The 288,358-nt window shown below is 43.7% G+C and overlaps 1 protein-coding gene across 1 annotated transcript; it reads right to left on the reverse strand.

The window, feature by feature from the left end:
- Positions 1-6,213: 6,213 nt before the first annotated feature.
- Positions 6,214-204,189, reverse strand: DIPK1B (divergent protein kinase domain 1B). The gene is made up of 6 exons (XM_073599602.1): positions 202,806-204,189; positions 202,565-202,730; positions 143,364-143,498; positions 25,203-25,310; positions 19,279-19,455; positions 6,214-7,251 (listed from the first exon to the last, which is right to left on the reverse strand). The coding sequence occupies exons 2-6, from the start codon at positions 202,625-202,627 to the stop codon at positions 6,439-6,441; spliced, it is 1,296 nt and encodes a 431-aa protein (XP_073455703.1). The 5' UTR covers positions 202,628-202,730; positions 202,806-204,189; the 3' UTR covers positions 6,214-6,438.
- Positions 204,190-288,358: the final 84,169 nt, after the last annotated feature.

Below are 288,358 nucleotides of genomic sequence, written 5' to 3' on the forward strand. Positions count from 1 at the left end.
ACAGGTGCTATTTTTAGCCCAAAAGCGCCTGAAAAACGCCCCAGTGTGAAAGGGGTCTAACTGTTAGATTTTATGAGATGAAAGTTAAAAAAAAAAAAAAATCGGCCTAATATATCGGCCCAAAAAAATCGGCATCACATATCGGCCACCGCGATTTGTAAATATCGGCATCGGCATCGGCCAGAGAAAAACCCATATCGGTCGACCTCTAAAACAAATGCACACAAAAACAATAACAGTCATAATAAAAATATATATTTAAGCTTGCGGTCATGTATCCAAAGTTAAATCACAAGCAAATCATGAAAAAGGAGAAAAGTTCTTTACCGCAAGCTTACATATATATTTTTATTATGACTGTTATTGTTTTTGTGTGCATTTGTTTAGACATATGTATGCGTTTTAAACGTGGCAATGTTTTTAAAATGTTGGTTGAAATGTTGTTTGTATGTGGCACTATTAGAGCCAGGTGTGTTTTTGGGTGTATCCCTTAAAAGGCCTGCCTGTTTAGTGTTACATTGGTTGTGAACAAGCAAGCTATTGCTTGTGAAACATCTACCATTGCCTGTATCTGTCTGACCATTTTTTGACAATAAAGATGACATCAAGATAATTTGGAGTTCCAGTGTGTGACCAATTCCTTGTCTTAAATACAAAAATATACTAAAGTGCTGATATGGAGTGAAAGCTAAATTATTGATAAAAATTAGGATTCTAATTCTAGTGACTGGGAGAAACCCAAATAATAAAAGCTCCAAACTAAAAAGTGTTCAGACACCACTATAAAGTGACAAATAAATTAGAAAATGTGTTGCGCTATTATTAACCTTCCAGTCAAACTAACAACCATCATGTGACTAACCTTGAAAAAGTCACGTGTCGAGTGACGCAACGTGAGTCAGTGACGTCAAGCATTGAGGCTGATAACAGCATCGTTGCAATTGGTGAGAGACCCACCGCGCCCCAAGCAGCTGATTGCTTTTTCATTCAAGCTGAAACTTCCTGGGCTTATGTGAGTGGACCTAGTGAGGTGTGTTTTACCCTGTAGAAATCGTTCATTGCGCAATGATGTTTCTTCTCTGCATGTTCATTTTATGTATATATGGCATCTGAGGAGTACCTAGCGGGAAGCCATTCAAATCATACGGCGATTGTTTATTTATGAGGAGATTCTTTTGACACGTATGGGACTTTGTTCTAGCGTATACACTAATACATATATCCCACAAGTGAAAACAGGTATCAACACACAGCGCTAAGTGGAATTCAATATAAAGAGGAATTAATAACTAGATTGGACAATACACAGAGCAATTACACTTACCCAGAAATATAGGGGATAATCTGTGGTTGATTTACCTTGTGGAGTATACTATAACTCAGTGGCTATAGGTTTTGCTGACTTGTTCACGTTTCTATTTATTTGTACTCTGCATTTGATATTCATTTATATAGTCTCACTATTTTTATGAATCACGGATTGATCTATTTATTATATTGTGCACTGGTTGTTAGCTTGACTGGAAGGTTAATAATAGCGCAATTCCTTGTCCTGTTCGTCTTCCACGGTGGTGAGCCGAGGTCTGCACCTGTGATCCATCCTGCACCTGACTTTGCCTGGAGCGGTGTGCTTCTCTCTGTTCTTAATTGCATATCCCTGCCCTAAGTGCAAAGTACTGGTAATGACTAAGCGCACGTGAAGTGTGCAAAACGCGTCTACCCAGCATTTTGATTCCTGTAGTTTTTGGGATGTCCAAATAAAAAGGATTTTGATCTACAGTGGTGTGCGGCCATTTCTTCTAAATTCAAGTGCTAAGTACTAACAGATTTGGAGAATCCCATGTCCCCCAACCCTCTCCTGTTTTATCAGCAATAAACCACAAAAAGAACCTCAGTTTATTAGACCTGGAGTGAATGGACCATTGCTTAGGTGGCTGGTGTCTTCTGTACTGCTTGGGCGATAACCAGTTAAAGCCAACGGCTCCTGCGGGGGTAGAACTACGCACCTCTGATGTTGGCCCGTCCTGAGCAAATGAGTAGTTAGTTGTGAAAGTTTTGTAACCTGTCTTTTATGGTTTCCCATGAGATCTGTCTTGTGACGTCTTCAGGTTCCCACCAGCATGAGATCATCACCCAACACCTTTCACACATTTCCATCATTATTCAGTTAAAACGAGAGGGAGCAAAGTTAGGAAACCACAACAGCCCATCAGATCCCTCCCATCTCACTTCTGTATACTGGAAAATAAAATAACACATATTAGGATTTATAATCTCTCTCCCCCGGACTAGCTCTGACCTTTTATTCCCCACTCTCCAGTCCGTTCTGGTTAATGAGCAGTAATGCGCTTCTGACGTCAAATCTGCAACTGCCTGAGAGGCCTTAACTATGCTGCAGCACATTGCAAGTACTCCAATGGCTTTATAAATTGCTGCCCTTTCACAATGAACTTCTCCGGCATTCAGAGTTACCATAGAAATGATTTCAAGTGCCACGATACGCATCAACTGCCGTTCAACACAATGAATGTTTCTCGAGATTAGGAGCTTGGTGTTCTCCAGAAAAAGAAGTCTCGTATGGTGGAAAAGTGACCGGCGCATAGATCACCACACATGGCATATAGTTATTTACAATGGATGGTTTTGTGGGGTGGCACATAATGAATCCATGAATGATATGCAGTGTTGGTTTCTGCATGAGAATGTGACCAGTTTAATGTATAAAATCTCATTACCATGTTTGGGTACTAAAAACCTTGTTTGTCCATAAACATGGAGGCAGCCATACTTGTTCATTATATATGCAGACTGTGTTTTCTGATACAACTTAGTAACAGTGGATAACAAATAAGTACAGCACAGTCTATACAGTAGGCAGTTTACACTATCAGTATTTTTTCTTTCAGAAGCTGTACAGCAAGAATGTTGAATGACAGCCACTTAAGGAAACACGTACTTACCTGAATAGAAAATATGATCAGGAAAATATGCAACACTATGGAAGAGCCCTGGGAATTCTGTAAAAAAAAAAATTTTTTTTCAAACTCATAATTCTGTATTTTTTTTATGACGGCCCCAGGGCTCTTCCATACAACAGAAAGCTTGTGTTACATTGTACAAATAAAATTAAGAATTTCCAGGTGACCTGTAATTATATTAAAAAGCTTAACCACTTGCTTCCTCAGCCTAATCTGAAATATCACACATAACTGTAAAAATCTGCTTTTTTTGCTGGAAAATTACTTAGAATCTCCAATTACATTATATATTTTTTTAAGCAAAGGCCCTGAAGAACAAAACGGTGGGTGTTGCAATTTTTTATGTCACATTATATTTGCGCAGTGGTTTTTCAAACGCAATTTTTTTTGTGAAAAATACACTTATAGATACCTAGCATGTTTGTGTACGCCCATGGTATGGCGGCAATTTATGGTACCTAAAAATCTCCCACTTCCACTGCATTTAAACGATCCAGTGGCTTTTTAACCACTTTGGATCGCTTTTACTTTATTCAGCATCGCCTGCTGAAAAGATTGATACCAGGGTCATGACTGCTGCAGCTATGGCCCTGGTATAACTACTTCAACCCAAGGATATACAGGTACGTCCATTTGAGGGAAGTGGTTAAAATGTGTTTTTAGCCACTTCAATGCCAGACACTTTTACCCCCTTCCTGCCCAGGCTAATTTTCAGCTTTCAGAGCTGTCACAATTTGAATGACAATTGCACGGTCTTGCAACACTCTACTCGTATGACATTTTTATCATTTTTTTTCACACAAATAGAGCTTTCTTTTGGTGGTATATAATCACTACTGGGTTTTTTAGTTTTTGCTAAATAAACAAATAAAGGCCAAAAATGTTGGTCTGTTTTGGTTCTGTTATAAAATTTTGCAAATAAATAATCTTTCTTCATAAATTTAGGCCAAAATGCTTCATTTCTTTGGTGAAAATAATTAAAATCAGTGTATATTATTTTGTCTGTAGGAAAGTCCACAAACTATGGTGTAGATATCTGAAAATTGATCAATTCTGATATACTGATCTCATTTCTTGAGGCCCGAAAATGCCAAAACAGTACAAATATCCCCCAAATTACCCCTTTTTGGAAAGTAGACTGTCCAAGGTATTTAGTAAGAGGCATGACAAGTTTTTTGAAGTTGTAATTTTTTGGAAAATAAAGATATTTTTACACACTATGATTCCTTATAGTAGTGAATTTCACTGTTATAAGCAAGCATTTTTCCTGAATGAAATAGATGCATTCAGTGCATAATGTTGTAATCAGCTGTGATTGGCCACAGCTAATCACATGGTACAGATGGACTGTGATTGGCCCTGTCTGTACCATGTGATCACTGTGACCAATCACAGAGATCAACACAATGAATGGCATTAATCAAAGCCATTTATTGTTTACAATTGTTATGTGATCTGCTATGATTGGTCACAGCGATCACATGATACCGGCAGCGGGCCGGTACACTGATTTGGAGCCCTGTAGGTAAACCCTACAACAGTAAAATCAGTCTGTATATGCAGTAAAGCATGCTTGTTATACTTCCTGTGGAACCTAAGGGGTTAATTCTCTGTATTGTGTAAAAAGGCTCTTTGATCCTGCCTCTTTCCACTGTCCCTAGTCCATCTCCTGATAGTATAGAGCCTTGGGGTCCGTCTGCAAATGCTCAGTTTGGTGTGTATTGGTGGAATTTTTTTTCCCAAAACATTTTTCAAAACAGCACCTGAGAGATCGTGCCTCCACCCACCAGACTAAAGCAAACACCTCTTCCACCAAACTTCAAAAGGAGGTGTCTCCCCACCACCTGCCAGTTGTTTCTGTTTCCCCTGGCTGGTGGGAACACCTGGTGGGGAGCCAGGATCTCTTAGGTGCTGTTCCCAAGAGATCAGGTTTCCTGCCTTCACCAAGTTTTTTCTTATATTTGGAGAGCTTACCGATCCTCCCCAGTCACCTGAGATGGCTGGTGAATTTGCATGTGATCAGCACAGGGCCAATCAGCACTGTCCAGACAGAAAGTGAGGGGTCTTGCAGCCTCAAAGCACAGTCAAAGGAGAATGAAAACTCCTACAAGCTTTAACCAGTGTTCAGCTGAACACTGATAGAAATCACAAGACTGCTATATACTGCTGATGAGAAAAGGTATTTAGCAGTTTACTGTATATTTACTAAAATAATGTAAAATAAAATGGAACCAAAAATAGTGCTCTCTGTATAGAACTGTTATATAAAAACAACTCCCCAATGAATAAACTCACATCAAACAAGCACCCCAAGTGCTATATGAATAGCTTTAAAAAGACATAGGCAAAAATCCTTCTTGTGCTTGCTTGATGTGAGTTTATTCATTGAGGAGTTTTTTTACATAACAATTCTATACAGAGAACACTATTTTTGGCTCCATTTTATTTTACATGCGTACCTACCTGAGGTGGAGTAAAGCCAGGGGAGAGTCAGAGGAGAACAGGAGTTTCATCCCCCATGAGCACAGATAACTAAAAACTTATGGTGGGGCAACAAGTGCATTCAGACCTTGATTCATATTGAGGTCAAATAAAGAAGGGATGCATATGGAGTGGATACATGTAGGGAGGAACTGAAGAGATTACTATTACAGCACATTGATGGTGGATTTTTATGGACGCTTAAGAGGAGATTGTAGATGGAACTTTATGTTTTTTTATTACAATATTTTTATGTTAATTCATGTGATTGTGCTACCTTTTATGTATTGCTAAGTTGTTGAGAGTTGTAGTGAAAAGCACTGGGTAATGTTCTAGCAGCATTTTTTTTTTTGTATCACCATAGAACTGCACTGATTTTTTTTTTCACACAGATCCAGTTCTGTATTGTATTAAAGCTCTGGAGCTTTATTGCTCTGCACAAGCCTGTTACTTGAACATGCTTACAGGATGGGAGAGCACAGGGATGATGTTGCTAATGTGCTGCTGCGCCTCCAGTGCCCAATCAGCAGGCTTTGGGTGTGTCCTGGACCAAGCTGTACTGCTTATTTGCAGTGGAGGTCTAGGATCAGGCTGTGCTGTCTAGCTGGGCTGCCTGAATTACAAGACTAAACAAAATTGCATACCTTTTGGCAGGTAAAAGTCACATTTACATGTTTGAACTGTGTATTTATCTGCCTCACTTGAGTTCAGATGTAAAATGTAGAGTTTAAGAGATTAAGACAAAGTACTCGCGTCACATAAAAGCCTTTTATTTACATGTTAATAGTTTGTTGGATTCAGCAGTGACATTCAGCAGTCACAGGCCCTCTGGAGACATGTATGAGCCTGATAAAAATGATTAGTGGCAGCTCAGACCTTTTATGCTCGGCCACAGCACGTTCCCACTGTCAGTGCAGGATGGAAGCTGGTGAGATGCGAATCTGGAGCATAAAAAAAAGCAAAGTCCTCTATTACCCTGCTATGAATATTTGGTGTTTGAGATCTTTTTCCAGAGCAGCGTCTTCAGGTTGTTGAGTATGAGTGAGTGGTGGACTTCCATCTGGCTGGCTAGGCCGCTGAGAGTCATACAAGTCCTCAGCTGTTTCTGCAGCTCCTCTTTCAAGTCTGACGGGGAGCCGTACAGCAGGTAGTCCTGCATCAGTTTGCAGGCTTTGGCCAGGTTCGGCTGGATGACGTCATTTTTACACTGCTTCATTAGCTTGTCGCAGGCTGCGGTGCAGTCACTCCCGTATGTGCAGTCAGAGTTCTGTTCACAGTGCCGGCCTTTGAGGAAGCCTTTGATTGTCATCTCAGTGGCCACCTTCCGCAGGTCCACCACCTTGAAGTCATACTTATCGTTGTAGCCAATGTTTTTGAAGCTTGTTTCGCAAACAAAGAAGCTGCCGTAAGTCCCATGAAAAATCTCCTCCACAAATTCCAGCATGCCAATGGCGATCTTGGCCCTCCTGGGCCAAGCAGGAGCAAACCACTGGTGGATCACGTTGTGGATGGGGGAGGGCAAGAGGGTCTGCAGGAAGGTGGGGATCTGAGTGCCATATAGGGAATCATGGGGGATCTTCTCAGTGATGTAGAGGTCTCCACAATACCCCAGCAGCTGTGACGTATGTTCTTTCTCATGTAGCGATAACATGAGAAGGAACTCGTTTAGCTGCAGCAGCGCCCAGATGGATTTGGCTTCTGCCAGAGAAACTTTCCCGTCTCCATTGACGTCTGCCATGGCTAATATACGTCTGACCAAAACCATCAAGGATGTCTGATCTCCCAGCTTTGTCTGTATGAAGGATAAAAAGACAAAATCAATACATTTATATGTTAGCATATACTTATACTAAATAAAATATGCTTGCTGGTGCTAAATATATATATAGACAAGGAAACAAATATATATATATATTTTAAACTATAACTAAAGGCAAAACTTTTTTTTTCGTTTTGGATAGAGTGGAGAAGGATTAGAACACCTATTAGGTTTTTAGTGCGGTCTTTGCCCCCCAATAAAGTGGATGTAAACTTCCTTTTTTTATTTTTTCCTACAGGTAAGCTTATAAAAAAGCTTACCTGTAGATAAAATGAATATCTCCTAAACACGCACCATTTAGGAGATCTTCTAGCGAGCAGCAGCAGGTGACGTCACCGGCGCATGCGCTCTGAAAGAACGTGCCGTTCCTTCAGAGCTGTGTGCAGTGGCCGAGACTCCCACACACATGTGTGGGAGTGATGCCATTGTGGCTCAGCCAGTCAGAAGGTTAGACTCTGTGAACCCGGAAGGAAGATCGGATGAAGATGGAAGCCACTGCAGTGGTGACAGGTAATAGTAGTATGCGATGCATATTAGCACATTATATTGCCTTGCAGGGTGAAACTTTATATATATATATATATATATATATGCAGGGCTTTTTTTCAGCGGGAACGTGGGGGAACGCAGTTCTGGCACCTCCAGCACTAAATGTATGTAATGGCAAGAGGTGCTGAGGGTGTGCTGGAGGTTTTATAGATGCTCGCTGCTGGGGAATCAATTGTTGCTGCAGGATATTTATTTTGCAGGGTGGGGGGGGGGGGGTCTATTGTTGCTGGGGAAATATCTATTGCTGCTTGGGGTGGGTCTTATGTTGCTGGGGGCAGACAGTCGTTGCTGGGAGGGATCTTCTGTTGAGACAGGGGTCTATTGTTGCTGGCTTCTAGAGGGTCTATTGATACTGGCTGTTGGGAGTCTAACGTTGCTGGGGTAGATCCATTGTTGCTGGAAGGTCCATTGTTGCTAGCTACAGGGAATCTATTTTGCTGTCTTTCTTGTTCTCATTAACAAATTCCATAAAAAATTCCACCACAAAATTATTCTTGGCTCTGTATTCTCTAAAAGAGGCGGTACTGGGAGGTGGGGTGGGGGTGGAACCAAGGAACAGTGCTCAGAGGTGTGTACGGGGAAGGGACAAGGGGTGAGTCGGAAGGGGTGAGATCCTGCACCTATCCTCTGAGAAAAAAAGCCCTGTATATATGTGTATTTTTTATATATATATATATATATATATATATATATATATATATATATATATATATATATACACACAGTATTTAGACTTTACTATCACTTTAAGTAGAGTCTTCCTCTATTTGTTCTGTTTACCATTATTATTGAAAGTAAAGGTAAAACAAAAGCCCACATTTTGGGTTGTCCCCAGAAAAGTAATAAAAGGGAAATCTTCCAATGGACACTTGTTCTGGTGACATGGGGGCCCCCAAAGGGTTTCCATTATTTTGCAGGGATTTTCTCTCACTTCCTGCTTTGGCATTTTGGGACAGGAAGTGAAAGTAAATCTCGCCAATGGGGCACAAATGGCAAAAAATAAAGCAACAGGAGTTGTAACCCTTCCTCACTCTATTCAAAATGAACAAAAAAAGTTGCCTATAGTTCTACTTTAAGACTAGTGCATTCTCTACAAGTTGGCACCATAAGGGTTTTTTAGGAGTATATTCAGCTCCACCTTTGGCGATGTCACCAACCTGGAACTAGAAACTGGCTGACAGCCATTGACCGTGGTGATGTGCACCCTGGATGATGAAGCAGCCCGTAAAGCTCAGCTAGCTGTGCGTTTATCTTCTGTCCAGTTTGTTTGGTTAATCTGCATTTATATGGCAGCTCCCCATACTGTGGGAGGGCCACATGTCTATACCAAGCCAATCTAACTGCTTTGTAGCTGCTTGTGCTGTTCTCCTGGTCTGTTCTGGGAGGGGCCCCCATTCCACAGCTTGCTATCAAGCAATAGGTGCCTGGACATCCTGTCCAGTCTGGAACACCCTACTACCAGCAATAGGTGGAGCTGCCCTTTAAAACCCATCTCCAAGGAAAGAAATAATGCACCCACGCAGTGAGGCTGCCCCTGCACTGCAAACATTAAGTTCCTGTTTAGTGGGAAATGGTGCATAATTCAAAAGATATTGCAGAGGTGTTCCAAGATTTTTATGAGCACTTATATTCAGTTAGGCAAGAGAGGGAACAAGGAAAACAGGAGGCCCAGAAAAAAGACAAAATTAAAAACTATGTTCAAAATGCTAATCTCCCCAGAATATCAGAGGAAGTTGCACTAACATTGGAGAGGCCAATTACTACTGCAGAGATAAATAAGGTTCTTAAAGAGTCACCTAAAGGGAAAAGTACAGGGCCGGATGGGTTCACGATGGAGTACCTTAAAAAATTTAGGGAAATTTTATCTCCGAGGCTTTGTTCCTACTTCAGTGGGTTAGGAGAGAGGTTTGGTCTGAGTAAGGAAGCTTCAATGGCCACTATCACTACTATTTGGAAAGAAGGTAAAGACGCCACATTGTGTTCAAGCTACAGGCCGATATCGTTGCTGAACACTGATACAAAAGTGTTTGCAAAGGTGTTGGCTTTAAGGATGAGAGATCTGATGTCGGAACTAGTACACCCTGAACAGGTGGGCTTTGTTCCAGGAAGGGAGGGTAAGGATAACAGGGTTAGAACCCTATTTCTACTTCAGAAAATAAAGGAGGGGAGAACCCCCAGTCTGCTTCTTTCAATTGACGCTGAAAAAGCGTTCGATTGGGTAGACTGGGGGTTCATGATAGGAGTTTTGGAGGGTATGGGGATAGGCCCAAGGATGAGGGAGTGGATACAGGCGCTGTATAAGAGCCCTACGGCATCCATAAGCATAAACAGAACTTTGTCAGCTCCCTTTAGGATTTACAGTGGTACAAGACAGGGATGTCCCCTGTCCCCGCTGTTATTCGTGTTGGCGCTGGAACCACTTTTGTCGATAGTAAGGGGTAATGTTGATTGTTGATGTGGGGGGGGGGTGTGGAGATAGGAGAGGAGACGCATAAGTTGGCTGCATTTGCCGATGATGTGCTGTTCTATATCTCCAGACCTCGTATCTCGCTACCAAATCTATTGAAGGTTCTAAAGGAGTATGAAGAGCTATCAACCTTTAAGATTAATCTAAATAAATCAGGGATATTAAATATAAGTTCAAAAGAAGAATATAGCCTTCATCAGGAATTTCAGTTTCCCTGGAGGAAGAAGGGAATAAAATATTTGGGGATAAAACTTACAGCGTCATTGGGGGAAACCTACCAGGCTAACTATATACCCTTGTTAGATGAAGTAAAAGCAGAGGTAAAGAGAACCCTTGTCCTGGATTGGCCGGATCAATGCGTTAAAAATGATTATATTACCCAAAATATTATATAAATTTCAGATGCTACCTATTTATGTACCCCCAGGATATTTTAGAGTGCTCAAAAGTTTGGTATCGAAATTGATCTGGCAGAATAAAAAACCCAGGATCTCCCTATCAATCCTACAGAGAAGGAAAGATAATGGGGGATTAAGTGTACCAGATTTCAAAAATATTATGAAGCTGTGGTCTAGACTCGTTTGGTTGAATGGACTAAGGGAAGGAGTGAGAAAAGATGGGTTAAAATAGAAAATATTATGGCAGACACAAATTTAGGGAAAAATATTTGGACACCTCCACAACATAGAGCACTTGGGGTTAATACATTAAGGTTAACTAAAAATGTTATGAGAATATGGGATGAGTTGCACAAACAAAATAAATGAGAATATAATTCACCACTAATGTCACTAAAAGAAAATAACTATTTCACGCCAGGGAAGAGTTCGATTGGTGGAAACTGGATTAAAAAAGGAAATCTGCAACTTAGATATATAACACAAAAAGGAAAAATGTGTTCACTGCATGATATAAAAATGAAAAAAGATTGGTTTGTTTTGAATGAATGGCGGTATTTCCAACTCAAGCACTTTGTAATGGCGTTACCACACCCATTGAGAGGGGCGGAGGATTTGACACCTTTAGAGAGGTTATGTGACACAGGCACAGCAAAGGGTGGCATTTCACAGATATATAAAATATTAGTAGAGGGAAGGGAGTTGGAAGTCCCGAAGTTTATTAAAAAAATGGGAGGAAGAAATAGGTCAAAGGGGAGAGAATCAAGATTTAGGAAAAATTTTGAAACTGGTACACGGATCCTCTGTTAATGTTAAAATAATTTAAACAGGCTATAATTGTTTAGCGAGGTGGTATAGGACCCCAGATATAACAGCAAAATATCAAATGGGGCGAACGACAGAATGCTAGAGGGGATGCAAACAAATGGGATCTCCGGACCATATTTGGTGGAGCTGCCCTAAAATCAAAATATATTGGAAGGAAATATTGAGATATATCAGGAGGATTGCCAGGGTCGAGTTACCTGAAAATCCCTGGGTATGCCTATTCCATGGAGTAGAAACTCCAGTGAAGGAGTATAGGAACTCGATCCTGATACATCTGTTAGATGCAGCGAAGAGTTTGATCCCAAAAAAATGGAAGATGGTAGATGGCCCAAAAATAAGCGAGTGGCTTGAGAGAATAGATGAAGTCTATAGGTTAGAAAATCTTAGATTCTCTGAGGAAGGAGGGAGAGAGGGGTTCCTTAAAAGATGGGAAAAATGGAAACTGTTCAAATTGACTAAAGAATATAGTGATGCAATGGTCTTAGGGTCTAGGGGTAAGTGGACAGGGCGTAGGGTAGGGAACGAGAAGAGTGAGGGTTTAACCTAGGGGAAGGTATCGGAAGGGAGAAGAAGCGGGGTATGTATTTATGTTGTATTTATAAATGTGTAATATTATCCCCTGGTGTGACTCCAGGGATAATAAGGATGTTTTTTATCCTGTATTTGATATGAAAATTTTGAAAAATAAAGATAAAAAAAAAGTTCCTGTTTAGGCCGCAAAAAGCAATTTTACTTACTTAGGCCTCCACTCTCCCAGCAGATGGCGTTTTCCTTTACTATCCTATGTTCCTGCAGTGTATTGTCCCTCAGCATCCTCACGTCCAGTGCAGGGCTATGGGCTCTGCATCGAACTTTAAGACGTCAGATGGGGGGTTGCTAGGTGGGAAAAAGACCGAAGGTCATTTTGATAACCCCTCCCACATTTAAAGTAAGTCCAGCCCAAGCCCGGCATCATGGGGGGTGTAGGCTCACTTGCTGGTTGCTGCCTGGCTCACCAGTGCCCATCAATGCAGCCTCACCAGTGCCCATCAATGCATCCTCACCAGTGCCAATCAATGCAGCCTGATCAGTGCCTATCACCTCAGCCTCACTAGTGCCCATCAGCACAGCCTTGCCACCATTGCCATTGCCCATTGGCTCAGCCTCACCAGTGCCCATCAGTGCAGCCTTTTCAATGCCCATCAGTGCAGCCTTTCCAGTGCCCATCAGCGCAGCCTTGCCAGTACATGGGGAGAGGAGAGCCACCAGTTTACACAGAGCGGGGATCTCCTGCTTACCCGGATCAGCCACAGTGTCACACTAAGTACTGGCTCCTATGATGGACGTCATACGTCCCAACATTGGAGCAGTGTGACGTTCATCATAGGAGCTCTGAGATCCCCGCTCTGGTAATCCGGCGGCGCTCGCCCCCCTTCCCTTCAGAGGGAGCCTGTGCACCCCCAGGATTGGCCCTGCAAAGTGGCCACAGGGCAGGTGACCTGTCCCGCCCTGTATAGCCCCAAGTTCCCGGCCAACCCCAGGCCTTGGGTCTATGGGCTAATAATTCTGAATTAACAATACGAAACCCGGAGCTTTTTGGGGGACCACTCCGGGCTAAGCCCCATTCAGCACCCCCTCCCGATGCCACAGAGTACCTGTGGCCAACGGAGTATAGGGGAGAAGAGGCTGCAAAGCCTGACCTTACAGCCTGGAGGGAGCATGTAGGAATGGAGGATCGGGTTAAATGAGCATTTAACCCTTGCAGTGTAGGGGCAGTCCCACTGCAAGGAAGCTTTTTTTTTCTTTCCCTGGAATTCACTTGTAAGGTAAGTAGGGCTTCTTTAGGGACTAATCTAGCATTTATGCACAGTACAGGATTTTCTGCTCTTTATTATAATAAACTGAAGATGATAGTTAAGGTCCAGTGGGGAGAATGTCAGTAAGTATGACATTATCACTTAGAGCAGAGATTTGATTAGAAGCACAATTTCACAATTCAAACATTGTGTGCGGATAGTAATGACAATGCACTGTACAGGACCACAACAGAGCTCACTCTAAAAAATCTCCAGTTTAGCTTAGGCCTTCGTGTCTGAATAGGAAATAGGGTTAGAGACTGTTCACTTAACAAAATGAATGTTAGTACATAAGGTGAGTCTATGTTCATTTTAAATATCCAATCATGTGTGAAGGAAGTTGCTAAAACAAGATTTATGCTAGCACATGATTGGTGGACTGAAGTGATCACAGCTTTCACTCATTTACTAAGGTCAGCAAACATTCACTTTTGAACAGCATCTACTTTTTAGATCCTTTTCACACTGATGCGCTTTACAGGCGCTACAGCGCTAAAAATAGCGCCTGCATAGTGCCTGAAAAGAGCCGCTCCTGTCTCTCCAGTGCGAAAGCCCGAGTGATTTCACACTGGAGCGGTGCTCTTGCAGGACGTTAAAAAAACTCCTGCAAGCAGCATCCTTGGAGCGGTGTATACACCGCTCCTGCCCATTGAAATCAATGAGGCAGCGCGGCTATACCGCCGGCAAAGCGCTGCCGCAGCAGTGCTTTGCGGTGGTTTTAACCCTTACTCGGCCGTTAGCGGGGGGTAAAAGCGCCCCCGCTATCGGCCGAATAGCACCGCAAAATTGACGGTAAAGCGCCACTAAAAATAGCGACGCACCCACCGCCCCAGTGTGAAAGGGGCCTTAACGCCAAATAAGAAAGTGGGTTTGTTTTACTAAAGGAATAGAGGCTGTTTACCCCGTAATCTAAGACCCCTTTCACACGGAGCTGCCCCGGGCATCAGCGGTAAAGCGGCGTTATTTTTAGCGCCGCTTTACTGCTGTTTTAGCGGCGCTATTCGGCCACTGGCGGGACGGTTTTAACCCCTGCTAGCGGCTGAAAAGGGGTTGAATCTGCCCGCAAAGCACAGCTGCAGTGGTGCTTTTCCAGCTGTTTAGCAGTGCTGCCCCATTGTTTTCAGTGGGCAGGAGCTGTGTATTCACTGCTCCTACATCGTTGAAAGAAGCTGCTGGCAGGACTTTTTGTGACGCCCTGCCAGCGCAGCGCCCAAGTGTGAAAGCACTCGGTCTTTCACACTGGGTTTGCAGCTGAGGCTTTTTTCAGGCGCTATTTTTAGCGCTGTAGCGCCTGAAAAACGCTGCAGTGTAAAAGGGGTCTAAATGTACACTTTGCAAAATGAATGGTAGCGAAAAGAGGAGGCTGTGTTCACGTTCAGTAACCATTCATTTGTGAGGGTAATTAAAAATATATTTTTGCTATCATATGATTGGAAAAGCAAAATGAACACAGCTTTGCCCTATTCATTAATATTAATTTTCTAATGTAAGCATTCACTTTGCGTCTATTCCAACACTGCCAGTGTGAAGAGAATACTCATGTTGAAACAGCTACCAAGTTACCAAGATTTGCCACCAGGTGGCAATGTAGTACCTGCACTGTGCACATTGAAAATCCTTAAAGTAGAAGTCCACTCTAACACTAAGGCTAGGTTCACACTATTGCGAATTGGATGCGCATCCAATTCGCATGTCAGGAGATTGTGACTGGCTCTGGTGCAAATTGCACAGAGGTCCTGTGCGTCTTCTGGTCCATTTCAGGTTCTAATTCACCCACAAATTTGGGCTGAAATCGGACCTTAAATGGTGAATGGGGATACACTGGACCCCTGATGTGAGCCGCTCCATGCTTAAGTGTGAACCCAGCCTAAAATTCCTGCATCTACAGACATCCACAATCTAACACTAACCTACCCTGTAAAGAAGAAGTCAGTATACATACTTTTTTGAAGCTGATCTGACCCTATCCCACGCTGAGCTTTCAGCTGCGGCTTCGCTGTTTAGGTGGGTGCAGAAGAGGCAGCCGACAAAGGAAACCCCATAGTAAGTCTATGGGTGACGTAATTTTCCTGTTAATTTCACAGCCGTTGTCGGCTGTGTCTTCTGCAAAGCTTCTGCCGCTGGATACCAGATCGGATAGGCTTCAAAAAAGGTATGTATACTGCAGGGACGTACATTGAGGTCAGTGGCTGGTAAGGCACTGGCTAGTATCAGAGCCAGATACACACAGGTTACATACACCGCGATCGTTAGAGTGACAGCAATCATTTTAGCACTAGACCTCCTCTGTAACTCTAAACATGTAACCTGTAAAATGTTTACAGCATCGCCTATGGAGATTTTTAAGTACAGAAGTTTGGCGTCATTCCACAAGTGTGCGCAATTTTAAAGCGTGACATGTTAGGTATCTATTTACTTGGCATAAGATCATCTTTCACATTATACAAAAAATTTTGATTCTTACATGTAGGAGAGAAGTGTCAGAATTGGCCTGGGGGGCAAGGGGTTAATTACCATGAGTAATATAAAAATAATTATTATATATTGTTTTTAAAGTAATTTACTATATTTTCAAAAACTACTCAAGCAGGTGGCTTAACGGACAAATTACTGAAGTTTGGAGTTATAACTCAAACCAGTAATTTCACAGTAAATAGATAAATAATACATTATTATGTTATAACATATAGCATATAAATATATGATTTAGCTTGATTAAAACAGTACCTTTTCAACAGCAGCAGATTCTCATTCTCCTTCTTAACTGTGTGAGAAAAACATGGGATTGTGGGTAAATTTTATACCCATAAACTCATGTTTTTTCCTTCTAGTTAAGAGGGCTGGGCAGGAAGGGAGCATTTGTCTTTAACATACATGCCCCCTTTTATGACACTGCAGTGAGAGGCGTGCCTCCACTGCAGCATTTTTATTGGACAGCTTGGGCCAATGGTACTTTACCATTGGTCCAAGACTCCAAGCTGTCCATTGACAGCTGTCCAGTGCCTCTGACAAAAAAATGAGGAGAGGCACTGTGAGCTCATCCTCTCAGTCTGCTGCAAACAGAGTGTGCCAGCTTGTATTTAAACTGGCCGCTCTGTATGTAGCTTCTGACAGGCTGCGCAAGGAGCCCCATATCTCTGGAACCATAGGTTGTTGGAGCCCCAAATTTTGACGACCCTCAAAGCGCGATCGTTTTTTTTTTTATGTTCATGGCAAGTGAGGCTCTGCCTCCCCTGACTGTACATCCCTGGTATACTGATTTCTTCTTTACAGAGCTAGATAGGTTAGTGTTAGATCGTGGATGTCTGTAGATGCAGGGATTTTAGTGTTAGGGTGGACTTATGCCCCGTACACACAGTCGGATTTTCCGACGGAAAATGTGTGATAGGACCTTGTTGTCGGAAATTCCGACCATGTGTAGGCTCCATCACACATTTTCCATCGGATTTTCTGACACACAAAGTTTGAGAGCAGGATATAAAATTTTCCGACAACAAAATCCGATGTCGGAAATTCCGATCGTGTGTACACAAATCCGACACACAAAGTGCCACGCATGCTCAGAATAAATAAAGAGATGAAAGCTATTGGCCACTGCCCCGTTTATAGTCCCAACATACGTGTTTTACATCACCGCGTTTAGAACGATCGGATTTTCCGACAACTTTGTGTGACCGTGTGTATGCAAGACAAGTTTGAGCCAACATCTGTCGGAAAAAAATCCTAGGATTTTGTTGTCGGAATGTCTGAACAAAGTCCGACCGTGTGTACGGGGCATTACACTTTAGCACTTTCGAAATTCTAACTATACTAGAGTAAAGCTGACCATACAAGGATTGAAGCCGGTTCACCCATGTATGGTTGTTCTCGTTCATGAGAAGTCGATGTGTCGGTTGACTTCTAATGAATCGGCTTGTTAGAAAATTTTGCTTCGATCAGTGCATGCAGCCAATTGGCTGCAGTGCTGATTGGTATATTCGGACAGCAGAGGAGTCCCGCTGTCAGAATACAATCAAAGGAGGTAAGTGTCAAGGAGCTCCCAAAATGCAAGAGAAATAAACCGCTTTAATAAGGGTACAGGTGATAGAACAAAGCCAATGCGTTTCGGGGGACCAAGGACACCCCCTTCTTCAGGGCTGTACAAAAAAGATAAAAACATATGTATTTGTACAATATATGATATATATAAAATAATAAAATTATTAAAATAACCAATAACCATATATGTGGAGAAAATTGTAGATATAAAAGGAAAAAATGGCTCACAGTGGGGATTCTTGGAGCTTTTGCATATAATAAACCATGACCGAAAAAGATCTAAATTACTAAACCTTCAGATAAAAGCTTCTAAGGAGTAAAATTAACATTATTGATCGCTTACCATATGCTAATGCGTCTATATTCTTTGAATAAACATTTCTGGTTGAATAGATATCTTATCCTGATATTCTTAAAAAAAAGGGAGGGAGAGGGGGTGGGGTATAATGGGGACAGCAAGAAAAAGTAGAACTGTTGCTTGGAACAGAGATACTTAAGGTGCAAATCTAGTTTGAAAATTTCGATTTTATGCTTTTTCTTAAGTTACATTGTAAAAAAGGGAAAAAGGCCAAAGTTTGAAAATGAAGATCAAAAATAAATCAATAAAGAATCAGATTCTACTTCTGCAGGGAAACATTGGTGTGCTGAGAGTGAATGGAAATACTGCAAACTGGGTCTATCTAAAGTGGGGGGACATGAGGCGGTTCTGACAGTTTGTCCGGGAGAGGCAGGAGGCAATGGATGGAGGAATAAGGGGGGGGCGAAGCGGGCAGCTTGTGTCCTGGCAGTTTGGAATGGGTCGCCACAGGAGCGGAGACATGTGGGCTTCTGTGGTGTCTAACGTTGTGACAGTGTATGGGTACTGGTCACGGGAGGAACGAGCATGGTGACTCCTCAGACAGTGGTGACAGCTGTCAATGGAGGAGTATCTGGCAGTTGGAGTCTGCCGCCAGTGTGTCAAGGGACCAAAGCTGGCGGGTAGGAGAATTGCGAATTGGCAGTGGGTTGCTGGTGTGGCTGGGGAGGAGAGAAATGAGCTGTGGGCGAGAGAAATGAGCTGTGGGCTTGCAGAAGCAGGACAGGAAACAAGATGGTGATGTGGATGGGTGTCAGTGTGCTGGATTGGACTGTTAGAGGATGGAAGAGTGGAGATTACTAACCGCGAAGGTCCAAACGTCAAGTGTGGCTTGAGAGGCAGCATTGAGGTAGGCAGGGTGGAGCCTGAGTTTTTCAGTTTGACAGGTGGGAGTGGCTAGAGATTGACAGATGTGCAGGCTGGCCCAGTACTTGAACGGGGTGTGGATGTATGCTGTACTGGTGCCACCCCCCTTCCTCTTATACTCCTTTCTTGCTGACAGAGGTAATGGACACCCTCTGAGAATGGCTGCCTCCTTTTTTTCAAAATATACTGACTGACTAGGATGTGCTATTAAAGCCACCATTACACCATTTATAAAGGCATCACACCATTTGGAACGCCGGAATCCCCTCCTTTTTATGAGTTCGCACAGGTGAGCCGACCTGCCGCAGTATATCTGCGTGAGCTGGTCAGTTAGTGGTTAAAAGAGGAATTCAGATTTGAATGATTTATTTATTAATTTATGTAGTGCTGACATACTCTGCAGTGCTGTACAGAAAACACTGGCCCATTCACATCAGTCTCAGCACCACAAAAGCTTACACTCCAATGTCCCACCACAGTCACACACTATTTTTATTATATATGTATATAGTGTTAACATAATCTATAGTGCTGTACAAAGCACACTGTAGCAGCTTTATCAGTCTGTACCAAAGGAGCTTACATCCTAATGCCCCCACTACAGTCATTTACTATGACTATGGTTTTCTGCTGCCCCATAAAATTAGTTTAGATCATACTCACTTTTAAGAAGTTGAGCAGCATCTCCTTGAACTCATCCATGGAGGTTCCTCTGGTGGGTTTATCAAACAGGACCAGCTCCCTGCGGGGAGATGCATCTGGATTGCTCTCTACTTTTAAATTTTCCTCGACTCCACACTTAATGATGACTTCGCGGTCCCTCCACAGCCCTCGGTAGACCTACAAGTAGACAGATTATCTAGGTTATCATGGTACATACAAATGTCCAATAACTTTAAATCAAGACAATTCTATTTCCCCCCTAAACATTTGGTTATTGTGTTTAATTAAAGGATGAATGGAAGGCAAGCTGTCTTTTTTTATCTTCTAGTTTCTCAGCCTGTGCTCTGTATTCCCAGGAGAATTTCCAGAAGGCCTGGAGAGACTGCGTTCTACATCCAGAATAATAGTTTACATTTTATGGTACGTAATAAATATAATTAATATTTTCCCTTATTTAAAAACATGATTTTCTTTATAAAATATTTATACACATTTGGAAACCAATAAAATAAATGTGACCCCCACCAAGAAATGAGACACTGCCTGTCCATAAATCTCTTAATATAGCTGGGAGAGAACAATCAAGGAGACACACTGATACACTTTTCACAGCCAGGCAATTTCTGGGAGCTTGCTAAAGCATACAGTGCCTAGAAAAAGTATTCACACCCTTTGAAATGTTCCACATTTGGGATTATATGTGATAGACCAACATAAAGTGGCACATAATTGAGAAGTGGAAGGAAAATAATAAATGGTTTTCAATTTTTTTTACAAATAAATATGTGAAAAGTGTGGTGTGCATTTGTGTTCAGCCCCCTTTACTCTAATACCCCCCAACTAAAATCTAGTGGAACCAATTGCTTTCAGAAGTCACCTAATTAGTAAATAGAGCCCACCTGTGTGTAATTTAATCACAGTATAAATAGAGCTGTTCTGTGAAGCCCTCATAGGTTTGTTAGAGAACCTTAGTGAACAAACAGCATCATGAAGGCCAAGGAACACACCAGTCAGGTCAGGGATAAAGTTGTAGAGAAGTTTAAAGCAAGGTTAGGTTATAAAAAAAATATCCCAAGCTTTGATCATCTCATGAAGCACTTGTTTAATCCATCATCTGAAAGTGGAAAAAGTATGGCACAACTGCAAACCTACCAAGACATAGCTGTCCACCTAAACTGACAGGCCGGGCAAGGAGAGCATTCATCAGAGAAGCAGCCAAGAGGCCCATGGTAACTCTGGAGGAGCTGCAGAGATCCACAGCTCAGGTGGGAGAATCTGTCCACAGGACAACTATTAGTCATGCACTCCACAAATCTGGCCTTTATGGAAGAATGGCAAGAAGAAAGCCATTTTTTGAAGAAAGCCAAAGGAAGGCCCATTTGCAGTTTGTGAGAAGCCATGTGGGGGACCCAGCAAACATGTGGAAGAAAGTGCTCTGGTCAGATGAGACCAACATTCAACGTTTTGGCCTAAAAGCAAAACGCTGTCTGGCGGAAAATGAACACTGCACATCACCCTGGACACACCATCTCCACTGTGAAACATGGTGGTGGCAGTATCATGTTGTAGGGATGCTTTTCTTCAGCAGGAACAGGGAAGCTGGTCAGAGTTGATGGGAAGATGGATGGAGCCAAATACAGGGCAATCTTGGAAGAAAACCTGTTATAGTCTGCAAAAGACTTGAGAATGGGGTGGAGGTTCACCTTCCAGTAGGACAATGGCTCTAAACATACAGCCAGAGCTACAATGGAATGCTTTAGATCAAAGCATATTCATGTGTTAGAATGGCCCAGTCAAAATCCAGACCTAACTCCAACTGAGGATCTGTGACAAGACTTGAAAATTGCTGTTCCCAGATGCTCTCCATCCAATCTGACAGAGCTTGAGCTATTTGGCAAAGAAGAATAGGCAAAAATATCACTCTCTAGATGTGCAAAGCTGGTAGAGACTTACCTACAAAGACTTGCAGCTGTAATTGCAGAAAAAGGTGATTCTACAAAGTATTGAGACTCAGGGGACTGAATACAAATGCACACCACACTTTTCACATATTTATTTGTAAAAAAAAACATTTATCATTTTCTCTACACTTCACAATTATGTGCCACTTTGTGTTGGTCTATCAAAGAAAATCCCAATAAAATACATTTACATTTTTGGTTGTAACATGACAAAATGTGGAAAATGTCAAGGGGTATGAATACTTTTTCAAGGAACTGTATGTATATACAGTACCTTTTATGGTCTTGCATGGTAGATGAATATTAAAAATTGCATGCTTTACATACTTTGTATGTAAGAAATTGTCTGTTTTTCACACTGATACTCTTTTGATTATTATTATTATTATTATTATTATACATCCTGGGTGCATTCCACAGTGCTGCACAGAAAACAGCTTAGAAATCACATCAGTCTCTGCACCAGAGGATCTTACAATCTAATGTCAACAAAGTCACACACTTTTATTCTTTTATTATTATTATTATTATACATTTCTATAACTTTGAAATATGTAGGAACATCCCTGCTTGACCAAGTTACACAATATCATGAATATGAATTGAGGAGCTATTACCTCTGCCAATTTTTTGTAATAAAGAACAGTATAACCGTCTGGACCCAACTGTTTGCCTTTCCTAAAGTGGTTGTAAACCTCAGACATGAAATATGAACAAAACATATCCTTCTATAGTGTGTATTTGTCTCAATTAAAAGCATTTAGGCTCCATTCACACCTGAGCGTACTGGAATCATGGCAGAATCACGTGATTCTGCCCATGATTCCAGAATCTCAATAAAACATGGGATGCGTTTGCGATGCCATTATTTGTTAATGGCACCCCAAACGTGGTGCAATTTTGCTATGATTGTCTAGCGACAAAACGCAAAGGAATCGGGGTAAAAAATCACACTGCAATCACAAAATTTGAGCTTCTTTGGCAAGTTTTTGGAGTGGAGGGAGGCCCATTCAAATAAATGGTGCCGCTTCAAAAACGCACAAAAAAGCAGGTTAGTACGCTTAGGTGTAAATGGAGCCTAAGAGCCATTTCTGTCTGCTGCTTCATTTCTCTGCTTTCAGCCTGAATCACTTCCCAACACCAAGAGAAAAAAAAGGTGACAGGGGAGGGATCTCCGGCTGGGGGGTTGGGGGGGGGGGGTGTCCCTTCCCTCCCCTCCAATCAGCTCTCAGAGCTATCCTCACTGAGCTCTGCGGACTGTAATTTCAGCTCTCCGCCCCCTTTTCTCAGACAGGTTAGGGAAGCTTTATAAATTCTGAGCCTCGAACGGATGTAGAGAAGAGAAGATTGCAGATAAACAGGTACAACTTATGTAGGAGGATTTGTTTTCATAGCATAATTTCAGATCACTCGAGGCCAGTCACTTTGCTTGGTATACTGTATGTAAATGTTTACGACCACTTTAAAATCCTGAAAACTTTGAAGAATTTCATTGACTGTAATATCTTGTTCCGTAAGATCTCTGTGGGCTGCTGTTAGTTTAACTAGTGAAAGTCTTTCTAAAAAAGTTGTTTATTTTGGAAACATCTGCCTGCGCAGACTCAGCATATAAAGAAGTGAGGTGATGTTTGAATTCCTCCAGGATCTGCACTGGATTGCTAGTGCGAAGATTACATTTAGTGCGCAACGTGACCAGGGAGTGTATATGGGCAAACAATCTTAGTCTATTGGTAAGCATCGTGTCAGGCTTGTTTGCTGTAAAGTGCCATTTTTGGCACGTCATTTCAGCTGAGTCTGTAAGGCAGAGGCTTTTAAAAAGAACATTTTCAAACAAATTCTACTAGTGTATTGCCAGCTTCAGGTCTCATGCACACTGGGCATAAAAATGCTGAATTTACAGGTGTTTGGTGTTTTTTTCTCTGCCTATAAATGCACCTTTTTGTTAGCCTATGTGTCCATGCACACATAGACATTTACTGGTGTATTGCAAGAGGAGTGTTTACAGGCAGAAGAAGTCCTCTTGCACACTGCTGCCTAAAAATGCAGAGAGTTTAGGCATACAACGTTTTTTCTTTTTTTTTTTACTGATGTAAATGCAGACCATTGTTTTCAATGTGCCTGTACACACAGGTGCATACACACGCTGCGTATAGATCAGTAAAATAATACAGAAATCTGCATTGCTGGTCAATATTTTTACATGCATACATGCAAATACTCATGTATACCTGCATACACCATACTCTCTTGATTAAAATAAAGCTAGAAGAATTTTTATGCATGTGTACACCCACACATAAATACACGCAAATACTCGCCAGTGCTATAAAGCCCATCCTTGTGTTTTTTTCTGGCAGGAATGTCTGATGTTCATAGATCGGTACAGTGTAGAAGTACCCGTAAAATTCCATCACAAGCACGTTAAGGAAAGAGCTCTTGGTCAGAAAACACACATAAACGTGCCTAAATGCTAGATGCGTTTAGGCGCGTTAATGCATTCTAATGGCCAGAATAAATTATGATTCTGGGTAATAGAATGCATTAACATGCATACGTACAAATGTGCATAAATGTCTGTGTATACCGTGTTTTTGAGCAGCCTTTCTCCTGCCAGGAGAATCGGCATTTAGAGAAGCTGGACAAATGTTCAGTGTGCATGAGGCCTAAAGCTGGCCATACGTGGATTGAATTTCTTGGGCAGGGAGGTTGTACTGAAGTCGATCCACCAATCAACTTTAGACATGTGCAGAGCAAAAAAATGTATTTTGTTTTGATTCATTATTTAAATAATTTCATTTAGGTAAATTCATTTATTTTGTTTTTCTGAATACTTTTTTTAAAATTTATTTTCGAATTTGATTCAAATTCGAATTGCTATTCAAATTTATTCTATTCTAAATTCGAATTTCGGAAGATGGTTATATTCTATTTTATTCTATTTTATTTTGTTGTTTTTTTCTATTCTTTTCTATTCCATTCTATTATTTTCTAGTCTATTCTTTACCATTCCATTCAAATTTAAATGTATTCTATTTGAAATTCAAATATCGGAAGACAGTTATATTCTAATTTGTTCTAATTTTAGTCTGTTGTTCTATTCTATTCTATTCTAAATTTGAATTTCAGAAGATGGTTATATTCTTTCTATTTAATTCTATTCTATTTATTTTTTTCTATTCTATTTTATTCTCTATTTTTACTATACTATTATATTCCTTTAATTTCTATTCTATTTTATTCTATTCTTGTATTTTCTTTTTCTATTTTGTTCTGTTTTACTCTATTCTATTATTTTTTTTCTATTCCATTATATACCTTTATATTCTTTTCCTTTATTTTATATTATATTTTATTCTTTTATTTTCTATTCTGTTCTGTTTTACTTTATTCTATTCTTTTCTATTCTACTCCTTTATTTTATATTCTATTTTATTGTAATCTTGTTTTAGAATCCGATACAAATTAGATTCAAGTTTGAATTTTGGACAAATTTCATTTAGTTATTTTGGGTTGGTTTAAATTCAACACTTTTGTAATTCGATTCGGAATGAAACAAACTGCATATGTCAAATCTCTTCTGTATAACCACCCTGTCGGATTTCTGCCACTCAGTCATTGCTGCCAGCTATAGCCGACAGCGCTGATATCAGTGTATTCTGATGGAGAGGAAGTCTCACTGCTGTCAGAATACAATACCTCAGCGGTGAGGATTCCTATCCATATCAAATGTGTGGATGGGGAAATGGAGTTTGTTTTTAACGTTAAAGAAAAAAAACTGCTCCATCTATGGGCTGTTTTATGCTGCTAAATGACTGGCTACTCGTATCTCAGTTCAAGTCTGTGTTTAAACCTCTCTCAGTAGAAAACAAATGCTCTTTAGGAGTTGCAGTTTGTTCCTTTTTCCTAGTTAACTGATAAGAGAGCAGTGGCTGCCCTGGTACCTGGCCATGGGTTGTACAGTACCTGGTGTGTTGGTGAGGAGGACAGGCACTGATGAAACACCAGCGTGTGGTCATCACACAGATCCTTGCAGGAGGAGCCAGAGATGATGCCTTTCTTGTACTGGTCACACTGCAGAGAGAGGAACACAAAGTCACACATCAGACAATGGGAAAACTGACTGCTCAGACAACCTCTACAGATCACAGCAAAAACCTCATAGTCACTGTTACTTTAAACTTATTTCAGCAGAAATTACGTCTCCTTTAAGTTGCTGAAAAACCAGCAGTGGCAAATAGGTGGTTTCAGCAGTGATGTTTCCAATAGCCTAAGAATGTATCTGGTCACCACTCTGTGCTTGCATATCCCAAATAATAATTCATCAAGGCTGGATTCAGAATAAATTTGGTTACATATCTGGACAGTCTGGACCAGTGGTCTACAAACTTTGGCTTGGGGGCCGGACGTGGCCTTTTGCTTGCTTTTATCTGGTCCTTGGGGCACAGTTTTTTTCAATGACACAAACGATGGGGCACAAAGTTTTTTTGAAGGGCACAATTCCTCTCAATGACACAAACGATGGGGCACAATTCCTACCAATGACACCAATGATAAGGCACAATTCCTCACAATGACGCCAATGATCGAGCACAATTCCTCCAAGTGATACCAATGATGTGGGATTGTTTACTCTCACGGATGCTGGGACATGTTGTACTGCCAGAGGCCACAGTCCAGCCCCCCCTAAAGTCTAATGGACAGTAAACTGGCCCTTTGTTTAGAAAGTTTGGAGACCCCTGGTTTGGACAAACCAAATCATGCTGATAACCAAATCTGAGCACAACGGTATACTCCTAAGTCCCAAATATAATGCCTCCATGTGTATCATTATTATCAAAGCACTCACAGATGTAAGGCGTTGAAAAATTCATCTGATTACTTCCACCAAGATCACTTTCTTGATATATCTCTATAAAGGTATTTTTTAATAAGTCCAGAGACTGTTCACACCCTATGGAATTAAAGGGCCAGTCCACTTAAAAGTGATATTTTAATTATACAGTTGTGCTCATAAGTTTACATACCCTGGCAGAATTTATGATTTCTTGGCCATTTTTCAGAGAATATGAATGATAACACAAAAACTTTTCTTTCACTCATGGTTAGTGTTTGGCTGAAGCCATTTATTATCAATCAACCGTGTTTACTCTTTTTAAATCATAATGGCAACAGAAACTACCCAAATTACCCTGATCAAAAGTTTACACACCCCAGTTTTTAATACCGTGTATTGCCCCCTTTCACATCAATGACAACTTGAAGTCTTTTGTGGTATTTGTGGATGAGGCTTTTTATCTTCTCTGATGGTAAAGTTGCCCATTCCTCTTGGCAAAAAGCCTCCAGTTCCTGTATATTCTTGGGCTGTCTTGCATGAACTGCACGTTGAGATCTCCCCAGAGTGGCTCAATGATATTGAGGTCAGGAGACTGAGATGGCCACTCCAGAACCTTCACTTTATTCTGCTGTAGCCAATGACTGGTCGACTTGGCCTTGTGTTTTGGATCATTGTCATGTTGGAATGTCCAAGTACGTCCCATGCGCAGCTTCCTGGCTGATGAATGCAAATGTTCCTCCAATATTTTTTGATAACATACTGCATTCATCTTGCCATCAATTTTGACCAAATTTCCTGTGCCTTTGTAGCTCACACATCCCCAAAACATCAGCCTTTCATCATAGGCCTTGTTGACTCTCCAAATGTAGTGTTTATGCTTGTGGTCAAAAAGCTCAATTTTGGTCTCATCACTCCAAATGACTTTGTGCCAGAAGGTTTGAGGCTTGTCTCTGTGATGTTTGGCATATTGTAAGTGGGATACTTTGTGGCATTTGCGTAGTAATGGCTTTCTTCTGGCGACTCGACCATGCAGCCCATCTTTTTTCAAGTGCCTCCTTATTGTGCATCTTGAAACAGCCACACCACATGTTTCAGAGAGTCCTGTATTCCACCTGAAGTTATTTGTGGGTTTTTCTTTACATCCTGAACAATTTTCCTGGCAGTTGTGGCTGAAATTTTAGTTGGTCTACCTGACTGTGGTTTGGTTTCAGCAGAGCCCCTCATTTTCCACTTCTTGATTAGAGTTTGAACACTGCTGATTGGCATTCTCAATTCCTTGGATTAGTTTTCCTTTCCTGTTACTTTGGATTACCCTTTCCCGTTTTATATGGTTCAACTACCTTTTCCCGTAGATCCTTTGACAATTTTTTTGCTTTCCCCATGATTCAGAATCCAGAAACGTCAGTGCAGCACTGGATGAAAGATGCAAGGGTCTGTCAGGAGTCCAGAAACACATTGGCCTTTTATATACACACACTAATTACAAGCAAACAGATCACAGGTAAGGATGGTTGTCACGGACTTTGGGCTGCAGGAGAACCATGGCCTGGAGAACTCTGTGTTATAATGTGTTCTTGTTACCCAGAGCTGGTCACCAATTGCTTGTGGCTTCTTATGCAAGTAAGTCCGGGGAGCCGGACTGTCCAAGGAGGTCATTATTCTTAAATGTCTTGGATGCTCCAACAGCAAGATCTCCCTGCCAAGTTCTCAGACTCATATCCTAAAATATGAGTCTATTTTAATTGACCTGTGGATTTTCCCACAGGTCGAGATGCCGAAAGACCAATTACCAGCCAATGTGTAGATGATAAAGGGGGAATATCCAGCTGATAGAAGTGAGAATACAACCACCTGTTTAAGGCTAATTTACATAGAAGATTTTATTATTACACCCCTGAGCGATTTAACCTCTTGCTGGAGATGATCCCATCTGCATCACCTTCAACCCAGGGTGCTGCAAATGAGGTGAACACCCACAAGCAGTTAAATTGTTCAGCGGTGTGGAATGAGAAGCAATGAAAATGCATTTTTTCCGTCGTCTCCAAGCCCCTCTCTGTCCTCCTCCCGCCTCTCTGCCAATTTCCCGCTGAAAGCTTCTAACAGACTCCAGTAAATAGATGAGTCCCAGCAGACGCCAGGTCAATACCGTGTTATCAGTCCGTCTTTACCAGTAACCTCCATCTGACAGGCAGAAAACTGCCTTAATTAAAACAGAGTGGCGGCCGACTCACAACAAGACAGAAGCCGCAGTCTTTCGAATGCAAGCTATACAATGCACTCCCTTTTGATCGCACCGTCACCTCAGGCCTGCTGAGAGGCGCTCCAAGTCACACCGGTCAGAGATAGGTGACTTTCAGAGCCAAGAGTTTAAGGCAAAGCCTTGCACTTGCTGCACCCCGCCATCATTTTCATTCTAAAAGTCTATGAATACTTCATGTGCAAAATCCAGGTCTTTATGAAAATACAAAAAAACTCAAAAGATAAGAAATATCACAAAAATCACGCTTAAAACTATATTTTTTCTGTGACTCCATTCTGGAAAACATACCAGAACTGCATTAGCCACGTGACAGAGTATAGATGGAAACCACACACAAGACAAATCCGTCGGATAATCCAACCGTGTGTGGGCTTCATCGGACCTGCAGCGGACTTTTTCGGTCGAAAATCTGATGAACTTTAGATTTGGAACATGTTTCAAATCTTTCCGACCATCTCGAGTCAGGTCGAAAAATCCGCTCGTCTGTATGCTAGTCCAACGGACGAAAACCCACGCTAGGGCAGCTATTGGCTACTGGCTATCAACTTCCTTATTTTAGTCCAGTCATACGTCATCACGTACGAATCCGTCTGACTTTGGTGTGATCGTGTGTAGGCAAGTCCGTTCGTTCGAAAGTCTGTCGGAAGTTCGTCAAAAGTCTGTCGGAAAGACCGTCGGGCCTTTGATGCCAAAAAGTCCGCCCGTCTGTACACGGCATAAGCCATCGTGTGCTGCCCAGCTCTAAAGCTGGGTACATACTATAACAAAATCGGGCAAACGATTGTCCAGTTTTCCTAGTTGTTTCAGAGCAAGTCGAAACTGAAGATGGTATCTATTTTATAAAAATTCTCGTATAACAAAGGCATCAGAAATTTTCGTTTGCAAAATCTGAATCAGATGCTGAAAGTTGTGTACACACTATATGAAAATCGAACGATCGTTCCTCGTGGAATTTTTTATCCGATTTTCCTATAGTGTGTATCCAGCTTATGTTTCTGGGAAATGAGTGGAAATATTTGAGAGGTGTATATGGGACACAGCACATGTTTTGTATCAAAATGCTGGGAGTGAAATACAGATCAGAGCAATGGAAAGGCTTTTGGGAGGGAAATAGGACAATTATATCTACATACCACTATGTCATAGATCCAGAAGATGGAGAATAGGGAGCCGTGGTATAAGCCGAGTAGAGATGAGCTCGATGTTTGACTCGAACATTGGGTGTTCACCGAACAGCGAATATTATGGGGCAATCGTGGGAAATTAGAGCGTCGCCGAACACCCCATAATGCACTGCGAGATCGCAGTGCATTGCTGTATGATGATGGCCCAAAGCATGCACCTGACCAGCATGCTTTGGCCAATCACAGCGCGCTCTGCTGAGAGAGCCATAATTGCCTTTGGCCGATCATGGCTCAGGGGGGCTAAGTCCACGCCCCACACTATATAAGGCTGCTTACATAGCGGCTGTGTATAGTGTGTGGATGGAGATAGATTGAGCTAGATTAGGCAGGCAAGTTAGTTAATTTTATTTATTATTTTTTTTATTTCAGTTACTTATATAGCGCCGTCAATTTACGCAGCACTTTACATATACATTGTACATTCACATCAGTCCCCACCCTCAAGGAGCTTACACTCTAAGGTCCCTAACTCACATTCATACATACTAGGGACACTTTAGACAGGATCCAATTAACCTACCAACATGTCTTTGGAGTGTGGGAGGAAACCGGAGTACCCGGAGGAAACCCACGCAGGCACAGGGAGAACATACAAACTCCAGGCAGGTAGTGTCATGGTTGGGATCCAAACCAGCAACCCTTCTTACTGCTAGGCGAAAGTACTATCCACTACACCACTGTGCGCGCCTAATGGCATGCAGACAGTGTATTTAACCCTTTCATGACTACGCCTATTTTTGAAATTTGGTGTTTACAAGTTAAAATCCGTATTTTTTGCTAGAAAATTACTTAGGACCCCCAAACATTATATATATTTTTTTAGCAGAGAATCTAGAGAATAAAATGGAGAGTGTTGCAATATTTTATATCACACGGTATTCGTGCAGAGGTGTTTTAAACGCAAATTTTTGGGAAAAGGGACACTTTCATGAATTTTAAAAAACCAAACAGTAAAGTTACCCCAATTTTTTTTGTATAATGTGAAAGATGATGTTACGCTGAGTAAATAGATACCAAACATGTCATGCTTTATAATTGTACGCACTCGTGGAATGGCGACAAACTACGGTACCTAAGAATTTCCATAGGCGACGCTTTAAAACATTTTTTATGGTTACCAGGTTAGAGTTACAGAGGAGGTCTAGTGCTAGAATTATTGCTCTCGCTCTGACGATCGCGGCGATACCTCACATGTGTGATTTGAACACCGTTTACATATGTGGGCGCGACTTCCGTATGCGTTTTCTTTGCAGCGCAAGCTCGTGTGGGCGCTTTAAAATTTTTTTTTTCTTATTTATTTTATTTATTTTTATATTTATAAATTGTGATAAAAAAAAAAAAATTTGATGACTTTTATTGCTGTCGCAAGGAATGTAAACATCCCTTGTGACAGTATTAGGTGGTGACAGGTACTCTTCATGGAGGGATCGGGGTCTAAAAGACCACCGATCTCTCCTTTGCACTTCAAAGTATTCAGATCGCCGTTTTCCGCAATTCTGAATACTGTGTATTTTTTTAAAACCGGCGCCATTGGCAGCCGAGTAAACGGGAAACGATGTCAAGACGTCACTTCCGTGTTTACGATTAGGAGGCTGGAACGAAGCCGCCCACGCTGTAATAAAACGGTACCGGGATGATGCCTGCAGCTGCGGGCATCATCCCGGTAATAACCCGGAAAGCCGAGTACACACATCTGCGTACGCTCGGCGGGAAGGGGCTTTCATGACTAAGCCTATTTTTGAAATTTGGTGTTTACAAGTTAAAATCCATATTTTTTGCTAAAAAAATTACTTAGAATCCCCAAACATATATATATATGTATATATATATATATATATATATATATATATATATATATATGTACATATATATATATATATATATATATATATATATATATATATATATATATGTACACATATATATATATATATATATATATATATATATATATATATATATATATATATATATATATATATATATATATTTTTTTTTTTTTTTTTAGCAGAGAATCTAGAGAATAAAATGGAGATTGTTGCAATATTTTATATCACACGGTATTTGTGCAGCGGTGTTTTAAATGCACATTTTTGGGAAAAGGGACACTTTCATGAATTTTAAAAAACCAAACAGTAAAGTTACCCCAATTTTTTTGTATAATGTGAAATATGATGTTACACCGAGTAAATAGATACCAAACATGTCATGCTTTATAATTGCACGCACTCGTGGAATGGCGACAAACTACGGTACCTAAAAATTTCCATAGGCGATGCCTAATTTTTTTTTACGGTTACCAGGTTAGAGTTACAGAGGAGGTCTAGTGCCAGAATTATTGCTCTCGCTCTGATGATCGCGGCGATACCTCACGTGTGATTTGAACAGCCTTTACATATGCGGGCGCGACTTCCATATGCGTTTTCTTTGCTGCGCGAGCTCACGGGGCAGGGGCGCTTATTTATTTTATTTATTTTTATATTTATAAATTGTGTTTAAAAAAAATTTAACATTTTTTTTGATGACTTTAATTGCTGTCACAAGGAATGTAAACATCCCTTGTGACAGTAATAGGTGGTGACAGGTACTCTTTATGGAGGGATCGGGGGTCTAAAAGACCCCCGATCCCTCCTTTGCACTTCAAAGTATTCAGATCACCGAAAACGGCGATTCTGAATACTGTGTATTTTTTTAAAACCGGCGCCATTGGCAGCCGAGTAAACAGGAAGTGACGTCATGACGTCGCTTCCATGTATATATATATATATATATATATATATATATATATATATATATATATATATATATATATATATATATATATATATATACACATACATACACAGTCTAGTGTGTATATATATATATATATATATATATATATATATATATATATATATATATACTCTGCATTTAGTGTAGACTATATAATCAGTGTAGACTATATTCAGTCAGTGCAGGCAGTGTAGTTTATATAACACAGTGTATTGAAGTGGTTAAGGGGAACCCCGTGCCAAAGTTTAAAAAAAAAAATGGCGTGGGGGCCCCCCCAAAAAAATCCATACCAGTCCTTTCAGGTCTGGTATGCATTTTAAGGGGAACCCCATGCCAAAATTTAAAAAAAAAATATGGCGTGTGTGTCCCCCCAAAATCCATACCAGACCCTTATCTGAGCATGCAACCTGGCAGGCAGCAGGAAAAAGGGGGACGAGAGAGCGCCCCCCCCCCGAACCATACCAGGCCACATGCCCTCAACATGGGGAGGGTGCTTTGAGGTCCCCCAAAGCACCTTGTCCCCATGTTGATGGGGACAAGGGCCTCATACCCACAACCCTTGCCCAGTGGTTGTGGGGGTCTGTGGGTGGGGGGCTTATCGAAATCTGAAAGCCCCCTTTAATAAGGGGGCCCCCAGATCCTGGCCCCCCTATGTGATTTGGTATGGGGCACATTGTACCCCTTCCCATGCCCCAAAAAATAAAAACGTCAGGAGACAGTTTTTGACAATTCCATTATTAAAAATTTAAAAAGTGTCCAGCGATGTCCATCCATCTTCAATCATGGCACCCGTACCCGAAAAATAGAGAAAAAAAAAAGCTCTGACCCGATGGGAGGCGTCCCGCTGACTGCTGTCTTTTCGCGTTGACAGCTGTTATCACATAACAGGATTACCCCGCCCCCTTCTAATGTCATGTGACGTCAGAGGGGGTGGGGTCACCCGTTTACGTCACCGGGTGGCCCCATCCTTGCCTATATAACAGCTGTCAAAGCGAAAAGACAGCAATTGGCAGGGAAGCCTCCTATGGAGGCGGAGTTTTTCCATTTTTTGGGGGGGGGGGTTTTCGGGACCACCAGACGCTGTGATTGAGGATAGATTTACATGGCGGGGCACTTTTTTTTTTAATAAAGAATTGTCAAAAACGTTTTTGGTGAATGGTACAATGTACCCCATACCCAATCACGGGGGGGGGGCGGGATCTGGGGGCCCCCTTGTTAAAGAGGGCTTTCAGATTCCGATAAGTCCCCCCGCCCCCAGACCCCCACAACCACCAGGCAAGGGTTGTTTGGGGATGAGGCCCTTATCCCTATCAACATGGGGACAAGGTTGAGGGAATGTAGCCTGGTACGAGAGAGCACCCCCCCTTTTCCTGCGGCCTGCCAGGTTGTATGGATTTTGGGGGGCCCCACGCCATTTTTTTTACATTTTGGCGCAGGGTTCCCCTTAAAATCCATACCAGGCCCTTCCGGTATGGATTTTGGGGGGACCCCCACGCCTTTTTATTTTTTTTATTTTGGTGCAGGGTTCCCCTTAAAATCCATACCAGACCTGGAGAGCCTGGTATGGATTTTGGGGGGGAACCCACGCCGTTTTTTTTCAATGATTTTTTATGTATATTGCCAGAATCCGGCAATACATTACAGCCGCAAGCAATTTTAAATGACATTTTTTCCTTTAGAAATGTCATTTTGCTGCAGTACTGTTATAAACATGGGAAAGATGTGCTACTTTACAGGAAGACTAAGGGGACCCCACAGGCACGATATTTAAAGGAATATTTCATTTTTATTGTTTCACTTTAAGCATTATTAAAATCACTGCTCCTGAAAAAACAGCCGTTTTAAAAACTTTTTTTTGCATTGATACACGTCCCCTAGGGCAATATCCGGGTCCCCATACACTTTTTATGGCAATAACTTGCATATGAATCTTTAAAATGAACACTTTTGATTTTTCACGTTCATGTCCCATAGGCTTTAACGGTGTTCGCATGTTCGCACAAATTTTTTGTCTGTTCATTCTGGTGCGAACCGGGGGGGGGGGGGGACTAGAATTCAGTTCTACAAGTGTTAGATTTCAGGATAAGCATTTCATATTCATCAAAGAGCTTGTGAAGTAAGGTAAAGCAACCAGTTATATTAACTCTCCTCTCCTAATTACACTGTGCTGCTGGAAGACTCTCCTTTTTAAGCCATTTAACTCTCCTTTCCTGAAATACTCTGCACTGGTGGAGGATTCCTCTGCTTCCACTATCTATTTTAAAGGATAAGTTCCTTTACAAAAAAAATGAATACATGCACATTTTTTTGCAGATAAATAATTTTTTTTCTGGAGACTGCAGAGCATTGCATCAATGATCAGCAGATCATAGTTGCAATCTCAGTCTCCTGCAGACTTTCAGCATAGCTGTCTGCCTATACCTTGTATAGGCAGGCAGTTACCTGAGAGCAGGAAGAGTCAATGGACTACCACAGTGTTTCTCAACTCTAGTCCTCAAGGTGCCTCAACAGGTCATGTTTTCAGGATTTCCTTTAGATGAAACGGCTGTGGTAATTACTAAGGCAGTGAAACTGATCAAATCACCTGTGCAAAATAATGGAAAGCTTGAAAACATGACCTGTTGGGACGCCTTGAGGACTGGAGTTGAGAAACACTGGACTACCATAGCGCTCCACCAGCACCTTGGTAGCTCATTGAGAAGTACAAGCCACACCGATGTAATGGCTGACGGAACCTGTTAGCATTAAATCACAGGAATTGCACATCCATGCTCTTTTCAAATTGGGACAGCGGGTGTGGGGAGAAGAATCCCCGCCCGCTGTCACAGGGAGAGGTGGAAGAGCTGCAGGAGCTGGAACATGTACCATGTTCTGAAAGTGAATTTATCATTTATGGTCGGCCATAGACGAATTGAAAGTTGATCCATCGATCAACATCGGTACAACTAACCTGTTGGGTTTTGCTTGTGCAATCACTCCTGACAGCCATAGCTGCGATCATTGTATTCTGATGGCTGGGAAACTTCCCACTGTCAAAATACAATAACGCAGTAGGAAGGGGGCAGGCAATTCGACCGTGTGTGGGCTTCATCGGACCTGCAGCGGACTTTTTCGGTCATAAATCTGACGGACTTTAGATTTGGAACACGTTTCAAATTTTCTGACCGACTCGAGTCCGGTCGAAAAGTCTGCTCCTCTGTATGCTAGTCCGATGGACGAAAACCGACGCTAGGGCAGCTATTGGCTACTGGCTGTCAACTTCCTTATTTTAGTCCGGTCGTACATCATCAAGTACGAATCCTTTGGACTCTGGTGTGTAGGCAAGTCTGTTTGTTCGGAAAGTCCGTCGGAAGTCCACTGAAAGTCCTTAGGATAGACCGTTGGACCAGTCCGGTCAAAAAGTCCGCTCGTGTGTACGCGGTATTAGGCTCCATTCACACTAGCGCGGTTTTTGATGCATTTTGCATTTTGCAGAAATGCACGGGAATTTTTTAACATGGGTTCCTATGGAACATGTTCACATCAATGCCTTTTTGTTTCTCTGCATTTTTGGAAAGGGTCGGGGACTTTTTTGCATGCAAAATGCAGCGTTTTGCATGTAATAGAATTCAATGGACAAGCATCAAAAACGCAAGTGCACCGTTTTTGCAGCGTTTTTGCAGCGTTTTTGATGCGTTTTTGCCGTTTTTTTTTTTTTTTTTTTAATTTTTTAAAAAAAAATTTTTAGACTGTAAAAAAAAACTGTAAAAAAAAAAAAAAAAAAAAAACGCAAAACGCAAATCGCGGCAAAATCGCGGCAAAAACGCTGCTCAAAAACGTGGCAAGCATGAAAAAAAAACCTCCAAAAACGCTCAAAAGCAACATGCATAGGTGTGAATCGAGCCTTACTCTCCTCTCTTAAAATACTCTGCAACGCTGGAGGACTTTGCTTCTTCCACTATTTAAAGCTGACAATAGATGGGTCAATTTTTTTAATAAATTGTTTTTCTAATCATTAGTGGGGTCAAACTTACGTTCATTTAGACCGCAGTGACAAGATAATTCAAAGGAGCAGGATGGAAAATTTGTCTCGAAGTACCAAATTTCTAAAAGAGTACATGTTTTTGTTTGGTAAAGTCCATTCATATTAATATCACAATAATAGCAAACAAAATCTTTCAAACGACAATCAGTTGAATGTTCTGAGAATTTCCATTTGAATGTCTATCCATCTTTGGACAGCTTAACTCTTCTGTCCTGAAATACTCTTCAGGACCAGTAAATTTAGCTTTGCTGGTTTGTTGTTACCTTGGTTGATTTGTTGTCTAGTGTGATCATTTGGGTTTTCTCTTATGCTACTTTCACACTGGGGCGGGGGGGCGTAAAGTGTCGCTAATTTTAGCAGCGCTTTTCGGCTGCTAGTGGAACCCTTTTAACCCCTGCTAGCTGCTGAATAAAGGGTTAAAAGCACCCGCAAAGCGCCGCTGCTGAAGCGCTTTGTGGGCGCTTCGGCAGCAGTGCCTATTGATTCCCACACTGCCCGAAATATGCTGCTTGCAGGACTTTTTCTATTGTCCTGCAAGCGCACCGCCCCAGGGTGACAGCACTCGGGCTCTCACATTGGGGCTGCAGGGGAGGCGTTTTTCAGGCACTTTACAGGTGCTATTTTTAGCCCAAAAGCGCCTGAAAAACGCCCCAGTGTAAAAGGGGTCTTAAAGAGGAAGTAAACTTCCTTTACTGACTTTTACCTATAGGTAAGCCTATAATAAGGCTTACCTATAGGTAGTGGAAATATCTCCTAAACCTGCACCGTTTAGGAGATATTTACATTACATGCAGCCAGTGAAATCATTGGCGCATGCGCTCTGAAGGAACAGCCACTGTGCCATTCCTTCAGAACTCTGTGCCGTGAACGGCGGCTCCCGCGCACATGTGGGTGAGTGACGTCATCTCGGTTCCGGCCAGTCATACAGCAGCGAAGCCTGCAAACCTGGAAGCAAGGCGAGTGAAGATGGGAGCCCCTGCAACACTGACTTTGCAGCGCTGGAACAGCTTCGTTTTAAGGTAAGGTTCACATAATGTGCTAGTATGCGCTGCATACTAGCACATTATGACTTTACCTTGCAGGGGGAAAAAAAAAACATCCAGCGGTATACAACCGATTTAAGATGTGTATAGCCGTAGCTCCTCCCTTCTGCCAGTGGGTGGCACTGTTACCTTTAGCATTAGTTTGATGAACTGCAGTGAAACTAAGTTATGAATATGCATACTTCTCTCAGCCAATCAGCAGGAGTTTCATGGCCACTGAGCTTGCTGGGAGAGAAAAAAAATATTTGGGGAGGTCAAGTGATTTGGTCTGGTGTGGATAAGCGAGGAACAACTGCTGTCTGGGTAGGCCTAAGGCCTAGCCATGTGCTCGAGATGAAGTACCAGAAGTTACTCTGCCATAGACCAGAGAACTGTGGAGAGCCTGGGAAACCCGTCAAGATGGAATCATCCAAGGATTTCCTGTATTTTCTTGTGACTCCTTTTTCAGTTGCAATAGGATACAGTTGTTGCTACAAACGTACAGATTGCTGGATACAGTTGGATGCAGCTGGATACAGTCTCACAAAGGGCTCCCATCATCAGGACATGTTTCATAGGATATGTCTCTGATGGGGCACCCCCGAGGTAGACCTGTTGGCGTTCCGGCTTAACGGAACAGTACTGAGGTTTCTGCCAAGGTCACGGGCTCCTCTGGTGGACACTGCAGACGCTCTGGTGGCTCCGTGGGGCCAGTATAGTCGGATCTACGCCTCTCCTCCTCTCAAGATTTGGCCACTGCTTTTGTGAGGATCGAGCCCGAAGGGATTGTGGTCATTCTAGTGGGCCCGGATGGTCTTGACGGTCTTGGTATGCCCACCTGGTGCGCATGGTCGCTGACGTCCCTTGGCGACTGCCTCTCAGGGAGGTTCTACTGTCCCAAGGGCCAATCTTCCATCCTCCTTCAGTCGCTGGTTTTGAAGGCCTGGCTGTTATAAGTCAGGTGCGGAAGTTAACGACACTGCTGAAGGCTAGGAAGCCTTCCTCTGGGAAGATTTACTCCTGGACATGGACAGCATACATATCGTGATGTGAGGCGCTTGCCATTTACCCTCGTTCTTTCTCGGTGGCTCAGATTTCGACCTTCCTTCATGGGGGGGGGGGGGGTTGAGCAGAACTTGGCCTTGAGTACCATCAAGGTTCAGGTGTCGGCCATGGCTGGACTCACACTCTCTGGTGCGTACTCTTAATCAAGGTGTTTGACATCTGCCTCCACCAGTGTGGTCGCTTCTACCGCTGTGGGATCTACTCTTGGTGCGTTCGGTTCTACAGGAGCCTCCCGTTGGAAATATTCAGGAGGTTCCTCTGCTTGCTCTGTCACAGAAGGTGGTTTGTTTGGTTGCCATCACCTCTGCTCGCAGTGTCGGAACTGTAGGCGTTACCATGTCATACTTCTTACCTGGTGATCCACAAAGATTAAGTGGTTCTTCACCCTTGTCCGTGGTTCCCTTCTTTGATTCCTTTTGACTAAGGACGTTGTATTGCCTTCCCTGTGTCCCAGGTCAAAATGTCCTAAGGGATTTACCTTACATGCACTGGATGTGTTCGGGTGTATTCGGCAGTCACAGGGCCTTTTCGGAGATCAGACTCACGGTTTGTGATCACGGACAGGTCAAAAAAGGGTCTGTCTGCTTCTTCTGCGACCTTTCTAGATGGATCAGACAGACAATGACTCTGGTCTATTCTATCAGGGATTGGGATTCTCCTTTCCCCGTTATGGTGCATTCTACTTGGCTGCTTGTTGCTTCTTGGGCCTTTCATCATCAGGCGTCAGCTGCGCTGGTTTGCAAGGCGGCCACTTGGTCGTCGGTGTACACTTTCTCAAATTTCTACAACGTGGATGTGCTGGCATCTGAGGATGCTTCTTTTGGCTGCAAGGTGTTGCAGGCTGCTGTTTAGAGGGTCTATTCCCTCTTGAAGGGATATTGTTCAGGTTGGGCCTTAGTTTGTTTCTGTGTTGAGCTCCTGTTACCTGGTTGGCTCTTGTGTTAGCCTTGGGATTTTTCGTTGTCCCACCCTTCATGTTTGGCATTGCTTTGGCACGTCCCTATGGTTCTGAATAATGGAGTGCTATGTTTGTCAATGAACAAAAGAGAAAATGGGATTTTTTTTGATTTACCGTAAAATCCAATGAACTGTGTCTGTCAGTTCATTGACAGACACAGCACCCACCCCTCTAATGCCCCGTACACACGGTTGGATTTTCCGACGGAAAATGTGTGATAGGACCTTGTTGTCGGAAATTCCGACCGTGGGTAGGCTCCATCACATATTTTCCATCGGATTTTCCGACACACAAAGTTTGAGAGCTTGCTATAAAATTTTCCGACAACAAAATCCGTTGTCGGAAATTCCGATCGTGTGTACGCAAATCCGACGGACAAAGTGCCACGCATGCTCAGAATAAATAAAGAAATGAAAGCTATTGGCCACTGCCCCGTTTATAGTCCCGACGTACGTGTTTTACGTCACCGCGTTCAGAACGATCGTATTTTCCGACAACTTTGTGTGACCATGTGTATGCAAGACAAGTTTGAGCCAACATCCATCAGAAAAAGTCCGACCGTGTGTACGGGGCATAAGGAGTTTTGATGCTTCTGACACTGCTTGTTACTAAACTGGCCTATACTAAACTGGCCTATACACCCCCATCTCTGTCTATAGCCTATAGCAGAGATGGGGGTGTATATCACCTAGGACTTCCCCTAGGCGTAGCCAAGTCTTTTTTTCTGCCTAGTGTCCTACGTCTGTAGGGGGTGATATAACCCTATGGTTCTGAATAATGGAGCGCTGTGTCTGTCAATGAACTCAAATAAATGGATTTTACGGTAAGTCAAAAATCCCATTTTTATTCAGTATAAAAGTGACTGGTGCCCATTTTTCCACACTGTCCACCACCCACCATGCCTAGCAGCCTACACTCTGAGGTGAAATGCCATCCTTCCCTGTCTCTGGGGGTTGCTACCGCGCCCCTGGAGGTCAGGGGGTGGGCGCTACGCTCTGCATTGCCGGAGGACACTTCTTTTGGCTACTTCACGCCTCAAAAAAGTCCTCCATATCTATTTTGTATGGTTTTCTGCATGCGCTTTTTCTAGCGCATTTTTGATGCTTTTCCTGGTGCATTCCAAGTGCTTTTTTCTTTTTTCCTGCTTTTATTCACTGTAATGAGGTCTGATGCTTTTTTGATGCTTTTTACTGCATTCCAGTACAGTTCTGTGCAGGAAAAAAGAAGCATGTTGTCCTTTTTTTTCTGAAACTAAAAAGCACTGGAACGCACTGTGCTGATGTGAACTATGTCATTGGAACCCATGTAACCTACTTTCCATGCTTTTTTGATGCAGGAAAAAAAGCAATACACTGCATGTGGTGTGAGCTGCCCTAACTCTGCCTAACTCTACCTAACTCTCCTTTCCTGAAATACACTGCACTGCTGGAAGACTCTGCTCCTTCCAATATCTAATGCTCATCTCCTAAAATACTCTGCACTGCTGGAGGACTCTGTCCTTCCTTTATGTAAAGCTGGCCATACATGAATTGAAATTCAGTCAGTTCAGCAGGGACCGGCTGAATTTCCATTTATGTGTAGCCACTGTGATTGACCACCCTGTCGCTCAATCAGTGCAGTGGGCAATAAGCTGAACTCTGAACGCTGATCTGTGTATTCTGACAGAGGAGGAATGGTCCCACCTTTGGAATACAGTAGCGCAGCAGTGAGGATTCTTCCATCCACCTTGAATGTGTGGATGGGGGAATCAGGTCAGTTTTTTTTATTTAACTTGCTGGTTGAATGAAAAAAACGGACCCATGTATGGCCAGATGTACTCTCCTCTCCTGAAGTACTCTGCACTGCTGCAGGACTCTGTGCTCCTTCCACTTTTATGCATAGCCGAGTCCCTTTTCTTTGCCTGGGGTGGCAGTAGGTATTGGTTTAGAATTACATGGATGCCAGTGATGTGTACCTATTATGCTGCAGGATTTGGCTAGTTACACTAATGGAAAGGTTCCATTCTGGCTGGATTCTCATTTTCAGACCTGCACACTATTCCTCTACAAGGGTTTTCTTACCCAGACGTGACCCTGACATGTTACCTGCAGGGTGGGAGCATTTGGGACAATGGACGCTTTGACTGTCGCTGGGAATTAGCACAGAGAATAGTCACTATACTTTGTTATGTTAATAGCGCTAGTTGGGGGTTTTCTGACCTTTTCACGCCAATTTCAGACAATTCTGGCTTCAGACTCAGAACAAAAGCCACATTTTCTATAGAACAGACACTATGAGAGCAGAAACTGACATCACTGCAACCAAAAATGAGAATAGAGACATCTATTGCTTCATGTGAAGTCCACCTACACGACCAGTATGTAAATTGTGAAATAGATCAAATGTTGCATACAAAATACAAAGGTCACTTTCCACATTTATGTTTCCAATTTAATACTAATTTGGCACTGAAATTTACCACTGAAATAATTATAGAGCTCTGAATATGTCATGGCCCACAGCAGCTGCTTAGATCTCATGATTAGATCCAGGGGACCCCTACAGTCCCCTGGAATACGATCTCAGTTCAGGGTTGCTGCAGACAGACCACCTCGCTGTAGATCTACCAATCATGTAAAAAATATGAGACAAGATCCATTAAGTAATGATAAAGGATATAGAGATACATTTAGTATATTTTCTTCTCCCCTCTACATAGAGCTCACGTAGCCACAGTAACATGTAACAGGGATTCAATTATATCTTTTAACCAGGGTGACAGCTACCATAATTAAAGGGTATGCTCAACAAAAATTGACATTTCAGGTATAGGTGCAGTCTGGTGGGCTGAGACTACTGCTGGCTTCTTATATTTCATGGAGACTTCAGTGATTGGATCTTTCTGCCATATTATTTGAATCTCCTCCTTTTCACCTAGGAGCTTTAGGTGTTACTGCATACCTTTGGGTGTTTCAGCTCCTCCTGTTACACTCTCCATAAGGCTGGGTTCACACTGCTGCGGTGGCAGACATCGCATGTGATTCGCAGCGCACTGCTGTTCACATCACATGCGATGTCTGTGCTGTGCGATATCAGCCATACAGATAGTATGGCTGATATCGCACCGCATTCGGTCCAAACTCGCACAGGACCCTTTTTTTTGTTCGGACCAAAATCGGATCGCATGGGTGTTCACACCTATGCGATCCGAAAATGTCCGAATTGTCAGTTCGCATTGCGATATACGGGCTGAACTGGGGGTGTCATTAACATTGTTTGACACTCCCCAGCAGTTCGCATATGGCAGTGTGAACTGCCGTGCGAGTTGGTGCGATGTGGGAACCCGCAGTAAATTCGCTGCGTTCCCGCACCGCAGCAGTGTGAACCCAGCCTAATAAAAAATAAAAAACCCAGCAGGGATGGTGAGAACCTCTCACAATGAGCACAGCAGGTGTACAGATCAAGAAGATACATGCAGAGATATCATAGCCTCTGAACTCCCAAAAGCTAAAATATCAGTTTTGGGCAGACTGATGTATATATATATATATATATATATATATATATATATATATATATATATATATATACACACACACACAGCATACATTCTTAGAAAACATTGAATTTACTCAAATTTTAACAGTACATTTACTAAACAATTAAGAGTTAAAGGAAGTTACACATTCCCTGTAAAGAACCAGCTCAATTTGTCCTGAGGTTTGGACCTTCAGTTACAGAGCAGGGTATCAATGGACTAGGAGTGCAGAGAAGTCGTACTTATGTGCCATTGAGAATCTGCAGCGGCAGGTGAGACTTCTAGTTTTTTCATTCACAGATTCCTCCGCCTGCACAACTGCCAGCTACACTGAATTCATGTCTGATAGGAACCAGCAGAGAGCAGAACCCCAGGATTCTTTATGCTGGGGCGGTATGGAGGTGGTGGGCTATGGACTAAATATGGGTAAAACTTGAAACATGGTGAGAAATATGGATGCTTTTAACATACAACTATAGGCTCCTGTATGACAGTCTAAACAAGTGCCCAACCCAGTTACTATGAAATTCAGAAGCTTCATTAGGTAAACAATTTTTTTTTCTCTCCGTAGCTGAGCCAAATCAACCTTAATTTACAGTATGTCTCACACGCTCCCCTTCCCAGGCATTGCAGCTCACAATGAGAGGGTTTCAACAACACAGGCAGTACTATCCATCCAGAAAAAAGTGGGCACACTAGGTGTGGCCAAGTGATGTTTGACAATCTACAGACTTGTGATTCAGCAGTGACAAAGCTGATAGCTATGCCTTCTGCAAATACATTTTCTCCCACTGTAGTACAAGTAGTCATATTCTACATGAGAGTGACAACTCTACTCTGAATGCAGCAATACAGCATTGTTGTCACCCCATCACAGGACGCTGCTTTAGGTAGACTTCCGAGGCAGCACCAACAGGTAGTTCTGGAACTATGAAAGGGGACTAAAAGAAAACTGTGCAGATGCATTTACAATCAAGTTCTACAGCAGATATTTATTTTTAAAGGAAGGCCCTAGTTCTACTTTAATCCCTAACGTTACCCTGAAAATCAACTCTTAACACTTAACTCTCTAAAACCTAAACTTAATCCTGAACCCTAATCCCAATATGCTGGACTTTATTTGCACTGAAAGTAGCTGTGCCAAACCCACTTGTCCAAGTGCCACTAATTCACCTAGGCATGCCTATGGGTATGGTCAACCACCTTGTGGAGCTCCCTTGGAATCCTCCATTACAATGTATTGGTTTCTCATATTTTGAAATGTATGTCTCCTAGAAGTTTAATGCAGCTCTGTTCTACAACTGTGCTGAAGACATACTTTGGTTTGTATTTCGGAACCCAATGAATATTAATGAGGGAGAACCCCTTGTGACTGCCCCACATATAAAGCCTGCAGCTCTCTGAGCCGAATTCTCCCGATAATCATATGCAGATTGGTGCCGGCATCACTTTGGACTCGTTAGCCGTTTTGAATTTGAGCTTTCTCGAGCAGAGTCTTGTCAGTTTGCCTGATGTGTGATACAACGCCAATGTACTAGAGAAGCGACTACCCGCTGATAAAAGGAGGGCGGGAGGGGGGCTGGAGTCAGGTACTGGATCAGAAACGGCTATGGAGGTGCCAGGCCATCTGGTCTTACTGGCTGCTCTACCAGATAACGAACCTGACAGCTAAATAGTGAAGGCGGCTGAGAGCACATGGAAGCCATGTTATCATTTGTATAACAAAGCCACCTCTTGATTGATGTACATTTGTGCCTTGATCATTCACAGTGAAATAACAAGCTGCACTGCCAAGGGAAAATATAGATGTGTACAGACCATATGACTCCTATAGGGCCCAGATGCATAGTGAGGACCCAGAGCTGGGTGGCTACATAGTGTTTTGATAAAATTAAAATATATGTAGTTAGGGAACAGTTATACGACTGCTGTAAAAGGAATTACTATTTTCTATCATTAACCCTACGTTCACACCTATATGTTTTTTAGTGCGTTTTGCAGTTTGCAGAAACGCACTACAGTCCAGTTAACATGGTTTCCTATGGTACACGTTCACATTTATTAGTTTTGCAGCCAGTGCGTTTTTGGAAGGGTCCATGACTTTCCTTCCTGTGTTTTGTGTGTAATAGACTTCAATGGAGTCGCACCAGAAACGCAAGTGTTGCATTTTTGATGCGTTTGCATCCTTAACAACCGATGTGTCATCAGCTGTCAGTGGGGTTCCAATGTACTCCATACTCATTCACATGGGGGGGGGCAGGATCTGGGGGCCTCTTTGTTTAAGGGGGCTTCCAAATTCCGATAAGTCCTCTGCTTGCAGACCCCCACAACCACCGCCCAGGGTTGTCGGAAAGAGGCCCTTGTTTACAGGGTGCTTTGGGTTTTAGGGGGCAGAGCCCCAAAGCCCCCCCCATGTTGAGGGCATACAGCCTGGTATGGTTGGGGGGGCGCTCGCACGTCTCCTCCCTTTCCTGTCCTGCAGGGCTGCAAGCTCGGATAAGGGTTTGGTATGGATTTTGGGGGAGATCCGAAGCCATTTTTTTTACTATTTTTTTTTTTTTGCCGGCCTTACTTTTTTACATTAAGCTGTCAGCTGAGGACCCCGCTGACAGCTGATGACTCATCAGTTGTTAAGGACACGGTGGCCGGATTCCCTGATGATCTAGTTTCCCTGCTGCACTCATCCATATCAGAGTCAGTGTGACCAAACCTCGGTATACCTACTGGAATGTTTGTAGGGGGACACCAGATCTGTGAGAGAAAGGGCACACGGCTATGGGGAGCACATACAAGCACCATAAAGATGCCACCCTTGGTGGATGTCATACCTATGGCCCCAGCAATGCAATGCCAGGTAGGAGTTCTGACCACCAAGCTGAAGTGCTGCCAGATCAAGTGGTTGTAATCACTTACAAGAATTCCAGGTATGAATATTTTATACATAGTTATATTGGTCCAGCTTGGACCGACGTAACTATGTATATACCATACCTGGCCAATGCCCCTGAGAGCTGGAATTCTCTGAAGTAGACACTGCTATGCCAGGGATCTTCACTTGCTTTGCTCCCGTTCCAAGCAGTTGGCCTGTTGCATTGTGAATACAGGAGGTCGGCCGCTCAGCATGGGCGCCTTTTGGAGAATGATTTGCATTCTCTGAATGAATGGAAAGCATTCTCTGTTTATACGACCTATCATGACATCACCACCCCACCTCTCCACCTCATTCAATTAGCGTTTTCTACTTCAGTGATTTCCAGCCTTCAGGGACATCGTCCAGGTATGGTATATACCTGTACATAGTTACATCAGTCCAAGATGAACCAATGTAACTATGTATAAAACACCCATGCCTGGAATTCTTTAAATATGGCATTTACAGTATATTCTTATTATCATTTCATAGGCTTCATCATTATGTACGCTTTCACTGTCACTTGTAAATTTCTTTAACGGGAAATTCTTTTTTACACCACAGTTACAAATCAGACAACCAGTTCTAAAGTCACATGTATGTGAAAGGAGACATTAGCCAAGGCCGTTCCTTCAAGCTGTCAACTTCATCCAATGTTTTGTGTAGTGCACCCCCCCTTGAGGGCCACAGATGAACTGGGATCCCTCACCCTGCACTGCCAGGCACACCAAATTTTCCAAATTTTCATAGGCACTCTTAAGGCAGAGAACAGTCAGTGTCTGTTTTAGTTTTTGTTGTTTATTGAGGGCAATAACTTGGATAGGGATGGGAGGTTATGGGATGCCGATTTAAGAACTTCAGGGACATGCTTCCTTTAGATAGTCTCTATATACAACGCCACTTCTTCATCCAGCACACACTTGCTTGCAGAACCCAGCTGAACCACTGTGTGAAGATCTGACAGTAACTCAGTCAAATTAAAGGCACTGGCCCATTACAGGCAGGAACCCGAGGTCCTTGGTTGTGTAGCAAAAGGTTACAGTGTCCAGCTTGTACTCCTTTCTCCTGTGGCTACTGTTCCCAGCACCACCTTCTCAGGCACTGCCAACCCACCTGCCCCTTTACTAGCCCTCCTGGCTATTGTTTCCACCACAGTCCTCCTGACTGAGACTCACCAGCCCACTTGGCTAACTCTCAGGAGATGTCCCAGTAGTGCTGTCTTCTTTGTGCTCCGGTGCCTCCAGGAAGGGCTTCCTCCATGTGTTATGGCAGGATCCTTCCAGCACCTGAGCTCTGGCCCAAGGTCACCCCGCCCTGACTAGGGGGCACCCCTTAGATCCACCGACAGCCTCCTTAGCACTCCATCTCCATCTTCCACCCAACTGCCCCCTGCTGGCATGACTCATACCTATTTATGAGGTGGCCTGCCCCTACCAGCTCTTTACTGGGGATTGGCTGAGGCCCTCATAAATATGCCAAGCAGCTCCTCCTAACCTCCACGCACTATGTCTAGAACATTCTCCAATGTCCCAGAAAACAGGGGGAGGCACCAGAGATAAAAGAAAAACAGGGGCGCACCAGCCTTGTGCATTAACTTTTAAAACATTTATTAAATAAAAATGATAAAAAGAAACAACTCACAAGCAATAGGTGGAGGAGGCACAACATAAAGTGTACCGACAGCCAGCATGCGACTTAGGATGAGCGATGCCTTCCAAAAATCGTGGAGGGACGCACAAACATCACAATCAGCTAACACGTTTCGAAGGGTTCGTCCCTTCTTCGTCAGAGCTATGCACAAGGGAGGGCACAAGAGGGAGGGATCCCCTAAGGGGGAGGAGCCCCATATCCCACCCTTGTTTCATTGACACTCAGGCACTTATAAGAAGGGACTGCTGAAGGAGGGATCACTGCATAGCTCTGACGAAGAAGGGACGAACCCTTCGAAACGCGTTAGCTGATTGTGATGTTTGTGCGTCCCTCCACGATTTTGGGAAGGCATCGCTCATCCTAAGTCGCATGCTGGCTGTCGGTACACTTTATGTTGTGCCTCCTCCACCTATTGCTTGTGAGTTGTTTCTTTTTACATGCGTCAACACCGGCAAGGCCGGTGTTGACGCATCTTTTATATGGTGATCCACCTGTGTGCAGGAGTCGTTGTTTCTTGTTTGCTAATGGAGGCACCAGAGAGGCTGCGTATTCTTCATATGTAGGATGCTACATATGAATATTTGTATATAACCCTCCTAGCGTAAGATGCTAGGTAAATTTACTTTATGGCTCCTTCTGCAATCAAGGGAGAAGTGATTATTTGGTCTGGTGACTCTGGTCTGTTCAGGGTTTCACAGGCTGGAAGTTTGATTGCTTCCCCCTGCCTCTAGAGAAAGGTTCTAGAGTTTATGATGGGAGAATTAAAAAAAAACAGCCTGAATATTGATTGTGGCCTAGTCAATCCCTGGGGAGGTGGGCCCAGATGGTGGCTGGGAAGCTGATAAATACTCTGAAGCCTTGCAGAGATTGTCTTTCCCCAGGAACAAGAGCTCCAAGCCTCAGAGGGGTATTCCCCCTGAGCTAGCCTGTGGATTATGTTGCTGTTCTGTGAGGTCTCAGCGGTGGCAGAGCTGGGATCTGGACGTGATCTGGAGCAGACTGCAGGACTTCACTAAAGGAATGTTGTCTAGAAAAGGACTCTCTCACTCACTGGATTGTGTCCGGAGGCAGCTGTCCCGGGGACTTGTCAGTAAGTACCCTCAATCGATTCCTGGTGACTGTGTGCTTTTTGGATATAAGTGCCAGTGAAAGCTTTGGACTGAGCTAGCTCTTAGGTACTTGCAATGGGTACCAATGTCAGTGATGCAGGGTAACCAGATACCAGAGAGACTTGCCTTATGGTCCCCAGCTGTGAGGCCTTAGATTATCCAATATTCACAGTTTCTTAAGAAAAAGACTATCCTCTAACTTCTATTTGTTAATTGATTTGGAGTATCCCTTGCCCCCGACCCCTTTCCTGTTTTATCAGCACTAAATCACAAAAAGACAACCCCTAGACTGTTTATTGGAGCCAGAGTAAATGGACTGTTGCTTGGGTGGCTGGTAGCCTCTGGGATGTTTGGGCTAGGACCATTTAAAACCAGTGACCCCTGGACATTGTAAATAATAATGCACGGTGGACCAACCAGATAACCAGAATAAAAATTAATCGGAAACACATCCCTTTGTCTACTATGTGGACAATGCTATGTAGACATTATAAATATATAAGATAATGATCATTATGGCATGAAATGTAAGTAAACAGGTTCCCTTTTTTTTAAAGGGAAAAACAGGTTCTCTTTACTGACTTGAACACTTAGGGACTTGAGAGATGTGCTGACCCACTTTACAATGGCTATTTAGCGTACCTTCACTTTATAAGCCTTCATTGTCACATATCTCTTGTTGCCGCTAACCTATTTCCACTGGCCGAGTCAGCGTGTGGCATGCAGAATCTGAGAGATTTGCTCTGTATGTTGGAGAATGCCATTAAAGAGCTATTTTTGCAGATCATGCTTTTCCAGGATGTAAAGGAATTGATAAAAGACCCTCCGTCAGCTCTGGAAACAGATCACTGGGCCTGGTGGTTATTTGCTACACTTTACCGCCCTGCAGTCACTTACAAATTCGTTCCCAGCGAGAGCTTTCAATGTTCTGCAGAAATATCAATGACACATGCCAGATGATTTCCTTGGGTTGAATTAAAGAGCCAGTCCACACAAAACTGAGATTCCTGCTACAGGTGGACCCTGGCGGGGTTGATTGCCCCACCATTTTTCCTACCTTCCAACCACCTTGGGGTGTTCCAGCTCCTTCCCTAACATTCTTCATGGCAAAAATGAATAGTGAGAACTTCTCATAAGGTGTGTAGACCTGGGAAGTGTGCCAAAATCCCACCAATAGAGATAGGGAAAGCTGTCAGGTGGTTTAACTCTTCTCCATCTGTTGAAATATCACGTTTGGAAGGAAGGATCTTTTAAACAAAAAACAATACCACAAAAAATTTTTAAACAATTAAAAAAAATTCTAAAAGATCCCTAAGAAGTCATAATCAGCAGATTTAGAGAAAAATAAAGTCCTTCCAGTGGGTAGAGACATACTGAATGTGATAACCAATATAGGATGTGCCAGGATCATACTTCCATGATCTGGCTCAGGAAGACTTAGGCCCCTTTCACACTGGGGCGGTGGGGGCGTCGGCAGTAAAACAGCGCTATTTTTAGCGCTGTTTTACCGTAGTTTTTGCAGCTGTATTCGGCCGCTAGCGGCGCGGTTTTAACCCCCGCTGGCGGCCGAAAAAGGGTTAAATCCGCTCGTACAGCACGGCTATAGCCGCGGTATTACCACGGTATAGCCGCGCTGTCCCATTAATTTCAATGGGCAGAAGCGGTTTAGGAGCAGTGAATACACCGCTCCTTCACCGCTCCAAAGAAGCGGTTGGCAGGACTTTTTTTACCGTCCTGCCAGCGCACCGCTTCAGTGTGAAGCGGTGCGCTTCACACTGAACCACCCCAGTGTGAAAGGGGCCTTACCCTTTAAAAGTTATGGAAAGTATTAGTGTGGTCATTATGCCTGTATCAATGGGTACACCCATGCAAGGCCATATTTATCCATATGGGGATGCAGAGGTGTTCTGTTCATCCCCATGCAGGCAGTTGCATTGATATCCGTTGGGACGCAGCAGTTTTATGGACACAAACCCTGTTTCCAATCTGACATCCTTCAAGGAATCAGCCCCGAACACACACTATGACTTCAGGGACATGCATTCAGGCGGATGTCAAATTGGAAGCAGTGGCTGTGTCCGTGTGTCCCAACTGACATCAATGGGAATGCCTGTGCATCATAATGCAGGTAAACATGGCTTCGCACAGGTGTACTCATTGATACGCCCTGTGTAAATGAAACCTAGGACCAAATTCGCTCTTCCTCTGGAATGCAGGATTTTTTTTTACTGATCACAGGAATGCATGTGCTCTCGCATTTCACACTATTCATAGTAATTTAACAAAGAGTTTGGAGCATCGTGTTCACGTGAACAAAGGTCGGAAAATCTTACCTTCACTCCAGTGATACGGAGGTGTACATCAGCTTCTTTTTTCATTTTGATTGGTCGGCTTGGAATGATATAACTCCAGCGCATGCACTCAGGAGTTAATTCACCCTGGCATCAAGGCATGCCAATAATATAGACTTAGCTGCACATGTGCAATTCATTGTACAGTCTAATGCAGTTTGCTAGCAGGCTGGTAAGAAGTATTTATTGCAGAAAAGATATGAGTCTCTTCTGCAATAAAATACCTTCCTTCCTGCTAGCAATTTTTAAATTAAATTCTCTCTTTGAAGCAATCCCCTGTAACTCCTATTAATGAACTCCTTCACCACATTTTTTAGAAGGGTATGATTTTTAGTTGTTGTATAAAGCCGATATGAACACAAGGCTTCATACTGTTTAATAAAGAACTCTGAATAGTGTGGAACACTTAAGAGCACATATACTTATTTTCGTGATTGATGGAGAAGTTTTCTGCATTCCAGCATGGCAGTATTCCCTTTGCTGCCTGTAAAGCATCGTACACACAAAAAGAATATCGGATGAATGATTGTCTGTTTTTTTTTTTTTTTTGCATGCTAGTCTCATATCAAAAACCAATAGGTTACTAAAGTTACGAAAATTCTCATACGACAGAATACAACTTCAGAAGCGATGTAATGTATTGTATTGTAATGTATTCTTTTGTTTCCGAGCATGCATGGTCTTGGTCACGCATTTTTTTCCGTACAAATACTATACTAATTACACAAACTCAAAATTGTTCTTTGTGTTATCTTACGAGAAAAATTTTCGTCCTTCATATATTTTCGCATGAACTGTCGTGATCGGCTCTTGAAAGCTGTGTACTAAAGATCAGATTCTCGGACGATCATTCCAAAAGCGTCATTTTTTGTCCCACTTTCTGATCATGTTTACTAGGCATTAGCTTGATGCAGCGGCTTTAAGAGGCAAGTCGGCACCCTGATACAGCAATGGAGGGTTAAGCACAAACCCATCAGGAGCAATTGTTGTGATAGGATTCCCCATTGTTGGTGGCTATTGTGACATGAGTATTTCCCTGGATTTTGGGCATTCTTTGGGCCAATCAGTTTTTTCCCCATTGCAATGTTCTCAACTATCCTTATTTCCAACTCAAATTCCACCTCCCACTGGCTGATTGTGGTGCAGCCCATTCACTTGAATGGGTCGTGTTCAGAGGCAGTGCCACCTGCCAAATACAACATGCTGTTTTATTGTTGCTGTGGCCACCAAGCAAACTATGAGGGCTCTGGCATGTGTATATCCCCTTAATCACTCGGGAGAAGGGGCGGTAAATATGTGGCTTAACCACTTGATTTTACCTCCCTCTGCCTTTGTGGATGAGAAAATCTGGAAATAGATGCAAGGAACACACTGACTGCATCTTCACAGTCAGAAGATGAGGATACCGGCAAACACAGGGATGCATCTAACAGGGCAGCCAGCTTCAGAACATAAATGCCAGGATGACAGTTCTAGATGTTCAGCAGGAAAACTATCCTAAGAGTTGGGTTTCATGGCTGACTGCAGAATGAATTGAAATAGTCTGCTGCGTTTACAAAATGAAACAGCCAAGCTCTTGAAAATCCTATAAAATAAGCACTGTTACATGTGCCGTGGGGGACAGGATCTTTGCAGGCAGATCAATGCTGAGGTCAAATTTCTCAAGTGACAATGAACTGTGGCTCAGATGTAGACATAATACAAATATCTGCTGATCAAATAACAACACTGCAATCATGCCATTAAAATATCTGCCATTTAAAGGCGTCTGCCCACACTTTAATCCCATGGTCAATAATCTGATCGTTAGGATTCTTCAGTAAGGTCTAATAGAAATCATAGCATGTATTGGTATTTTTTTCAATTGGGTCAATCAATTTTTTAAGATCAAATTAAAGAGAAAGCAATCAAAGAGTCTGAAAACCATTCAACCAGATTGGCTCCAGTACAACTGATAAATCATGCAATGTTATCCAAACGCGGTCAAGCACAATGTAAGCGCAGACTGGTGTGTCACTTTCGCAGTCTCAACGTCCCCCTCAGGCGTCACAGCAAAGATTTGTGTCCTCCCAGGAAATAGACACATTCCTGGCTTTCTGTACATCCGTGGTTCAATGACCTCGCTATAGTTGTCCCCTGTAAAAGGCAATGAAACCTGAAACATTTAATTCAGTACTCGTTTCCTTGTACTTGACCTCGTCCACAGCAAACATCAGGAAAAATGATGGCTGCTTTTAGAAAAGGTCGAAAGTGATCGTTTGCCTTTCTTCGCAGGAAATATAGACTCCGACCCTTTTGATTTTTTATGATGTCGTTTGGGGCCATTTCGCCTCTTATTTTCCACGTTTGGACAGACATGGAAAGAACCCAATATATACTGAGGACAGATTGCAGCAATTCTAAAAGATTGTCCACCCTTTTCCTTCTTCCAAAATTTTCCTGAGACTTTAGGACACCCGAAGCTGGTATAATCCATATATTTAATAGAGGAAAGCTGGCATCATAAATTTCCTGAAGTTGCCAATTTGATTTCATCCACATTTTGATATAGGGAATATTTTTTGTTTTTGGATAGGGCGGGAAAGTAAGGGTTAGAGGCCCTGTCAGGTGGGCAAGGGGTGCCTGGCCATCCAGGAGAACACAGATTATTGCTAGTAGCTATAGCCACTGGCAATACTCACATCCTAAGACCCCATACACACTATACAACTTTTGTTGTCTGATTTCCTTTAGATTTACCAAAACCATGTAGTGCAAGGGCCTGCCTGATTGCATACTAATTGAAACTCTAATGCCCCGTACACACGGTCGGATTTTCCGACGGAAAATGTGTGATAGGACCTTGTTGTCGGAAATTCCGACCGTGTGTTGGCTCCATCACACATTTTCCATCGGAATTTCCGACACACAAAGTTTGAGAGCAGGATATAAAATTTTCCGACAACAAAATCCGTTGTCGGAAATTCCGATCGTGTGTACACAAATCCGACGGACAAAGTGCCACGCATGCTCAGAATAAATTAAGAGATGAAAGCTATTGGCCACTGCCCCGTTTATAGTCCTGACATACGTGTTTTACGTCACCGCGTTTAGAACGATCGGATTTTCCGACAACTTTGTGTGACCGTGTGTATGCAAGACAAGTTTGAGCCAACATCCGTAGGAAAAAATCCTAGGATCTTGTTGTCGGAATGTCCGAACAAAGTCCGACCGTGTGTACGGGGCATTAAGGTTTGACCTCATATTATATGGTTTTGGTAAATCTGAAGGAAAAAATCTACAGAAAATTGTATAGTGTGTATCCAGCTTAAAAAACAATCGATGGATTTTTAAGCTGGATACACACTTGGGTACAATCTGCCTGCTCATACATGGCTCAAATCTCGGTCGGTCCCTGCTGAACCAGCTGAGATTCAAACCATCTATGACCGGCTTAACTCTAATGCCGCGTACACATGATCTGACTTTTTGACAACAAAACCGTGGATTTTTTCCGAAGGTTGTTAGCTCAAACTTGTCTTACATACACACGATCACACAAATGTTGTCAGAAATTCCAAACATGAGAACGCGGTGACGTACAAGACGTACAACAAGCCAAGAAAAAGGAAGTTCAATAGCCAGTGCGGCTCCTTCTGCTTGATTCCGAGCATGCGTGAACTTTTGTGCGACGGACTTGTGTACACACGATTGGACTTTCCGACAACAAAGTGACATTGGCGGAAAATTTGAGAACCTGCTAGCAAACATTTGTGGGTGAAAATTCTGACAGCAAATGTTCAATGGAGCATACACACGGTCGGACTTTCCGACAACAAGCACACATCGAACATTTCCCGTCGGAAAGTCCGACCGCATGTACGCGGCCTAAAGGAACTTTCACACTGAGCACTGCCGGGTGTTGGCGGTAAAGCGCCGCTATTTTTAGCGGCGATTTACCGTCGTTTTTATGGCACTTTTAACCCCCGCTAACACCCGAAAAAGGGTTAAAAGCTGCGCTGCCCATTCATTTCAATGGGCATGGGCGTTGTAGGAGCATTGTATACACCGCTCCTACAGCGCCTCAAAGATGATGCTTGTAGGAATTTTTGGAACATCCTGCCAGCGCACAAGTTCCCTTGCAAAATGCAACTTCCCTTGCAGAGTGAACAGGCTATTTGCCTTTAGTAAATCAACCCCAATGAATGTGATTTATGAATGAAGTGATTCTTCCAATAGGATTTTGGCAGTAACAAAGCACTGAATGACTGGCTATTCAAATATTTGTCACTTTATAAATACATCTCTTTATTTCCTTTAAAGCTTAATAAGGACAATAAATCATTTTCTAACTCTAAGTATAATTCTATTAGGGCTTCCTCATATTTTTCTGGGAGAAATGGGAAACAGGTAAATACACAGATAAAAAAACATATGTGTAGGCAGGTGCTCAGCTATAGAGAAAAAAATTTGGACAGATTCCTGATCTTACTAGATTCATCCCAGGTCTAGTAACACTGTTTGCCCCCTGCCAGCAGGGGGAGCAGACAAGCCAAAGGAGCTCCACGGCCTTGTAAACTGGCCACACTAGACTCTAGGAGTTGAAGTCCTGAATAGGAGCCATGCTGTAGAATCCTATGAATGATTGAACTGCAGTACCCACAAGGAGACAGTGTGAGGGAGGCGGAAATGCTGTATTTCCCAGGCTGCAGACCAAGGAACTTCCTCTTTTGTCACATGGAGACCAGAGTGAGCACACTTGCTTTTTGGGTGTGCGCCCACTTGACACAAACCTGCGACCTGAGCCAGAGGTCTGGGTCCTGTGTGCTGGGAAAAAGACTGGGAGCGGATCAGAGTGCGCAGAAGCTGAGTACTGAGCTATCGGCGATACACAGATCTTTGCTGCAGAGAGACTGGAGCACTGTATATGTATGGGCTGAGGACTGAAGCCATTGCAGGCAGATCCAGAGAACACCTGAGCAACAGGCCTGTTGTTGCCATATTGCTAAGATTGGTGATAGAGCAGTACTGCCATTGGCCTAGAGACTGAGCACTTAGAGACTGGACATTTGACTAGCATCCCTTACTACTGCATGCAGACTTTACTGGGACTATACTTGTGTGCACCACCATAAAGACCGGGCCTCAAAGTTAGCCAGTTGTAGAACTAGAGAAATGGACTGTCTCTTTGGACAAGCTGCTCTGCAAGGACTTCACTCAATGACGAAAGTAAGGGGTAACATTGCAGTAGACCTGGGTCTTAGCATGCCTGTACTCATACCTAGAGTGCACTCTAGCAGCATAGTACCTTGCAGGAAAACTATTACAGTACCATTTACCATTGCTAATAATGTAATCTGTATCATTGCCTAATGCTGATTTGCAGACTACCAGGTATAGATTAATCTATACTTACAGATCCTTAGTCTACACTATTACAACTTTAACTCTTTTGTCTAGAGAACTGTGTTTTACATATATTCTACCTGTATGTACCTGTGTACATATTTACACCTACTTTAATTCATTACAATAAAATTCACTTCTTTATTCCTAACCAGTCTGGTGTTTGCTTCCTGATACTGAACTGTAGTGTGTGCAGGATATTCATACTTGTGCTAGTAATATTAATGCAATTTACTTATTGCTTAACCTGGTGTGTCATAGGGGCTGAGGTCATCCACCGAGTTGAGATAAAGGACAGAGAACCCAATCTACTAAACGCTTCATATGGGAGTTGTTTAACTGCCAAAAGACTTATAGTTCTGCTCAGCCAGTCCTAAATTTACATGCCCTTGCCAGACAGCACAGCCAGCCTGGTGACCTAAATTTTCTCAGTTTAGCAATAGAGTTCGGTCAACTACCTGCTCCCAGCAAGTGCTTAGAACATAAGGGCTGGTTTACATTTGTAGTTTGTGGGGCTGTAAGAATACACAATTCAGCCACATTTTTACTGCACCCTGCCACTCCCCGCAAGCTGCAAAGGCAGCGGCTAGAGGTGTACACATGCTGAAGCAGGAATTATACCCCTTGTCGCGTTTTGAGGGCACTACCACTTATTGATTGTGACCTATTCAAGTGAACAGGGCTATGATGCAAAGTTCTACTCAACCCCCAATCAATGATTGGCAAGGACCCCTCGAATGGAGCCTCTACCAGATGTTGAACTAGCACTGCTGAACATACCAAGGAAACCACAACTGTCATAGAAACACAGTGCATGTCTGAAAGTGAAACTGTTGCATTTTAACCACTTCAATACTGGGCACTTTCCCTCCTTCCTGCCCAAGCCAATTTTCAGCTTTCAGCGCTGTCGCTGTTTAAATGACAATTGCGCGGTCATGCTACGCTGTACCCAAACAAAGTTTTTATCATTTTCTTCCCACAAATAGAGCTTTCTTTTGGTGGTATTTGATCACCTCTGCGGTTTATATTTTTTGCTAAACAAATAAAAAAAAGACCAAAATGTTTTTTTTTTTTTAAGTTTTTCTTTGTTTCTGTTATAAAATTTTGGAAATAAGTATGTTTTTTCCTTCACTGATGGGCACAGATGAGGCTGCACTGCCGGGCACTGATAAGGTGGCACTGATGAGCACGGATGAGGTGGCACCAATGAGGTGGCACTGATATGCAACACTGATGGGCACTGATATGCGACACTGATGGGCACTGATAGGCGGCACAGATGGGCACTGAAAGGCTGCACTGATGGGTACTTATGGGTGGCACTGATGGGCACTGATAGGCGGCACTGATGGGCACTGATAGGTGGGCACTGATGGGCATGGATGGGCACTGATAGGTGGGACTGATGGAAACTGATTGACACTGATAGATGGCACTGATTGGCATCACTGATTAGGAGGCACTGGCAGGTATTGCTGGTGGGTACTGATTGGCATCATGTGTGGGCACACATTGTCACCCATGGCCACCAGGGATGCCATACCTGGTGGTCATCAGTGGTGGCCATCCCTGGTGGTCCTGGGTGGGCATCTGAGGGGGGGCTGCTCTGATAAACAATCTGCACAGACCCCCTCTGTCAGAGGAGCAGCCGATCGGCTCTCCTCTACTCGCGTCTGTCAGGCGCGAGTGAGGAAAAGCCGATAAACGGCTCTTCCTGTTTACATTGTGATCAGCTGTAATTGGACACAGCTGATCACGTGGTACAGAGTCTCTGTCAGAGACTCTTTACCTAGACTGGAGTTGCGGTGTGTCAGACTGACACGCTGCAACAACGATCGCCGTGATGCACGCCCCCGGGGGCGCGCAGCGGCTTGTTATCCTGACCACGTCATATGACGTCAGATAAGGATATTGCAACCACTTTGCCAACGTCATTTTGCTACATGGCGGGTGGCAAGTGGTTAATTGCAAAATTCTCGCACTTGCTATATATAATCCCTATTAAAGCTTCTAGCATTATCTTTGCCTGCCCATAAATAGGCAGTCATAGGCAGTCATTCCCCGTGCCTATGTATGTGCAAACCCAGGAACCCAGTGCAGAGATCACATCGATAGATAGATAGACAGATAGATAGATAGATAGATAGATAGATAGATAGATAGATAGATAGATAGATAGATAGATAGATAGATAGATAGATAGATAGATAGATAGATAGATAGATGCCATAGATGAAACTGTCAAAGGGTTCAGCTTTCCAGCATCCACAAACACTAATGTAACAGTTTTTAGTGGAGCGACTCTTTAAGCTTCAATTACAAATACCAGCACATTTCAACTGCATTACATTAATGTTCTTTTATCAGATGTAAAAGAAACAATTCCTCCAGTGTTTGACGCCTACTTTTTTTTCCAAGTGATTTTAATTGGTGGTTGCCTCGGCAACCAGAACAATATTTATCCAACTTTACTTGAAGAGGGGTAAAAAAATCTTGAAGATGAAGGTGACATTGCTGCAATCCATTCCAGCGTCTTTTATTAAAATATAAAGAAAGCAACAGAGAATGGAGGGATTGTACAATGTACAGGAAAAACAAAAAATCTTTTTTGTTACAGTGCTGCAGAACTGTCCATACACCAGTAGATTTTTTTTTAGGTTCAGTCTGTGAGCTGAATGAGAAACATCCAATAGATTCCTCCATGCTATAAAACACAGATGGACAAATCTGCAGTGCCAGCTATTCTATTCTAACAACTGGTGCTGGCGACTGCCAGAATACCAGAACAGCGACTGCATATAATTGGATGCAGCCACAGTTCAACCAAAAATTTCTCGCTTGGCATCTTAAATTTTGCAGTTGGGCAGTAGGGTTCTGAACGGGCTACCCACAACAAAAAATTTCATCCAGTTCATCAGGAACCAGACAAAATTTGCTGAGAGCATGGCCATCTTTACCTTGCTAGGTAGACAAAATATATAATCACTGTCAGGAGACTGATAGGGCTTAAAGCCGGACTGAAGTCGAAAAAATAATACCCTATTAAAACATAAAATATACTTTTGCTGCAATGTTTACCTTCAATGTGGAACTGCCCCCCAAAGTTGTTTCACACCACTAGATGTTATCAGTCTTATGAGTTAAAGTGGTTCTAAAGGCTACACATTTTTTACCTTAAAGTGGAAGTAAAGGCCTTTTCATGATTTATACCTGCAGGTAAACCTATAATAAGGCTTACCTGTAAGTACAGTAAATATCTCCTAAACATGCATAGTTTAGGAGATATTTACTTTAGCGGTGCCGGTGATGTCACCAGCGCATGTGCACTGCGCTCTCAATGGACAGCGTGCACACGGTCACAGCCTGCGAACCTGGAAGAAGGTCAGGTAGGTCTTCCATATGCTAATATGTGATGCACACATTATGCTCTTGAAGCAGAGCTCCACCCAAAAGGGGAAGCTCCACTTGTTTGCCTCCTCCCTCCGCTGCCACATTTGCCACCTTTCGGGGGGGGGGGGGGGGGAGCGGCTACCTGGTTTTGACATGTACCCGCTCCCACTTCCAGCTGACTTCACTGTGGAAAACTCAGTTGGAATGTCAGCCCCCCTGCTCCTTCCCCCGCCACCTGGCTCATGCGCAGTAGGGAACCGGCTGTGAAGCCGCAAGGCTTCACTGCCAGTTTCCCCTAGCCGAGTTGGCGGCGGCAGCACCCAAGAGCCAATTGAAAAATCAGCTTGGGTGAAGACACAGCTGGATTCGTGGACAGGTAAGTGTCCTAATATTAAAAGTCAGCAGCTACAGTATTTGTAGCTGCTGACTTTTATTTTTTTCTGAAGGAGCCTGGAGCTCCTCTTTAACTTGCAAGGAGAAGATTTTTTTTTGTGGTTTACTACCACTTTAATGCATTCTCTGAATTAAGGTAAAAATGTCTCAGTAGTTGTATCGTCCCCTCACTTCCCTTTTTTACCTTCCTATCTTTTCTCCATCCATCTGCAGCAGCACTGGTCTCTCTCCACTAGGGATGAGCCGAACACCCCCCTGTTTGGTTCGCACCAGAACATGCGAACAGGAAAAAAGTTCGTTCGAACACGCGAACACCGTTAAAGTCTATGGGACATGAACATGAATATTCAAAAGTGCTAATTTTAAAGGCTTATATGCAAGTTATTGTCATAAAAAGTGTTTGGGGACCTGGGTCCTGCCCCAGGGGACATGGATCAATGCAAAAAAAAGTTTTAAAAACGTCCGTTTTTTTTAGGACGCCGGAGGAAGAACCAGAAGAGCCAGAAGAACCAGAAGAAGAAGATGAAGGAAGATAGAAGAAAGAAGAAGCATTTAAATAAAGGAATTGTCAAAAACTGTCTCTTGTGCTCGGATAAGGGTCTGGTATGGAATTTAGGGGGACCCCCATGTCATTTTTTTTTTTTTACATTTTGGCCGGGATCCCCTTAATATCCATACCAGACCTGAAGAGCCTGGTATGGAATTTAGGGGGACCCCCACGTCATTTTTTTTTTTTAAATTTTGGTTCGGGTTCCCCTGTGGGGAATTCCCATGCCGTTTTTATCAATGAATGTGTATTGGCGGACCGGCAATGCAATAGCCGCGAGTAGTTTTAAATGACTTTTTTCCTTTGAAATGTCATTTTGCTGTCAGACTGTTCTAAACACGGGAAACATGCGCCCCTTTACAGGCATACTATAGACACCCCCCAGCTACGAAATTTAAAGGGATATTACACTTTTATTGTTTGACTTTAAGCATTATTAAAATCACTGCTCTTGAAAAAATGGCCATTTTTAAAACTTTTTTTTGCATTGATCCATGCCCCCTGGGGCAGGACCCAGGTCCCCAAACACTTTTTATGACAATAACTTGCATATAAGCCTTTAAAATTAGCACTTCTGATTTCGACTCGAACTCGAAGCTCATCCCTACTCTCCACATAGGCTCAAAGACAGCAGTAGGAGCAGGGAGAGGAGCAGGGCAGCCCATCTAAAAGACAGCAGTAGGAGCAGGGAGAGGAGCAGGGCGGCCCGTCTAAAAAAAAACACACCAGCCGCCACGGGATGGGAGGTCAGGAAGGATCCAAACACTGGTCGAACATATACTGAAACCGTGTTACTTTTGGACAGATAAGCGATCTGCAGGCAGTTTTCATTCAACTCTATGGAGCTAAAAATTGCACCGCATTGCACTAAAAATGCACAGGACCCTTTTTAAAATCACATCAGATTTGCACTGCATATACAGTATGTAAACGGTCTCCACAGAAATTCATGTTATTTCACTTGTCATGCGATTCCATACTTTCTGGAACACATCAGAAATTGCATCACTGAGAACCAGGGCTTAGGGAATGTCTACTAGAGCATATTGGAACACCAGCACACCCCTTATGCTCTGTGCATACGATAGGATTTTCCGACAACAAATGTTCGATGGGAGCTTGTTGTCGGAAATTCCGACCATGTGTAGGCTCCATCGGACATTTTCCGTCGGAATCTCCACAAACAAAATTTGAGATCTGGATCTCAAATTTTCTGACAACAAAATCCGTTGTCGAAAATTCCGATTGTGTGTACACAATTCCGACGCACAAAATTCCACGCATGCTCGGAATCAAGCAGAAGAGCCGCACTGGCTATTGAACTTCATTTTTCTCGGCTTGTCGTATGTGTTGTACGTAATCGCGTTCTTGACGTGCGGAACTTCCGGCAACATTTGTGTGACCGTGTGTATGAAAGACAAGTTTGAGCCAACATCCGTCGGAAATAAATGGATTTTGTTGTTGGAAAATCCTATCGTGTGTACGGGGCATTAGACTCATTAATTGGTTGTGTTCATTTTGTAAACGCCCATTTCAAGTATCAGAAAAGATGGCTACAATTAGCAGTTGCAGCTCACATTTCTGAAAGCCAATGACTCTGATACATACATTTGAGTTTACTCAGCAAATGGAATGGACCCCATACAGAACCAAAAAAAAGCCACTCTTGCTAAGCATTTTTTCATATTTAGGGCTTGTTTACACATGTGTCAAATACCGCCACGTCTATGAAAAGCAAAGCACATTAGAATGGTTTCTAGTGGCGTTTTACAGGTAGTGATGATATGTTGCCTGTTTAACCCCCGAACTGGCATGCCACCACACTGTGGTTGCAGCTCAGTCCCATTCACTTGAATGCGACAGGAGATTTCATTTCTGCCACAGCCACTCTATATGTACAACCCTGACCACCACTTTTGCAGCAGTTTTTTTCTGTAAACATTTTCTTGCACTGTTTTTCTTTTCTTTAATTAAAATTATTAATATATTAATGATTTTTAAAAACTGTTAAGCTGAGTCTCCTAATGCTCTAATAAGTAATATAAAGAACTCTTTGCCCTTTTGAAGAAAGCAGGGATTGGGACCCAACCACAATGAATAAATATAAGGTTATGATCATAAGGGACTAAAAGAATCAAAAAGCTCAATATTGTAATAATATTGTCTCAAAGTGTCCAGTGACCATTTCGCATCCGTGACTGCTTTCAGTAAGTGATCGCAGAAAGAATTACAGCAGTGGTCAAGCCACATAAGGTCTCTAATGCAGAGCTATAGAACAACAAAGAGAAGATGGAGAACAATTTGTTTTTTCTCTGATAATTTCACGAATACTATCACTTTTCTGATTCATCGTCATCGTCCTCCCCCGCCAGCGCTTTAGCACTTCTATTGTACACGTGTTTATGCTGTATTATTTCTACGCTCCCACAATAATAGTTCAATAAGCTTCTTCTGAACAGGAAACGAGTAGTTATGTAACGCTGGAGAGTCAAGGACAGCAACTGCAAATAGGAAACTTTTTTTACAGCTTAAAGTAAAAAAGTAAAAAACTTTCTGTGCGCAGCAGCTGCCCCAATACTTACCTGAGCTCCATCTCAATCCAGCAATGTGCATGAGAGTCTCGGCTCTCGGCTTGGGAACGAGCCTGCTCAGGTGCCCCTAGAGCAAGCTGCTTGCTCTGGGGGCACTTGGCAGGAGAAAGGCGCTGGGAGCACCGGCGGAGGACCCAAGAAGAGGAGGATCAGTGCTGCTGTGTGCAAAACCACTGCACAGAACAGGTAAGTATAACATTTATTATTTATATATTTTTTTTAAAACCCTGCCTTTAATATCACTTTAAGCTGGCCATAGACAGTTCGAATTTCAATACTTCATATATTATAATGTATGTATGTATGTACGTATTATGACTTTTATTTGAGCTGGGATTTGAAAAATCTTAATATTGTTATTATCTCAAGCTCCATTGCTCTATTTCCCCAGTGTTAAGTACTTTCAATTACCCCTTGAGAAGCGCCACAGCCCACTACAATATTATTCCATAGACACAGCATCAGTCCAGCATGCTTCTGTCACCAGCTAGAATTTACAGCTAGAATGCACAAAAGTTGCAGTTTGGCCTCCTGTGTTTTAGTTCAGAAAGATGGCAGCGAGCCACAAACCAGATGTGATGTAGCGGCGAACTGAAAATGACAGCTGGAACGCATTTCCAGACCGCACTTCTGGCCCTAGACGATAGCATGTGCTCTAGCCCATCAACATTTTGGACAGCGATTGGTGACCTGGGCCATTGGTATGGCGGCCTTTTGGGAGGATAGGCTTCTCTGCAACATTATACATGAAAATTATTAAATGGTAGGCCATTTTTTTACATCTAATTATAAAGGTAGCTTTCTTATACAATATTATAGTATATTGTTGGTAAATAGTGCACTAGTTTTTACACTGATGAGAACTGTACTCAGAGAATTATCTTTTTTATCTTTCTTACTATATCGTCATCTTTTTGATTTTGGCAAAATTGTGTTCATTCCATTTTCTTGATGGCTTGACTTCTCCCACACATGAAGAGGGGCCCTTGGTTCTCATGATGTGGGCATGACAAAGAACATATGTGTGTGTGTATATATTTGGCTGAAAGATCACTTGCTGTTGGCTCTGAGGAAGAACGAAATCCCTTTGAAACACGTCAGCGTGCAGGGACCCTGATGAGGTCCCCCTTATTCTCTGGTGACTGTTCAGTCTGGAAGTACTAAGCCACGTATGAGTGGCTTGATGAGCACTTTTAATTCCTATGCCTGTGAGTAGTTCTTTTGTATAAAATTTATATTAAAAACTTGTGGGATAATGCATTAGGCATGTGTGCCCTCTGTGTGTTTTCTTAGCCATTCAGCAGGGACAGGTTGAGATTCGAACCATGTATGGGCAGGCTAAATGTACCTAAGTTGATCAATCAATCAACTTTGGTACAACCAGCCTCCCGGATTTTACATGCGATTACTGCTAATGACTGTTATAGCCACTAGAAATAATCACTGTGTTCTCTCAGCAGGGACAAGGTTAAAGTGTTATCACTAGAGATGTCAGGTGGCCTCCAAATTCTGTTTGGGGTGCCTGTGATGTCATGGTCGTTATATGGACAAATGTCCATAGCAAATTTCATTGACTAAATATGGGCATGTGTCCATATAAGGCAGGGCCGTCTTTAATTTTGATTGGGCCCTGGGCAAACATTTTCTTGGGGCCCCACCCCTCCATTCTGAGACATACAAAAAATAGCAGGTAGACTCAAAATCAGTTTACTGCAGCAGATCACGCAGCAATTGCAATTGTTTGCCAGAGGTTACAGCCTATCCTTACTGCTCACTGGCTGGTTTCTAGAGGTTACAACACATAATTTCTGCTTGCCGATTGGTTGCTAGAGGTTGATGTACATTATTAGCCCTCACTTGCTTGCTAGGGGTTACAGTACATCATTATCACTTACTGATTGGTTGCTAGAGATTAAAGCAGATCACTACTGTTCGCTGATTGGTTGCTAGAGGTTAATGCACATCATTACCTCTCACTGAGCAGTGGAGCAATCCCAAATAATTGAGCAAGTAAAGGGGCACATTAATACACATATTACAGGAGAGTGTCAGAGAGTGCAGACATACTGCAGGAGACAATCAGAGACTGTGGACATACTGCAGGAGACAATCAGAGACTGCGGACATACTGCAGGAGATTACCAGAGACTGCGGACTTACTGCAGGAGATTACCAGATACTGCGGACATACTGCAGGAGACAATCAGAGACTGCGGACATACTGCAGGAGATTACCAGAGACTGCGGACTTACTGCAGATTACCAGATACTGCGGACATACTGCAGGAGACAATCAGAGACTGTGGACATACTGCAGGAGATTACCAGAGACTGCGGACTTACTGCAGGAGATTACCAGAGACTGCGGACATACTGCAGGAGATTACCAGAGACTGCGGACATACTGCAGGAGACAATCAGAGACTGCGGACATACTGCAGGAGACAATCAGAGACTGCGGACATACTGCAGGAGACAATCAGAGACTGCGGACATACTGCAGGAGACAATCAGAGACTGCGGACATACTGAAGGAGACAATCAGAGAATGCGGACATACTGAAGGAGACAATCAGAGACTGCGGACTTACTGCAGGAGATTACCAGAGACTGCAAACATACTGCAGGAGATTACCAGAGACTGCGGACATACTGCAGGAGATTACCAGAGACTGCGGACATACTGCAGGAGATTACCAGAGACTGCGGACATACTGCAGGAGACAATCAGAGACTGTGGACATACTGCAGGAGACAATCAGAGACTGCGGACATACTGCAGGAGACAATCAGAGACTGCGGACATACTGAAGGAGACAATCAGAGAATGCGGACATACTGAAGGAGACAATCAGAGACTGCGGACTTTCTGCAGGAGATTACCAGAGACTGCAAACATACTGCAGGAGATTACCAGAGACTGCGGACATACTGCAGGAGATTACCAGAGACTGCGGACATACTGCAGGAGATTACCAGAGACTGCGGACATACTGCAGGAGACAATCAGAGACTGCGGACATACTGCAGGAGACAATCAGAGACTGTGGACATACTGCAGGAGACAATCAGAGACTGTGGACATACTGCAGGAGACAATCAGAGACTGTGGACATACTGCAGGAGACAATCAGAGACTGTGGACATACTGCAGGAGATTACCAGAGACTGCGGACATACTGCAGGAGACAATCAGAGACTGCGAACATACTGCAGGAGATTACCAGAGACTGCGAACATACTGCAGGAGATTACCAGAGACTGCGGACATACTGCAGGAGATTACCAGAGACTGCGGACATACTGCAGGAGATTACCAGAGACTGCGGACATACTGCAGGAGATTACCAGAGACTGCGGACATACTGCAGGAGATTACCAGAGACTGCGGACATACTGCAGGAGACAATTAAAGACTGCAGACATACTGCAGGAGACAATCAGAAACTGTGGACATACTGCAGGAGACAATCAGAGACTGCGGACATACTGCAGGAGACAATCAGAGACTGCGGACATACTGCAGGAGATTACCAGAGACTGCGGACATACTGCAGGAGATTACCAGAGACTGCGGACATACTGCAGGAGACAATCAGAGACTGTGGACATACTGCAGGAGATTACCAGAGACTGCGGACATACTGCAGGAGATTACCAGAGACTGCGGACATACTGCAGGAGATTACCAGAGACTGCGGACATACTGCAGGAGATTACCAGAGACTGCGGACATACTGCAGGAGATTACCAGAGACTGCGGACATACTGCAGGAGATTACCAGAGACTGCGGACATACTGCAGGAGACAATCAGAGACTGTGGACATACTGCAGGAGACAATCGGAGACTGCGGACATACTGCAGGAGACAATCAGAGACTGCGGACATACTGCAGGAGACAATCAGAGACTGCGGACATACTGCAGGAGACAATCAGAGACTGCGGACATACTGCAGGAGACAATCAGAGACTGCGGACATACTGCAGGAGACAATCAGAGACTGCGGACATACTGCAGGAGACAATCAGAGACTGCGGACATACTGCAGGAGACAATCAGAGACTGCGGACATACTGCAGGAGACAATCAGAGACTGCGGACATACTGCAGGAGACAATCAGAGACTGCGGACATACTGCAGGAGACAATCAGAGATCGCGGACATACTGCAGGAGACAATCAGAGATCGCGGACATACTGCAGGAGACAATCAGAGACTGCGGACATACTGCAGGAGACAATCAGAGACTGCAGACATTATACAGGAGATGGTCAAAGAACTTTCAGCAATGCACAGCTTTACAGTTGAATAACACAGCTCAGGGTTTCAGCAGTCAGGCATTTTATGGGTGTAAAGACATACCTGGCCAGCCAAACTCACTACTTACATTCAGGTGTGTGGGCGGGGCTTCCACTCTCTGCTCTCACTACAACAGTTCCACTGATGCTTTGTGTTGGGGGCTGCATCACCTATGAATTGGGGCCCCGATGACAGCTTTGCAGAGCGCACAGAGGATACAGGAGGATGTATTCCCGCGCTAGTCAGCTGAGAGGGGCGGGGCTGGGAGCTCCACTGACGCCGCCCACGTGCAGCCTGTGTACTCGCATCTGTAGTGAGAGCCAGTGATCGGAGTGGGAGTGTCATTGGAGCTCCCGGCCCCGCCCCCGGACCTCTGTATTCACCAGCCAGTATAGAGGAGGCGGGGCCGGGAACTCCAATGACACTCCCACTCCGATCACTGGCTCTCACTACAAGCCGTCACGTAGGCGGGGTCAGAGCGTCAGTGGAGCTCCCGGCCCCACCCCCTCTCAGCTGGTTAGCACGGAATACATCCTCCCGTGTCCTCTGCGCACTCTGCAAAGCTGTCATCGGGGCCCCAATTCACGGCTAGCGCGGGCCCCCCAACAAAGATTGGGCCCAGGGCAAGTGCCCCGTTTGCCCTGCGCTAAAGACGGCCCTGATATAAGGGCACTAACATCACCAGAATCCCGCCCCTATGTTACAATGGTAACAGTAATTGTGAGCTCAAGGTACAGTGTAGTAGAAAAGGGAATAATAGTAATATTAAAAATCACTATTACTGAGTCTGTATTATAAGGAAATCATTAGTCCAAAGGAAAAGCATTAGTCCAAGGATAAAGGTAATGATAGGATGGCAAGGGTGTCTGCTGTCCTCAGAAAGCTGGCTCTGTACACAGAAATAGAAAGAGAGAACACTGGAAGCGCCACCTAAGCGCAGTATTAAAAGCTGATTTTTAATGGCAAGGCATACACGTACACTTACAAGAGGTAAGAAAGGTATAGACTCATCTGTATTAGTAGTCCCGGGGGCGCCTGGGGTCCAGAAGGGGTACCTAGTGCGTGGCTAGGTTGATAGCAGGTCCACAGCACGTCCTGTGGCCACAGGAGAGAGACCGGTACCAGCGTGGAACGCACGGAAGTGACGTCACTGGTCACAGGATCACATCCAGAGGAGCTATCACAGGAAAGAAAGTCGCCCCATGTTAATTTGTGCTGCGGAGCAAGGAATGACCTGGCCTGCAGCTGATTGGACTAGAAAAAAAGCACGCCTTTCATGATTATAAAGAGGTGAGTTTGGAGGACACCCAAGCTCATATCTAGTTGGTTGTCACCCTATAACAGGAAGTGCTTGAACAAGGACCATCATAGAAGGATCACCGTGTATTATTTTTATTAACACTATATTTAAAACTATATTAACGTGTTCAATCCTATATGAGATTTTAGTGAATGATAGAAGTGGCTGTAGAGTCAGGTGTTTGTTTTTTTTTCATCTTGATGTATTCTAGGCATGAAGATAAAAAACCTTCTGTGTGCAGCAGCCCCCCTAACACTTAACTGAGCTCATCTTTATCCAGCGGAGTTGCAGGAGAGTCTTAGTTGCTCGTGCCATTGGCTCCCACTGCTGTCAATCAAAGTGAGTGAGCCAATGGGGAGAGCGAGGAGGTGGGGTTGAACCACGGCTCTGTGTCTAAATGGACACACGGAGCAGAGGCTCGGGTGCCCCCATAGCAAGCTGCTTGCTGTGGTGGCATTAGCAGGAGGGAAGGGCCAGGAGCATCAGCAAGGGACCCGAGAAGAGGAGGATCCGAGTTACTCTGTGCAAAACCCCTGCACAGGGCAGGTAAGTATGACATGTTTGTTATTTTTAAAGAGAAAAATTAAGACTTTATTATCACTTTAAAAGATGAATTCTATTAGGCTCTCTGTATGTTGTATCCAATTTTTTTGGGCTTCAATCAAATCATAGTTTGTGGGGGTGTTAGGTATTTGACATATTCGCAGAGCTAATTGGTTGTACATGGTTGTCAGCAGATTTTGTTTTAAATTAGACCAGACGATTGGGCAGATAGAAGACATGTCTGCAGTGAGTTTGGGGTTTGATTTTTTTACCTCGGTTGCCCTAGCGGCAAAAAATTTAAAAGAGAACAGCTCCGGGATTTACCCAGAGTGCATCTGGAAACCAATGATCTCATTATTCTGTGGATTATGTGCGGCGCCAAATTTATGAAATGACATTTGTGTTGGATTATGCTCTGCCCCCAGTTTTGCCTTTTGTCGGTGGAGTTATCTCTCTTCTAAACATTCACCTCCCTCCCTGCTGGCATAAGCTCTCTCCTTCCCCCTCGCCGCCAACTCCAGCGAACACTTTGGCTGATACTCAACCCATTCAAGCTAAAACAAATTAAACCACTTGTAGGAAGTGCTGCACTAATCAAGGTAAATCAAGCTTTGTGCTTATGCAATTACTTTCAGCACAGAAAGTATGGATGAGGGTTCAGCCACCCGGCGCAGCGCCTTAAAATGTGAAACCTTGTTGCCGTTTGGCATCTTTTGGAGTGCATTTGCTTAAGCTCCCTGAGTCAATGCAGTGTTTAGAAATTCCTTAAAGTACACATAAACCCACATCATATTTAGTTTGCTAAAGCCCTGTACATGATCATGATGATTGCCATGTTTCTGTTTTATAATATACTTATTTTCACCTTTTTGTGTTTTTGTCGCATCTCTGGATTGGCTTCCTGATGGTGACAACAGCAGACCATGCCTGAATGTGTCAGCACAGCTACATCAGGACATTGGTAACAGGATGACAACAAAGGAGCACCATTAGAAGACAGTTGTCAGCCTACAACAAAAAGTATTAATAAAACAATATACACCCACACCTATATGATAAATGATAACAAGTGATAATTAGTGAACTCCTAAATTATAAGTGCAACTGCTGTGACAAATCAACAAAGGGTTAAAAAATAAAACCAAGGGGGCGCATGCGCGGATGCCTGAGAGAGCGGTTGTGCTACCTTAGAGCTCCGCTCTAGGATAAAGCCACCGGACGACGAAAAGCTTCAGGGTCACCACAAACGATTCCTGCTCTTGCCGTTTACTCCTTGGAACCCTCCTGTAGTGTTAACATGGTCCTGCGAGGCCAGAAAATTAAATACAAGGCTGGTATTTCTAAAGTGACCCTGCTCAGGCCAATATCCAAGATGGCTACCTCACAACCCGTCACACAGCACGCTCTCAAATCCCTGTCACACAGCTTGAAATCTCAGGACTTAGGCGGTGAGTCTGATTCTGATGCTAGTAATTCACAAACTGTAACACAGTCTACTATGTTTAAACAATTTGAAAGAATGTTACAGAAAGCATTAAAGCAAACATCAGACCTCATAACAGATAAGCTGACAAGGGAGATTAGGGAGCTGGGACATAGAACAGCTGAATTGGAAGTGCGTGTTGACGATATTGAAACCCACACTCAGCATTGTATCACAGAATTTGAACATCTTAAAGAGGAGAACCTTTTATTACAATCTCGTTTGGAGGATCAGGACAATAGAGACCGTCGCTCCAACTTACGAATTAGAGGAATACCTGAGAATGGAAAAGAGCCCCGCTCAGGATAAAGTACAAAAAAGGTTTCTGCCTCCCCTAATAGGGCTCCCCTAAGGGGGCTCTAGGTATATAGCAAATAGGCAAGAATTGGGGTCAAATGGCGCTACCTGTTGACTAAGGGCACAAGGAAAAAAAGAAAAAAGTGACTTTTGTGCTTGCAGTATCTCCAAGTGACTTGTGTGCTCCCCTCAAGGGTCCCCACTCACTGGATCCTGTCACCCCTACAGGGGTAGTGTGTGTGTAGACCCCTACAGGGGTAGTGTGTGTGTAGTTACACTCTGTTTAACCGGTTCAGCCAGGTGTCCGCTTATGAACTCCAAAGACGTCCCTTAGACTCCAGGTTAGATGGACGTGAACATTAGTGTATTCCTCCCCTCCATGTGTTCACATGGATCAACGTATGATATCAATGGATCACATCAACGTAGGATAAGGATCTTTAGATGTTACATGAAAGTATTGGGACACTATAATATGTATCATTGCACAGTGTATCTTTTTCTTTTTTTCTTTTTCTTTTTTATTTAGGGCAATTGGTATGATTGATTTATGCATGGTAAACATATTTTTGTCACTATATGTTGGTATATTACATCAATACACTCACCAGGAACCTCTAGGCAGGGTGTAATTTACTTATAGGAGTTATGCTGTGTATCTGCTCACTTGCACTTATTGTGAGTGCGTATGCCCCACACACCTGCACATATTTTTAGGTACAACCCCCAGAGGGGGCTTGCCTTAACATCTAAGCTTGGATGTTGGGTGTTTAGTTTTATTGCATACCTTACACATGAGGTCATAGCCCCCCTTTTTTTCTTTTTTCTCTTTTTTTCCTTTGTGCCCTTAGTCAACAGATAGTGCCATTTGACCCCAATTCTTGTCTATTTGCTAGAGGAATACCTGAGACTATCCTTGATCTACAGGCCACAATAACTGCACTACTTCAGGAACTGCAGCCCGGTATCCCATCAGAGAGACTGGAAATGGATAGAGTGCACAGAGTTTTAGCCCCATGCAAACCTATTGGTCCTCCTAGAGACATAATAGTTAAGTTTCACTACTATAGAACAAAGGAACAGTTACTTGCAGCAGCTAGAGGGAAAAATAACCTTGACTTTCAAGGCAATGTATACCAGCTGTTTAGCTGTTTGCAGACCTCTCCCCACTTACAGTGGCTAAGAGGCGTGCACTCAAACCACTACTGCAAATACTTCAGCGTCACCAAATCATGTACCATTGGGGATTCCCATTTTCACTCTGTTTCACTCACCTTGAAACCACGTACACGTGTTGCACTTCAGGAGAACTGCAATCAGCTCTGACTGCCCTAGGGCTCATGGATCAAGCAGCAACCAAAGAACAGATTCACAGGCGCTCGGCCTCTCAATCTCCTCCACAGCAAGCTGAACCAGGCTCAGGCCCCTCTTCTTCTACACGGCAGAATCTTCATAAACGTGGACATTTTGATATTTCAACACCAACAAATGTGGATACAATGGACTGACTTCAACCTCCTATTTGGTTTGATTCTCAATGTTGCTATCTAACAGGCTATGCTAGATTATGCTTTCCTTTGAAAACACTACAGCAGCTCTAGGCTTGAAGTTACAGCCTTAATTCAATATTTTCATTTTTTTTTCTTTCCCTTTAAGAACCTATTCCTGTTATATATGGTAGACCGACCTACCATTTACAATGACATTTTTTTATTATCCAGCCATTGACTATTTTTCTTTTTATTACCCTTTGTTACCATTGTTGACTACACTTTATTTGTGTTATTACCTACCAGGTGTTTATTTCTTTACAGCTGCTCATCCTGTTAATTTCTTAAATAGAGTGACCCTGAAGAAATCATAATAATATTAATGCACTTACAATTATAGCTATTAAGGCTTTATGATACTATATTTGTGAGTTCGCCAATGTTGTTTCTCCATAGGGAACTTTCGTGCTGCCCCCTTATTACCCTCGGACCCCTGCTACCGTTATGCAGGCTTCTGACGGTCACTCTGGAACCTCTCGGGGACTCTATGATACTCCTTTGAGACGTTCCTACACCCTACTTGTATATCACTATTTCTTGTTATTTTGTACATCATTTAGGGTTTTTCAATTATTTTATGTTCATACCTTCCTTTTAACTTTTTTCCTCTTCTCTTTTCTGTCACCCTTGGTGGTAGTTTTGGCTCCCATCTTAGGTTATGTTTATTTGGCTATGATGATTGTCTTTGACTTATTATGGCCCCCATAAATATCTTATCATTGAATGTACAAGGCTTCAACATTCTGCAAAAATGAACCAAAGCAATGCGCTCTTTTGCAGCTAAAAAGGCGCATATTATCTGCCTTTGGGAAACTCACTTTATTGATAAGGCCTCTCCTAAATTTCTTTCTGCCTCCTACCCTCAATTTTACACAGCTTCAGCTTCATCTAAGAAACGTGGGACCCTTATTGGCTTCCATCGTTCTTTGCCATTTATACTAACCTCACAACTGAGTGATCCTGAGGGTTGATATATCCTACTCACAGGCTTAATTGCTGATTTTGAAATCACCTTAGTATCTTATTATGCCCCAAATAGACACCCTGAAGCATTTCTATCACACCTTTTTAAGGTGGTAGAAACATGTAAATTTGGAACAGTTATACTGTGTGGGGACTCTAATACAACTGTTTTCCCTTTCTTAGATAAATCACCACCAGTATCCAACCCAGATACTCATAAATGAACTTTACAATCTTTACTAACTGCACACAATTTAGTAGACACATGGCGGGAACTCAACCCGACTAGTAGGAATTTCACACATTATTCCTATCCATATAAATCATTTTCACGTATAGACCATGTTCTTACTTCATCAAGTATGATCCCTGAGATTATTTTTTCTGAAATTATCCCCTACCCATGGACAGACCACTGTGCAGTTTTTACTACATTTGCCTCCCCAATCCCTAGGTCACATGATACAACCTGGTGTATTAATGATTCTACATTAACTCATCCATCACACCATTTAGAAATCGAAACAGCCCTCATTGAATACCTCTCACAACAACGATACAGAGGACAACTCTGCCCTTACATTATGGGAAGCTCATAAAACTGTCATTCGAGGCAGATTGATACATCAAGCAACAGATTTTAAAACAGAACATAAGCGTCTGTTTGCAAAACTTGAGGCGAATTTTAATACGTCATTTTGTTTATCAATCTACACCGAATGCCATCACTAATACTAAATTAGACAAGGCTCGACATGAACTCGACCTTTTCTTGACTACAGCAGACAAACTTTTACATAAGCGGCAACATACTCAATATCTTAAAGCCAACAAACCAGATACTCCTATGGCGTGTAGCCTAAGAACAATACACCAACCACAGACATCTATTAGACTTAAAACGTCTAGAGATGCTTATACTAGCAACCCAATAAAAATACTGGAAATATTTTGTTCAAATTTGACTAAATTATACTCTCCCGACCAAAACTTTGATAAGACCAAAGCAGATACTCTATTCTCTGACATTAAGCTCCCTACCATGGAACCTGACCAACAAGAGTTCCTGGAGAGCCCTATAACTGCGTTAAAAGTTCAAATAGCTATTAAAGCATTAAAGCCTCATAAAAGACCAGGCCGTGACGGGTTTTCGTCTTTATACTATAAAAAATTTCCGTCAATCCTAACACCTATATTAACCAGAGCCTTCAATTCTTTATTAGCTGGTCACTCATTTAGAACTGAAACATTAACCTCCATTATTTCTATGCTTCCCAAACCTAAATCAGACTCTACCTCTTGGACCAATTATCGTCCTATGTCCCTTTTGAACCTGGATATTAAATTATTGGCTAAAATTTTAGAAAATAAGCTAAATAATATTATAGGGAAGCTGATACATCGTGATCAAACAGGCTTTATGCCCATGCGTCAGGCGGGAGATAATGTTAGAAGAGCACTTTTACTGACACACGCAGCCAAGATTAGACGTATCCCGACTTGTCTGTTATCATTGGATATTAGGAAAGCATTCAACTCGGTCACCTGGCCATATATGCAATACATTCTCCAAAAATGAGGCTTTGGAAATAATTTTTTGTCCTGGGTCTCCTCTTTATATAGTGACCCGAGAGCATATGTTAAATATTTAGGTTATAAATCAACTTTGATAGATATTAGGAGAGGTACGAGACAGGGTTGTCCTTTATCCCCTTTGCTTTTCGCCCCACTTATAGAACCTCTAGCACATTTAATTAGAGATAATCCCAATATCAAAGGCGTGGAATTAGGCGGACACCATCATCATCATCTTTTTGCAGATGATATACTAATCTTTTTAACTCATCCTCATGTGTCAGCCCCAAATCTACTTAACATTTTAGAAAAATTTGCCAATATCTCCGGATTATATATCAATCCTACCAAGTCTAATGCGCTTAATTTTTCCCTATCACAAGCTGAACTTCGGCAAGCCCAAACTTCCTTACCATTTACTTGGGTATCTCACCACATTCCATACTTAGGGGTCCAACTCACATCCTCACTAACTGACCTGTTCGCAGCTAAATATTTACCATTATTGAAACTAACTACTGGCCTAATGAAACAATGGTCATCTCTTCCCTTGTCTTGGATAGGGAGAATCAATGCTATTAAAATGTCAATACTACCAAAATTCTTGTAGTTATTCAGAGTACTTCCCATTCAATTATCGTCATATTTTCTGAGACTCACACAAGGTAGAGTTATGTCCTTTATTTGGGGCAAAACCAAACCCCGTATACCTAAATCAATGCTTTATCTTGATAAACTGAACTGCGGTTTGGGCTTGCCAAACTTTGCTTCCTACTACTATGCGGCACAATTATCACAGCTGCCTAAATATCATGCAACTGTAGAATCTCCATTATGGGTTGCTATAGAATCTGTGGAGAGTGACCCTATCTCAGTAGCCAATGTATGCTATGGCTATATCCTAAAGATAGAGTTAACCTCTCTAATCCTATAACTAAGCACTCCTTGGCTATTTGGGACCAATTTAAAATCTCTCATAAACTCCAATCTACACATAATCCCCTCCTTTCCTTTATTAGGAACCCAGCTTTCTATCCTGCTTGGAAATTTCCTGTCATTTGTAGCTTGGTCTTCCAAAAAACTAGTTTGATTTCTTAATTTGGTATCTACTAATAATATTCATACTTTCCCTTAGGGTTGTCCCGATACCGATACTAGTATCGGTATCGGCACCGATACCGAGCATTTGCCCAAGTACTTGTACTCGGGCAAATGCTCCCGATGCTTCCCCCGATACCTTGACTGTCAGCTGTGATCGGCGCGTGGGGGAGTTACAAGATTCTCCCCCAGCGGCTTTCACCAGCTTTAGTGACAGACAGCGGTGATCGGTCACAGCTGACTGTCACTGCATCCTCCTCCATGCCCCCTCCTTTCCTCTGTCCCTCTCAGCTGTCCCCTCCGTTCTGCTCTTATCTGTCCCGTCCGTTCTCCCCTTCAGTTCCTCCGTCCTCCCCCTCCTTCCTTTGTGTATGGATAGAGTCAGCTGACTCTGTCCATTCACATAACTGAAACATTGTAATCTCCTGTGATTACGATGTGTCAGTTTATGAATGGAGAGGAGCCGCTGTCTTCTCTCCATTCATTGTCAGTGCAGCTGAGGCTGCAGAGAAAGGGACTGGGGAATCTCTATCCTCTGTCTCTTTCTCTGTCTCAAGGGGGAGATATCAGAGGTCTGTTAAGACCCCTGATATCTCACCAAAGCCCCCCAAAAGGGCTGATTAAAAAAAAAAAAAAAAAAACAATAAAGAATAAAAGAAATATTATTGTAAAAAATAAATAAAAATTGTAAAAAAAAAAAAAATAACACACACATACAACGTTCACCCCCTCCCCCCCCCAAAAAAAAGCAAGCACTGTTAAAAAAAAAAAAAAAAAAAGAAAAAAAAAACACTGTCACGTGACATTAAAAAAAAAGTATCGGTAATCGGTATCGGCGAGTACTTGAAAAAAAGTATCGGTACTTGTACTCGGTCCTAAAAAAGTGGTATCGGGACAACCCTACTTTCCCTACACTATGTGATAATTGTGGGCTCCCCAGCACTGAACTTTTCCTCTATTTACAAATCAAACATTTTTTTACACCCTTCATTAGGACGGAATCAATAATCAAATGTCACAGTTCGAACGTATCTGCAATAGTGACCCTCACATACGAGGATTGATTTCACTTTTATATAAACAACTTAATTTGATTCCTGATGACACTTTTCCCTCTTATGCTACCAAATGGTCACAAGACATGGATAGAACATTTAGTAGAGACGAATGGGACAGTATATGGTTAGCAACCAAACATTCCTCCCCTAATTGCTTAGAAACCAATTTTAAAGTCCTGGCACGTTAGTATTTAGTACCAGCCAGGATAGCTAAATTTGTCCCATCCTATCCTGACACTTGCTTCAAAGGTTGTACCTCACCGGGCACGCACTACCATATTTTGTGGCAATGTCCGATAGCTCAAGCCTTCTGGATAAAAATATTTGATATGGCTTCTAAAGACTTAGAAATCTTGATTTCTCCTGACCCTGCCTTGGTACTTCTTAATGTTAAACCTCCTGCACTTACCCAGGTCCTAATTCTAACTACTCATAAACCTTATTACTACAAGTAAGCAAACTATTGCTAAAGCATGGAAAACTCAAACATTAGTTGTAGCTGAAGCCAAACATCGAATAAATATCGCCCTTATTTTTGCCAAAATGACGGCTATTAAAGACAACAAAATTAAAAAATATAACAAAATATGGAGACCATGGGTTAAACATTTCCTATCTTCGGATAAAACTTTGTTGATGCCTTGTTAATAATCCCAACATTTGTCATCTCTTTCTCTAACCTTAAGTGTAACCTGGTCGTGGGCCGGACTGCCAACATGGGAGACTTCTCTTTCTTTCTTTCTTTATTTCGTTCTTTATTTATCTCTTTTTTTTCTTCTTTTCTTTCTACTGCTTCTCTATTTTCTATTTCTTTTCGTTATTTTTTATTTTTTGTTTTTAAATGGGATCTCACTATACCTCTTTAAGCGACATAAATAATTTAGAGTTCTATTACTCCAACTCAATTGACTTCTCAATCAGCACCGTTTTTTGTTTTTTTTCTGTCCTAAAATGTATGGTTATTGGGAAACACATTTTTTAGAAACAAGTATCCTTTTACCTTATGTTACTATCCCTTATTCTCTTATTTTTTAGAAAACTTTTATATACTTGAATACAGTGCCCCCATCCGTTCACAGCTTGTACCCATGTGGGGTGGACGGGTGGTCCGGAGGCATGATATTTTTTACGAAAATTGTTTGAGGATACTGTTCTAATTGTTATATTTTCTCTATAGCAATGTTTGCTAAAATATCCTTGGATTTTTTTTTTTCCCCAAATATTGATATGCAAGCGACTGTTGAACTCTAATACTGTTTGATTTGTCTCATATATATACAGTGTTAATAACATGTTTTTCTTTTGTAAACTTCAATAAAAATATTGAACAAGAAAAAATAAAACCAAAACCGGTATTAAAAATTTTTATTGCTCTTGTTTTTTTAGAAAACTGAATGGAACTGTGGATTTCAGATCTGTGTCAAGCTGTATGTTATGTATCAATGCTGTTTACTATCTTGCTTTAAGAAAGACAAAGTGAAAGAAAAAAAAACCAAACCAAATAAAACAGCGCTCACACTAAATAAGTGTAAAAAGGCCAAATATAACATCCAAATTATATATAGTGCTCCATATTCTCCCATATGCATGACAAAATTAAGACATCACACTTGTATGACAAAACTCGTTGGATGAGACTTCCGGTTACGTCGCTTATGATTTTGTGGAACACACGCTGGATGGCCAGTGGCGTTTGCTGGTACTGTCTCATGAATACCTATACATTTATACACATTGTAAGTGTGATTTTCACTTCTTTTAGCCCTTATCAAATGGTTCTTTACTATGGGAGGCTCCCCTTCTCCTTTTTAATGTTCCCTTGCCAAAATACTGAGTGATCCCTGGAGGATTACAGAGTTAAACAGAGGTCATCTACCTGATTAAGCACACAGTTCCTGCAACAGTGACATTGGTTGTATTCTTGGAGGTGCGTAAAAATGCACTTTCTGGTGAGTTCGGTGCTGAAGTGGAGCAATTTTCCAAATCAGTTTTTCACGCATTTGGGAGAATAAGGAGCACTATACCTAATTTGGATGTTATATTTTGACTTTTAGGGGCTTTTAACACTTCTCATTTGGCGTGAGTGCTGTTTTACTTGTTTTAGTTCTATAACAGGGTTACCTGAAGAAGGACATTAAGGCTCTATTCACACCAGATGCGGTGGGACTACGCTGGGTGGTTATTCCAGCACAGTCCTACCGCATGACAAGGCAAAATGCCCTGTCTCCTGTGTGCCCGATTTACACCACTGCATGGTGCACTGAAAAAGAGTAGTGCATGCTGTAAAGCAATGTCTTTGGGACATTTCAGTAAGGGTCCTTTCACACTGGGGCGGTTTGCAGGCGCTATTGTGCTAATAATAGCGCCTGCAAACTGACCCCAAAGTGCCGCTGCTTTCATTCCAGTGTGAAAGCCCCGAGGGCTTTCACACTGGAGCGATGCGCTGGCAAGACGGTAAAAAAAGTCCTGCTAGCAGCATCTTCGGAGCGGTGAAGGAGCGGAGTGTATACCGCTCCTTCACCGCTCCTGCCCATTGAAATCAATGGGACGGCGCGGCTATACCAGAGGCGCTTTGCGGTGGTTTTTAACTATTTCTCGGTTTTACCCCCCTCTAGCGGCCGCATACCGACAGTAAAGCGCCGCTTACAATAGCGGCGCTTTACCGCCGACGCCCGCCCCATTGTGAAAGGGCTCTAAAGCTTATTAAAAAAAAAAATGCGGTACAGAGCCGTGATTTCCACCGGACCGCACTGCACATCATCCACTACGTTATAAAGCACTGGCTGGTGTGAATGGACCCTTAACAGCTGCAGATTGGCAAAAATCACTGCTAGCTACTAAACAAAGCACAGCCAGGGACAGATCCAAGAATATAGAAAAGGCTAAAAATGCAATTCATAATCATTGTGCTGTAATATCATTTAATGAGCAATATACAGTGCAAGGTGGAAAAGTCTGAACCTTTTCATCAGCATTGCCAGAACTTCCCTTTAAATAGAAAGTTGTTTTTTTGTTTTTTGATTTTTTAAATTTGTGCTTTTTATTCCTTATTTTCTCTGAAATAATAGAGGAGGCAGAGAGTATGTGCTTTTGCATGCCACCTCTGTAAACACGTCATAGATATCAGTGCAGAAGAAAAAGTAAAAATGCAACATTAGAGTGCGTACAATGTAAATCCAGCCTTAAAGCCTCACTTATCTCAGGGGAACTCAGGGGTATTGGCCTACATATTCCACGTTGTGACAGACTTTTCCACCCTATAAGCTTTGTAAAAGGATGCATGCTGACATCTGCTGTAATAATATGCTGGCCATCATTCTGTTTTGCAGTGGTGGTTGGTGCTCAATTTTCTTGGTGGGGGGGAGACTGGGATGTCAGAGGTCAGAGGAGAATGGGCAGACTGGTTTAAGATGAAATGCAACAGAAATCAAATAACCACTTGTTACAACCAAGATATGCAGAATACCATCTCTGAACGCACAACACTTAGAACCTTGAAGCAGATGGGCTACAGTAGCAGAAGACCACACCGGGTGCCACTCCTGTCAGCTAAGAGTGGGAAACTGAGGCTACAAATCGCACAGGCTCACCAAAATTGGACAATAGAAGATTGGAAAAGCAATGCTTGGTCTGATGAGTCTCAATTTCAGCTGCGACATTCAGATGGTAGGGTCAGAATTTGGTGTAAACAACATGAAAACATGGATCCATCCTGCACTGTATCAACGGTTCAGGATGGTGGTGGTGTAATGGTACGCGTTGGGCCCCTTAGTACCATAGTTTAAGTGCCATGGCCTACCTGAGTATTATTGCTGATCATGTCCATCCCTTTATGACTACAGTGTCCCCATCTTCTGATGACTACTTCCAGCAGAATAATGCACCATGTCACAAAGCTCAGATTGTCTCACCACTGGTTTCTTGAACATGACAATGAGGTCACTGTACTCCAATGTCCTCCACAGTCACCAGATCTCAATCCAATAGAGCACCTTTGGGATGTGGTGGAATGGGAGATTTGCATTATGGATGCGCAGCCAACAAATCTGCAGCAACTGCGTGATGCTATCAATGTTTCCAACACCTTGTTCAATCTATGCCATGAAGAATTAAGACAGTTCTGAAGGAGGTCCATACCCGGGTACTAGTAAGGTGTACCTAATATAGTGAGTATATAAAAATAGGATGAAGGGTGAATTCAGTGTACTTTTTTGACTTTAGCACAGTTGCAGTGTTTTCTGGACAGCATTTTCAAGCTGCTGACTGATTTTGCTTGTTGCCTGCTGATGCTCTTCAGCCTCTTCTCCCCCCGCAGTGTCCGGCAGGGATGGTTCATAATAAACTCTCTGGCCTTGGAGTTGAGGGTCTTCATCTGCGTCCTCGAGCCTCCAGCATTGCTGTTTGATTAAAGAATTTCTCGTGGACGGAATTTTAAGCAGCTACAGAACAAGGATGAGGCGTGCATGGAATTCACTGCCTCTTTGTCTGCCCAAGTGAGCTTCACCCCAATCTTATACACCGCCAGACCCAGTGCCGCCTCTGTGAGCCACCCAACCGACGCCAACGCCAGTCTCATTATCACTGCAAAGTGACAGCTTAGACGACGGTGCTCAAAGTTTGGAAAAGTAATAATAATAATGATTCCCGGTATTAAGCTGGAGTGTTTGAAGTGTCAGAAATAGAATTTCACACACCGAAACTCTTAATCATGAGAGATAATATTTTTCCATCAGAGAGGCCGCCAACATGAACTGACAAGACGGCAGCATGCAAAACCACCAGACTAGAGAGACCCGCACCATATTAGAGAGACCCGCGCCATACTAGAGAGACCCGCGCCACACTAGAGAGACCCGCACCAGACTAGAGAGACCCGCGCCAGACTAGAGAGACCCGCGCCAGACTAGAGAGACCCGCGCCAGACTAGAGAGACCCGCGCCACACTAGAGAGACCCGCGCCAGACTAGAGAGACCCGCGCCAGACTAGAGAGACCCGCACCCGACTAGAGAGACCCGCGCCACACTAGAGAGACCCGCGCCACACTAGAGAGACCCGCGCCACACTAGAGAGACCCGCGCCACACTAGAGAGACCCGCGCCAGACTAGAGAGACCCGCGCCAGACTAGAGGGACCCGCGCCAGACTAGAGAGACCCGCGCCAGACTAGAGAGACCCGCGCCAGACTAGAGAGACCCGCGCCAGACTAGAGAGACCCGCACCACACTAGAGAGACCCGCCCCAGACTAGAGAGACCCGCACCAGACTAGAGACACCCGTACCAGACTAGAGAGACCCGCACCAGACTAGAGAGACCCGTACCAGACTAGAGAGACCCGCACCAGACTAGAGAGACCCGCACCAGACTAGAGAGACCCGCACCAGACTAGAGAGACCCGCACCATACTAGAGACCCGCACCATATTAGAAAGACCCGCACCAGACTAGAGAGACCCGCGCCACACTAGAGAGACCCGCACCATACTAGAGAGACCCGCACCATACTAGAGAGACCCGCACCATATTAGAAAGACCCGCACCAGACTAGAGAGACCCGCACCATACTAGAGAGACCCGCGCACACTAGAGAGACCCGCGCCACACTAGAGAGACCCGCGCCACACTAGAGAGACCCGCGCCACACTAGAGAGACCCGCGCCACACTAGAGAGACCCGCGCCAGACTAGAGAGACCCGCGCCATACTAGAGACCCGCACCATATTAGAAAGACCCGCACCAGACTAGAGAGACCCGCGCCACACTAGAGAGACCCGCACCAGACTAGAGAGACCCGCACCAGACTAGAGAGACCCGCACCAGACTAGAGAGACCCGCACCATACTAGAGACCCGCACCAGACTAGAGAGACCCGCACCAGACTAGAGAGACCCGCACCAGACTAGAGAGACCCGCGCCACACTAGAGAGACCCGCACCAGACTAGAGAGACCCGCACCAGACTAGAGAGACCCGCACCATATTAGAAAGACCCGCACCAGACTAGAGAGACCCGCGCCACACTAGAGAGACCCGCGCCACACTAGAGAGACCCGCGCCACACTAGAGAGACCCGCGCCAGACTAGAGAGACCCGCGCCAGACTAGAGAGACCCGCACCATACTAGAGAGACCGGCACCATACTAGAGAGACCCGCACCAGACTAGAGAGACCCGCACCAGACTAGAGAGACCCGCACCATACTAGAGAGACCTGTACCACACTAGAGAGACCCGTACCATACTAGAGAGACCCACACCATACTAGAGAGACCGGCACCATACTAGAGAGACCCGCAACATACTAGAGAGACCCGCACCATGCTAGAGAGACCCTCACCATACTAGACACACCCGCACCATACTAGAGATACCCGCACCATACTAGACACACCCGCACCATACTAGACACACCCGCACCATACTAGAGATACCCGCACCATACTAGACACACCCGCACCATACTAGACACACCCGCACCATACTAGAGACACCCGCACCATACTAGACACCCGCAAAATACTAATCCTTCTGTGACCTGGCATGCGGGGTGCGCTAATCAACACAGAGGTTCTAACTGCTGACCATCCTCGCAGGCGTTGATGTGGAAAAAATGACTTTACGGTAAAAGGAAGCCGTTGTCAGCACGAGAATAACAAGGTGACCCTGCCTGTACTATTGGTTAGATTAAAGCCATGCAAAGTGGTGTGCTCAGAAGAGTGCGACAATTCATCTTTTGACAGGTTTCCATTTCAGAGGGTCCCATTGTTCCAGGCAATCCTTACAGGTTTGGTAACATGGAATCTGTTTATTCTGTGCTCTTCACGAGGCTTCAGGGGAAGGAGAGATGTACGGGGGACGTGGGGGAAGATACAGCACGGGAATTGTATGTGGGGCGTAATGTGCAGGGGAGGGAAGGGGACATGAGGCAATGGAAAATTATCAGCCTGTACAGCCAAGATATGCCGTATTTGAAGCAGATGTAAAAGCAAATGATCTAATTTGCTGTGCTCACGTTGGACTGTTTGTGTTGTTTATTTCAGTTTATTTGTTTATTCAGCACTGCCAGTTAAAGTGAATGTAAACCCTCACATATACCCAGTGAAGTGACTGGCCTTGGGTGATAAACAGAGATTAAAAACAAATCCTCCTACATAGGTTGTACCTGTTTATCTACAGTCTTCTCTTCTCTACATCTGTTCAAAGTCAGGAATTTATACAGCTGTCAGAGAAAAAGAGGCAGGGAGCTGAAATCACACTCAGTCCAGGCTCCAGCTCAGTGAAGAGAGCTCTGACAGCTGATTGGAGGGAAGGGACACACCCCCCTTCACACACAGGAACAGAGCAGAGGCTGTCAATCTGCTGGAGCTCCCTCCTCGGTCACCTTTTTTGTCTTGGTGTCAGGAAAACTTGTCAGAAGTAGCTCATGCTGATAGTAGAAGAACTAGGCAGTAGCCAGAACTGACACTTAGTGCTCTTAATTGAGACAAGTACAGGCTATAGAAGGATATGCTTTGTCCATATTTCATGTATGAGGTTTACAACCACTTTAAGGGACATTCCAGGCAAACAGCTGTATACAGAGAAATAACATATTTACAGTATATAGATATTATTTCAAATATAAATAAAAAAATTGCGCTGCGCTTAATTGTATACCATGAAAAAGATAATGCCCAAAATCACACAAAGTAAAAACAAAAATATATGTATAAGTTTACACATAATACTTCCTAAGTGTAATGTGTGCAACACCATATAAAATACAACATGTATATGTTTATACACAATTTTAAGTGCAATGTGCATATAAATAATTATTCCAACAAATAATCATACATTACTGTGCATATAATATATGTATAAACTAGTGAGAAGTTAATAAAACCGTGCAAAAATATATTGAAATTTAAGATAAATTTGCATATAAGTGTCCAGTGAACCTTAAAATCAATTTATGCAATCTCTATCGGTGAAATCCTTATAACAGTGTCCACAATATCCAAAATAATCTTTAAATGTTTATCCATGTCCAAAAAAGACATTAAATGTCCAAATTATCCAGCGTGCTGAGTTCAAATGTCACAAAACAGCCGTGATGTGCCTCGGTGACCCCCCAAAGTGATTGCGCTCACCTTAGAGCGTGTGACACAGTGATTAGCTGTGTCAAATCACGCTGTGTAGCCACCCCCTGGGCTCTGCATAGCAGGCTAGATACGATCTCCACGCTGGGTTAATATGGCTCCATAGACATCATACCATAAAGTAAAGAGAGACTATATAGCGTGATATTGTTAAACAATATTTATTTAAATAAAAAAACACTTCCCACAACGGGGGTACTCACATTCTTCTGGTGCTGCTGTGCACCAAACAATAAAAAGCTCTTTAAAACCGCCGATCTGCGTGCCGCAGGGTATATGCTTCTCCCAGCTCAGCTGTGTGCTGCTCACTCCGTCCTGGCCCCTCCCCTACGCGTGTTCGACACAGGGAGTCACGTGTCTTCATCAGGGGGATATGATTGGACGGGTGCTCTATAGCTTAAATACTCTCACGGCGGCCATTTTTCCTGAGATCACGGACTAGTTAATAATGGGCTACACTTCTCTATCTCCTGTGCATAGCAGAATCAGCTATAACGAAGGACGCTGTATTGCTAGGTTACTAGGAATCTATAGACCCATTAAAGAAGAAAAAAACTGTACACATAAAATATGTGGTTTTATCATATTAAGTCTGTCATTGAGGTGCGGTGGGGTATGCTGTTTCTCCTGAGCTCCGTCCTGGATTGGTTTATGTACAGTTTTTTCTTCTTTAATGGGTCTATAGATTCCTAGTAACCTAGCAATACAGCGTCCTTCGTTATAGCTGATTCTGCTATGCACAGGAGATAAAGAAATGTAGCCCATTATTAACTAGTCCGCGATCTCAGGAAAAATGGCCGCCGTGAGAGTATTTAAGCTATAGAGCACCCGTCCAATCATATCCCCCTGATGAAGACACGTGACTCCCTGTGTCAAACACGCGTAGGGGAGAGGCCAGGACGGAGTGAGCAGCACACAGCTGAGCTGGGAGAAGCATATACCCCGCGGCACGCCGATCGGCAGTTTTAAAGAGCTTTTTATTGTTTGGTGCACAGCAGCACCAGAAGAATGTGAGTACCCCCGTTGTGGGAAGTGTTTTTTTATTTAAATAAATATTGTTTAACAGTATCACGCTATATAGTCTCTCTTTACTTTATGGTATGATGTCTATGGAGCCATATTAACCCAGAGTGGAGATCGTATCTAGCTTGCTATGCAGAGCCCAGGGGGTGGCTACACAGCGTGATTTGACACAGCTAATCACTGTGTCACACGCTCTAAGGTGAGCGCAATCACTTTGGGGGGTCACCGAGGCACATCACGGCTGTTTTGTGACATTTGAACTCAGCACGCTGGATAATTTGGACATTTAATGTCTTTTTTGGACACGGATACACATTTAAAGATTATTTTGGATATTGTGGACACTGTTATAAGGATTTCACTGATAGAGATTGCATAAATTGATTTTAAGGTTCACTGGACACTTATATGCAAATTTATCTTAAATTTCAATATATTTTTGCATGTTGCACTTTATGTGAGTTTTTGCACGGTTTTATTAACTTCTCACTAGTTTATACATATATTATATGCACAGTAATGTATGATTATTTGTTGGAATAATTATTCATATGCACATTGCACTTAGAATTGTGTATAAACATATACATGTTGTATTTTATATGGTGTTGCACACATTACACTTAGGAAGTATTATGTGTAAACTTATACATATATTTTTGTTTTTACTTTGTGTGATTTTGGGCATTATCTTTTTCATGGTATACAATTAAGCGCAGCGCAATTTTTTATTTATATTTATCTGCACGGTCATGAATACGTGAACTGCGTTTGCTGCTGGATATTTACATTTATGTTTGGTATACACTGGGCATTGGATTATTGTGGCTCGCAAGACGTTTTTGCTTTAGATATTATTTCACTTGCCAATAGATTTGAAAGACTGTACATACTTCCCCTTCCTCCCCCAAATGTTATATAGTTACCTAGCATATGAAGAGTGACCACCTTATTCCGAGGCTCAGTCTACTCGACTGCCTCATTGGCTTACAGTGTAAGCCCACCCACTGCAAGCCTGATCTCAACATCTAACTGGTATGCAGCATAAAGCAGAGGTGGGGGACTCGAGTCACATGACTTGACTCGAGTCAGACTCGAGTCACCTATTTGAGGACTTGCGACTTGCTTGACAAAATTAAATAAATGACTCGACTTGACTTTGACTTGTCACTAATGACTTGCAACTTGACTTTGACTTGGGCTATTTGACTTGCAATGACTTGGCACCACCAGTTCTGTGTCTTGGCCTAGGCAAAAGCCCCCCCCCCCCCCCCCCCACCCACACAAAAGAAAGCTCCCCCCCAAGTCCCGCCTTCTAGGTAGATCAGTATTTTGACTTAAAGCGGAGCGCCGCCGAAAATTTTTTTTTTAAAAGTCAGCAGCTACAAATACTGCAGCTGCTGACTTTTAAAACATGGACACTTACCTGTCCAGGGCGCCCGCGATGTCGGCACCCGAGGCCGAACCGTCTCTCCGTCCTCGGGTGCTGCCGCCTCCATCTTCGGTAAGGGAATCAGGAAGTGAAGCCGTGCGGCTTCACTTCCCGGTTCCCAACTGCGCATGCGCGAGTCGCGCAGCGCAATACGGATGGTCCCTGCTGCCTCTGGGACCCGTGTGTTTCCCAGCATGCAGCGGGGAGGGCGCAGGAAGTGGCGTAAATAACCGCAGATTCTGCGGCTATCTATGCCGGAAGTGGGTACAGATACCTGTAATATACAGGTATCTGTACCCCCCTCCCCCCTGAAAGGTGCCAACTGTGTCACCGGAGGGGGGGAGGAATCTGATGAGTGGAAGTTCCACTTTTGGGTGGAACTCCACTTTAATTTGTGACTTGACCAAAATAAATGACTTGACTTGCTTGACTTCTAGCAGGGACTCGACTTGACTTGCTTGCTTTTCGCCACAGTAACTTGGGACTTGCTTGTGACTTGAAGGTTAAGACTTGAGACTTGTTTGTGACTTGCACATGTGTGACTTACTCCCATCACTGGCATAAAGGCAGAATTCCAATATTTACATTGCATTTAATGGAAGTCTGATTACAAACAAGGTTCTGTAGGTTAGTTCTTAAGTTGAATTTGTATGTAAGTTGGAAGATGTATATTTTTAAGTGTAACTCCAGCCAAGTTTTTCGGATAGAATAGGGAAGGGTGTACTAAAACGTGATTTTGTGGTGAAGCAATACATTAGTGAACTAAAATCAGTTTATTTACATATTTTCCTGGAGCTCCTACTTAAAAGAAATGGATAGTGTTTCTAGTAATAGTTCCTTGAATTTTTTGGATAGAACTAAAAATACATTAAGCCCTGGTTCACACTTATGTGATATGGGAAACGCAGCAAATCCTGTGCGTTTCCCGCACCGCAATCGCACAACATCGATGCGATCTCCCGGGGGTGTCAATGTTATCTTAACGACACCCTGAAACAGATCGCAAAAGGCAGTGCATTTTCCAGAATCACATTGCATGGGTGTGAAAACCCATGCGATGCAACTCTGGTGCGGGGAAAAAAAGGGCCCTGCACCATTTTGGTGCAGATGCGATATCCGCCACACATGATGTATGCCAGACATCGCATGTGATGTGCACAGGAATTTGGTGCGAACCACATGCGTCATCTGCACTGCACAAGTGTGAACCCAGGCTAAACGCCTTTCTTTTCAATCAGGAAAATACATACCAGCTGCAGCCATCAGGTGGTGGGTTCCGAGTGGCAGCATTAGCTATCCATTGATACAGAAAACGTTCAGCTATGAAAGAGCAGGGGAAATCAGACTGTATACACAGCTCTCAGCAGAGATGGGCCAGGCTTAGGCTCGGCATACATTATACAATTTTCCTTTAGATTTACCAAAACCATATAATATGAGGTTAAAACCTAAACACTTTCAATTCATATACAATTGGGCAGGCTCTTACACTACATAGTTGAAGGTAGATCTAAAGGAAATTGTATAATGTATGGTCAGGTATACTGGGTGGGAAACATCAGTGTATAAAACTGTTACTTTGGACTATCTAATATTACTAGTATGTAGTTGCATACACTGGCTGTATGAAGGCTGGGATGTAGAAAAGATTGCTGTCTCTTACAGTGATGTTCTTAAACCAGGTGAAGAACTTTTCCAAAACCTAACCTCCTAGTGCTACCAGAAAAACCCTATGAAGGCCTGCAATAAGGATTTAGGCCTTGACTATGCTAGCACTGCTCTCGGAAGAGCAATCTGTGTTCAGACTGTTCTTCCGAGAGCATTTCACGTGTGGTCAGGAGGTGTTGTATGGCCTTCTTACTGCCTTTCTAACCCTCTAAATGTGGGATTGCCACATCCCAATCACGTGCATTGCACACTGCGGTGGGTCACTTACAGCACAGCCCCATTTACTTGAAGCAGTGCCCGCCACACGCAACAGGGGATAGAACTCCTGCCACAGCCGCAAAGCATACACCCATGGCTGTTGCCTTTTCAGCTAAAGGAGCAGCAGTTATGGGGGTATTAAAAACGTGGCTCAACTTTTTAACCAGTGTAAATGACTCCTTATTGTTATAGAGGTGTGTAAAACACATATTAGTGTTGGCTGTTTGCTGCTAACAGATTTTAGAAATAAATTTAGCAGTGTAGAAGTCTTATGACAATTTTATACATGACTAGAGTGGGTCCTAGGGCTCATTTACATCAACAGAACTTTCTACAACCCCTCTGAAAAGTGATCTGTGGTGGATCACTTTTTAGAGGGCAGTAGCGCTTGCAGCTTGACGCTGGAGGTCTTAAACAGTCTTCCAGAATGCGCTAAAACACTTACCTGTCCGGCCTTCCCTTTTAACCACAGCTTGGCTACTGCGGAATCACAGAGGTACTTCAATAACAGGGTGCAGTTAGTATCAGTACATTGTGTGATCCCACTGCAACCAATCACCGCAATGTTTATTTTAAGCTTGACATCCAAAGACAGCCTTGCAGAGCACTGCACCCTGTATTTACCTGCAGACCGTTCTCCAGAGGACAGCAGAACGCACACGCACGAGAGGACAGAACATGCCGTTCAGCACATTCCCATATAGTCTGTTTCTATGGCGATTTATTTACTGCACTTTCTGAAAGATGGAAACAAAAGGCTTCTTGTTTTTCTTCACGTTGTGAGACTTTCATAAAATGAGCGCAATGTGGAGACTAAAAAGAATGAACCCCTGCCTTCCCATTGTGTGAGCAGGAACCTTGCCGTGAGATCGTACATAACATACGAAGGAGTACCGCGTCTCTAATGTACACAGTATGTGAAGGAGTACCGTGTCTATAATGTACATAGTATGTGAAGGAGTACCGTGTCTATAATGTACATAGTATGTGAAGGAGTACCGTGTCTATAATGTACATAGTATGTGAAGGAGTACCGTGTCTATAATGTACACAGTATGTGAAGGAGTACCGTGTCTATAATGTACATAGTATGTGAAGGAGTACCGTGTCTATAATGTACACAGTATGTGAAGGAGTACCGCGTCTATAATGTACATAGTATGTGAAGGAGTACCGCGTCTATAATGTACATAGTATGTGAAGGAGTACCGTGTCTATAATGTACATAGTATGTGAAGGAGTACCGCGTCTATAATGTACATAGTATGTGAAAGAGTACCGTGTCTATAATGTACATAGTATGTGAAAGGTTACCGTGTCTATAATGTACACAGTATGTGAAGGAGTACCGTGTCTATAATGTACACAGTATGTGAAGGAGTACCGTGTCTATAATGTACATAGTATGTGAAGGAGTACCGCGTCTATAATGTACATAGTATGTGAAGGAGTACCATGTCTATAATGTACATGGTATGTGGAGGGGTACCGTGTCTATAATGTACATGGTATGTGGAGGGGTACCGCGTCTATAATGTGCATGGTATGTGAAGGGGTACCGCGTCTATAATGTACATAGTATGTGGAGGGGTACCGCATCTATAATGTACATAGTATGTGAAAGAGTACCGCGTCTATAATGTACATAGTATGTGAAGGAGTACCGCGTCTATAATGTACATAGTATGTGAAGGAGTATCGCGTTTATAATGTACACGGTATATGGAGGGGTACCGCGTCTATAATATACATAGCATGTGAAGGAGTACCGTGTCTATAATACACACCATATGTGAAGGAGTACCGTATCTGTAATGTACATAGTATGTGAAGGAGTACCGCGTCTATAATGTACACAGTATGTGAAGGAGTACCGTGTCTATAATACACATAATATGTGAAGGAGTACCGTATCTGTAATGTACATAGTATGTGAAGGAATACCGTGTCTATAATACACATCATATGTGAAGGAGTACCGTATCTGTAATGTACATAGTATGTAAAGGAGTACCGTGTGTATAATGTACATAGTATGTGAAGGGGTACCGCGTCTATAATGTACATAGTATGTGAAGGAATACCACGTCTATAATGTACATGGTATGTGAAGGGATACCGCGTCTATAATGTACATTGTTTGTAAAGGGGTACCGTGTCTATAATGTACATGGTTGGATCATCTGTAGGGTAGCCTATATGCAATTTTTGGTGGGTGACAAAATGTAAAATATCCATACATGTGTTATACGAGTTACATAATATCTCAACGGAGTGTACAATATCCAACCTTGTCTATGAGGATTGACATGTCTAGAGGGGCTTCAGCTACTGCTGGCATCCTGATTTAAACGCTGCCTGCCATTTTACTGTCTCCATCAAATCAAACAGGTTTTGTAAACCAGTGTTTCTCAACCTTTAATGGTGAAGTACCCCTGCAGGTCTAAAAAAAATTCTCCCCAATGCAGCCTCACCAGTGCTCATCAGTGCAACCTTACTTGTGCCCATCAATGCAGCCTTACCTGTGCCCATCAATGCAGGTGTAGACAGAAAAGATATTCTCCTGCGCTCGTGCTGGCGGTTTTATTACAAAATAGTAGTATTTTCAAATATTATAATATAATATATAAAGAGAACATGCATGTCCCGCTGACTGGGGAAGTCTGGAAAAGCTGAGTGATAAGGGAGAAAGGAGGCGCGTTACCAAACCATGAGTCAAGTTGATAAATAAAGTTTATTCTAAACAAATGAATGAATATAGCGAAAATTACTACGCGTTCATAAAAACAGGTTACAATATTTTCATTTGATAAAATGGTGGAAATTATTATAAAACCCATTCAATGCTATAGGCTGAATCAATGGCTAACACGTTTCGAGGGGATTCCTCTTCATCAGAGCCTTGGATGACAGAAAAAGGTCTGTATCATGTGGTGGGTTTATATAGAGAGCGATGTCTGTGTGGGAGATGTGTCACATGAGATGGTGGATTCTCCTGTTCTAGTGGTGTTACCATCCACATTTACAATGTAAAACAAATATTTGTTACAGACCATTTTCTGTCTTCCAAGGCTCTGATAAAGAGGAATCCCCTCGAAACTCGTTAGCCATTGATTCAGCCTATACCCTTGCATGGGTTTTACAATAATTTCCACTATTTTATCAAATGAGAATATTGTAACCTGTTTTTATGAACACGTAGTCATTTTCATTAGATAAAGTTTATTCTAAACAAACAAATTAATACATCAACTTGATTTGTGCGTTAGGTCACGCGCCTCCTTTCTCCCTTATCACTCTGCCCATCGCTGCAGCCTCACCAGTGGCCATCAATGCAGCCTTACCTATGCCCATCAATGCAGCCTTATCCAGTGCCCATCAGCTCTGCCTTACCTGTGCCCATCAGCTCAGCCTCACCAATGCCCATCAGTGCAGCTTTACCTGTGCTCATTAATACAGCCTGATCAGTGCCCATCAGCTCAGCCTTACCCGTGCCCATCAGCACAGCTGCGCCAGTGCCCATCAGCGCAGCCATGCCAGTCACTAGTGCCCATCAATGCAGCCTTACCTGTGCCCATTAATGCAGCCTGATCAGTGCTCATCAGGTCATCCTTACCTGTGCCCATCAGCTCAGCCTCACCATTGCCCATCAATACAGCCTGATCAATGCAGCTTTACCTGTGCCCATCAATACAGCCTGATCAGTGCAGCTTTACCTGTGCCCATCAATACAGCCTAATCAGTGCAGCTTTACCAGTGCCCATCAATACAGCCTAATCAGTGCCCATCAGCGCAGCCTTGCCAGTCACCAGTGCCAGTCAGTGCAGCCTTGCCAGTGCCCATCAGTGCAGCCTTGCCAGGCGCCATTGCCCATCAGCACTGCCATGGGGAGAGGAGAGCTGTCGCCCTCCGGTTTACACAGAACGGGGATCTTCCGCTGCAGTCTCCTGCTGGACCGACAGTTCCTATGGTGGATGTCTCACGCCTCGGTATTGGACCAGTGTGACGTCCATCATAGGAGCCGGAGGCGGAACTTCCATGTCACTGGGGTAGTCAGCTCCATCAGCCCTGTCAGCCCCCCTCTCCCGATGCCAGCTCTGGGTGGCGTACCCTCTGCCCTTGGTGCTGGGGGTATGCGTACCACGGTTTGAGAAACACGGCTGTAAACGACTGACAGCTGGCAGGGTGACTACCTACGCTGGTGCCATCTATTCGGAGAAGAGTGAAATAGACTATGTAATACGACTGAGAGTGAAAGCAATGACTGCATTTACCTACAGTTGATTCCCATTCATTGTCTCCCTTTTTTCAGGGCAGTCTGCAGCTCTCTTTCCAGCTTTAAAGAGACCAGTCATCAACTTAAAAAAATTCAAAGTAATAGCACAGAAACATTTAGTATTTGAATACCTACTTGCAGCATTTTTTCCTTCCCATGAATTACTTTTTCTTCACTTGCAAGAAACTTGCTTGAAAAATTGACTACTCCAGGAAGAGTCAGTTCTCGTCAGTTCACAGCAACGCCCTCCTTGCACATTATAGCCCTCTCCTCTTCTGGGAGTGTCTAATTAATATCTGTACTCTGTGTAATATCTGACTCTGCTAGGCCAGTTGCCTAGCAAACAAATCAGATGCCACTCTCTGCCGTCAAATGGAGAACCGGGAGGCACTGCTCATCCCCCTGGGGCTTCAAAACAAGGCAGGACAGGCTGTGAGAGTTTTGGAGGCTTCCTATAAAGCTGACTAGTTACAATCTAAATGTACAATCTCCTTTAGATCTGTCAACATCATTATAGTGCAAGGACCATCCTGACTGAATATAAGTTATGTGCAGTGCTTAGTTAGTTCTTCAGGATACATGGCTTTGGCAGATCTAAAGGTGACAAGTCTAAATATTGTACAATTAGGTTGTAATGTGTGTGTGTTAGAAATTCTGTATATAGTTCTACAGAACAAACAGTGTACAGTCCACATGGGATTTGCTGCTTAATTGCAGGAAGGAAACAGGAACTTTGTTCAGGGAAAAGTCATAAAGCACACCGTAGATGCAGCCCTAAACTTATGAACACTGCCATCTACTGGTTGAAGAATATATCTCTACTAAATACTGATGTACAGTAGTAGTTGCACAAAATACAGTTCTGTATTCCAACAGTGTGGCTTGCAAGGGAACTGTCTCTGGATGACCAATATGTGAAAAGAACCTATTCTCATCTCCTGCAGCCTACAAGAGGAGAGACCAACCACCCACACTGGAGACAAAGCCCCTGAACCAAGCGGACTGTAACGGTTCATTTTTATAGCTGTCTGTGTTAATTCTGATTCATTCTCCCAATGTGTCCTGGTGACCATTTTCACCAGGAAATACAGTGAAAGGAAATCAAACATTATACAAAAGGTACTGAAACAGGAAGTGAGGGGAAATCACCCAATGTGGACCCCTGTTCCAGCGACAACTGTCTAAAAGAGGAATTACTATCACTTTGGAGAGATTACCTCTCTGGAACAGGAAATTAAAGCAAATCTCTCCAGTAGGACATAGAAAACAATAAGATTCAGACAAGAAGTTCTAACCCTACTCGAAATATTTGACCAAAGATACACGATAGTGGAAGCATGATGTTGGTTAATGCAAAATTAGTATTTAATCTATGGGAGGGTTCCCCAAGGTCCTGCCAGCCCAACAAAGCCATTATCATGACCATGTAGTCTCACTTCTGCTGTCTTAGCGTAAAACTATAATCCAGCAGTTAGAGGTCCGTCATTATTGCGGGAGGGCTGGGTTGGGAACTGCAGAAATCACACCAGCAGATTTTCAGAGAGCTACAAGAAGGCAGTTTAAAATTTAAACTGCAAATAAAGGTTGGACTAGTGGCTTTGCGTCAATTAGGAGGGCTTGAGCGCCTCCTCCTCTCTCCAACCACCCTGTCTGTGTACTATGGATAGATTTATGCATTGCATGCATAAATCCATGGCCGCTGTAGCCACCCCCATTCAGGCGTCTGGCCCCTTTTCGGGCGCCTGAATTACAGAGGTGGGGGGATGTTTTTGAAGCACCTGATTAGAGTCAAGGGCTCTAATAGGCTTCAAAAAAGGTGCACTGCGAGCGCAAACCATTGCGCTCGCAGTGCACCCAAGTGTGTTAGCAAAGCAAATGAATATTTGCTTTGCTAACAACGAACCGCCTTTCAGTCAATCAGGAGGCCCAGATGTAATACCGGGCACCTGATTAGCTGAAGGTAGATCTCATTGGCCGCCTAGCAAAACAGGAAGAAGACGCACATGGAGGACACAGCCTCCATTGCCACGCTACACGTCCCACAGCTTGCCTTCTGACCCACCACCACGATGGGGTAAGTGTCGGGCAGACAGCAGGCAGGCGGGGGGGGGGAGGGGGGCACAGTGGCTGCATATTATGGGCACAGAGGCTGCAATTGATGGGGCACAGTTGGCTACATTTGACGAGCACAGAGGCTGCATATGATGGGCACATTTGGCTGCATATGATGGGCACACTGGCTGCATATGATGGGCACAGTGGCTGCATATGATGGACACAGTTGGCTGCATATGATGGGCACAGTTGGCTGCACATGATGGGCACAGGTGGCTGCTTTTGCTAGGCACAGAGTCTGCATATGAGTGGCTGCATATGATGGGCACAGTTGGCTGCATATGATGGGCACAGTTGGCTGCAATTGATGTTTTTCTTTCAGTATTTTTCAGTTCGGTTGCGCCCCCCCCTCCAAAAATTTTGAGCACCAGCAGTCTTTGGTTTGGATTGACCCTTTAACAAAAAACATATTTTCTTTTTGGTCCGAATGGATCCAGCTGGGGGTGCTAGGACTTGTAGTTCTCTATCAGAAACAGCATTGATTTTTAAAAGGATGATAGTCATACAACCGTCTGTACAATCTGGAAATATGCTAGGCAGAAATAGAAAATGCAACTTCTAAAAGAATCTTATGGGTTTTGAGCAAACTCTGCAATATAAATATACTGTGTATATACACAATTCATTTTGTGAGAATAAATAAGAGGGACACCTTCGATTCACAGTGATGCACTCATTTATTCTGTTTAGCATCGAATGCCAAAGATCTTTTATGTTTTTTTTCAGGAAATGTTATTTCAGGCCTGTATCACCACGCACGGCAATCAAAATTCAGATTTATGCACATGTATCTGGCAGTTAGAGCTTGAAAAAAGGTGTTCTTTCATTCTGTTTACCAACGGAACGGTTGTAGATTTTCTAGAATGATAATGTCTGGATGTCACAAGTCAATTCTACATACAACCAGTATTTAGAGTCCTCTGAGCATGCGGTCGGATGATAAATAGATCTTTGTGACGCACTGTATGCGCTTTTCTTTCAGTGCTGTCACCTGACAGAACCACTTGAACATTTTCACCTTCAGTTTCTGAAGTTTTGACAGGTGGCAGATGACATTTAAGTGTCGCTGAGTACTGTGTGATCAATCATTGCTGAATATCTTCTCTGTCAATACACTACTCCTAAATGACAAAGACAACGGAGCAGCCAGATCATCTAATGATCTTATTTGAATGAATACAGATGTCACTTGCAACAATTATCTGGGCGGCTGACAAATGCAGCGTAATAGAGGAGAGATACCATGAGAGCACAGCCAGGACTGGAAGAGCTTCAGTGAATTATATCAAATGCATTAAAGACCAAATTTAATGTACACTGCCCGCTGCAGTAGAATAGCTGATACAACAGAACTACAGAACTTTCTATGGGATAGATGAATAAGATAGAATAAGATAGATAGATTAGATAGATAGATTAGATAGATAGATTAGATAGATAGATTAGATAGATAGATTAGATAGATAGATTAGATAGATAGATAGATAGATAGATAGATAGATAGATAGATAGATAGATAGATAGATAGATAGATAGATAGATAGATAGATAGATAGATAGATAGATAGGATCAAAACTGCCATTCAGGTGTGCACATGCTCACTGACAGTTAGGGCTCAATCATTTAGACCAGGGGTCTCAAAACTGCGGCCCGGGGGCCGGATGTGGCTCTTTGCTTGCCTTTACTTTTTCTTGCCACTGATACGACACACTATTTGTCCCACTGACACCAACAATGAGGCAATATTTTTCTCATTGACACCAACAATGGGGTACTATTATTCCCACTGACCCCAATGATGGGGCACTATTATTCCCACTGACACCAACAACTGGTCACTATTAATCCCACTGACACCAACAACTGGTCACTATTATTCCCACTGACACCAACAACTGGTCACTATTAATCCCACTGACACCAGCGATGGGGCACTATTAATCCCACTGACACCAACAATGGGGCACTATTAATCCCACTGACACCAACAATGTGGCATTATTAATCCCACTGACACCAGCGATGGGGCACTATTTATCCCACTGACACCAACAATGGGGCACTATTCCTCCAATTGATGCCAATGACGAGGCATTATTCCTCAGACTGACACACAATGGGGCACTATTCTTCAAACTGACAACAATGGGGCACTATTAATCTCACTGACACCAATAATGGGGCACTATTCCTCCCACTGACACCAATGATGGGACACTGTTCCTCCTACTGACACCAACGATGGGGCACTATTTCTCCCAATCACACCAGCGATAGGGCACTATTTCTCCCCTTAATAGCAAAGATGCATGGTTTACTCCCACTGAGGACAGGAAAATGTCCAATTCCAATGGCAACAGTCTGGCCCCCATAAAATCTGAAGGACAGTAAAGTGGCCTGCTGTTTAGAAGGTTTGTTGACCCCTGATTTAGACACTGAAGCTCATCCTGCGTGCTGAGCCACTGTTTTCCCCTGGGAGCTGCTTGCAGCCAGCCTAATCAAGTAGGTGTACATACTTCCCTCCTTTTTGAGATGGGAACGAGGGACACCTATAAGCAAAGGTATGTAGGCATAGGACACATCCTCTGCCATGTCCCATAAAAGGAGAACTATTCCAAAAACATTATTAGTTGAACCCACTAGTGATTTTTTTTTTACCACTATTATTCCTTTATGCAGAAATTTAGAAGATGGATAAAAGATTTAGTACTAGGCAACACTTTTTGATAAATAAATAATACATTTTCTATACAACTATACAGATCAGACCAAAATGAGGGACAAATGAGGAGGAAAGAGGGACAGAGGGACTTTGTTCTAAAACAGGGACAGTCCATCAAAATCAGGGATAGTTGGGAGCTATGGGTGTAGACGCAGCAAAATTTGACATGTGTGCAGGAGTGGTGCACGAATCCAATTACAGTGTGCATTCAGATCTTGCACCCGCTCCTGCATGCATGTCAAATTTTAAAATGCGACTCTGTCCATGCAGCCACTGTGTCTGCATCAACTTCTATAGGCTGCCTGCACGCAGCTCCAAGGCAGATGCAGGCACAGAAAATAGCGTCTCAGCATGCACGACAGGTGTCAATGTCTATCTGAATGAGCCCTTAAAATAGAGATAAGGTGGGCTAGACCTATGAATTGAAAGAAGTATCTTTATGTAGCATCATATTTACTGACCAAAGAGGAAAGTTATGGGACACCTTTCTGCAGTTAATCCAAAGAAACTAAAAAAGAATCCCAATTAACAATGTGAATTTTTTTTCTTTTCTTTTTTTTTTTTTTTTTAACAAGCCAAAGGATATAGTTTGGGATTGTACTGTTCTATAATAAAGTCTTACATTGCGTGTTAACGTGTACGGTGCTAAGACAGCCCATTCATTACAAAGTGCACTAAAAAAAGGTGCATGTGTTATCATTTCTGAAGCAGGGCACTACAACACATGGCGTGTATTGGCAAGGTTGCTTGAGGTGCCATTGAGCATGAATGGCACCGCAGCACACCAGTGCGTGAACGCAGCCTTAAAGTGCATGTAGAGCCAAAACTGTCTTTTTTTAGCTTTGGAGAAAGTATGGAATATTTATTTTTGTAGTGTGTTCCATCAGGGAGATTTTACTTTCTGTCCCAGGGACAAAATGGGGGTATATGGAACACTATGGGGGTTATTTACTAGAACGCCGGGCGCTAATTTGCATAATTGTAAACTCACACGGGTGTCTTTACAAACCACAAACAATACCATTGCTGATGCTAATTTAAAATTAGTCACAATTTTGTGTTTTTTATTATTTCCAAATGATCATAATTTGAGCCCAAAAAATGTGATATGTGCACCAACATCAGAACTCAAAATTTAATTCCCAAAAATCAGATAGTAACATCACTAATCTACACTCACACACCAAGAACCACAAAATATCACAGATTAAATCAAGAAGAATGACTAATGTAATGCCACCACCTACAGTGGGGACGGAAAGTTTTCAGACCCCCTTAAATTTTACACTGTTTGTTATATTACAGCCATTTGCTAAAATCATTTAAGTTAATTTTTTTCCTCATTAATGTACACACAGCACCCCATATTGACAGAAAAACACAGAATTGTTGACATTTTTGCAGATTTATTAAAAAAAACTGAAATATCACATGGTCCTATGTATTCAGACCCTTTTTTGGGAAAGATGCAGCAAGTTTTTCACACCTGGATTTGGGGATCCTCTGCCATTCCTCCTTGCAGATCCTCTCCAGTTCTATCAGGTTGGATGGTAAACGTTGGTGGACAGCCATTTTTAGGTCTCTCCAGAGATGCTCAATTGGGTTTAGGTCAGGGCTCTGGCTGGGCCATTCAAGAACAGTCACGGAGTTGTTGTGAAGCCACTCCTTCATTATTTTAGATGTGTGCTTAGGGTCATTGTCTTGTTGGAAGGTAAACCTTCAGCCCAGTCTGAGGTCCTGAGCACTCTGGAGAAGGTTTTCATCCAGGATATCCCTGTACTTGGCCGCATTCATCTTTCCCTCAATTGCAACCAGTCATCCTGTCCCTGCAGCTGAAAAACACCCCCACAGCACGATGCTGCCACCACCATGCTTCACTGTTGGGACTGTATTGGACAGGTGATGAGCAGTGCCTGGTTTTCTCCACACATATCTCTTAGAATTAAGGCCAGAAAGTTCTATGTTGGTCTCATCAGACCAGAGAATCTTATTTCTCACCATCTTGGAGTCCTTCGGGTGTTTTTTAGCAAACTCCATGTGTCCTGCACTGAGGAGAGGCTTCCGTCGAGCCACTCTGCCATAAAGCCCCGACTGGTGGAGGGCTGCAGTGATGGTTGACTTTCTACAACTTTCTCCCATCTCCCGACTGCATCTCTGGAGCTCAGCCACAGTGATCTTTGGGTTCTTCTTTACCTCTCTCACCAAGGTTCTTCTCCCCCGATAGCTCAGTCTGGCCGGACGGCCAGCTCTAGGAAGGGTTCTGGTCGTCCCAAACGTCTTCCATTTAAGGATTATGGAGGCCACTGTGCTCTTAGGAACCTTAAGTGCAGCAAACATTTTTTGTAACCTTGGCCACATCTGTGCCTTGCCACAATTCTGTCTCTGAGCTCTTCAGGCAGTTCCTTTGACCTCATGATTCTCATTTGCTCTGACATGCACTGTGAGCTGTAAGGTCTTATATAGACAGGCATGTAGCTTTCCTAATCAAGTCCAATCAGTATAATCAAACACAGCTGGACTCAAATGAAGGTGTAAAACCATCTCAAGGATGATCAGAAGAAATGGACAGCACCTGAGTTAAATATATGAGTGTCACAGCAAAGGGTCTGAATACTTAGGACCATGTGATATTTCAGTTTCTCTTTTTTTAATAAATCTGCAAAAATGTCAACAATTCTGTGTTTTTCTGTCAATATGGGGTGCTGTGTGTACATTAATGAGGAAAAATAATTAACTTAAATGATTTTAGCAAATGGCTGCAATATAACAAAGAGTGAAAAATTTAAGGGGGTCTGAATACTTTCCATCCCCGCTGTATATGTCCAAAGAAATGCAGTGTTTATGTGTAGGAGGGTTTCACATGTGGCAGTGCAATGGCTAACAGGTTAGCACCTGTTAGCCACTAGCAGAAGCCTAGCAGCACTGAGGTTCTCGGATTGAACCCCAAATATGCCACTTCATGTAGAGAAGTTGTCTGTTCTCGCTATGTTGTTAAACATTGATCCTGACTCAGGTCCTTACATAAAATTATGTCTAAATGTAGTATTTATATGTAGGGGGGTTCCACCACCATTGCAAATCCTGTCATATGTTTTTCATGGGTAAGGACTATAATCAGCCTTAACATTTCCCTGCCAGGACTAATTGCAGCCTCTTACCAAGCCAAAACCCACAAAATGACAGCTGTTTATCCCTCAGCATACTGACAGTAATCAGCAATAACCAACCTTCAAAACATATGGCATATGCCAGAAACAGGTTGTTCAATGACGCTTTCTGGCCTTCCACAGTACATTTGTATTGATTAACTTCTTGCACCCCTGGGACTTAGGACAGTTTGACACCACAGAGATGCAACTTACAAACATGTAGCAGCACAGTGGCTAACATGTTAGCACTTCTGCCTAGCAACACTGAGGTTCTTGGTTGGAATCCCAATCTCGCTACCTGGCTAGAGGACTCTATGTTCTTCCTCTGTTGTGCTGTAAAAGTTTATTTTTTCACAAGTGATGACATTTTTGATGGGTTTCACCCACCTCAATAAATCACATTATAAATCAAGCAAGTGTGGGTTTGCACCAAATCTAGAACTGGGGTGTTTTGACCCAGATATGGATTTATAAGTCTAGTGTAATCCTGCACACATACTCTAATGTTGTATGCTTATGATAAATAACAAATGCGCTTTTGTCACCAATTTGTGTGAAGCAGCCGTCACAAGGTTGTAATTTCCTGTTTTGCACCCTCCACATGCCCAACAACGTACAAGTTTGATTTGAAGATTTTTGGGATCACTGATCATGGCCAGAGCCTTGGACATGTGTTGTTTTGAGGTTTACTCTGCACAGATAGCTATGCTGATGCAATTTTTCATTTGTAAAGAGTGTGTATTCCTAATGTTTTACTTTAAGCATCAATAAAAATCAATGCTCCTTTAAAAACTATAGTTTTTAAAAACTTTTTTTTGCATCGATACATGTCCCCCAGGGCAGTACCTAGGTCCCTATACACTTTTTATGACCAATAATTTGCATGCAAGCCTTCAATGAGGACTTTTGATTTTGAAGGTTCAAGCCCAACTGACATCAACAATTCCTGCATATGCCGATGTGACAGGCATGTTCGCCGGCAATAGCGCACTTTCCATTTGCATGTCCGCCCAGTTGAAGTCTTAATTGACTTTAATTGGGTGCCATTACATGTAGAGCGCCCAGTACCTCCCGGAAATCTTAGTAAATCAACCCCTATGTCTGTGTTTGGGGCCACTCTCCGCACCCACAAACCTGTCGAATTGGGACAAGGGGCTGCATCCTCATAGAAATGAATGGGCTGCTTGCACGCAGCACCGGGCAACCCAAGCTGCATAAACACATGGCCCATTCATTGACGTCATGTGAATGTGGCCATAGACAGCAATTCTGACTTTTTATACACTTTATCTAGACGGATATGAGTAATATGGCGATACAGGTGGAAAATGCAGTTTATTTGGTGGATTTACACATAAAGTGGAATTACTCGCCTCCTTATTCCAGCAATAAATTCCTTGCCAGCCATTGTCATCTTCTCCCCAGCTACTCCTGGGTGTCGGGTATTCGGCCTCTTTATTTGCCGGTCATGGAGTGACATCATCCTGTGCATGCACATGGTAGTCACAGCCGGAGTGTGCCGCAATTGCGTGCCTAGCTGCTTGTGTGCAGCTCAGTGTGTAGTCAATAGAAGACTGCGAGCAGGCAGGTAAGTGTTACTGCAGAAGAGTAAAGAGCTGCCTGCTCGCAGGTTTTTATTGGCTAATTTTAGTTCCGCTTTAAACTGTATGCCTGTATGTAGTTTTGACAGAGTGACAGCTTTATGGTAAACCTACACTTTTGTTTCACAAGCCGGGTTGTGCAACCATTTACAGGTTTTTGGCACGTGCAGTCTGATTGGTAGACAATGTTTAAAATCCAGAACACTCCCAGAGACTTCTAGCTGCTGTGGACTCCAAGCAGAAGTTCTCTCCCCCCCCCCCCCCCCCACTTTGCCCGCAGCCTTTTGGGACACGTCACAGGACCCAGAAGGCGGCAGGACCATTCACAAAGCATAGTATGGATCGTACATGTGCAGTTGGAAGCCAGTTGTGATTCTGCAAGGAGTCACAACTGGCTTTCCTCACTGAACATGTCGGCGCTGGCGACCCGAAGATCACTCGAAGAACCGACCTGGGTGAGGAGGGTGCTGGATCCTTGGACAGGTAGGTATCCTTTTATTCAAAGTCAGCAGCTACAGTATTTGCAACCGCAGGCTTTGTTTTTTTTTCTCTTTCTAGGGTGAAGATCCTCTTTAAGTACTGGGAATTTGCAGTCAGCAGCCAAGGCGCATATAATGATGATGGCTATGAGAGGAAGGAAAGCAGTTTTTACAGAAGGATTGAGAGCAAATAGGCCCTGACCTGCCACTTGCCTGACCTTGTGACAGGCGTAATGAGACAGGGTCAGCTCCTCTCCAGGCACCTATAGCGTAGGCCTCGGATGCTCAATGCAAGCGTTTCTATGGAAACAGGAGTCTTGGAATGCTTGGAGCAGAACTCGTACAAAACCACCGTACTAGACAGGAGGAGGAGAGGGGGATATGGAGTTGTCTTATGAGGAGGATAAAAGAAATATTTTCTGAAGTCATTGCTTAGGGTAGAATTACCTTACACAATGTATGGTACGATGAGCACGGGAAGGAGATATTTAATACAAGATGAGAGCACAATGTTGTCTTTTGTATTGGTCACAGGCTGGAGCCGGATGTTTTACTGAACTCTTTATTAGTGCGTGGGAATGTCAATGTGTGTCGATCAGGCAAACTGGTACAAAGCAAACCAGGATATGATATTTAACTGGAACTCCAGTGAAAAGAGCCACACGTCCCAAATTAAGATCTAACACATAGTGGACAATGCAAAGAGTACCTGTGCAATCATGACAGAGCTAATATTGTTGTCCTTACTTATATGAGACAATCACCAGGAAGATGAATATTTGCCAATATCCAGCAGAAGCATCAGCGTTATTATCATTATTGAATATTATGTGACTGATCTTACACATCCAAGACTGGGGAGAGTGAAATTTTAGTCTCTGATGGCTGCCCACTGCTACAATAATGAACATATTCAATAAATCTGTACAAGGAGCAAATTACCAAGTGCAAAGTGCAGTGACCCTTGGACACTAGTGAGAATTCATCCTATACTGGTCTGCTTTCAGTTAAGTGATTGGATTGCTAGGGGTCAATACAATTCACACCATTATTGAATAATGTTTTAAGAGGAGCATAAATGTTACAGCCTATTTTTACAATCACCTTTAAATCTGTCAACAGCTATGTAATGCAAGGGGATGTCTGATTGGATGGAAATTAAATTGATTGTGTAGGTAGCTCCACATTTTAAAGTTTTGGTAAAATAATGGATATTGTACAAACATCATGCAATCAGATTGTGAAGTATGGTGTGTAATTGACAGAAACATGACATACAAAATATAGCTGAACTAATGTCTATTAGAATGCAGCCTGCCAGTTTAGCAGAAACATGGTGGAAAAGCAGAAAATGCGGACTATACTGAATGTAGAAGACAAGTACACTTGACATGATTAAGATGAATGGCAAAGCTGAAGTTCACAGCGGTGAGCAGTCTCTGGATTTTAAAGATTGTCTGCCAATCAGTCTGCAGATGCCAAAAACCGGTAAACGGTTGTACACACTGACTTGTAGAACAAAAGAGTAGGTTTACTATAAAGTTGTCACCCTCAGCAGCTTATACTCATCTTTCCTCACTCTCCCACTGCTGTGTTCATGTCTGGAAAAGAAAACGAATGGCCAGTACTTGTGGGTATGGGGGGCATGTGCGTCACTCCTCTTCTGACTACGCAATAGGTGATTGGTCGCTCAGGCTCACCCATCAACTTAGCCCTCCAGGCTCTGACCAGGATCACCTTGCAGGTAAACTGGCCATACACTGGAATGTTTGTATGACCCGCGAATACATTTGATCATGCCGACGGAGACTTAAGTACTATTATTTGAAAGTACTTTAAATGTTGTTTGTTTTTTTAACATTCAATTTTGGAATGAATGGAATTTCCTGAATGAATACCACATACATTGTTAGAATTTTGTTTGTTCAAGGAAAGATTTCCATCCCGCCTCTCTGAATTTTCTCATCACTTAAGCCGGCCATACATGGGTCGAATTCTGAAATAATTTCTAAAAATCATAACTAAGAATTTTCTTTAGAATTTTGCACCTTTAGTGGGCTGCAGCAATGGCCAATTTCCGTGCGGCCATCAAATTTTAGTGATCAGGCATGTTGGAAATTTTTGGAAAAACAAATCAATTTCTAATCAATGATGGAAAAATTGTTCGAGAAATATAATCAAAAAAGAAATGTGGATGAGCTGTTGTCTGGAAAGAAAAGAAGATACCCGACCACAAAAGTTATTTTCTGGAGCAATATGATGTGCAATTGAAGGCTTGGTTGGTTAAATCTCGAAATCAATGGTGGTACCATCAGATCACAAAAGCGCTGCGTAAATTGTCAGCGCTATATAAATCCTGTATAATAATAATAATAATAATAATCACAAAACGCAGGAAATTTCTGATTTCCGAATTTGACTCATGCATGGCCGGCTTTAGACCCCACTTGAAATATTGAGCAAGCATTCCAAAAAATGAAAATCTTTGAGTGAAATTCTACAGGTATATAGACAGCTTTAGAATAGGTTTCTGCTCATTGCTTCTGGAGGCAAATGGAGTACCAGGGAAGGGAAGGGGAGTAAAAGATGCTGTGAAATTGACTTTCAAGTGAATATCTTGCTTTGCTCGGTATAGTGTATCTACATTCAGATTTCACTGTTTTAATTTTGGATAAAGTAGATAATATTAAATACCCCTGTTAGACATTTTTCAGTAATATTTTTTCTGTTTGTGAATAAAGCCGGCCATAAACGGTTTGCATCTCAGACAGTTCAGCAATGACCAGCTGAGATTCGAACCATATATGGGCAGGCTGAATGTACCAAGTTGATCGATAGATCAGCTTGGGTACAACCAGCCTGTTGGATTTTACAGGAGGTTATTGCTAGCAGCTATTATAGCCACCAGCAATAATCACTGTGTGAACCAATGAACTGTGTGAACCAATGAACTGTGTGAACCAATGAGCTTCCAGGTTTTATTACCAAAGGTTAATTAAACAAGATAGAGTTAGAAGCTCATTGGTTTCTATGCAGAAGTGAGCCTGATTTTGCACTTTCCAGCTTTAGTAAATAAACCCCATTGCGTACTTAAAAGTGGGGTATGCCTGTACTCTCAAATTAAAGCTGAAAGTCTGCAGTTAAAGCACATCTTGTTCATTTCATTTCAAATCCATATATCCAAATAGCATAATCAAAGTTATCTCACAAGAACACTGAATTTCTGGCAAGATCAGCAGATATTTTCTGTGCTTTATAAAAATGTTCTTAGAATGAAAAATGTATTATGTAAAAAAAAGAAAAATTAAAAACTAATGCAGCCACCAAATCCAAGGATTGGTAAGATTTAATACACATACTTGCCAACTCTCCCAGATTTGCCAGGACAGACCTGCCTTTTAGCCAGCTGTCCTGTGACTGCTTTGTCTCAGGTTCCGTCCTGAGATTCCAGCCAGGGGACAACTGCAGTGAGTATCCCTGTCATTGCAGATAATTATGTACTGGGCCACCGATTAGGACAGCATGGGGGGACTGTTTTAACTCTCACCTGTCCTCTAAGTTTTAAAATCTACATACTGTTCACTGACTGCCCTGCCGATACATATTGCCCCAGCCTGCCAATTAGTAATGAGCTTCGTGTTCGAGTCGAACCCATGTTCGACTCGAACATCGGCTGTTTGATCGTTCGTCGAATTGCAAACGATATGGGCCGTTCGCGCCAAATTCGTGTGGCGCGTCACGGCCCATAATTCACTGCGGCATCGCAGTGCATTGCTGGCTGATGATTGGCCAAGCATGCACTATGACCCGCATGCTTGGCCAATCACAGCGCCGCCTGAACAGAGAGCCGTAATTGGCCAAAGCCAAGGAGGCTTTGGCCAATTATGGCTCAGGGGATTTAGTACACGCCCCACACTATATAAGGCCGCCTGCACGGCGGCCCTGTGTAGTGTGTGTTCCGGCGTTCATTGAGAGAGAGAGAGAGAGAGAGAGAGAGAGAGAGAGAGAGAGAGAGAGAGAGAGAGAGAGAGAGAGACAGAGAGACAGAGAGACAGAGAGACAGACAGAGACATTTGATTTGAGTTAGATAGATTAGGCAGAACAGTCAGTCAGTTAGCTGCACTTACAGTGTATTGTGTATATATATATGCATCCCAGGTGTTGCGCATATATATATATATATATATATATATATATATATATATATATATACATACACTGTATTCAGTTTAGCTAGATCCGTTCCTGTTATCTTCCTACTGACAGGCAGGCTTGTCTTGTTACAGTATTTACAGCTACCTGAAGAAAATTACTGGTGTTCCTTTGATCCTATTAGTACCACAGTCAGGCAGCTAGACTATTTACAGTTAGTGCAGTGCGTCCTGCTCACAGTGTTCAGCTAGATCCGTTCCTGTTATCTTCTTACTGACAGGCAGGCTTGTCTTGTTACAGTATATACAGCTACCTGAAGAAAATTACTGGTGTTCTTTTGATCCTATTAGTACCACAGTCAGGCAGCTAGACTATTTACAGTTAGTGCAGTGCGTCCTGCTCACAGTGTTCAGCTAAACCTACAAGTTAGTGGGGTGCGTCCTGCTCACAGTGCTCAGCTAAACCTACAAGTTAGTGTGGTGCGTCCACCTCACAGTGTTCAGCTAAACCTACAAGTTAGTGCAGTGCGTCCTGCTCACAGTGTTCAGCTAGATCCGTTCCTGTTATCTTCTTACTGACAGGCAGGCTTGTCTTGTTACAGTATATACAGCTACCTGAAGAAAATTACTGGTGTTCTTTTGATCCTATTAGTACCACAGTCAGGCAGCTAGACTATTTACAGTTAGTGCAGTGCATCCTGCTCACAGTGTTCAGCTAAACCTACAAGTTAGTGGGGTGCGTCCTGCTCACAGTGTTCAGCTAAACCTACAAATTAGTGGGGTGCGTCCACCTCACAGTGTTCAGCTAAAGCTACCTGTAGAAGGTTGGTGGTGTTCTCATACTACAGGCAGGCAGTTGATTTTGCTAGCTGCAGTATCAGTGTGTATATATATATATATATACACACACACACACATATCCCAGCTTAGTGCAGCTACAGGCCATTAGTATGTCTGGAAGGCCAAGAAGGAGAGGCAGACAGTCACAAGCCAATAAGAGAGGGCAAGCAGGCTCTGTGTCTAGTGCTGGTCATGGAGACGGTGCATCCTCATCAGCATGTGGCCGTGGGACACGCTTGGGCTTTTTTTCGGCAGCTGGCCGTGTTGAGCCACAACATGCTGAAGACTTGGTCGAGTGGATGACCAAGCCGTCCTCATCCTCCTCATCCTCTCTCACCCATGCCCAGGGTACTTTGTCTGGCAAAGCAGCGGCCTCTTCCCTCGGCTCAATGTCATCAGTGACTCCTTCCCTAGCCCCACCATGTCCTCCTGAGGAGTCCCTCGAACTGTTTGACCACAGTGTTGGGCACATGCTCCAGGAGGATGCCCAGCGTTTGGAAGGCTCTGATTATGATACTGAGCTTGATGAAGGCAGTAACACGAGCGCAGACAGAGGGGGTGCCCAAGAAGGACAGCAATCTGGCAGTCATGCTCCCCCTGCTGCAGCATACTGCCAGGTTTGCTCCAGTGATGAGGAGGGAGGGGATGATGAGGTCACTGACTCAACGTGGGTGCCTGATAGGAGAGAGGAGGAGGAGGAGGAGGCGGCACATCACCAACGAGGCAGGACGCCCTCCAGGGGCCAGCCTAAGGGCAGCACATTGACTGCATCACACCACAAAGCTCCACATGTGCAGGGCGCTGCAGTCTCTGCGCGTTATTCAAAAAGTTCTTTGGTGTGGGCCTTTTTTGAGACGAGTGCATCAGATCGCACCGCTGCTATTTGCAACATATGTCTCAAGCGTATCTCGCGTGGCCAAAACATCTCCCGCTTGGGTACCACATGCTTGACCAGACATATGTTGACCTGCCATGCAGTTCGTTGGCAAGCGTATCTAAAAGACCCACACCAAAGAACAAAGAGGACCTCTCCTTGCTCCTCAGCTGAGATCTCCAACCCCACTATACCTTCAGTCCTCTCTGAGACCTGCACTGAGAGGAATGAAGGTGTAGAATTAGGTGTGTCACAGCCAAGTACTTGTGGGCAATCTGCTTTTGGTACACCGACGTCAGATTGTACCAGGCAAATTTCCCTGCCCCAGCTGCTGCACCGCCGAAAGAAGTTTGCTCCCAGCCATCCACATGCGCAGCGGTTGAATGCTAGCTTGGCAAAATTGCTAGCACTTCAACTGCTGCCTTTTCAGTTGGTAGACTCTGCCCCCTTCCGTGAGTTTGTGGAATGTGCGGTTCCTCAGTGGCAGGTACCTAAACGCCACTTTTTCTCACGGAAGGCGATTCCAGCTCTCTACCGGCATGTGGAAGGCAAGGTCCATGCCTCGCTGGACAGGGCGGTCAGCGGTAAGGTGCATATTACCGCTGACTCATGGTCCAGCAGGCATGGACAGGGACGTTACTTAAGTTTCACGGCGTATTGGGTGACTCTGCTGGCAGCTGGGAAGGATGCAGGACAAGGTGCAGTAGTGTTGGAGGTTGTTCCGCCACCACGCCTCCAAAATGCTAATGATTGTGACACAACTCTCTCCTCCACCCCCTCCTCTTCTTCTTCCTCCATGGCCTCTTCCTGTGCTTTGTCCTTGGAACCAGCGGTGCTCCGTAGCCATTCAAGGGGCTACGCAAGTACGCAGGCCAAAAGATGCCATGCGGTGCTTGAGCTGGTGTGCTTGGGGGACAGGAGCCACACTGGGGCAGAGGTTCTGTCAGCTCTGCAGGGGCAGGTTCAGAGGTGGTTGACGCCACGCCAACTTAAGGCAGGAATGGTGGTTTGCGAGAATGGCACCAACCTCCTCTCTGCCCTCCGACAGGGACAAATGACCCATGTGCCCTGTTTGGCTCACGTCCTTAACTTGGTGGTGCAGCGGTTCTTGGGCAGGTACCCGGGCTTACAGGATGTCCTGAGGCAGGCCAGGAAAGTCTGTGTGCATTTCCGCCGGTCATATAATGCCAGTGCTCGGCTGACGGACCTCCAAAAGGAGTTTAACCTGCCCAAGAACCGCCTAATCTGTGACATGCCCACCAGGTGGAACTCAACGTTGGCCATGCTGCAGCGGCTGCACACGCAGCAGAGGGCCATCAATGAGTACCTGTGTGACTATGGCACCAGGACAGGGTCAGGGGAGCTTGGTTTTTTTTCCCCACGCCAGTGGGCCATGATCAGGGATGCATGCACTGTCCTGTCACCATTTGAGGAGGCCACGAGGATGGTGAGCAGTGACAGTGCATGCATCAGTGACACTGTCCCCCTTGTCCACCTGTTGGAGCACACGCTGCGTGGAATAATGGACAGGGCACTTGAGGCAGAACAGAGGCAGGAAGAGGAGGACTTCCTTAGCTCTCAAGGCCCCCTTTATCCAGACAGTGTTTCTGCATGCCCGCCGATCACACAGGAAGAGGACGAGGAGGAGGAGGAGGAGGAAGATTGTGTCAGTATGGAGGTGGAGCCTGGCACTCAGCATCAGCAGCAGTCTTTAAGGGATCAGTCCCAAGAAACACATGGACTTGTACGTGGCTGGGAGGAGGTGGCTGCGGACCATGTCGTCCTTAGTGACCCAGAGGACTCCGGACCGAATGCCTCAGCAAACCTACGCTGCATGGCCTCCCTGATCCTGCAAAGCCTGCGTAAGGATCCTCATATTCGTGGTATCAAGGAGAAGGACCAATACTGGCTGGCAACCCTCCTTGATCCACGTTACAAGGGTAAGGTTGCGGACCTTATCTTGCCATCGCAGAGGGAGCAGAGGATGAAACATCTTCGGGAGGCCTTGCAGAAAGGTCTGTGCAACGCGTTCCCAGAGACTGGGAGGTTACAAACTCCTGTTTCTGGACAACGTGTTGCTGAGGCTTCGGTCAGTCAAAGAAGGAGCGGTGGAGAAGGTGGCCGTCTGACCAATGCATTCAGACAAATTTTTGGTCCGCAGCCCCAAGGTATGATCGGTTCCAGCAACCATCACCAGCGTCTGTTTTACATGGTGCAGGAATACCTAGGGGCAAGATCAGACTTGGACACCTTTCCCACCGAAAATCCTCTGGGTTACTGGGTCTTGAGGATGGATCACTGGCCAGAGCTTGCACAGTATGCAATTGAGCTACTGGCCTGTCCTGCATCCAGCGTTCTTTCGGAACGCACATTCAGTGCTGCTGGAGGCTTTGTAACCGATTACAGGGTGCGTCTGTCCACCGACTCGGTCGATCGACTGACCTTCATAAAAATGAATCAGTCTTGGATCACCACCAGCTACCAAGCACCTGATGCTGATGTAACCGAATAATTTTTTTTAAAATCTCAGATCCCTTCAAAGACTGCCTATGCTGATGCTGAGTGACTATCCCTGAGTAATTATCCTCTTCCTCAATCATCACGCTGATAGCTTGAAAGAACATTTTTGGTTCTGGGCGCCACCACCAATGCCTAAGGCACAATTTTTCAGCCCCTGTTTAACAGGGGCGTGTGATTACAATTTTTGATGCAATACTTTGCAGCAGGGCTCGTTCCTGCATTCCAACTAGAGTGTCTATGAGGGGTTGCAGTGTTGTAGCACCAGCACCAGTGCCTAAGGCCCAATTTTTCTGCCCCTGTTTAACAGGGGCGTGTAATTACAATTTTTGATGCAATACTTTGCAGCAGGGCTCGTTCCTGCGTTCCAACTAGAGTGTCTGTGAGGGGTTGCAGTGTTGTGGCACCAGCACCACCACCACAGGCCCAATTTTTCTGCCCCTGTTCAACAGGGGCATGTAATTACAATTCTTGATCTAATATTTCACAGCAGGGCCCTGTGAGGGCTTACGTTGTTGTGGCCACAACAACACCTAAGGGCCAAATTTATGCTGAGTATATAGGGCAGGCCCCTACTTTCAAACATCTAACTTACAAACGACTCCTACTTGCAAACGGAAGGAGACAACAGGAAGTGAGATGAAATCTACCCCTAGGAAGGGAAATTCTCTCCTTAATATGGGAAAAACATTTCTCCTTTCCACTGATGCTTTCCAATCCTTGTTCCACAAAAAAACCCAAATTTTCAAAAAACATTTGTCATTGGGACAAAAAGTGAGGTGAAATCTTCTAAAGAGGAGGAAAGACAGCAAAACAAATGTCACAGGGGTGATAACCCTTCCCTATGTTTTCCAAAAAGCTTAAAAAAGATTTTTTGGCTGGAGCTAAACACGTTAAAAATGTACCCGTTCAAAATGACAAACAGATTCTACTTAACAACAAACCTACAGTCCCTGTCTTGTTTGCACCGCCTGTATACTGCTGTTCAGAGTATATAGAGCCTTGTGGCCCCACACCTTTCCTTATTTTAATTTGGGTGCGGGGTTCCCCTTAATATCCATACAAGACCCAAAGGGCCTGGTAATGGACTGGGGGGTACCCATGCCATTTGTCTCACTGATTTTCATCCATATTGCCAGGACCCGACATTACATTAAACCCGCAAGCAGTTTTAAATGAGATTTTTTCCTTTAAAAATGACATTTGATGCAGGGACTGTTCTAAACACGGGAAACACGCGCCACTTTACAGGCATACTATAGACACCCCCCAGGTACGATATTTAAAGGAATATTTCACTTTTTTTTTTTACTTTAACCATCATTAAAATCACTGCTCCCGAAAAAACGGCCGTTTTTAAAAGTTTTTTTTGCATTGATACATGTCCCCTGGGGTAGGACCCGGGTCCCCAAATCCTTTTTAGGACAATACCATGCAAATTAGCCTTTAAAATGAGCACTTTTGATTTTGAACGTTCGAGTCCCATAGACGTCAATGGGGTTCTAACGTTCGTGCGAATTTTCGGTCCGTTCGCAGGTTCTGATGCGAACCGAACCGGGGGGTGTTCGGCTCATCCTTACTGCCAATATATACTGCTTATTGACTCCCCTGCCACTACATACTGCTCTCTGCCCTGCCACTAAATACTGCTCACTGACCGCCCTGCCACTAAATACTGCTCACTGATCGCCCTGCCACTAAATACTGCTCACTGACCGCTCTGTCACTACATACTGCTCACTGCCTACCGTGCCACTACATACTGCTCACTGCCTACCGTGCCACTACATACTGCTCACTGACCACACTACTACTGCTACTACTACTACTACTACTACTACACACTGCTCACTGACTGCCCTGCTACTACATACTGCTCACTGATCGCCCTGCAGCTACATCCCACTGGCCCCCCGCCATTACATACTGCTCACTGACTGGCCTGCTGCTACAAACCACACAACCCATAGCTCTGCACTGCCATTTATTACTGACCTACGCTGCATACTTTTCTTTGTTAATATTGTAACTACAGCTCTCTTATACTGTACATGCTTAATTAAAGAATGGCATTAGGTTAGGGCCGGCCATACACTGTTTGAACTGGCTGAGATTCAAACCGTTAAAAAGCAGGCTGAATGTGGCATGTTGATTGATCGATCAACTTGGGTACAACCAGCCAACGGATTCTCTATTGAATATTACTAGCGGCTGCTATAGCTGCTAGCGATTATCACTTCTATTATCTTCTCCCGCCCCCCCCCCCCCACCACCACCAACCTGCCGAGAGTAGACATTTGCTGATTTCCCTGTCAGCACTGTCTCTGTTGATGGGGAAATCGTATAAATTTTCATTTGCACCGTATATGGCCAGCCTAATGGTATGCCCCTTGTAGAGCTGCACGATTAATTGTTAAGAATCGAAATTGCGATCTTTTTCCCTTCCCAATCTTCAAAACAGCATGGTCACGATCTTTCTAACAAGTGCAGAGTTCTCACAGCTGAAAAAAAAAAAAAATCCAGGCAGCCTGCCAAGTTTTACTACAACACACAAATAAGTAGAAACAAAGTATCTTTTTGTTCTTTTATCAAAGGAAAGAACTCCTTAAGAGCCCATTCACACAGGGGCAACACGACTTCCAGCGCAACTTTGGGAGGCGACTTGGACACGACTTGAGTATGAATCACAGTACGACTTGGGGCAACTTACAACACAACTTCAAGTCGCCTCCAGGACAGGGAACTTTACAAGTGGCCAATCAGAGCTTATCAGCTGTGTGTGAGAAGGAGGGGGCTGGCTGTTTAGTGGAGGAAATTACTTTCTGTTTCCTTTCTGCTTCCTGTAAAGTTGCCTCAGTACGAACAGTGATCAGACTTGGAGGCAACTTCCATTGAAATCAATGGGTACAAGTTGCCTTCAAGTCGGATTGAAGTAGTACAGGAACCTTTTCTGAAGTCGGAGCGACTGCAGTAGTGTGCAGATCTATTCACTTACATTGATTTATTCATGTAGCGCGACTTGAGGCGACTAGGGGCGACTTGGGGCGACTTGAAGTCGGATCCAAAGTTGCCCCTGTGTGAATGGGCTCTCACCATTTAAAGACCAAACCTTTTCTGACATTAGTTGCTTACAAGTAAAAATCATTATTTTCTGCTAGAAAATTACTTGGAGCAACCAAACATGATAGATATATATATATAATTTTTTTTTTTTTTTTTTTTTTAGCAGAAACCCTAGAGAATAAAATGGTGGTTGTTGCAATATTTTATGTCACACCATATTTGCGCAGCGGTTTTTCAAACGCAATTTTTTAAAATAAATACACTTTAATTTAAAAAAGACTAAACAGTAAAGTTAGCCAATTCGTTTTTGTATAATGTGAAAGAAGATGTTACACCGCGAGAATCATGAGAGAATCGTGATCTTTATTCTGAGCAAAAAAATCGTGATTCTCATTTTAGCCAGAATCGTGCAGCTCTAGCCTCTTGTAATACCCCACCCATTTTAACTGAATTAATCTTTTTTAAATGTTGGCAACTATAAATAAAATATATAAAATTTAAATTTTTTGGGTTTAGTACAGTTCAACGGCTGATAACTCTCCTTATTTCTAGGCTTCTTGAAAAGGGTAAAACTGTCAGTTACCAAAGCCTCTAGTTTTCTTTCATGTAACCCATGTTATAATAATCTGTTGAGTTTATGTTATCATCACTGACCTCAGGCAAGAGATAACACAGCCCTTGTAAGGGCTTCACAGCCTGACATTTAGCCTGATACTTTAGCTTGGATATAGAAATAATACAAGTAAATAATCAAAAATCAATTCCTGAAAGGCTGCACTATTCCGACAACTTGAAATTGAAGATTCTGATTAGTACAGATGCTAGACACACAATATGGCAGCATCATGGCACATTAAGTTCATTACTGCACTTGGGTGGCATCACAGGGTGGCAGAACCCCTGGGAAGTGGAGACATTGATTTTCCTCTCTGTGAACACAGTCCACCTTCTCAGACGCAAACCTCGTTTTACAGCTGCAACATTCTCTGTTACATTTTGGGCTTTTTCGTCACTAAAGGCAATACCTCTTTCAGCATATGTTGTAAGAGAAAACACAGGTGGCCCTTCCCATCCTCTGATGAAGTGACACAAGATAAGGGAAACTGCAGTCAGCAATGGCACTGCCGCTACGCACAGGCAAGAAGTTAAAGAAGCTGCAAATTCATCCCCTTGCACGGCTCATTAAGCCCCAGAAAAGTCCATTTTCAGAGACTGGCCACATACGGATCCTATTATTCATCGTCCTGCAGCCAGGCAGAAGATGGATCATCTACTGAACCGGCACAAGGAACCTGCTGTGGTTTGAAAACCTGTTAAATAATTCTTTTGGAAGCCCCAGTTGTCACTTATAATAAAGAAACTTGTAATCATTTAAAGCAGAACTCTAGTATTCCCCCCTTCAGTCCTCTACCTCCAACCGTACAAACCCCACCACACATTTTTATTTATTTTAATCAGTATAGTTACCTTTTCCAGTTGCCTTCTGGCCAATCACGTGACATGTACTGTATGTTGGAGGGTGGTCCTTCTCGGACTACACCAAGTGTGTTGGTGGGGTCTACTGTGCCCATGCACTTTAGGTAACACTTGTGTGGAGCATGCTCATCAAAGCCCAGGACCAGGCGGAGACTGTGGTCATGTGAAGAATCTAACATTAAGGCAGTTCCCTGCGAGATGAGCTTCACTATGTACAGCAATAAAGTGCAGAGTTCCTCTGAAAAGCGACTTATTCCATGTCACTACACATTGTAACTTGTATGTTGCATTAGGAGGGGCGCACTGAACCAGTTCAGCGTACCTCTGTTACCTCACGCCCAGTAACAGAGTGGGGTTCTGCTAAGCACCTAGCACAGACCTCATGCATGCTCTCACTTAACTCTTTCCTTCATGTACCACGTTACCAGGCCATGGATCTCCATAACGCTAATCTGTTCCCGGTTGCTATAGGAGATGATGGACTTCTGGGTAGGAAGCCAGAACATCGACTCCCTTCCTACTGGAGGACCTGACACCTTACCAGGTACCACGCCTAATGACTGGTTGCTTGTAGCTTGTTCCTTCACTTGGTTACCGATAGCAACTACACTCCTCTTCCTTGTCGTGCCAAGTTAACCTGTTGTAGCAGTGTTACATCATACCCCACGGTGCAATTACAGACCCAGGTTCTTTGGAATACGCCAGAACCAACATGCGCCCCTTTGAATAAATTCAGACCAGGTTCAGAACAAGTAATGCAACTTTTACAGTAGAAAGGCATCATGGTAATACAACATAAATAACGCCCTGTCCCTGAATCTAACTAAGATTGCGTAGTGCTCAGGCATACCTCCATTAGGTGAGACTCCACATAGGCATTGTCCTTTACTTGGATGCTGTCTGTGACCCCCGGTAACTTCGACACCATCCTTGCACTCACAGGTGTCTTTTATCCACTCTCCAGGCACCAACCAACCCTTTGCCGACTGGCTCGGTCTCAGCGGTCTTCCTTATTTATATAACATATGGGCCCGCCAAAACCAAAAGCCTGGGAACTGGGCCCAGACTGTTTGACCCCTTCCCCCACCTGCCTGCTATACACACACTTTAACCTGCCTACATGTAGGGTTTTCGTCTATTCTTCTCCACTCTACCACAATCTCCTGTGAACCCTGGCCAGTGTAAGAGCGCATTCCTCCGGGGGTGGCTCAATGCCAGCCTGGCCTCACAGGAAGTGGGTTAAATTATGCTGGATCCCAACCCTAAAAAACACAGCAATGCTGGTCAGTGAGTCTGCAGATGAGTATCGTGACCAGAGCTAATTTTTATTTTTTCAGGATAGGCTAGGTTTATTTATTATCCTTGTGAGTCACATCTGCACTCATTTGTTAACTTTTATGTAGATTTTAAGCAGCTTCTCACTATATAATCAGCATAGCCTAGCTAGGTAACCTAGAATGCAGCAAACCTTCTAACTGTATTGCTTTCCGTAGTGCAGTCTGATCTGTGGGGTTCAGCTGTCAATTTGACAGTTGATTCTGCACTGTGTATGGGGAGCGCTGACAGAGGCTCCGTATCAAGGAATCTAGCAACAGTTTAGGAAAGAGTTTAAAATGTAACCATTCATCAACCCTAATTATTGGATATTAAAGGCTTTCTTTTAAAAGAAAAACAAAAAACTCCCAAACATGTCATACTTACCTGCTCTGTGCAATGGTTTTGCACAGAGCAGTCCCGATTCTCCTTCTCCGGGGTCCCTCGCAGGCGCTCTTCGCTTCTACCTCTTGCCAAGTGCCCCCAGAGTAAGCAGCTTGCAATGGGGGCACTCAAGCAGGCTTGTTCCCGAGCCATGGCTCTGTGTGTCCATTCACACACAGAGCTGCTGTTCGACCCCACCCCCTCTCTCTCCTCAATGCCTCTTTGGCTTTAACTGCAGCGGGAGCCATTGGCTCCCACTGCTGTCTCAGCCAATGCTCTCGTGCACGTTGCTGGACGAGATGGGGCTCAGGTAAGTATTGGGGGAGCTGCTGCACAGAGGAGGTTTTTTACTTTCATGTACTTTAATTTATTTATTACAGGTATTAATATTGTACAGAATGCTAGAGATGGATCCTGGATGGGAGATATGTATCCCCATTATATGGGTTGTGAGCCTTTTATTGGCGACAATATGAATATAATTTTGAAGGGGGGGGGAGCAGTTAGAAAGGGGAAAAAAAAAGAGTTTTTCCAAGAGTGTAAATCCTTATATGAGACCTGGAATTTAGAGTCTCGGAGAGACTTTGGGTGGGAAAGAGCTTCCAACCCTGATTACAGGGACTGTGACCCTAGCAGAGCTAAACCTAACAATTTAAAGTGGTGTTCCGGCCGAAATTATACTTTTTAAATAAAAATACTCCTATAATACACAAGCTTAAAAGCGGTAGTTAACCCGCTGACTTTTTTTTTCCCCCTACACCTGTAAGGGAAAAGGCATAATGAGCTAGTATGCACCGCATACTAGCTCATTATGAGATACTTACCTTAGAACGAGAACATGGTCCCAGGCTCCCCCATATCACAATATATAGCGCTGGCAATTTAACCTACCAGCATGTATTTGAAGTGCAGGAGGTAACCAGAGTACCCGACCCGGAAGAAACCCATGCAAACTTCATGCAGAGCTTCCTGGCTGGGATTCGAACTGAGGAGCCCAAAGTAAAATTGCAAACCATTAGCCCAATCGACTTCCACTCTTCAGTTGATATTTATAACCTCCATTTGTCCTAGCCTTTAGTTTCTTTAAGTGATGCACCAAAATTTCAGCTGCCGAAAATTATCGTCTGAAAATAGGGTTTTCAATGTCGTGCCGAAAGAAAAAAAGTGCAGATCATGACTGCTGAAAATGCCAAAAAATGTTGGCGATGTTACCTTGCTTATGGTGTGTTTTTCATAGGTCATTTGACCAAAAAAAATGCATTAATAAACACAACACGGGTGCATTTTTGATGCATTCTTACTGCCTTTTCAATGCATTTCAATGGGGAGGTGCCTTTTTGGTGCAGTTTGCCAAATGCAGCAAGCAGGATTTTTAACACCTCTTCAAAAAGGTGCAGATAATGGCTAACAAAAAAATCATATTCATTTAAATTCATGATATTAAAGCGATTGTAAATGTTTTTCTTTTTTTAAATAACAAACATGTTATACTGTAACGGTATACTTTATAAACAAGGGTTTTGCCCAGAGCGGTCCCGATCCTTCTCTTTTGGGGTCCCCCGGCGGCGCTCCTGGCCCCTCTTCTTCATCGGGGGTGCCCCTACGGAGAGACATTTTTTTTATAGGGGCACTAGTGCAGGCAGGCGCGCTCCCGAGTCCTGCTGCGTATACTGAGATAGCAGGACTCGGCCCTGCCCCCGTCTCCTGTGTAGAATGCATTAAGGTGAAAAACCTAGAGGCTTTACAACTCCTTTAAATTAAAAAGTCGAATATAAAAACACACTTATTTATAAAAATGCATATATTTATAAAAATGCATATGTGTATATATATATATATATATATATATATATATATATATATATTTTTTTTTTTTTTTTTTTTTTTTAAACATTTCGGCCAAGTGCATCCTGAATTTTCAGTTTCGGCACTAAAATTTTTATTTTGGTGCACCACTACTTTCTTTTACGATTTGTATGTAACCTTTTTTTTGTTTGTGGTAATTGCGTTGTTCCTTTTTTTAGTACAAATAGTTTTCTATCTGCCTGCTTGTGGCCCCCACCACACCATTCTGGAATGCTTTATCTAATAACATTTTCACTAGAGCTGAAAATAGAGAAAATCTGGACATTTACATAGTGCCACCGTAGAGTTTTGCACAGTACCTTGATCCATTCATATCAGACTCTGCCCAGCGGTGCTTACAATTTAATGACTCCGTCACAGTCATATACACACACACTCCAGGGCCAATTGTGTTGGAAGTTGCACTGGAATGATATATAATACAAATGATGGATAAAATGTAACAGCTCCTGGATACATGGATTGTGTTGTTCCTAAGAAGTAGCTTCAAACATTGTAACAGATTACCAAATGGACATGATGCTGTTTGGAAAAAATATTAATTTTATAGCAAGCACATTTACTAGGAATGAAGTAACTTTCAGGGTCCGTTAACACCTAGGTGGCTATGTCGCCTCTTAATGTGCATTGCGTTAGACAGCTCATTTATTTGAATCGGCTGGCAACGCACCAAAATGGAAGAAAACTGGGCAAGCGCCACTTTTTCCAGGAGAGTACAACACCATGCACATGTGTTGAGGATGATTAAAAATGTCTGGGATTGAAGTGGTTAAAACAGTAAAAGTGATCCTGGCGGTTCTACAACCACCCAATTACTATTTAGTGTAGTGAGAACGGCTGTCTTTTGTCTCTATACAGCAGTAAAATCTGTCATGTGAGTGAGGGACAGGGTGCCCTGGAAACTCAGCAGCTTTAGATGGTTGCTTCCTCACTATACAACAAAGGGAGACAATTTGACTTTAGTCTCTCTCTCCATCAGACTGGTAGGGCATGCCTTCAAGCCAAGGCTCCCTGGTCCCCTCCTCCACTCACCTTCCAGAGGGACAGCATCAAACTTTAGACCTACAAACCCAGGCCTTTCATCTAGCAGTAGTCCCCCTCAGGCAGCAGGTTGGGAGAATCAGAAAGACAGCACACATCCTGCCCAGGGCAAGGTCTGGGAGGCAAGGGAGCTTCCAAGTAATTCCCCCAAGTATTTATATCCTCCCCCAGCATGCACCACCAGCCATAAAGCTCTTAGTGGTTGACTAGGGGGAATATAAATATTCATAACTCATTGTATTATCACCTTCCACATTATTACCAGGGACATTTGCAGCAACAGGCAATTCAGGCGATTGTGACATTCATACGCTTGTGTGTACAGGCCGACTAAAAGCATTGGGTTGTATTTGGATCATTAAAAAAAAAAAAAAAACACAACGGAACCCCTAAAAGCGCGCCATTTTTGGGCTTGTGTGCAAGAGCCTTATGGTAGATTTTTGTTCTGCATATGGCAGGGCTCCTACAGAAATATGAAAAATTTTAATGTAGAAGCCCAAAAAGTTTTTTTCCAAAATACATTGTTGCTTTTAAAGGTAGTTTACATAACAGTATGATTAAGGGCTCCTTCACACGGGACGGATCCGAGATGATCCGCCCCGTGAACATCCGCTTGCTCAGCGGGGATCGCTCCGCGGATCCCCGTTGAGCTGGAAGATGACAGGTCCATCGCTGCACACTGTGCAGCGACTGACCTGTCACAGTGCCGCTCTCCCCTATGGGGGATCAGATGACGACGGACCATAGAGTCCGTCGTCACCCGATCCGATCCAAAAATGGATGGAAAAGTAGGTTTTTCCTCCTTTACACTTTTTCGGATCGGAGCGGGTCGGATGTCAGCGGACATGTTACCGCTGACATCCGACGCTCCATAGATGTCTATGGAGGGTCCGTTCAGATCTGCCTAAAAAACTGACAGGCGGACCTGAACAGATCGTTCGTCTGAAAGAGGCCTAAGGTTGTTGGGGAAAACCAGATCATCTATACAACATAAAACATATGTAGAGTGGTGGCGCTGCAAGGCCACAGTACCAACCCCTAATTCAGAGTAGAAATGGGTCCTTAAAGCAGAACTTGTCATTTTGGTCAGCTTTCCATCTATTAAATCTTCTGCCCTTGTTTTAAATTTTGATAGAAAAAACATTTTACCTTAAACATAAATACCTTAAACAGCCCACTTCCTGTTTCTTGTCTGGTAATTAGCCTAGGCTTATGACATCATGCACAGCTCTCTCCTGTGAGAGTGTGCCAGGAAGGGAGGGGGGGGATGAGTCATAAGAGGGCCAATGAGAGCTTCAGAGCTGGAGGTGTGCCTCTGTATGTCTGTGTAAATCCAGGAAGTGAACAGGCAGCAGCTGCTCACAGTTAAAATGGATGCAGCCAGACTCAGTGGAGGGAGATTTCTGCAGCATATTTGGCAAGTACGGAATCACAGTATATATAAAGTAATATGAAAAGTGGTTGGAGGGAAGCTTCAGAATGGCAAAGATGTTTTTATTACAAATGATGTGAGCAGACTGCAGTTCCTCTTTAACATCCAGCAGATGTACATACACAGTGCCTCTAATTATGATGTCAGAATATGCAGGCCTCTCTCAGCATTCGCTACAAGCCTGCATGTGTCTCACAGATAAAGGCATGTTGCATAAACTTGCATGCAATTAGCATTTTAATGAGTGTGGCTTCCATTTGCTGCAAGGCCCCCTGTATCAGCCTTCACACCGCACTACTGAGCATCAAGCCCACGGCCGATCTGACAAGGGACCAAATTCCTGTGCTTCCTGCGATTCGCTAGCGGGCCTGGCTGGGTACATTTTTGCGCGTGAAGCCGGCACATTGTGTTAACATCAAGTGAAGTTCTGCACTGGCTCGCCTGCTGTGCCACGCAGCATATGCTTTGATGGGTTTTGACTCATTCTGCATGCCAGGGGCAGAGAGAGGCACATCTGACTGAAAGGGCCTAGACCTCTGTATTTTTGTCCTCGGGGTTCTATGGGGATATGTGATCATTCCTGCCAAAAACATTACAATGGTCATGGAGTTCTCTGTTCTGCAAAGCGGAGAAATGGAACCAAAATTCCCCTTCTAACCCTATTTTATGAAAGTATCCTCCAACACTTTCCAGAATTCTGCGCTAAAAGAGAGAAACAGCTAAGTACAATCACAGTACTACCCAGGCATCCTATGTAATCTAGGAATATAGCCAACTCAATATACAGTTGTGCTCATAAGTTTACATACCCTGCCAGAATTTATGATTTCTTGGCCATTTTTCAGAGAATATGAATGATAACACAAACATTTTTCTTTCACTCATGGTTAGTGTTTGGCTGAAGCCATTTATTATCAATCAACTGTGTTTACTCTTTTTAAATTAGAATGGCAACAGAAACTACCCAAATTACCCTGATCAAAAGTTTACATACCCCAGTCCTTAATACCGCGTATTGCCCGCTTTAACATCAATGACGGCTTGAAGTCTTTTGTGGTATTTGTGGATGAGACGCTTTATCTTCTCAGATGGTAAAGGTGCCCATTCCTCTTGGCAAAAAGCCTCCAGTTCCTGTAAATTCTTGGGCTGTCTTGCATGAACTGCACATTTGAGATCTCTCCCGAGTGGCTCAATGATATTGAGGTCAGAAGACTGAGATGGCCACTCCAGAACCTTCACTTTATTCTGCTGTAGCCAATGACATGTAGACTTGGCCTTGTGTTTTGGATCATTGTCATGTTGGAATGTCCAAGTACGTCCCATGCGCAGCTTCCTGGCTGATGAATGCAAATGTTCCTCCAGTATTTTTTGATAACATACTGCATTCATCGTGCCATCAATTTTGACCAAATTTCCTGTGCTTTTGTAGCTCACACATCCCCAAAACATCTACCTCCGTGTTTCCCAGTAGGAATGGTGTACCTTTCATCATAGGCCTTGTTAACTCCTCTCCAAATGTAGCATTTATGGTTGTGGCCAAAAAGCTCAATTTTGAGCTCACTCCAAATGACTTTGTGGCAGAAGGTTTGAGGCTTGTCTCTGTGCTGTTTGGCGTATTGTAAGTGGGATACTTTGTGGCATTTGCATAGTAATGGCTTTCTTCTGGCGACTCGACCGTGTAGCACATCTTTCTTCAAGTGCCTCCTTATTGTGCATCTTGAAACAGCCACACCACATGTTTTCAGAGAGTCCTGTATTTCACCTGAAGTTATTTGTGGGTTTTTCTTTGCATTCCGAACAATTTTCCTGGCAGTTGTGGCTGAAATTTCAGTTGGTCTACCTGACTGTGGTTTGGTTTAACAGAACCCCTCATTTTCCAGTTCTTGATTAGAGTTTGAACACTGCTGATTGGCATTCTCAGTTCCTTGGATATCTTTTTATATCCCTTTCCTGTTTTATACAGTTCAACTACCTTTTCCCGCAGATCTTTTGACAATTCTTTTTGCTTTTCCCATGACTCAGAATCCAGAAATGTCAGTACAGCAATGGATGAAAGATGCAAGGATCTGTCAGGAGTCCAGAAACTCATTGACCTTTTATACACACACACTAATTACAACAAACAGATCACATGTGAGGATGGTTACCTTTAATAGCCATTCAAACCCCTTAGTGTCAACTTGTGTGCATGTTATCAGGCCAAAATCACCAGGGTATGTAAACTTTTGAGCAGAGTCATGTGGGTAGTTTCTGTTGCCATTATGATTTAAACACAGTTGATTGATAATAAATGGCTTCAGTCAAACACTAACCATGAGTGAAAGAAATGTTTTTGTGTTATTCATATTCTCTGAAAAATGGCCAAGAAATCATAAATTCTGGCAGGGTATGTAAACTTATGAGCACAACCGTACATTTAAAACTACTGTTGATTCATAGAAACAGTTTTTTCTTCTATTAAAACATTAACACATATTGCAGTTCTCCAAAATCTGAAGTTGCGAAAAAGAGACAGCCTGGAAAATATGCCCCGCTCACAGCACACTGCTGAATAAAGTTGGTATGGATAAATTGTGCTGGATGTTGGCGAAAGAAACATGGATAACTATAGTCTAAGCCTATTTACACTGCACTGCATGTATATGCCGCAGTCCTTGTACCCACAAAATAGTCCTTAAAGTAGTGATAAAGACTGAAGGTTTTTAGTTTTAATGCATTCTTTGCATGAAGGTAAAAAACATTCTCTGTGAGCCCCCTCTTGATCCAGTGATGTGCATGGGAGCCTCAGCTGTCCCGGGTCTCTCTCTCCTCATTGGCTGAAGCAGGATGCATTGGCTCCCACTGCTGTCAATCACAGCCAGTGATCCAAAGAGGAAGGGGTGGGGCCGAGCCATGGCTCTATGTGTCTTATGGCCGCATAGAGCAGGGCTCAGGGAGTGAGCACGCACCAGTGCCCCCAAAGCATGTGGTTTGCTATTGGGGGCACTGGTTACATCTCTAGTTAGAGAGGGTTGAATGGCTTGGTTTAGACCTGGTGCAGGGCCCACACTCTGTCTGCTTCTGTCCCTGGTTGTCCGAGACGACTGGAAAATTCTGCCAGGGTGTCATGGACTACTTTCTTGAGCAAGGTTGACACCCACTGACCCTCGTACTCCTGGTCTCTTCCAAGCTGCCTGAAGCAGATGCTGCAAAGTAGCTTTCCTGTCATCTCCACATTACCAACATTTGCCTTTCGGGTGCTGAGCCCTCAGAGGAGAAGCTGTGCGCTCTTAAGCGTACATTTGCGCCCTTTGTACTGGGGTCTGTCAGGACTGCAGGAGTCACTTTCTGCCCTGGAAAACTCCTGACGATCCAGACCAACTAGAGCGGGAGTGTGAGCGGCCGGGGCTGCAATAGATAAGAAGTCACGCTCGTCCAGGCATAATGCACGCTTTTCCCTGCATCTGCTTACTTACCCAAAGTTGTTCCTTACCTGGTATTGCTGTGGTCTTTATGTGGTGTTAGGCTCATGCTGGCGGAAGAATCAAAGAAAGAAAGAAATCTGGGCAAAACCCACCCATCCCCTAGTAATACATTCTTCCTTGCTCCCTCTCCCTTCTATCCCCATTACTAGACTAGCAAGACTTACCTGTCATTGACTGTTCCGCTGTCTCTTTGCATGCCTGAATCGAAAAAAGCATCAATTACCTGATCATTTGTGCTCTTTAACCACTTGCCGACCAGCTGTCGCAGGTTTACTGTGGCAGAATGGCACGGCTGGGCGAAGCGACGTTATATTACGTCGCTTTGCCCTGTGGCCACTAGGGGCGCGTGCCTGCTGCAAGTGCCCGGCGGGCTCCCGCGATCGCTTCTGTAACACGGAGAACCGGGAGCTGTGTGTAAACACAGTTTCCGGTTCTCTGAGGGGAGAAGTGACAGATTGTCTGTCCATACAGAGTATGAACAGCGATCTCTCTTCCCCCTCACAGTCCACTCCCCGCCTTCAGTTAGAACACACATTAGGGAACACATTAACCCCTTGATTGCCCCCTAGTGTTAACCCCTTCACTGCCAGTGACATTTTTACAGTAACAAATGCATTTTAATAGCACTGATCGCTGTATTAATAACAATGGTCCCAAAAATGTGTCAAAATTGTCAGATGTGTCCGCCATAATGTCGCAGATCACCGCCATTACTAGTAAAAAAATAAATAAAATTAAAATGCCATAAAACTATCCCCTATTTTGTAGACGCTATAACTTTTGCGCAAACCAATCAATATAGGCTTATTGCGTTTTTTTTTACCAAAACTATGTAGAAGAATACAGATCGGCCTAAACTGAGGAAAAAAATATATTTTTTTTATATATTTATTATAGTAAAAAATATTGTGTTTTTTTCAAAAAGGTCGCTCTTTTTTTGTTTATAGCGCAAAAAATAAAAACCGCAGAGGTGATCAAATACCACCAAAAGAAAACTATTTGTGGGAAAAAAAGGACATCAATTTTGTTTGTGTACAACGTTGCACGACCGCGCAATTGTCCGTTAAAGTGACAGTGCCGAATTGCAAAAAGTGCTGGGGAAGAGAGAGAGACAGAGAGAGAGAGAGACACGGAGACAGAGAGACAGAGAGAGAGAGAGACAGAGAGAGAGACAGAGAGAGAGACAGAGAGAGAGACCCTAGCCTCTGTTCTAATCAAAAAAGGGCTAGTACAATTAGGAGGGAAGCCAACGCCCATCCACACAAAAGGACACTTTTAGGCTGGCTACACATCATGCAATCCGCTACAGATTTTCTCCCTCAGACTTACCAAAACCACATAATACAAGGCCAAACCTCAATTTGTATGAAATCAGGCAGGCCCCTGCACTACATGGTCCCGGCAAATCCGAAGGAAATCAGACAACAAAAGCTGCACAGTGTGTATGGGGTCTTTAGAGACATGAGAGCAAGAAAAAGAAAAAAAAAGTTTTATAGAGATTGACAGACCTGGAAAGAGTTCCATAGGAGAGAAGACATAATGCAATCCCAGCTGCTGGATCCAGGCTCCAAAGCAGGCATGCCACAAGAGGATTGTTGTCTCTGATTAGAGAACAACTAGACCCCAAAAGACCACCAGAAGGGGCTCCCCACCTTGTTGGTGTGTTTAGCAGCCTAAGATGTGGGACTGCGTACTGGGAGAGGCTGAACCCAGATGGACTCCGATGTAGTTGGCAGGTAAGAGCTTTATCCTGAGTGTAACAGTCTGTAGGTGTGGATCTTTTGAGGACAAAAAGGAGAATGAGGGAGGTAGCTCTCAGTCGGACCTTTATAGAGCTAAACAGGTCCTGTGGGTGGATATAGGGGCGGAGCTATGTCATATGTATGCTGCCATGTTGGCGTCAGGAAAGGAAAATTCTGGTAAGTATTTGATACCATTTTCCATTTTTTTGGTTTTGAAAAGAGCAGTGAAGGATAAGTGCTCCAGTCTGGTTTTTACTGTTATCCAGAGCTCTCCCCTTACTTCCTGTCCTGCTGACAAAATTTTACCATACAGCAAGTGAGGGGAACATTCCAACAGCAACATAGTCAGAAATCCAAAATGCTTTTCTTTAGTAGAGTAGTGGCTGATTAGAACCCCCATCAGGTTTTTATTTCTGTGTCCCTGTTGCAAATTTTCTTTCAATTCCTATTTGTACAAATTGTTGTTGGCAAGCTATGAACTGAAAAGGAATCTTTTTAAAAGAGCCCCAGCTCACAGTCAAAAATAGAGAGGGGTTTTAGTCCTTCCCAATGCTATCTGAAACTAAAAAAAAAAGAAAAAGAAAAAAAATGTTGCCTTTGCATACAAGTCTTCTGTAAAGGAAAAGAAAAAAAGCAGCTGCAGACTGATTAGGTCATCATTCTGCTCACTTCTCCAATCAGCATTTTCCTTTTTAACACATTTGCATGCTGCACATCTGATTACTGTCTAAGGTCTGATTCACACCTATGCATTTTTTTGTGATTTTTGCATTTTGCAGATTTTCACTACAGAACGTGTTCCATAGGAAACCATGTTAAATGGACTGTAGTGCAAATCTGCATAATGCAAAAAGCACTAAAAATGCATAGGTGTGAACCAGGCCTTACAGCCCTGACCCTCCCTGTCCCAGTTTGAGTGCTGCTTTAGGCTCGTTCACATATATGCGAATTGTAATGCGTTTTGAACCGCATCCGATTCACGTAACATGTGAACCGAATTGCTTTCAATCGAGTCGGTTCACATATGTCCAGGGCAGCCGCGGCCCATGTTTAAAAAGAGTCCTGCGCCTTTTTCAGTCTGGTTCAGGTGTGACTTCAAGTAAAAATTTGAACCTGAATTGCACCTGAGCCAGTAAACAAAACCACACTGGACTCCTTTTAAAAACTGTGCTGAAACTGCAGCTGGACATATGTGATCTGAGCCTTATAGGGATTGTGAGAAGCAAATACCATGTCAATTGTAGGCACTCAGGCTGAATTCACACCTATGCATTTTTAGTGTTTTTTGCATTTTGCAGATTTGCACTCCAGGGCATTCCGTTTACCATGGTTTCCTATGGAACACATTCTGTAGTGCAAATCTGCAAAATGCAAAAAGCGCTAAAAATGCATAGCTGTGAATCCAGCCTTACCCAAGCTGCATTTTAAAAATACTTTTCCTGATGAATTAATGAATACAGTGCAGCTGCATTTACCGTATTTGCCTTTTATATCTGCCTGGAGTTCAATTCTAGCAATCTTTGTAGGCTGGATAGATAAAGAGTAATGAAAGTGGGGAATACATACTACTTCTGCAAAGTATATTTCTGATGTATTCTTTCATAATCAAAAGCCTAGGCATTTGGTCACATGACCGTATAAAGAAAAGGATCAGCTAGTCTGAACTCTGATCATCCTCTTTGACATAAATCGCATGACAAATGCAGTGGTTTTTGGTTTTGAATCATTTTATGGAGCAGCATTTTCTCCTGGAAAGGTAGGTAACTCAGCCCTTCTATTAGGGCAAGATCACACCAGATGCAGTTCCTTGCGCTTTTTTTCTGTACTAAGGGCCACAGTTCACACCACATGCAGTCCAGTGCGGTTTTTTTCTGCATCAAAAACGCATGGAAAGTAGGTTATATGGTTTCCAATGGCATAGTTCACACCAGTGCAGTCAGTTCCAGGGCATTCCAGTTCCAGAAAAAAAAGTAGAACATTTTACCTGCACTGGACTGTACTGGAAAGCAGTAAAACGCATCAAAAATGCACTGGAATACACCGGAACGCATCAAAAACGCACTGGACCCTAGTATAGTGAGAAAAAAATAGGAAAAAAAAAAAGGACCTGGAAATTCATCAAAACCGCACTGGAACGCGCCAAAAACGTGCATGCAGAAATGTATCCATAACGGATACGGAGTGCGTTTTTATTGTGTGAACCAGTCCAAAATGCATGCACAGCATTTTCCATGTATTCCAATGGCTCTAGTTCACACCATGCAGTCAGTCTTCAGTCAGTTTCTGCACAGGAAACTGACTGCATGGTGTCAACTAGAGCCAATACATGGAAAAAACTGTGCATGCATTTTTAGTGCAGAAAAAAAAGCGCACGGAACTGCATCTTGTGTGAACTGGCCCTGAGCCCAGGTTCACACTGAGCTGCGGGAATGAAGCCGTGCGAGTTTATCTGAACTCGCACAATTTCACTCCCGCATGTCAGTCCCGATTTCGGCAGCGATTTCAGAGACATCTGTGCAGGTTTCTGCACAGATGTCAATGTAAATCGCAGCCCGAAATCGCAAAAAATAGTACAGAAACTACTTTTTGAAATCGGTGCAGCGCCACAGATGCGGCATCGCACCGATTAGGACGGTGCCATCGATGGCAATTGCTGCAGATTTGACATGTCAAATCACATGTCAAAACGCTCCAGTGTGAACCAAGGCTTACTCCTTTTTTTTTTCCATCAAGAGCAAGGGCCTCCAAACTACGGCTGCAGGCCATATCAGCCCAGGGGGCTTTGATGGGGACTATTGTATAAGGGGGAAGGCTGTGATGTCAGGGGAACTTCCAAAGAAACTCTGATGTAAGGGGGTACTCTGATGGGGACCTTGATGTAAGGGGGGCCCTGATGTAAGGGAGTACTCTGATGGGTACCCTGATGTAAGGGGGGACCCTATGGATGGGCCGCCACTGACAGACGTCCAGCCATCTTTGAAACCTTTACACCATTCAAATGTCTTACTGCGGCTGAGCATCTCATCACAGTACTATGCTTGAAGTGTTCTGTAGATATCCACGGGTTTTATGCCATCGTTCACAAGAGAATTCATCACCACACGCTGTTCCATGCACGCACTAACACTGTTGTCTACCATCTTGATTAATGGTCTCTGGATTGGCTCACGTCATGTGCACCGCCTATCAGTAATAGGACACACTTCCCACTTACTGTTGTGTGTAGTACTGCCGTGCTAGCATCCCTTTTTAAACTTGTAAGATTAAAAGTCCTAGTTTGACTTGATCACCCCTCCATATTTATTCTTTTAAACTGAATTTGTTCATTTATAAAAAGATTTTTTTCAGCCCATTAATTTGTAAAATATAGGATATGGTCCTAATACTGAAAAGTTTGGAGACCCCTGATCAAGTCTGTCAAAGTAGTTTCATTACAGGTTCATTACAGGTCCACTTTTTGTTTTTTTTTAATTCTTTATTTATTAAAGCGATAGTAAAGCCCGCTTTGTTATTTTTACCTATAGGTAAGCCTATAATAAGGCTCCCACACACATGAGCAGGAGTGACGCCATTGAGGCTCTGGCCACTCACAGCGCACAGCAAACCTAGAAGACAGGCCAAGGGAAGATGTCAGCCCTCTCAGCGGTGACCGGGCGCCGCTGGAAGGGCTTCATTCTAAGGTAAGTATTTCATACTAGCACATTATGCCATTGTCTTACTGGTGGGTTTTTATTTTTATTCTGCAGCGGTTTACTAACGCTTTCAAAAGCAGTTTCCAGAATATCTATACAATAAGAAACAAATGAAGTACTGCAATAGATGGAAAATACATCCGTAAAATCCTGATAGTCAAGACTGCCAAACAGTATAGTGAATCTGAATCAATAACATGTATAGAACAAATGAAGCAGAGCTCTCAATAATATATCCAAAGGTCTTGATCACAAAAGGGTGAGAATAAGCTATAAAACAACATGAAGGTCTATAGACCTGAATTGGACCCTAATTAACAAGAACAATAAAATTATTGCAGTGGGGCAAATAAAATATTCATTCATGACAGAAAGAGGACTGCTTGAGTTTTGTAGAAAAGAGGAAAAAGGGAGGAAGAAGAGTGGGAAGAGAAATTAAAAAAAAAAAGGGATGGGAATTGGGTTAGGAGATGTCAAAGAGGGCTTTACCCTCCTCAGAGTAGACAAGCATGTTCCACAAAGTTCAGGTTTTAGTGTATTCTACCTTTCTTTGTTGAGCAGAAACCAACCAGGTCTTCCATCTGAGTTAGCTCTTCAACTTTATTGAGCCAAAGCCCAATAGACAGCAGCTGTGAATTTTTCCAGGTAAGAGGAATACCCTGTTTCCCCGAAAATGAGACCTAGCGTGATTGTCGGTGATGGCTGCAATATAAGCCCTACCCCCCACATAAGCTCTAGTTGAAGTCCTTATAGGTCTTATTTTCAGGGTAGGGCTTATTTTCGGGGAAACAGGGTAGGGCTTATTTGGGGGGTAGGGCTTATATTGCAGCCATCACCGACAATCATGCTAGGTCTTATTTTCGGGGAAACAGGGTAATGCATGACTTGATGGTGTTCAGGAGATGGCATAATACTGATTTTTGTGTAGGTTTTGGCCGACATGTTTGAGACATGAAGGAGGAAGAATGCAGGATAACGTAATCAGTATTTTTTGGGGAAATCCTCTGGACCTCTCTCCAGTAATGGCTAAGCTTGGCATAGGACCAAAAGATATGCAATAAAGTCCCCTGCTCCTGCTGACACCTCCAACAGTGATCCGTGACAATCGGGGGAAATATTTATGAAGGAGAGATGAGGTATAATGTATCACCAAGCAAAATTTTTTCAATTTGTTTCTGTAGACCCTTTCAAAGGGTGAGCTTTGAGAGAAGAGCGTAAGTCACCATAGCACCAAATTTGTTCATTCGTAAATTTCCAAATTAACGAAAACCCACGTAACAAATTTTTACGAATATTCAGAAATCCGAAAATAAGAACGAAAATGCCAAAAAAACTACAATCCGAAAATGTGAAAATCTGAAATAATAACTAACTAATAATAACTTAACTATTACAAACTAATAATAACTAACTATTAAATTATAGGTATTGGAATTTCCTTTCAAATTTATCCAAAGTTACGAATTATCCAAAATAACAAATGCGTATCTAAACTAACGGAACATAACAAATTAATAATAATAAATAACAATAATAAAAAACTTTTTATTATTATTATTATTGATTCATTCCGTTCCATTTGTTTAGATGCGGCATTCATTATTTCAGATAATTCATAACTTCGGATAAATTGGTATTCATTACATCCGCTAACAGCCAAATTTGAAAGGAAATTCCAATACCTATAATTTAATCGTTAGTTATTGTTAGTTATTATTTAGAATTTTCGGATTATCATTCTTTCAAATTTTCGGATTTTCTTTCTTATTTTCGGAATTTGAATTTCTGAATTTTTGAATTTACAAATTTCGATCATAACGAATAACCCATAACGAAAAAAGTCCAAAACAAATGAAACGAAAACGAACTAATTTTTCGGCAGTGCACGTCTATTAATGTCTACACGGTGGCACCAGTCGATGAGTCTACCCATGTGGGCAGCTTGATAGTATTTTTGTAGATCCAGAACTACCAGATCTCCAAATTGTTTGGGTATAGTTAACAAATGACGCTGTATCCAGGGACATTTATGTGCCCAAATAAAGTCAGTGAAAAGAGAATGAATACATATAAAATAATGAGAAGGAATGGCAATAGGTAGGGCCTGGAAAAGGTATAAAAATGTTGGCAATATGCTCATTTTGATCATGTTGCATCGCCTAAACCATGAATGAAGTCCATGGTGACATGACTCCAGTAAGGTATGCGCCCTATACCAGAGTCAGGGAAAATTGAGATTAAAAGTGCAGGATAAACAGGCAGGGACATAAGTACCTAAATATTTCAAAGCCAGATCCATCCATTTAAATTTAAAACTGAGTCTTAGATTCTGGAGTAGTGACTGCAGTATCTCCATCCCCATGTCTTCTGATTTAGTGAAACTGATCTTGAGGTTAGATAGTGCCCCATAAAGATCGAATTCGCGAAGGAGATTAGGAAGAGAAATTGAAGGATTAGTCAAGGAAAAAAGCAAGTCATTAGCATAAGCCGACGCTTTATCCTGAGAATCTCCAATATGAAGGTCCTTAATGTTGGGGTTCCTGCAAAGGAATGGCTCGAGTGTTAGTGCAAAGAGAAGGGGCAATAAGGGACACCCCTGTCTGGTTCCATTAGTAATGGAAAAGGGGTCAGAGAGGACCCCATTTGGCTTTACCAGTGCAGTTGGTGAAGAGTAGACACTCGAAATCCATTTGAGCATATGGTCTCCAAGCCCAATGTAAAGCAAGAGCGAGAACATAAACTGCTAGTTCACCCGGTCAAAGGCTTTCTCTGCGATTGCTCCCAGGAACACACACGGAGCATGAGTCTGGTTGGCAACATGGATCAGGTTCAGGACTTTGATGGTATTGTCCCGGGCCTCACGAGTCAGGATGAACCCAACTTGGTCTAGATGGACCAATTGCGGAAGATCTAGCCAAGAGTCGGCCACATTTGTTTCTGGATTCATAAAATAGTCTCCAACCAGACTGTAGCCCCGCCTTTGCCTGTTTACGAAGACTCAAAAGCTTTCTTTCAATAATCAGATAGGGCATGCTTATGACGACATTCCAATTTGTGAATATCGGCGAGAAGAGTCATCAAGTTCGCTTGCCTCTCACGTTTGATCCGTGCACCATGTTTAATCAAGATTCCACATATGACTGCTTTGTGGCCCACCCAAATCACTCTGGGGTTACAGAGCCAAAACCTCTGGATCTTGTAGGAGACTCTCATTAGAGTGAAAAATAACAAACATGTTATACTTACCTCCTCTGTTCAGTGTTTTTGCACAGAGCAGCCCGGATCCTCCTCTTCTCCAGTCCCTCTTCAGTCACAGCTCCCTGTGTTCATTCAGACACAGAGCCCCCATTTGGCCCCACCCCCTCTATCTCCTGATTGGTTAACTGACATTGATTGACAGCAGCAGGCACCAATCAGGAGGAGAGTCCCGGGCGGCTAAGGCACTCATGGACATCGCTGGAGAAAGATGGGGCTCAGGTAAGTATTTGGGGGGCTGAGGGGGGCTGCTGCACACAGAAGGTTTTTAATCCCAGTGCATAGAATGCATTAAGATAAAAAACCTTCTGACTTTACAACCAATTTAAGTTTCCATGTAGGGGATCTGGAAAGAGGAATATCTGAGAGGGCGTATTTAAAATGGGGGCATGGTCCGACCAGGTAAGGTCCACTTTATTTTAACATATTGATCTATAGATCTATAAAGACATCATAGATTTGTTGTAAGCATTTTAATGTCATGCAGCAAACTGTCTGCCGCAGACAACAGCAAAAATGATTTTTTGAATTTTTTTTTTGTTAGTATGACATCAGTGAAGGTCTTCCCAGCGACCTCAGTCAATCGGAGGTGTGCAGAACATCAGAGAAGGGGCCTGCATTATGTAACAGAAGTCAAGAGAGCAGATCCATGTTTTATTGATGGACCCGCGTAATGAACAGGTTATGACATTTGTCTGCTCCACGCCGGGGAGCCGGCTGAAAAAAATATTGCAGTGGAGGGAAAGAACAGAAAGAGACCCCCTCCCCGTTCATCCATCCAGCAGCAGAATAACAACCAGCCAAAAGAGCAGACTAAAAAAATAAAAAAGGAGGAAGTAAGATGAATTTACAACAGTGGAGAATATTTCTATCTGCAGAGGCAGTTTTAGGGCACGTTTACCACAATCCTCGCTTTTAGTGTGCAGTTCAGCATTCGTGGTAACATTCATTTCTTGTTCATTTGCAAAACATTTTTAGGAATTACTTAGGATTTTTTTTTTTTTTTTTACTGAGTTGCATTTACATTTGTTTGCAGTGCATCCACATGCGTTCTGATAAGTTTAGGTGCAAACGTGTGTTTTCTCACAGCAGCGCGTTTTCAATGTGGGTGGTTGCGGGTATGGGAATCACTGCGATACCTGCAGCCACAAGCATAGGTGTGAACCTAGCTTAGATAAAACAAGATTAAACAATCTTTTCTATCTTCTGATCGCATTTCAGATTGATCAGTAAGGCCGGGTTCACATATGTGCGGCTGCAGTTTCCAGCATGGGGACCGGTGTGTCTCTGTTCACCGGTTCAGGTGCAATTCAGGTCCAAATTTGTGCCTGAATTCGCACCTGAACCGGACCCAAAGATGCACAGGACCCTTTTGGAGTGCGGACCACAGCCGCTCCGGACATGTGGGAACCGGCTCCATTGCGTGCCGAGCACACTCCCATATCATGCAAATTGGATGTGGGGAAAACCCACGTCCAATTCACTCATATGTAAATCCGGCCTCATTCTATCGACAATATGATTGTATATAAAATTGTTACCTATATGGCCATTAAACAAATGAGATCACTTTAAGGTGAACTTGTCAGGTCAAGCTGTTAGAACTGGGGTGTAGGTTACCAGGCACACAAAATCCTTTTGACACACAGGACAGGTAGTTGCAGATATCTTGCTATGAAGCAGATAGTAAATCAGTTCAGGCCCTGTCACCCTCATCATTTATGTGTAAGTGCTTCACTCTTCACCACAGCTGACTGACAGTACAACTCGTGCAGCAGCAGAGCTGTGAAAGCTTTCATTGTATTGTGAAACTTAATTTTTTATTTATTTTTTGCTTGTTCAGACCTCCTATACAGTACCCAGTAAGCACGATTTAGTAAGTTTATACAGCTGGATAACAGGTAAGTCTGTTCACCAGCTTTGGGGAGAAGAGATATCAAATGGGGTGATCTGCTGCCTTGAGATTGTGTCGGGTTTATTTACTAAAACTGGAGGGTGCACAATCTGGTGCAGCTCTGCCTAGAAACCAATCAGCTTTTAGGTTTTTTTGTCAACACTTAACTGAACAAGCTGGTATTAGAAGCTGATTAGTAAATCAACCCCAGCTCTGTGTTGATCTTCTGTGCTGGGAAATTCCTTATATCCATTTGCAACTGTTCAAGAACTGTACTTCAGTACAACCAAACCTTTTCACTTTGACTTTGTGCTGAATCTAAAACTTTCTAAATTGTGTTTTTAGTGCCAGGATTTTGTCTGTTAAAGTGACGTCTCAGCCGAGACTGAAAACAAAGCTTTGAAATGCATCTAGCATACACTACCTACCCACTTCTCCGGGCCACCCGCTGCTTAAAATCAATTTATTGCTGGTAATCCAGTAGCACCAGTCACTGAGCTGTGCAAATGCGGAAGACAGCTATTCCTAATTCCAGCAACAATATACTCCCTGTAGTCTATCACACAGAGAAAGCAATCTACAAAGGCTTGCAGAATCCTGCTGTAACAGAGTACAGTACATTCTGGCAAACTTTAGCACAGCTGCAGAGTTTGGTGGATAGCATTATCTGTGCACCTACTGCCTGATTGCCTGGAGCTACACTTTAAATTCTTAGAAACATTTTTTTTTTTTTTTTTCTCAGTGGTTTCTTAAACCTCACAACAGCAGTCACTGCTGAAAAACCACTTTTAACCAAAGACGGAATGACTTACTTTTAGCCACACACAAGACGCAATGAAATTATTTCTCTGCAGATTCCTTTTGATATAAGATTCTGTTTAATTTCACTGAGCCCAAAAGCTCTCGATAAGACTGAGTGTTGTTGATTGCTGGGTAGTAGAAGCCGGACACTCATAACTGTGTCAAGTTGATAAAGAAGAGATAAAATGCGCTACTCCAATAGACTTCTCAAGGACTGGGAGAAAAGGCTTTTAAAACAGCACACTGGCTGGAAGTAAATATAAAGTTAAAGGAAAAACAGCCAGTTTTAAAGAAAAATGTGTTCCAGGGACACAATGGCAAGAGAAGCCTTTATCTGCCCCATTTTTAAGCACCTAAACATTTTTAAAGAGCCACTTGCTAAGTGCATTTACATCTGAACTGTGACTAGTGTTGGGCACACAACCCTTTCCAAGAATGCAGCTCAGCATAGGCGTGCGCAGGGGGTGTGCCAGGTGTGCCTAGGCACACCCTAATCACTGGGGTGTTGATTCCCCCTATTGCCTGGGCTTCCCCCTCTGTGTTGCGTTCCCAGAATGGAGAGTGGGGGAAGAGGCTAGTAAATATATTAGTTACCATGAACAGACTCACTCACTGTGTTCATTCACAACTGAAGCATAGTAAACTGTGTTTATTATGCTTCAGTTTGTGAATGAACAGGAAGTCACTCAGCACAGAGCACTTCCCATTCATTCACTGTCCAGTGCAGTTGAGGCTGCAGAGAAAGACGTGTGTTTGAGCTTTGGGGTGCACCCCCTAATGCAATAGGCTGCGCACACCTATGCAGCTCAGACTGGCTATTCAATGGGGGCAATTTTCTACAAATTTCAGCTGGCTGTGGACTGAACCGATCAACTCAACCTACAACTGCTTTGGCCACTTAGATAAAAATATATGTACTATTGGTGGTACGTTGTAGCCTACAACTTGTAGGTTACTTAAACCTGCCCATGCACAGGCCCATTTTCTTGGTCTTGCAGTGGGGTGGTATTGTGATGGGTATATAGATATTGGCTGAGCTTGGTGAGAGCTGGAAATTGATCCTGCAGGCCTTGGGTGGGAGCGTTCACAGGTGTAGTGGTAAGAAAGAGGTGGGATGCAGGCTCATTAAGGAGAGTGGGGAAGTATGCACATGTGCAGTGGTGAGAGTTGTGAGTGTGACACTGGTGCAGTGGTGAAAGGGGGAGTGCAGATGCGGTGAAAGGGAGGCTGAAGGCACAGTTAGTGATGGGAGAAGGTGGCACAAACATGGTTGCTGATGAAAGAAAGTAGAAGGAAACCTCGGGCGGTGAAGGAACAGAGGCAAGGGCCCAATGGCTGATGAAGGAAGGAGGGAGCAGGCACAGTGGGTGGTGGAGGAAGAGGGGGAAAGTGCAGTTCATTGTGAGAAGAAAGGGGGGGCTACAGGTAAGGTGATAGATGGGGCTGCAGGTGTGCATAGGTAAGGAGGGCTGGGGGCACGTTGGTTGGTGATGGAAGGGGCTTACAGGTGCATTGATTAGTGAAGGAAGGGGGACTGCAAGCATGCTGGCTGGTTAGGAGGGGGGCTGCCGGCATACTGGTTGGTGAAGGAATGGGGCATTGTAAGGCGGATTGTGACTGAAGAGGCACGCAGGCAGACTTGGTGATTGGAGGGGACTGCGGAAGGCAGCCAGTGATGTATGCAGAGGGGTGGGGGGGTGGACAGGTACATTCAGTGGTGAAAGAAGGGTTTAGGCATAGGTGATGGTGAAAGAAGAAGGGGTGCTGGCGTATTATAGGTTAAGGAAGGGGAGAGGGCACAGTGAGTGGTAAAGGAAGGGGGGATGCAGGTGCTGAGGGAAGAAGGACTATTTGTGAGGTGGGTGGTATGAAAAGGGAGGCACAGGCAAAGTGGGTGGTAAGAGACATCCTGCAGAGAAGACTTCTATGTAGCATGCAGAGAAAGGGGCTTCTGAGCTGGGACTGTACCTGGACAACATGCTGTCATTCCATAAAATCAGAGCACTGCAGGGCTGCTAAATAAGAACAGACAATGTATGGGGTCAGATGCACATACATGCAAAGAAATTGCGCCATCCATGAATTACTAAGCGCCGCTGGGAATGAAGCAGTCTGAGATGGGGGAAATTGGCTAAAAGTGGTTGTCTTTAAGATGGGGCTTTTAAGGGAACACTACTCTTTGTGAGGTGTATGCCTGGGGGACTCTTGGAGTAATGTTACTTTGGATTCAAGTCCATGACTCTGAGACTCTAGCCCAGGGTCCCTGTATAGGGCCTAGCTGCGTCATTACCAAGAGTGACTGCTTCACACTGTGAGACTCAAAGCAGATGGTGTGATGTCATCAACTCAAGCCACCCATCTGGGGTCGCCTGCTATAATGTGTTTATTGTAAGTAGGTCCAGTGTGTGTCCTAAGGGTCTTTCACCCATTGTTAATTGGGCTAACTAACTCACCTATTGTCTGCTAGCAAACTGCTGTGGGGATGTTGAACTTATGTAATGTGTAGTGTACTTTGTGAGCTCAGTGCCGGCCAGTCTGACCTGGAAAGAGATCTCTGATTAATCACAACATTTTCCAGGTGGCTAGTTGTTTAACTTAATGTTTATAGTATATGTTGGTTGGTTGTTGTTTAGCTATGGTAATTTTATTCCTGTGTACAGTTTGTATTGTTAGGGTAAATGTGATCAGGAGGGGATGTGCTCCTGTAGAGTACAGACAGTCCCGAGTTACGAACGGATTAGGGACTGTAGGTTTGTTCTTATGTCGAAAATGTTCATAAGTCGGGAGCGCATGCGCAGAACGGCAGAGACGTCGTTTTCCGATGTTCTGTCAAGTAGCCGCGCATGCGTCGTTTTCCGACGCGAACAGTGGCCGCGCATGCGCAGAACTCCTGATCTATGCATTTTGTACATAGTGCACTGCTGATCTATGCACTCTGTACATAGCACACTCCTGATCTATGCACTCTGTACGTAGCACACCCCTGATTTATGCACTCTGTACGTAGCACACTCCTGATCTATGCACTTTGTAAGTAGCACACCCCTGATCTATGCACTCTGTATGTAGCACACTCCTGATCTATGCACTCTGTACATAGTACACCCCTGATCTATGCACTCTGTATGTAGCACACTCCTGATCTATGCATTTTGTACATAGTGCACTGCTGATCTATGCACGCTGTACATAGCACACTCCTGATCTATGCACTCTGTACGTAGCACACTTCTGATACATGCACTCTGTACGTAGCACACCCCTGATCTATGCACTCTGTACGTAGCACACCCCTGATCTATGCACTCTGTACGTAGCACATTCCTGAACCCTGCACTCCTTACATAATGCACTCCTGGTATTTAACAATGCCCCATAAAGACCCTCCCCCTGTAGCGGTGTAGTGGGGGCATAGTTGAGTTCCTGCACCTATTCACTGAGAAAAAAGGCCCTGTGCATGGGTCTTTTATAGCTCTCCCATAGCACCTCCATCTCACAAGATACATTACATTTACTCTGACTGCTGCTGCAATCCCACCCGCCCATTAGTTCTAGTAGTTGGTTGCTAGGACTGCCTAGTATCCTAGCATCCAACCAAGTGCTTGCTCCACTCCCAGCTACAGTAAAGAGAACAGGACTTCCTCCTACAGATCCTCTTCCAGTGCCCCGCCTCCCAGCTTTCACTTTCGGCAGTGGGCTGCACTGAGAACTAAACAGAGTGGACTATGCTGCAAGCAGGGTAAGGGGCTTATTAAGACCTTCATTTAATGTTGAAAAGGCGACTATGGGGACCCTGATGTAAGGAGGGGGAATCTAGGGACCCTGATGTACGGGAGGTGACTTTGGGGATCCTGACTAAGAGAGAGACTCTGATGTAAGGGGCAACTCTGATGGGGATTCCTCATGTAAGGAGGCTTCCTTAAGGTCGGCTCAGTCAGACAAAGTGATCACTTGTGTGTCTATATGCAGAAAGGCATATGGGATGGAAATGTTTAATTTTTTTTTAAAGATTATCTTTTGTTCAGAGATTTAAAGGTATCCCTGAGATTGTCACTTGTGACATAGTAAATATGAGTATTTTGAAGGTTTAAGGTCTGCGGTATATGTGTGCAAAGTATACAGCGACTAGGCACGGATTCTGTTTATTCATCTCCCTTTAAGCCCCTCCCACTCTTAGGCAAAAGCTATCCTCTGCCTCACTTACTACTGACCCCTAAACTCTGTGTCTCTGTAAGCCATGGCCAATATTCATCGCAATGAGAACCACACCCAATATTTGCAGGGAGGGCAATATTTTTCTATGGCACGAGACTTATGATCTTGTACACAGGCCCATTGCTTTCAGAAAACACCCCAAAAGCCATCCTTACTGAGCAGGTGCAAGAGGCATTATTTTGTGTTACTCTTGCAGTATAAGAGAGCTGAACACCCTCCAGGGAAAAAAAATATCTACAGCCCTGACCTGCAGGGCACCATAAAGGCAGATTAGATGAAAAAAATGGAGCATAACTCCAATGATTCTAAGCGTACAATATTTCATTATACTGTATAGTGCATATTAGCCATATCACATTTCACTTTAATATAATTCATGAATGTGGTACCCCTCCACGGATAAAAAAGCTCAACTATGTATAAATCCATGCAAATGAAGATGCTCTGATATCATCAATAGATAAGGTCTCCTATGAAGCTATATGGAGCAATCCCAATAATAAATAAAACATAATAGCTGTATATATTTTACATTTGAATATCCCAAAAGGACACCACAAGTGTACTTTTAACGTAACCAAAGCAAAGTTCACACATGAAGGTGCCATCTTGTATACATTTATAAATCCATTATAATATATTCCTGCACTGCTGTGCAATGAAATGGCTATATGCTGAAATATAAATGCCAAGGTTATCAGTACTTTATCTATCACTGGAAACGCCATAGCAATAAAAGCTCCATGCCCCTTCTGTCAAGCAAAATATTCTAGATAAAAGAATCATGTACAAAGACGCTTGCTTCCAAAGGGGAGTGGGGGGAGAGAGCCAAGTAGCCACAGGAATGTCCTGATGTCCCCCCAGCGCATTTCATCACTGCTCTGGATGACCGCCTCCTCTCTAGTAAGCAGCAGCAATGAAACGTGTCGCAGGGACAGCAGAGCGTTCCTGTGGACCCTTGCCCCCCCCCCCCCACATTAAATGAGGACAGATTCATATGAACCTTCACTGTTCATTTTCACATTTTCAACAAAAGCAAACACATCTTAAAAATGTAAAACAGTTAATTGTAAAGGTAATTCTAATCTATAAATCAGGTACTTACAATGATCATGCGGCACACATGTCCTCTGCAGAGCTCTGAGTATGAGGAATAGTGCATGTAGACTACCCAGCTGCCCACAAAAATGCCCAACCATGCCAGGAAGAGGTATTTCACTTTGATGCCAGGGAGGCGAGACTGTGAAGAGAGAATGACAGGGTCAAAACAGAGCATATATTATAGCCAAGAAACATGTTTCTGCTTTATAAAAGGAAATAATTAAAAATAATAATAATAAAAAGCAATGAGAAGAAGCTTAGCAAGAAAAACATAATACCATGCATCGATAAAACCTTCAGCAACTCAGCAGAAGTAAAAAATATTTACCATAAAATTGCAATAAGCAAAGCAATATTTTCCCAAGCTCAGCTGACTTCCTCTACAATAGAGAAACTCAGCCAATTCTTACTTGTAAGCCTCCTGTAGACTAAAATGGCAGTGTATACATAACAATGGCTGGCAGAACGAAAATATATCAATGTTGAATATCTCATTTCTGTTTTGGAACTTTTACATACTGGTACTAGTGACCCTTTTTTGAATGAAGTCAGCCTTTTCTTATTTTACCTGTTTTGGTCTGTGGAGGAATAGGGTTTTTGCTTCATATACTGCAAAGCCAACCACCACAGTGGCAGGATGGGGCAGCAGGGCTGAGCTGGGAGTGTGAATATCATGCTGGGATGAAAATAGCCATCAATTTGCGCTCTCAGATCGCAGTCTGAAGGTCACCATTCATATAAGATATGTTTCATGCTGAGAATTATCTGAGTGACGCATAACTACAGTGTGCAATAGTAGTCTTGTAGCAGACGGGTAAAATATCATGCCAGTCTGTTCAGCAAAAAAAAGGCAAAAAGCAATGGTAATATGCAAAGTGCAGTAATCCACAGTGGTCACAAATAAAACACATACAGTATGTAGTTAGTGGGGATGAGGTTTCGAGGCAAACCATGTATGTTCAGCGGCATTCCTCCCAAGGAAGGTGTCACTGCTACTTTTTTCAGCTTCTGGAATCAGTCTCCTGCCTGAGAGATTATGACCTGTACTACTCCACAGTGGCAGGTAGCCTCCATTAATTTGCCCAGAAGGCCATTCCTGCACTCCACCAATAGGTTGTGTCTACGACAGGGTACACATGACCACAGAAATGTTATCCAGTAAGCTTGGGCAGGGACACTATATATCCTTTACGACACACTGGGTCAATCTTCTAGCAGCTGGGAAGAATGCAGGACAAGGCACACTGCTGGAGCAGATGGTGCTGCCACATGTCTTGTCCAATGGTGACAGTGAAGTCACCTCTACCCCCTCCTCCTCACTGGCCTTACTCTCCAAAATTAGGAACCAGCAGTCCCCTCCAAGTGCCCCACAGCAAATGAAACATGCCAGGCTAAAAGCTGCCATTCTGTGTTACAGATTGAATGCCTGAGAGACAGGAGCCACATTGGACTAGGTTAACCCCACGCCTGGTTGGGTGTGACAAAAGCACTAACCCTGCTGGCTGCCTTTTGCCTAGGAGAAATCAGACGTGTACTTGCTTGGCATATTGTCCTCAACCTAGCAGTGCAGTAATTCATCTGTAACGTCTGGGACTGTTAGAGGTGCTATATTCAAAAATGGCCACAAGATGGCATGTGTCAGAACTGAGTCATTTCAGAACACAGAAAGTTCTCCCAGGGAGTTCTGGGATTTGGATGCCGTTGGAGGAAATCTCCAAGTACCTTTCGGTAAAGCTGGACTACATTACTCAAGGATTTTGATAAGAGCAGGGGTCATTTTCAAAGAAAAAGGGTGCGCACAGGAAGGGAAGAGAAGGGGAAGTGCTGGAGAGTGCAAGTGAAAGAGGAGGCTGACTGGGTGCTGCCAAGAGGAGAAAAAGAGACTGAGTAGTGTAGTGACGACATTGCTGTGTGAAGGAAGCAGGAGCGCTGTCAATGTGCTGAACTGCTGGAGAGCCTTTTGCCATGTGCGCAAATGAGGAGACAGATACTAGGCCGGAGCCTGCAGAGGACACTCAGAGCCATTGTACTGAAGGCCGCTGCCAGACTACTGATCAACAGAAGTTGGTGAGAATGAACCATATATCTTGTTGAACTGTCTGCCTGTTTAACCGCACTATAGATAATTTGGAGTCCAGGGAAGGATCCCCTCTCTTACAGACTTGTTCCTGCTATGGGATCTATATTGTTGGACACAAAAGACAGGTGGTGAATGTAGAGGGAGAGGAACTCAGTGCACACTCCCACTATAAGTAAGACTTACCATTGTGGATACAATAATTCGAACACTCCAGTAGTGCTAATGAATAGGAGCTGGATTCTCGTCATCAGTGCTTGCCTTATTGCTAAAGAACTGTTGGTCACATGTTACCAGTTTTTGCACTCAGTTTGGGTCACAAAATAACTGCTGTACTTAAAGTAGGAGACATTCTGCAAGTGCCTTACCTGCCCTACATATAAACAGCTACAGCTGGGGATTTCCCACACATGAACAATAATTTTTTTCTTCAGATGAAATTCATACCTTTAATACTACTAGCTGCTACGCTGACCAGGAGATTATTAAAGGGGAACTCCGAGGTTTATGCAACTTTTCAGTTTTTGTCTTCTCACTTGCTAATAGTTTTACAGAATAGAAGGACATAAGGACTCCAAAGTGCACCATCAAAGAGCTCCATTGTTTGGCCAATAATATGTGTTATGTTTTACTTCTAGGTTAATGTCACAACAGTAAACCTTAGTCCTTGGCTCAGGACGTCCTTGAGATTTCGTTTCAATATTATTTCTCTGCTTATGATCTCAGAGAGGACCTTTTCCAAATCCGGAGCTGGGGCTGAACTTTTATACATTTCTGTTCTGTAGGACTAATTAAAGGAAAAGAGGTCCTGTCTTATACTAAGCTCATATTTACAAGAATTACCACTGAAGTCAAATTCTTACAGCATAGAGTACTGCTTAAGTAAATCCTGTTCATGTTATGCTCATTGCAGTGTAATGTGAAATTGTTTCAAAACCTTGTATTCTTTATAAAGATCTAGCTTGGTACACAAAATCACATTGCTTGTTCAGAGTCAGTAGCAGTGTGTGCACGTTTGGTGGTGTCAGTGAAAGAGGGGAAAAACTCAGTTGGGGCCTCAAGAGTGAACGGAAACCCTTTTAACCAATCAGCCCTCAAGGGGGTAGCGCTACACATCGAGTTCCCTGGCTTTCAGGAGGTCCAGCCTCAGGCCAGAAGTACTTGTGACCACTTTATATAGTGTGGCAGAGTGTTGCCCTGTCAGGGTCTAGAAAGAGATTATGAGACCAGAATTCTCAACCAGGCAGGGTGAGGGGCTCCAGGGAGAGGAAACTGGCTTCTCAGTTTCCTCAGTGTTTGGTAAAGTCCGTTTTGGGACCTGGAGCCTGAAGATTTCAAAGTGATGGGATGAAATCTCCAATCCTGGGTCAAGGTATTCAGAACCACCAGCACACTAATTGATTATGTGTGTGCTGGGCTATTAGTAGTGACCTGACCATGGTTCTGGGCTCCACTCTGGCAGACAGGAGATTTGGCCCAGGAGTCAGGAGATCTCCACCTAGGAGAGAGGTGGGAGCCAGTATAGCAAGAGGCTGCTAGCTGTGTGCACAGAGTTGGTGAGCGACCAGTCTGTGGGAGACAGACAAAGGTCTAACGAGTAAGGCCAGAGCAGAAGTGCTGCATGTACAAGCCTGGAGTGATTGTTTGTTTTGAAGCAAGAGTGAAATGCTGAAAACCCCTGTAAGGGAAACCTGTTTTTTTGTGTTTGCTGAACTCTCTTTTAATTTTAAACGGGCAGGGAAAGAAGAAGAAAATGAAGAAAAGTGAGTGGTGGTGTTCCTAAAAGCTCTACATTTGATGCTAGTTCTCACAGTAGTCATATCTGGCCAGTGTTTTGGCAAAGATGCAGCGCTAGCATCAGCAGCCTGCCAACCACCTCATCAGTGACACCCCTGCATGGTGGAACACATCATTAGCCCTGCTGCAAATGTTGCACCAGTAGCAGCATGCAATCAATGAGAACCTGTGAGATAATGGCAAAAGGACAGGTTTTGAGGAACTGGGGTTCTTTTCACTGTGTCATTCGCTCAACATTCAGGAGGGTTCGATCATTTTGGGACCGATTAAAAGGACAGCCAAAATGGTGATCTCTGATGAGGAGGAGATTAGTGATACAATGACTCTTGTGTTATGCCTGGAGCATTCATTTAATGACATGATAGACTGGGCACTGAAGGCTCAGCAGCAGGAAGAAAATGAGGACTTGCTGCTGTCTCAGGGTTAGCAGAATCTTTTGCCTACTGTGTCCATCCCTTGGATCAGGCGACATTGTTGAGGACAGTCCTCAGCAACACCATAGACTCAGGGTCCTCTGCGGCAGGCAATTTGTGGCAAATAGTGTCTATTATGCCAGGATGCAGGGTAAATAGAGAGGTGGACCACTATTGGGTGGCTACGTTATGAGCTCACCAATACAAAGGTAAAATGGAGGAACAGCGGTGGCTTTTCAGAGTCTTTTAAACCAAATGCAGTTAATCTGAGAAGTAAGGATCCCATTGACCATGGGTGTCCAGACCAGACCATTGGCTGGAGCTTGCACTAGAGCTTCTGGCTTGCCTTGCAACTAGGCCTGGCAATGCAGCAGGACGCTTTGCCTGTCCCACTAACTCATTTTCATTAAATGGAAATTCTCTTGGATTACTAATGACTACCAAATCACTGCTACTGATGCAACAGAAAAAAAGTTTGTTACCCCACCTCCGAAATAAAAATTTTTGTGCCTTCATTATCAGATTCTGTCAGCTCTCCTGGCCTATTCTATTGTTCTAACACTGTCAAGGCCCCACACTGTTTTTGCAGCTAGACCCCAGCTGCAAAGTTTCCAATGTTTGTTGCAGGGTACATCCCACATTATACCTCCATGATTTTTGTCTCTTGGATAATACACTCCAATGTTTATTGCATGATAACACCTGCCTCCTCTCTTCTTCATATATTGTGGCCTAACCAAGCTGCTTACATAATGTCCAGCCATTAAAGTGATTGTAAAGTCTCATTTAAAAAAAAAAATAACAGTAGCGGGGAGATGTAACTTGAACAATATGATATGGATGCCCCAATTGTTGTATGTGTTAACTCCCCAGTGTGGATATATAAGAGATGGTTTAAGAAAATAGATACGCTGTTTAGAGAATTGATATGTAAAAAGGGTAAAAGCAGGATTAGTCTTCATACCTTGCAGTTACCAATAAAGGAGGGGGAATGACGGTTCCACACCCATGGAGTTATTTCTTGGCAGCGCAGATGCAGCATTTGGGAGGAGGTAATACCAGCAGGGGATTAATGATGCTAGGAGCACCACATAAAACAGTAGTAGAGGTGTTAGAGGCGGACTCTTTCTTTCTTGGAAATCCTACAATTAAGATGGTACTAAAAGTATGGAAAGCAGTAAAAACGCTAATGGGGTATGATGGGTTTACAGAATACGCCCTTCTTTGGAACAATATAAATTTACAGGAAATGGCTGCTATGGGGGAGATTAAAGAATGGGAAATGCAGGGCATAAATAGATTAGCACATTTATACGAGGGGAGTACTTTTTTAGATCTGCAAAGAGAATACGGGATACCAAAGCAATCATTTTATAGATACCTGCAGATCAGACATGCATTGGGAGCTCAATTTAAGATACAACCCTTAGAATGGAATAAAGCACCCCTTCTCCAAAAAGTAATTAAGTCAGATACTACTAAAGGACTTATCTTGGAAATATATACACAGTTATGTAGCAAAAGTATTGAAAAGCCGGAACATCTTAAAAATAGGAAAAAATGAGAGGACCTAGGGGAAATTACGGAGGTGCAGTGGAAAAGAATATTGGAGCTGGGGCATGTGGTGTCGGTCTCCCCCTCACAGAAAATCTCGCACTTAATGCTGATACATAGAGCATACTACACCCCCAAGAAGCTGTTTGTGTTAACATCAGATGCCAAATGCCCTAGATGCCAAGGAACTGGAGATTTATTCCACATGGTATGGAGGTGCCCAAAGTTATTTCGATACTGGGCAGAGATATTAGGTATTATAAATAGAACTTTTGGGACCACATTGGAGATATACGCTAGACTTTGTATATTGGGACAATAATAGAGAAAAATAGGGAAGCAGCAAGTTTAACAACAGCAGGGCTTTTTTTCTCAGAAAAAAAGGTGCAGGAACTCACCCTCCCCAGCCAACTCTCCGCCCCAATCCTGTCATTCCGTGGGGAGAGAAGTAAAGCAGCGCCAAATCCGTGCAGACCCAAAAGGCACAGAGTGCGGCACTAAGGAGCGCATAACACACAGGGCTCAAAAAAGTGTACTCTGCAGTGATTGGGTGTGTGTATCACACATGGCACAGAAAAAAAAAAATCAGCGGACAGTACTTGCATATCTCCCCCAATGTAACCATCTATTGCTCACCTCTGTGCCCCCCATTCAAACCTCACCCCTGCAAACCTTGTCCACAGATGACCTATGCCCCCCTTCCACAGCTCACCTCTTCTTCCCCCTGTCTGCAGCTCACTTCTTATTCCCCCCATGCACAGCTCACTTCTTATTCCCCCCATCCACAGCTCACTTCTTATTCCCCCCATCCACAGCTCACCTCTTTCCCCTTTCCACAGCTCCCCTCTTTTTTATCCTGTCCACAGCTCACCTCTTCTTCCCCCCCGTCTGCAGCTCACCTCTTCTTCCCCCCGTCTGCAGCTCACTTCTTCTTTCCCCTGTCCGCAGCTCCCCTATACTTCCCTCCTGTCCACGGCTCAACCTCTTCTTCCCTCCTGTCCATGGCTCATCTGTTCTTTCCTCCTGTCCACTGCTCACCTCTTCTTTCCTCCTGTCCACGGTTCATCTCTTCTTCCCTCCTGTCCACTGCTCACCTCTTCTTCCCTCCTGTCCACGGCTCATCTCTTCTTCCCTCCTGTCCATGGCTCATCTCTTCTTCCCTCCTGTCCACGGCTCATCTCTTCTTCCCTCCTGTCCACGGCTCATCTCTTCCAACCTCCTGTCCACGGCTCATCTCTTCTTCCCTCCTGTCCACGGCTCATCTCTTCTTCCCTCCTGTCCACGGCTCATCTCTTCTTCCCTCCTGTCCACTGCTCACCTCTTCTTCCCTCCTGTCCACTGCTCACCTCTTCTTCCCTCCTGTCCACGGCTCATCTCTTCCAACCTCCTGTCCACAGCTCATCTCTTCTTCCCTCCTGTCCACGGCTCATCTCTTCTTCCCTCCTGTCCACGGCTCATCTCTTCTTCCCTCCTGTCCACGGCTCATCTCTTCTTCCCTCCTGTCCACGGCTCATCTCTTCTTCCCTCCTGTCCACTGCTCACCTCTTCTTCCCTCCTGTCCACGGCTCATCTCTTCCAACCTCCTGTCACCAGCTCATTTCTTCTTCCCTCCTGTCCACGGCTCATCTCTTCTTCCCTCCTGTCCACGGCTCATCTCTTCTTCCCTCCTGTCCACTACTCACCTCTTCTTCCCTCCTGTCCACGGCTCACCTCTTCTTCCCTCCTGTCCACGGCTCATCTCTTCCAACCTCCTGTCACCAGCTCATCTCTTCTTCCCTCCTGTCCACTGCTCATCTCTTCTTCCCTCCTGTCCACGGCTCATCTCTTCTTCCCTCCTGTCCACGGCTCATCTCTTCTTCCCTCCTGTCCACGGCTCACCTCTTCTTCCCTCCTGTCCACGGCACACCTCTTCTTCCCTCCTGTCCACGGCTCACCTCTTCTTCTCTCCTGTCCACTGTTCACCTCTTCTTCCCTCCTGTCCACGGCTTATCTCTTCCAACCTCCTGTCCACGGCTCATCTCTTCCAACCTCCTGTCCACGGCTCATCTCTTCCAACCTCCTGTCCACGGCTCATCTCTTCCAACCTCCTGTCCACGGCTCACCTCTTCTTCCCTCCTGTCCACGGCTCACCTCTTCTTCCCTCCTGTCCACGGCTCACCTCTTCTTCTCTCCTGTCCACGGCTCACCTCTTCTTCTCTCCTGTCCACGGCTCATCTCTTCTCCCCCCCCCCCCATAGCTCACCATTTCTTCCCCCAATTCGCTACTCCCTCCGTCCGCAACACACCTCTTCTTTCCCCTGTCCCTCCTCAATTTTGCACCCCTGTCCACATGTCATCTTAGCACCCCCCACAACTCACCTTTGTACCCCCTGTCAACAACTTAACTCTGCAGCACCCACATCTATAGCTTACACTCCCAGTCCACAACTACACCTTCAAACAACCTGCCAGCCCCCCCACAAGCTCTTGCCACTGTATCACCTGCCCCCCCCCCCCCACTACTCAGCTCTCAATTTGCACAACCTCTCCCTCTTTCCAGCTTTAACAACTTCACCCCGTGAGGGCAGGGCGGGATGGAAGCCACAACTCCCGAAGCTCCACAAAAAATTAAATATAAAATAAAATATGCATCGGTCGCAGTGTGGGGACTGACTGACTTACACATGTCCTGACAATAGGACACAGAAGCCGGTGGGGGAAGAAAGTAGTGCCTACCTCCTCTACCGCCTTCTGTGTTCAGTGACAGGGGAGAGGACAGGGCTGCCAGAGGTGGCGGAATGCGGCGGAGAAAAAAGCCCTTAACAACAGTATTGGTAAGGTGTTTATTTCAAGCTAGAAAACTGATCGCACAGAGATGGCAGTCAGAGAATCCCCCAGCAGTGAAGGAGTGGATAAAAATCATAAACGAGATAATTTGGAGAAAAAAGGTAGTATATACCAAAAGAGGGAATCTCAAAGAATTTGAAAAAATGTGGAAACCCTGGTTGGAAAAGATGGGATATCTTACGTAGTAAATAATTTGAACAGATGGGTTTGGAGGGAGGGAGGGGAGGAGGGATGGGAAGGGGGTGGTAAGGGGCAGTGATATATGATACACATTGTAATATAAGAATATTGAAAAGATGAATATGAAATTTTAATATGGTTGTTTCTGTCTCGGTTGTAAAACAAAAAAATTTATAAAGAATATGAAGTTAAAAAAAAAATAAATAAAAATAACAAACATGTTATACTTACCTCCTCTGCGCAGTTGGTTTTCCACAGAGCAGCCTGGATCCACCTCTTCTTGGGTCCCTCTTCACTGCTCCTGGCCCCTCCCTCCTGTTAAGTGCCCCCACAGCAAGCAACTTGCTATGGGGGCACCCGAGCCGAGTCACAGCTCCGTGTGTCCATTCAGACATGGAGCCCCGACCCGGCCCCGCCCCCTCTCTTCCCTGACTGGCTAACTGACTTTGACAGCCATGGGAGCCAATGGTGCCGCTGCTGTGTCTCAGCCAATCAAGAGGAGAGTCCCGGATGGCTAAGACACTCGTGGACACCGCTGGAGAGAGATGGGGCTCAGGTGAGTAATTAGGGGGGCTGTGGAGGCTGCTACAAACAGAAGGTTTTTTATCTTAATGAATAGAATGCATTAAGATATAAAACCTTCCACAGTGAGGGTTTGGCAGGAGGCCAGGGTAGTTTATAAGTGACCTGCTCATATCTCCGCACATATGCCCTTATGGGGTAACCCTATGCTACAACATTTAAATAGCATCCTGGACCCCTCTGTGTGGGCTAAAAGGGGGATCACCACATTGAAACAATAGTACTCAATGGCAGACTCATGTCCTTAAAGGAACTAAGATGACTCTACTCAATACCTGTCTCTTTTGAGTTCAGATACTGGCAGTTGCGACATGCTTTTGGGGCTCAAATTACTGAACCTTTGATCCTTGAGTCAAACTCTATTGAGCAACGTCTGATCTCCAGCGTGATGTGGAAGCCTCTCTTCTCTCTGTACTTATACCTGACGGTTGCTTATGCCACCAAACTGGCTAGATCCTGGGATAAATGGAGGGTGGATATTCCGTCCCTAAGTGAGGAAGAATGGGAAGAGTGCCTTTCCACGTTTATTCCCTCCATGATCACAGCTAAAGACAGATTTATACAACTCAAGTTCCTCCACAGAGCCTATTACACCCCACAGAAATTGGCCCACATTTACCCTCAATGGGACTCGACTTGTCAAATATGCAACCAAGAGACAGGCACGTTCTGGCACATGGTCTGGTCCTATCCCAATCTCCAACCATATTGGGTGGCTTTAGCCTCCACACTGAGTGAGATATGTGGGACAAGGGTGCAGATGGATCCTCAGGTTCTATTCCTAAGCCATATGGAAGATGTAGAAGGGGATAGATATTGCAAACTATGTTTGACCTTTTCCCTGTACTATGCTAGATGGAAATACTGATAAAATGGAAGTTCGGCAAGCCCCCCACTCACGCCTCTTGGCAGAGCTTGGTTAACTTGGTGTTGCCCCTGTAGAGACTCGCATATGAAAGCAGATAAAGCCCAGGGAAATTTGATAAGGTATGGTCCACATAGATAGATGCATGTGGCTAATCTCTTAGGTCACCTTTTGTGCACTGACATAGCCTGCTCTCTGCTGTTCCCCCCTCCCCCTCTTTTTCCCCCTCCCTTCCATTCCCCCCACCCCATCCGTTCTTATCTAACTGCTATGTCTAAGGTGCTTACTTAATGCTTACTGAAGATGGGTAGGGATTTGTCACTCCTGGGCTAGATGATGCGGGATGGGAGAAACACTCCCTTTAGGAAATTGCTTTATTGTTGCCTCTGACCTATATAATGCTGTACTCCTAAAAGTTGATTGTATTGTAATGCTGAATTGTCTAATAAACTTTTCTGTTAATAAAAAAAGATAAAGAAAACCTTCTGCCTTTTACAATTTCTTAAAGTGGTGTTCCACCCCAAAAAAAAAAAGAATGCCTAAATGTGCCTAAAAAAAAAAAAAAAAAAATTTGGAAATTTTTTTTTTTACTCACCTCTAAATGCCTGTTGCTAGGGGGTCCCACATAGTCTGCCTCCTTCAGTGCCTGGGCTGGTGACATCACTTCCCCTCGGCGCAGGAAGGGCTCAGCTCTGCCCCCTCCCTCTTGTCAATCATATGGGACATGTGACAGGTCCCATATGATTGCGTGGCCAATCACGGTGCGCGGCGCTGCTCGTGCATGCGCAGTGGGTGCCTGGCTGTGAAGCCACAGCTGAGTGCCCACAGTTGCAATGCCGGTGCCGCCGAATGGAGGGGGAGACGAGCGGGGCTTCTGATCCCCAGCATCGCTGGACCCTGAGACAGGTAAGTGTCCGATTATTAAAAGTCAGCAGCTGCAGTGTTTGTAGCTGCTGACTTTTATTTAATTTTTTTAGTGGGAACTCCTCTTTAAGGGCTCATTTGGACTTGCTTCGGCTTCAACACACATTAATGGCTAGTTTACACTTGCTTCAAAACAAGACTTCGGATGGGCTTTGTTAAAGCTCTCTGAACACTAGTCACTAAATAAAATGGTTAGCTTACAGTCCTGTTCACACCTGCTTTTGCTTTGCTTTGCTTTGGCTTTGCTTGAAAAATTATACCCCGTGTATCTTCAGTGGTGCTTCAAAGCGTCTTCAAAGCCTCCATAGAAGTCTATGGCAAAGCTCACTGGAAGCCCTACTAAAGCCTCATCAAAGCTCCACCGAAGCCTCATCGAAGCACCAAGCAAAAGCAAGGTGTAAACAGGACTGTAAGCTAACCATTTTTTTTAGTGACAGGAGCTTTGACTCGCATTCAGAGAGCTTTAACAAAGTGTGTTCAAAGCCATGTTTTGAAGCAAGTGTAAACTAGCCCTTAAGCAATCTTTATGGTTATTGTCTCTCAGATAATATACTCTAAAGCCTAGTACACACTAATAATTTTTTTTCGTTCAACCCGGCAGGGATGAACGAAAAAAAAAACTGATAGCTCGGGAGGAGCTGCTAAACTAACTATCCAACTATAGTACAGTGATCTCCCCTGCTGTTCTATTGTGTTCTGACAGGAGGACGGCCCCCCGCCAGAACACTCCGGGAGCCGATCAGCAGACCTTTTTCAGTCATGCCCCTTCGACAGAAGCCGCCTTAACGACCCTGATATGCCCTGATCATGTGCATACTAGCATATTATGCCATTGCCTTGCAGGGTATTTATTTTTATTTTTTACTGCCGCTACCTCTTTAATGCAATGAAATTCAGATTTTAATGGTTTCAGATTGTTTTTATTGTAAGGCCTCATTTGTATGGGCACAACTAAGCATACGCCAGTGCAAGGGCCGTGTTTTTCCACACAGGTATTCCGAGCATCCCCGTGCAGGCTGTCCCATTCACGTCAATTGGGATGCAGTGGCTGCATGGACACAGCCACTGCTCCCATCCATTTGGGTACAGGTATGTGCAGGTCCTTGAACGAGAAACACCCGCAGCCACGAGGGTATCAGATTGGAAGCAGCAACTGTGTCCATGCAGCTGCTGCATCCCAATTGACATGAATATGGACAGCAGGTGTTCTGTGCATCCCTGGGTGGGCTAACATGGCCCTCTAACAGCCATACACTTAAGTACGCCTGTGTGAACAAGGCCTCATTTTTTATTTTAAACTTTTTTTTTTTAACTATTTTATAGCCTTTTTATTATCATTCTTTTTTTTATTTTTTATTATTTAGATGAATATTTTATTATGCAAAAAAAACATTTAATATAGGCTGCATCCATGACTCTAGTTCTAGAGAGCATTCTGGATATTTTGAAGTGAGACCGCACAGCAGAGCAGGAAAGATGAGATGACCACTGTGTGTAAATTGTGCTGTCAGTCAGCAGGACACGAAGGCACTTGGCTTGTGGAGGTGTCAGACACCGGGCTAGCTGGTCTTCCATTGCATTGGAAGGTGTCAAATTGAGAGCGCCACGTCTCATCGTCCTATCAGACTGGGGGTCCGCTTTAAAATGCACAATAACAAATATAATCAAAAGACCGCTTTTAGCACATTCCATTACAGATGAGCCTTCACACTCTGAGTACAGAATATTCTGCATACAAGCCTGTCATGGCAAAGCCGTTTAATTTTCTGCCGTTTAAATAATGAAGAATTGTGATTAAATTGTCTGCGGCGCGCATCTCTCTCCCCGAGCAGGTCGAAGATTCTGCGCTTAAATGTGAACCTGGCAGGCATTCTACAGTGCTGAGATATTATGTGATGGGAGGTTAAAATGTATATTTATCGGAAAAGGCCCTGGGCAGCCCATGCTGTTTCCATGGTAACCGCAGGAACCGGCGATTAAAGGGGAACAAATTAACATTGGGAGAGATAAATAGAAGGCATCATTACAGCTGGGATTATAGCTGTAAATCAGCAAGTCAAGGTGTTCGATTCTGATTCTGATCTATCTATCTATCTATCTATCTATCTATCTATCTATCTATCTATCTATCTATCTATCTATCTATCTATCTATCTATCTATCTATCTATCTGTCTATCTATGTTTTAGTCTAGTTATGTATTATTTAAAAATACTGTACATAATTTAAATAGTATTAGTATACCTGGTTGAAATCTTTTTATTATTTTCTGCAATCCCCCACACAGTAGAAATCAGGCTGAGAATGGGAGGTTCTACACCATGAGCCAGTCAGGTTGAATGGTACAGTGTGGGGAGAGGTTTTCAGGTGGCTAGCAGAAGGGTGAAAGGGAGAACAGAGAATTCTGTGATTATACAAATTGGCAGTCCAATGAGCTGGCAGGTGATACAGGAAATTTTTTGTCCATATTAATAAAAGGTGATGTTGCCCTGCTTGATATGCAGTGGGAAGGGGATGTGTTAATCACAAGACTAGCTGAACAGAATAAAAATATTTTGGTAGGTAAAGCAATGTGTGTTCGGGTACTTGGAAGTCGTTCCACTTTAAAGTGGAGTTCCACCCAAAAATGGAACTTCCGCTTTTCAGAATCCCCCCCCCCTCCAGTGTCACATTTGGCACCTTTCAGGGGGGAGAGGGGAGCAGATACCTGTATAATCCAGGTATTTGCTCCCACTTCCGGGCATAGATAGCCGCAGTATCCGTGGATATCTATGCCATGTCCGGCACCTCCTCCGTCCCCCCTGCTGTCTTCAGGTCCCAGAAGACAGCAGGGACCAGTGGGATAGCACAGCGCAAGTAGCGCATGAGCAGTAGGGAACTAGGCTGTGAAGCTGCAAGACTTCACTTCCTGATTTCCTTACCGAAGAGGGCAACGCCTTCACCCGAGAGCTGAGGGACAGATTGGCTTCGGGTGCCGACATCGCGGGTGCCCTGGACAGGTAAATGTCCATATTTTAAAAGTCAGCAGCTGCAGTATTTGTAAATAAAATAAATTTGGCAGAACTCTGAATTATGGAATCAGCTGCATTCCTGCCACCTCCTTACATGGCCTTCCGGACATCTTTGTCTTCCTGTAAAAGGGCTAAACTTTGGGCAACCTCCCTCCCTATCCAAGACACAGGAATGGGACTACAGCATAGCTGGCTATATCTGGCCTGCACATTCAGGGGGCTTAGGAACAGGTGTTCCCAGTTGACTTTACACAGTAGGGTGACCTGGTGCACTACAGCAATGGCTGGATAGAAAAAAGAGCCCCTGAGGAGACAGGAACATTATGACTCTACTTATATTATGATTCAATAAAGACCCACAGCCCTGTCAACACATACAGGAATTAAACCCATTTTTGCAGTAATGCATTATACAGTGTCTTGCAAAAGTATTCCCCCCCTTGGCTTTTTACCTATTTTGTTACATTACAGCCTTTGGTTCAATGTTTTTTTTAATCTGAATTATATGTGATGGATCAGAACACAATAGTCTAAGTTGGTGAAGTAAAATAAGAAAAATATATACATAAAGCTTTTTTTCAAAAATAAAAAACTGATAATTGGCATGTGCGTATGTATTCACCCCCTTTGTTATGAAGCCCATAAAAAGCTCTGGTGCAACCAATTACCTTCAGAAGTCACATAATTGGTGAAATGATGTCCACCTGTGTGCAATCTAAGTGTCACCTGATCTATCATTACATATACACACCTTTTTGAAAGGCCCCAGAGGCTGCAACACCTAAGCAAGAGGCACCACTAACCAAACACTACCATGAATACCAAGTAACTCTCCAAACAAGTAAGGGACAATGTTGTTGAGAAGTACAAGTCAGGGTTAGGTTATATGAAAATATCCAAATCTTTGATGATCCCTAGGAGCACCATCAAATCTATCATAACCAAATTGAAAGAACATGGCACAACAGCAAACCTGCCAAGAGACGGCCGCACACCAAAAACTCACAGACCGGGCAAGGAGGGCATTAATCCGAGAGGCAGCACAGAGACCTAAGGTAACCCTGGAGGAGCTGCAGAGTTCCACAGCAGAGACTGGAGTACCTGTACATAGGATGACAATAAGCCATACGCTCCATAGAGTTTGGCTTTATGGCAGAGTAGCCAGAAGAAAGCCATTACTTTTAGCAAAACACAAAATGGCACGTTTTGAGTTTGCGAAAAGGCATGTGGGAGACTCCCAAAATGTGTGGAGGAAGGTGGTCTGGTCTGATGAGACTAAAATTTAACTTTTTGGCCATCAAAGAAAATGCTATGTCTGGCACAAACCCAACACATCACATCACCCAAAGAACACCATCCCCACAGTGAGACATGGTGGTGGCAGCATCATGCTGTGGGGATGTTTTTCAGCAGTCGGGACTGGGAAACTGGTCAGAGTTGAGTGAAAGATGGATGGTGCTAAATACAGGGATATTCTTGAGCAGAACCTGTACCACTCTGTGTGTGATTTGAGGCTAGGACAGAGGTTCACCTTCCAGCAGGACAATGACCCCAAACACACTGCCAAAGCAACACTTGAGTGGTTTAAGGGGAAACATGTAAATGTGTTGGAATGGCCTAGTCAAAGCCCAGACCTCAATCCAATAGAAAATCTGTGGTCAGACTTAAAGATTACAAATGCAAACCATCCAATTTGAAGGAGCTTTAGCAGTTTTGCAAGGAGGAATGGGCAAAATTCCCAGTGGTAAGATGTGGCAAGTTCATAGAGACTTATTCAAAGCGACTTGGAGCTGTGATGGCCGCAAAAGGTGGCTCTACAAAGTATTGACTTTAGGGGGTGAATAGTTATGCACATTGACTTTTTCTGTTGTTTTGTCCTATTTGTTGTTTGCTTCACAATAATAATAATAAAAAAAAACATCTTCAAAGTTGTGGGCATGTTCTGTAAATTAAATGATGCAAATTCTCAAACAATCCATGTTAATTCCAGGTTGTGAGGCAACAAAACACGAAAAAATGCCAAGGGGGGGTGAATACTTTTGCAAGGCACTGTACATTGTTGTCAGCAGAACCTGAACACTGCAATGTGCACCATTGGAATAAACCCTACAAGCTGTATTTTTGTTGCACTGACCTGCATTTTGCTGTTCCGTTTAATTAAAAAAACAAACAAAAAAAAAAAAAAAACCAGTGCACCTAAAACGCACGCTGACACACATCAGCAAAGCTCTGGGTTATGTTACGTGGGAACAAGGCATTTCACAGCATTGCACAGACTACAACCTGCGTCCGATGCAATCAACATAACAAGGATCTCACAATGTGAATATTATGTGCGTGGGCAACTCAACGCCTATGGCTTTACAGCAGAAAGCGTTACGTCTTGTCAGGAGCTGAGAATACATTTTAATTCATCGAAGAAGCTCTGTTATTTTTTCCACTCTGAAAGACAGTGTGAAATTGGCACATCCTGCAGTTTGCTCCTCCATGAGAACCGCCTTGTAGTCTGCCTGGACTGTTTGTGATGGAGGTGGTGGTGGTGGAGGGGACACTTTGAGAGGTGAGCTCCTGTGTTCCCACAGCTCTGCGCTCAACCTATGCGGACCTGCGCCATGACCCTCTCCCTGACACCATGCCCCCCCATCTGCACTTATTATTATCGACAGTGTAACCTGCAACCCCCGAGATATCATTACTGCTGTTATTTTAGCAGCAGCTCTTGTCAAACCCTCCATCAGTACAACATCATCTCCTATCAGACAGCCAAATGAAGCTTCAGGTGGGCCGGACTCACTCACAGGCTCCTGCCGCTTGAAAGTGTACATTCATTTTTGTCCAGCGATACATGGAAAACAAAACAGACAGAGGGCCTGGAGGGACTGTTCCGTTTCGTCCTCGTGTTTGTGTTTTGGCTTCCCGTGTGTTTACAATTTCGACGTAATTTCTGCTTTGTGATTGTGAAGCCTCCAGCCAAGTCTGCGATGTTATTGCATGTTCACGGTTTGTTCTATTTGACCTGATGCAATAGCCTTTCCGGGGGCTAGCGCCAGTATCTGGAAAACCATGCAGTATAACACAAAAAAAAAAAAAAAAATGCTCAGCGATGTTCGTTACAAGCAAGAGCTTTCAGTGGGCAAAAATTTTTTGCACACTCGATTTAAAAAAAAAGGCAAACTGACCACTCTCCAAAAATGATGAGAAAAAATGTGTTTATTGGATGCCGCATGTCAGATGGGATACAGGGACGCAGTTCTGTGTGGAGAAAGGCAAACTGATCATTGTGACAGCTGTCAGCACTCCCTAGAAAAGGGACGTTGACATTCAGCAATCCGCTGCGGCATCATTGTGTGTTTTGTTAAAAAGTTCTCCACTTTCAGTTCACCATTTATAAATGCTATCTACTTTATGGTACATATTAGTCTGCAAACAACCTGAATTCCAGTATTTGAAATACACAATTTTAAAGTGTATACGTAAACCCAAAATCTATGTTTCAGTGTGTTGTCATCATGTCTCACTGCATATCATTTTCTTAAACAAATTGTTTTTTTGTGAATCTGTTGCAATTTGCAAAGCTTCTTACCAGGAGATCCTGCCAGTGACAGTGCCTCCTGTTCCAGGCTGACAACACAAAGCCACTTCCTTACAAACCTTACAAGGTTTACACCCGTAAAGCTGGACTCCAGGTATGATTTTTATTGCATATGTAGCACCCTCCCAGTTAGGCTACTAGTGAGGAGTAGGCAAATTTAATTTTGTGGCTCTGCTGTAAACAATGGAGCAGGGTGTAGTTGCTTTAGGCTGCTCTGGGCTCTACAGGCTGTGAGTTTGATTGCATTCCCCTGTGTTCTGATGATTTCCAGAATATAGTGGGTGTTAGAGTCAGATAAGCAGCCTGAATGTTTATGCAGCTCCAGACAATCTCTGGGGAGGTTTGCCCAGATGGTGGTTGGGGAGTGCATAAATAGTTTGTAGTACCAGAGAGCGGGTTTCTTTTCCAGGAGGAGAGGTTCCCAGCCACAAGGGGTGCCAGCCCTTCCTGGCTGTCCTACTAGAAGGTATTGCCTGTCTAATCGAGATCCTAGCTGTGTTTAGCTGGGGGGCCTATCCTGCTACATGTCCTTTGGGAGCCAAATAAATAGTGCCACTGAGGATCTTATCTGGGAGCTCTACAGGGGAGTCTGCCTGCCTGAGTCTGAGGGAGGCACCCTGGGGACATTGTGAGTACAAACCTAAGGAAGAAAGGATCCCAGTGACTGTTGCTGTTGTTATCCCCTGCTAGAATCAGTTTAAGGCTTGCCTGGCCTGGGACCAGTGGCGGCCCATCCATTAGGGGCACCGCCCCCTCTATCTATGCCACCCCTATATGAGTAATGGATAGATTCATGCATAGCATGAATCTATCCACCGCTGCTGCCGCCACCCCCTATTCATGCATCTGGCCCCTTTCAGGATGCTGGTCGCCTGAATTACACCCGGGGGGGTATTTTTTTTAAGCACCTGATTAGAGCCAAAGGCTTTAATGGGCTTCAAAATAGGGTGAAATCAGAGCGCAGAGCATTGTACCATGAGCCCACCCAGGTGTTACAACAGCGAATGAATACCCGCTGTTGTAACACTTATCCTTAATCCAGCCAAGTTTTCCGATTGGCCTAAAGCGAAGACACCCGATTGGCCGCAGAGGAGGAGGGAGGAAACAGAAGACGCTGATGCCCGTGGAGATCAGAGGAAGGGAAAGCTGTCACCGCCGCCGAGCAAGGGAAGCCGCTGGTGAAGTGCTGCATAGATGGGGTAAGTGCACCAGACCCGCCCGCCAACCGACAGGGGGGGGGGGGTTGGTACTGTTTGTCGCCCCCCCAAAAAAATTACCACTGGCCGCCACTGCCTGGGACATTGCTAATGGTGTACCAGTGCTGCCCACTTCTTGTCCTAATGCTTGGAGGACTGTGTAAAGAAGATGCGGCTAAGTGAATAGTGTCTTCACATTCCTATTTAGTGTTCTGGAGTATCCCACTGCTCCCAAAACTCCATCCAAGTTGATCTGCAATAAAATTTTAAAAAGGCAAAACCTAGACTGTTTTCTGAGCCAGAGGAGTTAAAGTTGCTGTTTGCTTGGCTGTTGCTGCACTAGTGGGAAGGGAACCTGGGACATAAATCAGTGGCCCTTGTAGGGGTAGTGCTAGACATACTTTTGTTGGTTCAGCTTGGATCAATCTCATATCTAGCCCGTGGTACTACTATACCACAATGTTTTGAGTCCTGGGCCAAGAGCGTTCCCTTCTGCACACTGACCACAACGGGTTGCTCGCTCTACAATGCCACCATTTACCTTGTATTTTTAATCAATGAAGACACAGCATTTGCAGATTGGACAAGGTGGCGATCATGTCAGCATGCTCCCACCTTGACCAATCACAGAACGCGTTCATTAAAAAACATTCAGTGCTGAACAAGCGACCCCCTGTGTCTAAGTATGCAATAAAGATCATACCTGGAGTTCTGTTTTAAGGTCCTCCACTGAACTGTGAAAGAAAACCCAATTTCTTTCACCTTCCAAACTTCGCACTTCATTTTTTATAGAAAGAGATACACAGAGACTGAGAGGAAGGAATTGGAAAAGGATGGAGAAATAGAGAAAGAGAGGGGAGTGAAAATTGAGAGAAAACAGAGAAAGGGAAAGGAGGGATATCAAGAAAGTGAGAGAGAAAATTAGGGAATGAAAAGAGAGAGTGAGAAATGAGGAAGAGAAAATGAGTGACTATTTTCAGACTAATATTCTAAGGTACTGATGAATAATCATGCAGTGATAATGACCCTCGTTTGATCTTTTGGCATCATTGTCACCTGCTGATAGGAGACTGGGAACTTCCTCACAGCTAATTAATTAGTTCTGATAATTCCTTTAGCTTCTGTGCCTGCCCAGCAAGCAGACGATGTGTGAACGCACAACCAGCGGGCTCCCACCCCCCCACACATCTGGACTTCCCTCAGCGCTGCAAGAACGCTTATGAAGTCAGGCCAAAAAGAAGCTTCAAAAGACTCTTAATAATAATACAGGATATAAGGAGGTTCTCAAGAATTGGTCAAAGCACGGGGTCAGCAGTTTGAAGGTTCAACCTAGCTGGGAGGGTTCAGTAGACCAAAGATGCAAAGTCCTCACTGTTTGTTGACAATGAAAGGGCAACTGAAATTTAGAGGCATCTTCAGATAAATTTGCCACGCAACCTGAGGCCACCGTTACTGTGGGACCTTATTTAAGAATGAAGAGTGATCCACTGTTGTAGCCTAGGCCTGCTGCTGACTGATCTAGTTGTTGCCCTGTGTTAGAAAGCCATCATGCTGCCGTTGGTTTCTTTATGGCCGGTGAGGCACTGAGGTCCCCACCAAAAGGAAACAACTTTGTAGGCACTCTAATGCCCCGTACACACGGTCGGACTTTGTTCGGACATTCCAACAACAAAATCCTAGGATTTTTTCCGACGGATGTTGGCTCAAACTTGTCTTGCATACACACGGTCACACAAAGTTGTCGGAAAATCCGATCGTTCTAAACGCGGTGACGTAAAACACGTACGTCGGGACTATAAACGGGGCAGTGGCCAATAGCTTTCATCTCTTTATTTATTCTGAGCATGCGTGGCACTTTGTCCGTCGGATTTGTGTACACACGATCGGAATTTCCGACAACGGATTTTGTTGTCGGAAAATTTTATCTCCTGCTCTCCAACTTTGTGTGTCGGAAAATCCAATGGAAAATGTCCGATGGAGCCCACACACGGTCAGAATTTCCGACAACACGCTCCGATTGGACATTTTCCATCGAAAAATCCGACCGTGTGTACGGGGCATAAGAAGGACCCTCCCTCTCTGAAGGTCAGAATATAGGTGATTCAAGACTTTGTACATCTTTTTACCATGAATTTAGGGAAATAAATGGCTCTTTTTAATCTAATTATGGGATTAGCTAGTTGGGGAGAGGTGAAGTTTAGTGGGGGTTAGGGTAGAGTTCAGCTTTAGGTGATTGTTTTGAAAATAGGAGCAATTAAAATCACTCCACACAACCAATTAACACTTGTAGAGTGTTTTAGGAGGGATTAATGTACAAGAGAAAGATAATTATAAAATTCAATCGAGTTGTTTCCTCTGAACTCAGAAAACAATGTGGCAGGTTACAGTCACACTAATTAGTCCAAAAACATTTTCATGTGGGGTGGTGGACTTTGGAGCACACTGCTTGCTGTCATTTTTGAAGATGGCTCCTGCATCTTTTTTGCCATACGTGTCCTGTGCTGGTCTAAAGAGAATATTTTTATTTCAGGTGCTCATAGCGCGGTCATACATGTAGATGCCATCAAACCACCTTAAGATGCACCTGTCTGCCATTGAATCCACTGTCAACCAAAAAATATTCCTGCTACAGCGAAAGGAGGGGTGAGAGACATTTCTGCCATTGCTAATAGGGGACAATAGTGATAACTAACCCACCCAGCTGATTATTCTATGACTCTGGCCAGCCAGCAGCATTGGGCAGAGCCCACAGACTGAGTTTTTTCAGGCTACTATCGTGTCATATTGATGCATAGCTTTACTCTCCCTGAATGCCAAAGCCCAGGAATTTAAACCCCTCCACCCAAAAGTGTTAATTCAATTATAAGTTGAGTATGATGGCCCAAAACACCCAATGGCTTATTACATCTCTTGAGAATTCCAGCAGCTACACTACTCCTCTGTTGTTTTAGTGTCATTAAAGTGTATGCATAGACAATTTTTTGTCATTTTAGGTTTAGATTTTAGAGTAGGGAAGGGTTAAAAACCCTGTCAGTTTTTTTGCTGTCTGTGTACTATTAGGGACATTTCTTTTCTTTTCCTGTTCCAGAGATGCATCAGGAAGTTAAAGAAAATCTCCCAAAGTGAAGGAGATTCCCCTCTTAGTTGTCCCAGGAACAGGTGTCCCCATTGGAAGATTTCTCCTCATCTCTTGATCGAGGGACACCTCTAAAATTTTGGATTTCTCCCCACTGTTTTCTCTGTGACAGTGGTCACCAGAACAAATAGAGTGTTGAATCTCCCAAATGGGGACAAAGGCAGCAAGAACATCTTGACAGAGGGTCTTACCCAGTGTTCCTCAACCAGGCTTCCATGGAACCCAAGGGTTCCTGTAGAGGTTGCTAAGAGTTCCTTGAGTAATGAGCAATTTCTTCCTCTCAAATAACTTCTCACTGACACCACTGATCTTTTAAGCTACCTATTAAGGGGTAATTCTTCCCAATGATCACAAGTGTAAGGGGCATTCTTCCCACTATCACATAAAATCCAGTTCTCTGCACCTTACAAAAAAAATGTATGAAGCATGAAAATGCATTAGAACGCATGTAATAACATGCAAAAATGCACTGAAAAACGCATGATTATGCAGCAGCACTAGTTTGAACCTAGGCTTATTCTTACTACACTGGCAGACTCCTGGTGATGGTAAAGGCATGGCAGGGATGTAGAGTTTCTTTTTGCAACACTAGAACTGATCACATGATTATACTAAAGACAGAACTCCTCCCATATGGCACTTATTTTAAAACATTTTGACATCTACTGGAAAAGCCTGTCTCAATGTATTTTGGTTAAAAAGCAGATGAGGGTTTGAAATACAATTTGATGAAATCCTTAAAGCATAAAAAGCTGATCTGAAAAGGATCAGTTGAAAATGAATTCAGACAAGTAAATCCTGGCGTGCACATTGCGACACAAGCAAAGCGTTTCAACTCTGTATGTTACCCCGTCTATATGAAGATGACCTGTGGAGCGCACAGGTCAAATGAGTCAAATGAATTTCCATTTTTTAAAATTTTGCATAGTCCCTGTTCAGCTCTGTGTTGATTTTTTTTTTCACTGCCGTCTCTTGAAAAACATGCGGCCCAGTCATGCCCAGAGGCAGCGTGGGAGATAGGCGAGAGAATTGGCAATTCGCAGCAGGAGTAAGAGTCAAATTCAATATTCAGCGCCTGCCGCACAACGAGGTTCATTTTCTCAGCTAAGGGATGCGGCGACCTTGTCGTACCTGCTTGTCATCACTGTGGGCTTCTCCGCCGCCGCTGTGCGCAAATGCAAACCATCTAGCTAAACCTAATCAGAACACATCTGTCAGGCTACCTCGTCAGATGCTGCGACTAGAGAATAACGGGGCCCCATTAAAATGTTATTAGTGCGTAAATATGCCACAGACCCCTTGCACAAGGGGAAGAGAGAAAAGGCTGCGTACGAGCCCGATATGGCTGTTGTAATGAATTCAATTCATCGGAGTCCATTTACTAAAGTGATTGAAATCTCTTTCGCTTGACTTGAGTCAGAAGAAGGTATCTGGAGAAGATGAGTATTTATGAGATTTAATAATGCTGTTTTACTACACCTACGCGGCGAAACGCGCACTAAAAACGGTCCACTGATACCTGTTTTTTAAAAATCTTTATCGCTTTCACTTTTCTGTAATCTGTGATTGGTTGCTGCGAGACGCAGTTTTTATAAGTGAGCGCCAACGCGTCAGTTCATTTATAGATATTTATGTATTCACATGTCTAATTTTACTCCTCTTCAATAGAAAGTAAAGAACATTGAACATCACTATAGTAGACTAAAAGCTTTTGTTGTTGCTATTGACTGACTCCGCCCTAAACTGGCTGCTTATCCCGCCTGCCCTCTGCCACATCCATGGTCTCCATGTCCATGTCCTAAAACAATTGCATGCCAATAAGACCCCATTCACATATACTATATTGTCAAAAGTATTGGGACACCTGCCTTTACACGCACATGAACTTTACTGGAGTCCCAGTCTTAGTCCGTAGGGTTCAATATTGAGTTAGCCACCCCTTTGCAGCTGTAACAGCTTCAACTCTTCTGGGAAGGCTGTCCACAAGGTTTAGGAGTGTGTCAATGGGAATGTTTGACCATTCTTCCAGAAGCGCATTTGTGAGGTCAGGCACTGATGTTGGAGACCTGGCTTGCAGTCTCTGCTCTAATTCATCCCAACGGTGTTCTATCAGGCTGAGGTCAGGACTCTGTGCAGGCCAGTCAAGTTCCTCCACCCCAAACTTGCTCATTCATGTCCAGTGGCGGCTGGTGGGCTTTTCTTCTGGGGGGCAGCAAACAACCAGCACAACCCCCCCTTCCAGGCGGCGCTGCACTGATGCCCCCCACACCAGGGGCCTGCCTCCTGATTGGTGAGGAGTAACTGTAGTGTGAAAATAGCGAAAATTAATTCGCTATGGTCACACAATTAGGTGGAATCGGGGCACGCTCTCTACACCCCGAGCCCACCCTGTTTTGAAGCCTATTAGAGCCTCTGGCTCTAATTAGGTGCTTCAAAAAACACATACCCACCATAGGAATTCATGTGACCGGCATCCTGTAAGGGGCTGGGCACATGGATAGGGAGAGCGGCAGAGTTGTTGGGGGGAGTGGCGCCTGTGCGCCCACAATGCTCAGGCCACCACTGTTCATGTCTGTATGGACCTTGCCCGGTGCCATGGCTTCTGTGTTGACCGGGTATTATTTTCGGGTTCTGAGTCTTCGGCCCCCTGTCCTGATTGGCCGGGGCGGGAAGTCGATGTCGAGAGTTGATGCCCTGATGGTGGGGGACATGGCAAGTGACAATCCACATCTGGTGGCAGGTGATGTGACAAGCTGCATCTGGTGGCAGGGGACATGGCAAGTGACAAATTCCGTATCTGGTGGCAAGTGACGTGACAAGCTGCATCTGGTGGCAGGGGATGTGGCAAGTGACAATCCAAATCTGGTGGCAGGCGACGTGGCAAGTGACAATTGCATCTGGTGGCAGGAGGCGTGGCAAGTGACAATCCACATCTGGTGGCAGGCAACGTGACAAGCTGCATCTTTTCGAGATTGAAGCGCCAACACCAGCCATTGCCCCGACAAATTGCCCGCGAAAAACTGCAAATAAATAATATATATAACATACTTGTGCATTCCTTTTATGAAGTGCTGCACAATGATTTTGCCCTTCTGATTCTTGTATTTTTTTTTTTTTTGCAAGACTACTAGACAGGTTCTGATTGAAAACTCTAGACCTTTTGCAGTGTCTAATAATGTGAAAAACAGTGCTCCTGGTAGCCAGAGCCTTTGCCTAGGCTTTGGGCTTACAGCAGTATTAAACCCAAAAGCGAACATTTATTATCTTGTAGTGATGGCTGCATTTGTTTTTTTTAGTCTTTCTTTCTTATATTTGCATTGGGTGATCTGGCCAATAACTCTATTGTTTTGTTTTTTAAAGAACAAGCTCTTTTGCCAGATGTATCGGTTACAGGGATGAGACAAACTATTTAACTTGGCAGGGGTGCTTACCATGATCCGTTTTATTTATTTATGTGAAACCTTTATCCCGAAAGGGAAAAAGTGTTTGCTGTAACTGCTTATAAAGTGCTAGTGGGGTTTTTTTTTTAACAGAAAAGTTTTTATTTGTCTCCAAAGGGAGAAATTTATACATACAATCAAACTTATTGCGGCTGTACAGAACATATATACAATTACGGTGAATAGTGTCATATATGTGACAATCAAACATCTTTGTACAAAGTTGTGCATGGATCGTAAGGCAGATATGTTTATATCATTGGAATATAGTCCTTGCTGCTTACATTGGTACATAGTAGGATTGTTAACTCGACCGTATTTTTAACATATAGTTTGAGCTAGGATCCTTTATATAGGTAAGTTTATAGAGCGGTAGAGTGGAGTTCACCAGGGCTTTCCATTGGGAGACCATGGGAGGGTCTGGTTGCTTCCACTTAATTAGGACAGCTTTCCTAGCATAGAATGAGGTGTAGAACACAAATAGTCTCTTATGCGTGTTAGGTATGACATTGTCACATACTCCTAAAAGGAGAACAGTTGGGAATTGTGGACAACCTATTGAATTGATAGTGTCTACCACTTGCAACCAAAATTGTTGTATAACAGGGCAAGACCACACAACATGTATAAAGGTACTCAGCTCATTATTGCATTTAGGGCATCTATCTGTTTGGGTTGGGTATATTCTAGAAAGTCTCTGTGGCGTATAGTATGCCCTATGGAGAAACTTGAGCTGAATATACCTGTCCCTCGCTGAGACCATCAGGGGGATATACTGTTGGATCCCTTCTTCCCAATCGTCGTCAGCCAGGGCAGGCACATCCACCTTCCACTTAGCAAACAGTCTAGTCCCACCATTAGTACCTTCGCATGATATCCTAAAATACAAGGAGGAAAGGATACAGTCTACGTTTTTAGAAATCAGGTGTTTCTCTACCCCATGTGATTGTATGGTAACCCCTGCTGGGAACTGTGCCTGAAGTTTGGCTTCATTTTGTTAGTGTATTTAAATCTGCTAGTACATCTAACACTCCCTCCTTCCCAGACTGACAATGCTGCTGTCTAAATGTGTCCCCCCAGAGTGGAGGCGCTCTAATACAGAAGGCCAGATTGTAGGTGAGAACAGAGGGAAAAAAAGCCTATAAATTAATGCAGCCACCACATCTAATGATTGGTAAGATGCAATATATTACATTTTTGGTTTTGGGTTTAATACCGCTTTAGGTGAAGACTGCAAGAAGAGTATCCTGGCCAGGTGTTGTGGAAAAGGAGGAGGGGCTTATTTGTTACTATAAAAACTGTTCATTTTTCCTGGAAATACCTGTTAATGGCAGTATTGTTCCCTGACAGCTGGAAGGCTACAATCTGCTTGTAATGTAATGTATTCATTTGAAATGATGCGCACATCACCACAATGAAAAGCCGCCTGTTACAATGCCGAATCAGCATCTGTCAATCTTATGGCTCCATTGTCAATACTGTACACATTATTTAACGGATGAAATTGGAGCATCTCTTTCTTCATAATCATCCCTGTCGGAGGCATCTAAGGTAAAGATAAGAAGGCCCATTACCAGGCAGGGAATGACCCCCATGGGGACTGCAGGAGGAAGCTATTAATAATGAGATTACTAAAACACGAGCAGAATATATAGTCGGCCCATCTGCCACCGTTCACCTTGCCTTGGCGTTGCGCCCGGCTGCTTTGCAGTGATGTCGCGTATAGAAAAGACCGCAACAAAATGTTTTCCATCAAACACCTGTTTTCAACAAATAGCCGGGACTCTGGAGTCACTGTGTCACATGGGGACAACACCAGACACATTTTATAATAAAAAAGTTTTAAGGGGATTTTCCCACTTCTGCTCATTTTAAACAGGAATCAAGTGTTTGCCTTCAGAGAGTAAAATATTTGGGTAAAATTGATAGGGAAGTCATTTTTTTTTATGTGGCGTTCACATTCCGACATATTTGCTGTTTCATATTTCGTGCTGAGAACTGTAGGTTCTCCCTCTAGTGGATATTTATTAGATAATGCCACCTTCATCTTGGTAAAAGAAGCATTGAGAATAATCCAGTTAAGATTGTTTTGAATTCAGTATGAGAAAAGAGTAATTTAGAGAAGAAGGTTTGTCGTATTTTTAAAAATAACATTTGCCATCTACATTTAGGGTACATTCACACCTGCAACTGCACCCTGCCTGCGATTAGATGTGCGCCAGATCACTTGCATGTGATCACTGCATTTTGTTATGCAAGTGGGCACAGCTGTGGGAGCCAGCAGCCACCCATAGCTTTAGGTAGAGCTGCCTACTTGCGGCTAGTAGCAGGAAGTTTCCCGTGAGTCTTTTCATCTTCATTAGGTCGCCTAAAAACTAATAATTATTAGAGGTGCTTCAAAGAGAAATTTTGGTGCTGAAACTGAAAAGGAAAATGCAATTGGCCAAAACGGAAAACGAAAAAGGACAGTATTATAAAAAAAAAAAAAATATATATATATATATGTTAAATGAATATGAATGTATTGTCGACCATTATCGGAACCTTTAGCAAGAAAAGCTCAAGAAAAATGCCTCCCTTTAAATTCTATGCATGTCTTCACACTGGTCCGTTGTGCTTTCGTTATGGTGTTAAAAATCTTGCTTGCTGCATTTTTGGTCAGTTAAAAAAAACCACAACAAAATCGCACCTCTCTGTTGAAATGCATTAAAAACGCAGCAAGAACACATCGATAACGCACCCTCGTTACGTTTTTGATGCGGTTTTTGAGTCACATGACTTAGTTAGTTGTTTATGTATAGCTATTTTTGGTCCTTGAGACCTGTTGAGCCTGGGTATGCCCAATAGGCTCTGTGTTGTATGTTATACCCTTTTAAAATTAATACAAATTATTTAAAAATCATAATAATAAATATATTTTCAAACGCAGCTAGTATAAATACCCTCATCTGTCTTGGTATCAGCCTCATGTTATCTTCTGCACAGCAGCACTCAGGTAGGGAGAGGGAGAGGTGGTAGTAGCAGATATGAGTTAACAAGAGAGCAGAACACTGACCTCATCAGTATGCTATTACTCTTTCTGTCCAATCAGAAAGTTAGGGGTGTGTCTGTATCCTGTCGTAGTGCTGTTGCTGCACTGCAGTTCTCAGGGTTGTGATGTCTCATAGGTAAAGATTTTCATAGATATCTCCAATGTGTATGTAGCTTCCTGGAGTTCAGCTTTGTCTCTGATTCTCTGTGAATAGTGAGGTGTGATTATACCTGGATTCAACAATTTTTATGGCACTTAATAAACCTTGTAGTACTGGTGTTCGCCCTGAGAGAATGTCGGATTCTTCAGCCGAAGTAGCCATAGACAACTCTCATGCCCCATACACACAATCGGACTTTCCGACAACAAAACCGTGGAATTTTGTTCGAAAGATGTTGGCTCCAACTTGCCTTGCATACACACGGTCACACAAATGTTGGCCAACAATTACGAATGTAGTGACGCACAAGACACACATGATATCTCCATTATGAACGCTAGTTATATCTCCGGCTCGTAATTGATTCTGAGCATGCATGGACTTTTGTCCGACGGACTTGTGTACACACGATTGGAAAGTCCGACAACAAACATTTGTTGGCGGAAAATTTGAGAACCTGCTAGCCAACATTTGTTCGCGGAAAGTCCGACAACAAATGTTCGATGGAGCATACACACAGTTGGACTTTACGCCAACAAGCTCACATCCAAGATTTGTTGTCGGAAAATCCGATCTTGTGTACGGGGCATAACACAGTCCACACAATTATGGTGAGATCATGCAAATGACATGCATACTGGGGTGCCGTAGACAATCTTTAGAATTCGGTTGGAACACAGCAACAAAAGTGTTGGAGATGTACATGAATCTGCCAACGCTGCCGCTGAGGTCACAATGTCCATAGTGGACACTCCTTCCCCAGGGTGCTTCCACCCCCCCTCCCAGCCTGGCACACTGACAGGTGCATAGTTTCATAATAGGAGTGGGGGAAACTTGATGGGGAACGCTGAGACTAGTTTATTTATTTTTATTTATTTCAGGTATTTACAGTGGGGCAAAAAAGTATTTAGTCAGCCACCAATTGTGCAAGTTCTCCCACTTAAAAAGATGAGAGAGGCCTGTAATTGTCATCATAGGTATACCTCAACTATGAGAGACAAAATGTGGAAACAAATCCAGACAATCACATTGTCTGATTTTTGAAAGAATTTATTTGCAAATTATGGTGGAAAATAAGTATTTGATCACCTACAAACAAGCAAGATTTCTGGCTCTCACAGACCTGTATCTTCTTCAAGAGGCTCCTATGTCCTCCACTCATTACCTGTATTAATGGCACCTGTTTGAACTTGTTATCAGTATAAAAGACACCTGTCCACAACCTCAAACAATCACACTCCAAACTCCACTATGGTGAAGACCCAAGAGCTGTCGAAGGACACCAGAAACAAAATTGTAGACCTGAACCAGGCTGGGAAGACTGAATCTACAATAGGCAAGCAGCTTGGTGTGAAGAAATCAACTGTGGGAGCAATAATTAGAAAATGGAAGACATACAAGACCACTGATAATCTCCCTCGATCTGGGGCTCCACGCAAAATCTCACCCCGTGGGGTCAAAATTATCACAAGAACGGTGAGCAAAAATCCCAGAACCACATGGGGGGACCTAGTGAATGACCTGCAGAGAGCTGGGACCAACGATGATGGTAGTGTGCTACCATCAGTAACACACTACGCCGCCAGGGACTCAGATCCTGCAGTGCCAGACGTGTCCCCCTGCTTAAGCCAGTACATGTCCGGGCCCGTCTGAGGTTTGCTAGAGAGCATTTGGATGATCCAGAAGAAGATTGGGAGAATGTCATATGGTCAGATGAAACCAAAGTAGAACTGTTTGGTAGAAACACAACTCGTCGTGTTTGGAGGAGAGAGAATGCTGAGTTGCTACCAAAGAACACCATACCTACTGTGAAGCATGGTGGTGGCAACATCATGCTTTGGGGCTGTTTCTCTGCAAAGAGAACGGATGACTGATCCATGTACATGAAAGAATGAATGGGTCCATGTATCGTGAGATTTTTAGTGCAAACCTCCTCCCATCAGCAAGGGCATTGAAGATGAAACGTGGCTGGGTCTTTCAGCATGACAATGATCCCAAACACACCGCCCGGGCAACGAAGGAGTGGCTTCGTAAGAAGCATTTCAAGGTCCTGGAGTGGCCTAGCCAATCTCCAGATCTCAACCCCATAGAAAACCTTTGGAGGAAGTTGAAAGTCTGTGTTGCCCAGCGACAGCCCCAAAACATCACTGCTCTAAAGGAGATCTGCATGGAGGAATGGGCCAACATACCAATAACAGTGTGTGACAACCTTGTGAAGACTTACAGAAAACGTTTGACCTCTGTCATTGCCAACAAAGGATATATAACAAAGTATTGAGATGAACTTTTGATATTGACCAAATACTTATTTTCCACCATAATTTGCAAATAAATTCTTTAAAAAATCAGACAATGTGATTGTCTGGATTTGTTTCCACATAGTTGAGGTATACCTATGATGACAATTACAGGCCTCACTCATCTTTGCTGTGCCGTCCCATCAGGACTACTTTACTGTTGATTGACAGTGCATGGCAGGTGCGGATCGATAGGCACTATTCTGTCCAATAGTGGCTTTAGGATTTGCCCGCTGCCATTCACTGTCAATTTATTAGCCCAGGGTTTCCCATCAGACTCCTTCCACCTTCAGACACAGCGGCCTTGAGTTTGAGTGGTTGGGTGGGTAGAGCCTGTGATTAACTGTGTACAGATGCAAAGCCGTACCAAAAACTGTACCAAAACTGGCGCAAGGCTTTCACAAAATGAATGCAGGCCATGTTAAAGGGGCCATGCTGCCAGAAAAGTGACATTACTGCTTTATTGAATTCCCTTCTATTCTTGGTGGGTGTTGAACCCAGGACCCCACTGTTACAATGCAAGAGTTAAAGCTGTCCAATGACTTCCAGAGGTAAAGAAAAATGTTTCTGTTTATAGTTTTTGACATACCAAGCGGCTGGGCCACAGTGGTATGGCAGTAACACATTCAGAAATGAATAATTGGAACACAACTGTAGCTGTATCACATACATAATGACATAAAATGACACGCATACACGTCCTTTGATGTGAGACCCTAAAGATGAACTCAGTGGTACAGCTATTTCTAAGCACAGCAGCACAGAATTATGTGAAAAGAATAAAAGCATTCCTGTCTGGAAGCCCTGTGAAAAACCTGCTCAAAACCTAATGTGCAGCTTTACAGCTATAGTTCTGCCAGACAGCATTAGCCATTCCCTGTTATTTTATTTGTTGGCTGGATAAGCCCTTTCAAAATAACATTTTCAAAGCATCAAAGGTCTTTTTTTCTTTCAAATTCATAGGCAGTGATGCCGGGTAATAGCGCTGGCCTGTCTGTCCATAGAGTGATGTCTTTGTCACGGTAATTAAGTATTGTAGTAAGGCCGGGGAACTTTTTTCCACTTCGGCGGCTCAATGGCACGGCTGCGTCCACATGTGTTGTGTCAGATCATGTTAATATTCAATTTATATTCAATGCCACAAGCTTTTAGGTAAATGGCGCTTCTCTTAGGCCAATCCTTCGCCGCGGGATAATTCACTGATCTAGTTATGTTGTGTGGGTGTCATAACCAGAGACATGGTAGCTGAAACAGGGAAATGTACCAATGTTCTTCCATAACAATTGTCCACTGTTATGGTACCCATATAAATTGCATTCAACTCAGCGTTTCAGTTTTCCATGTTAAATCACATGATTATATAAAGCCATTGCTGAAAAGCACAGAGCAAGATAGTAGCTGTCTTTGGAAATAGAAGTGACATTTGTAGCCAGACTAAAGAGCTTACAATCAGATCATTAACTATATCCTGTGCTGTCAGGAATACAGAGGCTTTAATTGCTGGTCTCATTTTTAAACTGCAAGTTTGTTCTGCTTATCCACAAGCCTCCACACTCCCAGGGTCATCTAGATCAGATGCACACCTTTCAGCTTCCACCGGACTCTTCCCAGTGAGGGACGCAATTCTTCCCTAGACCAGATCCCGTAGGGTGAAGTCCTATAGCTGGCTCCTCAAATAGATTGCTTCAGGCTGCCAGCCCTGCCACAGCTAAGATCTCAAGTATCAGCTACTCTGGAGGTAGCAGCAGTGGTGTATTTAGGTTTTGTGCTGCCCTAGGCCTGACTAAGCTCGCGCACCCCCTAATTTAACTATGACCCACCCCTTCCTGTCAAGGCCACACCCCTTCCTTTTTAAGCTCCGCCCTGTCATCTTCATGGGAGGACAGAGGGACACCGCGGGAGGAGGACAGTGAGCGATACAGCATCTTTTCATTTGGGGGATAAGGGGATATGTGCTGGGTGCTTTGGGAGGCTCTTGCACTGAAGTCGTGTCCCTCCTCTGTGGCTCCTCCTCCTCCTGGCTGTGTACTGAGTGTGTGTGGCTGACAGTGGGGAGAGAAGTGTCGGCTGCTACGGAAAGCCCATCGCCGCTTGTGGGACTCCAGGTGGCAGATGTCCTGGGTGCCCACGCTGGCGCATCCCTGTCTGGCCAGTTACCGAAACTCAGTGCCGTAACTTGTTGTGGGCTCTGGGACAGTGGCGTCACTAGGGTTGGCCTAGAGGATATCAGGTTAGGTACTTCCTAATGGCTCAGTTCCTGGGAACAGTAATGTATAATGGCCAACAGGCTCTCTTACCAGACCCGGTGAAACTGCAAAAGTGATTCCTCCGGCTGGACGTTCGCTCACTCTGGGTTGCCCAGGCCAACTCTAGTCAATAGTGTAGCAGTGGCTTTATCTTTCTCCCCCTCTGGTGGTGCGGGTACAGCGTGGCTCTCTGGTGGTGCGTGTACAGCATGGCTCTCTGGTGGTGCGTGTACAGCGTGGCTCTCTGGTGGTGCAGGTACAGCGTGGTTCTGGTGGTGCAGGTACAGCGTGGCTCTCTCTCTGGTGGTGCGTGGCTCCCTCTCTGGTGGTGAGGGTACAGCGTGGCTCCCTCTCTGGTGGTGCGGGTACATCGTGGCTCCCTCTCTGGTGGTGCGAGAACAACGTGGCTCTCTGGTGGTGCGGGTACAGCGTGGCTCTGGTGGTGCGGGTACAGCATGGCTCTGGTGGTGCGGGTACAACGTGGCTCTCTGATGGTGCGGGTACAGCGTGGCTCTGGTGGTGCGGGTACAGCGTGGCTCTGGTAGTGCGGGTACAACGTGGCCCTCTGGTGGTGTGGGTACAGCGTGGCTCTGGTAGTGCGGGTACAACGTGGCCCTCTGGTGGTGTGGGTACAGTGTGGCTCTGGTAGTGCGGGTACAACGTGGCCCTCTGGTGGTGTGGGTACAGCGTGGCTCTGGTAGTGTGGGTACAACGTGGCCCTCTGGTGGTGTGGGTACAGCATGGCTCTGGTGGTGCGGGTACAGCGTGGCTCTTGTGGTGCGGGTACAGCGTGGCTCTGGTAGTGCGGGTACAACGTGGCCCTCTGGTGGTGTGGGTACAGCGTGGCTCTCTGGTGGTGCGGGTACAGCGTGGCTCTTGTGGTGCGGGTACAGCGTGGCTCTGGTAGTGCGGGTACAACGTGGCCCTCTGGTGGTGCGGGTACAGCGTGGCTCTCTGGTGGTGCCAGTACAGCGTGGCTCTCTGGTGGTGCGGGTACAGCGTGGCTCTCTGGTGGTGCAGGTTAAGTGTGGCTCTGGTAGTGCGGGTACAGCGTGGCTCTCTGGTGGTGCGGGTTAAGCGTGGCTCTGGTGGTGCGGGTACAGCGTGGCTCTCTGGTGGTGCGGGTACAGCGTGGCTCTGGTAGTGCGGGTACAACGTGGCCCTCTGGTGGTGTGGGTACAGCGTGGCTCTGGTAGTGCGGGTACAACGTGGCCCTCTGGTGGTGTGAGTACAGTGTGGCTCTGGTAGTGCGGGTACAATGTGGCCCTCTGGTGGTGTGGGTACAGTGTGGCTCTGGTAGTGTGGGTACAACGTGGCCCTCTGGTGGTGTGGGTACAGCATGGCTCTGGTGGTGCGGGTACAGCGTAGCTCTTGTGGTGCGGGTACAGCGTGGCTCTTGTGGTGCGGGTACAGCGTGGCTCTGGTAGTGCGGGTACAACGTGGCCCTCTGGTGGTGTGGGTACAGCGTGGCTCTCTGGTGGTGCGGGTACAGCGTGGCTCTTGTGGTGCGGGTACAGCGTGGCTCTGGTAGTGCGGGTACAACGTGGCCCTCTGGTGGTGCGGGTACAGCGTGGCTCTCTGGTGGTGCCGGTACAGCGTGGCTCTCTGGTGGTGCGAGTACAGCGTGGCTCTCTGGTGGTGCAGGTTAAGTGTGGCTCTGGTGGTGCGGGTACAGCGTGGCTCTCTGGTGGTGCGGGTTAAGCGTGGCTCTGGTGGTGCGGGTACAGCGTGGCTCTCTGGTGGTGCGGGTTAAGCGTGGCTCTGGTGGTGCGGGTACAGCGTGGCTCTCTGGTGGTGCGGGTACAGGGGTACAGTGTGGCTCCCTATCTGGCTTCCCCAGCACAGTATTCTCTTTTTCTCCTCCTGTAACCCCCCCCCAGCAGAGTACATGCATGCTGGGGGCTGTAGCATGATGTCTGTGGACACACACAGGGGCCGCCATTCTTTAGGGATTACTTTTCCTATGATGCCCCCAGAATCTTCTAATTGGCCCTCTGCTGTGGCCAATTATGGGGAGAGAAACAGTGGGGAGGAAGCTGGGCGGCGGCACGGCAAAACCAATTAGAGCCGCTCTCTCTCTCTTCTCCGTTCAGCTGACAGAAAGGGGAGGGGGGGCGAGCGGGGGAGATACACAGACAACCCGCATCTCACCTCTCCCTGTCACAGATCTGCTGCTTCATTTACCAGAGAACTCCCCCGCTCGCCCCCCTCCCCTGTCAGCTGAACGGAGAAGAGAGAAGAAAGAGAGAGAGCGGCTCTAATTGGTTTTGCCGTGCCACCGCCCAGCTTCCTCCCCGTTGTTTCCCTCCCCATAATTGGCCACAGCAGAGGGCCATTCAGAGAGAGAGAATCACGGCTTTACGGGGCGGCTTGACGGCTCCTGTGCGGGAGGAGAGCGGGTGCCGTTTTGGTGGGGGGGCGGCTTTTTTGCCGCCCCCCACAAAGTGCCGCCCTAGGCCTGGGCCTTGTTGGCCTAGGCCAAAACACAGCACTGGGTAGCAGGGAATAACTAGTATATATAGGACACTACAGCAACAGTCCATATGGCAACCTCTAGCACTTAGTTCCCTTGTGGCACTTGCACAACTTAATAGTCCTCAACAAGGTCTTTACTCACAGTGTCCCAGGAGCTGTCTGCCACCCAGCATCTGCAGGTAGATCCCTAGTAATGGAGTTAACAAGCAACTTCTCCTGACCCAGGACTTTAGTGAAGTAACCTCAAGCAAATGACACTCTTCCCTCAGCCCAGCAGCCATTGAGGCCCAAACTGTAATATTTAATTCACTTCAACTGTCTCTAAGGGGCAACAGTCCCCTAAGGCGTCACACCCTCTTGGAGAGGAAAGAACAATCTACCCAGGCCATCTGCACATTGATCACCTCATCAGCCAAGTTCTGGACATACCTCAGGGATTGGCTGGGGCCTGAAAAATATTCAACTTATCCTTTGAATCTCCCTCCCTATGCTCTGGAAGCTTCTTCAAGGGGCAGGGGGAAGCAAACACTCAGCTCAGGAAATCCTGATCAGACCAAAACAAGCAATCTGTTCTCCAATCACTACAGTGGAACCAAAAATGAAATTTACCTAGCAGTCTAGCTAGGAGGGTGCTACAAGCAATAAGACAATTACTATTACCAAAATTTAGCCCAGCTCAACAAAACCCCTCCTACTACCAGCATCCCCCAGTCCTAGGAAGATGGACATCTTTTCTTCAGCTCTACTTTGTTAAAGACTAATCAATTTTTTGCTATTCTTTTTCACATTTTTTCTATTCCGTTTCAGAGACCACTGGCCTGTCACTCTTTGATTAGGATGCCGTACAGGCACGTCTCCCTCCATCTGTTCTCCTGTGACTTCTTTGGATCTGAATTTGCTTCTCTCTTCACTTTAGAAACTGCAGTTTGAACCCATTAAGGACATTCCATTCTTTACCCTCTTCTACAAGGTGGTGTTTCTTGTAGCCACTATCTCTTCAAGGCAAGTGTGTAAACTGGTGGTGCAAGGAACCCTCTTTCTGGTTTTTGCATAGGGACAAGATGGTGTTGCAGTCCACAAATTCCTTCTTGCCTAAGGCAGGCCAAAAATAATACAATTTACTTTCCTTTCACCATGGGTGGAGGGAAAGAAAAATGCTTGATTCAGCTATTGTGTTCTTCCAGCAAGGAGCTTTCCAGGCCAACAGAAGGTAATGGTCACTGCTAGCGGCTATAGCCACCAGCAATGATCGAATGCAAAATCAGTGGATCGACTTCAGTACAACCAGACTGTCTATGGATGGATTGAATCTCAGCAGGTCCCTGCTGAACCGGCTGGGATTCGATCCATTTATGGCAGGCTTACTGTAATTTCTTCAAATTTTCACCCTAACCAGGACATCTGTCTGGCTCTAGTTCACCAAAAGGAAATTTCCCTCTATTGTCTGGATGTGGTTTGCACAGATTATTTGTCAGCCACTGCTCCATTTATAAAGACTGATTCCCTTTTTGTCATGTCAGATGGATGCCCAATCTTATAGTTGAGCCACCATGATCAAACCTAAGGGTTCAAAGATCAGGTTCCACCCCTTACTGTCAAAGCACACGCTATATCTATGATTGCTTCTTCGGTTGTATGGCATCAGGCAACTTTTTCCTAAGATTTACAAGGCTGCTACCTGGTCTTCTCTTCACATGTTCTCTAGGTTCTAGCAGGTGGATATTTTGGCTTCATCTAATAGCAGTTTCAAGTGTAAGGTCTTTCAGTGCCTTTTGGAGCTGCTGGCAGTCCCCAGTTTTTTGCTGTGTTGCCTATCCCTCAGTTGGAGTGCTTTTGGATGTTCCTATGGTTTAGGACTGTGCCTGTCAATAGATTACAGACAAAATAGGATTTCTGTAAGGTCCTACCCCTTTATGTTTAAGAACATGTTCTCAGTATTGCCTTGCTACAAAACTGAGGCATGCTAGTAGTAGTAGGAGGGGGTATCCTAGATTGGTCTAAAGTTTGCTTGCCAGTGTCAAATTCTCCTGTAGGCGGCAGTTCAACATGGAAATTTAAGGCTTCCTGTGTTCCACGATAGACTCCAAGAAAAGAGTGAATAGTATCCTATTTTACATCAGTAAACCGATATACAATATATTAATTTCATCAATTTCATCTATTCAACAATGCTCATATTTTCCTTCCAGTCTCCCATCTGTTTCTTTCCTGTTACCTTTTTGGTGGAGGTTGCATTAAAGTGTCACCAAACCTACATCATAAAAAACTAACAATAAATGCTGTATTACATGCTGTTCATACTCCCTCAGTCACTATGAGATTTGTTTTCTGTATTCTGCAAAAAAACCTGGTTGATCCTGCTGCTCTCTATCTCCACCTTCTGTTCATGTCCCCAATTCAGATAGGGATTTTGCAGAGCAGTGTTGGCAGCTCTGCACATGCTCAGTTTTTAGTGAGTTTCTGTGCTGAGCATTTCCTCCCTATCACATCTGAGCAGCCCACTCCCTCCCTTCTCCTCCATGCCCACTAACCAGCTAAACACAATGGGGGTGGGATATTACATGTAGATTGATGGAGGCCTCACCTCCCTATTTTTCTAAGACACATGCTGGAGGGGCATGACACAGCCTGTGACTGGCAGAAATCTGCCCACACCATGAGATTTGATTTCATAAGACAATTTTAAACAGTTTATTCATAGATCCCAACTGTCCCTGATTTCAAGGGTCTGTCCCTCATTTGGCATTAAGTCCTCTGTCCCTCTTTCTTCCTCGTTTGTCCCTCATTTTGGTCTGATCTGCCTAGTTGTTTCAAAAAGTGTTTCTCGTTGCTAAACCTTTCATCCAATTTCTAAAGTGCTGCATTTATAAATTCCAAAAGACAGTATAAAGGAATAGTAGTGGTAAAAAAACACTTGTGGGTTTAAAGCGTTTGTTACCCCAACATTTCATATTCCTGATATGTGCCTGCTGTACCATGTACTTGTATGAAAAAATATCTTGTTCTCATTGTATTGCTTCCTTTATGTGACATCTCTGGTGTTTCTGCCAGTCCCTCTGCTTTCCTATTAGAAACTGACCACACTAACCATAAGAACACAACGTAGTCAGTTCTCTAGCTGTGCTGTGAACTTAGCCTACTCTCCTCCAATGATTAGACTTCCCCTGACACTCCTCCTCTTCCCGCACAGTCTTTCACAGGAAAGCTCAGTGTGCTGTTGCTTCTCCATCCCCTAGCTCATATGCAGCTGAGAACAGAGGGTATGTGACCACTTATAAAAAGGAAAAAAGTTATTTGGAATGTTTTTTGTTTGTTTTTTTATATCTATAAACAAATATTTTGCCTTTCATTTCTATTTTAAACTGAATGGGTTGTTTTACAAGGTGAGGGTTTAGAATCACATGAACTAATCATTTTCTTTTTATAATTCTCCTTTAAGGGGGGTGTGTCCTATGCTTGCATACTTTTGCTAAAAGGTGTCCCTCGTTCCCATCTCAAAAAGTTGGGAGGTATGGTTTATTGATATGAAATTAATTTATTTTTACTCTGTATTCCAGAGGCAGGGTTTTTATATTTTATTTTGAACATGTGACCAGCCGCAGAGGACTAAAAGCTCGTAGGCGAAGCATTTTCCCTGAAACCTCCTGTGTGTGGGACCCCAAACCTGTGCAAATGGCTAAAATTTATATACAATAATAGTGACAAATGAGAGCAGCTTGTTGTAAATAAGGATAAGTGAAGAAAAATCTATCAAAAATTAATTAATTTGAACCGCGCTCTCTCAAGAAAAAACTCTAAAGTGCAAGTGCTAAAAGTGCATCAAACAATGTCAGCAAACACATAATGTAAAAATATTTGTATAAAGTCCAAAATGATATATCTATTCAGTGTTCAATATAACTAATAATCAATATATTGCATGTGACAGGAAGCTTCACATGCAATATATTGATTATTCACTTATATTGGTATATAAAATCGAATCTTTCATTTCCCGTGCTGGAAAATGCAAATGGTCTCTTTTATATCTGTTTTTTGATCCATTTTGATTCCATTTTTTATATCTAGAAGAAGAAAGGAAGTCTTTTTTTCTGATGTGCAGAAAAGTAACAATGTGGCATTTACCATCCTTGTAACCTTTAATTGTCTGTGCGGCGCGCTGACTCAGGGACGTCTCTACGCCAATCGAGACACCAATTTCGCTTTTATTCAATTACATTATTCAAATCAATGGACTGCATGACATTCTAGCATCATTTTTAGTAGGCTTTTCATGCTCCCAATCTTCTAGCAGCTACTAAACAATGTTCCCTAGACCTGCTTCTGCAGAATTTTCCTTACAAGGGGGGAGGGGGTGGACGAGGTTAAAGGAGAACAAACAGAAGGACACAGTTTTTAAAAGTAAGGAACCACAGAAATCAATGAAGAAAAGCCATTTTATCCTTGCTATGGGAAAGCAGCATCCAGTCGGGGCACCCTGAATAACATTGTATCTGTGTCCACTCTCTTCACGGTTGGGTCAGGAACTCTGGAGAGGGAATTCCCCCCCTTACTAAACAATATTTTCCCCACTTGTTGGTTGCTTCAGTAATTTACAGTAAATAAAAAATTTAAATGCCAAACACTTATCTAAATCTAGATCCCAAGTCTTCTCTGTACTGGACTGCAGAGTGGGAGAGTCCTTCATTGGGTGTGTACATCAGTGGCTGGTGACGATGACACATCTTATTGGATCCATCATTGGGGACCCCACAGGGGCTAAAGAGAAGACCCCATTGGTGCTGTGATACATCATGATGAAGCATCCCACTGGTCGGCGGTGGGACACAACTGCAACTGTGGATCACCAGTCTTGATAAGGTGCCATGGGGGGGGGGGGGGGGGTCGCATAATGGATAGTTAATAAGGGTTTACTAAGAGACGCATGGGATTTTTCCATATTCAGCCATAGGGAGGCTTTAAAGTGCATCTAAACCCAAAACCAATAAATTAAAATATAGCACCTTACTAGTCTTTAGATGAGGTGGCTGCATTTGTTTTCCTTTTTCAAGTAAAGAACCTGTTTGTGATAGACTCACCTGGAACAGAGGCTTTTTATACACTTGAGAAGGACATTCCCCCCCTTTTGATCGGATTACCCTAACACTACAAACTGCACACAGGAATATAATTACAACAACAGACATATAGTATAAACATGACGTTAATAAACCCCCTGGATGACTCAGAGGTCTGACCTTCCAGGTCAGACTTGCCATCTCCTAGCTTACAAACTACAATACACATTATCATAAGTATAAACACAGAACACTTTCAGACAATAGCAGAGGTAATTAGCACAAACAACAATGGATGAAAGATCCTTAGGCGGCTCACTAGACCTACTTACAATAAACACATTATGGCAGGGGGCCCCAGACAGGTGGCTTGCTGATGACATCAACATCAGCTATGAGTCCTAAGCTGGCAGAGACCATCATGGCCTCCTTAATAATGTTCTTTTGCATTACGTAACAGAACATCTTCCCAAATGCTTGCAGCTCCCTCAAATGCCAGGGCCCATAGTCAGTAGGCAAGAGGCTAGCATTCAGTCCCTCCAAAAGCTTCTGTCCCGGGTGAGTCTATCACACTGTTCATCAAGTAAAGAAAATACCTTTTGGTCCTGCCAGAAATGCAGTGTCCTTGTCACCTCCTATGAGCTGAAAAGGCAGCAAAAACTATTAATCTCATCAACTATCATCTAATGGAGATGCTTGAAGTCCAGCCTGTGTGAGAACTCTGGCTTCCTACATTGATTAGACATGTGCGCCGTCAATAAATTTGTTTTGTTTCGTTCCGTATTAGAATTAATTCGTATTTCGTAATCTGTGTCCGAAATTTCGTACGAAATACGAATTTTCGTTAGATTTGTTAACTTTTCGTAACAATTACGAATGTTCATTATGATGAATTTATCATTATGAGGGGCTCCCACCATCACTGTGCTGTGCTGGCTTCCTGGGTTTTTAACTTTTAGGTTCGTTAACTTTTTGTAACAATTATGAATGTTTGTTAGGAATTTGGTTCGCAAATTCGTAAACGAAATTTTGCACAAAATTCGGAAGCATAGCAATTCGTACTTCGGATCCACCCGAATGTATGAATTTACGGAAATTTGTACGAACTTTCGATTCGTATGAAACTAATCGCACATGTCTAACATAGATATAGAGGACAAGCAAGTGAAACTTTGAAGGGACAGAACGTCTGTTATTTGTAGGATCACCAAGTACAAATAAAGGAAAAAAAGAAAACAAATGCTGCCACCAAAATCTAATGATGCGTAAGCTCCATTATATTAATTAAGCTCTTTTGGCCATACTTCTTCGGTGGGTCATAGGGGTGCACTTAGTTCTGCACTCCCGCACCCAGATTCAACCGGCTGAAGCCACAGAACCAGTCCAGGCTCTGCAGGGATCTGCCCAGATTCCTGACTGGCAGCTGGCTCAGCCTCTCAGCATGGCTCTCCTTCACAGTCCAACCCTCCAGTTGACGCTGGAGGGGCAGAGCACAGAGTGGTGACTGTCAGAGCAGACCTGAGAACTGAGCGATCGGCGGTCTTTGATTTAACCCTTTGATCACCCTAGATGTTTAACCCCTTCCCTGCCAGTGTCATTAGTACAGTGACAGTGCATATTTTTACCACTGATCACTGAATTAATGTCACTGGTTCCCACAAAGTGTCAGTTAGTGGCAGATTGTCTGCCGCAACATCGCAGTCTGGCTATAAGTTGCTAATCACCGCCATTACTAGTATAAAAAAATTCTAGTATTTATACCATAGTTTGTAGTCGCTATAGCTTTTGCGCAAATCAATCAATATACACTTCTTGGGATTGTTTTTACTAAAAATATGTAGAAGAATACATATTGACCTAAATTTATGAAGAAATGTGATTTTTTTATTTTTGTTTGTTGGATATTTTAGTAGGACGGGTCCCTACAAACGTACATATTTTTCCTGAACAAAAACCCATAGCAGGAACTTGTACCCCGCCAGCTGCCACAACTAAACCTCAAGAACCGTAGTCTTAACCGCATTCCCCAGGAAACTTGGAACTCAATAAAGGGCGGGCCGTTGTCCCGAGAAGCTCTCCTCTGACTGCTGGCTGCCAATTCCCTCCTACAGATTTCCTTACTGGAGCCCCACCTTCTACAGCCTTCCCCACCAATCATGTAAGTACTACTTTTTATATTAATGCTTCCACCAACCAGAAGCCCATTCCCCCAAGCAAACCCCCTTTTAACCCTTTCATGTCGGCCCTGCGTTCGTTTTTACTCCTTTCTACTATGGACCTAGCTTTCATTGCAGAGATTTCCTCTATACCATTCCTGACCCTGTGACACCCAATCATCATAACAGGAAGTGAGTGGAAATCTCAGTGGGGACATTTACAGCCTGAACAAAGTTCTAAACTTTCTATGCTCTATTTAAAATAAATAACACAGGCTCTTAAAAAAAATAGAAGAATGCAGCAAACTGCATAGTGCCAAAACGCATGTGAATAAATAGACACAGAATGCTCCATGCCTTTCTTGTGCAGTCTTAGCGTAGAAAGAACTATGGATGGATTTGATCATTTCAGAGGCTTTTCCTTTCCTCCATGAAGCCGGTGGCACAATACAGATGTCTTTATCCAGCAAATTGCATTTTGGTTTCCTTCTTGGAGCAAGGGACGGGCAGATTGCTGGACTGTAAAGTGAGTGAATACATTCTTAGACAAACTGCAGACCCATCAGAGACTATTGAAGCCACCATCACATGCAAACAAACAAAAGGCTTGAAAGATGACTCGGGATCGGGGCAGTGTCCCTTTGTCCACAGTACCAAAAAGGCACTGAATGACATTGTGGTCTGACCTGGCTGCTGGCATATCCTGTTACCAGAGATAACAAGGAGATAAGAAACCTGATGCGGTGTAAGTCTGCGTTTGCTGGCAATGCCATGGGACAGGCGGCTAAGGAGAACCTTTCACTGGGACAAAATACAGACATCTGCACTATATATGCAGCATAGGATCTAGTGACATTGGCACTGTATAGAAAGGTACCCTGTCATACACATGCAATGACAGCTGACAGCTTTGAGCAGTATTGTTGACAAAATGAAAACAATCTTATCCAGAACTTTAAGGTACACTGCAATAGTTATCTATCCTTACCGTAGATCTTTGCCTGCTTCTGTTCTGTAGATACTGAGACAAACCAGTGCCATGCACCTGCTGAAAATGAATGCTGAGTGGTAGAGTCCACATACACTATATTATCAAAAGTATTGTGACGCCTTCCTTTACACACACATGAACTTTAAAGGCATCTCAGTCTTAGTCCTTATGCCGCGTACACACGAGTGGACTTTACGGCAGACTTTGTCTGGCGGACTTTTCAACGGACTTTACGACGGACTTTCCGAATGAACGGACTTGCCTACACACGATCAACCAAAGTCAGACGGATTCGTACGTGATGATGTACAACCGGACTAAAATAAGGAAGTTGATGACCAGTAGCCAATAGCTGCCCTAGCGTCGGTTTTTGTCCCGTCGGACTAGCATACAGACGAGCGGATTTTTCGCCCGGACTCGAATCCGTCGGACAGATTTGAAACATGTTTAATTTCTAGGTCCGTCAAACTTTTGAGAAAGAAAAGTCAGCTGGAGCCCACACACGATCGAATTGTCCGACGGACTCAGGTTCGCCGGACCGAGTATGCCGTAAAGTCCGATCGTGTACGCGGCATTAGGGTTATAGCGGCGCTTTTCGCCCGCTAGCGGGGTGCTTTTAACTCCCGCTAGCGGCCAAAGTGTTAAAAGCGCCCGTGTTGCGGCGCTGGTGAAGCACTTTGCAGGCGCTTCGGCAGCGCTGCCCATTCATTTCAAAGTATGTTCAGTGTATACACCTCTCCCACGTCGCCCCAAAGATGCTGCTTGCAGGACTTTTTTTCCCATCCTGCAAGCCCACCGCTCCAGTGTGGAAGCACTCAGGCTTTGACACTGGGGAGGCATGAGAGGCGCTTTTTCAGGCACTATTTTTAGTGCCAAAACGTGCCCCAGTGTGAAAGGGGTATAACAGCTTCTACTGTTCTGGGAAGGCTGTCCACAAGGTTTAGGAGTGTGTCTATGGGAATATTTGACCATTCTTCCAGAAGAACATTTGTGAGGTCAGGTACTGATGTGGATGAGAAGGCCTGACTCACAGTCTCCGCTCTAATTCATCCCAAAGGTGTTCTATCAGGTTGAGGTCAGGACTCTGTGCAGGCCAGTCAAGTTCTTCCACCCCAAACTCGCTCATCCATGTCTTTATGGTGTACTGGAAATGGAGCGAGTACAAAGAAGGGCAACAAAGCTAATAAAGGGTCTGGAGGATCTTAGTTATGAGGAAAGGTTGTGAGCACTGAACTTATTCTCTCTGGAGAAGAGACACTTGAGAGGGAATATGATTTTAATTTATAAATACCGTACTGGTGACCCCACAATAGAGAGAAAACTTTTTTGCAAAAGGGAGTTTAATAAGACATGTGGCCACTCACTAAAATGAGAAGAAAAAAGGTTTAACCTTAGACTGCGTAGAAGGTTCTTTACTGTAAGAGCAGCAAGGATGTGGAATTCCCTTCCACAGGCGGTGGTCTCAGCTGGGAGCATCGATAGTTTAACAAAAACTATTAGATAAGCACCTGAATGACCACAACATACAGGGATAAACAATGTAATACCGACACATAATCACACACATAGGTTGGACTTGATGGACTTGTGTCTTTTTTCAACCTCACCTACTATGTAACTATGTAACTGGTGCACAATCATGTTGGAACAGGAAAGGGCCACCCCCAAACTGTTACCACAAAGTTGGGAGCTTGAAATTTTTCAAAATGTCTTAAACTAAGGGGCCAAGCCCAACCTCTGAAAAACAACCCCACACCATAATCCCCCTTCCACCAAATGATTTGGACCAGTGGACTAAGCAAGGTCTATAAAGACATGGATGAGCGAGTTCGGGGTGGAGGAACTTGACTGCACAGAGTCCTGACCTCAACCCGATAGAACACCTTTGGGATGAATTAGAGCAGAGACTGCAAGCCAGGCCTTCTCATCCACATCGGTGTCTGACCTCACAAATGCGCTTCTGGAAGAATGGTCAAATATTCCCATAGACACACTCCTGAACCTAGTGGACAGCCTTCCCAGAAGAGTTGAAGCTGTTATAGCTGCAAAGGGTGGGCCAACTCAATATTGAACCCTACAGACTAAGACTGGGATGTCATTAAAGTTCATGTGCGTGTAATACAGGTGTCCCAATACTTTTTCATAATATAGTGTATAATCAAAAACTCATCCTCAGTAATGTAAAAGAAAAACTGTATACCTTAGAACTGCAGAACTCTTCTGATGAAATGCTTATTACAGAAATCCTAGGGATATCATGGAAGAAGCATTATTATTTGGCATCAGTCTGGGCAGAAAAGCAGTTACCGAAGCAAGAGATGAGATTTCTCGGAAGTCCTGTCTACAAAGTGAGTACTGTTGCCATGGTTGAAAGGTTTTCTCCTAAATCTAATATGAAGTGGGGGCTGGTAAACAATGGCCATTCTGTTGCAGGCTTGACAGATGAACCCATCTTTTGAGATTTCAAGAAAACAGCATTACATGACAGCCCAATCAATGGGCTGATCAACGGAAGGCAACTGCTTAAAGCCCCTAAAGCGCCATTCTAAATAAAATCAAGACAACTCATTATTTATTAGAAAAGAAATTCTGCCTAGACAGAAGCAGAGTACCGTATACTATGCTATTAATCTATGACAGTATGAAGCACTACGTGCCACAGTCAGCTGGCACACAAGGAGTTAACAGATAATGTCTAACCAATCAAATTATAGGGGAAATGCGCCAACAGCGCATCCACAGAGAGCTGTTAGTGGACTCAGATGCTCAGAGAGGGGTCATTAAACTGAAGTCCTATGACAATCAGCCACTAATTGTGCCATCTGCCAATCCATTCTGGGACCACGTAAAGGGTACCACACACTCGGCGAATGTAACGGTCACAATCGTAACCTGACCTTCATACACCGAGCAAATGAAGGACAAACACAACTGTTTTTCTTTGGCGGGGGTGTGGTGGAGATTTTGCAATCCATATTTATATCTTCAGGGGAACTCTCTAATAAAAGTACTATATTTTGTGATATCAGGTTGAGCCCAGCTTAGATTTTTCCTGGTTCTTAAAAGCTGTTGAATGTTTTAGGCAGGTGATAATTCACCACCTGGATGGGGGGTCTTTTGACATGCTAATTTCCGAATTGGTTATATTGAGTTCAAACAGAGCTAACTGGTTTAAGGCAGACTCAGAGGCACCAGAGAGTCTAATGTTTAAAGCAGAAGTTAAGCCAACTTAACCAATAAACTTTAGGCTTCAGGGGTAGCCAATCAGGATTCAATGCCACTTCTGAACCAATGAGGTGACCCTGAGTTCTGATTGAGTGGGAGTGGGTTCTAACAATATACAACCAAAAACCTGGAGAGGCGAGCTCTCTCCGGCGGACGGTCTAGATGCAGGATGGTTACGTAAGACTTCTCCATACAATGTATCTCTATGTCTCTTTTCTCTCCTGTAACCTTTTCTATCGTAGGATTTGGCCTTAATACCTTATTAATCTCTTGATAGCATGGGTATGACCATTATGGCAATATTTATTATCATTGGTAACATTGTTGTTTTTAAGGTTGTATCATTTATGTTATAGTTGCTAATCTCATATTACCACAAGTTTCTTTTCTGTACAATAGTAAGTTTAAATAAATTAGATTGTTACCCTTTTTGAACAGATATCATTCGTTCTTAATTTCATGGGTTGATTGATATATAGACAAAAGGTTTTAATCACTTATGTATCATTAAGTATATAAGTGAGGTATGTATAAAGGTAGCCACGTCAGATGGTGCCCCCTGTGTGAGGAAGTTTAATTTTGGGGTGAATATGATTCTTGTATGGAAGACAGAGCTGGTTTTGTGTTTACCTGTCTCCCATCTGAATACCCAGACTAAAAAAACTTATTAGAACTTTACCTTTTGTCTATGCTAATTCTTTGATGAGACTGATTTTGAATAATGCATATGAGAAATAGAAATGGAAACTGTATATTGTGTATGATTATAGATGTGGGATTAGTTGCATCCTGCAATGTGTGGGTTTTGTAAGCAACTGCATGTTTGTGGCCATGCACGGGGGAGGGGCAGCCAGGCTCGCTGTCCCATGGTTGTTACATTAGGATATGTATGTGGAAAGGGCTACTCCCTGTGCACAATAGGAAGAGGGAGGCTTTCTTTTTGTTTTTGAGATGAAAAGACCATGCAAGCATTCACTGTGGGTGGGATGGTCTCAGGATCCCAGGAACGCCATTTGTATTTCTGAGATGTTTTTTTCTGTGAAAGCTGATGCCAGAAGAAGGATTGAACTTTCTTTGAGAAAAGTGGGTATGTTTGAGCTGTGTTATATTGTGGCGTTGTTGTTTCATTGTAAAGCATGTGTTACTAAGTGTGCACTCTCAATTGTGCGGCGAGATTACATACTATTCAGTGGAACTGTTCCTAAACTGTGTTTCTATGGTTAAGTGTGCATTTACAAATGTGTAGTCAGTCTTTGTGGAGAAAGATTCTAATGAAATCTGATTTAGCAGGATCAACAATTGCATTTCATGTGTTGGTGTTTTAGTGTGCCCTTTTTCTCATTGGCCATTTTGTGGTCACCGTGAGACTGTGGCTCGATGTTGAGAGCCTGTATTTGAGGCCTGCCAGGGTCCCTAGTGATATGCAGAATGAAATGTTTGTAAGTGTTCATTTAGTATCTCAAATGTGTAATTTTGTAGGGAGAAATTTTAGTTTTGGCTGGAAAATGCGCCATTTTGTTGTGGCCTGGCCTTCCTCTGCCATTTCCTTTTGTTGTTACCATGTGACTGTGCTGTGGTTTTCATCGGCCGTCTTGCTGTAGTCTACCATGTGGTCGTGGCCTGGCTTTTGTTTGTGCTGTTTGGCCTGTGGGTCATTCTATAGGGGAAGGTGTAGCCACCATTCCTTTGTGTGTGAAACCATGTGACATGAGCCACCATTTTGTTTCTAGGCATTATTTCTGTTGTAAGTGAATGTAAGCTTTTGTAGGTGTTCTGTGTTTGTACTTTTTGTCAACTCTTCAGTAGAAGAGTGGCGATTTTTGTATTGGATTTCTGTTTTGGTGGGAAAATGCACCCTTTTGTTGTGGCCGGGCTTTTGTTGTAGACACCATGAGGCCATGGTCGGCGGCCATTTTGAGAGGTGCAGTTTAAGGATTTTGTGCTTTCTAGCCTGTAAATCATCCCAGAGGGGAAGCTGCTACAATTCCTTTGTATGGGTGTAGCCATCCAGTCTACTTTGCATTGAATTTAATAGCTTTAACTGAGTTTTTTGTACTTTTAGCGGTGCATGTTTTTAAAATATTTTTAGAGTTCTTCAGAGGGCAATTCATTGTTTTGAGGCTTGTATTGTATATCCTGCAAGAGTTTAGTAAGGGGCAATTTATTCTTAGATATCTCTATGCAGTTATGGTTAGGGAGCAGGATGTTTGGTGCACTCTGGGAGTGGCAGACAGAAGAGATGTACTGTGTGGACTATTAGAGGAGAGATATGCTGTGTGTACTGTGGGGGGTGAGTCTGGCGGATATCATCAGACTCAGAGATCAAACTTTTTTATTTAAACAAAAAAAAACAATTTGGAGATAATAGGGAACTTCTTGGTCAAGGGATTTGTCAGACAGTGTATGTGGTTTTCGTTCAGAAATTACATTGATTTTAAAAACAGAATGTTAAAAACAAGTTAAAATTTCAAACATTTTTTTTTCATTCAGCGAAGGTACAAAGATTTTTTGTCTGAATATTCCTGTCTGAAAATTGATCTGTGTGGCCAGCATGAGGCTCGGTGCACGCCTATGCAGTTTGTTTTTTATCTATTTCTGCAGTGCTTTTTGCTGTGCGTTTTCGATTTTCTTGCATGTGATTTTGCTGCAATTTGCGTTTTTGTTTTTTTCTGGCCAGGTTGTTGTAGGTCAGATTGGAGGACACGGGTTGCTGCAGGGGTGCATTGTATGTTTTCTGCAGCTTCTCCATTGAAGTGTATTGAACAGAAGAGGCGCTGTTTTGCATTAAGGAGGGAGTCCCCGACCCTTTCCAAATATGCTGGGGGGGGGCATGGATGTGAACGTGTCTCATGGGAGGCCATGTGAATGAACTGTCGTGTGTTTCTGCAAAAGGCACCAGAAAAGCACATAGATGTGAACCAGGTCTAAGACGTTTATTAACATAATGGGGTTGAGAAGGCTAGGGTTGGCCCTTTGGGGTGCAGGGGGGAGCAGATAGTCACTACTGTAAGGGGTTCATTTTTTTACTGTAGAACGATGAAAGTTATATTTACATTTGCGATTGTTTGCTCTTTTTGTACTATAGAGGGCTCATTTTGTTTTTGTTTTTTTAACCTCCATTGTGTTACCAGCTGATTGATTGATTGTGAAGGTAGTAGTCGAATGATTTTGTGGTCGATTGGTTGTAGATTAGTCGATTAGTTGTTTCAGCCCTAGTATGGATCTGTCTCTTTGTAAACTACTAACTGTGGATGGTGAGCTTTGTAATTAGATCTGTATACACTGGCTATATTGTAAACTGATACCAATCATATTGAACTTAGGTGTGCATCAGTTAACTGCCTCCTGTACTACAAGCACCCATAGGGTCCTGATTATCCAAGTTTATGTTAATCATTATGGAGATAACAGAAGTAATAGCCCTTCGTTAAGCATTTCCTTTAGAATACCTCTGAAAAGTCCACGGGGGAGATTGAACTATTATAGTTTGGAAAATCTCCACGCTATTTTTTTTTGAAGGACTATAGTCAGAACAGGGAACATTAGGAGTAGTACGCTAGCAGCCCGCTCAGGCCGTGTAAAATAACCGGAATGCGGGGGCCGGTTATCGTGATAAAGGCGCAAACCATAACCGCTCCGAAAGTAAAGCGCGGGGTTCTCTGTACGCAGAGTCCGGAAAAAAAAAATTGTTCTGACAAGTAGTGAAAAAAAAAATCGGCAAGGGTGACAGGGGCGGTACCTGTCAACCCAATTCTTGGTCAGAGAGTAGCTACCTCTGAAGTAAAGGCAACCTGTAAAAAGGTTGGGGAATCAGTTCAAGGTCCGGAGTCCGTAAAGGATGGGTAATCTAATCGCTTCAAAGAGGGGGTTTGAATGGGGTAAACCCTATCAAATGACCCCAAGGGAAGAGATTATAGATAGATATGGACCTTGGGTTGTGAAATATTTGCAAGATTGGGATCGTTGGACTGGGAAGAAGTATTTTAAAAGAGGTACTTTTAAGCCAACAGCTTGGGAAAATCTGTACCTTGCTCACCAGAAAGATGACACGGCCATATGAAAAAGACACGTTATTTATATGGAGGCTGGAGTCAGCAAATAAAACAGAGGAAGTGAATGTTATTACTATGGGATTTAAGGAGAAATCATTCCAAACTCCTGAGAATGCGTCCATACAGGCTGAGAAGGGGCTAATGAAATGGGATGGATCTCTGAAAGAATTTTAACCTTACCAAACAGATGTTATGGGTTTAAGAAGAAGTACAGGGTATTATAGAAAACATGCTGATGTGTGATGTCTAGAGTTCATCTATAACCTAGCCATTTGTGTGTGTGTGTGGAATATGCAATATATGTCGTGTTGTGTGACGTTTGTTCTCAGCTGCTGACAGCCCACCCAATTGACCCCCCTTCTTTCTCACCAGGTCTGTGAAAAGGTGCAGCGAACTGTATTGACATGCAAATGACCTGAGCCAAGATAATTATCTGTACTAGTGATTTGAAAGATACATGTACTAAAATGACTTTGTTTTTCAGGAAAACAGTACTGGAGAGGTTCTTTGTGGTGAGGTATTATGATCTGTTGACAAATGGTATTGTTAAAAGGTTTTTTACGGATTGCTAATTTTTTTCAACCATGGTGAATAAATTTTTTTTTTTGGAATTATTGGTATACCATAAAACAAAAAATCCACGTGGTATTAATGTGTATTAAGTGATACATATTAATGATAAGTTGAGCTCAACAATTTTTTGGTATCTTAAAAAAAAAAGTGCACTGTTTATGTAATGTAATGTATATTTGTGTTTCATATGCTAATGTCTTGTTACAGGTATATGACCATTGGATTATTTTGTTTCTAGGAGGAAAATGGAATGTTTTTTACTAAATTTTATTGGTGTTTTATTTCCCAGATTCGATAATTGGGTTTCCTGGCTTTAAAGGGCACATCGGTCGGCTCGTGTACCCACTACTGTTCAGTGATCCCGGCGCCTCAGTGCTGCAAGGGATATTTCTTTGCCCTTTGGCCAGTTGTGTTTGGTAGCAGAAGTTCCTCGAGTTAGATACACATTATGCAATTTTTGTTTTCCAATTTCCTTCAGATTTACCTTCAGATGTGTAGTATGAGGGCCTGCCTGATGGCATACAAGTTGATAGTGTATAGTTTTGGGAGTGCCTGGAGAAGAGTTATGCAGGAAGATTGTGTATATTGCACTCTGTGTTCTGGATGGAGAGGTCATTGCTGGGAAGGAAGCACCTGGGTATTATTTGGGACATAGACGAGTTTGTTTCTGTGTCCTAAGGAATACCAATGTAACGTTAATCAGGGAACTAGAGGGTTCCTTGAACCTAACCATAGGTAGAGGTGCATTGAATACCCTGGGCATGGTCTCTGAAATCCAGGCACAGGGATGGAGTTGTGTGGGCACGCTGTATTCTCCTCAGTGGATAGCCATAGTTGTCCTTCCTGTCCTAGACTCCTTGCGTACCTTAACTAGTGGTCTGTGTCCTACATGACAGGAAGACCAGTGCCCCATAAGGTGTGCAGCCTCTATAAAGAAACTTGTGTACCTGGTGGCAGGTGGTTTTCAATCCGGGTATTCTGACTATTTCCCATCCTTAGGAAAGAGAGGCTTAATGGAGCTGGAGGTGGGGCACTGGGTACCTTAAAACACTATGGAGCTGGAGCTATTCAGGATCACATTGGGGGGGTCTTGTGCTACATATCAGGGAAGGGGTTAGGGAAGCCAACTTGCTCTGTCCAGCATCACTTTGCAGGGACAGACAGGTGGGGGTAGTATCCAGGTTGCCTATGAGTCGTAATAGATTGGTGGATGACTCAGTTCCAGGATCGTCAAAAATCTTACTTGCACTGTTCTCATCCCTAATGGCAGGGATGGAACATTGTGCAGATATCACGGTCAATCTGGGTACTATCCTATCAGACTCTACTGGATTACACCCTGGAGTCCATCTTGTTCTGATGGTTTGAGTCTGGACAGCCTCAAATGACTGGTACTGATGAGTGCTAGAGGAAGGTAAGGGTTGTGCTATGGGAAAAGGCAATAATGCTGGCACAGGGGGGGGGGGGGTCATGTCTAATGGATGCCGGGGTAGTGTCCCAACTGGTCCTAAACAAAGTTACAACTACTTGAGACTGGAGACCAGGATACTGGTGCTAATATCACATGTCTAATGATGCACTGTTTTCAGCATCAGGTTAAATGGTACTCAGCAGGATACACTACCTCGGGGAGTCTATAGTACACCTCCTCTGGCCCGTGGCATGGATATAGCAGGAACACCGGGTTGTACCCCGATCACCCCTGAAGAAAGGTTTTATAGCAAACCTGACATCCCCTTACACCTACAGAAACTTCCTCTGGGATTTGGGGCTGAGTTAAAAGCTTGGCTGATGGATTTCGGACAACAGGATGAAATATTAAATGTACTAGGAGATGCTGAAAAACAAGCCACCATACGACTCACCCATGATCAAAATAGACTGATCCAAGTATCCCACGCTTTAGACGCAGATGCTAAGATTTCCTGGTGGGAAAGTTTATTTGGGTATAGTCCGAACGCTACAGCTTTCCTAAACATTTTGCTCCACCCTGTTGTTGTCCTAACCTGTGCAGCCTTATTGCTTTTCCTGATGCAGGTAATAATGTGCGTTACTATCAGGAGAATGAATGCCAAAGCTATGAGAATGTGTACCTCAACAAGGTATCATCTCTCAAGGAACAGAAAGGCCACTAACTCAGAAACAAATCTCTGAGGAAGCCATATCCAATCCAGACCAGTACAAAGAAGTTGCGCATTTAAGAGAGGACCCTAGAACTATATTTTCTTGTTCCAGGGATAAGCCTCTTCAATTTTTAGTAATAAAGTGCAGTCAGGTTTACCTAAATTCCAAAAGTTTCAATCATTTTTTTTATTATTTTTATTTTTTATTTTTTTTTCCCTCCCTTTTGATGTTAATATCTGTGTACCTGACCTGCAAAAATACTGTTAATGGGAGAGGAGTTTTTTTTTGAAAAACATTTTTTTGTTTTTTTGTTTTATTTTTTTATTATGTTTTTTTTAACCAATGTATTCATTTTTTTTATATACAGATTCAAGGCTCTTTAACAGTCTTGGTTGGAGCAGCGTTCAATCTGTAGTTTTTTCTGTTTTTTGTTCTTTTTTCCCACTATTTTTCCTGTTCATTTTCATTACTCACCTCTCTTCTATTCCTTTTTCTTATTTAATATTATGCTCTCTAAGTTTTTCCTTTGATTTCTATCATCTATCTTCTCAAGATAATGTAACTAAGACATCAGTCATATCATTTTTGGTTTAAAAAAGACTTATTTTGACCATATTGTTAACTAAAGTATCCCTGAACATCCAGTTTTATGTCTTAATGTAATTTCACCTCCCCTAGTCTACCTACTACCTTAACCTGAGCCCCGTGAGCAGGTGTGGTGAACCCAGGGACCTGGCAATAACAGACAGTATTGACTATCCCTACCATCAAGGGCCATGGATGATACTGGCTGTTGCTCAGACTCTGTACCCTGTGGGGAACCCACTCTACTCGTCCACATTACACCCTTTATGAGTATTTAGTCTTAATGGCCAACACTCTGTTCCTGTCCAGCATTTCTCCAATATCTGTACACTAACGTTCTCCTCTCTCTTTCTGTATTCATGCACGACTGTCTGGAGACCCGCCCGACCCCACCTGAAGAAGCAGCGACCACCAAGTTATTTCTTGAGATAAATGTGTCACGAATAAGACTTTCCTGGACTTTCCTTCACCATGCTGAAAAGTGCTGTCTCGCGGTCCGATCCAATCGATGCAACCATTACATGGTCTTACAAAGATACAGGACTAGATATGCCAGGATCCCGCCATCAATGTTGGAGTTCCGCTCCTCCAAGGCAGAGGAGTGATGAAACATTGCAATACAGACACTCATGGTTTGGATGTGAAGTCTCCAAAGGACCAGGATTTCTTTGCTATCTTAAGCCTACTTTGAGGAGTTCCTGCGTGTTCAAGAAAGGAAGAGGAGGCCGCAGTGGTGGTGGGGAAGGGTCGGGGCTTCTGGGCTGTTGTGGGTGGGTGCAAGATCATTGAAGGAGGACATAAGTTCAAGAATGAACTTCAGGGGGGACTGTGGTGGAGATTTTGCAATCCATATTTATATCTTCAGGGGAACTCTCTAATAAAAGTACTATATTTTGTGATATCAGGTTGAGCCCAGCTTAGATTTTTCCTGGTTCTTAAAAGCTGTTGAATGTTTTAGGCAGGTGATAATTCACCACCTGGATGGGGGGTCTTTTGACATGCTAATTTCCGAATTGGTTATATTGAGTTCAAACAGAGCTAACTGGTTTAAGGCAGACTCAGAGGCACCAGAGAGTCTAATGTTTAAAGCAGAAGTTAAGCCAACTTAACCAATAAACTTTAGGCTTCAGGGGTAGCCAATCAGGATTCAATGCCACTTCTGAACCAATGAGGTGACCCTGAGTTCTGATTGAGTGGGAGTGGGTTCTAACAATATACAACCACTTAAAGCCCCTAAAGCGCCATTCTAAATAAAATCAAGACAACTCATTATTTATTAGAAAAGAAATTCTGCCTAGACAGAAGCAGAGTACCGTATACTATGCTATTAATCTATGACAGTATGAAGCACTACGTGCCACAGTCAGCTGGCACACAAGGAGTTAACAGATAATGTCTAACCAATCAAATTATAGGGGAAATGCGCCAACAGCGCATCCACAGAGAGCTGTTAGTGGACTCAGATGCTCAGAGAGGGGTCATTAAACTGAAGTCCTATGACAATCAGCCACTAATTGTGCCATCTGCCAATCCATTCTGGGACCACGTAAAGGGTACTACACACTCGGCGAATGTAACGGTCACAATCGTAACCTGACCTTCATACACCGAGCAAATGAAGGACAAACACAACTGTTTTTCTTTGGCGGGGGTTAGATATTCATGTTAATGGGATTAAATTATTGTAACATTCATTGCTCCTGTGTATAGTTTGGACACTTGGAGGCTGCCATATTGACACATACATATGTGCTCTGCTTCCTGTGTAATAGTTCTACATAGTGGCTGTGCTTTTCTATTCCTCTTCTCATGTATAACAACTGACTTTTTATTATGTTTGATCAGGGAGGTAAATGCAAACTTGTATATGAAATAGAATAAAGGAAATATGGTACAGCAAACCTGTAACAAAGGGCAACATTGTAGTAAAAATTACCGTTACTTAGTCATCACAATAATAATTATTATTGCGTACTCTCATCGAAAACACATTATTTCCCTGTAATATAGGGGAGTATTCCAGGTGTTGATAGTTTTTATATTGCCTGCAGATTTTTCTTGAACCTCTTGTTAACAAGTAATAGCTCTAAGTGCCGGTTCACATTTATGCCCTGCGAATTCGGTGCGAATTTAAAGAGGTACAAGAGTGCAAACTCGCATTGTGATTTCTATGCAAATTTAGTGCGAACTTATGAGAGGAGTGGTCACATGTGCGATTTTTTTTTTTTTTTTCTATAAAACCTAGGCAAAAAAAAACAGACAAAATGTGCAGTTATGTGAACACTGGACTGTGATTTCAGTCTGGTCCCAAGTCTATGGAGCTGAAATTCGCACCGCACTAAACTCACACAGGACCCTTTTTTGAACCCGGATCAAATCGCACCGCATATATGGGAACGGCCTTTATTGGAAATAATGCTTTTTTACATGAAATGCGAATCTATGGTTTTGGATTGCAACTGATTTGCATAGAATTCACATAAATGTGGACCGGCAATAAGACAAGCAAGATTCAGGTTAATCAATCAATGTTGCTGAGTTCCTTGGTTTTTCCTGCTTGCCAGTAGAGGGGCAGCTCAAGCAGAGCAGTGTGACTTCATTGCTTATACCTCACACTTTAGCAGAAACAGTATACGGATTGTTATATTGTCTCTCACACACCAGCAATCAATCAATACTGCTGAGTGACTTTTATAAGATCACAAGCTGACTGACTTAAGTGGACAGCTTTACAGTCCTTGATATGTAACTTAACTAATATTAATCTCCTTACATCTATACGTGCTTAAAGTCGTTCTGTCGCTAAAATCAAGCTCTGAATACAAGGTTTTCCTGCAGCAAGGATAGCAAATACTTATTTCTCTCTTGCTGCCTGGAAATACCCCTGTAAAAGAAATTGCTGCCTGAAGACTCTTCTGAAACTGACACTTCTGAGAGTGTCAGATTCCTGGTCCCCCTGCTGCACTAAATGGTTCATCTCACCTTCCCCTACCTTAGTACTGTGTCCTGTAGTGTTGTATTGTCAGTGGGAGAAACTACTGAGGGGAGCAGGGAACTAGGAGATTTACACCTCCTAGAAAGAGTCTATAGGTGATGATTTACTTCATTAGATTTCTGCAAGCATGCAATACATTTTGGATATATACAGTATATTTATATATACTGTACACTGTATTCATACAATTTTTCAGAAATGCTCTACTTTTAGTCCCTGATTTCCAGTCAGTGACTTTGCCTAGGCTGAAATGATGCCATCAGCCTTTTAAAGGCAGTAGTAATCTTTTCATCGGTCTTCTCTTCCCCAGTGATCATTCAGACTGCACAATGTAACTTTGCAGCAAGTCATCGGGTGAAAGGCTAAAGCAGGGAGGCTAATCCCTGTCTGACATCTGTGTGCACAAGCCAAGAACTGCACAGGCACCAGGATTTACATAACAGTGTTATCTCTGAGCCAGCATCTGACCCTGAATGATGCCTGAGCAAAGATGGCTCTGTCCTAATAGAGAGAAAAGCAGATGAAAGCATTGTCAAGGGAGTACTGTAATATCTGTGAGAGGTAGCAAATACCTGGATACACATTACTTTGTATATACGCACTAACATGAAAAATATGTATGGTGCTAGGTTCACTTTAGCAACAAATTAGGAAGTAAAAGTTTTGGCAGTTCTATATTCCTTGAAGGCAGCATAGTATATCCTGTAATTCCCCTTTAAATCGGGACTTGGGACAAATGAATGTGCTGCACCATCAGCACTGCCCGGTCATGGAGCGTCAATGCTTTTAACTAAAGGAGGTCTTCAACTGCCCACAAGGGGACATGGTCTTCATGTGCATTAATGGTCGGCCATCATTCCTGCATCTTTGATATTTCATAATTGATGAAGATGGTATGTACCTACACCCTTCCCTTTGTTTTGTAACTCCTTGCGTGCCAGTTGGTCACCTTCTATGTAGGTGAAATCAAGCCGGTAGGCTGTGATCCATCAGAATGAACAGAATTGGTGCCAGAAATGCTCTGGCTGTCTACAAATCAGGTTTAGCGGGAAGGCTGGTCTCTTAGTAAGGTTCATCAGATAACACGTGTAGATATATATAGGATGTGACCACAGCTACTAATCCTCCTCCTCCACCATCAGCATCCCTGTGATCTATAATGTTTGATTACAAGCCAAACACAAAATCTGTTCAAATAAAACAATTTTTAAAGCAGAAGTGTGACCGGCAGTATTTGTAGAGTAGATGCAAAGGTACAAAATATTCCCCTTTCCAGGTATAATAATATTAGCTCAAGACCCTGACCATTAGGTCAAGCTGCAACCATTTAAAGCCATGTTATATTGGCCAGAAACCTGGCAAAGAGGAAAAAACAATAGTTAATCTCTCAAAGCTCATGGGAAGTTATGCCACCAGTCTTTTTCTTCCCAGGCAACCTGCTCTACAGCCCTCTGCTAGTAAAGGGTCTGTCATGGGGCAATGGAACACAAAGGTCTTTTAGGACATCATGGGAGAGCTACGATTTATAACTCTGGCACCTGTAATAGAGAGGCACAGAGCAAACGATGGAGATTTTGCATGTTTTGTAAGAAAAGGAATATTTGACAGCAATATGTTAAGGCAGACAATCTCATAGTGTTCTTACCTGGAGCCCCTTGGAGAGGGGGCAGAATAGCACCAAGTGCACAAACCTTCGTAGCTTCCTCATCCTCGTAAATCATGGGCACTTTTCCAATGGTAAGATGTTAGGGCATAAATCCCCTTCAGGTGGCCTCTATGGGGGACACTCAAGGGTAATAATCCATAGTTTGCTAAAAAAAAAAAGAAATCTTTGAAATTGGTGTGGTGCCCAAGTCTTGAGGAAGCTCAGGGTTTACTTTGCTTGCCTTATCTGTTCCACATGGAAGAATCCTCCTTTGGCCATTCTCAGGCTTTGGACTCTGTTTACACTGGGGGGCTGCAGGAGGTGAACCCCTCTTCTTTGTATCCTTAGCAAGGCCCCCCTCAGCACTCCTTTTCGCAGTGCCCACCGATGAGGCTGTCTGTATTCAATGCACACAGAGGGAATGTTTATCTCTGGCTAGTCAGGGGGCTCCGTGTCCCCCTCTCAGACATTTGCTGGATTTAGTTCTCTTACTGCTTGCGAAAGGATTGTAGTTCTTTTCAAAACCTTCCCAGGAGAGATTTCCAGTTTGAGTTAGCCGGTGGTCACCGTGGACTGGCTGACAAGGTATGCTCTTTCTGCTCAAATACCCCTTCTTGGTGCTGTAATGAATAGGAGGGGGCTACTCCAAAATGATTTCTCTGTACTAATGCGACCCCCGAAAAAGCTCAGTTTTCCTGTTTCTGGATCATTTAGGGCACCCCAATTATTTCCTTTTTCACTCTGATCTTTCCCAAATGACAGGAATTCCTATTTTCTACCAAGTCATTAGATTTCCTTCTGCACACACAGGACACCCTGTGTTCTCTGATTCATAGCTCTACCCATCAACCTTTTTCAGTAATGTCTCAGCCTCAAGCATATTGACCCCCTCCCCTGTAAGCTCCCTATTGACCCTCTACACCTTCTTCTGTTAACCCTAACAAAGCCCTGTCAAGCTTTGCTCACCCAGTGTAACGTTCCTATACCCTGTACACCCCTGCTTGTACCCCTAGTACCCACCTTCTTCTCATGCAGGACATTTTATAATTCCTCCTCACCCAGCAAACCTTATATGCTCCTCTCCTCACTGAGAACACCCCATATAACGGCTTCTCACCCAGGACCCCTTGAATTGCCCCTTGCTTCTCACCTAGGACACGCAGGAAGCCCACAGATAGTCAAAATTCTCCTTTTATTCACCAAGCTCACCTAAACACCCGAAATACCCCCTCTTCCTAACACGTATTCCCTCTACACCCCCTCTGATCACTTAGCACACCCTGTACACCCTCCAATTACACCATCAGCCCACCTAACACACACACTGCTCTCATCCCCCCAGCTCCTATGTATGCAGTCAGTGATGATCCTCAGCTCAGCAGCTCCATGATGATTGCAGCCCCCTCCTCCTCCACTCTCCTCCCCTGTTTGATAACAATGATGATGATGATGGAGATAATCTCTATTACAACCGGTCCAGTGCCGCTCTCTATCGCCGGTGGTGGGTGTCTTCTCCCCGGTCTCCAGCTGGATGCTCTGCACACTGCTGCACCAGCTCCATCCTCCTAGACACACACTGCTCTGTTTCTTAAAGGGGAGGATTTGTGTCTGCCGACAATAAACCAATTACAGGAGGAGGAGCAGGTGCAGGCTGTGCATCTCCAGCCTCAGATGCTGCAGAACCTCTTTCTAGCCAGGAGGAGCTCACTGTACACCTGCAGGTGCTACATAACCTCTTTCCTATCACACAGCTGTCAGTCACTGTGCCAGGAGGCAAATGCCTAAATGCATATGATGATTTCTACAGGGGATGAGAGGCCAGAGGAAGGGGTGAAGGGGTTACCCTGCCACTTCTGTAAAGAATACAATACAATATAATATGATATCATTCTAATAGAGACCTTCTTACAAATAATATATATTTCTGATTATTTTGAATTAGATCCCATTATAGTATTAGAAATATTACTACATTTTATTTATCATTAGCTCACCCTTTGCATGGTATTTCACTTTTTTTTAACACATCAAGATACAAAAAAATCTAAATACAAATAAAATGCAGTAAATGTCACGCTAGTTTTGTTGGTTTTTTACTTTTGCATATGCTTTGAATAAGCCCATAAGGGTTATATTTGCCGGTTTGGAACACCCACATTTTACATCTCCATTCTGCAATGTCCGTTAGTTACTTTGCTCTAAAACGTGACCTGCGCGTGCTTGTAGTACCTATTATCAGTGCCTTATCTGTGTGCCTTTGTGTTATACCTCCTGCCTGCGTAGCAGGACTTTACATGAATTTGCAATGAAAGAACGACCAAGTTGCTGTTATGGTATTCAGGGGCGTAACTACCACCATAGCGACCCATGCGGGCGCTATGGGGCCTGCAGCCAAGTGGGGCCCAGTGAGGATAAGAGCACGGCCGGCACAGTCTCCCAGCCAGGGGAACAGAGAGGAAAGGAAGAGGCGAGCTGTCTGTATCAGCAGAGAGCTGAATTGCCCGATGTAAGAGCTTTCATTAGAACTTCCAGTGTTCCCGGGGCTCACGTCACATAGCTCCACCTTTTGGCCCGGTGCCTTTGATAGACAGAACGCCGATCCAATGCGGGACATGTGACGTCATCAAAGGCGTCGGGCCAAGAGGTGGGGCTATGTGACGATGAGCCCCGGGAAGACGGGAAATTCAAATGAAAGCTATTACAGCGGGCAATCCCGCTCTCTGCTGATCCCGGTGGCTTGCCTCTTCCTCCGCATAGGTGGGGCTGTATGGGGCACAGGGGCACAGGCAGACCAGGCTGTATTGGGCACAGGTCACGCTGTATGGGGCACAGGTCACGCTGTATGGGGCACAGGTCACGCTGCATTGGGCACAGGTCACGCTGTATGGGGCACAGGTCACGCTGTATTGGGCACAGGTCACGCTGTATTGGGCACAGGTCACGCTGCATTGGGCACAGGTCACGCTGTATGTGGCACAGGTCACGCTGCATTGACACTAGGGCAGCTGTGGGGGGGGGCTGTTTGCAGGGGGGCCCCATACAACATTTTGCTATGGGGCCCTGCTATTTCTAGTTACGCCCCTGATGGTATTCTAAAACATCTAACAAAAAAATGAAAACAGAGAATGTATTAAATTTATTCTGCTACGTTTTCACCTTCTCTGCAGAGGATAGGTGTTTTATTTTGCTGTCATTATATAATCATGATGGTCATTATAATAACACCCCCCAGTGTATCAGTCAGGTGTTTTCTAGGTAACACCAAGGAAGGGGTGGCCCTCTTGGGGTAGATTGAGGTTTGGACATGGTATATACTATGTCATTGGTAATCTGTGATTAGGGTCAATGCACTTTGTATGAATTATATTATTTATGATCATTATTTTAGCTAATAAAAGTGTTCTCATCAATTCATGCACTTACAAAGGCTTGGACTCATTATTACCATAAAGTAGTTATTCAACTATTGTAGTACTTTATTTTCTATGAGTCACTATGTTATCTCCATCTGTAATGACTCTTTATTCAGCTCTCCTCAATAGCTACTTCTTAAAACCTCAGTCGGTGACTAGGGCTCTTGTAAGGAGTGAAAAACCATATGAATCTTTGGGAATAGATTTTATATTCACAATGCCTTAAAACTCCATAACATATCAGGCATGCATTAAATTTGTCTGACGTCACTGATAAAACCATTAGCGATTGAAAACATAATTTGTGAAGCCAGTGTACACTGACTCATACTGTTCTATAGCATACAATTGGCACAAAAGCTAAATGGCAGCTTTGTTTTTCGTAACCAGTTAGCTTTAAGCCACGTACACACGAGCGGAATGTCCCACAGAAAAAGTCAGACGGAAGCTTTTCATCGTATACCGATCGTGTGTAGGCCTCATCAGACTTTTTTTTTAGAAAAATCTGACGGACCTAGAAATGGAACATGTTCTAAATATTTCCGACGGACCCAATTCCTATCGGGAAAACTGATCGTCTGTATACTGGTCCGACGGACCAAAAACGATGCATGCTCTGAAGCAAGTACGAGACGGAAGCTATTGGCTATTGAACTTCCTTTTTCTAGTCCCGTCGTAAGTGTTGTACGTCACCACGTTCTGGACGGGTTTGGGTTGACCATGTGTAGACAAGACCGCTTGAATGGAATTCCGTCGGAGTTCCGTCAGAGAAACCTTCGGAGTTTATTCCGACTGCTAAACCGGTTGTGTGTACACGGCATAAGTCTTTTCATATGCACCAAAATAACAGATTGGCAATTGAGAGTATTGTTTTATACCTTGATTTTGCAGCATCACTCCTTTATGCTCTGTGACTTCACAGTGTCACTGGTGAATTGACAGACTGGACGCTAATTCCCTAGATGCCTTCTGCTTCTGAGCACAAGCGACAGGTTCTCATAAAAAATGTCCTACAATGTAGTTGCTGAGCTTTTTTTTCCTTTTTACTGCTTGACCAGAATTTCCAAGCACAGAGAGCTTGTCACTTGCCGTGTCTTGAGGACCATTGGGCAAAGCAGATCCTGTTGAAGAAATATATTTTTAATTCTAATAGACATGTTCAGATTCTCAATGTAGCGACTCACAGCTTCTTTTTTGGGATTTTATAGATATCTGTGTCATCAGTGGGGACATTTCCCCTCACTTCCCATCAGTGTGACAACAGTAGGTGAGGGGAAATCTTCCAAACAGGGACACACACAGCAAATGTAACGGAGGAATTAACTTTTTATTACTTTATTTACCAAGAGGAGGAGTATATCAATCAACTATATTGTGTTCTCTAAGACCTATACACGTTCTGGAGTTATCCACTGTATTCCATACACAACTTGGATGCCAACAAAAGCTGAATAATTTCTGCCTGGCACAATATGCACTTCAATCTTGTACAGTTAACAGTTAGGGATGTATGACCACATTGTCACATAATATATACTTTCTCTTAAAGGTGGAGGATGATGATGTGCCCCTTTAACACAGAGAATGTTGGCTGTAAGTATAAGAGATTCAAGATGGCACTGTGCCCAGAACTGGGACTGTTCCTTCTGTACTGCAGAGATCCGGCAGCATCGTAAGTGACATGCTGGGAGGTGATGTCACAAAGATTACTGTGGGATTTTCACAGTAACCAACAGCACCAAGGAACCCCCTCATTGCTGATAACTGCAGCAGATTGGAAACTATAGACACAGAAATGCAGCTGGAAAATAGTTGCTTTGCGGTTTTCTTAGTAAAGACAAAAGGGGTGAAAAAAATAAGAATAAACATCAGACAGTAGAACAGTCACCTGACTGATTGTCAGATCCGGCCTAGGGAAACCTATGCTAAACAAAGTCTAGGTTCCAGACATGTGGACAGCACATAGAGTGACAATAGCACAGGTAACAGACTAATGATTTGAATAAGAAAATGACAAGCTAAGTAAAAAATGTAATCCAAACAATTCACAGGAATAATCCAGGATATGAAGAGACAGAACTGAATCCAGGGCACGAGCATACAGACTAACCTGTTAATCAGATACAGTATACTGTAGATTAAATGTCCAGCAGTATACTTACGCTTTCGTGATTAAGAAAGGTGTGCACTGCAGAGACCTGGGCTGAAGTAATGAGTAATATCTAGCAGATGGTGAAGACTCGAGGCTGATTGTTACACAAAACATTATTGTTTACCCTCAGCTGATAAACTCACATGTACATCTAAAAACTTTTTACAAAGATTGTAAATGTATTTAAAGCTGGAAGGGAATATTTTCAGCAGTAAGCAAGCCCCTTCATCCCAAATTTCTCCTTAGCAGAAATAACATAGGCGATAAAAAATCTGCAGTAGTTATTTTAAATGATATGCATTTTCTAATTGTGTGTTTTAAATAGAGCACATCTGCTTCCACCCGGCGTATCTTACATTGCCAATAACAGATTTTTGGTTTTAGTAGTCGTTCTTTGTCATATATCTTTGTTTTGCTTCTGTGTATAGCAGATGGCGGTACCTTTCTCAATATGGCTAGAATTGAAATATTCTGTCTCTAATGGAATCCTAATTAAAGTGTGACAAGAATATATACCTACAAATAATGAGCCAACAATAGAAAGAAAATAAAATAAATCAACACATAACTTTTCAGTTGGTATTAATGCTGAATTCCAGGTATGTTTTGTTTTGTTACATAGTAGACGTGGTAATAGAATGATTCTCCACTTCCGCACAGATAAAGAAAAACCCCCAAAAGGACTTAATAGGCAATTTCCTGAATATAAGTTTAAAAGACTAATGCCAATCTTTATTACAAACATAGTACAAAACCAATAAGTCATATAGTTACATAGTTGCATAGTAGGTGAGGTTGAAAAAAGACACAAGTCCATCAAGTCCAACCTATGTGTGATTATGTGTCAGTATTACATTGTATATCCCTGTATGTTGCGGTCATTCAGGTGCTTATCTAATAGTTTCTTGAAGCTATCGATGCCCCTCGCTGAGACCACCGCCTGTGGAAGGGAATTCCACATCCTTTCCGCTCTTACAGTAAAGAACCCTCTACATAGTTTAAGGTTAAACCTCTTTTCTTCTAATCTTAATGAGTGGCCACGAGTCTTGTTAAACTCTCTTCTGCAAAAAAGTTTTATTTCTATTGTGGGGTCACCAGTACGGTATTTGTATATTGAAATCATATCCCCTCTCAAGCGTCTCTTCTCCAGAGAGAATAAGTTCAGTGCTTGCAACCTTTCCTCATAACTAAGATCCTCCAGACCCTTCATTAGCTTTGTTGCCCTTCTTTGTACTCGCTCCATTCCCAGTACATCCTTCCTGAGGACTGGTGCCCAGAACTGGACAGCATACTCTAGGTGCGGCTGGACCAGAGTCTTGTAGAGTGGGAGAATTATTGTTTTATCTCTGGAGTTGATCCCCTTTTTAATGCATGCCAATATTCTGTTTGCCTTTTTAGCAGCAGCTTGGCATTGCATGCCATTGCTGAGCCTATCATCTACTAGGACCCCCAGGTCCTTTTCCATCCTAGATTTCCCCAGAGGTTCTCCCCCCAGTGTATAGATTGCATTCATATTTTTGCCACCCAAATGCATTATTTTACATTTTTCTACATTGAACCTCATTTGCCATGTAGTTGCCCACCCCATTAATTTGTTCAGATCTTTTTGCAAGGTTTCCACATCCTGCGGAGAAGTTATTGCCCTGCTTAGCTTAGTATCATCTGCAAATACAGAGATTGAACTGTTTATCCCATCCTCCAGGTCGTTTATGAACAAATTAAATAGGATTGGTCCCAGCACAGAACCCTGGGGAACCCCACTACCCACCCCTGACCATTCTGAGTACTCTCCATTTATCACCACCCTCTGAACTCACCCTTGTAGCCAGTTTTCAATCCATGTACTCACCCTATGGTCCATGCCAACGGACCTTATTTTGTACAGTAAACGTTTATAGGGAACTGTGTCAAATGCTTTTGCAAAATCCAGATACACCACGTCTACAGGCCTTCCTTTATCTAGATGGCAACTCACCTCCTCATAGAAGGTTAGTAGATTGGTTTGGCAAGAACGATTCTTCATGAATCCATGCTGATTACTGCTAATGATACCGTTCTCATTACTAAAATCTTGTATATAGTCCCTTATCGTCCCCTCCAAGAGTTTACATACTATTGATGTTAGGCTAACTGGTCTGTAATTCCCAGGGATGTATTTTGGGCCCTTTTTAAATATTGGTGCTACATTGGCTTTTCTCCAATCAGCTGGTACCATTCCAGTCAGTAGACTATCTGTAAAAATTAGGAACAATGGTCTGACAATCACTTGACTGAGTTTCCTAAGTACCCTCGGATGTAAGCCATCTGGTCCTGGTGATTTATTAATGTTAAGTTTCTCAAGTCTAATTTTAATTCTGTCCTCTGTTAACCATGGAGGTGCTTCCTGTGTTGTGTCATGAGGATAAACACTGCAGTTTTGGTTACTGAAGCCCCCCGATTCACTCATTAGGACTGAGGAGAAGCATAAATTCAATACCTTCGCCATCTCCCCATCCTTTGTAACCAGATGTCCTTCCTCATTCTTTATGAGGCCAATATGGTCTGTCCTCCCTTTTTTACTGTTTACATGCTTAAAGAATTTCTTGGGATTTTTTTTGCTCTCAATAAAGTCAAGTCAATAAAATTGTGCCGAAAAATGAAGAGTTATGACATAAAAGTACAACATATTACAGTTCATGATCAGGGATACTGTTCTTGTTGGAGATATACCAAAAGGAACTGCCAACAAGCAATCAACTTGATCGGTCTGGGTATGATCATCAGGACAAATTCCGACGCGTTTCGGAAAGAGTTTTGTCTTTAGGGAAAGAGAGGGGCTATACCACATCTATAATACAATCACAGCAGTGAGTACATTTTACATAGTATGAAAAGACGTTGCAAGTTAACATGGTAGACTAATCAAAGGTCATACGTTGAACACAAATAAGGAAATTATACAACAGCAAAACCACAGATCAATCGCTGGGCCAGCAAATACTAGATTGGCTGGTATTTGCTGGCCCAGCGAGCATTCAAAGAGAGGGGCATCCCACTGTCCACTATGCATACACAAGGGCCATTCAGCATATGATAGGGACACACATCAACAGTGTTCTAGAGTAAGTACTACAAAAATCATAAACAATAAAGACTCAAGTCTGCCCAATGTGTTGTAGTAAAAATAAAAATAACAGTGCCTGGGTATATATGTAAAAATATATATATATGCACATCGGACAAAGAAAGAGAGATGAGGGGATAAATTAGGGAACAAAGGGGAGAGAAAAGGGGGGTTAGAGGTTCCTCTCCTTTTTCCCTTTTCTCTTCCCCTTCCTGATACCTCTTTCCACCCTTTTCTCTCACCTTTTTTTCCGACAGATGTTGGGTCAAACTTGCATACACATGGTCGCACAAAATTGTCGGAAAATACGATCGTTCTGAACGCAGTGACGTAAAACCCCTACGTCGGGACTATAAAGGGGGCAGTAGCCAATAGCTTTCGTTTCTCAATTTATTCTGAGTATGCATGGCACTTTGTGAGTCGGAATTGTCCACACACGGTCGGAATTTACGCAAATGGATTTTATTGTTGGAAAATTTTATAGCCTGCTCTCAAACTTTGTGTGTCGGAAATTCCGATGGAAAAAGTCCGATGGACCCCACACACGGTCGGAATTTCCGAAAACAGGCTCTGATCGCACATATTCCGTCGGAAAGTCTGACCGTGTGTACAGGGCATAAGTGTGTAACGCATCTATATAAAATATATTAGTTTCACTTTTTGTTTGATCACTCTCCATTGATGGTGGACTTTACTCTGGTAATCTCTACCTCCTTCCGGATGTGGCAATTAAGTCCGCTGTGGCTAGAGGATGCGGCTGTCACAGATCAGGCACTGGTCGATATGAAATCTTTTTGGGCTACCAATGCCCAGAGTGCCTCCATTCCCGTGGTCTGGGACACCATTAAGGCCACCATGCATGGCTCCTTCGCTGTGGCTATCGGCCGGGCCCGTAAGGCGTCTCAGGCTAAACTGGTGGATGCGGAGGGGGAACTTCAGATGCTTACTCTGCATCCCCTGCTCTTGAGACCCACACTGTCTGGCGACATAAGGCCAGAGAATTTGTCTTAGTGATCCTGGAACGCACCCAGAAGAAGTTGCTATATCAGAACCAGTAACTCTTTGAATTTGGCGATAAGAACAGTTGCTTGCTGGCTTATCTCTCAAGACCTGACTATCAGCCATTTAATTCCTAGAATTAAGAACTCGGATGGTGTAGTGGTGGAACAAAATGAGGAGATAATGGAGACCTTTTTGCATTTTACTCCACGTTATACTCGACTAGGGCCCATTACACCATTACAGAATCAGATGATTTTTTATATGATATCAGGCTTCCAAGATTGTCAGAGCATCAGGTTTCATTACTGGATGCTACACTGACGAGTGATGAAATAGGTTGAAGCTATCTAATCCTTCGCCAGAAACAAAACGCCATGAGACGAGAAGAAATCCTGGATAGCCGCACTCTGGGATAAGGACATCTTTATTGAAGTAAAATCCAACAATACAGGCAAATGCAGAGAAGTACAGGGTGGTAAACTGCTAATGCGTTTCACATCATTTGGATGCTAGCAAACAAAAGCAGCAGGATGAATTCTGAAGTGTGTCAGGCAATATTATCTGCTCATATTCCGCAAAATGCTTTAGAACTCATTGGACGGCGCTTCACAGTGCAGATGGACAATGACCCAAAGCATACTGCGAAAGCAACCAAAGAGTTTTTTAAGGGAAAGAAGTGGAATGTTATGCAATGGCCAAGTCAATCACCTGACCTGAATCCGATTGAGCATGCATTTCACTTGCCGAAGACAAAACTGAAGGGAAAATGCCCCAAGAGCAAGCAGGAACTGAAGACAGTTGCAGTAGAAGCCTGGCAGAGCATCACCAGGGATGAAACCCAGCGTCTGGTTATGTCAATGCATTCCAGACTTCAGGCTGTAATTGACTGCAAAGGATTTGCAACCAAGTATTAAAAAGTGAAAGTTTGATGGATGATTGTTAATCTGTCCCATTACTTTTGGTCCCTTAAAAAGTGGGAGGCACATATACAAACTGTTGTAATTCCTACACCGTTCACCTGATTTGGATGTAAATACCCTCAAATTAAAGCTGAAAGTCTACAGTTAAATAACACATTGAGCTGAATTGTGGCTATTGTTTATAATTTTTTTGTGGTACTTACTCTAGAACACTGTTGATGTGTGTCCTTATCATATGCCAGATGGGCCTTGTGTGTGCATGATGGACCACAGGATGCCCCTCCCTTTGAATGCCCGCTGGGCCAGCAAACACCGGCTAATCTGATTGATCTGTGGTTTTATTGTTGTATAATTTCCTTATTTGTGTTCAACATATGACCTTAGATGTCCAGGCCGAACTTTTGCTCAGCTCAAACTGTTCGCCCAACTCTACCGTGCATACACAAGGGAGTTTTTTTATCACAGTTACATGACCTGTCGAAGTTATGGTCAGTGTACATTCAGAGGAAAAATCGCTGGCAGGCAGATACATTTTTTATTTATTTTTTATTATTGCAGAGGAAGCATATAGAGTTTCTTCTACAATATACGTTTTCCTGCCAGCATTTTTTCTGTTCACCACTAAAGTTCCACTTTAAATATAGAGATTTGTAGATTTGCCACTAGAGGAAGCTCTGTATTTCACCATGATCACTCAGACCTCCCCACTTAAAGAGACACTATTTCCTGCCCATTCAGGACAAAGTTACATTGTTTACAATCTCTCCCCTGACTCACTGATACTAACCTCGCCAGTGCTCTCCCCTTCTCAATTTTTGCAAAAAAAAAAAAAAAAGCATTAAAATGATATAGAATATACTATATATATATATTACCTTTTAAACATACAGTACATACAAGCTTTGTTTTTGTCTAGCAGTCTATTTAACCTATCCTGATTAGGGCAGGAGTGTACTTCTCCAGCTCATCGGCAGATGGTGAAGGTTTAAAGATGATTGTTGCAGTCTGGGGTTAAAATAGACGTAGCATCAGGTACATTTTATTAGGTAAAGTGCATGCATGCTAAATAATGTGTAATGCCGCGTACACACGAGCGGACTTTACGGCGGACTTTGCCCGGCGGACTGGATTTCGTCGGACAATTCGATGTGTGTGGGCTCCAGCGGACTTTGTTTTCTCAAAAGTTGGACGGACTTAGATTTTAAACTTGTTTAAAATTTATCCGTTGAAATCGAGTCCGGTCGAAAAGTCCGCTCGTCTGTATGCTAGTTCGACGGACAAAAAGGCACGCTAGGGCAGCTATTGGCTACTGGCTATGAACTTCCTTGTTTTAGTCCGGTCGTACGTCATCACGTACGAATTCGACGGACTTTGGTGGATTGTGTGTAGGCAAGTCCGTTCATTCACAAAGTCCGTCGGAAAGTACGTCGAAAAATCCGCCGGGCAAAGTCCGCCGTAAAGTCCGACCGTGTGTATTAGTGTAAACTTTTAGGTATTTATTACCTGTCACAGAGATGCACATATTTCTGTGATTCTTATCCTACTGTGCTAGTTCTGCAGGCTGCCACTGCATTGTCTCCTGTCTGCTGTTTAGACTGCTAGTGAGCTTCACCACATTGGTGACACAAAAGGTCCATATTCCTCTTCTTTTTTTGGTGCGATCTCATTCATAGGAACACTTCATGAGGGTCCCTGGTGGTTCTAATCTTTTTTTTTAGATTTACATATAGATGTCTGTAATTGAACAGAGGAGCTCAGACTTCATACGTCTAAATAGACATTGTCCAGAAAATCTAATTAGGAATGAGCAGATCTTCCGCTGCGACTGTACGGCGTCTAATTATGTGATTGCTATTGATTGTACAAATGTCCACTGAGTCCTTATCATCACTCACTGATTAATTCAACTAATAAAAGATAATATAAAAATTCTTGACATGGCTAGATGTTTATGACTGATACACAAGTTCCGCGCTCCTGAACTCAATGTGCCACCACTGCGCTCATGAAAAAAAATGTGAAAGGGAAAATATAATAATAATTATGTAAACCTATAGAAGCTGCCAACTTAAATAAAAAAGTATGAATCAATAAAGTGTTCTAAAGACAAAACAGTGGCGCTCAATAACTGAATCTGTGATAAATTTCAAACCAATAAATAACCAATAAAATAAATAAAATATTTTTAAAAATCTTCATGTGTGAATGTGTCCATAAATAAATCAAGTAAACAATTTGTGCATAGTGATAAGTCCTTATATCAGGAAAAATCTTCTTGAATATTAAGAATATCTTCCACCACACCACCTGTGATTGTGTTCCACTCCCTGTTGAAATCGCACTCACCAGAAGATTATGCCTTGCATTCTCATGCGCGGCAAACACTGATGGTTTTCTAACAGCTTGTTTGCCGTGCATGAGTGGTGAGTGCGATTTCAACAGGGAGTGGAACACAATCACAGGTGGTGTGGTGGAAGATATTCTTAATATTCATGGCTAGATGTTTGTATGGCCAGGGAGGATGCAAGTATGGTATGGTTGTCATGTGTGCAAAAGAAGCAGAGTTAGTGGAAGTGTTGTCGTGTGACAGTTTGTAAATGTGTAGAAGTATCAAGTATACAGTATATCATTATGAAAAATGTAAAGGGGGATTCTCTCTAATTTTCGATTGTCCCAAACAATGTATAATTGCAAAATCTTCTTATTACATACTGTATGTGTTGTATAGGGAAACGATGTTAACATGTTGCACTTTTTTTATTTTACTTTCTGAGATTTGCGATCTTGAAGGGAAACTCTAATAATATTTAGCCAGTTTGGTTAAAATTTTCTTGAATATTAACATTGTGATCTGATCTATCATTAACCACTTCAATACCGGGCACTTATACACCTTCCTGCACAAACCAATTTTCAGCTTTCAGCGCTGTGGCATTTGAATGACAATTGCGTGGTCATACAACACTGTACCCAAACTAAATTTTTACCAAATAGAGCTTTCTTTTGGTGGTATTTGATCACCTCTGGGATTTTTATTTTCTGCTAAACAAATAAAAAAAGGACTGAAAATTTTGAAAAAAATTTTTTTGTTTCTGTTACAAAACTTTGTAAATAAGTAATTTTTCTTCTTCACTGATGGGCACTGATGGGGCTGCACTGACGGGCACTGTTAAGGCGGCACTGATGGGCACCGATGAGGTGGCACTGATGGGCACTGATGATGGGCACTAATATACAGCACTGATGGGGCACTGATAGGCGGCACATATGGGCACTGATAGGTGGCACGGATGGGCACTGATAGGTGGCACGGATGGGCGTGGATGGGCACTGATAGGTGGCACTGATGTACACTATTGGATGGTACTGATGGATGCCAAACAATAATGCCTGCCAATCAGTGATGTCCATTGTAAGCACTGATTGGCATCCATTGTGGGCACTGGTTGGCATCCCTGGTGGTCTAGGGTGGCATACCTGGTGGTGACTATTGGTGGCATCCCTAGTGGACCTGGTGGCGTCACTGAAGGTCCAGTGTGGGCATCGTCAGGGGGCTGTGCTGATAATCAATCAGCACAGACCACCCCTGTCAGAGGAGCAGCCGATCGGCTCTCCTCTACTCGCTTCTGACAGACATGAGTGAGGAAAAGCCGATCAACGGCTCTTCCTGTTTACACTGTGATCAGCCGTGATTGGACACAGCTGATCACGTGGTAAAGAGTCTCCGTCAGAGACTCTTTACCTAGATCAGAGTTGCGGTGTGTCAGACTGACACACAGCAACAACGTTCGCCGCGATGCACGCCCCCGGGGCGCGCAGCGGCTTGATATCCAGGCGACGTCATATTGCTATATGGCGGGCGGCAAGTGGTTAATAATATAAAAAGTGAAAATGCAAGATGTAGCCATAGACATTAGAGACAGTTGCAATTCCATAACTGCACGTTTAGCCTAAAACCCATGAGGTGGAGGCTGCAAATCCTATCCAGTCACTGCTTTTACTCAATTCATGCCTTGTCCTTGATTAGGAGTCCTTCATCCAATGTCTATGGGCACCTTAATCAAGATGCCCTTTTCTGGTTTACTAGGAGAGATGGATAGGGTGTATTATAATATATATATATATATATATATATATATATATATATATATATAAAATCGGGTAAAATAGGTATTGATCACGTCACCATTTTTCTAGGTAAATATATTTCTAAAGGTGCTATTGACATGAAATGTTTACCACATATCGGTAACAACCCATGTAATCCATAAATACAAAGGAATAAAAACAAATAAGTTCAGAAATGAAGCTATGTGTAATAGAATGGAATGACACGGAAAAAATATTAAACACGCTAACTGGAATATATTTAATACTTCGTACAAAATGCTTTGTTGGTAATGACAGCTTCAAGATGCCTCCTATATTGAGAAACTAGTCGCATCTATTCCAGGTATGATTTTGGTCCATTCTTCCACACAAACAGTCTTCAAATCTTGAAGGTTCCGTGGGCCTCTTCTATGAACTCTGATTTTTAGTTCTTTCCATAGATTTTCTATTAGATTCAAGTCAGGTGATTGACTGGGCCATTCTAGCAGCTTTATTTTCTTTCTTTGAAACCAATTGAGCGTTTCCTTGGCTTTGTGTTTGGGATCATTGTCTTGCTGAAATGTCTGACCTTGTTTCATCTCCATCATTCTGGAAGATGGCATAATATTTTTATCACAAATGTCTTAGTCCATTTTTCCTTTCATCCTTCCCTCAATGATATAAAGTTTGCCGGTACCATATGCTGAAAAACAACCCCACACCATGATGTTCTCACCTCCAAACTGTTGATATGGTGTTTTTTGGGCTATGTGCCATTTGACCTCCAAACATGGTGTGTAGTCTGGCATCCAAAGAGTTCAATTTTGGTCTCATCTGACCAGACTATATTCTCCCAGTATTTCACAGGCTTGTCTAAGTGTTGTGCAGCAAATTTTAAACAAGCTTCAACATGCTTTTTCTTCAGCAAAGGAGTCTTGCATGGTAAGCGTACATACAGGCCATGGCGGTTTAGTGTCTTACTTTCTGTTTTCTTTGAATCAATTGTACCTGCTAATTCCAAGACTTTCTGAAGCTCTAGACAAGTGGTCCTTGGCTCTTGGACAAACCTCCTGATCATTTTTTTCATTCCTCTGTCACAAATCTTGCGAGGAGCACCTGGTCATGGCCGGTTTATGGTGAAACCATGTTCTTCCCACTTTTGGATTATGGCCTCAACAGTGCTCACTGGAATATTCAGAAGTTTAGAAATCCTTCTGTAACCAATGCCATCATTATGTTTTGCTGCAATAAGGTTACAAAGGTCTTGAGAGAGCTCTTTGCTTTTTCCCATCATGAGATGTTTCTGGTGTGTGACACCTTGTTAATGAGACACCTTTTTATAGGCCAGCAGTTGAGACTGAACCAGCTAATATTAATTTGCACTGACAAAGGGCAGGATTGCTTTTTAATTACTGATTGTTTTGCAGCTGGTGTCTTGGCTTTCCATGCTTTTATGCACCTCCCTTTCACCAATATGTATTGTAAAAATAGCAATCCTGTGAATATACTGTATAGGCTACAAATGAGCAATCATATACAAAATGTGGATAGCAAACAACCAGTTGTTACCGTACACCAGTAATAAATGCACAATTATTACAATATACAGGCAGTAAAGAGGCAATTGTAATATGTGGCAACAAATGGGAAATTGTGATATTATATGGACAACAAACTGTAAGTTGCCCTCAGCCCCCTCTGTAGTTTTGATGATCAATAGCATTAAGATTACCACACTTTCCAAAGCAATGGTAATGAGTGGTAGGGAATAGAATACCTTCCAAAAAAAGGTGTAAACTTACCTGACAGAGATCAACATATCACAACTCTGATCTATGATACTTTCAGCCAAGGAATCACTTCAACCAGTAGGCCATCATAGAAATGGAGTTGGTTGCTGGAAGGTTGTTGGTTCCTTCCAGCACATGGCACCACCCTAAATCCTATGCAGCCACTGCTGGCAGACTATACATCTGAATAGATCTGGATACAGCCTTCTGCAGATGGCTGTATCCAGGTTGGGCTACACCTAGTACCTTGCCCTGAGTCAGAAGAGCAGTTCCTAGCCACACCCACTGTAGGCTTCCTCATATCTCTAGGGCTGAAACAACTAATCGATTAATCGACAACTAATCGATTATGAAATTAATCGATTACTATTTTCATAATCGATTAATCGGCCAGTAACATAATTGGGGTTAAAAAAACCCTAAAATGAGCCCTTTATAGAAGAGCAAATTATCGCTACTGCATATATTACTTTAACAGTTCTATATTTAAAAAAATTAACCCCTTACAGTAGTGATTATCTGCTTTTTTTGTACTATAAAGGGCTAATTTTAGTTTTTTTTAACCCCATTATGTTACTAAACGTCTTAGACCTGGTTCACATCTATGTGTGTTTTTTGGTGCTTTTGCAGAAATGCACTACAGCTCATTTACATGTTTTCCTATGGGACACGTTCACGCAAAACGGTGCATTTTTGGTTCAATATACTTCAATTGAAAAGCTGCAGAAAAGCATGTAATGCGTTTTTGCAGCAATTTTTGTTGTTTAATCTGCCCAACAACAAATTGGCCAAAAAAATGCGTGTGCAGAAATCAAAACGCACAGCAAAAAGCACTGCAGAAACAGATCAAAAGCAAACTGCATAGATGTGTACTGAGCCTTATGCTGGCCACACGGATCAATTTTCAGACGAGAATATTCAGACGAAAAATCTTTGTACATTCGCTGAATGAAAGAACGAACGTTCTTAAAATGACATTTTTTGACGGAAGACATTGTTTTTAATAAAAAAATTTGATCACTGAGTCTGATGATATTTACCAGATTCACCCTTTAATAGTATATACAGTATATCTCCTCTAATAGTATGTACAGTATATCTCTTCTGGCTGTTATGCTGAGAGTGGATTCGATATTTTGCTCCCTAACCATATAGTTGGTTATTTATATGTTCCACAGCACAGAGATATTTAAGAATAAATTACCTTTTTTTTTCAAACTTTACACATTAACTAAATTATACACCACACTTTTTTTAAGGTGATTAATCGAATAATCGATTAATCGAAACAATAATCGGCCAACTAATCGATTATGAAAATAATCGTTAGTTGCAGCCCTACATATCTCCCACATTTATAAAACCTAATGTCAGTGCTTCTTGTGGCCATCTATCAAATGTAAATCTGCCTTGGAGCCCTGAATCTGATTTATGATATGACAAGATGCGAGAGAGCAAGGTACATGGCACAGTTTCAGGACGTACATTCCCTGTGACCAAGTGAGGTGCTTCCTGGATTGTGGTATCAACAAATTACGAAGAACTCAAATAAAAACAAGTCTATCAGGGTAGAAACATTAAGCTTGAACCTTCAAAAACAATTCACCAGCAGTAGAGTTCATATTTATGTCTTAACAGGCTCTCTTCCAGAATATACAAAAAAAAAAAAAAAAACATTGAAAGAGACCCTGTCATGAAGCAAAGTTTCAGCAAGTCAATTCATAGTTGCCACATCATCCTAACATCAAACATAGAAAACATGGAGCAGCCTAAGACCTCCAACTCCTTTTATTAGTTCATCCCATGGACCACATTGAACATGCAAAGATCTGATTATGAGCAATTCACAGCTGTCTTTTTCATACCCGGGATGGTATTTATAATATGCTTCTACAATTTCTGGCCTCGGATTGTCTTGCTCTCCGGGGAAATGATTGGCGTTTTCTTTAGAAGGAATCCCTTCTCTCCATTCCCGTCCTGCTTCAAGCTGGATTGTATTATCGAAAGTGGCGGTAGACGGATATTATTACACAATGGCTGTGTTTGTGAAAGGATTGACCTGGAGTCGGTAAAGAGATACGGTGGCAGGTCTGTAGGGAGCTGTCAGAATCTCTGCTGTAGATGCTGGAAGAACAGTGTTTTAATATTGTATACACAGTGGTTGTTGTACACAGCCCCAATGACTGTGAGTGATGCTCTAAATTCAAGGCCCTCAATGGCGAGCACTTGCAACTATCTGATGCGCTCAATATTAGGGAACAGGTGTGTCCAAACCTAGTTTGTTGTGATCCTGGCAAGTCTGCTCATCACTGATTACCAATTTGTACCATTGTGTGAACTATTTCTCTGGTGAACTTGGAATAGAGTCTTGGGGTCCCTTTCCCCCATTTTCTTTCTAGTTTCAAAGAATGCAGTCTGGACCCGATTTCTCACTACTCACACACTCTCTTCCAGAAAAATCATCTCTCACTGAAGGAACATAGGCCAAAAGGCAAGTGTATTTTATTATAAGTGTCTCATAGGTGCCTTGTTTTATTTTTTACAGGTAATTATGTAAAGCTGACAATTTACATACTCTACATTCACAATGGTCCCTGCCCTCAAGGAGCTTATAATCTAAGGTGCCTACCTCACATGCATACATACACATACTAGGGCCAATTAACCTACCAGCATGTATTTGTAGCATAGGAGTAAACCCACACAAGCACAGGGAGCACATACAAACTCCATACAAGTATTGTCCTGGTTGGGACTGAAACCAAGGAACCCAGTGCTGGATTGCAGATGTGGTAACTATTAGGCTATTGTGCAGCATTTATCATGGTTACTGCCTCCAGTAAGCAAGGACAGGCGAGGGACTTGTGCCCATGAAAAACATAGAAGAGATGGGTCCCAAGTTTTTAGATGGAGGGCAGGATATGGAATTAAACTGATAAATAATCCTTTATACTGGAGTGGCCATGATATGATTTCTGCACGAAAAAGTCATATTTTCACATAAAGCTTGTAGAGTTTCCAAGACGACAGTGTGGAAAAGTCACAAGGCTGTCTTAAAAGCAAGCTTAGCAGAGTTCTTCAGCCAAAGTCAATGAGGACTCAAATGCTCTGGCTGTTGACTGAGGAGAAAATGTAATAGATAAATGTGGATTACCGGGATCACGTAGATAAGACTGATGCGTCTTTGTCCATGTTGGATAAAGGAAACTCCCCGTACACATGGCATAAACACACAAATAACTGATATTAAGAACTCACTAGCAGGGGATCTGTGTATTGATTACCTGTGCTGTTATAGAGATGGCTGTACTTAGAGAAGAGGCAGATTAGTCTTTCTTTGTAATGTGAACATTTATATAACACCAATTAGTTTGCTGATCATTCACCTTTTTCGTGGTAAAAGATCTGTCTCCATTATAAAGCATTATCGCCATCTGCATTTTCATGCTCTAGTCCTCCTAACATTAGGATTTCCTGTTCTTCCCATATAGTAACATTGGCTTTATATACATTACTGCTCATGTAACATTACCCAGGGCTGAGTTTAAACATTTTCCAAACATAAGAATTTTGATCCATACTGAAATCCCCATTTAAACTCAAGATATAATAATAATGTCTGCAGTTATAAGTACCGTAATTTCTTATATCCTGGTGCTGCATACCTCCCAACTTTTCTGAAATGGGAAAGAGGGACACCTATTGGGAAAGATATGTATTCATAGGACACCCCCTGCCACAACCCCTTACAAGGCGAATTAATACACAAAAAGTTATTGGTTAAACCCACAAGTGTTTTTTTTTACCACTACTATTCCTTAATAATGGCTTTTGAAAAGTACGAATGCAACCATTCAGAAATTGGATGAAAGGTTTAGCACTAGGAAACACTTTTTGATAGATAAATCATGCCTTTTTATATGGGTATATACATCAGAGTAGGCTGCTGCGTCGCATCAGTTGTTATTACAATAAAGCTGACCATCCGCTCTAAAGAATTATAATAACGGGTACGTTTGTGACCGATATTTCCAAAAAAGTGAATATCGGCCGCACTGATAATCTGTCGATCCCTATTTAGGACCCCTTAATTCCTAAACTCTCCTCTGTGCATCTTAAAGTGGTTCTTCGCCATGTTAGAAAAAAAATTTAAGTCAGCAGCTACAAATAATGTAGCTGCTGACTTTTCATAAAAGGACACTTACCTGTCCAGAGGTCCAGCGCTATCTCCACCTGAACCAGTTCTATGCCTGTCTTCAGGTCTCCGGCATGTTTACTGTTTGCAGCCGGCTGTGATTCCATTGCAGCTTCACAGCCGGCTGCCCACTGCACATGCAGGAGCCGCATTGGGCTTTATGAATGGTCCCGCAATCTCCCAGAAGGTTGGGGGGGACTTCTGTTGGATCTAAAATCTGAAGACTGCCAAAGAATTCTGGGGTGCAATGTAGGGCCCAGTGTCAGAAAGTTGGGTCTCTGTCAGAGGTCTTGACCCAAAGCATACCTCAAAAAGCATGCAGAAATGGTTTAATACAAAGCTCTGGAGAGCACTGAACTGGCCAGCAAGGAGTCCAGATCTAAATCCCATAGAACAGGGGTCCCCAACCTCCAGGCCACGGCCCACTACCGGGCCGTGGCCTCTCTGCAGCCGGGCCGCAGGACAGGTGCGGCATGAGAGCCAGGTGTGCGGCATGTTGGAGCCAGGCGGGCAGGCAGCATGTCAGAGCCAGGCGTTATGGAGAACGATGGATGAAGGGCGCGTGATCAGTTGCTCACATCAAAAAGTGTAAAATGTATTCATATGAAAATAAAAGCAAATAAATAATACCAATACTACGTATCATGCAAACAGGTAACAAAATATGTAAAGCATGGAAATTAAAAATAGGTTAAAAGTAACATAAGCCCATGTTGAGGTGAGTGTTTAGAGTCGTCTGACGCGTTTAGGATAACCTCTTCATCAGAGCCTTTGAGAACCAGGGCACAGTCTATATGGGCCGGTAGGCCAACATGTGTACATAAAAGGAATGGCTAGTTGGGAAGTGTAGCCTGAGATGAAAAGTAAGTTTTTCTGTGTTCCATAGCAGTCCACGTTCAAGCGTTCTATGTGGTATGTTGATGGTATGTGTGTTCTCCTTTAAATTGTTGAAATGGGACTGTGGGGTGGTGTGGACCTGTCCTGTCTCATGGGCTGGATGGAGGAGAGATTGCAGCCTGTCTGCGTCCTAAGGGGAGAACGCTGTCCTGTACTCTAGGAGGATGGAGGAGGGTGGAAATCTCTTCGAGAGATACTGGAGCCGTGTGTGTCTCTGCAGCTGTCTCTCCGCCTCAGACATAGGTGGATGTCCAGCTGCAGAGACACACACGGCTCCAGTATCTCTCAAAGAGATTTCCACCCTCCTCCTCCCCCAAGGAGAACACACATACCGTCAACATACCACATAGAACACTTGAACATGGACTGGTATGGAACACAAAAAAACTTTCTTTTCATCTCAGGCTACACTTCCCAACTAGCCATTCCTTTTACGTACACATGTTGGCCTACCAGCCCATATAGACTGTGCCCTGGTTCTCAAAGGCTCTGATGAAGAGGTTATCCTCGAAACGCGTCAGACGACTCTAAACACTCACCTCAACATGGGCTTATGTTACTATTAACCTATTTTTAATTTCCATGCTTTACATATTTTGTTACCTGTTTGCATGATACGTAGTATTGGTATTATTTATTTGCTTTTATTTTCATATGAATAAATTTTACACTTTTTGATGTGAGCAATTGATCACGCGCCCTTCATCCATCATTCTCCATAAAGTCTTACCCTGACCACCCCGGGGTCAGTTTTTTGGGCAGCGGGACACGCAACACCATCCTTTTCAGCTTCTCTACAGCTCACAATACTACTATTTTAAACCTAATATATCCTCACAAGCGCAGGAGTAATCTTTCCTTGTCCACAATTTGTGTCAGAGCCAGGCGGGCAGGCAGCATGAGAGCCAGGCGTGCGGCATGCTGGAGCCAGGCGGGCGGGCGGCATGAGAACCAGGCGGGCGGGATATCGGAGCTAGGCGGGCGGGCGTTAAGAAAGAGCCAGTGTTCTGTCAAAATAGCGGGGTGGATGAGAGAAGCGTGTGGGCTGATGAAACAAGTGGGCGGTGAGAGATGACATCATCTCTCACCGCGCGCCCTGCATCTCACTCTCCTTCCCTCACTCAGAACTGGCCTCTGTACTAAATGGACCAGTGCTGCCACCAATGCAGTGGCAATACACATCTGGTGGCACTGGCAGGCGACGTGGCCAGTGACAATCCACATCTGGTGGCAGACGACATGGCAAGTGACAATCCACATCTGGTGGCAGGCGACATAGCAAGTGACAATCCACATCTGTTGGCACTGGCAGGTGACATGGCAAGTGACAATCCACATCTGGTGGTACTGGCAGGTGACATGGCAAGTGACAATCCACATCTGGTGGCACTGGCAGGTGATGTGGCAAGTGACAATCCACATCTGGTGGCACTGGCAGGTGACGTGGCAAGTGACAATTCACATCTGGTGGCACTGGCAGGTGATGTGGCAAGTGACAATCCACATCTGGTGGCAGGCGACATGGCTAGTGACAAGCTGCATGTGGTGGCAGGCGACACGCCCAGGGCTCCCACTGATTCTGCCTTATGGTGAGTTGAACTATTTCATAGTATATTATAATGTAACAATATAAATAATGCGTTTCAATCATCCTGACACCATAAAAACCATGGTGCCGGGATGATTGAAGCGCCAACACCACAACACCACGCATTGCCCACGACAAATTGCCCGCGAAAAATCGTCCCCGGCCTGGGCCTTGGCACAATCTTCTTCCAAGCAGCCGGTCCCCGGTGCCAAAAAGGTTGGGGACCGCTGCCATAGAGCACCTGTGGAGAGATCTGAAATCAGCAGTTGGGAAAAGGAACCCTTCCATTCTGAGAGACCTGGGGCAGTTGGCAAAACAAGAGTGGTCGAAAATTCCAGTAGAGAGGTGTAAGAAACTCATGGATGGTTACAGGAAGTGATTGATTTAATTTCATTTCATTTCATTTCATTTACCAAATAATACATTTAGGGTGGCAATAGTTTTGTCCAGTCCATTTTTGGAGTTTTGCGTGGAATGTGTCAGATTTGGCTTTTTGTTTCTCCTTTTTTGTTTCTTCTTTTTTGTGTCATACCAATACAAACAAAAGAAATAAACATTACAACAATTTTCTGGGTGAGGTGGTGCATTATCTGACAGAAATGCAGAGGTGCCAATATTTTTGGCCATGATTGTAAAATATACATTCAAATCAGTCCCAGCCCTCAAGGAGCTTACAATCTAAGGTCTAATTCTAATTACAATCTAATTCACATTCTGAAGTGTGGGAGGAAACCAGGGAACCTGGAGGAAACCCACGCAGGTACAGGGAGAACATGAAAACTCCATGCAGATGGTGCGGATTCGAACCAACAACCATAGTGTTAATCACTTAGCTGCTGTTCTGCTTCGGGTATTGTATTCTGATTGGATGCAGGCACTGTTTGGCTGACAATTTTCTGCCCGTTGATTTTTCAAAGGATGACGGGTGGGAGGGGATTGACAGGTCCACAAATGAAGTGAATTTCAGCAGATTCGTCAGAAACCATCTGAAATTCTCTATGTGTATAACCAGCTTATGCTTGATTTGCCACCAATTGTCAGCAATAAAGCCATTTCCACTGTAGCGCAGCTTTTGCAATGTGTTCAGCGGTGCTTTGCAGAACGTTTGCTTACAGTTTGCATGCAGTTTCCATATGATGCAGTAAAAGGGACCCTTTTCCACAGCTTGAAAATTACTTGAAGTCCTTTGAGAATATATGGAATCGCTAGGTGACTCACTTTTTGCCTTCCAATTTTGATGCTTCCCTACTAAGACCTTGGTAATCTCCATTTATACTCCCATTCTCTGTTTATTACCATGTACTACCCCTGGGACCCCTACTACCTCTCATTACTTTCTTCCCTATCTTTTTTTTCTCCTACCTAAGATTACTTTTATTTTTATCTTTCTTCTCTCTTCTACTTTTTCCCCCAATTCTTTCTCTCCTCTTTCAATTTACTCTTTATAAAGTTCTGGTAGCAGAACTTTTATTTCCTTGGTTATCATTATACCAGTTGTAAATAGTTCCAATATGTAGTATGCAATTTTAGATTCTATAATAAATTATTTATTTTTTTATTTTTATTTAAAAACTATACTAATAATTAAGACCTTTTTTTTTTTATCTGAGGTCATCTTATATTAACCTGGTGGTTGGTTTTAGTAGTTAGATCCATGCTAAAATTGTTTTAGTTAAACTACTTTTATGTCCTGTACACACAACCGTTTTTCCCGTCGGAATAAACTTTTTCCGGCGGAGTTCCGACGGAATTCTGCTGAAACTGTCTTGCGTACACACGGTCACACCAAAGTCCAACCATCAAGAACGCGGTGACGTACAACACGTACGACGGGACTAGAAAAAGGAAGTTCAATAGCCAGTAGCCAATAGCTTCCGTCTCGTACTTGCTTCAGAGCATGCGTCGTTTTTAGTCCGTCGGAACAGCTTACAGACGAGCGGTTTTCCCGATAGGAATTGGTTCAGTCGGAAATATTTAGAACATGTTCTCTTTCTAGGTCCGTCAGAATTTTCAATGTAAAAAGTCCGATGGGGCATACACACAATTGGAATATATCATGAAAAGCTCCCGTCGGACTTTTTCTGTTGGACATTCCGCTCGTGTGTACGGGGCATAAGTTTATGTTGAAACTACAACTCAATATTATTACCATATAAGTGATCTTTTCTTTTAAAGCCACCATATGTACTTATATGTATACTAATTGTGTTAGACAAATTTGACAAGAAAATTACTTGAAGCCTAGATTTACAACCAAAAAAGCGTGGGCAGGCCTGATGCAGCCACCGTAGGCCAAAGAAGGAACTGAAAAAACAGCTGGAATCTGGAATTGCTAGCCAGGAAGTTAGCCGAATGTTGCAAATGTTTCAACCGACTTTGTCAAAATCTTCTTTTCTAAAATAGTTATATCCAAAGGTTATTAGAATCCTCTCTTTTTAAGTGGCCCAGAGCACACATCATTGACGCTTCCTCAGCCACTTGCAACCACAGAGAGGCGCCATGGAGCCGACTGTCTCAGCTGCCACCCCCGATGGGACTGCAGTGTGCATCTATCTAGAGAAACATCCTGGCAGAGCGAGCGTTGGAAGCGTGGGTGAAAGGCAGCTCTGGCTGACAAGTGATGTCTCCCATCATAAATGCGCCACACGTCACCGGCAACGTTTCCTGATTAAAGCGTCTTCACCTTGGAGCTGGCAGGCATAGCAAAGTTAAACAGATGTGACAGCCATGTAAAAATAAAATATATTATAAAACAGCTGAGGCTTCAGGATGTAGGAGAAAGCTTTCACAGCGGAGAGGAGATTAACGCTCCTCTCTGGCGACATCTGCTGAGGTTTAACTCCCTGCCGAGCATGTCATGTAATGTGGCCATACACACACCAATACTGCCTCTCAATTCAAATGCTTCAAGTCTGTCTGGAGCTATCCCCCATAAAAAAGGATACAGTATTTTTGCAGCTAATGGTCATTTGCATCATTCCATTGGCTTAAAGGGGACCATGCATTGAATTGCAGCAAATATGCAGCATGCAGGATCTTTTTTCCGGACGTCCTATAGCACAGCGCGTTTATGGAAATAAGCCTTGTAGAAAGCAGGGACATTTTTCCTTGTCTGAGCATTTTGCTTGTGCTGCAAACTGCATGGCAAGGTGCCCAGTGTGAACAAGCTATTATTCAGTCAGTCAATGGAGAGGCCAAGGTCATTGGAATAACAGAGTCCTAGATGTCAGGATATGCACAGAGGGAAATATCCCAAGTATGCAGCACAGCTTACCCAACATTATCACAAATGTGCAGATTTGACGAAGCACGTTTTCGTTAAGAATCAGAAATAGAACTAATATTTACAGACGATAAAATCCGTATGTTACATCACAATCCTTGAGGGCAGGAACATACACGATATTACCAAAAGCATTGGGAAGCCTGCCTTTACACGCACATGAACTTTAAGCACTTCAGCCCCGGAAGGATTTACCCCCTTAATGACCAGGCCATTTTTTGCGATAGGGCAATGCTTTACGTCAATTGACAATTGCGCGTTCGTGTGGCACTGTATCCAGATAATTCAAGGAAGTTCTGGGAATAGTCAAAAAGTATGTTTCCAGGCTTTATGATCATTCAGCCTAATAGTAATAGGCTGGAAATAATGAAATATAAAATAATGAAATCAAAATGAAATATGGAAATTTATATATAATCTTAAATTTTGTCCATGGATTCTTCTTTAGTATAACTAAATGTAAAACTTTTCATAGTTTTGGAGTGGAGAGGGATTATTGGAAAACCTTTCAGGTTTCTATTGCTGTCTGGGCCCCTGTTAGGGAGATTCAACCTCTTTATTTGCTCTGTTCACCTTTATCATTAAAGTGATGAACACACACTTATTAATTTACATTGTCCCTTCTATTTCTTTATTTGGATGATGGCAGCTGTAATTATTTTTATTAAAAAAAACAAAAAACATCTAAATACTCTTTTCCTAAGCTATATACAGCTGTCACATGACCCAGCTCTTTCCCAGCCTTTCTGCAGGGAAACATAGGCAGGAGGAGCTTCTAGTCCTCTGTACTGGTCACATGTTCAACCCAAAAAAAAAAAAAAACAGGCTTTGAAATACAGATTAAAAATAAATATTTAACCACTTGCTTACTGGGCACTTAAACCCCCTTCTGCCCATACCAATTTTCAGCTTTCGGCGCTGTCACACTTTGAATGACAATTACGCGGTCATGCAATCCTGTACTCAAATTAAATTTGTATAATTTTTTCCCACAAATAGAGCTTTCTTTTGGTGGTATTTGATCACCTCTGGGTTTTTTTTAATTTTTGTTAAAAAAATGAAAATAGACCGAACATTTTGAAAAAAAAATACAAAACAGTTTTATATTTTGTTATAATATTTAGCATTTTTCTCCTTCATTGATGTACTCTGAGGCTGGCACTGATGGGCACCGATAGGTTGCATTGATGGGCACTGATAAGGCGGCACTGATGAGGCGTCACTGGTGGGCACTGATGAGGTGGCACTTGTGGGCACTGATAGCTGGCACTGGTGGGCACTGATAGGTGGCAGTGATGGGCACTGATGGGTGGCAGTGATGGACAGTGATGAGCACTTGTAGGTGAAACTGATAGGCAGCACTGCTAGGAGGCATTGATTGGCACCACTGGTGGGCATTGACAGGTGGCACTCCTGGGCATTGATAGTTGGCACTGATTGGTGTCACTGCTATAGACTAGTGGGCACTGATATGCACTGTGTTCGCATTGGCAGGCGGCACTGGTGGGCACAGATGAGGCGGCTGTGCCTCTTCCTCTTCGGGAACGATGTCCCTTACACAGAAGCCGGCGATCGGCTTTTTTTTCTCCTCACACTGAAAAAAAGATTACCAATCTTCTGTTTACATCACGTGATCAGCTGTCATTGGCTGACAGCTGATCACGTGGTAAGGGGCCGGGATCACAGTGGTCACTGTGATCTCTCGGTGATCACAGTACGCGCCTGCAGGGCGCTCCCAGCGCTGCAGGGCTCGCGTGGGGAGCGTGCAAAGGGGAGGATGTCTATTGACGGCCTCCTGGCAATATAGGTCTGTAGCTGTCATTCGGATATAGCGCGGACAGGAACAGGTTAATAACAATAAACTGTTTTAAATTGTTATACAAATATATATTTGAAATCAAATCTTTATTATTTTTTGGCAATAACATGGTCTAGGTGGATTTCTGCCAGTCAAAGGCTTTGTCAGACTCGCACCCCTCCAACCTGTGTTTTAGAATAAGAGGCAGGTGAAGCTTCTATCAATCTACATGTGATATCCCACCCATTTAGCTGGTTAGTGTGCATGGAGAAGAGGGAGTGAGTGGGCTGTCATTTACCACTGTGTACACAGTATACGCGCACATGTATGACTCTATAGTCACATGGGCTGCTCAGATGTGATAGGGAGGAAATTCTCTGTATAGAAACTCACTGAAAACTGAGCATGTGCAGAGTTGCCACTAGGGATGAGCTTCGTGTTCGAGTCGAACCCATGTGCCAATCACATCGCCGTCTGAACAGAGAGCCGTAATTGGCCAAAGCCAAGGAGGCTTTGGCCAATTATGGCTCAGGGGATTTAGTACACGCCCCACACTATATAAGGCCGCCTGCACGGCGGCCCTGTGTAGTGTGTGTTCCGGTGTTGAAAGAGATAGAGAGAGAGACAGTGTCATTTGATTTGAGTTAGATAGATTAGGCAGAACAGTCAGTCAGTTTAGCTGCACTCAGGGGCGGACTGACCATTCGGTCACTCGGTCGCCGACCGAGAGCCCGACGTCAGGAGGGGCCCCATGAGCGGCTCAGTCAGTAGTGGAAAAAAGCCGCCCGCTGCACCGCACGAAACCCCCGTCCTCCTGCATTATTTCAGCTCCCAGCACCGCAGCCAGCCCGCTGCCGAGCAGACCTCGGCTTAGGCTGAGAGAGGCTCTGTCAGCAGGGAGGGGCGGGGCAGGGAGCTCCACTGATGCTCTGACCCTGCCCTGCCCCGCCCCTCCTCATGTAGTCTGAGTGTGTTCCTAATTAGAGCGTCTCTACTGCACTTGTGAGAGTTCCGCTCTGGACCACAAAGATCACCGCCCCTACCGACGAAAGCCCCGCCCCTACCGACGAAAGCCCCGCCCCTACCGACAAAACTCCGCCCCCTACCGACGAAAGCTCCGCCCCTGGACCTCTGAGAGCGGGAGGTGAGCCCGACTGGTCAGGTAGGTCCTTCTGCCTACATTATATACACGGCCTGTAGACCCCTTTTTTTCCCTAAACCATCCCTGGAAATGTTGTTTACCCCCCTGTATAGCTGTGCATTGCTGAAAGTTTAAATTTTAAAACTGGCTACCTGGTCATCTCCTGTAGTCGCATCCCCAGTCTCTGGTCATCTCCTGTAGTCGCATTCGCAGTCTGGTCATTTCCTGTAGTCGCATTCGCAGTCTCTGGTTATTTCCTGTAGTCGCATCCCCAGTCTCTGGTTATTTCCTGTAGTCGCATTCGCAGTCTCTGGTTATCTCCTGTAGTCGCATCCCCAGTCTCTGGTCATTTCCTGTAGTCGCATTCGCAGTCTCTGGTTATCTCCTGTAGTCGCATTCGCAGTCTGGTCATTTCCTGTAGTTGCATTCGCAGTCTCTGGTTATCTCCTGTAGTCGCATTCGCAGTCTGGTCATTTCCTGTAGTCGCATCCCCAGTCTCTGGTCATTTCCTGTAGTCGCATTCGCAGTCTGGTTATTTCCTGTAGTCGCATCCCCAGTCTCTGGTTATTTCCTGTAGTCACATTCGCAGTCTGGTTATTTCCTGTAGTCGCATTCGCAGTCTCTGGTTATCTCCTGTAGTCGCATCCCCAGTCTCGCGGTTATTTCCTGTAGTCGCATTCGCAGTCTTTGGTTATTTCCTGTTGTCGCATCCCCAGTCTCTGGTTATTTCCTGTAGTCGCATTCGCAGTCTGGTTATTTCCTGTAGTCACATTCGCAGTCTGGTTATTTCCTGTAGTCGCATTTGCAGTCTCTGGTCATCTCCTGCAGTCGCATTCGCAGTCTGGTTATTTCCTGTAGTCGCATTTGCAGTCTCTGGTCATCTCCTGCAGTCGCATTCGCAGTCTGGTTATTTCCTGTAGTCGCATCCCCAGTCTCTGGTCATCTCCTGCAGTCGCATTCGCAGTCTGGTTATTTCCTGTAGTCGCATTCGCAGTCTCTGGTTATCTCCTGTAGTCGCATCCCCAGTCTCTGGTTATTTCCTGTAGTCGCATCCCCAGTCTCTGGTCATCTCCTGTAGTAGCATTCGCAGTCTGGTCATTTCCTGTAGTCGCATTCGCAGTCTCTGGTTATCTCCTGTAGTCGCATTCGCAGTCTGGTCATTTCCTGTAGTCGCATTCGCAGTCTGGTCATTTCCTGTAGTTGCATTCGCAGTCTCTGGTTATCTCCTGTAGTCGCATCCCCAGTCTCTGGTCATTTCCTGTAGTCGCATTCGCAGTCTGGTTATTTCCTGTAGTCGCATTCGCAGTCTCTGGTTATCTCCTGTAGTCGCATCCCCAGTCTCTGGTTATTTCCTGTAGTCACATTCGCAGTCTGGTTATTTCCTGTAGTCGCATTCGCAGTCTCTGGTTATCTCCTGTAGTCGCATCCCCAGTCTCGCGGTTATTTCCTGTAGTCGCATTCGCAGTCTTTGGTTATTTCCTGTTGTCGCATCCCCAGTCTCTGGTTATTTCCTGTAGTCGCATCCCCAGTCTCTGGTTATTTCCTGTAGTCGCATTCGCAGTCTTTGGTTATTTCCTGTTGTCGCATCCCCAGTCTCTGGTTATTTCCTGTAGTCGCATTCGCAGTCTGGTTATTTCCTGTAGTCACATTCGCAGTCTGGTTATTTCCTGTAGTCGCATTTGCAGTCTCTGGTCATCTCCTGTAGTCGCATCCCCAGTCTCTGGTCATCTCCTGCAGTCGCATTCGCAGTCTGGTTATTTCCTGTAGTCGCATTCGCAGTCTCTGGTTATCTCCTGTAGTCGCATCCCCAGTCTCTGGTTATTTCCTGTAGTCGCATTCGCAGTCTTTGGTTATTTCCTGTTGTCGCATCCCCAGTCTCTGGTTATTTCCTGTAGTCGCATCCCCAGTCTCTGGTTATTTCCTGTAGTCGCATTCGCAGTCTTTGGTTATTTCCTGTTGTCGCATCCCCAGTCTCTGGTTATTTCCTGTAGTCGCATTCGCAGTCTGGTTATCTCCTGTAGTCGCATCCCCAGTCTCTGGTCATCTCCTGTAGTCGCATTTGCAGTCTCTGGTTATCTCCTGTAGTCGCATCCCCAGTCTCTGGTTATTTCCTGTAGTCGCATTCGCAGTCTGGTTATTTCCTGTAGTCGCATTCGCAGTCTCTGGTTATCTCCTGTAGTCGCATCCCCAGTCTCTGGTTATTTCCTGTAGTCACATTCGCAGTCTGGTTATTTCCTGTAGTCGCATTCGCAGTCTCTGGTTATCTCCTGTAGTCGCATCCCCAGTCTCTGGTTATTTCCTGTAGTCGCATTCGCAGTCTGGTTATTTCCTATAGTCGCATTCACAGTCTCTGGTTATTTCCTGTAGTCGCATCCCCAGTCTCTGGTCATCTCCTGCAGTCGCATTCGCAGTCTCTGGTTATTTCCTGTAGTCGCATTCGCAGTCTCTGGTTATCTCCTGCAGTCGCATCCCCAGTCTCTGGTTATTTCCTGTAGTCGCATTCGCAGTCTTTGGTTATTTCCTGTTGTCGCATCCCCAGTCTCTGGTTATTTCCTGTAGTCGCATTCGCAGTCTGGTTATCTCCTGTAGTCGCATCCCCAGTCTCTGGTCATCTCCTGTAGTCGCATTTGCAGTCTCTGGTTATCTCCTGTAGTTGCATTCGCAGTCTCTGGTTATCTCCTGTAGTCGCATCCCCAGTCTCTGGTTATTTCCTGTAGTCGCATTCGCAGTCTGGTTATTTCCTGTAGTCGCATTCGCAGTCTCTGGTTATTTCCTGTAGTCGCATCCCCAGTCTCTGGTCATCTCCTGTAGTCGCATTCGCAGTCTCTGGTTATCTCCTGTAGTCGCATTCGCAGTCTCTGGTTATCTCCTGTAGTCGCATCCCCAGTCTCTGGTTATTTCCTGTAGTCGCATTCTCAGTCTGGTTATTTCCTGTAGTCACATTCGCAGTCTCTGGTTATTTCCTGTAGTCGCATCCCCAGTCTCTGGTTATTTCCTGTAGTCGCATTCGCAGTCTGGTTATTTCCTGTAGTCGCATTCGCAGTCTCTGGTTATCTCCTGTAGTCGCATTCGCAGTCTCTGGTTATCTCCTGTAGTCGCATCCCCAGTCTCTGGTTATTTCCTGTAGTCGCATTCGCAGTCTCTGGTTATTTCCTGTAGTCGCATTCGCAGTCTGGTTATTTCCGGTAGTCGCATTCGTAGTCTCTGGTTGTCTCCTGTAGTCGCATCCCCAGTCTCTGGTTATTTCCTGTAGTCCCATTCGCAGTCTTTGGTCATCTCCTGTAGTTGCATCCGTAGTCTCTGGTTATCTCCTGTAGTCATTTATGATATCTATGGCTATGCATATTTCTTGAATCCATATTGAGCACTATATTTGATTGGCTGTTTGCTTCTGCTTAGGCCTGGCAAACACGCACAATCGCATATGATGCTGACTCCATCATCATGTGCGTGATTGTGATTGTGCGTGTGTGCCAAGCAGAAGCAGCCAATCAAATATAGTGCTCAATATGGATTAAATAAATAGTGGGAAGATTGTTCCTTCCATTGGTGGTCAGTGGGAAGAATGTTCCTTACATTGGTGGTCAGTGAGAAGAATGTTCCTTACATTGGTGGTCAGTGAGAAGAATGTTCCTTACATTGGTGGTCAGTGAGAAGATTGTTCCTTCCATTGGTGGTCAGTGAGAAGAATGTTCCTTACATTGGTGATCAGTGAGAAGATTGTTCCTTACATTGGTGGTCAGTTAGAAGTAAGTTCCTTACATTGGTGGTCAGTGAAAAGAATGTTCCTTACATTGGTGATCAGTGAGAAGAATGTTCCTTACATTGGTGGTCAGTGAGAAGTATGTTCCTTACATTGGTAGTCAGTGGGAAGAATGTTCCTTCCATTGGTGGTCAGTGAGAAGAATGTTCCTTACATTGGTGGTCAGTGAGAAGAATGTTCCTTACATTGGTGGTCAGTGGGAAGAATGTTTCTATACATTGGTGGTCAGTGAGAAGAATGTTCCTTACATTGGTGGTCAGTGAGAAGAATGTTCCTTACATTGGTGATCAGTGAAAAGAATGTTCCTTCCATTGGTGGTCAGTGAGAAGAATGTTCCTTACATTGGTGGTCAGTGAGAAGAATGTTCCTTACATTGGTGATCAGTGAGAAGTATGTTCCTTACATTGGTGGTCAGTGGGAAGAATGTTCCTTACATTGGTGATCAGTGAGAAGAATGTTCCTTCCATTGGTGGTCAGTGAGAAGTATGTTCCTTACATTGGTGGTCAGTGAGAAGAATGTTCCTTCCATTGGTGGTCAGTGAGAAGAATGTTCCTTACATTGGTGGTCAGTGAGAAGAATGTTCCTTACATTGGTGATCAGTGAGAAGTATGTTCCTTACATTGGTGGTCAGTGAGAAGAATGTTCCTTCCATTGGTGGTCAGTGAGAAGAATGTTCCTTCCATTGGTGGTCAGTGAGAAGAATGTTCCTTACATTGGTGATCAGTGAGAAGAATGTTCCTTACATTGGTGGTCAGTGAGAAGAATGTTCCTTCCATTGGTGGTCAGTGAGAAGTATGTTCCTTACATTGGTGGTCAGTGGGAAGAATGTTCCTTACATTGGTTATCAGTGGGAAGAATGTTCCTTACATTGGTGATCAGTGAGAAGAATGTTCCTTACATTGGTGGTCAGTGGGAAGAATGTTCCTTACATTGGTGATCAGTGGGAAGAATGTTCCTTACATTGGTGGTCAGTGGGAAGAATGTTCCTTACATTGGTGATCAGTGGGAAGAATGTTCCTTACATTGGTGGTCAGTGGGAAGAATGTTCCTTACATTTGGTGATCAGTGAAAATTATATAAAGTTAAGAAAAATAATTAAAAAAAAATGTAAAGCACCCCCATGATCCCAGCACATGCTCTATATGAAAAGCTTTATGTAGGATGAGCACATGTATGTAAACATGTGTCTATAGACGCAAATGCTGGACACGGGAGCCCACCTGCAAGGTAACCCCCCCCCGGGAGAGTGCTTCTCCTAGGGAGTTATCTGATGTGGGGAGGAGCCGCGAGAGCCACCCCCAGATGTCGAGGTTCGGGGCCACTCTGTGCGAAACGAGCTGCACAGTGAAGGTAAGTATGATATGTTTGTTATTTAAAAAAACCAAAAAAAAAACCGAGCCTTTACAATCACTTTAATTTTGGTAAGGTACCGTTGTTGCACTTTCTTTAATGTAATTCTGTGACGAACGCATGTAGTGTGGGCAGTGCAAAATGTAGGTGCGGATTTGTGTGGGTGTGGCTTGAGTGTGGGTGGGAACACATGAGCGGGGACAGGGGGCCCCAGGATCTCCTATTGCCCGGGGGCCCCATGAGTTGTCAGTCCGCCCCTGGCTGCACTTACAGTGTATTGTGTATATATATGCATCCCAGGTGTTGCATATATATATATACACTGTATTCAGTTTAGCTAGATCCATTCCTGTTATCTTCCTACTGACAGGCAGGCTTGTCTTGTTACAGTATTTACAGCTACCTGAAGAAAATTGCTGGTGTTCTTTTGATCCTGTTAGTACCACAGTCAGGCAGCTAGACTATTTACAGTTAGTGCAGTGCGTCCTACTCACAGTGTTCAGCTAAAACTACAAGTTAGTGGGGTGCGTCCTGCTCACAGTGTTCAGCTAAAACTACAAGTTAGTGTGGTGCGTCCACCTCACATTGTTCAGCTAAACCTACAAGTTAGTGCGGTGCGTCCTGCTCACAGTGTTCAGCTAAACTTACAAGTTGGTGTAGTGAGACCTCTGCACAGTGTTCATCTAAAGCTACAAGTTAGTGCAGTGCGTCCTGCTCACAGTGTTCAGCTAAAACTACAAGTTAGTGCTGTGCGTCCTGCTCACAGTGTTCAGCTAAAAATACAAGTTAGTGCTGTGCGTCCTGCTCACAGTGTTCAGCTAAACCTACAAGTTGGTGTAGTGAGACCTCTGCACAGTGTTCATCTAAAGCTACAAGTTAGTGCAGTGCGTCCTGCTCACAGTGTTCAGCTAAAACTACAAGTTGGTGTAGTGAGACCTCTGCACAGTGTTCATCTAAAGCTACAAGTTAGTGCAGTGCGTCCTGCTCACAGTGTTCAGCTAGATCCGTTCCTGTTATCTTCTTACTGACAGGCAAGCCTGTCTTGTTACAGTATATACAGCTACCTGAAGAAAATTACTGGTGTTGATCCTATTAGTACCACAGTCAGGCAGCTAGACTATTTACAGTTAGTGCAGTGCGTCCTGCTGACAGTGTTCAGCTAAACCTACAAGTTAGTGGGGTGCGTCCTGCTCACAGTGTTCAGCTAAACCTACAAGTTAGTGTGGTGCGTCCACCTCACAGTGTTCAGCTAAACCTACAAGTTAATGCGGTGCGTCCTGCTCACAGTGTTCAGCTAAAACTACAAGTTAGTGGGGTGCGTCCTGCTCACAGTGTTCAGCTAAACCTACAAGTTAGTGGGGTGCGTCCTGCTCACAATGTTTAGCTAAACCTACAAGTTAGTGGGGTGCGTCCTGCTCACAGTGTTCAGCTAAACCTACAAGTTAGTGGGGTGCGTCCTGCTCACAGTGTTCAGCTAAACCTACAAGTTGGTGTAGTGAGACCTCTGCACAGTGTTCATCTAAAGCTACAAGTTAGTGCAGTGCGTCCTGCTCAGTGTTCAGCTAGATCCGTTCCTGTTATCTTCTTACTGACAGGCAGGCTTGTCTTGTTACAGTATTTACAGCTACCTGAATAAAATTGCTGGTGTTCTTTTGAACCTATTAGTACCACAGTCAGGCAGCTAGACTATTTACAGTTAGTGCAGTGCGTCCTGCTCACAGTGTTCAGCTAAACTTACAAGTTAGTGGGGTGCATCCTGCTCACAGTGTTCAGCTAAAACTACAAGTTAGTGTGGTGCATCCACCTCACAGTGTTCAGCTAAACCTACAAGTTAGTGCGGTGCGTCCTGCTCACAGTGTTCAGCTAAACCTACAAGTTGGTGTAGTGAGACCTCTGCACAGCGTTCATCTAAAGCTACAAGTTAGTGCAGTGCGTCCTGCTCACAGTGTTCAGCTAAAACTACAAGTTAGTGCTGTGCGTCCTGCTCACAGTGTTCAGCTAAAAATACAAGTTAGTGCTATGCGTCCTGCTCACAGTGTTCAGCTAAACCTACAAGTTGGTGTAGTGAGACCTCTGCACAGTGTTCATCTAAAGCTACAAGTTAGTGCAGTGCGTCCTGCTCACAGTGTTCAGCTAAAACTACAAGTTAGAGCTGTGCGTCCTGCTCACAGTGTTCAGCTAAAACTACAAGTTAGTGTGGTGCGTCCACCTCACAGTGTTCAGCTAAACCTACAAGTTATTTTTTTGCGAGCTCTGCACAGTGTTCACCTAAAGCTACCTGTAGAAGGTTGGTGGTGTTTTCCTGATCCTATCACTACCGCAGGCAGCTAAAAAAGCTACAAGTTAGTTTTTTGCGAGCTCTGCACAGTGTTCAACTAAAGCTACCTGTAGAAGGTTGGTGGTGCTCTCATACTACAGGCAGGCAGTTGATTTAGCTAGCTGCAGTATCAGTATATATATATATATATATATATATATATATATATATATATATATATATATATATATCCCAGCTTAGTGCAGCTACAGGCCATTAGTATGTCTGGAAGGCCAAGAAGGAGAGGCAGACAGTCACAAGCCAATAAGAGAGGGCAAGCAGGCTCTGTGTCTAGTGCTGGTCGTGGAGACGGTGCATCCTCATTAGCACGTGGCCGTGGGACACGCTTGGCCTTTTTTTCGGCAGCTGGCCGTGTTGAGCCGCAACATGTGGAAGACTTGGTCGAGTGGATGACCAAGCCGTCCTCATCCTCCTCATCCTCTCTCACCCATGCCCAGGGTACTTTGTCTGGCAAAGCAGCGGCCTCTTCCCTCGGCTCAATGTCATCGGTGACTCCTTCCCTAGCCCCACCATGTCCTCCTGAGGAGTCCCTCGAACCGTTTGACCACAGTGTTGGGTACATGCTCCAGGAGGATGCCCAGCGTTTGGAAGGCTCTGATGATGATACTGAGCTCGATGAAGGCAGTAACATGAGCACGGACAGAGGGGGTGCCCAAGAAGGACAGCAATCTGGCAGTCATGCTCCCCCTGCTGCAGCATACTGCCAGGTTTGCTCCAGTGATGAGGAGGGAGGGGATGATGAGGTCACTGACTCAACGTGGGTGCCTGATAGGAGAGAGGAGGAGGAGGAGGCGGCACATCACCAACGAGGCAGGATGCCCTCCAGGGGCCAGCCTAAGGGCAGCACATTGACTGCATCACACCCCAAAGCTCCACATGTGCAGGGCGCTGCAGTCTCTGCGCGTTATTCAAAAAGTTCTTTGGTGTGGGCCTTTTTTGAGACGAGTGCATCAGATCGCACCGCTGCTATTTGCAACATATGTCTCAAGCGTATCTCGTGTGGCCAAAACATCTCCCGCTTGGGTACCACATGCTTGACCAGACATATGTTGACCTGCCATGCAGTTCGTTGGCAAGTGTATCTAAAAGACCCACACCAAAGAACAAAGAGGACCTCTCCTTGCTCCTCATCAGCTGAGATCTCCAACCCCACTATACCTTCAGTCCTCTCTGAGACCTTCACTGAGAGGAATGAAGGTGTAGAATTAGGTGTGTCACAGCCAAGTACTTGTGGGCAATCTGCTTTTGGTACACCGACGTCAGATTGTACCAGGCAAATTTCCCTGCCCCAGCTGCTGCACCACCGAAAGAAGTTTGCTCCCAGCCATCCACATGCGCAGTGGTTGAATGCTAGCTTGGCAAAATTGCTAGCACTTCAACTGCTGCCTTTTCAGTTGGTAGGCTCTGCCCCCTTCCGTGAGTTTGTGGAATGTGCGGTTCCTCAGTGGCAGGTACCCAAATGCCACTTTTTCTCACGGAAGGCGATTCCGGCTCTCTACCGCCATGTGGAAGGCAATGTCCATGCCTCGCTGGACAGGGCGGTCAGCGGTAAGGTGCATATTACCGCTGACTCATGGTCCAGCAGGCATGGACAAGGACGTTACCTAAGTTTCACGACGCATTGGGTGACTCTGCTGGCAGCTGGGAAGGATGCAGGACAAGGTGCAGTAGTGTTGGAGGTTGTTCCGCCACCACGCCTCCAAAATGCTAATGATTGTGACACACCTCTCTCCTCCACCCCCTCCTCTTCTTCTTCCTCCATGGCCTCTTCCTGTGCTTTGTCCTCGGAACCAGCGGTGCTCCGTAGCCGTTCAAGGGGCTACGCAAGTACGCAGGCCAAAAGATGCCATGCAGTGCTTGAGCTGGTGTGCTTGGGGGACAGGAGTCACACTGGGGCAGAGGTTCTGTCAGCTCTGCAGGGGCAGGTTCAGAGGTGGTTGACGCCACGCCAACTTAAGGCAGGAATGGTGGTTTGCGACAATGGCACCAACCTCCTCTCTGCCCTCCGACAGGGACAAATGACCCATGTGCCCTGTTTGTCTCACGTCCTTAACTTGGTGGTGCAGCGGTTCTTGGGCAGGTACCCGGGCTTACAGGATGTCCTGAGGCAGGCCAGGAAAGTCTGTGTGCATTTCCGCCGGTCATATAATGCCAGTGCTCGGCTGACGGACCTCCAAAAGGAGTTTAACCTGCCCAAGAACCGCCTAATCTGTGACATGCCCACCAGGTGGAACTCAACGTTGGCCATGCTGCAGCGGCTGCACACGCAGCAGAGGGCCATCAATGAGTACCTGTGCAACTATGGCACCAGGACAGGGTCAGGGGAGCTTGGTTTTTTTTCCCCACGCCAGTGGGCCATGATCAGGGATGCATGCACTGTCCTGTCACCATTTGAGGAGGCCACGAGGATGGTGAGCAGTGACAGTGCATGCATCAGTGACACTGTCCCCCTTGTCCACCTGTTGGAGCACACACTGCGTGGAATAATGGACAGGGCACTTGAGGCAGAACAGAGGCAGGAAGAGGAGGACTTCCTTAGCTCTCAAGGCCCCCTTTATTCAGACAGTGTTCCTGCGTGCCCGCCGATCACACAGGAAGAGGACGAGGAGGAGGAGGAGGAGGAAGATTGTGTCAGTATGGAGGTGGAGCCTGGCACTCAGCATCAGCAGCAGTATTTAAGGTTATCAGTCCCAAGAAACACATGGACTTGTACGTGGCTGGGAGGAGGTGGCTGCGGACCATGTCGTCCTTAGTGACCGAGAGGACTCCGGACCGAATGCCTCAGCAAACCTACGCTGCATGGCCTCCCTGATCCTGCAAAGCCTGCGTAAGGATCCTCGTATTCGTGGTATCAAGGAGAAGGACCAATACTGGCTGGCAACCCTCCTTGATCCACGTTACAAGGGTAAGGTTGCAGACCTTATCTTGCCATCACAGAGGGAGCAGAGGATGAAACATCTTCGGGAGGCCTTGCAGAAAGGTCTGTGCAACGCGTTCCCAGAGACTGGGAGGTTACAAACTCCTGCTTCTGGACAACGTGTTGCTGAGGCTTCGGGCAGTCAAAGAAGGAGCGGTGGAGAAGGTGGCCGTCTGACCGATGCGTTCAGACAATTTTTTGGTCCGCAGCCCCAAGGTATGATCGGTTCCAGCAACCATCGCCAGCGTCTGTTTTACATGGTGCAGGAATACTTAGGGGCAAGATCTGACTTGGACACCTTTCCCACCGAAAATCCTCTGGGTTACTGGGTCTTGAGGATGGATCACTGGCCAGAGCTTGCACAGTATGCAATTGAGCTACTGGCCTGTCCTGCATCCAGCGTTCTTTCGGAACACACATTCAGTGCTGCTGGAGGCTTTGTAACCGATCACAGGGTGCGTCTGTCCACCGACTCGGTCGATCGACTGACCTTCATAAAAATGAATCAGTCTTGGATCACCACCAGCTACCAAGCACCTGATGCTGATGTAACCGAATAATTTTTTTTTTAAATCTCAGATCCCTTCAAAGACTACCTATACTGATGCTGAGTGACTATCCCTGAGAAATTATCCTCTTCCTCCTCAATCATCACGCTGATAGCTTGTAAGAACATTTTTGGTTCTGGGCGCCACCACCAGGGCCTAAGGCACAATTTTTCAGCCCCTGTTTAACAGGGGCGTGTAATTACAATTTTTGATGCAATACTTTGCAGCAGGGCTCATTTCAGCATTCCAACTAGAGTATCTGTGAGGGGTTGCAGTGTTGTGGCACCAGCACCAGTGCCTAATGCCCAATTTTTCAGCCCTTGTTTAACAGAGGCGTGTAATTACAATTTTTGATGCAATACTTTGCAGCAGGGCTCATTTCAGCATTCCAACTAGAGTATCTGTGAGGGGTTGCAGTGTTGTGGCACCAGCACCAGTGCCTAAGGCCCAATTTTTCTGCCCCTGTTTAACAGGGGCGTGTAATTACAATTTTTGGTGCAATACTTTGCAGCAGGGCTTGTTCCTGCGTTCCAACTAGAGTATATGTGAGGGGTTGCAGTGTTGTGGCACCAGCACCAGTGCCTAAGGCCTAATTTTTCAGCCCCTGTTCAACAGGGGCATGTAATTACAATTCTTGATCTAATATTTCACAGCAGGGCCCTGTGAGGGCTTACAGTGTTGTGGCCACAACAACACCTAAGGCCCAAATTTCTGCTGATTATATAGGGCAGGCCCCTACTTTCAAACATCTAACTTACAAACGACTCCTACTTGCAAACGGAAGGAGACAACAGGAAGTGAGATGAAATCTACCCCTAGGAAGGGAAATTCTCTCCTGTAAGAGTTAATATGGGAAAAACATTTCTCCTTTCCACTGATGCTTTCCAATCCTTGTTCCACAAAAAAACCCAAATTTTCAAAAAACATTTGTCATTGGGACAAAAAAGTGAGGTGAAATCTTCTGAAGAGGAGGAAAGACAGCAAAACAAATGTCACAGGGGTGATAACCCTTCCCTATGTTTTCCAAAAAGCTTAAAAAAGAATTTTTGACTGGAGCTAAACACGTTAAAAATGTACCCGTTCAAAATTACAAACAGATTCTACTTAACAACAAACCTACAGTCCCTGTCTTGTTTGCACCGCCTGTATACTGCTGCTCAGAGTATGTAGGGCCTGGTGGCCCCACACCTTTCCTTATTTTAATTTGGGTGCGGGGTTTAAGACCCAAAGAGCCTGGTAATGGACTGGGGGGTACCCATGCCGTTTGTCTCACTGATTTTCATCTATATTGCCAGGACCGGACATTACATTAAACCCGCAAGCAGTTTTAAATGAGATTTTTTCCTTTAAAAATTACATTTGGTGCAGGGACTGTTCTAAACACGGGAAACACGCGCCACTTTACAGGCATACTATAGACACCCCCCCAGGTACGATATTTAAAGGAATATTTCACTTTTTTTTTTTTACTTTAAGCATCATTAAAATCACTGCTCCCGAAAAACGGCTGTTTTTAAAAGTTTTTTTTGCATTGATACATGTCCCCTGGGGTAGGACCCGGTCCCCAAACCCTTTTTAGGACAATACCATGCAAATTAGCCTTTAAAATGAGCACTTTTGATTTCGAACGTTCGAGTCCCATAGACGTCAATGGGGTTCTAACGTTCGTGCGAATTTTCGGTCCGTTCGCAGGTTCTGGTGCGAACCGAACCGGGGGGTGTTCGGCTCATCCCTAGTTGCCACCAAAGCTGCAAAGTGATCTCGGCAGATTCACCACAAGATCACTTTTATCGGCGGCGTGAGAGGTGCCCATTTCCCTCCTGCCGTGTTCCGGTCGTCTCCGCGGTTTACCGGAGCCGCTGTTATCTTTTCCCCTCAGAGGCTGTGAGTCGAGTGTGGAAATGATGGCCTCCAATCGACTCAATGACGTTGGATGACGGAAGCGACGTCAAACGTCACTTCAGCCCAACGGCTTTAAAGGGGAATTTTTTTTTATTAAAAAAAAAAAGACATTTTTTAAAATTCCTTTTTATATTGCATTAAAGTGTAAATGTGAGATCTGAGGTCTTTTTGACCCCGGATCTCACATTAAAGAGGACCTGGCATGCTTTTTTTCTATTACAAGGGATTTTTACATTCCTTGTAATAGGAATAAAAGTGATCCAAACATTTTTTTTTTTTTTTAAAGGGACCGTGTAAAAAAAAAAAAGTAAAATAAATAAGAAAAAAAAAAAGAAAGCAAGCCGTTCCGCTTGGCTCGCGTGCAGAAGCGAACGCATACGTAAGTTGCGCCCGCATATGTAAAGGGTGTTCAAACCATGTGTGGTATCATCGCGATCGTTAGAGCAAGAGCAATAATTCTAGTAAAAGACCTTCTCTGTAACTCAAACTGGCAACCTGTAGACATTTTTAAACGTGGCCTATGGAGATTTTTAAGGGTCAATAAAGTTGTTGCCATTCCACAAGCCGGCGCAATTTTGAAGCATGAAATGTTGGGTATCAATTTACTTGGTGTAACATTCTTTTACAATTTAAAAAAAAAATGGTCTAACTTTACTGTTTTCCTATTTTTTAATTCAAAAAAGTGTATTTTTTCCAAAAAAATTGCGTTTGGAAGACGGCTGTGCAAATATGGTGTGACATAAACTATTGCAACATCTGCTATTTTATTCTCTAGGGTGTCTAAAAAATATATATATAAAATGTTTAGGGGTTTTCTAGAAAAAAAATTCCTGATTTTATAAAAACTGTAAACAAGTTTGAAAATAGGCATGGTCCTCAAAGTGGTTGTAATCCCTTACACACCACTTTTACCTATAATAAGGCTTACCTGTAGGTACCGTGAATATCTCCTAAACTTGCACTGTTTAGGAGATATTCACTGTATCAGCATGTGCCGACGTCATCAACATACGGCACTGAAGGAACGGCTCGCTTGTGCTGTTTCTTCGGCTGCTGTGCCATTACCAGCAGGCTCCCGTGCGCATGTGCGGGAGTGACGACATCAGGGCTCCAACCAATCACAGCACCGGAGCCCACGATACCTGGAGACATATCGTTGGCCACAGCTGTGTGCCGGGACCACTGTGGGGGCTTTGATCTAAGGTAAGTATTTCATAATGAGCTCATTATGCCTTTGTCTTGCAGGTTTTTTGTTTTGTTTTGTTTTTTCCATAGGTTTACAACCATTCAGGGGCGGACTGACCATTGAGCCACTCGGGCACTGCCTGAGGGCCCTGGGCCACTAGGGGGCCCCATCAGGGTTGCCAGCCTCAGTAAAACCAGGGACAGTATGTAAAAATCTGTGTTTTTTTTACACCTGTCTCTGAAATGTCCCTTACTGACATCCTTTTGGTCTAAAAATCCCGAGATTATAGCTGCCCCACTTCTCCAGTACCTTCTCAGCCAATAGAACCATGTCTGTGTATACTGTGTGTGTGTGTATACTGTGTGTGTGTATATTGTGTGGTCCCATAATCTCTGATTGCCTGGGGGCCCCATAATCTCCTAGTGCCCGGGGCCCCATGAGTTGTCAGTCTGCCCCTGCAACCACTTTAAGTGGTTAAGAGTGAAAGTGAAAGAAAATTCCAAATTTTGGGTTGTCATCAGAACAGGAAACGAGGGGAAATATTCCAAAGGGGCCACTAGTTTGGGTGACCATGTTGTGGGTTTAGTAAAACTTTAATAATATGCAATTTTTTTTACTGTGCATAACCCTACACAGGTCTACTTTAAGACTCTCCTGCAATAGCCCTACAGTCTTCAGTTTTGGCTAGAGTGACCCTTTAAATCCTGTACTTGATAGACAGTGGTGGTATATATTTCTTGTGTACAGTCAGGCGAGAGTTTTGAAGCCTCTAAGGAAATTGAAGTGAGTGAAGCACGGAGCGACGGGCCTATTAATAGCTATTGATACCCGGCCATGTGATGCTGCACCTCCAGACAGCGAGCTCTGGGAAGGAAGATTCACAAGCCCCGTTGTGTCAGACTCATTCATTATCCGAATGCGGGAGAGATGATGCAGCCGGCGGAACGACAGCGCCCTGCGCCCTGCCAGATATAATTGCATATTGATTCTCAAAGTGTATCTGTTTCCAAACTAAATTTTCATTTTGATGAACCCGCTAATGTTGTGTTTTTCCTCCCAGCTGTCACTTTCCATTCACTTACACCCCCCACCCCCACCCCCAGGAAGTCTGAAGCAGATAAAGACGACAAGATCACAAAGCCCATATAATGCGATAAAATGTGTTGTGTGTTTGCCTAGATCACAAACTACGTTGGTCTCTATTGGGGAGCCAAGTTCACCTGCTGCCGCAAATTACCTCTGTCTCACTTACCGGCACATCAAAGTCCAACAAACTGCATTAAGGACGCTGCCACAAAAACTTCCACTTTCCAGATTATTAGCATTTTCACCAGCCTCTTTCCAAAAGTAAAATCACGTTTCTTTACTTTACAGAAACATATATTTTTTTCATATTTTCTGTGCTATGTGTAGGACTGAAAATAAAATCTTAGTTTTCATTTTCTCTTTATTCTGTTAGCTACTAAATATTGCCTAGAAATATTTCATACTAACATTCAAGCCAGCAGGTGAAGCACTAGGTTGCTTTATCTGCTTACAAGGCTAAATTTAACTGCTTTACCGCAAAAATCTATTATCCATAGAGTTCATTCGTTTAAGCTCGCACAGAATATACAAAGAATGACTCGGAGGAATAACATCCCTCTGCTTCCTTTTCCAACTGCTGAGCTCTGACAGTCTGTTCAAGTTTCAAATATAAAGAAACAGTGTGAAAGCAAACAGCTTATGTTGATCACTCTTTTTAGAAAACCCACAATGTTCTTTAAATGTTATGTCAAGGGTGCACCCTTTATTAAATATTACATTTAAAAAATGTATATAAGCTTTAAAGTGATAGTAAACGCTTTTTTTTTTTTTACTTGTACATACAGGTAAGCCTATAATAAGGCTTACCTGTAGGTACAGTGAATATCTCATAAACTTGCACTGTAGGAGATATTCACCCTGCATGCAGCCAGTGACATCACCGGTGCATGCACTCTGAAGGGACAGCACAGGGCTGCTGATAAGGCAGTACAACCAGTCTTATTGTACTGGGCCCAGGCCCCATCAGCTATACAGGGGGGCCCAAGGCAGCTTTATTGTTCATTTCTGCCTAAACTAATAAATGGATGGTGGTTTATGCATATTGCTTTATGATAGCCCCAAAGGGTGGGAGTTAACCACTTTAACAAAACAAAACATGTTTTTCTTAGCTTCTATTATAAAATTTTGTAAATAAATAATCTTCCTACATAAATTTAGGCTAAATGTATTTTGCTACATTTCTTTGGTAAAAAATAACCCAAATTAATGTATATTATTTATTCTTCTTGAATGCTATAGAGTCTACAATCCATGATATATATATATATATATATATATATATATATATATATATATACAGTATCTCACAAAAGTGAGTACAGCCCTCACATTTTTGTAAATATTTTATTATATCTTTTCATGTGACAACACTGAAGAAATGACACTTTGCTACAATGTAAAGTAGTGAGTGTACAGCTTGTATAACAGTGTACATTTGCTGTCCCCTCAAAATAACTCAACACACAGCCATTAATGTCTAAACCGCTGGCAACAAAAGTGAGTACACCCCTAAGTGAAAATGTCCAAATTGGGCCCAATTAGACATTTTCCCTCCCCGGTGTCATGTGACTCCTTAGTGTTACAAGGTCTCAGATGTTAATAGGGAGCAGGTGTGTTAAATTTGTTATCGTTCTCACTCTCTCATACTGGTCACTGGAAGTTCAACATGGCACCTCATGGCAAAGAACTCTCTCTGAGGATCTGAAAAAAAAAAGAGTTGTTGCTCTATATAAAGATGGCCTAGGCTATAAAAAGATTGCAAAGACCCTGAGGCTGTGTTTTTAGTGTGATTTTTACTCCGTGTTTTGCTGTACTTTTGTACAGGTCAAAAGGTCACCAATCTAAAAAGCAGAAAAACGCCTGTAATCTGCCCAAAAAGAAGCTCATGGTTTTTTTTTTGTTGAGCTTCCGGCATCTTGCTTCAGGTGACAAAACGCTCAGATGTGAACAGGTGCCATTGAAATGAATGGGATTTTGATTGTTGGGCATTTTTCAGACATTTTTTTTTGCCCATGTTACGAGCTGAAAATGCGCAGGTGTGAATGAGGCCTGAAACTGAGCCGCAGCACGGTGGCCAAGACCATAAAGCAGTTTAACAGGACAGGTTTCACTGAGAACAGGCCTCGCCATGGTTGACCAAAGAAGATGAGAGCACATGCTCAGCGTCATATCCAGAGGTTGTCTTTGGGAAATAGACGTATGAGTGCTGCCAGCATTGCTGCAGAGGTTGAAGGGGTGGGGAGTGAGCCTGTCAGTGCTCAGACCATACGCTGCACACTGCATCAAATTGGTATGCATGACTGTCATCTCAGAAGGAAGCCTCTTCTAAAGATGATGCAAAAGAAAGCCCACAAACAGTTTGCTGAAGATAAGCAGACTAATGACATGGATTACTGAAACCATGTCCTTATGGAGAAGAGAGAAATGTTTCTCAAAACTGCTCAGATCTAGGGTTATCGTCAGCACTTTGTCCTGCTATTTACAGTACAAAAATGAATTGTAGCTGAGCAGGGAAATCTATCACATTGTCATACAGCAGCTGAGGATTGTGGGTAATAAAACAAGTGAACAGGAGGAAGACAAAGGGATTATCAAAGGGATTATCAAAAATGTCGTGCAACCGTTGTACATTCCAGAGCTCACTGAAACATAGGTTTGGGACATTCATTATGTATAATTTTGTCTCTTATTTTTTAATATATTCCAGAATTACAAGGCACAGCGAATGACTATCCTATGTCCTGCATCCCCAGCACTTTATTTAAATATTCCATCACCAGGAAAACAATTCATTTACTGCCAGCGAGCGATTTATTTCACCAGCACATTTACATACATAACACATTGCATTATCTGCTGTGGAGTCCATTGTAGAGAAACATAAAAGACAATTCATCGGATTCTGCAATGACAGCCCTCTGGATAGAATTCTGAATTTCATTTATGCAAACAACATAGAAAAGATGTAAGACGCATTAAATGTTGGCAGACTGCACGTCTGAGAGTTTCTGATCAGTTCGCAGGCTCTGTACTGGCTGCCGACTAGTGATGAACGATTCTGCCTGGATTCGGTTCGCAAAGTTTTATGAATCTTGCTCAAGTTCCTGAACTTTGCATTGAATCCCACTGAAGTCTTTGGGGGGTTGGAGTTGGGGTTGGGGGGGGCAGTTGTTATTATTCTGTTATATAATTCTGAAGAGCTAATACGCAATCTATTGTCAAGCAAAAGGGATGGGAAGCCAGGCAGTGTCATAGGATACATGTACCAATCAAAAAAACAAAAACATAAATAATATAAACTAAAATTAAGCCCACGTTCACATCGGCCTGTTTTGTCATGCTCTTTGACATGTCAAATCGCCATCTGTTGTCGGCAACGGTACCGTCAAAATAGGTGCGGCGCTGCACAGATTCCCAAAAGTAGTTCCTGCACTGCTTTTGGCATCTTCGAGGGCGATTTGGATAGACATCTGTGCATTAACCCAAATGGCCCCCGAAGTCGGATTGAAATGCAGGTTCGAAATCGTGCAAGTTCAGGTGAACTGGTTTCAAACTGGCCCTCAGTGTGAACGTGGGCAAAAGTAGGATCTCACCATACACAGAATTTTCAGGTTTCCCAAAAAGCTCCAACACATACTGACAATATGGCTGCTGTGCACCCACCCTTTTATAGAAAGAGGGCTGGGTTATCCATTCCCTTAAATTATTGTCTCATGACTCAGCTGACCAGGGAATTGGCTATGTGCTACATTATAGGTTGTTCCTTATTTTTGGTAGTAAACCTGCAAACTTTTGGCCAAAAGTTTGCGATTTGCAAGCTTTGCAAATCCTGAGGATTTCCTTCAAACCTATGGTAGCAGTTAACCAGAAATGTATCCTTACTGCTAACTGACTGGCTGCTCATTTCTTCAAGGATTATATAGAAACTTCTAGTCATCACAGATTCTCAGTGCCCTCAGTCTATCTTCAATTCCATTTTTACTCCCCAGCGTGTTCCCAGATCTACAGATGACCTGTTTTTGTCAACCCCCTTTAGTGTCATTAAACCCACATTATTAACGTAGTAGAGGTCTTTAACCTCTTCCAGCCTAATGAGGTCTTTCAAGGCCAAAAACAGCTGACATCCTTCAATATGTAGTGGGTTGTGAGGCATAGTGGGTGCAAAGATGGTGATAATCACTGGGTGCCAGACACTTCTTGGATGCAAAAGAGGTTTTATTTCTTTTAACAGTCCTTTTTATATTTTGAAGGGAAAGAGGGTTAGGGCCAGGACATCTTTGAGTAGTGGTAATTTCAATTGGCAGACTCCGAGACTTCACTAGGAAGACAGCCATACAGTGAAAGGCCCCAGTAAAGCGCCACTTTTGCACGTGCAGGATTGCTGTCTCCTATGGCGACAGTACTTAACAGTTCTTAAAACAAGTTCACCAATTCTCTCAGCTTCACTAAAATGTCTACTTGTAGTTCTTCAGCCCCTTGAGCTCCTGGTCTCTCACTGGGTTCTCTGATTCATTGACTCTGAATCCCATGAGCTCCTCAAGGCTTTTGCGGTGGTATCTCCCTCAAGCGTCACCCACTCTTCCCTGCTGGGTCCCTAGCTTGGCACTCCAGATACTCCTCAAGCTTCACCCCTGCTGACCGACTCAGTCCCTGGCTTAACACACAAGGCTGCTCTGCAAGCGTCACCTCCACTGGTTGGGTCCCTGACTTGATCACCACCTGAAGTTTCCAGATTCTCCACCGTGCCCGTTCAGTGAGAATATTGCTCCGGTACTTGCTTCAGTTACTCAGTGTGGTCCCTGGTAAAGGTGGTGTGTCCCTTAGTGACGACAGCTTTCCTTCTACCTCCGACCACGACAGGTTCTCCAGCTGGCAGAACCGTCACTTCTGGTTGGACTGCAAGCTGCAGTCCCAACCCTGCACTGCCCTCTTACTTCTGGATAGGTCCTCAAACAGCCTGGCCGCCAGACACCCCCCGGGATAGGCCCAATCTCCGGCCTATCCCGCACACAGACGGCCGTCCAGGTGGTACAGAACATAGATCACCTGACTCCACCCGAATATATAGGTTCTCCCAGCAGGCCAAGGGATCCAAGAAAACCCCTGCCCATTGGCTGAGATACCCCTTATACCCATAATTTGACCTTGAGTTGTCCTTCTCATACCTAGTGCCTCCAAGTGCCCAGCCACCTAGTGGCAGAAGAGAAAAGTACAACGAGGCCATACTTAGGGAGAAAATCAAAGGATCTCTAACAACTAACTGCAGTAGATTTTCCTGACTTTGGTGAGGAGCTCCCTAAACCCCAGGGCGCTACATTAAAAACTATCAACAAATGCTGTATTACATGCTGCTCATACTCACTCAGTCACTAAGGGATTTGTTTTCTGTATTCTGCAAAAAAACCTGGTTGATTTTCATCCTGTTGTTCTCTGTCACCCCCTCCTGTCCATGTCCCCACTGCAGCTTGGGATTTTGCTGAGCAGTGTTGGCAGCTAGTGTGCATGCTAATTTTTTACTGTATTTTCTACCCTGCTTTTCCGACAACAAATGTTAGATGTGAGCTTGTTGGCGGAAAGTCCGACCGTGTGTATGCTCCATAGAACATTTGTTGTCAGACTTTCTGCCAACAAATGTTGGCTACCAGGTTCTCAAATTTTCTGCCAACAAATGTTTGTTGTCGGACTTTCCGATCGTGTGTACACAAGTCCGTCGGACAAAAGTCCACGCATGCTCGGAATCAAGTACGAGCCGGAAGCGCTCGGTCTTGTAAAACTAGCGTTCGTAATGGAGATATCACTTACGTCTTGTACATCACTACGTTCGTAATTGTTGGCCAACATTTGTGTGACCATGTGTATGCAAGACAAGTTGGAGCCAACATCCTTCTAACAAAAATCCACAGTTTTCTTGTTGGAAAGTCCGATCGTGTGTACGGGGCATAGGACACAGGCTTGACAATTTAACCAGTTTGCGCCCCCGCGCTATAGCCAAAGGACAGCTACAGCGCGGTGCTCAATTGCCGGGAGGGCATTCCTGGATGTCTTCCTGTTTACTTCCCCTCTGCACGCCGCCGCGGGCGCCCATTAGCAGATCGTGCTAAATGGCCAATCACAGCGGCCATTTAGCACTCGATCGCAGTGTCCAATGAGAGATGATCTCAAATGTTAACATATGAGATCATCTCTCATTGCCGGCTCTCCCTCCTCATTACAGAGACCGCGTGTGAGGAGAGAGAGCTTCTGTGCTGCAGCGTGAGTGCCAACCGTTTTATGAACATCAATTTTATAGTGAAAACACACAAATCAGACACAAATAGTGCCCATAGAGTGCCACATCAGTGCCATTGGTGCCACAGTGCTCATCACTGTTAGTGTCACAGTGCCATCTATCAGTGCCATCAGTCATCAGTGCCATCTGTTGTCAATAATGCCATCTGTCATCAGTGCCACCTGTCAGTGTTACCTGCCACATCAGTGCCACCTGTCAGTATCACCTGCACATCAGTGCCACGTGTCATCAGTGCCACGTTTCATCAGTACCATGTATCAGTGCCATCTGCCAGTGTCACGTGCCATTAGTGCCACGTATCAGTGCCATCTGCCAGTGTCACGTGTCATCAGTGCCACGTATCAGTGCCATCTGTCACCAGTGCCACATCAGTGTCATGTGTCATCAGTGCCATTTGTCACCACCAAGAATGTCTAAAAGATTTTTTTCAGCCAAGGAGGCGTACAATATTATTGTGGCCGACGAGAGCAACGGGGAGCTCTCCTCTTCGGATTCCTCCTCGTATTCAGATTCTGAGTCTGACGTGGACTACGAGGCTGTCCTAAGCAGTGGAACACTGACAGCCTCAGAGAAGGATGAGAGTCCGCCCGCCAGACAATGGCATTTTGGTGAGGAGGCAGTGCCATCCACCAGCACTGCAGTACCTCGGCAAAAGGCCACATACCAGTGGGGTGTCACCTCAGTCCCAAAGGGTTAGGTCCCATGCCAGTCTTCCCTATTCCCTTCAGAACCCCTTGTGGCTTCCTCCTAATTCAGGAGAAGCTATCATTCTCCCTTTCACTGCCCAGCCAGGAGTCCAGGTGGACACAGAAAATTTTTCCCCCATCGATTTTTTCCATTTAATGTTTACTGAGGACATGCTAGCATCAATTGTGGCCCAGTGCAACCTGTATGCACAACAATTCATAGCATGTAACCCAACGTCCTATTATGCCCGTCCCTATGAGTGGAGAGCCCTAACAATGGAGGAGTTTAAAATATTTTTGGGCCTCACATTCTGTATGGGACTAACCAAAAAAAATTTATTACGTTCATATTGGTCAACCCTCCCCATCCACCACATGCCCATCTTTTCCTCAGTAATGCCCAGAACCAGATATCTCATGATTATGAGATTCCTACACTACAATGATAATACCCAGTGCCCTCCCCGAATTGACCCAAATTTTGACAAGCTTTATAAAATTTGGCCACTACTAAATTATTTTTCTGAAATCTTCCCCCAGTTGTTTACTCTAGAACCAACACATATGCGTGGATGAGTCCCTTGTCAAATTTTCTGGCAGGGGATAAAAAAATGTATTCCCACCAAAAGGGCCCGCTATGGGGTGAAGCTTTATAAATTGTGCAACCGAGCCACAGGGTATACATATGCCTTCATGGTATACGAAGGGAAGGACACCCAGCTACATCCCCCTAATTGCCCAGACTACATTGGATCAAGCGGGAAAGTTGTTTGGGAACTCATAAACCCACTCCTGGAGAAAGGCTACCATTTGTATGTGGACAACTTTTATATTAGTTTGCCCCTATTCTGCAACCTTCACAGAAAGAACACTCCAGCATGTGGCACCGTAAGGACGAACCAGAAGGGCTTTCCTCAAAGCCTCGTCAACAAGAAGCTAAGAAGAGGGGAGACGGCGAGTTTACGGAATGAGGAAGTTCTGGCTGTGAAGTGGAGGGACAGAAGGGATGTCTACGTGCTTTCATCAATCCACAACAATACATTCGTTGAGATCACCAGGAGGAATGGCCCAATCCAAAAACCAATATGTATTCACGAATACAATATGTTCATGGGGGGTATTGACTTCAACGACCAAATGCTCAAACCCTACCTTGCCGCAAGACGAACATACCAGTGGTATAAAAAATTTTCAATTTATTTGTTTAATTTGGCAATATACAACAGCTACGTTATCTATCACAAATCCACTGAAAGCCCCAAATCCTTCCTTGGCTACCAGGAGGAAACCACCACTGCCTTTGTATTCCTGAATGGCCCACCAGAAACCATTCAATCTGATGTAATTAGTAGACTCTCCAAACGCCACTTTCCCAATGTACTTCCCAACCAGGCCTCTGCATAGTTAACTGTTTCCGCCGTTACCATACTTCACTAAATTATTAGTGAAGTATGGAAAACATAACCCTCACTTCCTGCCATTTACCTTCACACCCCTTATGCCTCTATTTGCTCTGTAACTGACCCTGGCTTGTTATTTGATCACGCTTCTGCCTACCGATTCTGTTCATACCTCTACCTGATCTGGAACTGACCCTGGCTTGTTATTAGACCACGATTCTGCCTACCAATTCTGTTCATACCTCTGCCTGATCTGGAACTGACCATGGAACTGACTGTTTGACCATGCTTTTTGCCTGCCTCTTGGACTGATCTTGTACCCTGCCACTGGACTAGTGGGATTCATAACACAGGGGTCTCACATATGTGAAGGGCTCCAGAATTGTTTTTCTGGATGAAGAAAACATTTTTTTTTGTTTTCTCATTCCTAGATTAGGGTCTGGAGACTCAGAGGCTTCAAAGAGATTTGGGTGGAAGAAGCCTCTACCCCTGTCCCCATTCTGTCCTGAACGAGGCCGTACTTCTGCATGCTGCCTGTAGGACCTATGCCATCATGCCTCTGCCTGTCGCATGAACTGACCACACCACATGGACCATGTTCCTGCCTACTACCAGGACCAATATTTTGGCACTGCTGACAATCTCTGCCTGCACTTTCCCTGGACTGTATATGGACAGTATCCCTGCCTGGTGCCTGTACTGACTATGGACATTATTCCTGCCTGTTGCCTGGACAATTGCGTTTGCTTTTGCTGAACAAGTCCCTGCCTGCTGCCTGGACCAGAGCTATCCTCCTGTGGACAACTACACACATGTGGTATCACCATACTCAGGAGGAGTAGCAGAATATATTTTGGGGTGTACTTTTTGCTATGTACATGCTATGTGTTGGAAATTAGACATGTGCATTCGTTTTCGTTTGAATGCATTTTCGTCCGAATTTCTGGTATTTTCGTTATCGTTTTAACAAACGATAATGAACGTGCAGAATCCAGAAACCGAAAGATCCAACATAAACAAATGCTTTATTTTCATTTTCGTTGCAACAACAGTTCGATATAGATAGGAGATTTGACAGAGATGCTGACAATAGCGATCTGTGTCCATCGAACCTGTGGTCGAATGTGCCTAACCTTAGCTCTATTAGTCCAAGATTATTCTACATAGAGAGAAAAGGTTCGACATGAAGATTTGATGAAGCAGTCAGCGGACATTTATGGTCAAATGCTCTGCCCATAGGCTATAGAAGAATTCTAATGTTGGTTGACTAGTAATAATAATTAATAAACATAATTATTACTAGTGTCATACAACATTAGAATTCTACTATAGCTTGTAGGCGGAACATTCGACCGGAAATGTACGATTCGCATCGTACAGTTTAGCTGCTCCATTGAATCTTCTTAGAACATTTGACAGACACCATAAGCCAATGACAGATTCGACCTTAATTTTTTCGGATTTTCGGACGAATGCATTTTTTAACAAAATAAATAAAAACGAATTTCGGGAGTAACTTGATAAATTAATTTTTCAGATGAAAACGAAATTCCTAAACAAAATATTTCAGTGTGCACATGTCTATTTGAAATATCTTTTAAATTGACAACTTTGCGTAAAATAAAAGTGGTTTCATTTTTTTTCCCACATTTTCCAAAAACTTCTGGAAAAAAATGAACCGTTCAAAAGACTCATTATGCCTCATAGATTATACATTGGGGTGTTAGCTTTTGTGGGCATTTCCATTGTCCTGGTGGCCTTCAAAAGTGTAATAGGTGGTTGAGAAATGAGATTTGTAATTTATGCTCCTAAAACCCTTGAAGGTGTTATTTCAATATTGGGCCTCTGTATGTGGCCAGGCTGTGTAAAAGTCTCACACATGTGGTATCGCCATACTCAGGAGGAGTAGCAGAATGTATTTTGGGGTGTAATTTTTGCTATGTACATGCTATGTGTTGGAAATATCTTATAAATGGACAACTTTGTTTAAAAAAAAAATGCGTTTTTCATTTTTTTTCCACATTTTGCAAAAACTTCTGGAAAAAAATGAACCATTCAAAAGACTCATTATGCCTCATAGATTATACGTTGGGGTATTAGCTTTCCAAAATGGGGTCATTTTGTGGGCGTTTCCATTGTTCTGGTGCTCCAGGGCCTTCAAAAATGTAATAGGTAGTCAACAAGTTACATGTGTCATTTATGCTCCTAGAACACCTGATGGTGCTCCCTGCATGTTGGGCCTCTCTATGTGGCTAGCCTGTGAAAAAGTCCCACATGTGTGGTATCGCCATACTTAGGAGGAGTAGCAGAATGTATTTTGGGGCGTCATTTGTGGTTTACACATGCAATGTGAGAGAAATAACAATTACAATGACAATTTTGTGGGGAAAAAAATCTTCATTTTGCAAAGAATTGTGGGAAAAAATGACAACATCAAAAACCTCACCATGCATCCTACTAAACACCTTGGAATGTCTACTTTCAAAAAAGGGGTCATTTGGGGGGTATTTGTACTTTCCTGGCTTGTTCGGGTCGCAAGAAATGAGACCACTACATCAGGTGTGATCAACTTTTTATGATTTGCACCACAGCTTGTAGACTCTATAACTTTCACACAGACCAAATAATTGTGGCTAAAATTTATGAAGAAAAATTAATAATTTGCAAAATTTTATCACAGAAACTAAGAAAAATGCAGGTTTTTTTTCAAAATTTTCGGTCTTTTTTCATTTATAGCGCAAAAAATAAAAAACCCAGAGGTGAACAAATACCACCAAAAGAAAGCTCTCTTTGTATGAAAAAAAGGACAAAAATTCATTTGGGTACAGTATTACATGACTGAGTAATTGTCATTCAAATTGTGAGAGCACTGAAAGCTGAAAATTGGTCTGGTCAGGAGGGGGGTTTAAGTGCCCAGTAGGTAAGTGGTTAAACCAATGTATTGATATGAATTATTTATTTTTACTCTGTATTCCAAAGGATTTTTTTATATTGAACATGTGACCTGGAGCAGATGACTAGAAGCTGCTCCTGCCACTGTTTCCCTACAGACAGGCTGAGAAAGAGCTTGGTCATGTGACGGCTGTATGTCGATTAAGAAAAAAAGATACATAGATTCTTTTTTTTATTAAAATAATTACAATGCCATCATCCACATACAGAAAGAGAAGGAGTAATGTAAATTAAACAGTTGCATCCAAAAGACTTTTTTTGCGCTGCACCTTTACATTAAGAAGCTATTTTCCCACTATCAGACTGTCCACTAATATTGAATACAGGCATCTATTTAAAAAAACACACTGGCCTATCTTATTTCTCAGTTAACCCTTATGCCCTGTACACACGATAGGATTTTCCGACAACAAATGTTGGATGTTAGCTTGTTGTTGGAAAGTCCGACCGTGTGTATGCTCCATAGAACATTTGTTGGCGGAATTTCCGCCAACAAATGTTTGAGAGCAGGTTCTCAAATTTTCTGACAATAAAACTTGTTGTCGGAAATTCCAAGCGTGTGTACACAAGTCCGACTCACAAAAGTCCACGCATGCTCATAATCAAGCAGAAGAGCAGAAGAGCAGCACTGGCTATTGAACTTCATTTTTCTCGGCTCATCGTACGTGTTGTATGTCACCGCGTTCTTGACGTTTGGAATTTCCAACAACATTTATGTGACCGTGTGTATGCAAGACAAAAAGACGGAAAAAAATCCACGGTTTAGTTGTCGGAAAATCCAATCGTGTGTACAGGGCATTATGCCGCTTACACACGATCGGATTTTCCGACAACAAATGTTGGATGTGAGCTTGCTGGTGGAAAGTCCGACCGAACATTTGTTGTCGGACTTTCCGCCAACAAATGTTGGCTAGTAGGATCTCAAATGATCTCACTACGTCACTACGTTCATAATTGTTGGCCAACATTTGTGTGACCATGTGTATGCAAGACAAGTTGGAGCCAACAACCTTCGAACACAATTCCATGGTTTTGTTGTCGGAAAGTCCGATCGTGTGTCTGGGGAATTAAGATCTGTGTCCATTGTGCACACTGTTCTATCCACCTTGTCAAGCCTCTGACCTAATAATGGATGACATCTCCTCATATGCTCTCTCCCGAAGACTTATCACTTCTGTTTCCCACCTTCACTCATGTATTGTTTAGAATTCTGTCATGATTTTCTCTTTTCACAGCTTTGCAAACTCTGCAAATGATCCCAGACACATATCAACTTCAGGGCAAGTCCATTCTTTGCTGCTGAGTGAATGTTCAAAGTGTATTGTGTAAGATGAGGTGACCCTTTGACAAGTTTTGTCTTGGAACTTTGTTACATACTCCTTTCCTCCGTCCTGACTACACAACCCCTGCAACCATCAATAAAACAAAAATGAGGTATCACCCACCCTCAATTAATTTATCACGCTGTACAATGAACAAATAACTGAGAGAATGATGCACAGATTAACAAAATTAATCTGTGGGAGAGGCAGAGACGCAAACCATTGGGAGGAAATCTCACCATTGTGGGAGGGGCAGAGACACAAGATACTGCAGTGAAACCTTACAATTGTGGCAGGGGCAGAGACACAAAACACTGCAAGGAATTCTCACCATTGTGGGAGGGGCAGAGACACAAACCACTGCAAGGAATTCTCACCATTGTGGGAGGGGCAGAGACACAAACCACTGCAAGGAATTCTCACCATTGTGGGAGGGGCAAAGACACAAACTACTGCAGAGAAATCCCACCGTTATGGGAAGGTCAGAGTCACAAACTACTGTAAGTAAATCTAGACAAACAAAAACATATGCTGGAAAATATCACCAATGTAGGAAGGACAAACACAAGCCACTGTGGGAAAATCTCACCACTGTGGGAGGGGAAGAGACACAAACTATTGCCGCCGGGAAGTATCAACATGGGGGTGAGGTTGGAGACACAAACTACTGTGGGGAAATCTCAATATTCTGGAGTGGGCAGGGACACAAACTACAGTAGGGAAATCTCACATTTATAGGGGGGGGGGGAACAAAACTACTGTGAAGAAATCCCATCATTGGAATTACCAAGTGCAGGTGTCTCCAAACTTTCTAAACAAGGGACCAATTTTATTTGTCCTTCAGACTTTAGGGGGCTGGACTGTAGCAAGTTGGAGTAGAAAATGTCCCGGTGTCACTGGGAGTAAAAAAAGCCTCAAGCCTGGTCATCAGTGGGGGTAAATAAATGACGTAGCACCTGTGGTCAGAGGTGGAGGAATAGTGCCCCATCACTGGTATTAGTGGAAGGAATGGCGCCCCCATCATTGATATCAGTGGGGACAAATAGTGACCCATAATTGGAATAGTTTCCCCAGTATTGGTGTCAATGGGAGAAAAAATGCCCCATCGTTGGCGTCAGTGAGAGAAATAGTGCCCCATTGGTTTCAGTGGGAGGAATAGTACCCCATCTTTGGTGTCAGTGTGAGGAATTATGCCCCATTGTTGGTATCAGTGGAAGAATTGTGCCCAGAGGATCAGATAAACCAAGAAAAGGGCTGCATCCAGGACACCATTGATGAAGAGATACAATATACCACCTGCTGATATAACCCATCAATGTCATGTCCCTGCTGCATACATTTGGTTTTTGATGAAAATTTTGGTAGGGCAGTTGTCTTAATCACTGTATAATTCAGATTGATAATCTCAGCATTTGACTTAATTTCACAGATCGATTTGCTCATCTCTGATGGCTATCATTAGGCTGGAAATCAGCGTGTTAGCAATTGTCATTGTTTTTTCCTTTTCTCCCTTTTGGAATGTCCTTCACAGTTAATCCTAGCATGATTTTATATGTAATATTGAGCAATCTCTTGAAAATGCAGCAAATTAAATGCAAGCAGTGTTTAAAGGGCAGGAGCATTTCTTTTAATAAAAACCTTATTCCAACTGCCGTTAAGGCTAATCATGGCCTTTTAAATTCTCCCAGAACTCTTATTTCTCTCCCCACGCTTCTTTTTCCATCCAGACACAAATAGAAGGAGGATATTGGACAATTATTGCAGAAATAGACAATATTAGTGACTTCTACCAGAGCAGAACAGGCTGTCCCATAAATATGTCTGATCTTAAAAGGTACTTGAAATTTATTCTCAGACTTTACGCACCTATGGTCTTCTGTCAAGTTCCAAGGTAGTCCATCATTTATCTTTTGTAAAGGTGAAGGCGGCCTGACAGAAAGCCACTTGCGACAGACCCAGAGCCGTTATTGCCGATGATTTACGTAAAATTAATTTTAAAAGGCTTTTTTTTCTTTTCCCCTCCCTGGGATGCTATTATTGAAATTGGCAGCCAATCAAAGGTGGCATAAACACCCTGGACGTCAAAAGACTACCTTGCGTGATTTAGAAAGTTCTGGCATTCTATTTAATGATGAGCAGTGCTTTTTCATCTTTTTTTTATGGACGATGGCCTTCTGTGGGAATAGCAATTAGGCTGTTAAATGCAAAAAAAAAATTTCTTTTCAAGAGTTCATTCCAGAATCGTACATGGCTACAGGAATTTATGAGACGACAGAAGCATTAATGACATTTCTTTAGAAATTCAGGCAGCCTTTTGCGTTGTGTCTTAAAGCAGTATTAAACTTTAACGTAGATGTTTCTTATATTGCAGCTTGCCAATTCTTAGGTGTGATGGCTGCATTAGCTTTCTTTTTTAAGAATTTCTTTCTTCTATTTTCACCTGGTGATCCAAGGTTAAGGCAAAAAAAATTACCACTGACAGGGGTGCTTACAACAATCAACTTTTTTTATTTATGTAAAACCTTTATCCTAAAGAGAAAAAAATGTTTGCTGTAACTGCTTTTAATGTATTTGCTGGAGTTCAGCTTTAATTTGTTAGTGTATTTAAATCTGCTAGCAGATTTAACACCCCCCAGACTGACAATGCTGCTGTCCAAATGTGCCCCCCGTGCCCCTATATACAGAGTTGGGCACTGTAATGCAGGAGGTGTGTTCCCGGCCACAGATCACCAAGTGAAAACAGAGGCAAAGAAGCCTAAAACAAGAAAAACCCTATTACCAGTCACTCACAGCTACTTGATGGTTGCTGCAGCTTTATTGGCACCCTCCACTTCCTGCAGTGGTGGAAACGTTCATTGGTGGCCAGTAATCAAGCTGAACAGATGATGGAGTGGAGGTATTGCAAACTCAGGGATCAAAGCTGTCTATGCTTTAGAAGCAGTCAGGTTGAGCTCACCAGCGGGACTATAGCAGCAGATGCTGGAGGTTGGACCACAGAAATAAATGAAATTGAGGAGATTATCCTCACGACCCGTCATCAACATTTATGTTTTAAGCTGGTTCATGTTTGGTCAAATGTGTCACCTTCCATGAGTGCCTAGTACAGCCGTTTGATTTACATTTCACTGTTTTTATTAGCGATTTGCAAATTCTGAGTAAAATGAGAGTGACACTGTATTCAGTACTACTCACAAATTATCATCACATAGTTTGGGGTTTTAAAAGATCTCACAATCGTCACACCATGTACTTAAGGATTGCTGTGGACCTAAACTTGTGCATAATATGAAATGTTTACATGTAACACTTTCAGGTATTACTTTCTGTATAGCTCACCACTCTACCCTTAAAGTGGATGTAAACCCAATGTCATCCTTTCTAAACTACTGCCATAGGGGTTATCTATAAGGATATACATGCCTCCTGCATGTATCTTTACCTGTCAAATGTCTCCCCTCTGTCTGTTATTAGACCCGAAAAACTGCATATTCTGTGGGTGGGTCTGTTGTCTGTAGCTCGGTGGGTGGAGTCATGACGTCAGTAGACTCCCCGCCCACCTCTACACTCCCCTTGTCAATATGCATTTTCTCCTGTGTATTTCTTACACTGAACTTCTGCTATGATCTCTAACATCCAGTGAAAAGACAGGAAAGTAACCACATGACTTCAGCATGCCAAATCATGGTGAGGTGTGGAACAGCCAATCCTTGCAGAGCTGCTGAAGAAAGGAGTGGGAGGGAATTAAAAAATAATGCATGTCTTAGGCTAGTGCAGAGATATGTAAATCACCTGTCACTCACAGCAAGGGGGAGGAGTTGACAAAGTTTTTCTCTGTTTATCAAGATTTATCTCACTGAATAATAAAAGAGGATTGCTCAGAGCTGGGTTAACTCTTTGTGGCAAGACTGGGCTCAAATGATAGGAAATCTTATACTCTACATTATGACATAAAAAAATAAATAAAAAAAAATTGGGTTTACATCCACTTTAACAATGTTCTGGCGTAGCACCCTCTTAGGTAGGTGCTAAAGAGAAAGCATCGTTTTGCGTTTCCCTGCATACCAGGGAGGCTTTTGGGGAAAATTTAGGTGTTCTCTGCTTACCAGGGAGCGGTGATAGGGTCTGCTCAGGGTGCTCAGATGCTGCTCGAGTTGTCTGCCTGTTTCACACTGGTCCAATAGGACAAGGCATATTGGACAGTGGGAGGAAACCTGGCAAATGGGAGCATAGGCGTAGTTACAGCCCTCGCCATTGGCAGAAGCAGGTGCCCCAAGGCATGCTGGGTGACTGTATATAAGCCTAGGGCACATGTGCTTGGGGTCTTTGGCTTGAGAGCGGAGTCCCGCAAGGAGTGGGCTACTGCCCCTCCCCTGTGCAGGCTGCCATGTGGCCTCAGGTGGTCAACCTGAGGGCCGGAACTGAGGAACCTGCAACCCAGATGTCCTGTAAAGCTGACTAGGAGGGAGACACACCTAGAAGGATCTGTTTCTGGCTACAGTGAGTACAGACCTGCGTCTAGGGGCCTGTTCTCTGAGGGCCATCCCTTCAGGCTAGTGAAGTCAGTGGACTGGTGTCAGCTAAAGGGGATACTAGTGAATGAAGAAAAGTGGTGTATTGAGTCTGCTTCCAGAGTAAGCAAAGGGCTTATCTTCCCTCACAGCTATAGTGTGGGTCAGCAGTGAATCTGATATCCGGAGTAATTTAATGGGGTCAAGTGAGAGTTGTCCTCATCTGTGCATAGTTCAAGTTGGAGTATTCCACTAATCCCTTCTCTTATCCAAGTTCTACCAATAAATACAAAAAAAACAAACACCCTAGATTAATCATTGGATAACAAGCAGAAGAGTGTGCGGGTAGACATGTGCAGGATGAAAAAATATGTTTAGTTTAGTTTCGATTCGTTATTTAACTAAATTCGTTTAGTTAAATTCGTTGCATTCATTACATTCATTTTCGGGATTCGTTTAGTTTCAAATTTGAAAAAATGCGACCACATTCGAAAAAAAAATAAGTAATAAAATAATATAAAATGAATTTGAATAGAAAAGATTAGAATATAGTAGAAAAGAATAGACTAGAAAAACAATAGAACAGAATAAAATATAATATATATATATATATATATATTATATTTTATTCTATTGTTTTTCTAGTCTATTTTCTATTCTAATCTTTTCTATTCAAATTCTTTTCTATTCATTCTATATGAAAGCCATCTTCCGAAATTCCAATTTCGTCTAGAATGAATTCAAATTTGAATAGAAAAGTTTAGAATAGAACAGAAAAGAAAAAAAAATTATATATATATATATATACTGTATATATATATATATATATATATATATATATATATATATATATATATATATATATATAGCAGTGTAGAGGAGAACCACACACAGGGGGTCATTTACTAAGATGAATGCACTGCGCTGGTTCAGACCTTAATTGGTGCACTGATAGATCCTTAATCCAGCGTGTGAACCAGCGCAGACACAGGAATACCTGCATGCGAGAATGTTTCCAGCGCGATGGGATCGCGCTGGTTCTCAGCGAGGTACATCTCGCGCTCGCTGCAATAGGAAAAATACTCTTTCTATTAAAGCAGCGCGAGAAAAACCGGCGTGGGTTCCCCCCAGGGGCATACCAGGCCCTTCGGTCTGGTATGGATTTCAAGGAGAACCCCCTACGCCGAAAAAATGGTGTGGGGTCCCCCCTCAAAATCCATACCAGACTATAATCCGAGCACGCAGCCCGGTCAGTCAGGAAAGGGGGTGGGGACGAGCGAGCACCCCCGCGAAGGCACAGGACAATGGGAGAAGAACCGGAGCGCGTGCAGACCCCGACAACCACCGGGCAAGGGTTGTCGGGAAGAGGCCCTTGTCCCCATCAACATGGGGGCAAGGTGCTTTGGGGTGGGGGGGCGCAGAGCCCCCCCTGCCCCAAAGCTCCCATCCCCCCATGTTGAGGGCATACGGCCTAGTATGGTTCAGGAGGGGGGGGGGGGCGCTCGCTTGTCCCCTCCCTTTCCTGACCTGCCAGGCTGCGTACTCGGATAAGGGTCTGGTGTGGATTTTGGGGGGACCTCCATGCCATTTTTTTTTTTTAAATTTTGGCATGGGGGTCCCCTCCGAATCCATATTAGACCCAAGGGCCTGGTATGGACCTGGGGGGGGACCCCACACTGTTTTTTTTCAAGATTTTTTTTTTTAACCGGCATTTTTTTTTTTACATTGAGCGGGAAGTCAGCTGATGACTCATAGGTTGATAAGGACGCGGCAGCCGGTTTCCCGGCCCCCTTCTTAGCAACCAGCTATATACAGTGTAAAAAAAACAAACATTTTTTTAAAATTCAAAACGTGGTACTTGCGTTTTGGATGCAGGTCCATTAAAATCTATTACAAGCAAAACGCTGCATTTTGCAGGAAAAAAGTCCCTGACCCTTTCCAAAAACACAGAGGCACAAAAATGCATTGATGTGAACATGTTCCATAGGAACCCATGTTAAAAAATTCCCATGGATTTCTGCAAAATGCATCAAAAAACGCATTAGTGTGAAAAGAGCCTAAGGCCCTTTTCACACTGGGGCGGGGGGGGGGGTGTCTGCGGTAAAGCGTCGCTATTTTTAGAGCCGCTTTACTGTCGTTTTAGCTGTGTTATTCGGCTGCTAGCGGGGCGGTTTTAACCCCTCTGCTAGTGGCTGAAAAGGGATTAAATCCGACCGCAAAACGCCGCTGGATCGGCATTTTGCCGGCGGTATCACAGCGCTGCCCCATTGATTTTAATGGGGAGGAGCAGCGAGTTCACTGCTCAAAAGAAGCTGCTGGCAGGACTTTTTGTGATGCCCTGCCAGCGCACCGCTCCAGTGTGAAAGCCCTCACTTTAGTGAATGGAGCCGCTTCTTTAGGGCGTTTTTCAGGCGCTATTTTTAGTGCTATAGCGCCTAAAAACGCCCCAGTGTGAAAGGGGCCTAAAAAAAGTCCTGCTAGCAGCATCTTTGGAGCGGTGTATAAACCGCTCCTGCCCATTGAAATAAATGGGACAGCGCGGCTATACTGCCAGCAAAACGGCGCTGCGGTGGCATTTTGCGGGCGGATTTAACCCCTTTTCGACCGCTAGCAGGGGTTAAAACCGCTAGCGGCCGAATACCGCCGGTAAAGCAGCGCAAAAAATAGCGCAGTTTTAACTCTGCCGCCCGCACCGCCCCAGTGTGAAAGGGGCCCAAGGCTCCCCTCACACGGACGGACCTTTCAGCTGACATCCGACCCACTCCAATCCTAAAGTGTAACGGAGGAAAAACCTATTTTTCCATCCATCTGCGGATCGGATCGGGTGACGACGGACTCTACGGTCCGTCATCATCCGATCCCCCATAGAGGAGAGCGGCACTCTGACAGGTCTGTCCCTGCATAGTGTGCAGAGACAGACCTGTCATCTGCCTGCCCAACGGGGATCGACGGAGCGCTCCCCCGCTGAGCACATTGGGCTCCGTACACGGGGTACAAAGTCCCATCATGTGTATGAGGCTTAAACACCAGAAATTCAAGTTTTCATATCTTTAAAGGTCACCATACACTGGCCAATCAGTTAAATCTTCCATAAATTAGATTCAGTGCAAGAGCCTGTTTGATTCTTACAGTGCATCTTCCTATTACCGCTTTAGCCTAATGCTCTCTTTCCACTATTTCAACACCAAAGTTGCGTGATTTACAATGTGCTTTTTTGGCTTGTTTTCCACTATTGCAACTTGTCATGCCACTAGGGACTGAAAAGTTGCATCACAAGTTCTACCCCATGATTTACAATGAGTACCGTTCATATGTCTGTGACTTCAAGTTGCAGCAACTTCAAAGTAGTCCCTGCACTACTTTGGTCCCACTTTGATGCGACTTGAGGTCCATAGACCTCAAAAATACACAGGCGTTGCTTCAAGTTTTGGCAAAAAGTTGTGGGAAACTCGCGGCAAAAAACACGCAACTTTGGGCTTGCGATAGTGGAAACCGAGCTTTAATGCCGTGTCATGCGACAAATTCAAAACATCTGAAAAAAAGTCGCACTGAAGTTGGAACAAAGTAGTGCAAGAACTTTTTTTAGAGCACCAATTAGAACGGGGGAACATCGAAATACATGTGTTTTGACTTGTCCTGCAACTTCACATGTGTCAAGTCGCACAACAACTCGCAGTAGTGGAAAGAGAGCCTAAGGCCTCTTGGGACTGAAAAGTTGCAGCACAAGTTGTACCCCATGATTTACAATGGGTACCGTTCATATGTGTGCGACTTGCTTACGCACATGCCGTATACACAGAGGGCACACATCTTTATTACAGAATTCCATATTTGGCATGGAAGTTAACCACTTGCTTACTGGGCACTTAAACCACCCTGCTGTCCTGACCAATTTTCAGCGCTGATCCATTTTGAATGACAATTGCGCGGTCATACTTAGCCAAATGTTTGTTTTTTTTAAGTTCCCACAAATAGAGCATTCTTTTGGTGGTATTTGATCACCTGTGTGTTTTTTTTCTTTTGTTCAAACAAAAGAAGACAGATTTTTATAAATAATTTTGTATATTTTTGGATATTTTGATAATAAATTTTGCAAACAGGTAATTTTTCTCCTTCATTGATGTACGCTGATGAGGCGGCACTGATTGGTTACACTGATAGGCAGCACTGCTTGGGATCACTGGTGGGCATTGATAGGTGGCACTGGAAGGGGGTACTGGTGGGCACAGATGAGGCAAGTATTGCCTCTTTGGGACCAATGTCACTTGCACCTAAGCCGGTGATCAGCTTTTATCCTTATCCTCATGCTGTCAGCGTTAGTAGAAAAAATAAACAGATCGGCCCTTACTTCAATCTGTGATCAACCGAGTCTCAGTGACTCAGTGCGTGCACAGCAGGTAGCATGCGGGGAGCCCGTCCTATGACAGCCTTCCAGAAATTCAGGTCCACGCTGTGGCCGTCGTTTGGCTATAGCACAGACACCAAGTGGTTAATAGAAAAACAGATGCAGATTTCTAGGACTGGCCAAAAATAATGTTAGTCAAAGGCAACTGATGACTTTCTATTAAAGGTCTAAATGGGCCATTAACATGCATCACAATTGAACTTAGGAATGTGTCTTTTGCAAAGTTAAACTCATTAAAATCCTTTCTTATTTTTGCTTGGGGATAGATTGCAGAGGGATTATAAGTTTTGGGGGATGTCTACACCCCTGATAGGGTGAAGACACCTACCGTATGTTGCCAATTTCACATTCAAAATTATTCACTTCCTGTCACATAGCCAAACAGGAAGTGAGGGTAAAACCCTACCAATGTATGTCCTTGGGGACACACAGGTCAATCTAAATAGTTTCCCCATTCGGGAAATTGCACTCTAGCATTTTGCCATGTACATCCCAAATTATTATGTATCTTGGGGTTTATTTACTAAAAGGTAAATCCACTTTGCACCACAAGTGCACTTAGAAGTGCAGTTGCTGGAGATCCGAGGGGGACATGCAAGGAAAAGAAAAAAACAGCATCTTTGCCTCTACATGATTGGATAAAATCACCAGTGCTACCCTTTCATCAACTACACTTGTATTGCAGAAAGGATTTGCCTTTAATAAACCCCAAAATACCTAATAATTTGGGGTGTACACAACAAAGTGCTAGAGTGAAATTTGCATAATGGGGGCACTAGTTAGATTGACCTGTGTGTCCAAGGAAAAATTAGGGTTTTACTCTCACTTCCTGTTTGGCTATGACAGGAAGTGAAGCCAATTTTAAGAAAAGGGACAAAGCCCAACCTTTTTAAAAAAAATAAACTTGATTTCCCTCGAATGTCCACAATTAGAATAGGATTGGCTTCAGCTTGATTTTAATTCAGTGCTGCTCAACCCTTTCCTCAAGTACCCCCCAACAGGCCATGTTTGCAGGTTTTCCTTCATCTTGCACAGGTGCTATAAATCAAAGTCAATGGCTTTGTATTTTGGACAGCTATTTTAGCCACTTCAGCCCCGGAAGGATTTACCCCCTTCCTGACCAGAGCACTTTTTACAAATTGGCACTGCGTCGCTTTAACTGCTAATTGCGCGGTCATGCAATGCTGTAACCAAACGAAATTTGCGTCCTTTTCTTCCCACAAATAGAGCTTTCTTTTGATGGTATTTGATCACCTCTGCCGTTTTTATTTTTTGCGCTATACACGGAAAAAGACCGAAAATTTTGAAAAAAAATGATATTTTCTACTTTTTGTTCTAAAAAAAATCCAATAAACTCAATTTTAGTCATACATTTAGGCCAAAATGTATTCGGCCACATGTCTTTGGTAAAAAAAATGTCAATAAGTGTATATTTATTGGTTTGCGCAAAAGTTATAGCGCCTACAATCTAGGGTACATTTTCTGGAATTTACACAGCCTTTAATTTATGACTGCCTATGTCGTTTCTTGAGGTGCTAAAATGGCAGGGCAGTACAAAACCCCCACAAATGACCCCATTTTGGAAAGTAGACACCCCAAGGAAATTGCTGAGAGGCATGTTGAGCCCATTGAATATTCATTTTTTTTGTCCCAAGTGATTGAATAATGACAAAAAAAAAAAAAAAAATTACAAAAAGTTGTCACTAAATGATATATTGCTCACACAGGCCATGGGCATATGTGGAATTGCACCCCAAAATACATTTAGCTGCTTCTCCTGAGTATGGGGATACCACATGTGTGGGACTTTTTGGGAGCCTAGCCGCATACGGGGCCCCGAAAACCAATCACTGCCTTCAGGATTTCTAAGGGCGTACATTTTTGATTTTACTCCTCACTACCTATCACAGTTTTGAAGGCCATAAAATGCCCAGATGGCACAAACCCCCCCCAAATGACCCCATTTTGGAAAGTAGACACCCCAAGCTATTTGCTTTGAGGCATGTTGAGTCCATGGAATATTTTATATTTTGACACAAGTTGCGGGAAAGTGACAATTTTTTTTTTTTTTTTTTTTGCACAAAGTTGTCACTAAATGATATATTGCTCACACAGGTCATGGGCATATGTGGAATTGCACCCCAAAATACATTCTGCTGCTTCTCCTGAGTATGGGGATACCACATGTGTGGGACTTTTTAGGAGCCTAGCCGCGTACGGGACCCCGAAAACCAATCACCGCCTTCAGGATTTCTAAGGGTGTACATTTTTGATTTCACTCTTCACTGCCTATCACAGTTTCGGAGGTCATGGAATGCCCAGGTGGCACAAACCCCCCCCCAAATGACCCCATTTTGGAAAGTAGACACCCCAAGCTATTTGCTGAGAGGCATGGTGAGTATTTTGCAGCTCTCATTTGTTTTTGAAAATGAAGAAAGACAAAAAAAAAAATTTTTTTTTTCTTTTTTTAATTTTCAAAACTTTGTGACAAAAAGTGAGGTCTGCAAAATACTCACTATACCGCTCAGCAAATAGCTTTGGGTGTCTACTTTCCAAAATGGGTTTATTTGGGGGGGGGTTGTGCCACCTGGGCATTCCATGGCCTCCGAGACTGTGATAGGCAGTGAAGAGTGAAATCAAAAATTTACGCCCTTAGAAAGCCTGATGGCGGTGCTTGGTTTTCGGGGTCCCATACGCGGCTAGGCTCCCAAAAAGTCTCACACATGTGGTATCCCTGTACTCAGGAGAAGCAACAGAATGTATTTTGGGGTGTAATTTCACATATTCCCATGGCATGTTTGAGCAATATATCATTTAGTGACAACTTTGTGCAAAAAAAAAAAAAAAATTTGTCTCTTTCCCGCAACTTGTGTCACAATATAAAATATTCCATGGACTCGACATGCCTCTCAGCAAATAGCTTGGGGTGTCTACTTTCCAAAATGGGGTCATTTGGGGGGGGGGGTTTGGACTGTCCTGGCATTTTATGCACAACATTTAGAAGCTTATGTCACACATCACCCACTCTTCTAACCACTTGAAGACAAAGCCCTTTCTGACACTTTTTGATTACATGAAAAAATTATTTTTTTTTGCAAGAAAATTACTTTGAACCCCCACACATTATATATTTTTTTAAAGCAAATGCCCTACAGATTAAAATGGTGGGTGTTTAATTTTTTTTTTCACACAGTATTTGCGCAGCGATTTTTCAAACGCATTTTTTGGGGAAAAAACACACTTTTTTACATTTTAATGCACTAAAACACACTATATTGCCCAAATGTTTGATGAAATAAAAAAGATGATCTTAGGCCGAGTACATGGATACCAAACATGACATGCTTTACAATTGCGCACAAACGTGCAGTGGCAACAAAATAAATACATTTTTAAAAGCCTTTAAAAGCCTTTACAGGTTACCACTTTAGATTTACAGAGGAGGTCTACTGCTAAAATTACTGCCCTCGATCTGACCGTCGCGGTGATACCTCACATGCATGGTGCAATTGCTGTTTACATTTGACGCCAGACCGACGCTTGCGTTCGCCTTAGCGCGAGAGCAGGGGGGACAGGGGTGCTTTTTTTTTTTTTTTTTTTTTTTTCTTTATTATTTTTTTGCTTTTTTATCTTATTTTAAAACTGTTCCTTTCATTTTTTTTTTTTTTAATCATTTTTACTGTTATCTCAGGGAATGTAAATATCCCCTATGATAGCAATAGGTAGTGACAGGTACTCTTTTTTGAAAAAATTGGGGTCTATTAGACCCTAGATTTCTCCTCTGCCCTCAAAGCATCTGACCACACCAAGATCGGTGTGATAAAATGCTTCCCCAATTTCCCAATGGCGCTATTTACATCCGGCGAAATCTAAGTCATAAAATGCTCGTAGCTTCCGGTTTCTTAGGCCATAGAGATGTTTGGAGCCACTCTGGTCTCTGATCAGCTCTATGGTCAGCTGGCTGAATCACCGGCTGCATTCTCAGGTTCCCTGTTGAGACAGGAGAGCCAGAGAAAAACACGGAAGACGATGGGGGGGGGGGGGCATTCTCTCCCACTGCTTGTAAAAGCAGTCTAGAGGCTAATTAGCCGCTAGGATTGCTTTTACATGAAAGCCGACCGCTGGCTGAAAAGAATGATACCAAGATGATACCTAAACCTGCAAGCATCATTCTGGTATAACCACTCAAAGTCGTGAATGCTGTACCTGAAGACAAAAATATGGCTAACAATAAAGCACAGTAAACGGTAAAGTATAAAAAATTGCATACCTGAAAAGCAAACATGATAAAACATAATAACAATAAAACATTGCAGAATAGAATACAGTAAAAAAGAGCACAACAATAGAGAGAATAGAGAGAGAGAGAGTAGAGAGAGAACAATAAAACGACAACTATTATTTTTTATTTTATATTTTTGTTTGTGTTTTTTTTTTTATTTTTACACTTTTTTTGTAACTGTAACTTTTATAACGGTAACCGGTTCCAGGTTCGGGTCTCTCAAAATGCGATGGCATCTTGGGAGACCCTGTGAAAGTGTGCCTAGTCTGTGCAATGCTGTACCCTACGCTAATACTCAGCTAGTGAATGGTAGCGTTCAAAACATTCACCAATGCAAAGACCAGGATTGTCAGGACAGGAGGGACAATAATAGCGGGTGTCACGCCTATATCCGCGCTTACTGCAGACACATCTTTTTTGGGGGGGTTCGTTGGGTAGGGGTACTCGGGAGGACATAAAGAAAATGCCTCTCATGCAGCCGACTGCATTTGGTTGGGGATGTGAATGGGGGAAGTACGGGCACTGCAGAAGTGGTGGGTTCCCAATTAGGATTGGCGAATGCAGCAGGAAGGGCATTATGGGCACGACGGGCCTGTGTTTGTCTTCTTGGTGGCAGCGGGACACTACTTGTGCTTGCCACCTCACCAGCTTGAACTGCACTTATGGGACTCGCCACGTCACCAAGTGTTACTGCAGTGCTGGTTTGACTATGACCGGGGTATACTAGGCCGCTGGCGCTTGCCAGTTCACCAAAACGCTACCAAAAAAACTGTTAACGATCGCAGGGATCAGGCCTGACTCTGCGAACGCTGCAGTTATGCGTTTAGTGTTTTGTAAGTGACAGTGATCGATCGATACTGCACTTGGGTGGGCTGGGCTGGGCCGGGCGGAGGGGCAAAACGCAGGTGCTAGCAGGTATCTGGGCTGATCCCACTAACACTGCGTTTTTGGGAACCCTAAACTGCTGGGGATGCCAGTATAGATCTGATCGGATCAGATATTGATCAGTTCAGATACTATACCACTAAGGGAAGTGTATGGTGCGTGCGTGGGTGTTAGCGCTACTGGCACTAACCTGACGCTGCCTGGGGCTGGTGCTTGCCAGTTCACCAAAACGCTACCAAAAAAACTGTTAGCGATCGCAGGGATCAGGCCTGACTCTGCGAACGCTGCAGTTATGCGTTTAGTGTTTTGTAAGTGACCGTGATCGATCGATACTGCACTTGGGTGGGCTGGGCCGAGCCGGGCGGAGGGGCAAAACGCAGGTGCTAGCATGTATCTGGGCTGATCCCGCTAACACTGTGTTTTTGGGAACCCTAAACTGCTGGGGACGCTAGTATAGATCTGATCGGATCAGATATTGATCTGATCAGATACTATACCACTAAGGGAGGCGTATGCTGCGTGCGTGGGTGTTAGCAGTACTGGCGCTAATCTGACGCTGCCTGGGGCGACGCATATCACCGCCGGGCGATCAGGGGGCTAAATCTTTATTCGGTAATAAACGGCGGGTGCCCTGACACTATAAAAAATAAACAAACTAACCAGCGTCACCCGTAACACTTATACGGTGATCAGTGGTGAAAGGGTTAACTAGGGGGCAATCAAGGGGTTAAAACATTTATTAGATAGTATATGGGGGTCCCTGTCGCTATAAAACGCTGACGGCGAACCTAAATATTTACCTCACTAACTAGCGTCACCAGCGACACTAATACAGCGATCAGAAAAATGATCGCTTAGCGACACTGGTGACAGGGGGTGATCAAGGGGTTAAAACTTTATTAGGGGGGGTTAGGGGGGTACCCTAGACCTACAGGGGGCCTAACACTAACTGCCCTGACACTGTAACTGTCACAAACTGACACCAATACAGTAATCAGAAAAAAAAAAAAAAAAAAAAACCTGCTGGTGTCAGTTTGTGACAGGGGGGGGGGAGGTGATTGGGGGGGGATCGGGGGGGGGATCGGGGTGTTTTGTGTGCCTGGCATGTTCTACTGTGTGTGTGTGTTTGTGTAACTCACAGTACAGTCTTCTCTCCTCGGCCCGGAACGGAAAATACCGAGCCGAGGAGAGATGACATCATTTCCTCTGCCTCTGTGTACAATACAGAGGCAGGGAAATGATCCCATTGGCTGGGAGCGATCGCGAGGGGGGGGCCACGAATGGATGGCCTCCCCCTCACCTCCGATCGCCGGGGGACATTTGCCGACCGCCGCAGGCACCGGGGGGGGGTCCGATCGGACCCCCCACCCGCGGGCAGGCAAGGACGTACATGTAAGTCCTTTTGCCTGCCCGTGCCGCTCTGTCGACGTATATAGTCGTGCGGCGGTCGGCAAGTGGTTAGAGAAGATAAAATTTCCTAAACATGTCCTGTCGGGGAGGTACTTGAGGACTGAGGCTGAAAACCACTGCTCAAAAAGGAAATTGAATACTTACCACTCTGAAATGTTACTTTCCTGGTCACTATCCATGGCAGCATATGCACAATCCATGCATTTGCTACCATGAAGGCACCAGGAAAGTAACTTAAAAATAAAAAAAAAAAAATGAAAAAAGGGATTTGGCCAAGACATGCCAATCAGCCTAGTTAAGCTGCAGCTGGGAAATCTGATGCATGAAAAGAACACACATTAAACAAAGAATTTGAAACAATGTTATTGGTCCAAAAAATAAAAACAGGACTTGGAAAAGAAGCAAGGAAAGCAAAATACACACATGTATGTTAATTTGAGACACTAACAGAATAGGTTTGACCCTTTTACAGTGTAAATTAACAGGAGTTAAAAGGAGTGCACCCACAAATGGACATCTATTAAGGATTAAAACAACATTACACAGCATCTTGAGAAAGAATTTTAAAAATAAGGGCTCTTTCTCACGGGGCGGATCAGTGATGATCCGCCCCGTGAACACCCGCTTGCTCAGCGGGGATCGCTCCGCCGTAGTGTCCGTCATCACCCGATCCGATCACGGATGGAAAAGTAGGTTTTTCCTCCGTTACACTTTTCGGATCGGAGCGGGGTCGGATGTCAGCGGACATGTCACCGCTGACATCCGACGCTCCATAGGGATGAATGTATGTTCATTTTTCATCCGAAAACGGAAGGATGAAAAACGGACATACGGATCCCTCGTGTGAAAGAGGCCTTAGGCAGCACAGACAGTTAAATCAAAGTGAACGTAAAAACAACAAAAATTGCCAACATAAAAAGATTTCTTGGTAAAATAACCACCACCCCAAAAAAGAAAAAAAAAAAAAAAAAAGAAGCAAACCAAAGTAACAAATAAATTGCATAAAAACACATCTGTTTTGCAACAACATAACAAACAAAATACATGTGTTAGAAACTCAATAAGGACACCCAAATGTACTCTTTTGCCAGCCCCCACACACACAATCTTGGCTCTTTTCAGGGCAAAGTAACGATTGCTATCTGCAAGCTTTATATAACATAGGCTTGTGTGCTAATGAGGCAATTGAAAACACATATACAGTCCATGAAACACACAAAATGCAAGTTCACCCAATGTAGAGACTGAACTTCAAAGTGGGTACACCTGTTAAGGATATCCTTAAATTACTATCCCCAAAAACACACTCTGAGCATGCCCAGAAACATCCAAGTGCTGTTCACACACAAAAAGCACCACCAAAAAAACCAAAGTCCCTGAGCATGCTCAGAACAACCCAAATGCAGCTAGCACATAATAAGCCACCCACTGTCCAAAATTAAGCACATCATCCAGCATGCACCAAAATTACAGATGGGACAAAACACCCCCCAGTCCAGGGGGGCAACTAAAGAGTATAACATGTGCAAAAGTTATACAACAAATACCATTGCAGTCTAAGGGAAATGACTTGGCAATTGTACTAGTCCCCACTTGGCTGGCTTATCTTCTAGTTATTGGCCTTAAAATGAGTATGGGGCCCAGGTCCCACTCTAAGGGACATATATCAATGTCACCAATTGGACAACCCCAAAACTAAACAAGGAGAAATGCCTTTAAATATGCCAAATTGCTTAAGGGCCAGTTCACACCAATGCAGTCCAGTGCATATTTTTTGCATCAAAAATGCATGGAAATTCGGTTATATGGTGTGCAATGGCATAGTTCACACCAGTGCTTGCCATTCCAGTGCGTTCCAGTTCCATAAAAAAAAGTAGAACTTGCTGCATTTTTTCTGCACTGGACTGTACTGAAAAGCTGTAAAACGCATCAAAAACGGAATGGAACGCACTTGTCCTTATTTAAGGTTAAGAAAAAAGAGGGGGGAAAAAAAGCACTGGACTGCATCAAAAAACGCACCAAAAACACACTGGAACGCATCAAAAACGTGCATGCAGAAAAGCACCTGGAACGCGTCCGGACTGCGTTTCTATGGTGTGAACTGGCCCTAAGGGCCGTAAAGGCAAGATCACACCATAGAAACGTGCGTTCCAGGTGTTTTTCTGCATGCACGTTTTTTATGCGTTCCAGTGCGTTTTTGGTGTATTTTTGATGCAGTCCAGTGCTTCCCCCCCTCTTTTTTCTTAACCTTAAATAAGGACAAGTGTGTTGCAGTGCATTTTTGGTGCATTTAGGTGCATTCCAGTGCGTTTTTGATGCATTTTACAGCGTTCCAGTACAGTCCAGTGCATAAAAAATGCAGCATGTTCGACTTTTTTTTTGGGGGACTGGAAACGCACTGGAACTGCAAGCACTGGTGTGAACTATGCCATTGAAAACCATATAACCTACTTTCCATGCGTTTTATGCAGAAAAAAAACGCACTGGACTGCATGTTGTGTGAACTGGCCCTTAAGGAATAAAAGTTATTTAAAACTACTCGCGGCTATAATGAAATGTCGGTCCGGCAATTAGGGATGAGCCGAACACCCCCTCGTTCGGTTCGCACCAGAACTTGCGAACAGGCAAAGAATTTGTTCGAACACGCGAACACCGTTAAAGTCTATGGGACACGAACATGAATAATCAAAAGTGCTAATTTTAAAGGCTTATATGCAAGTTATTGTCATAAAAAGTGTTTGGGGACCCGGGTCCTGCCCCAGGGGACATGGATCAATGCAAAAAAAGTTTTAAAAACGGCCGTTTTTTCGGGAGCAGGGATTTTAATAATGCTTAAAGTGAAACAATAAAAGTGTAATATTCCTTTAAATTTCGTACCTGGGGGGTGTCTATAGTATGCCTGTAAAGGGACGCATGTTTCCCGTGTTTAGAACAGTCTGACAGCAAAATGACATTTCAAAGGAAAAAATGTCATTTAAAACTACTCGCGGCTATTGCCGGTCCGACGATACACATAAAAGTTAATTGATAAAAACGGCATGGGATTTCCCCACAGGGGAACCCCGAACCAAAATGAAAAAAAAATGACGTGGGGGGTCCCCCTAAATTCCATACCAGGCCATTCAGGTCTGGTATGGATATTAAGGGGAACCCCGCGCCAAAATTTTTTTTAAAAATGGCGTGGGGTCCCCCCAAAAATCCATACCAGACCCTTATCCGAGCACGCAACCTGGCAGGCCGCAGGAAAAGAGGGGGGATGAGAGAGCGCCCCCCCTCCTGAACTGTACCAGGCCACATGCCCTCAACATTGGGAGGGTGCTTTGGTGGGGGCTGTTGATGGGGACAAGGGCCTCATCCCCACAACCCTTAGCCAGTGGTTGTGGAGGTCTGCGGGCAGGGGGCTTATCGGAATCTGGAAGCCCCCTTTAACAAGGGGACCCCCAGATCCCGGCCCTCCCCCCTGTGTGAAATGGTAAGGGGGTACTTTACATTTCACCAAAAAACTGTCAAAGATGTTAAAAATGACAAGAGACAGTTTTTGACAATTCCTTTATTTAAATGCTTCTTCTTTCTTCTATTTTATATTTTCTTTCTTCTTTCTTCTGTCTTCTATCTTCCTTCGGTTTCTTCCTCCATCTTCTTCTTCTTCTGGTTCTTCCTCCGGTGTTTTCATCCGGCATCTTCCTCCGCCATCTTCCTCCGCGGCGTCAACGTCTTCTTCCCTTCTTCTCCTCGGGCCGCTCCGCATCCATGATGGCATGGAGGGAGGCTCCCACTGTGTGACGCTTCTCTCTTCATCTTCTTGTCTTCATCTTCTTCTCTTCATCTTCTTGTCTTCATCTTCTTATCGGGCCGCTCCGCATCCATGATGGCATGGAGGGAGGCTCCCGCTGTGTGACGCTTCTCCTCTTCTGATGGTTCTTAAATAACGGGGGGGGGGGGGCGGAGCCACCTGGTGACCCTGCCCCCCTCTGATGTCACAGGGAATGCCACAGGGAAGTCCCCGTCAAGTCCCCGTGCGTCAGAGGGGGCGGGGTCACCGCGTGGCCCCGCCCCCATTATTTAAGAACCGTATATATAAAAATAAATAACACATTTTCTGTAAAAAAAAAAAATGTATAAAACCATTTTCTGAAATTCAAATTTCGTATAGAATGATTTTGAATTTGAATAGAAAAGATTAGAATAAAATTGAAAATAATAGAAAAGATTAGAATATAAAAACAATAGAACAGAATAGAATAAAATACAATATATGTTTTTCTAGTTTATTCTTTTCTGTTATTTTCTTTTCTATTCTAATCTTTTCTATTCAAATTCGATTTAATGCTATATGATATTCAAATTTCTAGTCTATTCTTTTCTATTCTTTTCTGTTCAAATCTTTTCTATTCTAATTCAAATTCATTCTATACGAAATTCGATCTTCAGAAACCATGTTCGAATTTCTTATAGAATGAATTCGAATTTGAATAGAAAAGACTATTATAGAATAGAAAATAATAGAAAAGAAAAGAAAAGAATAGAAAAACAATAAAACAGAATTTAAAAAAATATTATATATATGTATTCTATTGCTTTATGATTTTATATTCTATTTTATTGTATTTTTTGGAAAATCGATTTCTATTGTTTTCAAATTCGATTCAAATTTGTTTTTGAATTCGATTATGTTTTTAAATTCGATTCAAATTTGTGTTCTAATTCGATTCGAATTCGTTCGCTTTTTTTCGGATTCGTTTAAATTCATTACTTTTGTAATGCGAATGCATACGTGTGTGAAACTACCCAAGTGTCTGGCTGCAGGATAATCAGAAGGAGGCCCAGGAAAGACCATACTCAGCAATCTCTACAGGGGGCAGTGCTACATTTGGGGTGTCAGTCTGAGATTATGCCCTGATTTATCGCAGTGGTTGCCATCGGCAACGGCCGAATAAAGTACCAGGAAACGCCATGTCTTACGGTGCAGATGGCAGGAGTGTGGTGGAAGAAAGGCTGTATTGTACTAGGGAGCAAAATGTCTGCTTTACAGTCGCCAGTGCAAGCATGCTTTCAAGTTATGGTCAAGAATGAGTTAACCCAGGATGTGGGAATCGGCGCGTCAGGGGTTGTGACAATACACATGCTATAGAAGAAAATGTCTGCTATACAGTCGGTAGTAGCAGAATGTTTCTCAGCAGTAGCAGTGAGGGAGTTCGGTTAGCATATGAGCAAAGGAATGTGGCCAAGACTCATGTGGAGACAGGTGAAGTGGATGTCTGTGTACCTGTAGCAGGGGATACTGTCTGCTTTACAGTGCAGTTCATGTATGCTGAGCAGCATTTGTGTGGCAGGAGTGAAAGGGTCACTGTACCACGTGGGTAAGAGCGTACCAGAGATATCTGCCCAGCACGAGGAGCCACCTCCAGAGAGTTAGTTAATATGGGGGCGCAGGTGGATTCACTGCTTGCGGGCCACCAATCCGGCGACTGGGAGGAAGATGTGACATCACTTCCACCACCAGGTGCAGCTGAGAAGAAGATACGTGAGAGGAGTAGCGAAAAGGCAGATGCCAGAGTGAGCTGGAGCGTAGAGGCCACGTGTTGGCGGAGAGCCTGCAGAGCGGAATGAAATGCAGAACCCGACACTGACGGACACAGGATACCCCAGGGAAGTTTAGTGCTGTTCAGCAGAAGAGACACAGAACACCTTGGACTGGTATGTGCCAGATGTCAGTGTGTGACAGTGAGGCTGCACGCTTGGCGTCAGTGTGGGCATTGTGGAGAGCTGCTGCTAAAACTGGAGCCGAGTGACTGTCAGCCCAGAAGATTGTATGTGAACTGGGAGACAGGGACAAAGCCCTTAAGTTCTGGGCTTTCCCCATCAACACCCATTGTTGCTATCCCTTTTGGAAGAGGCAGGGGAGTGCCGAGGGCACTGCTGGGGCCAGGACAAGTGGTGCACACTCGTACCACTGTGTGCCAAACTAGGAAAACTTGTGTTTCAGAGGTACAGTGCACCCAGTTAGTGGGGGCCAGGCCTTGGCCACAGGATGCACCAGTTGCGGTCGCAGCAGCTGAAAGTCCAGCTCTAAAAAGGGCAGAAGGGGCTCGATGGATCCAGAGACTGGGGTCCTCAAGCTCTTCAGGAGAGGAGGAGCCAGGGATCATCAATGTGGGGTCCCCCAGATTTGAATGCCGTTTTGGAGCCCTGGGAGAGGGAATCGGCGAGTGGGGATCAGAGGTGCAAACGGAGTGGAGCTGGGGAACTGAGGAAAGGAAGAGTCCCCCATGTCCAAGTTTGTACAGCGAAGAAACAGAGGCAGCGGTCATTCATATGAAGTGTGCAAGAAACTTTGGGTTTTGTGAGGCCTATGCAACTAGGGTCCCAGATTTGTCCCCGCCTCGCACTTATGCTCAGGCCTGAGCCCAGAATGAAGCTTACTCCAATTTTATCTCCAAGGTGGAGACCCCGTATGACCTGCCTGGGAGAGGCGACAGGCAAAAGCTCCCCAGGTTCTCTCGCTTCCAGAGGTATGTGCAGTGAAATGTAGCTATGGGATACGGGTATGATTACCCATATGCTCCTAGAGAAATAATGGAGGAAATAGAGAGGCTTGGTGTGAAGAAGCTGTCTGGTACTTTCTATATGTTACCAATACACATTGAAATCCATCCAAGCCACAGCTCTGGGAAACATTTCTGTCCATTAAGGATAATTGGAGTCTGGGGAGAACCATACACATTGATCGTGTGGTGCTCAATCGCCCAGACAAGAAGAGTCAAGAGTGGGCCATCAGTATTTAGGGTCCTGACAGAAGGATGATCTGGATACCACATCCTGACCACTACTACCAAGTTGTGTCAAGTTCATCGTCTGTTTGAACTGAACATATTGATTGAAAGAGGCTGTTAAGCCTGAAGAACCATTGTTACAGTTGCTTGTGTTGCTGTTGGGCTAGAGGTCCTTTCCCAAATCCCCTTTCCCTTCTATCCTTGCAAATAGAAGATGGGACAACTGAAGCCTGGGAGAAAGAATCTTCTGCTGCAGAGGACTTCTACTTTCTGATCCAGGGGTTGCTACCTGGAGGGGGTAAACCCTTAGTTACTAAGGACACTTTGCGAAGATACTTGGTTAAGGACACTTTGCGAAGATACTTGCTAAAGACACTTTGCGAACATACTTTATCCTGGACACTTTGTGAAGATCATTTGGCCAGTGGACCACCATAGTCACCAAGTTGAGCTTGTGTGAGTTGCTACCGTGTCAGAGGGTAGTTGCTCGCTGTCTCTTCATAAAGGAGGTATCAGAGGAAAAGACTTCCCTGAAGAGCTTCTACAATTGCCCACAAGTAGGCAAGCCATTGCTATAGGCTCCAGCAATGATGGCTGGCCGTCAAAGGAAGATGTGTGCCCCAATGCTGCAGGAGAGGGTCGCTGAAGGCACCAGTCAGACAGATGGACTCCACACTTCTTCATCCTAACTTGTGGGTTTGGCTAATAGGAAAGAATCAGTACCCTGGTATTTGAGAGGGACTTTGCCTATTACTAGCCACATGGTTCCCGCTTGGAACACTCTAGAATGTGTTTAGCTAAGTAGAATTGTAGGTTGTTCTGTTTGTCTTTTACAGGAACACGACGGGAGAATGTTTCAAGAGTTGCCCTTAGAGGGCTGGATGCACAAGCTATCTCTACGTGAAAGTTAGTGATAGGTGCCTGTTCGGGTGAGAAAGTCACCTCCATGGAGAGGACAATCTCACTGTAATGCCCCGTACACACGGTCGGATTTTGTGACGGAAAAAGTGCGATCAGAGCGTGTTGTCGGAAATTCCGACTGTGTGTGGGCTCCATCGGACTTTTTCCATCGGATTTTCTGACACACAAAGTTTGAGAGCAGGCTATAAAATTTTCCGACAACAAAATCCGATCGCGTCAATTCCGACCTTGTGTGGACAATTCCGACGTACAAAGTGCCACGCATGCTCAGAAGAAATTCCGAGACGGAACAGCTCGGTCTGGTAAAATTAGCGCTTGGAATGGATAGAGCACTTTCGTCAGGCTGCAATGTTTAAAATTGTTTAATACAGCGCACTCTCTTCTTCTTTATAATGCAGGAAGAACGAAGTAGTTTTGCTGCTGATATTCACACAGAGTTCTCACAAACTTATTTCTTTATTATTTATCTTGATTCCCTCAATATATTATGATTTGTCACATCTGACCAAAAATCTTTTTTTTTTTTTGGTTTTGTATTTTTTTCAAGGCTGATGTTTTTTTTATTTATTTTTTTTTTACTCCAGAATATTTTTGTGTGTGTTTTGTGTGTCAAGTTACCACAACACCATTATTATCTTGTATTATTTAATCTCAAGGAGATTGCTTGGTGTTGGTGTCTCTGGTTAATTTCACATTGTAGTTTACAAATGTACCTGCCTCCTCACAAACAAACTGTCCTTTTTGAAGGAAAACACACATAGGCGAGTATAATTGAACCAAAAATTCCTTTATTAAGGACTCAGAACCAAACAAAGAGGGAGGCAACGCTGGATAAACATCATAAACTGGCGAAGCCTTTGACCCCCAGGGCAGACATCAATTAATTTCCTGCAAAATTGGTGGCCTGAGGAGTCCATATCTAAAGGAGTGCAGTCTTGTCCAGAAGTCCCAGAGATCATGAAAGCAGCAGATGACATCTGTGTGCCCACGCTATGGTACTACAAGAGCCTACATATTTTGCCAGACCAGACTGAACCCAGGTCATCACTCTCTGGTCTTCCTTCCGCGCTTCCTTCCTGGCTGTGGCTCTGGTGTTGGAGATGTGGCAGGAGAAGGAGTAGGACCTGGAGGAGGAGGAGGAGGACTATGGGTGAGGTGACAAATGTGGGTTGCACATGTGAGTTGGCCCCTCAACCCCTTATTTAGAGCTTCCAAAATTAAAAACTCACATAGGAGTTGTTGGCCCTCCTCCATCTGCATCATTTTGCATGCAGTTATGCCAGCAAAATCAGCTTCCACACTGTGGGGTGTTCTGAGGGCCTCAGTAGCTTTCCAAAATAGACCTATGGCAGCCTCCTCCAGGTTACTCCTCTTCCTGCCACTTTGTCTTTGAAGGCGGAGGGGAGGGACCTGGATATCAAGCAGCCTGCTTGGCCCGGCTACCTCCTGGCTGAGACTTCCCTGTGTATGAAAAAGGGACATGGTTTTAGTTTTTGCTTCATCAATCACAGTCATAAATTAGTACTCCAAACTAACATCTATTTAACATCATTGATTGGACAACCAGCAATATTTAGAAGAATGCTATACCTGGCTCAAGCAGGGCTCCTCCACATGTTGCTGCCTGGAAGGCCCAGGTTGGGCGTCAGAAGCCTCAGCTGGGGGGGAAGGAAGCGTAGAAGGAAGAGTGGAGAGTGCTGGCCTGGGTTCAGTCTGACCTGCCAGAAAATGCAGTCTGTCATAGTACCACAGCCTGGGGAGATAAATGTCATCTGCAGCTCCTGATCTCTGGGAATCCTAGACCTTCTTGTGCTCCCTTAGATAAGTACTCCTCAGGCCACCAATTAGGATCTTCAAATAGGTGATGTCTGCCGTGGGGATCACCGACTTCACAAATTGCATCAACTTATCCAGCGCTGCCTTCCTCTTTGTTTGGTTCTTATAATCAGGGTGGTTTATCTGCCACAGACAAGGCAGCTCCCTGAACATATCTATGAAGATTGGCATAAAGTCATGATCCTTCAAGATATCCATTTTAACTGCAAGACACAACACAAGACAAACCCTAATATCAGCCTAAAGTCTTCTAAACTGGTGCAAATACAGGCCTCAATCTAGAAGCAGTATAGGCCCAATGTTAAATCTTACCTTCGCTATCACAATCGGTGCCTCCGTTACTCCTTCCCCCGCTCACAGATCGTACGTACTACGCACATGTGTTACGCTTTATAGACATTGCGCATGCGTGAAACTCCGCCCGCCCCTTACGTTCTTTCTAGTCTATTCCCCGCCCCTTCTTGTTCGGCGCAGTGGGGGAAGAGCACATGGTGAAGACAGAGCAGGTGTCTGTTAATTACAGCAACGAGGAGGAGGAGGAAAGCCCGGAGCCTGAAACGTCCCGATCCAGAAGGAGACGATTTAAGGCATCAAATATGTCCTTTGTGGAGATGGTGGAGATGGTCGACATCCTGAAGAAGGCCGACTATGACGGGAAGTATGGACCTTACCCCAACCCCAATGTCCGAAAGGCCAAGATCATGGCGAAAGTGGTCAAAAGTCTGCACCGGAATTTCGGGGTACGACGATTGAAAGATCAGCTCAGGAAGCGTTAGTCGGACCTGAAATTAAAGGAGCACGAGCAGTACAGAAGGATCCGAAGAGTGCTGCAAAAGAGTAAGTAGTTGTCCTGTGTTCCTATTTTTTATGTTTATTACGTTCGTACTGCTCCGTGTGCTTTTCTTTACTGTTGTACAGTTTAAAATGGCAACTTTCATGTTCATGAGCACATTATTCGTTCGTATGAAACATTGTTCGTTCGGTCTAGAAAACACCATTGTTTTAGCCATATGCATTTGCCAACATTTTTTATGGCCTACTTGTCTTAAAATAATTTGGTTGTGTAGATGGGTTTGTAACTAGAATGTAATGCAAACTAGATTCTGTGTAAGGAGAGGACACTCAGCAGCAGTTTTTACATCTGGACGCTGGAGCACTAGTGTGGGACACAAGAACACCCTTCTTATTAGGGGGTCCCACACAGGTGCTCCAGTGTATACTATAAGGGTGTCTCCATCTGTGAAGCTTGTACAAAATAGGTAAGTATTCAAGCTTGACAAAGGACAAAAATATTTCTTCATCTTGGAAATCTGTCAAAAGAGACAATTGTACCCAACTTCCAAGCAATGTTTCATATTTCTATTTCTGCCATGAAATATCTGTGTGCTAAGTATACCTATTTTTTTTAACATAGGGGATAAAAGACTCAAAGGACACCCCTCATCTGAGGAGACCACAGACCCCCCACCTCTGGAAGAAGGGGAAATCCCACAGAGACAACAGGAGGAGGAGGAGGAAGGAGACGTGGTGGAACTAGTCACCACAACAGGTGAGTGTCTGCGACCACAGGCTCAGGTAAGAGATGGATGCCGGCATATTTATAATACATGGTGTGTTTTTGTTTCTATCTTTTTAGGTGATCGTGATGTTGTGGATCGAGATCATTTCACCTCTGAAAGTGCACAGATCCTGATCGGGGAGATCATGGGGTGTAATAGGGACTTGTAAAACATCCAGAAAAACATCAATGATGTTCAAAAAAAAATGAAGAACATCATTGATGTTTTAGGGAGAGTTTAAAACCTCTCAAAATCCCTTTGTTTTTTTGTGCTTTTTGTGATCTAAAAATTTCTAACATTTTTTGACATATTTGTGAAAAGCCAAATTTTGAAGATGCACACAGTGTGTCAACATGTGCTATCTGCCATCACGGGAGATCAATGTAGGCGTTTTGGGGGTGCAACCCCTTCCTCAATAATAAAGTAGCTGTGAGGAAGTGGTTGCCCCCACAAAACACGTCCCTTGATCCCCCGTGATGGCAGCCTGCACATGTTGACATTCGGCAATTTGTGTGCATCTTCAAAATTTGGCTTTTCCTGGGGTGACTTCACCCCATCTGAACGCAATATCAAACACAGTTTGTAAATACTCATGTCTGATATTGCCTTCAAGTTCTACCAAATGTGAACTTTGTAAGTTCAAGATTTGTGTCTTTCTTGTTGGTTTTAAACATGCCGGTTTTATCTTACATGGACATTTCTACTTTTTCCTAATGTGACCCCAAAAATTGTTATACAACAAACATGTTGGTTTGTTTTAAAAACCTTTTACAAATGCACATGTGATTGTGCTGGTATTAAAAAGATTTATAATCAAGAATGTGTGGATTATTGTTTCAACGCTCCAAAACTTTGGTTGTGCTCTAATTGGTGTTTTCAGTGACAATGGGGGTTATTTTCTAAGGGAAAAGCCACTTTGCACTACAAGTGCAGTTTCAAGTGCACTTGTAGTGCAAAGTGTCTTTGCTTTTAGTAAATAACACCCAACAATGCTTTGTAATGTTACACAATCACGACATTTTCAGGACTCACCACATTTCTGTCAGGGTCAGCTAAAAGAAACACAAGCAGTAAATGTCACCAAAGATTTTAGTAGTTAAAATGTTTTGTTTATTTGAAAAAGGTTTCAGACATCGTCTGGCATATTGATGGCCCCCCTACCCGCAAAGTATTCAAGGTATCTTAGACGGACCTCACGGGCACTCAGGTGGGGCAAGCCAGGACGGCCACTTTCAAGCGCTGTCAGGGTTGGTTCATTTGGAATTCCGGCCTCAGGCCCAACTGAGCCAGCATAGTTGGCAGAATGTTGTCGTAAAAAGTTGTGTAGAACACAGCACGCCAGGATAATATGATTCAGTTTATACTCCGCCATGTGTATGGGTGTAAGAAATAGGCGGAACCGGCTGGCCATGATTCCAAACGTGTTCTCCACCACTCTTCTGGCTCTGGCCAGCCGGTAATTACAAACCCTCTGGTCCGGGGTGAGGGTCGTTATCGGGAATGGCCGCATAAGATGGTCCCCCAGTGCACACGCTTCATCCACAACGAAGACGAATGGGAGTCCTTCCATATTGTCTTATGGAGGTGGCAATTCCAAGCTGCCATTCTGGAAACGCCTGTAGAACTCCGTCTGGGTGATGACTCCACCATCGGACATCCAGCCATTCTTCCCCATGTCCACATACAGGAACTCGTAAGTAGCCGACACCACCGCCAACATCACAATACTATTGAACCCCTTATAGTTGAAGTAGTATGACCCCGAGTTGGGTGTTGGGACGATGCGGACGTGTTTCCCATCAATTGCCCCTCCACAGTTAGGAAAGTCCCACCGCTGGGCAAAGTGGGAGGCCACAGTCTGCCATTCCTGTGGGTTGGAAGGAAACTATGGAGTCAAACAAGAAAAAAAAAAAGTAATTTTGCACATAAACAGGGAAAGAAGATTAGACACAAACATTCTTGGCCAACATCAAGATAACATTTATTTGAGGGAGTTTTTAACCACTTCCCGCCCGCCCTATAGCGGATTGACGTCCGGGAAGTGGTTGTGTTATCCTGACTGGACGTCATATGACGTCCAGCAGGATAACATGCCGCAGCGCGC

This window comes from Aquarana catesbeiana, linkage group LG09, assembly GCF_042186555.1.
Source record: "Aquarana catesbeiana isolate 2022-GZ linkage group LG09, ASM4218655v1, whole genome shotgun sequence".
Lineage (NCBI taxonomy): Eukaryota > Metazoa > Chordata > Amphibia > Anura > Ranidae > Aquarana > Aquarana catesbeiana.

What these genes read in the sequence shown, in the direction of transcription:
- DIPK1B (XM_073599602.1), bottom strand. Translation starts at nt 202,627, where the DNA reads ATGAGGAAGCTACGAAGGTTTGTGCACTTGGTGCTATTCTGCCCCCTC. An exon ending in CCCTCTCCAAGGGGCTCCAG is followed by an intron (nt 143,499 to 202,564) that starts GTAAGAACACTA and finishes CTCTCTTCACAG; the next exon opens with TCTCGCCTCCCTGGCATCAA. An exon ending in TGCTGCTCAACTTCTTAAAA is followed by an intron (nt 7,252 to 19,278) that starts GTGAGTATGATC and finishes TCCTTCATACAG; the next exon opens with ACAAAGCTGGGAGATCAGAC.